This window comes from Odocoileus virginianus, chromosome 27 (assembly GCF_023699985.2).
Source record: "Odocoileus virginianus isolate 20LAN1187 ecotype Illinois chromosome 27, Ovbor_1.2, whole genome shotgun sequence".
Classification (NCBI taxonomy): Eukaryota; Metazoa; Chordata; class Mammalia; order Artiodactyla; family Cervidae; genus Odocoileus; species Odocoileus virginianus.
This window is the reverse complement of record NC_069700.1, coordinates 34,057,132-34,281,590: the sequence shown is the minus strand read 5'-3', so window position 1 is coordinate 34,281,590 and position 224,459 is coordinate 34,057,132. Positions and strand designations below refer to the sequence as shown.

Below are 224,459 nucleotides of genomic sequence, written 5' to 3'. Positions count from 1 at the left end.
ATTGAATGGTTTGCCTTGGAAATGAACAGAGATCATTCTGTCATTTTTGAGATTGCATCCAAGTACTGCATTTTGGACTCTTTTGTTGACCATGATGGCTATTCCATTTCTTCTAAGGGATTCCTGCCCACAGTAGTAGATATAATGGTCGTCTGAGTTAAATTCACCCATTCCAGTCCATTTTATTTCACCAATTCCTAGAATGTCGACATTCACTCTTGCCATCTCCTTTTTGACCGCTTCCAATTTGCCTTGATTCATGGACCTAACATTCCAGGTTCCTATGCAATATTGCTCTTTACAGCATCGGGCCTTGCTTCTATCACCAGTCACATCCACAACTGGGTATTGTCTTTGCTTTGGCTGCATCCCTTCATTCTTTCTGGAGTTATTTCTCCACTGATCTCCAGTAGCATATTGGGCACCTACTGACCTGGGGAGTTCCTCTTTCAGTATCCTATCATTTTGCATTTTCATACTGTTCATGGGATTCTCAAGGCAAGAATACTGAAGTGGTTTGCCATTCCCTTCCCCAGTGGACCACATTCTGTCAGACCTCTCCACCATAGCCTGACCCTCTTAGGTGGCCCCACACGGCATGGCTTAGTTTCATTGAGTTAGACAAGGCTGTGGTCCCGTGATCAGATTGGCTAGTTTTCTGTGATTATGGTTTTAGTGTGTCTGCCCTCTGATGCCCTCTCGCAACACCTACCATCTTACTTGGGTTTCTCTTACCTCGGATGTGGGGTATCTCTTCATGGCTGCTCCAGCAAAGCGCAGCTGCTGCTCCTTACCTTGGACGAGGGGTATCTTCTCACGGCCGCCCCTCCTGACCTTGACCGTGGAGTAGCTCCTCTCGGCCCTCCTGTGGGGAAAGGGGTAGGGCACAACTTTTGAAAGAATGACATAGCCCAAGGTCACGACACAAACTGATTAGAATCAAATGGGACCAAGATGGTGGACAAGACTAGACCTTGATCCTCAATCAGCAAGTGAAATACCACACCCAGAGGAGCCATGACAGTTCCAAGGCACTGTCAAGGACCAAGGAGTGGGCGGTGGCCCAAATCCTGGAAATTTCCACCCCTTCCCCAAATTAGTTGGAATAACCGTCCCACTCATTAGCATATGAAATCACCCAGCCTATAAACACTAACTGTGCCACATTTCACCACACTTGCCCTCTGCATGGCCCACACACGGTCTGTGGAGTGTGCTTCTCTATTAATCTGAACAAATCCTCTTCTTACCTATCAGTTTGTCTCTCACTGAGTTCTTTCTGTGATGAAACATCAAGAACCTGAGCTTCACTAGGTCCTGAAACCAGGTACTACAGGTTTTGGCCAGGTTCAAGTCCTAGCTACATGTGTTTGAGTCCCAGTCACGCGGGTTTGAGTGCCAAACTAGGTTTTGATTGGGTTTGAGTCCCAATCTGAGGTAAATGATTTCAATGGGAATGCTTCACATTCTCCATTTGTAGCCTGCTTGGTGACCGATCCGATGTTAAATAGAGTAGAATCTCTGTAGATCACAGAGTGCACATATTAGGCATTATTTGATGTGTTTTTGACTTAGAGGAAAAAGGCAAGTCACATCTGAAGATGAAAGACAGTGTGAGACAGTGGTTAAGTAGAGACTCCAGAGCCACATATTAAGAAAGTGTCCTCACACAAGTTACTTTGCCTCTCGGTGTCCCAGTTCCCTCACCTACACAATTGGATAACAACAGCAGAATCTAACTCCTAAGACTGGGCTGAGGCTCAGCTGAGTGAAAATTTTGTAAAAGAATGCCTGACTCATGGGAGGCACATTATAAACTTCTGTTAAATAAAGGAGACATCCAAGAGAAAGGAAAAACAGCAACAATTAGGAAATACATCACGAGATAGTGCTAATTCCAATTTTGCCAGTGTACTACACCTCACCTCATCCCACCCCACCATTTTGATGTTAATTGCTTATTTTCATGTACTATGTGCAGAGAAAATGGTTGGTATAATAGGGGGTGGTTTAGAATTTGGGGGGAGTTTATTGTACGTGAATTCTAAACATGCATTTGAAAAAAAAGTGTTCTCAGTTTATAGGGTACAACATATATTAGTTAAATCTTGTTAACTTTGTCACTCAAATCCTCTATTATTTTCATTATGACTTTTTTCTACTTCACTTGCAGATTTTGGAGACTTCATCCATGGCAATCAGTTCAGTTCAGTTCTGTCGCTCAGTTGTGTCCGACTCTTTGCGACCCCATGAACTGCAGCACGCCAGGTCTCCCTGTCCATCACCAATCCATGGCAATAGATTTGTTCATTTATCCTTGGTTTCCGCTAACATTTGCTTTATATATTTTTTAATTTGACTGTTAAAAATCATAGACGTTAAAAATTTTTGTTAAGACTTTAACTTTTTTCAGTGAATCTTGTTTCTTTTAGGGGTTTTTGCCTTGAATTCCAAATTATCTAATGCTAATATACTTGTTCTACTTTTGTTATCATTTGCTTGGTATATTTCCCCCATCTGTTCATATTCAAAATGTTCTGTCACTTGGTTTCAAACGCATCTGTGTAAACAGTATATATCTGGATTTTGCCCTTTAATAGAAGAACTGTCTCTTTTTTCATGTAATATTAATGATAGTTACAGACTTACCCTGTCATTCTATGCTTCCCCTTTACCATGCTTTCTTTTTCTTTTTAAAAAATCTTTTCTTCATGCTTTTTCTTAGATTAAGTTTTTTGCCCTTTTGATTCACTCTTGTGATTTGGAAGTTGATTTTCCAATATCCCATTTTCTGTTCTTGAATTTGAATCCTATATTCTTAAAAAAAAAAAAAAAAAACTTATTTATTTTTGGTGTTAGTTGTGGCATACAGCATCTTTGTTGTGGCCCGGGGGCTTTTTAGTTGAGGGGTGCAGGCTCAGTAACTGCCACATGAGGGCTCCCCAACCAGAGATTGAACCTGGGTCCCCTGCATTGGAAGGTAGATTCTTAACCACTGGACCACCAGGGAAGTCCCAAATCCTATGTTCTTTAACTCACAATTTTCTATCAATATCTAGAAATGATTAGGAGATTCTTTCTCCATTAATACACGTTAACATTCTTTTTTCTCCCGCATGTTTAGATCTTCTGGGTAGATTATGGATCCAAATTGTTGTTTTTGAAATGTTTACATTATGCCTCAATAATTTAGACTTCACTAAAAGTTTTACTAATTTCTTTGCTCACCACAGTTTCAGCATCCCACGTCTTCCTCTTTCTTGCATCTGCTTATCTTAACTGAAGCATCTCCCCTAGGAATTCTTTAAAGAAAATGAAGGTGGCAAACTTTCTCCTTATAAAACAAAAAATGTCTTAAACGTCCCTCCCACTTGAATACTTCCTCTCCCTTTGGAACTTGGAGATAGTGCCCCATTGTCTTTTAACATCCAGTCTCATGCCAATATAATATCATTGCGTTAATAACCTGCTTTTTCCTCTCTGGAAGCTTCCAGATAGTTTTCTTTATCTTTGGTGATCTGAAATTTCACCAAAATGTGTCTAAGTATGAGTCTTTCTCCGCCCCCATCCCAGCCCCTTGGGAACATTCAATCTAGCAATTAATTTCTTTCTTCAACAACTGGAAAATTTTCTTTTATTAGTTCTTCAATTACTTTCTCTCTTCTATTCTCTTAAGTTATATCCTTTTGTAATGCCTATCAGACAAATGGCTCTTAACTTTTCTCTCAGACTTTCCATCTCTTTACGGTTTTCACTGTGTTTAAGGAGACTTCTTCAGCTCAGTCTCTCTAATAATCAGATCATTAAATTTATCTCAGACCATCTACTAAGATTCAAATTCTGACTATCAGTTTTAAAATTTTTTAAAAATACCTGGTTGGTTTTTTTAAATGGACTTTATTATTATTTTTCATCTCTTGAAAATAACTATTCTTCAGTTCAAGTGATTGTAACAAAGACAGTTAAAAAAACAAAACCAACAGTTTTTTGTTCTGTTATCTCTATTTCTTTGGGTGTTAACTCTTCTACATGTTAAGTTCAGGGCTTTACTATCCAATACCGTATTTGCTTTCTATTTAAATTTAAATTAAGACAAAATTAAATTAAAAATTCAGTTCCTCAGTTGAAGCAGCCACACTTCAAGTGGTCACTAGCCACATGCGGTGTGCAGCTACATGTTGGACAGCTCACATACAGAACAGTTCCATCATCACGGAAGGTTCTATTGGACAGTACTGGCTGTGCAATACAATTTCTCTGTACCATGGTTTTATTTTCCCTTTCCCCTTAGAGATTCTTGGTGTTTTGCTCATTTTTGTGTTGGAGAATATCTGTTTGCCAGTTTTGTGTTCACTATAGCCGTGTCACTGGTTATTGAGGGTGGGAGAGAGAGGAGTGGCCTGCCAGCAGCTTTTCTTCTGAATGAGGACTCCCTACTTCCCTTTCAGAGTGTCAGTAGCTGCTTGGAACGTTGCTCTGCCTCTCTAACCCCTGCAACCTGGGGCAAATCCTCTACTGCGAACTACTGAACACAGTCAGGAAGCAGCAAGGAACACTTCTGGGACCTCCTCTGGTTATTTTGAGTCTGTTGTCTCAGGCTTAGAGCTCCCCTCTGACCCCTGTCTCCCAAACCACTTTTCCCTCCTTTGTGCCTTCTCCTTCATATGTATTAGCTTGGTTTCCTCCAGTCTTCTTCCTTTATAGCTTTGATGCTATTTGTTCTTTATCTTTCTGGCACCCAACATTTCTGATAGGCTGAGCATTCTCTTTTCGTTTTCTCACACTATAATATAGTTTGTTTTCTTGTAGCTTCCTGTCATTCTGTGGATTGGGGCAGGAGAAAGGGTCTTCTGCCAGGTTGACCCAAACTTTAACAATGCCTTTGTATCAGCATCATTTTGCTCTTTTGTAGACCCATTTCATAACTAATACTTCCCTAAACCTGGGGTTCCCAAATTTAGACAGGTCCTGGTTGCATTAGAATCGCCTGAGAATCAATGGGCCCCACTCTTTGGGGATTTGAATGCATAGCTCACTGTGGGAAGCTTCAGCCTACTTAGTGGGATGGGTGGAAACTGGGCTTCAATCCTGGAGACAAGCCACTTACTTTGCAGGCTAGTTTGTGTCCAATGCCCAAATGGCCAGGATCTCTCATAGTCAAATGACTGTTTCTGGGAGTGAATGGGGCACTGAGTGTGTGCAGAGATGGGGAACATAATGAACCTCTTCCTCCTTGAACTGAAGGAGGGTGAGAAGTTACAAAACCCTCTGAGGATAACTTAAGGACAAGAGAGATACAATATGTGCAACTGAATGAAATTGAAGTGAAGGATTGCTGCAGGTCCCCCTCCCTCCCACAATGATATCAACTCTGCAAACCCCCAAAATCAAAATGGGCCAGAAAATTCCCCCATCTAGAGATTTTTTTTAAAGCTTTAATTGCTATCCTACTGAGGGGCCCAACTCCAGCTTTGAGGAGATATATTTACTGGTTAGATTTACAGTAATGATTATTATTGTTACTGTTAAGAAGAATCCACTCATTGTCTCCAGTGAACTCACAACGCTGCACAAACATGACCTCATTTCTCCTCTGAACGGGGCAGGTATTGTTAACTCTGTTTTCCTAAAGGAGGACGCGGAGGTCCATTGCAGTCCAACGCCTTGAGCAAGGCCACACATCAAGAGAGGGAGGGGAAAAGGAAGCAGGCCCCAGGCTGCTTGCATTGGGGTCCCAGGGTTCTCTGCACTGGTCTAGACTCCCTTGTCTGGTCAGTCCCCTAGACTTCCTTTGTGGCCACAGATCCGGTTCCAGGGTCGAAGGGGATCAGAGCCGTTGGAGTCATGGACATCAGATACCACAAGAGGAATGATTATTACTTTTCATAGGCTCAGCCAAGTCCAGACTCCAGGCTCAGCAATCAAAGCCCTCCCTGGTTCATCTCCAGTTTCACTAGGCTCCAACTTAGCTGACTTCTCTCCTGGCTTCTCCATCAAGGGACACAAACACTTCACCCCTGGATCCGTTCAGACCAGAAGTTATATTCACACTGCATTTGTTCTTCTGCCCCTTGTGGACAGAAGACAGAAGGTCTGCGGCCTGCGTGTTCTTTGGGTCAGTTGCAGTACCTGTTGCCCACTGTGCTTTCTTTGAGCTTTTGCTTCCGCCATCCCCTAAGCCGTGTCCTAGAAGACATTTCCCCCTTCCTACCCTCTAGTCTTCCTAACCAAGAAGACTTCCTTTGATTTTCCAGAGGGGTCCCTCTCCCTCTCTGAGCTCCTGCCATCCTTATTTATTCACTCTACAGATAATTATTCAGAGCCGGCTATATGGTGGGCACCAGGGGAGGTAATGCAGATACAACGGTGAACAAGCCATGCACTGTCCCTGCTCTCATGGGGGAGAGAAGACAAACAAAAGTGAGGAACTCTGTATGTCAAATATTTATGAGTTGTCATAAGGGTGTATGAAAAGGCTTCCAAAACATATCCAATACTTGCCAGTGTCTCTCCATCTTCTGTTTTGTCCAAGAAAAAAGCTTGGCTTACCTAGGTACATCAAAAAATTCCATGTGTCAAAGACAACATAAAAGCAAAGTCTCAGTTTTACACAATGATAGCATTTTAGTGGAAACCAAAAAAGTACAAAATGAAAATATATGATAAATATGGTCTGATTCTTAAGATTGGTTCATGCAGTTTGTATTGGAGTTTCTTTTTACAACTTAACTTATAAATTAAGAATAATTGGTTTTTCTCTCACTCTACTATACACACACATATATGTATATATATTTAACTAAAAGTAAAGTGAAAGTTCTAAATAAAAGGAAATCTTTTTAAAAAGCTTCCCTTGACAAAAGGGTGATGGATGGTGGACAAGAGCAGAGAGGCACACCTGAGACAAGACAAGCTCACGGAGGCCGTGGGGGCCACGCCGAGTAGCAGGATCTCATCCTCAGAGCAGTGGGAAGTCATTGCAGGATTTCACAGGGAGTGACATGATCTGATTTATACTTAATGACAGAAATCCTCAGTGGGGTGGGGGTGGGGAGGGGCAACCTCGCCCCCCTTTCCGGAGGGACACTTGACAGGATCTGGAGACGTGTTTGGTCGTCACAGCTCGGGCGGGGGTGCTCCTGGCATTCAGCGGGTAGAGGCCAGGGTATTGCTGCACGTCCAACGAGGCACAGGACAGCCCCCCCAACACATGTCAAGAGAGCTGAGGTTGTGAAACTCTTGTTTGAAGATGACTCTGGCTGCCATGTGAAGAACAGGCTCTCAGACCCCAAGAGTGGAATTAGAGAGACTACTTGAAAGGCCACTTAACGTCATATAGCTATTACACTGATCTGCTGGAAACGTCTCTCCATGTATGCCAAACCTCATCTTCCAGGGTCTGGGGACTCTGCTTTCTGTTGGGTGACGGACAGCCAGCCAGCCCTACTCATCTTCACAAGAAGCCCCTTTGCATTTTAACAGGGGCTTTCTGATGACAATGCCATAACCTGTGAGAACAGTTAGCCTTAGCTGAGCAGGAGAGGAGCCACTCTGAGGCATCACTGTGCAGGGGCCATCTGCTCTGTCCGGGAGGACGTGGGGTCGCAGAGACTAGCTTCCATGCCCTCTCCCCCGGTAGTCACAGCTGTGACCTTGTCATGACAGCTGCAGCCAGCTCAGCGTTCCTCTCCTCCCTGACCTCCTGAATGCCAGGCAGGCCTATATGGGGTGTGCAGAGGATCTGGGTGCCCAAGACATGTGATGCCCGGCACTTACAGTGAAGTTTATGAGTATTTACACCAGGCATGAGAACCTATCATTTACAGCCTTGCCATGTAAATCAGTAGAGTTAAAGGGCTCTGCTCTTGCCCCTGCCCCCAGCTTGAGGTTGGTTTTAAGGTTTCAGAAAGGCATGACTGAGCGCTGGTGACCGTGGGAGGTCTGTGGAAGAAGTATCTCCAGAGGAGCGGGGCAGGGGGTGGGGGTGGTGGTGGCCCAGTTCCTCCCAGGGGTGGGACTGGCCAAGCAGGTAGGACAGTTTGTCTTCTGGGCCCCAGTTATGAACCACTCTTCTCCCACTTCCAGAGAGGTTTTCTGCCTGTGTGAGGGGGCGGGAGTGTCATGAAAACTTTGAAGAAAGCTATAGAAAACCTCTCTCTGGAAAAATGAACACCAGGGATAAAAACCCGTGTAGAGTACTGGAGATTCCCAGATCCCCTTGCAGCCAATCCGTGACCTTATGAACTGATTCACACCAAAATGCAAATTACTAACAAGGTTCAGTATATTTCCATTTTAATGGGGAGTAAAGCCCTCAAGCCACACTGGATTTCTTACGAGGGAGCTGCTCCATTAGTGGGTTGAGACACATTCTAAAGCAGATGGAAGGCATCTCCTAGCTTCTGAATTCTTCCCAAATCCCTGCTGTACCGACATAGAAAACTGGGTTTGGAGGAGGAGAAGGAACAGAAGGAAGAAGGGGAACAGGGGCCGTTCTTAGGCTAATTTGGAATCAAAAGGCCACCTGAGACTGGACCCAATGGGGCTTGTTGGGAACCCATACCAGATATTCCTGGTCAGCCCAGGGCATCTGATCTTGTTAATGGGCCAATAAAAATTAGGGGGACAAAGGCTAAGCCCTGGCAGCTCAAATGAATCTCCTCTGCAAGAGGGAGCAATCTCGTAAAGAGTCATAACCGAGCAAACGGAGGACTCATTGTGTTTCATTAACTTTAATAGTGCTCGTTAGGTTGGCTTCCAAGGGCTGTGGGACAGGAGAGAGAAGGCCAGACTCATCATCAGGGCTTGAGAGCAGGCGGGCTCGCGTGGACTCCCCCTTTGGCCCCCAGTGCTGAGCTGAAAGTGGCTGCTCTTTGTACCCTTACAGACTCCCCAGCCCAGCACGACATCCTGACCACACAGGCAAGGAGCCCAGGCCTCAAGGATTTTTAATTCTTTCCTGTCGGGGTAGAGAAAGACAAGGACAAAGAGCTGGATGCAAACCATCTCTGTGCTTGGGCCAGCCACCACCTGGCTCTGGGTGCCCACATAGAGGCCTCTCCCAGGAACATCCAAAGTCCAACTCCAATGCCCACAAGCCCCCACTTGAAGAGTCCCAGCAGCCAAGAGCCTGGCCTGGGGGCCACTGTCACTGCGAGCCACAGTGCTGATCTCCTCCTTCTTCTCTACCCCAGACGCATCCACTGCCAGGAAAAAAAAAAAAAAAAAAATAGAAAACAAACAAACAGGGCCAGCAGCAAACACATCACCAAACAAGCCCGCCTCACATTGTCCTCTGTGGTTGCCGGGGCTGGGAGCCAGAGGCCGCTGGCCTGGAAAAGTGCAGACAGCTCCCTGAGCACAGCACCAGGCCGAGCCTCCTCCCAGGGCAGGCTCTGCCTTCCCCCTCCCCTGCTGCCTCTCCTCCTTCTCCATCTTTTCTTCCCTTCTAGCCATCATTTCCCTCCCTTTCACCACTTTCTGTGCCTTCTTTCTGCCTTTCTGCTCTCTGTTCTCTTCCTGCATCCTTGATGAGATAAAGTCGCTAAACACTGAAGAAGTCCCGCAGAGCACATCAAGTATCCAGGGTATGGAAAGGTAGCTCATGACAGGAGCCAGCCCTGCTGCTGCCTTGCTTAAAGTCCTCCGGGTTCCGGGAGCCAGGACACCAGGATCGACCCGTTAGCCCCGGCTGGGAACAGGCTCTTCACCACCCCACCTTTCAGATCTTCCTCTCCAGCCCCTTAATTCCTGGTAGACATCCCCCCTCAAATCCTTGCTCACCTTGTTTCCACCACCTGGAAAGCCCTCACCGTCTTCGCCCAACTCTGTGTAGAGAAAGTCTACGTATTCTTTGGGGTTGTCTTTAAAACCTCTCCTCGTCTGAGTCGTCCCCCAAGCTTCCAGCTGGAATTAATCTGTCTCTTTTAATGCTTTCATTAGAATTTTATGTTGGCACCTCCGTATTTGGGTATTTACCATGTTCTGCCTTAAAAAAAAAAATTATTTCGTGTTGGCTGCCCTGGGTCTTTGTTGCTGTGCGAGGGCTTTCTCTAGTTGCGGGGAGTGGGGGCTACTTTGCGGCCGCAGTGCGCGGGCTTCTCACGGAGGCGGCTTCTCTTGTTGCAGAGCGCAGGCTCCAGGGTGCGGGCTTGGTGGTTGGGGCACATGAGCTCAGTAGTTGCTGGCTCAGCTGCCAGCATGTGGAATCTTCCCAGAGCAGGGATGGAACCCATGTCCCCTCCATTGACAGGAAGATTCTTAACCAATGGCCCACCAGGGAAGTCCCATGTTCTACCTTATATTCTAATTATTTAGAGGCACATTTCGCTCTCCTACGTAATTATGAACTTTAAAAGAGAAACCATGCCATCTCTGAATGCCCGTATACTTTTAAGTTCCTGGCACGTAGCAAGTGCACAATGAATGTCAAACTGATTAAAAATTGAAATCTGTGGTTATTCAGAAACACACAATTAATTCCACATTTTAACTTCATCAATGTGGGAGTATCTCATTTATAATAATTTCATTTGCAGATTGTCTGAAGAGCTGGGTGCCTTGGGTAGGCTCCCCAAGGTTTGGCTTCGGGACTTCTCCAGACTGGAGGATGGTATGATAGACGGCGGCACCTACTGGTGAAGGGTAACATTACAGCTTGGGTCTGGCGAAGAGAAGCAAGGGAGTTTCTCCGTGAGTCCGAGCAGGACCGGACAGGGGCCGGGACGGGAAGGTAAGGGCAGAAGAGGACTAGCAGGAGTTCCCATCTCTCCTCAAGAGCCCTCAGGCCCAAGTCAAGGTCAGGACTTCTTCTTCAGGCTCCTGCAGACTGGTTGTTGCAGGACCAGGGTGAGACACCAAGGAGTCCCAGCCTGGCGGTGATGCCTGTCAGCTTTGCTGAGCAAGCTCGCCAGATGCTCAGGACAGAGGGGAAGTGGTGGCATGAAGAAGGGAGAGCCTGTCACCAAACAAGGGAGGCGCCCTCTGTGAGGGCCTCAGCACTCAGCTTGAGCACAGGCGGCAGAGATGCCAACCCCTTCCGCGCTACGGGTTTTCGGCTTCTTCTAAATGGATTCTCAGTCCTGTAAGGGCCCTTCTTGGAAAATAGAACAATAGAAGCTAATGGGGGAACCGAGTTTCGCTTTACAGCAATTCACTTTATTTATTTATTTTTTTATGAGTTTTTCATTTATTTATTTTTTTTTCCCATTTATTTTTATTAGTTGGAGGCTAATTACTTTACATCATTACAGTAGTTTTTGTCATACATTGAAATGAATTAGCCATGGATTTACATGTATTCCCCATCCCGGTCCCCCCTCCCACCTCCCTCTCCACCCGATCCCTCTGGGTCTTCCCAGTGCACCAGGCCCGAGCACTTGTCTCATGCACCCAACCTGGGCTGGTGATCTGTTTCACCCTAGATAAGCAATTCACTTTAAAAGTTGGTTCACGAGTACCTTGAACTTTGCCCCAATACCTCCACCTCCACTCATCCTGGCTTTAATCCAGGATACCTGTAGCAAGTCCTCCTCCATCTCTCCATCTTCTCCTCTGGGGAGACCTGGGGCAACACAGCCATGAGGAAACAGGGCAGGCGGAGCAAAGCCGAACCCCGCTGCTCAGCCAAGTCCAGAAGTTCAGCCAGTGTCCCTGTAGCCCCTCCTTTGCCACGGCTCGGTTAGAGCTGCAGCAGATAACTAACATTTTAACTCACAAAGGAGTAATCTCTCACAGGGATATTTGTATTTGGGACCCAAGAAATACAATTTTAGCTCAAAGGAGTTATCTTCTAATGGTGACATTTGAAGCATCAGTATGAAAGATCCCTGATGAAGGGGTAGAGACGATGAGGGTTCGCCCTCCTGTGTCTGCTTCCCCAGGGTTCAGGGAGGGAAACTGCCAGTAGTCCCCACCCACCTCATCCATCTTGGCCCCAGGCCTCAGATCATTGCTTCTCTCCCCAGTTTCTTGCCTCTGGCTGCTTTACCCAGATTGTCATCATCCAGTTCTCCAAACCTTTGGGGAGATCTTCAGTCCTGGCTTGGAAGGTTCCAGCTCGGATTCTTTGCCTTCCAGAATCTCAGAGTCTCTGGCCAGAAGAGCCCCCTCCCAGGGTCTCCTGCACCTCTGTGCTGCCTCCTCACTCTGGCCTCTCCACGCCACCCCGACTTCCATGCTGAGCCTCCATTTAACACCTTCTGCTGCCCCCAGTCCTTTAGGTGACACAACTTGGGGCTGGTGGGAGGTAGGGAGACAGGTCAGGGGCGCACTGCCCCCCTCCTTGGGGTTCCCAAGAGCTCGCCATTCCTTCATTCATTTGGCAAACACTTGCTGAGCACGACTATGTGCCAGGCATGTGCTCGGGGCTGGGGATACAATGGTCCTGCCCTCAAACGTCTGACAGATACTGAAGAGAAATCGTTAGAGCGCAGCACACCCAGGACCATCAGGGTAGGTTTCAAGGGCCACTGAGCACCATGCCTGTGGGGGCCGTAGGAAGACCTCATAAACAAGGTACATCTAAACCGGATCTCAAAGGGCAGTAGCGGTTTCCCAGCTGTCAAGGCCATGGTATGTGGCAGGCTGATGTGGCTTGGCTGTGCTGACAGTGAGATCAGAAGGGGGACATGAAGTGTCTTTGGGGAAGAGGGCTCAGGACTGGCACGGAGGCCCGTGTGTGTCCACGGGAGACATGCTGAGCGCCTGGAGGCTGAGGCAGCAGCAACGGGGGTGGAGAGGAGGCAAAGAACTGAGGGAGGTTTCAGAGGTTTCGCCCTCAGGATGCAGTGACCTCTCAGATGGGAGAGGAAGAGAGAGTCTTTTCAGACTCTGAGAAAGCCAGCTGGGGCCGCTGAGTGGTCATGGGGCCATTATATGGAGGTCAAGAAGAGGACAGGTCAGGGGTGCGTGCGGAGAGGGACAACGTTCGGCTGGGGTCAGTTCAGCTTGAGATCTTGAAAAATACCAGTGGAAATCTCTCTCCGTGGGCAAAAATACAGGGCAAGTTAGAAAAGAGAGAAGAGCACTAGACACACGGGCCTGAAAACTGGACACATAGAGTTAGAGTTACAAGGAAAGTGGGGGCTAGAGATGTAGACTTGGGGGTCATCACACTGGTGACCATTGGAGCCGTAATGTCCCACAGTGTGGGGCAAACTGCCCCCTTCTTTGTGCTGGACCTTCCACGCGACCTATCTGTGCCCTCCAACACGAGCAAGGTCAGAATTTCATCCTCCCACTTTCTAGATGAGAAAGTTTATGCTCCGAGAGGTAAAGAAACTTGCTCAAACTCACCCATTGTTGGGACTGGGATTGAAACCTAGAACCATCTGACTACAGAGCCAGTATTCGTCCCTCTACCCTTGCTGTCCCTGGGTTAGGGTCCCTGAGGGTGAGAACTGAAAAGAGCCAAGCTAGAAGTGCTTCAGAGGCCAGTGAAGGGGGAATGACTGGCAAGATACTGGGGGAAAGAAAGGATGTAGGAAGGGAAAAGAAAACATTCAGAGGCTTTCGATGATGCAGAGAGGTCAAGATAGGTATGGACCAGCAGGCATCCTCATATATGGAGACAGGGAAGGCGGTGGAGACCTGGCAGAGGGGTTAGAGAGGGCCTGGGCTGGACTGCACAAAGGCAAGGGGTGAAGGAAGAGGGGAGATGGAGAACAGGAGCCCTCCTCCTAGAAGTTCAGGAAACTGGGAGGACGAGAGGCAGCAGGGTCTAGGGGAGCTTGCAGTTGCTCCTGTGTTACTCCTGTGGTTGCTCCTGCCGCAGGTTACACTGTGTTTCCAGGAGGAGAAGGAACCCAGGTGAGGGATTCGGGAAAGGGAGGGGGTAACTGACAGCACTGGTTCCCTGTCGAGGCAAGACGGTGTGGGATCCTTGTGCATGTATGTGGGGGTTGGCCTTGGTCAAAAGGAGAGACCCCTCTCCTAGCAGTGGCGGGACAGGGAGGTGGGAGATATGAAGTGCAATGCCAGATGGCTTCTGGCTTCTCAAGGAAACAGGAGGTGAGAGCACTGATTGGGACATAAGGGGGCTGAGCCTGGTGTAGCGGCATCCGAAGTGTAGAAGAGCAGCTGTGTCGGAGGTGACAGGGCGAAGGCTTGGGGCAGTTTGGAGGCTTGCCTTGTGATGTGGAGAAGTCTGGAACCACACATCAGTGCTCATGCCAATTGGCAGGTTAGAGATTTGTACTTCCTTCATGAAAGCAGCCAGGGAGCAGGTGGGGAGGAAGCAGGTGGCAAAGTGACTCAGGTGTGGGGGTGGGCAGGGAGGCAGGGCTGGGGGGGGGTGGCGACCCTGGGATAAGAGGCCAAGGAGGCTGCCCAGTGGGGAGGTGCGGGCAGCTTAGACCAGGTTCTCCCTGCCCCCAGCAGGTCCTGGCAGGACTGCCAGCAGACCTCTGCACAGAGACAAGACCAGGGGCCTTGGGGAACAAGCTACTCCTAGAATCCCAGGGCCAGAACACACTTTGAGAGAGTGTGACTTCCAGTCTTCTGCTTATCTGTCCAAGTGGCTGCTCAGCCATCCTGGGCAGGTGGGAAACAAGGCCTGCCCAGGGTCTACCTGTCCACTGACCTAGCGTGTGCCCCACTCCTTTCGTCTATTTCTTCTACTGTTGTTGTTCTGACTGTTCTTTATCTCTGTCCCTGATTTTTGTTTATATTCCTCTCTTGTCCCTCTCTAAGTATCATTAACATTTACCCCAAATCTCTCCTAATGTCCACGGAAGCTAGTTGGATGATCGACTCCTGTCTCCTCTGACTTTCTCTGGCGCTCTCTGTCTGGATTGCTTGATGTTGCATTCAGATATTATTTTGCATATACAAGCCTTGCCTTCCTGGTGAGACTCTGGGCATTTGGGGATTTGCCTTATGGTACAAGGGGGTCAGAAAGCATACACTGGTGCTGACACACCTCTTTAAAATGAATTAATTTTCGGCTGTGCTGGGTCCTTCATTGCTGCAGTGTGGGCTTTCTCTAGTTGCAGCAAGTGGGGTCTACTCTTCCCTGAGGTGCGCAGGCTCTCGGGCACGTGGGCTTCAGGAGCTGGGGCTCGGGCTCAGTTGCTCCATGGAACGTGGGATCTTCCCAGGCCAGGGATCGAACCTGCAGGTGGACTCTCATCCACTGGATCACCAGAGACATCCCTGATACACCTCTGTGATTGGGGATCATATTTTCGATTTCTTTTGTACATTCTAGAGGGCCTCGGACAGTGTGTACTGGGGAGAAGGATGTGGGATAAGTACCATATGCCACTTGACAGAAGGATTTGTGACCGATCAGATCATGAGGAAAAGGAAAACTGAGAACTGGAAGAGGGAGATTGGCAGTTCTCAGGGTACAGACTAAGGAGCACTGATCCAGGAGTCAGAAGTCAGAGGAGGGACTTCCTTGGTGGTTCAGTGACTAAGACTCCATGCTCCCAAGTCAGGGGGCCCTGGTCCAATTCCTGATCAGGGAACCAGATCCCACATGCCACTAAGAGCTCATGTGCCCCAACTAAAGATCCCCCACGCCACAGCAAAGATCACTGATCCCACATGCCACAGCTAAGACCTGGAACAGCCAAATAGACAATAAAAATAAATATATTTTCTTAAAAAAGACGTCAGGGGAGACATGAATTTTGCTTCTAGCTTTGCCTCTTTACTAGGTCGTGTGACCTAGGGCAGTCATGTGACCTCTCAGTCTTCTGAAATCCTACCCGTGTGATCCTCCGGGACAAGGGTACTGCCCTGCTGCCTCTCGTATGTACAGGCGTTGATCTACGCTGGATGATTACATTGTAACAGTGGCAAGAAGATGTTGAGTTGCTGTGTTTTCAGAGGAGGCAGAAAAGAGAATGAGGAGGCCATACACATTTCAGAGTCAGGCCTGTGTCCCAGATCCTGGCTTCATCCATTCCTAGTCAGTCATCTGGGCGGGCTGACGTTTCTTCGCTTTGGTTTTCCCACCAGCAGAATGAGGCTAGCAGTTCTTGCCTGATGCGTGCGTGGTGGAGCGCCTGGCAGACAGGAAAGCTCTGAGTTGACAGTAACCATGAGCGCTCACTAGAGTGGCTGTGCCTTCTGAAGGCCGGGTGGGAGGTACAAGGTGGTGGGGAAAGAGCTGCTCTACTTGGCAGGTAAGTTTCCTTCCAACCTTCCAGTTTGGAAGTGCTGCTGACAAGGGCAGTGTGCTGGAATGCATGGCATTTTTGGAACCTTCTCAGAAGGAATGTGTGACAGACAGGAATCTATGGAGGGTGGTGAGGCTTGAGCCCAGTTGGCTGCACTCATACTCAGCTGGGTCAGAGTCTGGCCTGCAACAAGACTGCTCCTTCCCAGGCACTACTATGCCTTTACCACCAGACATTTGTGGTCCTTGTTCCTTCTGAGAAGTAGTCGAAATGACATCAATAGCCACCACCTATTGAATGCCTACTGTGTGCCAGGGTTTTTCCAATCATTAGCTCATTCAGTTAACACCATAGCCCGATGAGGTTTATATTCCCTTTGTCATAAAACTGAAGCTTGCTGAAATTAACTTATCTGAGTCACACAGCTAAGATTTGAACTGCAGTTTTATTTCACTCTAGGGCTGGTGTGATAGATGCGCCTCACCTATGCAGTTGTAGGCGCATACCCATTTTATAGATGAGGAAGCTGAGACTCAGCGAAATGAAATAAATTACCCAAAATAGATAGATGGCTGGGAAATGGTAGGGCCTGACATTGACCCTGGGGTACTGTTGTTTCAGTACATGCATGTTCTCCATTAAGACTGTATCTTTTGTCAAGATAGAGGCACCAGATTCATTTAACAGATGGGGTAGCTCAGGAGCAGAGAGAGAAAAAGCAAAAGCTCATGGAAAGAGACTTGGCAGGGGAGGCTAAGTCCCTGAAGGTGGCAGAGGCCTGGCAGAGGCATCCTTGGAAGCAGGACGAGAACTAAGAGATACTAGCTGTGGGTCCCCCAGCCCCACCCTTCTCCCTCAACATTTGCAAGAGTAATTAGAACGAAGTGAATGTCAGAGATTTCCTTGAAGGAGAGAGGCACCCAAAAGCAAACTGCCACCTGAGGCGAGTGTAGGAGACCCCAGAGAATGCAGGGACATTTTACTCACCCCACTCCACCCACACCCCGCACCCCCCTACCTGCCACCCCCTTGAGGCTGTGGCATGTGCTGCTGCTTTGTAGAAGCACTTGCAAGAGCCATCTCCTTATTCCTTCCTTGTCACCATCCGGAGTAACTCTCCCGTTGTGAGCCCCTGCAGAAGTGGACAGGACAGAGGGCATTGTGACCCACACCTGGCTCCTATAGACTCCTCTGAAGGGCTGAGGGTAGGCAGGGACTAGAATGGAAGGTGGGGAGCAGGGCAGGGAAGTGCCTCTTCTGCCCAGAAGTAGAGAAAGCTCACCTTCCTAGAGGAACAGAGGAATAAACAGAGGAAAGTAATCGGGGCGGGGGGAAGAAAACAAGTAAGAGACACTGAGCCTCCCAGAGATGTAGCAGCTAAGGTGGGGCCACACACTCTTCCCTCCCCACGAAGCCAGGGCAATGTCCACACTCAGAGGATCAGGAAATCACACTGCCCTGGAGAGAAGGTCTGAGTTAACCTATTGATCTGCTCATGCAGAACCCTCCAAGCCCATTTCACTTGCTTTAGAGGCTGGGAGGGAGCTCTCCTCTGTAGGGACCCAGAGGAGCTCACACCAGAGTCCAAATCAAGGCAGAGACAAAGCAAGTGAATTGAAGTCGCTCAGTTGCGTCCAACTCTTTGCGACCCCATGAGCTGTAGCCTACCATGCTCCTCCATCCAAGGGATTTTCCAGGCAAGAGTACTGGAGTGGGTAAAAGCACAGTGCAATCTCCTTTCCCTGCCTGGGGGGCGCTAATCAACCCTCTGTGCCCCCATGTGGATAGGCACCCTCTGATGCTATTTTTTTTTTAAACCACTCTCCTGTTTGGGGCATAGAGGATGGCAGGTTTGCACTTGTCCTCTAGTCCTACACATAATTGGTGGCAGCAGTCAAAGCTGTTTCGAGGGGAGGGGTTTGCCAGTGGAATGAAGGAGGGAGAGAGCCCTAGAGTGACAGGGCTGAAAGGGATCTCAGGGATCATCTGACCCAAACGTTTGTGGCCTTCACTCCATCCCCATGTTCTGCATGCTCCCATCCCAACCGCAATCTCTCATGTCATGTAGGGAATTCTCAAGGCCTCCTCCCCTAGAGATCCTAAGGGCACTGTCTCCTTCCAACCACTGAGCTAACCCAGCCTCCTTTTCAGTGACAATACTGAGGTATACTGAGGAATGATTTGCCCAAAGGTAATCTCCAACCCAGGATAGAGTCAGGACAGGAAATCCAGATGCCTGAGTCCGCATCCTCCCACTTGTCCACTCAGTCCCTAGGGGACGAAGGAACCGCTTCGTTCTTCTCCCTGGGGGTTAAGGAAACCTCTGACAAAGCATACCTGTCACTCAAGCTAATACCAGCTGCCAGTGTGAAGGGTCTAAGGACTGAGTTATTTTCAGGAGGATCCTGATCATTAGCTCTTCCTCCAGGGTACCCTGAAGACAGACTCTGAGGTTAGTCTGGGTCCCAAAGGTCTCTATCCTGCAGAAGTTTGGCTCTGAAGCATAAGTGACTGCCTAGGGCCTGGCAGTCTTATTCCGACCGAACAAAGCTCCCTACTCCAGAAAAGCTCTCACCACTATCAAGAAGTCCTTCATCTTTCCCCTAGGATGGACGGAGAGAAGAGGCAGAGCTGGTATATGCAGCAGGTGGTGTTGTCCATGCTTCAGGGACACTGCTTCGTTGGCACACTTTGCCCCTATTTTTTAAGATATCGTTTATCTTCCCTTTTCTGCCCCTGCAACTTGGAAGGATGAAGGCTTAAGGATGTTCTGGTGAGGACCACATCTTGAAGGTGGGAGGGCAGGTTTGGAAGAGAGAGTTGCGCCTATTTTGGGGGTCTGTGTTTACACACATAGTCAGGTTTCTGCGGGTTAGCTTTTGCCCTCGTGCTGAGCACGAGAGTGTTTTTTCACATGAGTCCAGGTCTCTATGGGGAGAATGCTGAGCGAGACAATAACTGCAGGACAGTCTGCCCTAGAGCTAGCAGTTTCAGCTGGGAAAAGGCTACTTTCTTTTTGGTCCTCGATTAAAGCGGACTAGGCACTAGGCGAGGGAACTGGGTCCCGAGGGCGTGGGGGATGTGGTGGAGGTGAGCTGGGAGGGCATTAACTCGGCCGCTGTCGGAGCCGCTCTCAGCCTTCCGAGGTCCTATGTGGCTGTGCCCCGCGTGTCGTGCTGTGTCGGCGGGCGTCCCGGAGTGCCCGTGCGATTCGGTCTGCCCCGGCCTCCCCGACACCCTTCCCTCTCTTTGTCTGCTCTGTAGGTGTGCGTGCAAACCTGCGTCGCACAGCCCTAGTCGCGTGCGAACGCGGGGGCGCACCCTGGCTCCCCCGCGCTTTCCGCCGGTAGACAGGACTAGCCGGAGCCCCGTGCTGTTTGGTCTGGAGCCGAGCGGGGCTTGCATTGATCCATTGATTGTGCGCGGTCTGCGCCTGACCTCCCTGCTCCCGGGGAAGCCGTCTCCATGGAGACCGGGCCCGCTCCCCCAGCGCCGGATTGTAAATTCCTGCAGGCAGCGGCCCGGCAGCCTGGGGAGGGGGCCGCCGCGCCCGGGCGCGCAGGGGGAGCGGCCGCCGCGCCGAGGCCCCATTTGAAAGAAAAAAGGGCACGGAAAAGGAGGTGGAGGAGGAGGGCGGGGGGAGGAGGAAGAAAACGAAAAGGAGAGAGGAGAGGAGGAGAAAGAGGAGGAGGAGGAGAGAGGCGAAGAAAAAGAGACGGAGCCCGAGAGACGGAGAAAGAGCGAGAGAGGAAGAAAGAGAGGCAGAAAGGGCGTGTTTCTGGCGCTGCGTTTCTCCTCCCCTTTCCCAGGTCCCTCGCCCGGGCTCTGCGCGCTCTCCGCGGCAGCTCTCTCCCGGCGGAGCTGGGAATTGGGTGGGATTGTACGGAGCAGCCCCGCCGCCGCCGCTAGCGGAGCTGGCCTTGGAGAGGGCGGGGGCTTCCCTCCGTCAGCGGCGCCGGGCGCCCCCAGCCCCGTCGCACCCTCCTCCGCCTCGCTCTCCCGGGCATCGCGCCGGGAGAAGCCGGCAACATTGGTAGCCTCCCGCCGAGGGCGCCGCTGTCCGCGCCCCGCGCCCACAGACCCCGGCCCGGCTCCGGCCGGGCGCCCCCGCCCCTCTGCCCTTCGGCTCGCGGGGGCCCGGCCCGCTTCCGCCCTCCCTGGGCTGCGAGACCGACCCCGGCCACCCGGCCGCCCGTAGCTCCAGCCATGGGCTCGGGGCTCGTGCCCGGGCTCTGCCTGCTCGTCCTGCTGGTCCACGCCCGCGCCGCCCAGCACAGCAAAGCCGTGCAAGGTAAGGAAGGAGGGGCGCGCGGCCGCGGGGCCGCCGGGGCTTCAGGGTCCGAGGGCGGGGGCGCGATTTCCGCGGGGCAGGGCAGGTGCTGGGAAGCGTGCTGCTGTCAGGACCTGGCACCGTGCGCCCACCCTCCTCGGTGGGGGACCTGACCTCTGGGCACCACGCCCCGGGCGAAAGGCTGGAGGAGACAGGGGCAGCACGGATGAGTGAGAAGTTTGGGGAGCCCCACGCGCCTCCAAATGCTGCCCGACTTCACTGCCACCCCAGCATCTTCCAAAGACTTCCTGCCTTCCTGAAGTATGAGAGAGAATCTTCTCTTCTCCCAAACATTGCCAGAAACTTAAGTTTTGGCCTGGAGAGACTGAAAGAATGAAAACTTTTCCAGCCATGCCATACATTTCTTCTGCTTGCCCCCAATTCTCCTCAAAGTTAGACAGAAATTTCGTAGTTGTCTTATCAGGAAAAAAAAAAAAAATGTTAAGGAAAAATAGGATCTTTTATGGAAAACTAAAAAAAAAAAAAAAGGAAAGAAAAGAAAGAAATCAACTTGTCTCCCTCTGGTTGGAAGAGGGCTGAAGAAGTGAAGAAAATTTCTGTGATTCTGGCTCCCGGCAAGAATGTCGCATTTCTGCCTCTTTGGGGGAAATCTTTTTCGTCTTGCATGGCTTTCATTTCTTATCATAATATTTATTTATTAAGGCCTAGGGTTTCCAATTCCATTTAAATCCAGGTCAGAATTGCATTAAAATAACAAAGTAAAATTCCAGGCTGGGGAGCTCTGACAGATCCCTCTAGGAATTAGGGAGAGAGAGAGAGGGAGGCCCTCCCGCCCCCATCTCTGACCCCAGGCTCCTTGCCTGGTCAGTCCCAAGGCTGTGCTGGTAGAAACCAGGCTGGTGGGCTACAGTTCTCTTGGGGACAGCCTCCCCTCCCCCTTGACCTCCTGCTGCACCCTTCCCCCATTGAGTCCTCACCCAGGAAGAGATTTATATGGACAAAAAAAAAAAAAAAAATTCCTCCTAGCAAAGCTTCACTCAGGAGGATATGATTCTGCCTATTGTCCTAGGGGCTCCTTGACGCCAGGCTGGGGTGTGGAGGTGGCTGGGCCAGAAGGGGAAGTTGAACTTGGGAGTTGGGGAAGCCTGAGTCTCTGGCAGTCAGGTTGCGGCATCCTGGAGCCTGAGCACTTGGCTCTTAGGCTGCTCTGTGTCCTGGATGGACTCCTACTCTGTTCAAAGAAAGGCGCTGTATCCGTGCACCCTCTTCTCCCCAAGCACTGCCTCTTCAACTACCCCCTTCCTCCTCGAACCTGTTCTTTAACAGAAACACAAGAGACCCTCTGCTGTCAAACACCAGACCCCATCCCTACCCCTTCCAACCCCAAACTGCCTCTTCCCTGGTCCTGGTTCCACTTCGCCCACTACCACCGCCACCCCCGGCCTGGGAGCAGCCCTCCTTCCACTGTGGATTTGCTTGTGTTTTCATAAACAAAGCTGGCTTTTGTAGTGCATGCTGACTTACTCATAGCATGGAATTAGCTTGGGAGTTTAGTCTGAAGGAAGGAACAGATTTCGAGAGACAAGATAAGGGCCTCTTTCAAGTTGGAGCCAGTGTCTGTAGTGGCCTCGCGAGACTGGAGCCAAGACGTGGAGCAAGCAGTATCCTCCAGGGGGTCCTTGGGGCAGATGGAGAGTCTGAGAAGGGACAGGTGCCCTCAAGCCAAGGCTTTCAAGCCTGGGAGATCAACTGTCCTTCAGGGACAGAGGGACACAGAATCTCTCCGGGGCACTTTAGGGCTCCCTCTTTCATTTCATCCTGCTGCTGCTGCTGCTGTGGGAAACAGACAGTGGAGACCCCTGCCCTCAAGGAACTTCCAGACTCTAGTGTTGCCCCCTGCTGAGCTCACACTCACTTGATCTCTCTGGGCTGCAGTTAGCCTGGCATCTTCCCTCCTTCTGACCTCAGAGTCTAGCTGGGCATAGATTCCAAGCCAGTCACCTTTAACCCTACTATTCAGGACATTTGTCAACCTGGTCTACTAGAGTTGCCTAACGACAGGTTTGCTGGGTTAGTGGGACATCTTTGGTCCCAGATCTGCACGCTAGTGTTGCAGAGAGGATGGTTAATGAGCGGGCAGGGCAGCCTTACCCATAGGCATAGCCGTGGCCATCCTTGGCTCTCAAACATACCTCCAAGATCTCACCAGTGCCAGAAGGTGTGCCTTGAATGCCACATGCTTTCAAATGAAGCTCTAGAGGGTCTTTAAAATACAAATAACCTTGGCAAGTATCTTGTCAAGAGTTACTATAGCACTGGAGATATCTGACCTCTGTCTCTATTCTTGAGAGAGTCACCAGAGGGAAAACCAAAGTGGTGTGGACTGGAGAGGAGGGGAGGAACACAGAAGGGAGCCCTGAGTGTGCAGGTGAACGTGTGTGTGCGTGCGTGCATGCATGTGAGGTTTACCACGATTACCCACAGATGACATAGGTGGGTGTATGTGTCTGTTATCACTTCCTTGCTAAGCATGTATACAGATGTTTTAGTGTCTTTGAGAGCTGGTATGGATGAGTGGGTGGGTAAGCTTCTGTGACTAGGAATGAGTGAGCATGAGGGTACATGGTTTTGAGTGTTTTTCAAGTGCCTGTCTGTGTATTTTAAAGTAGACAGACTGGATAACCAGGATAATTGTTAACTTAAAAGCATTAATTTGCTTTGCCTTTTTTTTTTTTTTTAAGGGGGATGGTGTGCAGCAGTGGTTAAAAAAGACCTAATCCTTGCACGGGGCTCAGGTTACAGCTGAATGAAAAGGTCTCCTGGGGAAGACTTGTCCCCAGGGCGGCAGGGCGCGCCAGCCTGGACATTTAGTTTACCTGGTTGTTTTCTCTCCTCATTAGGGACAGAATTTTGATAAGGTCGTATCTTAGAGCCCCCAGGTAACAGCGTCGCTGGGACTGGGAGCGCGCATCCGGCGGCACACAGTGTCTCCCTGTCTCGTTGCGTCTCTCCGAGTCTCTGTCTGGCTGTAAGTGTGTCTCTCTCTTGCTTCCCCCCACCCCTCTCTTCCTCTTTAATGTGGCTGTTTCCTCTCCTCCCTGCTTCCCTGGGCTCCTGTGGCTGGCTCTTACAGTGAGGGGACTGTTCCTCCTAGCCCCTCCCTCCAAAATACAAAATGAAAACTATAACCGTGTCAGCGGGTGAGGGTGGCCCCGTGGGCCTCTGGCTGTTGCCGTGCCCCAGCCAGGCCACGCGGGGGAGAAAAAGGGAGAGTCAGCCTCAACCCTTGGAGCCTGATCGTCCCTTTAAGCCTGACCCCCACCCCTCATTTTTCCAGAGGGTGGAGAAGGGGGGTGGACTGCTTAGAAATTCCTCAGGAATCCCTTTGACCTCTCTTCTCTCAGTGACATGTCCCCTAGGGGGATGGGGAAAGCTCACAGCCAGGGGAGAACTTTTCCCCTTCCTACCTCTCATCCCCCGAGTCTCTGCTGGGTGGGGTGAGAGAGAGGGAACAGGAAAACACAGGAGCCAGAATCACTACAGGCGGAGAAAAAGTTATCAGCAGCCCCTCAGTGAGATTGTCTCCTGAAACCTTCAGCAATCTGAGAGCATGAGAACCGGTTTGAGATGTGAATAGCTGGGACCTGTTGTAAAAGGAGCCAGCTCTGGGTGTGAGTTTGAGAATGTGTGGTGTGCACTCACTAGGGTGTGTGAGCATGCGTGTGCATGACCCAGGGTGTGTGTGTGTGTGCATGTATGTGCGTGTGCGCGTAGTGCTCCGGTGAGAGGAAAAAGGAAGCAGGCAATGTGCATTTTGTTTTCATTGGAGAAGTGAAGAAGTGGAATGGCTTGGTCCCGTGCCTTGAACTGGGTGTGGGGGAAGGGAGCAGATGGCTTCAGACCCTCCTGTGAAGACAGAGGTGAAGAGTTGCTGCCTGAACACACCCCAGGCCCTGCCCTGGGCACAGTCCCCTCGTGTTGGGGTGTGGGCCCCCGTTGACAGCCCATACCCCTAGCACATGACCGCTAATAAGAAAGAGTCCCTGTCAGGGCTGGAAACTGCGGAGCTGCTCTGAGGCTGGCAGTACCCGCAAGAGGCCCAGACCTGGGGACAGCTTCTTTGGGCTCAGCTATTAGACAGGAGTCTGGAAACAGAGGGACTGCCGATCCTTGTGGGGGGAAGTGATACAGCTGCCAACCCAGAGGTGTTTGAGGGGTGGGGGAGCTGGTTGCCTGTGCTGAGAGGGAACGTGGACCCTCCGCTTGCCCCCTTTGGCCCCTCTGTCACCAGACTGTGCATTCTGTTTGTTTCATGCCCATGTACTGCCAGCCCTGCCAGGCAGGGGGTGGGGACTATGGCAGGTACCAGTGGATTTAGGTAAATGCAGAGCCCGGGAATTGGGCCCTTTGAGGAAATAACTGAAATTCTCCTCCTCACTTATAAAATGGACGAGAGTATTAATAGGGTCCTTTTCATCTCTGAGATTATGCATCTCTTCAAAATCCTTCCTGCTGGGGGGGAAAAAAAAAGAAATCCTTCCTGCTGAAGGTAAAAGATACTATAGCAAGCCCCTGTCCTGCAGGGGGGCCTCCCCAGGCTCCTTTCCTGAATCTCATGCCATTTTCTCCCCGAGTCCTGCTTCACGGTTCCCTGCCAAGTCTACGTCCTCCGGCCCAGTTTCCTGGGGCCCCATGTACCTGCTAGTTCCTACTGTGTCCTTAAGTGGGGATATTTCCCCTTGGAAACAGCCCCTGGAGCACAAACGTGCGCTTCTGTGTGTGTAAATGTGTGTGTATCCAACACATTGAGAAGTAGAGCTGAAATGCTTCTGTTCTGGGAACTGAAGACTAGCTGGGCCAGGCCCCACGGCCCCAGTCCTGGGTCCCACACCCTGGATTCTCAGTTCCGAGATGAGCCCTCTCGGCACTTCTCCAGCCTAGATATCTCCCCTTTTCGGGCCGCAGCACTGCTCTGTAGTTGCCATTGAGTTTGCGTTTTGGCTCTGCAGGTGGACGGACGCCCCTGAAACAGGCTACGATGGCCCTCACTGTTACCTGTGCTTTCCCTGTGGCTGAAACCAGGGCCCTAGAGAACTGTGGGGTTTGGGTTTCAGAGCCCCAGGCCAGGGGCTGTCTGCATCTGGTCAGCGATGGCAACAAGCTGAGGACAGACCTGGGCGGGAGCTGCTGGGCTGGCGAGGAGATCCAAAATAAGGAAACAGATCTGAGGGATCCCTGGAAGAAGGTGGAGTGTCAGGGTATGTGGGCTTGGGGTGGGGGGGGGGAGGAAGAAGCGGGGTGCTTAAAGCGTAGACCCTGGGGAGTAGGTTTACAGAGAGGACGTTTTTACAAGTTTCTAATTATATTTATTTGGAGTTTTCCTCTGGTGGTTTGAAGCTGTTAACAGCAGGAACCTGTATCCCTGGTGTTTGTTTTCGTTTCTAACCAGCTGCTTGGCCCAGTCTAGTGAGTCCGAGGGAAGGAGACACCTGCCCACGGCCGCGCCGCCCGCCCCTCCTCACAGCAACGCTGTCTGTGCCCACCACGGTGCAGCCAGTGCCCTCCCTGCCCACACCCAGCCCTGCCCTCCTCCCGCTGCCCCCGTGCCCAAAGCCGGGAAGGACCTGCATGCCTACTGCTGACTTCCCCCTAGGAGCATCCTAGTGATAGTTCCAGGCCATTCCATGGTTCTGGAGTGGATGCTTGCTTCATACTGAACCCAGTGCTGAGTTGGAGTGGGTGGTGGGGGAGGCCGCAGTGACAGCTAAGGCATGCGTCTCTCCCTCATGTGTTTATAAAAGGCAGTGTGCAGTGAGACAGCACCAGACTGGGGGCCAGAAAACCGGGGTTTTCTGACACTGGCTGTTTTCTCTTCCCCAAGATATCATCTCTGGGCTTGTTTCTCATCTAGTCAGTGACAGACAAGACTGTTTGAGGATGACATGAAATGACCTAAGTGAAAGGCCTTTACCGGAATTAAACATCATCTGACATCATCGTTTATCTTGTTATTTTCCACATCAATTTGGAGAGATAAGACTGATCATCATGAAACAGGGACTCTGCCCACTGCTTGACTCCCTCTCCAGTGTTCTGTTCTTTCCTCTCCACTCCCACTCCCCTCCACTCTACCCATCCTCTAAAGACCTCTGACTCAGGGTGGTGGGCTTAGTCCACACTGAAAGGGAGACAATTCTTGTCCACTTTGGGGCATATTCAAATAAGCAAGGAGCTGGGCTGAGGATCAGGTAGGACACCGTCAGGCTCAGCTCTGCACCTCTCCAGTTGCCAAACACCAACTGCTTTTCTAGGCTCTTCAGCTGAGCAGGCTAAGCTTGGATAAGAGGGAAGTGTACTTTTTAAAAAGAAGAAAGTGCTCTGTCCTCTCTGCCCGTGGGGTCACCTGTGTGGTTTCTGGGCTCTTTCCAGGCCTCCTCACCTGACTGGGCTTTGTCCAGGCTGAGGATGGGTCCAGGATCCAGCCGTGGTCACATCCCAGTTCCAAATTGGGAAGACGGCCTGATAAGCCAGAGCTGGGGAGCCAGGCTCTCCCAGATTCCCTAGCTGATCTAGAGGTGGAGCAGATGTGCACATGTCACAGGTTAGGGTACCATGGGCGTTACCTGGGCTCATTCTACTCTGAATGTTGCTTGGGCGTGGAGGCAACATGGAGGAGAGGGTAAGAGAACCGACAGGAGTGGCAATGGAACCGTGGCCCCTGGTACCCTTCATCGGGTGTTAGCACGGAGGCAAGGGAACATCCATCTAACTAGGATGCACTGAAGAGATGTTTGAGAAGCCCTGGGGAACATCTGAAAACCCTGAGGTCCTGTGAATTCTGTAGGATTCCCCAGAAATCCTATCTTAAATTTGTCTGTCCCGAGCTCTTCTTCCCTTAGCACAGCCAAATAGATGCCTTTAAGTGGGTATCTTCCCTTCTCTGAGCTTCCTGTATCCCTACCCTTAACTTAGGACTAAATTCCTTGGGATTGTCTTCTACCCAGAACAGCTGTAGGGTTACAGAAGAGTAAAGAAATGAATTTTTTCTCTACAGAAACATAGAAAAGATGCTAAAATATAGACCTCAGTCACTCACCCACAACCCATTCTTCTATCCATCCATCTACACATCTGTTTAGCAAATATTTACTAAGTGCTTTCAATATATTAGTCTCGCTTGTTCACTGCTGAATGCCCAGCACCTAGCACAGTGCTTGACATGTTGCAAATGCTGTTTGTTGAATTTTTGCATGAATATGCTCAGCTCTGTTCTAGCTGCAGTACAGGTTTCAGAGATTCAGAAGCCATGGCCTCAGGGAGCTCACTGCTTCCTTTGGATAATACACAGAAACCAAAAGTTAAACAATGGTATATGGTAGCATATAAGAGGTATCTGTACAAGACAGTGATTGGTCAGATGAGAGAAGCTGACAGTAGAATCTCCGGAGTGAAGAGAAAGGATAAACTAGAGAAGGCTACCACAGTCAAAGGCAGCTTCCCAGCAGGGGCACCTGCACTGGTCCTCAGTGATGGGTGAGGTTTGAAGGCATCTCAGGAGAGGAAAATAAGAGGGATGAGGCAGAGCCGGCACACATCTTGGGCTATCCTGGCTGGGCAGGAAGGATGCCACAGCCATGTGAGCACGTGAGGGCATCAAGCAAGCTGCTCTGGACCTTCTCACTGGGCCCAGCAAATGCGTCCACAACTGCCCCCAGCCCCTCCGAGTATAGTAAGGTAACCACAGTAGTAACCTAAAGGTGGAGTAGACTCTACCTACAGGCATCTGCTTATCTGCAGCCTGCATTCCTGCCCATTTCAGTGGTGGTTATTCCAGAGCTGGACCTTGGCAAAATTTTGAAGTAGACAAAGTGTTTCCTTGAGGGGTCTTCCTGCTTGCCTTTTAGGGTACACAGCCCCACCCTCAGAAGGGAATCTTAGGGCTACCCATGTCATAATACTTCACCTTTTCTCGTCTGCTCTAACCCTCGTATTCCCTGCCTCATCCCATCCCTCCTCCCTACATTTATCAGAATTTATGGAATGCTCTGCTAGGTGCTGAAGCAAATCCAGGAGAGACGTCGGATGGTGCAGGGAGAAGCTGCTGCCGTGACAGACCTGTGCGTTCGTGCTGGGAGAGGGTGGCAGGGAGGTCTTGGCTCTGTGGTGTCTCTGCAGCCGCCACTCTCCGCTAATTCAGCGTGTGAGCCAGCCCCGTGCCTGAAGCTGGAGTAAGGGCACCAAAGAAGTGCCCTCACGAAGGACTGTGGAGGGCAGCTTTGTGCTTCCCAACTGGCCTCTCACCCACTTCGCCCTGCTCCCGAACCAGCACAGGCGGAGCAGGCAGTGATGCAGATGCCCCCAAGGATATGTCTCCCCAGATTCCCTGTTCCATCACGTGTTCCCCTGGGGCTGCATCTCCCCACACCGGGCCTCTAATGGGGCTTTGATAAGGGGACTGGGGGAGAGGACAGGGATTCAGAAAGGATACTGTGGGGAAGGTTGGAGAGAAGGAATAAAAATAACAAGGCTTTACTGAGCACTTACTGTATGCCTGCACTGCAGTACTAAGTACTTGCCAGGTATTAACTCATTTGATGTTCCTGGTGGCCCCATGACCAGGTGATATATCATTATTCCCATCTACAGAGGAAGGAGCAGGTAAGCTCAGAGGCTGGCCCAGGACCACACAGACATGCATGCAGCTGGCATCTGAACAGACACAGTATCACTCCAGAACCCCTTTTCTCAAATACTCTGTCGTGTTGCTGTCCCTGGTCTCTTGCCAGCTTGGGCAAATAGTCTATCACATTATCTGAGTTGAGAAAGGAAGACAGACAGCAGTCCAGCCTCACCCTGGAGATCCTGATGCAGCTGGTCTAAGAGAGTGACCACATTTTTAAAAGGGGAACCCCAGGGTGCAGCCACTGGTCTAAACCAATCCCCACCCAGCAGCACCCCCTGGTTTGTCAGGCCAGCTCATAAACCCCTGCACCCTGAGAGAATGAACCAAGATGAGACTGTGCCCATGCGTGCTGAAGGGATCCCTGCAGGACAGGTTGTGAGTGGGCAAATGGGGAGGGGGGGTAGGGAGCATTGAAAGAATGGGCTGGCAAATGGAGACACTGGATATGATTTGGGGCTCTATTTCAGAACTCTGTTTTAGGATTGTTCTGCTGCAAAAGATTCCATCCAAATAGTTGAAGGGTCCCTTCCTCAGTCAGTAACCAGTCAAGTGAGGAGAGGTGAACATGCCGCACAAGATGACCTGAAAGCGTTAGCAGAGCTGAGGCAAACCCAGTCTCCTCAGACCTGGGACTCACTGAGAATAGGGCTTACTAGGAAGAGCTTTTGGGAAGACAATTTTTGAGCTGGGTTTGGAAAGTTAGGAACAGTGCGTCTACAAGATAAAAGAAAGGACTGCATCTCAAATGCAAAAAATGAGAAGTGCAAATGTGTGGAAAGGAATTGAAGGGTTTGGTGTTGCAGAGGGCAAGTGTCATGTGCCGAGAATGGGTGGGGGTGGATTAGACGGCAGGAAAAGCCCAACTGCCCGAAGGGTCTAAAGGCTCGTCCAGGAGGCCGAGGTTTGCTGCAGTCAGCATCAGGATCCACTCTAGTACCTGCAAGCATCGAATCAATAGCAGAGGAGAGAACCAGGAGCAGATGTTGACTGTTGTAAAGCCCCAGGTGATTCAGAGACAGGTGGATACCTCTAAGATGGCCCCAGAGGAGGAGCTTCCCGATGAGTTTCCAAGGTGCCCTGCTGGCTGCTGGGGAAGGGATGGAGAAGCACACGAGGGGCTCAAAGCAGGGTAACAGGATGGTTATTAGTCACTGGGATTGCCCTGTGCTCTGCTCCTGCCTCTGAGACTCACAAGGGTTACCAGAGTAGAGAGGAGACCTGACAAGAACATCTCCAACTTTGGATTCCAAGATTGGTATTAGTTGTTAAAAGATATTTTCTCCACCGTGGGGGCACATGCAAATAAATGTGGGGACAGAGAATAAGGACTTGGACCTCAGAGTGCCTTGTCTTTCTTCATTCATCTAACTACACTTGAAATTTCCTTTCCCATCTAACACTTACCCAGCTTCCAAAACTCAAACTTGAGTCCCACTCCAAAGAGTTTTTTTGGCCTACTTAGGCCCAGGGTATTTCTCATTCAGAACTCCTAGAGATGAATAAGGTTCCAATAGAACCTCCTGTGCTGTTGGAAACATTCCATACCTGTGCTGTCCACTGTGGTAGCCTTTAGCCACATATAGCTATTGAGCATTTAGCCTAGGGTTGAACTTTAAATTAATTTAGATTTAAAATACCCCATGTAGCCCAGGTTGGGTGCATGAGACAAGTGCTCAGGCCTGGTGCACTGGGAAGACCCAGGGGGATCGGGTAGAGAGGGAGGTGGGAGGGGGGATCGGGATGGGGAATACATGTAAATCCATGGCTGATTCATGTCAATGTATGACAAAAACCACTACAATATTGTAAAGTAATTAGCCTCCAACTAATAAAAATAAATGAAAAAAAAAATACCCCCATGTACCTAGTGGCTACTATCTGAGACAGCATAGTCTTAGAGTACCTATTGTCTGAACCAATGATTTTATACTTTTCATTTCAAGCTTCCATGTATTAGGAACCTAATATTTACTAAATACTTTATTAGGTACTTTACACAAATTATCTCATCAACTGTTCACAGCCTCTCATGAGAAGGCAGCCCTACATTAAAGATGAAGAAATAAGAGAATCGGAAAACCCTCCCTATTGAGTGGCAGGGCTGAATTTGAATTTGGGACTGAACTAATTCCAGAACTTAGGCTCTTTCTACAATAGGGTGTTTCTTAGTACCACTTTCTCTTCATCAGTTGGACAGACTGATTCTCCATGCAGCCTCTTACTGTCTACAGAGGTCCCTCTTGCCCTCTCCCATGAACTAGAATTCTGTGACCCCCTCCTCTCCATCCATTCACCATGGGGTAACTTCCTAGGGTGGACCAGCAGGCAGACACCATCACTGCAGAGCCTGAGGGAGGTGAAGAATAAATAAATGTGAATTACAGCAATTAAATCACTGGGCGTGGTGGGCTGTGCAGAGGGGTCAAAGAGAGTTGGAGGGTAGAGTGCAGAGCTGAACAGAAGCCCAGAAGACTTGAGGCAGGTGTTTGAGAGCACTCTTCCAAATTTCAGTTCTCTTCTTAGCCCTAGGAAGCCTCAGTCCTGCCTCTGAAGTACTTGAAATAAAGGAGAACAGATAACTGTTTCAAGCTAGGACTCATGGGTGTCTATACATTGGAGCAATTACTGGTCATTCATTCATTCAGTAAAAAATATATCAAGCACCTCAAGGATTTAGATTCAGTATGTCAGCAATCGAGCCTTAGAACCTGCATTTTAACAAAAGCTAAGCAATTCTGTGGCCCACAGATCACACTTGGAAGTTATGATCATTTTCTGCAAGTAAAAGAAAAAAAATTTTTTTCTTGCAGGTTGCTACACTATCCTGGGTTTTCCCAGTTCACAGCTGGAAGTGGTCTCTTCCTTTTCTGATCTTCTCTATAGTGGGGATTCTCAAGCCTGGCTGCATATTAGACTTACCTAGGTAGCTTTAGAAGCCTACTGATGACCACGTTTCAGCCCAGACCAGCTGACCAACATTTCTGGGGGTGGCACTTTGGCATCTCCTAGGGGATTTGACTCTTATGTGCAGCCCCTTTCCTTATTCTAATGCCCTCGTGGCACTCAAACATATCCTGCTTCGTGTTACTCATGTGTTTCTCCTCTTGGCTGGGCTGAGTCATCTCTGAACCGCCACAGCCTTTAGTTATAAAGCATTTTGGCTGAAACATTTCCCCCTATTTCAGTTCAGCTTTATGGGCATCATAACATTGCCCCAGAAGCTGCAGTCTTTTGCCCAAAAGTGATAAATTATTCTCTCTCCTGTGTCCTTTCTGAACATCGTCCAGGTCTGGGGTGGCCCCTTCTTCAGCGGAGCTCTGTGAGTAGCACCTTGTGTCAGAGCGAGGTGCACCTGGGGTTAGATGAAAGCACTCGGGGTGGGGGGATGGATGGGCCTGGATGAGTCAGCTGGAGAGCTGCAAAGACTGCACTTATCAGGCTTTGGGTTGCTGGTGCCAGCCCCTGCCAGCTCCTAGTCCCTTCACTGTTGACAGCACAGGGGCCTCGGCAAATCTTCCGGGATGGAGCTTCTTTCCTTTAAAGATTCTTGGCGCCATGGTGGGCAAGTGGGAGCAGGCCTGGTCTCAAACAACTGTGAGGCAGAGAAAGATTCCTCAGATGCCCCGTCTCCCTTTCCTCCTCCTTTAATTACCAGCAGTCACTGGACACTGCCACTTGCCCAGAGGCCACTGTCCTCATGCCTTTCTCTGCCCCTCCCTCTAAGCCTGCTTCTCAGAAAGGTAAACTAATTCACCCTAGGTTGAAAGTTTCTAATCAAGTTAAGTGTGCAATCTACCCAGTCCAAGGGTTTTTTGTTTGTTTTTAAACCAAAGAGGAGTGTTTCAAATGATGGAATTTCAGTTGTCATTATGGATTAAGTATTTTTGAGGGGAGTGGGGGTTCTTTCTGAATTCCTGAAATTACAGGGTCAGCCCACTCTGAAATCAGAGAGGTGTGGGAGGCCACCTGCTTCTGGAGGGGTTGCTGTCTATTGTAGAGGAGAGGAGATTTTGCCCCGAGGAACTACCTTCAAGACACCCCTTGGGAGGCACCGAGAGGGTCTTACACGTCCCTTCTGCCCCTGCCAGATGTGGACGAATGTGTGGAAGGGACCGACAACTGCCACATTGACGCCATCTGCCAGAACACCCCACGGTCGTACAAGTGCATCTGCAAGTCTGGCTACACGGGGGATGGTAAACACTGCAAAGGTGAGGCTGGGAGGGTACCTGGAAAAGGGGGAGCTGCCAGAGGGGGAAGCCGTGCCCCCGCTCTCAGTTGGCCACGCTGTGCATGAAGCCCTGCACTCCCTGCTGGCGTGGAGACAGGGCTAGAGGAAAGCAGCTCCTTCCCAGAGAGGGTATCACTTTCTAATTTGCACAAAGACACCATATATACACGCTCAGGCCCGGTGGGAACAGTTCACAGCCATACAACCTGACTGGGTGAGGGGATCAGGATCACGGGACTAAGGCCTCAGGTTCCCTGCTATTGGAACCTCTGTCTTTAGACCCTTACACCATGCCCAAAGAGAACGAGAACAGACAATTTACCCTAGGGCAAGTTCATACTATAAACAAACACATCTCCTCATAATTAAAGCAATGCAAATTAAAGCAGTCTTGAGATGTTATTTTAAATTTATGACCTTCTGTGTTGGTTAAGACTTCAATAGACAAGGTATACTCATTAATTCCTGGTGACAATATAAATTGAAAAGTGATTTTGTCATACCTAGCAGGAATCTTGAAGTCATTTATACCCTCCAACCCAGGAATTTCATATTTAGGAACTTATTCAAAGGAAATTCAAAGAAACAATATACAAGAGATTTTTTCCATGCATTTATGAGAGAAAAATAAATGGAAGGAATCTAACAATAGAAAAAAGGGATTAATAAGTTATGATGTAGCAACATAATGGAATATTTTGCAACCATGTCCAGTGGTAATTGGAAAGATCTGATGGAAATGTAAAAATGTTTATGACTGAAGTTTAGATGAAAATAGCTAAATGCAAAATAGTTTGTAGGCTATGAAAGTAACTATGGAAACAGAGATACATACAAGCGCACACACACACACAGAGGTTTTATATTTTTTAAAAAACCACCATAAAGCTGAGCCCAGGGCACGCAGGTGGGTCCAGCTGCCTCAACTATTTGCCCACAGATGTGGATGAGTGTGAACGGGAGGATAATGCAGGTTGTGTGCACGACTGTGTCAACATCCCTGGCAATTACCGATGCACCTGCTATGACGGATTCCACCTGGCACATGACGGACACAACTGTCTGGGTGAGCGAGGGTTGAAGGGATGTGGGCAGGGGATGTCTTGTGGAGAAGGAGATGTTTTCAGCATTTCCCATTCTCAGGCACTAGAGGAAAAGTAAACGAAAAGCTGCATTCCCACAAAATAGAAAACAAGATCAGCCTCCCCTTTGAGAAAAGATGCTGAGGATGAAAAAATCCTTCTGAATGAAAAACATTAAAGAGATGCTGCTCGAAAATGTTCTCAGGGGAAGGGCCAGGAGATGACAATAGCGGGCTTAGTCACACCGGGTGGAGCATGGTGGGAAGGTGGTTTGGCTCCAGACAGATCCTGGCTCTGCTGCTTGCTCGCTGTGCAGACTTGGGCAACAGGGGTGGTTAATAACCACCCAGAGGGCTGCAGTGTGATGACACAATGTGTGTAAAGAGCCCTGTACCATCCTTAGGACATGGTAAGTGCTCAGAAAACAGGAGGAATGATGATGATGAACCTTAAGGTTAGGGTTCAAAGTCTTATTAACCTTTAGCTTTTAGGGGAACCCTGTATAAGTCATCCATGCCCTGGGCCTCAGTTTCTCCACTGCAAATTGTAGGAAAGAACTTGGCTAGGGTCACAAAATCACAAGGTTGGACTGGAAGGGAGCAAACAGAAGGGCAGAATGTAGGACAGGGTCAGATAGGAAGGCAGGGATGCGGAGAAGTCAAGGGCGTAGGAGATGGGACGCGAACAAGGCAAACCAGGGACGCCTCCGTGGCTTTTCCTCCAGGCGCACTTCTCAGGCAGGAGCCTGCTAGGTCTGGGCCCCTCTGCCCTTGGCCAGAAGAGTGAAGGACAGGGTTTTGGGGCTCAGCAGAGAGGAGAGGAAGAGAAGGCCCTAAGGAGTCAGGTTACTTTGGAGCTAGACTGGTCCATTTGGGTCCCTCTCCCTGATGCCTCCTGCACCAAGGAAAACAGAGAAGGACTATGAACTTAGGAGGGTAGTAAGGAGCATGAGATAGAGTCAGGGCATTGAAACGGGAGCCCCGGGATGAGCCTGAGGATGGTGATTTGGGGTTGGTAATTAGGGTGTGGCCTGGCAGCTCTTTCCCCATCCCTCTCCGCCAAGCTACCAGACTTTGTTTTGTTAAACCAAAATAGGAGAAAGGCTAGGGAATGTGGCAGCAAGCCCAGGCAAGGGAGAAAGGGAGGAAGGACAGGGCCATGGTCCCTCCACAGAAGTGGTCCCTGCCCCACAGTGAGTTGAGGCTTACTACCTTTCCCCACCTGCCCCCTCCAACCTCAGCACCATTGCCAGAGCTCTCCCCGCACACAGAGCCCTGACTCCCTGGCTGCTCATCACAACCAGCTGCTCACAGGTCTTGCCCCTGACCAACCTCCATCCTTGTCTTCATCTCTGCTCCTCTCGCTCTGCCTCCTTTGCTGATCTCCTCTGCCTTCAGACCCAGTTTCAACAGGTGAGGGAAAAAGAGGCATGTCTTCCTGAGTGGGCCATTCTCTCATGTCCCCGCCCCACTCGCCGCCCCCTGAGGGTGGCAGTGGGATGTGAGAACTGCCTGGCCTCTGGCTGGGTGCTGGATTTCAGGGGAGGCCTGGCTGCACTGACAGCCTCACCAGCCACCTGTCCCGCGCAGATGTGGACGAGTGTGCTGAGGGCAACGGCGGCTGTCAGCAAAGCTGTGTCAACATGATGGGCAGCTACGAGTGCCACTGCCGGGAGGGCTTCTTCCTCAGCGACAACCAGCACACCTGCATCCAGCGGCCGGAAGGTCAGCCTGTGGCTGGAGGGGGTGGGGGGTGGGGGCGCGGCCCCGAACCACCATGCTTCTCTCTCCGTCTGCTCAGGAGCTCTCCCTCAGTACCCCCAGGTTTCCCTCCGCTGCCCCTTTTGTCCCTGAACCAGTCATACCCTAAGGGCTCTGTGGACAGATGCTCTTAGAGTGAAATCTGAGAGAATTCACTTGGGGCTGGGGGTCACGGAGGAATCGAGGCTACCCTGGGATATCCTCTGCGTCCAGATCTAAGGTGGGTTTGCTCCTTACTGTAGAGCATTGACCAGAAAGTTCACTTGGGCTTTTCCATAAGATGCTATAGAAAAATCCAAATGAACTTTTTTGCCAAGCCCGATAGATGGCCGAACCCTAAACTGAGGTCACCGGACCGCGCCCGTGCTTTATTCCTTGGGTTGGGCTGGAGCATCAGGCGGGAGTGGTGGGGCACGTGTTGTCTCTTTCTGTGACTCCGCCATCACCCTCCCACCCCTGCCCACCCCCAAGGGCAAAGACTAAGCCTAATTTATCTTTGTATCCCTAGAACCTAATATGCTGCCCTGGTTGTAAGAGGAGCTTAATAAATATTTGTTGAATAAAATGCATAATAATGACCTGTGCCAATTACTCCTCACTCATGTAATAAATGTTATTTATCTTCTTCCCAGTTTGACTGTAAACTCTTTGAGAAAAAGAGATCATGTCTTGTATTTTTCTGGGTCCTTTCTAGATCTACCCAGTACAAGCACAATGCTGGGCAACTATTAGACACTATTTTTTAGTTGCTTGAAGGAGAGGGTGATCATGTAGAGTTTAGGGGGCCTGGATGTATCATTCAGAGTAGCTATGAGCTCTGCTCATTAACACCAGTTTGGTAGCCAGGAAGGGGGCCTGTGAGGGGGAGAGTCAGTCTCCTCTGTGCTGCAGCCTTGGAGAAACTGTCCCAGTTCCTGAGGCCCACGGCTTCCCTTCTAGTTTCTCTTCCTTTAGGGGCTCAGGGGCACAGCACGTTCACCCCCACCCTCCTCTTCCCTTTTAGAAGGAATGAACTGCATGAACAAGAACCACGGCTGTGCTCACATTTGCCGGGAGACACCCAAAGGGGGTATTGCCTGTGAATGCCGCCCTGGCTTCGAGCTCACCAAGAATCAACGGGACTGTAAATGTGAGCTGACTGGGATGGCAGTGGGGGAGGAGGGGCGTGGGGCCTCGGCAGCAGGAGTGGGAAGAGATGGGTGCGGGAGAGGCAGCTAGCTTCGAGGGCCAGTTTCTGCGTTACGGAGAGCCGGGGTGCCCAGGGGCGGCAAGCTGACAGGCCCCCTGCCCTCTCTGCAGTGACGTGCAACTACGGCAACGGTGGCTGCCAGCACACGTGCGACGACACGGAGCAGGGCCCCCGGTGCGGCTGCCACGTCAAGTTCGTGCTCCACGCCGACGGGAAGACGTGCATCGGTGGGTGAGGCGGCGGAGAGCTCAGTGCACTTGCAATGGGGGCTGGGGGAGGGGGAGCACTGAGGCGGGGCTCAGGTGCTGCACTAGGAGCATTGAGGAGCGGGCTGAAGCCCCCAGACGGTGGCAGGTCTAGTGAGTGATGACTCAGAGTAAAGGGCTCCCCTGCCCTTCCTCCTTCCCCACCCCTTGGTTCTGCACCCCCTACCCCGGGAGCCTCGCCATCCTCTTGATGCAGGATGAGGTGTTGGCAGGTTGGGAACTATCAGCCGAAGTGCCTGCTGACCCAGGCTGTGGTGGAGAAGGGGGAGAAAAGATGGGGCAGTCGGTGAATTAAGCCTGACCAGAGGCCCTAGTTAAGTAGTGTGGTGAGATGAGAGCTGTCACAGCCCACTGACCACACTCAAGGGTGGGGCAGAGTGTCCTTTCCTGGGACAAGACAAGTGGGGTTGCCTGGCTCCAGTATCTTCCTCCTTCTTCTGTCTCTCCTTGCTCTCCTCCTACAAATCTCCTTTCCAGGCCTCCCCTCAGGCCCTCATGTTCTCCTCTCTTCCTCCATATTCCAGGGGAGCTTTGTCTAGGGTCCTCCCATTTCTTCTCCAACTTTAGAATTCCACCCTCTCACCCTGACTCGGGGTCTTCCTAATACCTGGACCCCTTTTCCTGAATTCCTGGGCCTTACCTCACATATCTTTAGGTCCATAGATGAGTTCAGTTCTTTGATTCCTAATTCCCTAAATCTTCAGGGGTGTGTGTGTGTGTGTGTGTGTGTGTGTGTGTGTGTGTGTGTGTGTGTGAAGGACAATTACTATGTGCTTACAGAGTGCTGAGAAAGATGATGGGACAAAATGTCCCCTTGGCAAAGTGGAAATGAAAGCAGAGAGTGTGGGCAGGGGGAAAGGCTGTGTCTTGAGCTGGGCAGAGGCAAGCTTGTCCTGTGTGGTGTTTATGAATGGCCATTCATCTCATGGGCTGTAACATGCTGGGGATGGGAAGGTGTGAACACAGTCATTTGGTGTATTTATCAGAGACAAGACATTCTGTTTCAGAACCAGCCTGTCTCCCATCTCACTCCAGAAACCCCTCTGTCTCTGTAGAGAGCACTGCCTTTCCACCAGACACAAGGACTGGGGAGCAGGTGGGGCTCTTCAAGGCCTCCCTCAGGTACCTGCTCCAGAGACTTGCACACACAGTTCTAAAGTTCCTTAATTAAACTCTCTCTTGCTACATGTTTCCCTCTGAACTAACTCTCTTAAATCTTGGAACATTTTCGGGTCCTCATGTTGCCTTCTCAAGGCTGGTTTGTTCCACCTCCATTCATTTTTTCCCTCATAAGTCTAATTCTTCTGCTTTCCAAACCTCCTGTGATGCCCTGGACACACTTACACACCCTTAGAGACTCCCAGAAGAAACTGCATGCAGTCCCCAAAGAAAAGCTGCATGTGTCACGACGGGGCCATGGATGGGAGGCCGGTGCCTCTCTGATGTTCTTTCTGTTTAGATAGTCCCGGGCATGGCTGCTTTGAACATACTCCCATTAAGCTTGAGCTCTGCTATAATGCAAGACCCATCCACCCTCTGGGCCATGGCCAAGTGAAGCAGAAGAGAGCAAATGGGGCTGTTCTAAGGTTCTATGTCTTTTTCAAGTTCCTCTCCCTCTTCTCCAGAAGAACTTATTTTACCTTGACCTGTATCTCATTTTTCTCCCCAGCCCTGGTAGGAGGAAACATCATCATTTGGGGCCATTGGGACGTTCAGATTTAGTGGGGAGACTGAGAGGGCAGTGCAGTTTAGCAGTAAGGGTAGGCGCCCTCTGGGATTTGGGATTCGGCAGCTTGTAAGATTTGAGGTTGCATCCCAGCTCTACCTCTGGCATGCTGTGTAGTACTGGGACCATGACTGCCCCTCCCCGAGACTCCGTTTCCCACCAGTTGCTTGGTGGGAGCCTGGCTTCTTTGAGGGTACCAGGCAGGGTGAGGCTGGGGAATAAAGTGTAGGAATCTCAGAGCTCATCATTCGGGGCCAGTGGTTTGGGCCTGCAGGGTGGAGGGAGGGGGGCGGTTGGGGCTCAGAGGGCCACAGTAGCTCTGCCTAGCGTCTAAACAGCTTTTTTGCAATGTCAAACAGGGGAAAGGCGGCTAGAGCAGCACGTCCCCCCTCAGGCCGTTTCTAATGGTAAATATGTCTGCTCTCTCCACTTGCTCTCACTGGCTTGCTAGGGGAAGGGCTAACCCTCTGGGGCTCCCACTAACCGCATGCCCACTGGGCCCAGCCGGACTGGGCTCCCCAGCAGCCTGAGCGCTGGGCCCATCAAGTGACAGGAAACCTGAGTCCCCAGGAGCTGGCCCAGAAGCCTTCATGTTGGTTTTCTTTCTGCAATCCTGTCACTCTCCTTCTCTCCTTCCTCTCATGTTCCTCTGTCCCACCTTCTTCCTCACCCAGCTTCTAACACCTCCCCACTTCCCAACTATCTGCTGCACCCCTCCTTCTACACAGCTGAAGACCGCGCCAGCTCCATGCAGCCAGCATGCCTGCTGTGCCACCTGAGATCAGGGTGGGGTAGGGTTAGGTGCCATCCCATCCTTAGGGTCTCTTTCTTGGGTTCTTATCCATGTTAGCTCACAGTCCCCGCACCCTTCGTCCTTCTCTCCCACCATAATGGTTCAGTGCACGACATGTGAGTTCAGACAGACCTGAGCTTGAGTCCCGGCTCTGCCGCCTTCTAAGTATGCCTCCTTAAGCAAGCTCCTCTCCTCTCTGGTCCTCAGCTTACTCGTCTATAAAAGAGGGAGAATGAGAGTCCTCTCAGTGTTCCTGTAGCGCGCTAGAGCATCTACTAAGTGCCTGACACAGAATAAGCACAGATTAAACCGTGATTTTAATACACGACCTGAGGAGCAAAGGTTTGGGGCAGCCAGAGAGGCCACTCAGGAGAGCTCTGCCCTGGGCTGGCGGGCAGGTTTGCCCAGCTTCCTGGTCCAGCCTGGGATGATCCCGTGCCGGCTCTACTGCTCCCCACCAGGGACACCCCAGAAGTGACTAGACTTGGTGCAGGATCTCTGTTCCCCTCTCCCTGCTCCAGGGCTTAGAGGGCTTCTCATGCTAAGAACACTCTTGTGGAGGTGGCTGGGCCTGGAGCCTGAAGTCAGGGCTCCCTCCCAGTTTCCTCCCTTGGTCTTGGAAACCTAAGGAGACTGAGGTGGGAGTGGCACAGGTGCTCCCACTGTGGCTGCCCCAAACCTAGGCATCGCGGGCCCAGGGCATGGCCGGGGACCCTCAGGTAGAGGTGGGCTTTCTCTGAGTCCTTGCTTTGCTCTTCTCCTCAGTGCCGTGGGTTGCGCCTGAGTTTCAGGAGTGGGAGATTCAGGATGACAGTGCTCTCCAGTGCTTTTCTCACTCAGCTCTCTTGACTCTGAGACCCTCTCTCCTCTCTTCCACGGCAGAAGCCTCAGGGATTTCTCTCTCTAATGGGAGAATTCTAAGCCCCACCAGAGGATGGCACACATCTCCCTCACAGTCCCTGTGTCAGGGCCTTGCACTTTTTGAGCTGATTTTTTTTTTCCTGGGCTCATATCACTCTCCTGAGCTGCAATTCAAACTATTTTTCTCCTGCTCTGAATTCAGAAAATAGGGAGTGTGGCCCATCTATATTCCCCCCAACTCCAACCTCTCAGCAAAGGGAAAGCTTCAGTCAAGAGGGGAGCAACAGAAGAGAGGCTCTGAAGTTCTCTCTCTCTCACTTACTTTCTTATGTCCTTCCTTCACCTCTGGATTCTTCTCCTTTTGCCCCTTCCCCTAGCCTAGACAGTATCTCCCCATTAGGAAAGTAAAATAACAACAGAACAGCCAGCTTATCTCTATCTGTAACTAAGAGGACTTGGGAGGAGTTGGAGGTAGCCAGGAAGGGGCTGGGGAATGATGGAGTAGGAGCTGTCTCCTCTGGGATCTTTCTTAAGATAGCTGAGCAGAGAGGAAGGGGAAGATGAATTGATGGTCATCTCTCAGCTGTCTTAGGAATCACCAGGCTCACTCTTCTCAAGACTGTCCCACTGTGACCCCACCCGCCAACGAGGCAGTCTGGGGAGAGAGGAGGAAACTCCTGTTGCCCCTTCTTGTTTGCTCCCTGGCAGTGAGAACCACCCCTACTTAGCTTTCCCTCCCTGCACCCTCCCCTCTCCACCTCCTCCACCCCCTCAGCACATTCCTGCCTGACAGCTCTGGCTTGTACCTGCCTCACTGCTGTCCACCTTGTTTCAATCAAGTAGGGGGCAGGGAAGTGGACTGCTTGGCTGCACTTGTGAGGGGCTGGGGGCTGGGAGTGATGGGAGGAAGGGGGCTGGGAGCCTCCACTTGATGCTCCTTCCGAAGCACAGGGAGGCAGCCAGGGCCTCCTCTTGGGCCTCTGCGTTCCTTCTCTGCCCTCTCCTCTGGGACTCCTGCATGCCGATAGCCAGGTGACCATCCCCCACCTCCCTCCTAAACAGAGACCTGTGCTGTCAACAATGGGGGCTGTGACAGCAAGTGCCACGATGCAGCGACGGGCGTCCACTGCAGCTGCCCCGTGGGCTTCATGCTGCAGGCAGACAGGAAGACCTGCAAAGGTAAGGGTTTTCAGAGAACAGGAGCATAAAGATAAGGAGCTGAGACTGCGACCAGAGACAGGGTACCTCATCATGGGACCTCCTCAACCCCCAGAAGTTATCCTGACTCTAAAGAACTGAGTCCGTGACGAAGGCTTGTCTCCTGTCCGCCTTCCGCATCTCAGTCCAAGGGACACAAAGTCCAGCCAGTTCCTTAGCACCCCTGCCCCGCTTTATCTTCCTTACTCTCATTCCTATTCTCTCTGCGTGTCCCTAACCCTCTTGGTTAATGAACATGCTGTTCACATTTGTTCATGGGTCTAGAAGGGTGTTTGTGCCCTGATTATGTATGCACAAGGTCACAGGTGTGTTCCTTCTTAGCCCACATTCCCCAGACCTTCCCCGTGGAAAGGCTCTCCTGGTCAGAGGGAGATTAGGGGAGCAGTTGGGAGCCCTGACGTTAGAGCCTGGCTCCCTGGGTCCAGATTCCAGCTCAGCCTCTTATTAGCTCTGTGATCCTGGGCTAGTTCCTTAGTATCTCTGTGCCTCAGTTTCACCACAGTAAAGGTGCAGTGCCTGACAGAAATGCTACAAGGATTAAACGAGTTACATATAAACTACATGCGAAGTCTTAGAACAGTGCCTGGCAAATGGTAGACACTGTGTTAGCTACTATTATGGTAGGATTTCCCACATCGTCCATTCTATTTCCCTCTCCTTTTAATTAGCCAGGTTTAGGGGAAAGGTGGAATGGGGAGGAAAACGGAGGGGGGGTGGCCATACTGAAAATAATGATTCATCAGATCTGTGTCCCTCGGTCGCAAGGTGGAGGGACTGGAGGAAGGCTGGGCGCCTTTGTGCCTTTCAGTCTAGCAGCTGGCAAACAGACCAGGGAGGAGGCTGGGCTGGGGTGGGGTGGGGGCGTATGTGGCTGGGGCAGCAGGTCAGACAGCCAGGGTTGAGAAGTTTGCTGCTAGGAAGGACTGCTGACAGGTATGCTGAGAGTAAAGTGGAAGACTGCCCTCTCTGCCCCCCTCCCCCAAGTCAGGGTGAGTAGCCTGGGTCCTGTCTGCCACCAGCTTGGGGAACTTGACCTCAGGAAGGAAGCCACTCGCACGCCCCCTCCTTCCCTTCTCAGTGCTGAAAGCTGCCTCAGGCCTGAGTCTCTCCAGACCTCCCTGGTCCACCCCCTGCCTGGCCCCTGCCCTCCCCCAGCAGCTCCCCAGTCTCGCTGGCTTTCCTGGAGGTGCTCCCGCCTGGCCTCTCTCCCAGCTCCTCCTTTCTGACACGCTGCCCCTTTGGGTCTCCACCTCTTTGCCGCCCCCGCCCGCGAAGGCTCTTACGGCAGGCAGGGGTGGGGGGGGAGAGTGAAGGGATAAACCCTGTCCACCAGCTTTTTTGGAGTGGGGCCATCAACGGCAGAATGAGGGGGCAGAAACTAGCCCTGTAGGTCAGATGCCCACCTACTTCTAGGCCACTCCCTGAGCGTCTGACACCAGTTCCCATCTCTCCCATTCTAAGACCCAAGAAACAAGGTATTAGTAACGGCCACAGACATCCTGAAGAGGGAAGGAACAGATGGGAGGGAAAAAGGAGCAGAGGCAGACCCGGGCTCTCTGTCTCTGCAAGGGAGGGAGGGAGGCGCTGGTCTCCTTATTTGTCCCCAGCCTTCAGTATTACCTTTGGTTCTATTTTGTCCTGCTTCCCCAGACATAGATGAGTGCCGCTTGAACAACGGGGGCTGTGACCACATTTGCCGCAACACGGTGGGCAGCTTCGAATGCAGCTGCAAGAAGGGCTATAAGCTTCTCATCAACGAGAGGAACTGCCAGGGTGAGCAGACCTGGGCCAAGGGAAAAGCCTCTGGAGAGTTTCTAGGGTAGGAGAGCTTCACAGAGGCCAGAGGGCCAGAGTCTGAGATGCTCAAAGGACACTGTGGGGAGTCTCCATAGGCAGTGTCGTGCTGTGACCTAGCAAATGTGCTCCTTCCCCTTGGCAAACTGGCCCTTCTGGGGTACATGGCTCAACAAGGAGGGAGGGGTGGATTTCACCCCAGTTCACATCCTTGGCAGAATCTGACCAGCCTAACCACACATGGCAGCCCTAATCCACAGGCACAGATCTCAAAGTTCCTGACTTCAAAGACTCCAAGTGGAGGGGCTTAGGGGGGTGGGTAGGCATTGCTGAGTCACTGATCTTAGGGCTGGGCCAGAGGTAGGAACTCTTCAGTTTGAGGGAGAGAGCCAAGGCCCTCCCTGGGGCCCTTCACCTGAGCAAGGAGTCACAGGGTCAAGTGGCCCCAAGACAGAAGCAGTGGCTTGAAACCTTGCTCTTCCAGATATAGACGAGTGTTCCTTTGATCGGACCTGTGACCATATCTGTGTGAACACGCCAGGGAGCTTCCAGTGCCTCTGCCGTCATGGCTACCTCCTGTATGGCGTCACCCACTGTGGGGGTAAGCCGGCACCTCTGACCCTCAGCCCTTCACCTCCTTGCCTTTCAGCTGAACACGCCCCTGAGGTGGCTTGTGTCTGTGGGCGGTCCCCAGGGGCATTTGCCATGTCTACATCCATCATGAGGAAATGGGAGAAATGAAGACAGTAGAGACATTGGGGTATCAGGGAACAGCATCCTGTTTCCAAAATTTCTATCTCCCATCCCCATCACTGCCCCTTGCCTCCCATCCTTAGCCCCCAGATTACAACTCCTCTGCTAGGTAGGCATGGAAAGCTTTAAAAATTTTGTTAGTTTGGCTCCTTCTCAGTCCTTCTTTGGACTGAGAACAGAGACAAGGGAAGAAGGTCCTAGGTTTGAACTCTTCTCAGACTGGGAATCATCTTAGGGTACCTGGAACTCTAACCAAAGGCCCCCCACTCACTGCCCACGACCTGGCTCCTACTCCCCCCTCCCCCCGCCCCCCCCCCCCCATTGTCTGTCTGTGTCTCCCGCCTCCTTCCCCCAGATGTGGATGAGTGCAGCATCAACCGGGGAGGCTGCCGCTTTGGCTGCGTCAACACTCCTGGCAGCTACCAGTGTACCTGCCCAGCAGGCCAGGGCCGGCTGCACTGGAACGGGAAAGACTGCACAGGTGGGTGGCGCCCTCTGCTGGCTGAAGCTTGCACTGCAGTTTCAGGGTAGGGGGTCGCTGGGGTCCTGGAAATCGTGGCGTTAGGGTATGACGGAGTCGGGGATGGAGAATGTGGCCATTTGAGACATGGAGTTCCCGGTAAATAACTCCTTTGTCCATTTCCATGTACAACTGCAATTCTGCATGTAGCTCATTCTCTTCCTCCAACTACACACCTGACTGACAGACTAGAGTGGGTAGCAGAGGAAGAGCCTCTCTTCCTCAGGCTTCTCTCCCCTTCCTAGAGCCAGTGAAGTGTCAGAGCAGTCCTGGTGCCTCAAAAGCCATGCTCAGCTGCAACCGGTCTGGGAAGAAGGACACCTGTGCCCTGACCTGCCCATCCCGGGCCCGGTTTTTGCCAGGTACATAGAGGAGGTTGCTGGAGGGCTGGCAGAGAGGAATGCTGGCTGTTTAGGCAGCTCCTCTGCTTCCCTTGGATTCCTTCAACCAGTGAGGGGAGTGGGCAGGTCAGAGCTGTGACAGCTCCCTTCTCTCAGAGTCAGAGAATGGCTTCACCGTGAGCTGTGGCATCCCCAGCCCCAGGGCTGCTCCAGCCCGAGCTAGCCATGCGGGAAACAGCACGAACTCCAACCACTGCCATGGTGAGCACCAGCCCAGATGCCTTGTCTCATGCTACTCTCTGGCTTATTAATCCCGATTTCCCTTCCTTACTAAGCCTCCTGGCCTTACTTTTTCCTGGATCCCCTTCTTTACTATTTATCCAGCCCTGCTGCCTTGCTCCCTCTGCCCTTGACATCTGATGCTCTTGGCTTTCGTAACCCCTCTCCTCTGGCCAAGACCCCAGCCCCAGCTTCCCAATACCCTCAATGGCCGCCCCCACCCTCACGGGGCCCCCAGGCTGTGCTGAGCTTCTGCCATCCCTCTAGAGGCTGCAGTGCTGACGGTTAAACAGCGGGCTTCCTTCAAGATCAAAGACGCCAAGTGCCATTTGCACCTGCGAAACAAAGGCAAAACAGAAGAGACTAGCAGAATCACAGGGCCAGGTCTGGACTGGGGACCCCACTCCAGTGGGCTATCTGGCCACCAAACCTTCCCACCCCTCAACTCCTCAGCTTAGTGAGAGCTCCAAAAACCCACTGACACCCTGAATTCTGGACAGAGCAGGGGAAGAAGAGGTTGCAGGTAGAGGATCCAAGGAAGTCCTAGGATATTCCCCACCACTAATTACTATCCTAGACCAAAAGGACAGTCAAAGATCTGATGAGATCTGTCCGGGTTGGGATGGAAAAATGAAAGCCAGGAGTGAGAACACGGTCTCCAGGGGGTGCCCCTGAGGTTGACAAGGCCTCTTCCCTAGGTGGCGCCCCCTGCTCTGACTGCCAGGTCACCTTCATCCACCTCAAATGTGACTCCTCTCGGAAGGGCAAGGGCCGGCGGGCCCGGACCCCTCCAGGCAAGGAAGTCACTCGGCTCACTCTGGAACTGGAGGCAGAAGTCAGAGCCGAAGAGACCACAGGTGGGACTGGGGACACCGTTGGGAGGAGGATGGAAAGGGGAAGGCAAAGGTGGGCAAACAGCAGGTCTCGGCAGTGAAAGGAAAGGGCAGAGCCTGCCTAAAGCTAAGCTGAGGACCCAGTCCTCTCCCCATGCCCCTCCCAGCTCCTTGCTTTGCTCCCTCGCCCTCCTGCTCACAACCACTCTCTCTTTCTTCTCCAACTCACAACACCATCCATCACCAGCTAGCTGTGGGCTGCCCTGCCTCCGACAGCGGATGGAACGGCGGCTAAAAGGATCCCTGAAGATGCTTAGAAAGTCCATCAACCAGGACCGCTTCCTACTGCGCCTGGCAGGCCTCGATTATGAGCTGGCCCACAAGCCAGGCCCAGCGGCTGGGGAGCGAGTTGAACCAGTGGAGGCCTGCAGGCCTGGGCAGCACCGCTCTGGGGCCAAGTGTGGTAAGGGAGCTGCTGGGGAGCGGGGAGTAGGGAAGGCTCAGCTTGGGTCTGGTTCAGAGCAGGACACTTTACATCTCTCAAGGTATGAGGCAGCCAAGACCCTCCTGCCCATCATCCTCCCCTCCTTGGTCCCAGACTGAGATCTAGAGGGCCATCATGTGGAGCTACCAACCCCTGCACATGCCTTTGGCCCCTGAGCCTCCCAAGCAGGATTCTGTCTGTCCCCAGACCAAGAGATTCTCCTTGAATCTGGGGGAGAGGGTAGGGGAGCCCCAGACCCGGGTGGTGGGAAATAGGTGGGGGTGGGTGGCTAGCGCGGCCGACTCTCCCTCAGTCAGCTGCCCGCAGGGAACGTATTACCACGGCCAGACGGAGCAGTGTGTGCCATGCCCAGCGGGCACCTTCCAGGAGAGAGAAGGGCAGCTCTCCTGCGACCTTTGCCCTGGGAGTGATGCCCACGGGCCTCTTGGAGCCACCAACGTCACCACATGTGCAGGTGCCAGGGGAACAAACAATTCAGAGTGGGGTAGGGTGGGCACTGGGACGCCCATGGGCATGGGACTTCCCAAGGGCAGGCCCAGGCTCCAGGCCACTCTCCTCGTCAACGTCCTATCTGTGTGTGCCTCTGTCCCCTGAGACTGGGTGACCCTGTGGGGATAACCAGGACCACACCCATCAGAGTTGGGCCCTTGGCTCATTGCAGGTCAGTGCTCACCTGGCCAACACTCTGCAGATGGGTTCAAGCCCTGCCAGCCGTGCCCACGTGGCACCTACCAACCTGAAGCAGGACGGACCCTGTGCTTCCCGTGCGGTGGAGGCCTCACCACTAAGCACGAGGGAGCCATCTCCTTCCAAGACTGTGACACCAAGGGTGAGTGGGCTACTCACCCTGGTAGGATCCCCAGCCCCAACTACCTCCCAAACTCTCTCCAGGTTCCCAGAGTAGACCCAAGTATGCTGCCTACCATTTTCCCCAAGCCACTAAAGGCCCAGGTGCATGACCAACCCCACCATCCTACTCACAGGACCCATCCTGACCCTCCACCTGTCCCAAGCCTGGGAACTGCGGAATACGTAACAGTTCCACTTAACCCTCTGCTTTGGAAAAGTGGTGCCACATTCCCCTCAAAGCTACAAACAAGTTCCTCTATAGGTGTGTGGCTGTGCTAGTGCCGGAAAGAACAGGACTGACACTGTAACCAACCACTCTGTCTAGTTTGTTTTCTCCTGGGCTTCAGTTCTGTCGTGATTAGGGAAGGCTGGGACTCCAGAAGGAACTCTGGTGTCTTTTGTTTATTCTGTATGATGAACGTGTCCCTGCCCAAGAATTCCTGCTTGCCTGCCATCGTAACCCCTGCTCCTCCCCCCTGCCTGCAGTCCAGTGCTCCCCTGGGCACTACTACAACACCAGCATCCACCGCTGTATCCGCTGCGCCATGGGCTCCTATCAGCCTGACTTCCGTCAGAACTTCTGCACCCGCTGTCCAGGAAACACAAGCACTGACTTTGATGGCTCCACCAGTGTGACCCAGTGCAAGAGTATGTGGCAGGCCAGGCAGTGGAAAATGGGGTGGAGAGGCCTGGGAGCAGTGGGCATGGGAAGAAGTGGGAGGTGGGCAGGGTAGTGAACCAGCACGGAGCAGGGCTAGGGGGTGGATAGGCAGGCCAGTCCCACCCTCCCTCTCTCCCCAGCCCACCCACACTCAAGTTCAACAACAGTGTTGGACTGGGCCCTGAAGTGCCCTCTCCCTGGAGGGGAAGGAGACAGGTAGTAGGGTGGTACGGACAGGTAAAGTGAGGCAAGAAGGTACTAAAAGGGCAGGAAGGAAGGGGAACCCAGAACTTGGAGGAGATGATGAACTCCATGTGTCTGATTTCCACTTCAGAACTCTTCAATTTCCCCAACCTGTTTACCCACTGATTTCCCTTCTCTTTCTTGCTTTGTCCACTGGGCTTGGCTACAGATCGCCAGTGTGGTGGGGAGCTGGGTGAGTTCACTGGCTATATCGAGTCCCCCAACTACCCAGGCAACTACCCAGCTGGTGTGGAGTGCGTCTGGAACATCAACCCCCCACCCAAGCGCAAGATTCTTATCGTGGTACCCGAGATCTTCCTGCCATCTGAGGACGAGTGTGGGGACGTCCTCGTCATGAGAAAGAACTGTGGGTGGCTGCAGAGCTGGGCCAGGGAAGGGCAGTCCATATCTGGTTGGGGGCAGGAGAGAGAAAATTGGTGGTGAAAGAATTGGGGCAATGATGAGTAAGGCCTTGGGAGCAAAGGAAAATAGCAATGAATGCTACATGTTCAATGGAGGGCAGAGTTAAGAAAGCCAGCTTTGGGAGAATTCCAATAGTGTTAAATGTGTTACTTTCCTATTCTAGTATTTTTGCAATTCCATCCATTTAAATGTTAAATTTTTCACACTGTGTGAGTGCCTGGGTGTCAAAGAACAAGCCCAGGGCCATGAGAAAGGATATGTGTATGGGTGTATGGAGGGGGCTAGGGGAGCTACACATATGAGGGAGGCCTCTGTCAGCCTGAGTCCTCGCTCTAGGAGGACTGGGGGAGCTTGCCCTGCTATCTCCTGACCTGCTGCTTACTTTCTCAGCCTCCCCATCCTCCATTACCACCTATGAGACCTGCCAGACCTATGAGCGCCCCATCGCCTTCACAGCCCGCTCTAGGAAGCTCTGGATCAACTTCAAGACAAGTGAAGCCAACAGCGCCCGTGGCTTCCAGATCCCCTATGTTACCTATGATGGTGAGCAAAGGCAGGAAAGCCAGGGAGGTGGGTGAGGAAGGGGCGGTTCCAGGGTCTCAAAGGGAGGAGGAAGAGTTCTCACTCATCAGTCCCTCCCCTTCACGGACTTTGCAGAGGACTACGAGCAGCTGGTAGAAGACATTGTTCGAGATGGCCGGCTCTATGCATCTGAAAACCACCAGGAAATTTTAAAGGCGAGTGAATATTATCAATAATGACAGCCAGTGTTTAATGAGCATGTAACAATGGGCAGGCAATATGCTAAGTGCTTACTTGAATATTCTCTTTGATATACACAACAGGTCTAAGGAGTAGATACTTGCATCATTCCTAGTAAAAAGCCTTTCACCTTAACCAATGAGAAAGCTGAGGCACAGAGAATTAGAGAACATGCCCCAGTGGTAAAGCTGGAATTTGAGCCTAAACCCATCTGACTGCAGTGTCAGCCGTACTGTCTTACACTCTGGGGGAAGAGAATGGGAAGATGAGGAGATGAAATGTCCTCTGCCTTTTCCACCAAGAAATATACGGAAACTGAGGTTTAGAAAGATGCTTTTGGCATTTCCCTGGCAGGGAGCTCCCTCCTCAGTTCGCCGAGAAAAACAGTGCTCCTGTTCAGCGTTTCTCAGGGTTAATTCAGTATAGACCTCTTTTAAAGGAAAAGAAATGTTTCCAACATTGAAGGGTGGTCTGGATACTCAGATCCATGGATCCCAGTTTGAGAATATCTTACTGAAGAAACTATAGTCCTAGTCACAGTATTATCCTTCATAAACTACCAATGCAAAAATAATGTTATTTTATGATAAATAATTTTTTATTATCAAAATTAGACACAATGACAAAAATCTCCTAGAACTGGCTGACAGAAAAGAATATTTCAGCTATGCTTCTCAAAAATTTTTAGAGCATCTGAATCCTTATTTCAAATGCGCTGTGAACTCCAATGCATAAAGCAGAGGTACCATTTTGATTAAAGTCGAGATAAGAGGCTGGAAGCTCCACCTCCTGTTTTAAAAAATCTCCTGATGCAATGTGAAGAACACTAGCTCAAAAGCCAGAAGAGCTGAGTCCTAATGCACAGTGCTTGGCACCCAGTAAGCTCTCCACACATGATATTGCTGTTTCAGACAGGGTGGTCAGGAAAGGCCTCTGAGAAGAGACCTGAATGAGGTAAAAGGCTACCTATTAGAAGATCAAGAGAGGATCATTCCAAGCTCAGGAGCATGGGAGCCATACAGCATGTTCAAGAACCTTGAGGCCAGTGTGGCTCAGCAGAGCAAGGAAGAATCAAGGGGGGGATACGGGAAAGACAACAGGGCACAGATCACATCCCATTGATGGGGCATGCAAGGGATTCAGCTTTACCGAGTCATAAAGAAACCAGAGAAGTGTTTAGAATAGAAAAAGGACATGATCTAAGTAAAAACAAAAAGTCATTCTGCTGCTGCTGGGGGTAGGGAGAAAGAACAGTCTGTAGAAGGACAAAAGTAGGTGGAAGTACGGAGACCAGTTAGGAAGCCATTGCCAAATGAGATGATGGTCTTGGACAGGGTGGTAGCTGTGGAGATAGTGAGAAGCGGTCGGACCCTGGATATATTTAAAGGTATATATTTAAAGGTAGAATCAACAGGTTTTGCTGTGGTTGTGAGTAAGAGAGAGGAGTCAAGGATGGCTCCAAAGACTGCGACTAAGCAATGGAAGGATGGAACTGCCACTGACTAGAGTTGTAGAATTCTAAGGAGCAACAGATGGTGGGATGGGATCCAGAGTTCACTTCTGGATATGCCTACTAAGCATCAAGAGGGGCTGCTGCTGGGTAGGGGCCAGTGTTCCTCTTTCCCACCCACTGACACTGATGCTGATATTGCCACTTGCCATCCTCTGCAGGACAAGAAGCTCATTAAGGCCTTCTTCGAGGTGCTGGCCCACCCCCAGAACTACTTCAAGTACACAGAGAAGCACAAGGAGATGCTGCCGAAGTCCTTCATCAAGCTGCTCCGCTCCAAAGTTTCCAGCTTCCTGAGGCCCTACAAATAGTGCCCCAGGCCCAAGACCCAGGTTTCGAAGCCCCCACCCTCAGATGAGGGACTCCTTCTGATCTCTCTTTTTGGAGAGGAAAAAAAATCTCCATATAGACTAAGTGCTCTCCCTTTCTGTTCCTCTAGCTTCCTTTCCATGTCTCCTTTGGCCTCGCTCTTTGTCTTTACTTTCTCACTTCCTACATGTTCCTGAAAAAGCCATTCAGTGCTGGCTGTGTTCTCCCGAGGGGTGGAGGGATGGTATGCCGCTCCCCTCCCTAGCCACACTGCCCATTTCACCAGCCCACGTCCTCAGCACTGTCAGCTTAGAAGGGTGCTCGAGGCCCATGAAGGAAGTGGGTCTACTGGGGGAGGGGGAGGAGGGGCTTCTGCTGTTACAGGTTGTGCCTTGCTAGTCAGGAGCCAAAATGTCCCCTGACTGTGCCCCCACCAGGGATATTCTAACAGCCCAGGGTTCTGCCAAAGAAGCCTTTGACTTACAGGCTTAATGCCAGCACTCGTCCTCTGGGACGCCTGGTTTGAGCCCTGGACCGCCCACATAGTCAACTTTCCTGTCTATGTGCAGCTCCTCTCCTTCTTGGCCCATGTCTGCCTGGGGTCCAATGCATGAGGGCTTACAAAAGGCCCACACCACTGGCTAATGGACACCAACTGAATGAAGAAGAGCAGCAGGAATTACCATGTTGAATATGCCGCTGTTGCTCCCCAAGACAGACTCTCTCTGCAGCACAGAAACCAAGTTTTCAAGCATCGCCCAAAAAAGAAAACAAAAAGATGTGTCCTTTAAAGGACTAGACTACAGAACAATTGGAAGCCAGCCTCATACACTAATCCCTTTTCTTACTTGTCTTCTCTGGCCCAGCCATTCCCTTACTCCCACCTGAGTGCTCCCTGGGGGAGCCCCACCCCCATGCTAAGTGTTGCCCTTAAAGAAACATGACTGCTGACCCAAAGCCAGTCTGGGCCTTGCCCCCAGAGCTGTCTTTCCCCTGCAGTCCTGGATGGCTTGTGGGCTCCACCAGAGAGGACCCCGCTCTGTAGCCAGCCCACAGCCACCTGCCTCTGGCCCCAGGCCATGGGCAGCAAGAGGAATGTGTGCACGTGGCGAGCCTTCTGCCCACCTTGTCCACATCTAATAAGTGCAATCATTTTGAGTCTTTCTATGTTGACTAGAGGGAGGGGTTTTTGTTTTCTGGTCTTGTTTTTTGTTTTTGTTTCTTTCTCCTCTATTAGAACCCTATTTATAGCTGCCCAAGAGAGAAGAGTGTATGTTTGGAGTGGAAGAAAAAAGGTTTTGCATCTCATGAGCCTTGAGTGCTAGAGCATCTGATCTGTCTCTTCTCCGCCAGCAGAGACATCTGATGTGTAGAACCTGGTGGAGCAGTCAGGAGAGGGACCTGTGTTTGCCAAACCAATCCCACCATCCCTGTGCCTCCATGGATTCAGCATGGACCTCAAGATTGTAGAGGCCAATGGAAGTGGTCAGTGATCCTCCACCCCACGTAGGGAAAGCCTCCATCTTTTCCCTGCTCTCATCTGGTTTTCCCCTGATGTGCCTGTGGAAGAGGACCAGGACCAAACCCTGGGGACAGGCTGACTCAGGGCCCTGAGGCCAGAGACAAGGCTGTGGGAGCCAAGAATAGGACAGTTAGCCAGGCATGGAGTTGTCTGCCTGATCTTGGCCATTCTGCCTACCCCTGTTTGCCATTTCCTCTTGGAGCTGACTTCAAGCCTAGCTTCCTCAACTACTGCTTTTCAAAAGGAAGAAGAATCAAGTCCATGCCCAAGTCCAGATCCTTCACACACTCCAACTTCAGTCACTGCTGCCTGTAAAATTATTTTCCATTTGCTCCTTCTAGTTCCCCCAAAGCTGTACCATACCCCTATTCAATCAAAAGCTAACAGTTGACTGCTAGGACTCACTTCTAATGACTATCTCAAGCTATTGTTCCTCAAAGAGGCTCAACGGTAAATAAAGGAACCAGCATGTGCTCCCCTTTGCCCCACCATGACTCCCGCCCCAACTCAGTAGCATTCACCAACCTTAGGCAATAGGTAACCAATGTCACAGCTAGATCCACTGACATCCGTTAGCCAACACCATGGCCTGGGGGTGGAGCATCTGGCTGCCTTTGTCTCTCTGGGCCAAAGAAGATTCTGCTGTAGAGATACAAAAGGGTTGCTTCCAAGCAGGTCATTTAGTAGAAGGATCCACACTTTGCAGGAAATGCCATGAAAATTGCTTTAACCAACTTTGACCATCCTCATTCTCCACTGGAAGCTAGGATAACTTTCTGATTCCTCTCTCCCTACCATTTTGCATCTCTCTCAAAGCCAGAGTGCTTCCCAATGCATGCCTTCAGGGCCTGGCTCCTTGCTCTCCTTTCCTTTCCTGTCACCCCATACACAGAAACACACTTCCTCTAACCGTTTATTCCATGGTTTCTGGGCATTACAAATTATTTCCACAGTATGGAAAGTACAGACAACCAAGCTTCTTAACTAATGTCAAGAGAGATCCTGGAGACCAGATGAAGACCTACTCATGTCCACCAAATTTGATTTATAATTTAGGTTGTCCAAGTTGGGAGTTAAGAATCCAGGCAATGTTGCTTCTGTAGGCCCAGGGGAATGAAACAAAGAGTTAGTAGACTGAGGAGTTCACTTCCAGAGACTCTCTAGGCCTTTACAGGTCAGAAAAAGAGGTTTTTATCAGTGTAGGGAAGTAGGAAGATAGTGTAAATGGGAACCCTTCATGAGCAAGCCAGGAGGTATTTGTAGGGTCACAGTATTGACCCTGCATAACTGAGGCCTCATTTATCTTATTACAAAAACCTGTCCTGATTTGAGTCTATTCTTGCAAGGGCTCCAAGCACCAAGTGATGCATATCAGAAAGGCACGACTTCAGCAACATGGCAATCTCTTTTTACTTCTCTTCCTCCATCTTTTTGTATTATTGGGCCAGGCCCATTCCCAAAACCTAGAGGAACAAAGTCAGGAGAAAACTGACCAGAGCCTGGACTTGAACTGCCCTGCCCCAGGCCTACAAATTCCCAGAGGCTGACATCAAGCTGTGACTGCTCTGACTCCCTCAGGACTGGATCAGTTTGAGGTGTTGGAGGCTCAGATTCATTGCTGAAAGTTCAGTAATATAGCCCTGGTCTTTAGCCCTAATGAAAGCTTTCGTATCTGAGAAGTTCTCTCCATACACATGTTTGAGGTGACTGGAGATTAGGGGGCCATATCTCAAAATGTCAGAAAACATAGAGTGCTGAAACTTCTGTATTTGCTGCTTAACCTCAACATAACAGGCTCAAACTAGAGAAAGGGAGACAAAGTATAACTGACCATAAGCAGAAAATAATGTTAACCTGCTTGGCTTCTTTCTTAAGCATTGTAAGAGAAAAGTGGAAGCAAACAACACAAGGATATCCTTAAATTTGATTTGTCTCAAAGGTAGCATACTCTGTCCTTGGGCCATTATTTGGACTAGGAACCCTCTACAAAAATATATGATAACAGGGACTAGAACCCCCAGTTCTGTTATCAGCTTATCTAGACAACACAGATTATAACCGTTTAGACAAACCGAAAACATTCTTCTGTGTGAGCTGAACTTAAGTTTCAGAAAATAATCATTACCATGTGGGAGGCTTTCGTTTTTAATGCAGAAGAAATCTCAAAGTATTTGTATTTATATCTACCTTCCACTGCTGCCGATATAGTAAGCATCTCCTACACAACAATAAATGATGCAGTTTATAGAGTATTTTGCACTTGGGGAAAAAAATGTATCTGAACTTGTAAAAAGAAATGTTTGGATTTTGTATTGTCCTTTTTATAATTATTATTAAAATACTAAATGAAACTCCTCGGCCTGGCATCTTTTCCTATCTCAATAGTTTACCCTAGAGCTGAAAAAAGCTTTGAGGAGAAAATGTGTCTTCTGGCTTTCAGACAGGACTTATCCCAATTTTTCACTTATCCTTCTTATTCATAATGATTTTAGAATCTGAAAAGGCTTGTCTATTTTAAAAAGCAGTATCGAGAACTATCCTGACTGCAAGAAATTTGGAGTATCATTGCTCATCATAGTATAGTCCCCAAAATCTAACCATAAGACTTCCCTAGCTGTCCAGTGGTTACGGCTTCACTTTTCAATGCAGGCAGTGCAGGTTCCATCCCTTAGCTCCCACATGCCTCAGGGCCAAAAGCCCAAAATGTAAAACAAAAGCAATATTGTAACAAATTTAATAAAGACTTTAAAGTGGTCCACATAAAAAACAACAAAAATCTAACCATGGTTCACCTTCCTAGTTTAGATGCCCCATCTCTAGCAAAGTACCAACACAGAGTCACCAAGGTTTTCTTTTTATGCAGTACACTCTTGGTCACAAACAATATTCTGAAATACAGATCATTAAGCCACTACCAACATTAGTACATAGGTCTTGGGAAAGTAATCTCTAATCTCTTAAAAATGAACAGTCTCAATTTCTAGGCTCAGAGATGATTGTTGCAATTATGTTCATGACATGAAATTTTATTGGATTTAACAGTTCCGTGATATAGCCATTAAAGAGGAACAAGGAAAAATCAACCCGATCAAAAACTATGCATCTAAAAAAACACACATCTATAAAGTACATGGGTGCATTCTATTCCACAGTTACTGAGCTCCTATTATGTGCCTATCATCGAGTATTAGGCTATCATAGCTGGATAATAATAGCCATGCTCAAGATCTGCATTCCTCATGTAAGACTGATTACAACTGACCTTTCCACATGGATCTGCCACAAGGAGATAGAATCCAGTCTATTTGGTGATTATGAGTATAAATTAACTCAATGGCATTCTATTTCATACGTTAACTTCCTGTAAGTTTGATTCACACCTTTGTGTCGACTGACAAAAATCACATTTTTAGAATTGCAAAGCTGAGGACCATATCCAGGATCATAGTGAATGACTACACCAACTTGGGGTCATCTTCTCTGACTTCTTTCCTAATCCTCTTCTATTCCAAACACACCAAGCCCACTCCTCCTCTCTAGGACACTTGCAATTATGTCCTAGAATAAAGTATAGTCACGACCAGTGGAGTATGGGTCTGTCTATATCAAGCAATCTTTAAAGTGAGGCACATGAAGACTTTCCAAGGAAATCTTCCTAAAATATGTGAAGACTTTCCAAGGGATATGTGGGCAAGGAAATCAATCTGAGGAGAGTTTTAAGCAAAAACACCCCAGTTCCTCAACTTCTGTAAGAGATCTTCCCTAAAACTAATCTGTTTGAGAGCCAGCCAGCATATATATATTCATGCTATCTTCATTCCAGCTCCTCTTTCACCACAGTCCCTGTCTTACTTTACAAAGGAAAGGTTGTTTCCCTCACCTACACTGAATCTTGATGCATGGCCCAGAGTGTAAAAACCTGAGGAGTAGAAGGAAGGAGTTGTTTTTTCGCTTCATAACAAAATATTCCATTACAATCAGTACTCTTATTTCATCTTAGAAAATGTTTCCTATTTTCTACCACCTGCTAACAAAAAAAATGAAACTGTTAGCTGCTCAAACCATTATTTCCTACCAAAACCCTTTTTTTATTAAATACATAAGTTTGATCATGAAATATAACAAAATTATTGGAGTTCTTTCTTTCTTCTGTTACATGACTCTCTAATTGTTCCCAAAAGCCAGACATGAGTTCAACACAAGTAGATACCTGTATTTGCCAAGGGACTAACTAACACACCTTCTATCCTACTTCTCATTTAATAAATTAACTAACAGATTTAGCTATACATTTTATGGCACTGTTACAAATTATACAATGAGAAAAAGTACCATCTTGGTTTTATGGTTTTTATATTAATATTAGATCTATATAATTTTAATCATGACTGACTTTTAATAACCTATTTTATAAGCTACAGTTAATTTATTTCCCAGTGATTTTATAATATTCTTTAAAATGAGTATTAATTATTTGTTTAAATTGAAGAATAAAGTCAGACCTTTTCCTAACAGAAAGTAAGTCTGATTTGAAATGAAGACTGACTTTGCTGGTTCTACAAATGGTAGGTATTTTCCATATGGATATGAATCTGCACTTGAATATTTTAATAAAATGATGCTGAAAACATGTAATGATAAAAGAATTTTACCAGTGAATTCTTCTCTCACCACAGCGTGTCAGCCTGCATTTTTATTCCTCTTTCTCAGCTCTATAGTTCTTCTTGAAAAGGTCAGTTTTCATTCCAATCCCTAAGAAAAGCAATGCCAAAGAATGTTCAAACTACTGCACAATTGCACTCATCTCACATGCTAGCAAAGTAATGCTCAAAATTCCCCAAGCCAGGCTTCAACAACACATGAACCATGAACTTTGAGATGTTCAAGCTGGTTTTAGAAAAGGCAGAGGAACCAGAGATCAAATTGCCAACATCCGCTGGATCATTAAAAAAAACAAGAGAGTTACAGAAAAACATTTATTTCTGCTTTATTGACTATACCAAAGCCTTTGACTGTGTGGATCACAATAAACTGTGGAAAATTCTGAAAGAGATGGGAATACCAGACTACCTGACCTGCCTCTTGAGATATCTGTATACAGGTCAGGAACAGTTAGAACTGGACATGGAACAACAGACTGGTTCCAAATAGGAAAAGGAGTACGTCAAGGCTGTATATTGTCACCCTGCTTATTTAACTGATATACAGAGTACATCATGAGAAACATTGGGCTGGATGAAGCACAAGGTGGAATGAAGATTGCCGGGAGAAATATCAATAACCTGAGATGTGCAGATGACACCACCCTTGTGTCAGAAAGTGAAGAAGAACTAAAGAGCCTCTTGATGAAAGTGAAAGAGGAGAGCGTAAAAGTTGGCTTAAAGCTCAACATTCAGAAAACAAAGATCATGGCATCTGGTCCCATTACTTCATGCCAAATAGATGGAGAAACAGTGGCAGACTTTATTTTTTGGGGCTTCAAAATCACTGCAGATTTTGAAAGACTGCAGCCATGAAATTAAAAGACACTTACTCCTTGGAAGAAAAGTTATGACCAACCTAGACAGCATATTAAAAAGCAGAGACATTACTTGGCCAACAAAGGACTGTAGTCAAGGCTATGATTTTTCCAGTGGTCATGTATGGATGTGAGAGTTGGGACTATAAAGAAAGCTGAGCAGCGAAGAATTGAAACTTTTGAACTGTGGTGTTGGAGAAGACTTGTGAGAGTTCTTTGGACTGCAAGGAGATCCAACCAGTCCATCCTAATGGAAATCAGTCCTGAATGTTCTTTGGAAGGACTGATGTTGAAGCTGAAACTCCAATACTTTGGCCACCTGATGCGAAGAGCTGACTCATTTGAAAAGACTCTGATGCTGGGAAAGATTGAAGGCAGGAGGAGAAGGGGACAACAGAGAATGAGATGGTTGGATGGCATCACCAACTCAATGGACATGAGTTTGAGTAAACTCTGGGAGCTGGTGATGGACAGGGAGGTCAGGTGTGCTGCGGTCCATGGGGTCACAAAGAGTTGGACATGACTGAGCGACTGAACTGATAGTTTTTCTAGGTTACTTGGTAGCAGTTTGAGCCTAAAGCATCGCCTTCTACTGGAACCCAAAGACCTAGGAGGAGATTCAAACTGTGACTAGACTCCCAATGGATTCATCTGAGGATAACTCAACCTGGACCCTGAAGTATCTTAAAATGTTGATGGATGAAGCTTCCCAAGCAATGCCAGTTGCCTCTTAATGCTCTGAAATGTTAACAAAGAACTTGACTCAGTAACTTGACTCTCAATCCTGGTATCAAACTGTCATATCTACCAGAAGATCCACCTCAACCTATTGGGAAGTTTCCTGGTGAGAAAAAAACCAATTAAGAGGAGAGGCATGGGGACACTGTTGAGTGAGCAGAGATACAGGATCCAAAGGTTGATTGAATCTCTTAGACTTTGCTATGGCAAAGGAGTTCCTTGGTCTGACTCCCAAAGAGAACTATAGCAGGAGGAGGACACTGAGACTGAATCAAGAGTGTGAAGATTTCAATGTACCTGTAGTTTCTGCTGGTTTAACAGAGATCCTTCCAAGGATAATTATGAGAATTATTACAACACAACATACAGTAATTATGCCACAGAGTTGAATGAGTCATAAACCTTATTCCTGTATTATTTTTTCTTGCTGGTAATTTTAGGATCATTATGAAGCAGCTTGGGAAAGACTGTACCAGTATTTTGATAACCTATATGAAATTAAAAGACGCTTACTCCTTGGAAGGAAAGTTATGACCAACCTAGATAGCATATTAAAAAGCAGAGACATTGCCAAGGTCCGTCTGGTCAAGGCTATGGTTTTTCCAGTGGTCATGTATGGATGTGAGAGTTGGACTGTGAAGAAAGCTGAGCCTTGAAAAATTGATGCTTTTGAACTGTGGTGTTGGAGAAGGCTCTTGAGAGTCCCTTGGACTGCAAGGAGAGCCAACCAGTCCATCCTAAAGATCAGTCCTGGGTGTTTGTTGGAAGGACTGATGCTGAAGCTGAAACTCCAGTACTTTGGCCACTTCATGCGAAGAGTTGACTCACTGGAAAAGACCCTGATGCTGGGAGGGATTGGGGGCAGGAGGAGAAGGGGACGACAGAGGATGAGATGACTGGATGGCATCACCAACTCGATGGTCATGAGTTTGAGTAAACTCCGGGAGCTGGTGATGGACAGGGAGGCCTGGCGTGCTTCGATTCATGGGGTCCCAAAGAGTCGGATAAAACTGAGCGTCTGAACTGAATTGAACTGATATTATAAGTTGGTCTTTTTTTCTTGCATTTCCTTCTACCTTAATATGGTTAACTTATGAGGAATCTATGTAGCTTGTATTTGAAATGATTTGAATATACTTTAGTTCCACTTTGATTTGACACAAAGAAATACTAATATGTCTCAGGTAATGCCTGTTTCATAAGCCTGAAGTTCCCTGTAAGATGAAACTCAGTATCAAGAATTTGTGTTGACTGGATATTCGTATAAACTTTTTAAAGAGATGAGTGATAGAGCTAACCCTTATCTGTAAGTTTTGAATTTATATTGTTTCTTCCCATGTACAAAACCGTTTTTTTCCTACGGAGTTGTTGTTTTTTTTTTTCTGCGTTGGGGGGTGTAAAGGGAAGCAGAATGTTTTATCATGATTTTTGCTTCAGCAATTTTGGGACAAATTAAAAGTCCTAGAACTCTGAAAAAAAAAAAAAAAAGAATTTGAAACAAATTAACTTGTGGAAGGAATGTAAAGGAAACATTGGTTGGTTTGGCCAAAGCATTGTAATAAAAATTTTTGATGTGCTGTTTCAATTTTCAGTAGTGAATAAATGTTTTTATAGAGAATCTTAATAAAACTTGAGACATATTTGAATATCTTAAAAAAAAAAAGAATTTTATCCAAAAAATTGTATTGACAAGGAAGTATGAAAATCAGTATCTGATTAACTAGCTGCCTCTGAGTGAAAAGATGACATGATTATTTTGATAAGACTGAAATCAATACTCAAATGACTAACAAATCCTTTTGCAAGATCAGTGGTTTCCAATTCATTTAATTAAATAAAATTTTTAATAAAATTAAAGGAGAAGTCTATTTGGTAATGGGACACTTATGAGGAATTGTGATTGTTGACATGTAATTTAGAAGTAGTTCAACGGCTTTAGGGATATCATTTTAACAGTCTCTTCCTTTCCCAATGTGAACATTCCTCAACATTTATGTCTATAAAAATAAAAACCAGGTTGAAAATTGTTGGGCTTCCCTGGTGGCAGAGCACTAAGGAATTCACTTGCCAATGCAGGGGACACAAGAAACATGAGTTCAATCCCTGGGTTAGGATGATCCCCTGGAGTAGAAAATGGCAATCTACTACAGTATTCTTGCCTGGAAAATTCCATGGACAGAGGAGCCTAGCAGGCTATATAGTCCATTGGTTCTCAAAGAGTTGGACATGACTGAGCACACATAGAGAATTGTTACTGAACCTTATCTCCTTCCACCATTAGGTAATACTAGTCCAGGAACACCTGAACTAAGTGAGGAGAAACACCATATTTCTCATTAACAGACACATTTAAAATAAAAATTGTACTTTTTTCAGTTTCACAAGTTATAAAAATGTGTAATATATTTATGTTGCTTAATAAATTGTGTAAAAACAATTTGATTCACAAGAAACTTTACAACAAAGCCTATGGTCATAAGCAACAAACTTAAATATATACTCAATTTTGTTGCAAAGAAGGTAAGTGATCAATAAAAGACTTTAATGTATACAAATATACTAATTAGGATAAATTTCTAGGGGAAGTGAATTAGGAGATCAATAAGAAAAGGAACCATACAAAATTTAAATAAATTGTAAATAAAGGGAACCATCTAAAATTTCTGTTAAAGAAGAACTTGTTCATATATTATTAAATGGATGCTGGTGGGCATCAAATACTAAGGTATTTGAAGTCCACTAGATGCATTTAAGAATGATATAATGGTTTCAGTTTAAAACATAAAATTTTGCAGTAAGTCAGAAATTATATCCTCTACAAGTATTTATATGATGGAAAATTTAGGTGTCAACTTAGGAATGAACAAGGAGGTACATAGTTCTTTAAAATTCTTTTATGGAGTCCATTTTAAAAAATGTCTGAAGACCACACCAGCCTATATGGTATATTGTGGAGATGGGGTTCAAAGGTAGGACAGAAGCTGCTAGAAATGATCTTCAATCCTGCATTCCAAATTATATTCCTCCCCAGTTCTCCTGAGTACCTGAAATTACCCACCATCAGAATCTTAATACTTCAAATTCAGACACTGGTTTCCCAGAGTTTTTGTTGTGTAAGAGGACAGGTGATTACCAATCAGATTAGGATCTGCAAGGAATATGAGAAACGATAGGTGTATTTTTTATAATGGAGAAAGGTGGTGGAGGTACAAATTAGGACACCTGAGTATTAGTCTCTGCTCTATGTCTATCCAGAAGTTTATGCTACAGGTCAAGCTACTATATTCTCTATCTAGGTATTAATAAAATAACTTGTCAAACTTCCACCAAAAAGGAACAGAGAGGGAGCACCTTAAAGGTCAGGCTGCTTATTTCTGTACCAGGAGGTATAGAAAGGATTGGGGCTTGCCAGGTGGTGCTAGTGGTAAAGAATCCGCCTGCCAGTGCAGGAGATAAGAGACGGGTGTTTGATCCCTGGGCCGGAAGATCCCCTGGAGGAGGGCACAGCCACCCAATCCAGTACTCTTGCCTGGAGAATCCCATGGACAGAGGAGCCTGGTTGTCTCAAAGAGTCGGATATGAGTGAAGCAATTGAGCACACAGCATATAGAAAGGATTAATTATTAACCACAAGAATAGGCCATCAATTGTCACTCACTGCCCCCCTAAGCTGAGAACTTGATGAGAACTATAAACTGTGGTGCCCAAACTAGTAAGATGCGGAACAGAGAATATCTAAAACTGAAAGGGAGGCTTTGTGGTTAAGCTTTGTACAGACAAGGGAGGAAAGGAATCACCCATGCCTCCTATGGCATCTTTAGCTGCCACAGACCCCAAACACAGTAGTTTGTAAACGTTTCTATTGGAACACTCTCTCCAAAAAAAATTTTTTTCAGTTAAATTTTTTTTTGGGGGGGAGGGGAGAGAGGAGACAAAAGAAAACGAGTTAAAAGTCTAAAAGGGTAGAGAGGGTAAAGCTTCTCACCTCCTTCCTCTAGTCACCCAATTCCTCTAAGAGGCAACCTTTACCAGTTCCTCATCTAACTTCTCTCTTTTATTTATTTTTACCAAAAGCTCACTCTCTTTCACTTTGTCTGAAAATTCTCCAATCACAGTCCCTCCTGGTAAGAGGGGGAAACCATAAAAGGGCCTGGCTTTGTTCACCCCGAAACGAACCGACGAGAGTCAACAGTAGCTGGTTTTGAGGCTGGGGGTGGGACTGACGGGGGAATGAGAGTAGAGAACCCGAGAGGGCCGTCAGGGCGCACTCCCTAAACAGGCAAGCCCCTCACGACTCCTCGACGTCGTCCCTTTCAATAAGGCGCTAGTAATACCTGCAGCTGCTTCCTTCAGGGGGTTGGTCGAAGATCGCAGGCAGTGCGTGCGGACTGCGCACAGCAAAGCGCCTCAGGACCCTAAAAGGCGCAGGAGGCCGCCTGGCGGCTTTGAGCCCTGAGGAGAGGCACGGGTTCCCTCACAATCTGTCCCTCCGGCCCTCCCCGGCACCAGGAGCGCACCTTCACGCCCGCAGGCGGCCGACGAGACGGCGCAGAGCCCGCGGGGCCTCGGACTCCTCCCCGCGCCCGCCTCAGGCCTCAGGTGGACCGAGTCCGCTCTTCAGGAACAGGTGGCGGCTCCTTATTGCTATAGAGACGACCCGGCTCGCGAGCCGCGCCCAGGCCCTGACCGGGGCGTCGTGACGTCATCACGCCCTCCCCGGGCGCTCAGCCTGGCGGGCGGCGCGTCACCCGGCTCGCGGGGCGGGGCGGGGCTCTGAGGGGCACCGTTCGAGACCCTGGCCGCCCGGGCTCCAGCGGCCCGGGAACCGGGATAAGTGAGACGGCGGCCGCTGCGACTCGGGGTGTGGGGTGGAGCCTGCCCTGTATTTTCTATACGGGTTCCGGGGCCCGGTGGAGGCCCACCGAGAGGAGAGAAAAAGTGCGGCGGCCCTGGAACCTGGATATCGCGCCAGGCAAGCGGCTCGCGGGCGGGCGGGCTATGGCGCAGGCGGGTTGCGGGGCCGGCGCTGGTGGCGGGGCCCGGTGCATGGCGGTCTGTCGGCGGAGTCGCCCTCGGGGGCTGTCAGGTTGGTGGCTGAGGGAAGAGTGGGTCCACCGTGCCCAGGTGGGAGGCCGGGCGGGCGCAGGGTCCCGGGAAGGTCCCGAGCCTGGCGTGCCCACTCGACGGCTGGTCGGCGGCCTGGCCCTCCCGCACCTCGGGTCCCGGCCCCCATCCCTGCCCCCCCCAGTTCCGCCCTGCGACTCCTGCCCCGTGACTCCCACACCCCACCGTGTGACTGCGCCCGCCCCCACCTCTGACCCCCCACCCACTGACCCTAAGACCTCACCAGGTAATCCTCACTTCTTACTCATGGACTCTGCCAATCCAGGAACTTCCCCAGCACTGCCCAGAGACCCACCAACACAGTGACTCCCCCAGCTCTCCACCAGTGACTGACGACCCGACATCCCCACATCCCCTCAAACCTCACTGACTCCGCTAGTCTGGTAACCCATCCAGTTCTACCCTGTATTCCCCACGCCACCCCCCCGCAAACTTGGTGACTCCCCTCAAACCTTTTCTGGTAACTCCTAAACTCAGCCATCTAAAATAGTTTCTCACCCAGTCATCTTCTACATAACCCTCAATATCTGATAAGCCATTCTTTTCCCTGTAACTTCATGATCCTTATTCCATGTTCCCCCTTCATCCTAAAGTCACCTCCACTGACGTGGCTCTCTGCACTCCAGACCCCCAGTGTCAACCAGCACATGACTAAACATGTGCCCTAGCATGGAGCTGGTGCCCAGGAAATTATAGAGATGAATATGAAGTAGATGTAGTTGGAGGCATCAGAGAATCTGAATTGAGTATGTGGTCCCAGATTCAAGTCCTAGCTCTGCCACTAGAAGTCCTTTCCTCTCTCTGGACCTCAGTTTCTCATCTCTGTTATGATAAGATTGGGTTAAATGACCTCAGTTTACTTCCATCTGTGAAGTTCTACAATTCTCAATCAAGATCATATTTGTTTGCAATCGTTTTTGTATTCCTAACTAGAAGTTTACTGTTGTAACCTCACCCCAGGGTCCACTCATTTCTTAACCTTATTCCTTCACTCCTGTGACCCCCTGCACAATAGGCTGTACCCATTTCCCTTGATCAAGCCTCATCAGTTAACATGTTTGCAAAGCAGGATAAGAGTGCTTCAGCTTGGGGTATTGATGTGATTAGAGACCTGCTCTGGTTTGATTCTGGCCCTTAAGCTATGGTGCCTTGGGCATATCTTTTAGCTTCAGTTGTCACCTCTCCTCCAGGAGGATAACAGTAGTGCTTGAGGTAATGTATTCAAAGCACTTGGCAGCAAACCTAGCCTAAGGGAGCCCTTAAGTATAGGCTGAGAAGCTCTTATGGGTCTTAACTCCATCCTGGGTGCTAGGGAGTCAGCAGATAATGAATGCAGGGCCCACACTTTGCATTATCTTTGTACCCCTGAGCTCTTGGAATCCCTGTCCACTTATGTCTCCTATGGCCTCCTCATTTCTTTGTCTCTTGACTCTGGTATCTCCTTAGTGAAGATTAGCACTTAGTGCTGAGCACCTACTGTGTACCACGCTTTGTATGTGTAAATTAAGTTTTCCCTTCACAACCTCAAGAGGTGATTCTTCCTACGTCTACCACTGTTTCCCATATTTTGTTTGTTTTGGTTTAGTTTTAAACAAATGATGAACCTGAAACTCACACAGATGAGTAGTAGCGCTGGCATCTGAACCCATGATCTTCAAAACTCTTTTGATCTGTAGCTTCTCTTGCTCCTAAACCTACCTGGTTTTCCAGGTTACCCTCAGCCCCTTGTTGCTTATTTTCTATTCATTCCTAAGCCCAACACCAACACTTGCCATAACCTCCAAGGTTTCTATTAATATTAACCTTTGCCCCATGGTTTGGTGAGTTCCTCAACCCATTATTCATAACTTCTGACCCCATGTGTCCTGAGATCCCTGCACCTTAGTACCTCTATCCTTTGTCCAAATATCCTCTCACCCTATGAGTTCTTGGAGCTCCCACTTATCCTAAGGTGTCTCCCATTCACTGGCACTTTACCCCAAATCCTCTCATCCTAGGTTTGCTTACCCCCAGGAATTCATATAAATGAGATTTCCAATCTCTTATGAGTGTTCCAGCTGCCTCCCTTCTGCCATCCATAGCTGCATCCTATTACCGAAAACCTTTATCTAGTGACCACTTCACCCAGCTTCAGTGAAGTGACCCCCTTCCATTCCAGTGGGAACCCATCCTTCATAATCTGTACACCCTCCCATTCTAAGGTCCCTCCTTTTCACACCCTGTTCAGTATCTTGTGAGATCCTGCCTCTCAAGATTCTTGGATCATGTGGCATCTTTCTCACTTCCATCAGTGATGTTCTTTTCAAACCAGAATCATCCCTTTCCTTATCCCTATTCCTGTGCCCTGTCCAGTCTCACAGTGCCTTTTTCCTACCTTACTCTTTTTCTCTCATGCATCCTCACCTCACCAATCTTGGTAACATTGATTATGATGTAAACCTTTCTTCCATCTTAATTCTGCCCTTCTTCCACTCTCTTGTCCATCTAATTCCAGGGGCATATGAATGACCATGCACTTTCTCCTTCCTACACAACCTGGCCAACCAAACCTCATTGGTTTGTCCAAAGAGCTGCACTCTTCTGATAATAGATCACTAAGGTCACAATCCTTTAGGTGGCCAGGAGAGAGTTCTTGGAAGTCCTTCTGAATCCATCTAGCCATGTCTCCTTGACACAGTCTCTTCTGTTTATGAAGCTGCTTGCTGTATGTGCTCTCAGAGTAGGAACACTTTGAGTGTCGGCACTGAGGTACCAAACCCCAGGAGGACCTTCCAGTCAGTCCTCTGCCACCAGAAGACTGGATGGTGAGTAGCAACATGTGACATGAAAGATCCACTTCCAGAAGTCTATTCTGTGGGTCACTGAATTCTCCGAGCCCATACGTATTGGCTGTATAGCTATAAATTCAGCAGAGGGCAGAATTAGAGTTAAGGAACAGGTAAATCTTGGGGTCTGCAAATTCTGTGGATTGATTTTTTTAAAAGGAACTTTCGCCTTGGGTTTGTTTAATCTCTCAGGCTACAGAATGTATTCTGCCTCGGATGTTAGTTATTCCTACTATACTCTTCTCACCCAACATCCATCCTCCACCCCTCACTGTGATTTCCTTAAGAACAGAGGCTGGGTTTTCTTATCTTCTGTCATCTTAATCCTGTCCCTCATATGTAGCAGGTAGTCAGTAAATACTTACTGGATTGAACAAGCTCATTCAGAAATTCTGCCTCAGATACAAACAAGTGAAGACAGCTCATGTCTACATCTATTTTGTAGCTACAAAACCCTTCTCCCCAAATCCCTCCAAACATGATAATTGGCAAGTTCCTTGATTTAAACAGTTTGGAATTTAGATACTTCCTCTTTCAGTCATTGCTTTGGTGAGAGACTGGGTGTAAGTGCTTTTTTTTTTTTTAACTGTATTTCTGGTAAGACTAGAGAAATTGGTTGACATAGTTGCTAGAATACAGTGTTAACAAGATCAGAGTCTGTCATATGTAGATCAGTTCTCAAGAAAACAGCTTCATGAAATATTTAGTGGGGATTGCAGAGACAGAGAATAGAAGAAACCAAATTGACATAATGTTGGTAATTGTTGAATTTGGGTAATGGGTTCATGGAGTTCATTATACTGTTCTTTCTACTATTCTGCATGTTTGAAATCCATAATAAAGATCCATGTTTGAGAAAAAAGAAGAGGACAGCTAGGTGAACACATGGAAGTTTAGCACTGTTCCTTGAAAGATATTTCAAAGCAGATGAGTTGCTGTTAAACTTAGTCAGTACTACTATCTAGTCCCAACCTATTTTTGACCTCTTCTGTTTTTGAGGTATCAGGATGCCAGAGCCAAAAATTAGCACTATGCAGAATTGTACCATTCTGGCAACAAGCACCTGTTGCCCTGGTCCTGCCTTGCTTCCCAGCCCAGACGTGATTTCTTGTAGTAAGGGACTGGGCTGGACCTAAGAAGGAGAAGCTGTGTGGGGAGTGAGGGAGAGGTCAGAGCTCAACCAGAGTCTTCCCCTTCTGGCTTGAACCCTTTAGATTACTGGGAGATTCTAAAGGTAAGGATGTTCATTCATTCATTCATTTACTTATTCATTCATTCCACTAATGTTTGCTGAATATCTGCTAGAAGCCAGGTACTTTTCTAGTACCTGGGGATAAAGTAGTGAATAAAACAAAGCTCCAGGATTTAAGGAGCTCACCTGTTGGAATGAACCAGAAGCATATGATAAACAAGTAAAATATATATATATTGAGAAAATTAAGCAGAGAAGGAAGATAAAGAGTACCAGAAGTCAGGGTATTAAATTCTATTAGGGTGGTCAAGGAAGGTCTCACTGAAAGGGTAACATCTAAGCAAAGACCCAGAGGAAGTTAAGGGGTGAGCCAGGCACTTATCTGAGGGAAGTATATTCCCTCTGCTGTCGGAGAGCAAGTGCAAAGGCCCTGAGGCAAGAGTATGCCTCGTATGTTCAAGAAACGTGAGAACACCAGTCATTATGGCTACAGTAGGGGGAGAGAGGAGAAACATAGCAAGAGATGTGGGTGGGAGTAGATTTGTGGTAAATCATATTAGGCCTTAAAGGCCCCTGGATTTTTTGTGAATTGTGAGTGAGATGGGAGCCATTGGAGGGTTCGAGGCACATAAGTGACACGATTTGACATAAAGGATCATTCTGGCTGCTATGTTGAGAATAAGTTGTAGTGGGCAAGAGTGGAAGGAAGGAAACTGATTAGGAAACTACTGCTATATTCCAGGCAAGAAGAGTGGATAGCTTGGACCCAAAGTAAAAAGCTGAAGAGTGAGAAGTGCTTGAATTCTGGATATGTTTTGAAAGAGGAGCCAGTAGGATTTGCTGAAGTATTGGAAGTGGCATGCGAAAGAAATAGATAAGTTGAGGATTGCTCCATCATTTTTGGCCTGAGCAGTTTAACAGTGGGGTTCCCATTTACTGAAATGTGGGAGCCTGGAAGAAGGGCACGTGGTGAGAAAGGGAGCCAAGGTATTCACTTTTGAATATGTCAAGTTTGAGATGTTTTTGGACATGGAAATATTGAGTAAGCAGCTAAATATACAAGTCTCTTTGACTTGTTAGTGAATGTCTGCCCTTCTGGGAACTGAAAGAACACTGTTACTGGGCCAGAGACAAAGGAGAAGAGTGGAAGAACACCGGCGGCTCTGGTGTGAGACTCAGCTCTGCCCCCAGGTAGCTGTGGGATCCTTTGGGACTCCTCTGGCAGGTCTGGCCTCTGTCTCTTCATCTGCAGTGACTGCTTTAGACGATAAATGAGCTGTCTTCTCAGCCGCTCCCGCTGTGAGAGCTGATGAAGCAATGCTTAGAGCAAGTAAGATAATGTATCTGTGTATCTGAGAGCATGTTGGAAACTGCTGAGCTCTACACAGGGTAATGTTATTGGTGCTGAGTCCTCCCTTCCTTCACTAAAGCAATACCCAATGAATGCCTGCCATGTTCTGGGCACTGGACACAGAGGATCCAATGACAGGGAGCTATATCCATGCCCTCATGGAACACTGCAGATGAGCCGCCTGGTATAGTAGCTTCATTGCTGAGTGTGGAAGAAGTGACTGGGTCTGACTGGTGTGGTGTTGGCCAGGGAAATCTTGTTCTTGAACTGGGTCTGGGAGAAAACTTTGTGGATGTCATAGATGAGGCAACATGGTAATTCAAGTGAGGAAAAAGTGGGCATCCTATCTGGGGCTGGAGAAAGAGCTGGGATGGTGGGATTCACTTCCTTCCCTCTTTCATTTCTTCACTCAGCATTTACTCTTCTTCCAGGAACAACTTCTAGGGAGCTTGTGTCTCTGCGGTAGATGAAGGATTTCAAAGCCAATCTCAGAAGTTTCAATCAGATCTGATCCACAATAAGTGGAGCTGATTTTAGGATTCAAATTTGAGCTAAAGAGCTGTTAGCTATGTGACCTAGTAGTGTTATTCATTTAGTGTCTGTGGGCACATTCTTTGTAAGGTGCTAATTAAGCCGAAATGCTTGCTCTCTAAGAACTTGAATTATAAGCAGTTTAACAGTAAGTAGGAGTGTGTTGTTTTCATCCCAAAAGAGTTAAGTTTGAGGGAAAAATAACATAACTGGCAGAGTAATCCCTTCACTGCATCTAGAAGCACAAACATCTTATCCTGTGTCATTTAGATGTTTGTGTTTCTATTTAAGGAGAGTCTTTGACCAACTAAACAAGAATATAAGATATAAGGACTTTGGCAGTGCAGTGGTTAGGACAGGTTAGGACTCTGTGCTTCCATTGCAGGGGGCACAGTTTCAATCCCTGGTCAGGGAACTAAGATCCTGCATTCTGTGTGCCTTGTGGCGCAGCGAATAATAGTATTTTTTTTTTAAATACAAGATATAGCCCATGTTAATGAACAGGTTCCCTGGAGAAGGGAATGGCAACCCACTCCAGTATTCTTGCCTGGAGAATCCCATGGACAGAGGAGCCTGGAGGGCTCTAGTCCATGGGGTCCCAAAGAATCGGACACAACCGAGTGGCTAACACTTTCAACTTCGAATGAACAGGTCACTCACAGAATGAGAGCGGGTATGTAGCCGAGGAGCTCTTGTTTTCTGTCCTGTCTTTTTCGGGATGAATGTTAGACCTCAGCGTCTGAACCTTTTCTGGTAGGGTTGAGCATCGACAGACTGTTCTCTGGAGAACCTGGAGCCCCGGTAGTGCCATCAGCAATGCACTTGCGCCTGCTTCTCCTGGCCTTGCCAACATCGATGGTTGGGTATTTCTTTTTGGAATTAATAGACTATTTCTCAGAGCAGTTTTAGGTTTACAGAAAAACTGAACAGAAAGTAGAGAGTTCCCGTGTACTCCCTTTTTACGCACCCCTACTCTAACCCTCCCAGTTTCCCCCAGTTAGCATCTTACATTGGTGGGGTGTATCTGCTACAATTGATGAACCGATGTTGAGGCATTATTATTAACTAAGTCTATAGTTTCCATTATGGTTCACTCTTTGTGTTGTACACTCTGATTTTGACAGGTATATAATGTCAAGTATCCATTATAGACTTATGCAGAATAGTTTCACTGCTCTAAAAATACCTTATGCTCTGCCTATTCATCCCTCCCCTCCTTCCCCTGTGCACCCTTGACAACCGCTGATCATTTCACTGTCTCTTAAGTTTTTTCTTTTCCAGAATATCATATCATTAGAATGATACTGTATGTAACCTTTTCAGATTGGCTTCTTTGACTTAGCAAAGTGCATTTTAAGGTTCCTCTCTTGTCTTTTCGTGACTTAATAACTTTTCTTTTTATTGCTGAATAATGTTCCATAGTATGAGTGTACCACAGTTTGCTTATTGAAGGATGTCTTGATTGCTTCCAGTTTGTGGCAATTATGAATAAAGCTGCTATAAACATCCACGTGCAGGTTTTTTCTGTAGACATAAGTTTTCAACTCATTTGGGGAAATACCTAGGAATAGGATTTCTGGATCTTATTGTAAGAATATGTTTAGCTTTGTAAGAAACTGCCAAACTGTCTTCCAGAGTACCATTTTGCTATGCCATTGTGCATTCCCACCAGCATTTGGAGTTTTCAGTGTTTTGGATTTTCAGCTCCTGTAGTAGGTGTGTAGTGATATGTTATTGTTTATTGGCTATGAATAAACTTTCACTTTGATTTTTAGTAATTCAATAAGTATAATATCATTATGATTATTATTCTTCTTTAATTACTAACGAGAATGAACCTTTTTTGTGTGTTGTTTACTTAATATTAGTGTGTTTTTTGCTTGTGTGGATTCATATTGTAGCCTTATTTGTCCAGGGGAAATTTGGTATTATTCTTGGAGGTTTGTAAATGTCTGCACATGGCTTTTTCTCTGCCCAGTTTTTTTTTTTTTATTGTGGTAAAATACACAGAACATAAAATTTGCCATCTTAGCCATTTTTAAGTGTACAGTTCAGTTTTTTTTTAATTTTATTGGAGTATAGTTGATTTACAATGTTGTGTTACTTTCTACCGAACAACGAAGTGAATCAGTTACACATATGCATATATCTGCACTTTTTTAGATTCTTTTCCCACATAGGTCATTACAGATTATTTAGTTCCCTATGCTATACAGTAGGTCCTTATTAGTTATTTATAAGTTACATGTGTTTTTAATATCATGCCTTATATTTTATTTCTTTAATATTTTCCCCTAATGCTGAGGGTTTTTTTAAAGCCAACTCTTCTGACTTAGATTTCTTATGCTTCAAAGGGCCAAAACTACCTTCTCTTCCATTTTGAGATCTGGATATTATTCCATTCTGATGAACTGATAATATAAATTTAACCTTTTTGTCCCAGAGTGATTTTTTTTTCATTTATTTTTATTAGTTGGAGGCTAATTACTTTACGATATTGTAGTGGGTTTTGTCATACATTGACATGAATCAGCCATGGAGTTACATGTATTCCCCATCCCGATCCCCCCTCCCACCTCCCTCTCCACCGGATTCCTCTGGGTCTTCCCAGTGCACCAGGCCCAAGCACTTGTCTCATGCATCCCACCTGGGCTGGTGACCTGTTTCACTATAGATAATCAGAGTGATGTTTTAAATATCATGATGTTTCTAAATAACTGTGATGATACAGTCCCTTCTGATACTGTCAAGTAACCCTTCTCAAGCACACAGTGACCCCAAGCTGAATTCCAGTAACAATTGAAATGTAACCTCCTCATATCTGTATTAATTTGTTTGGTGATATAAAGTGATAACCTTAGGCTAACCCTTCCAAATTGCCTTTTTTTCTGGGCTTATCTTTTCATGGACTAAAGGTGAGTTTGAAGCTCAGCCATGATTGCTCTGTTGAGTGTTTACAAATTAAGGTATTAAATTCACTTAAACATTTGAAAATTAGATTTTTAAGTTATCTGTTTTAGCTTAAATGAATGTCATTCTGCAGTAAAGGAGACTGTATTTTCATTGACTTTTTTGGTGTTAAAAATAATCCATTTTGACCAATTACTCCCTTTTCTGTGACTAATTCAAACCTGTAAAATTGCAGTAGCCAAATAGGAACCATACTAAAAAGTACTTTGGGCTTTTAACATCAATGTGCCTTTTGGAAAGAGATGTTTAGCTGGTGTTTTAAATGTGTTTCTGTTATTAATTTCCTGTTTTCTCTTTAGTTTTTGGAAACCCGCAGAACCAAGCCTGTTTCACTCTGGGTTTTGTGTGTGTACTGGTCTTTTTCTATAATAACAAATAGTGAATCATTTTACTGCAGCCCTTCCCAATCTGCTGCTCATTTGTTTGCCACTCAGTCTTTGTCCCTCTCAACCTAATGTCGCTTTGTCCTTTCTGAGAAGTCTTCTGTATTTCCACATTAGTAATTATCTGAGTGAAAATTGTCATTTTTTTCCCCAAAGTTGAACATTTCTCTGTTTCCAAGCAAATGTTTTCTTTTTTTCTTCTTTTTTTTTGGCTCCTCAGTACCCTCTGGGCTGACAGAGTCCAGAAACCCTTATTTCAGATGTTCCTGGAGTTCGGGCTAGCAGAAAATGATAGACTAGCAAACAAGGTGCCTGTAGTCCAGGCGGAGCCTTGCTTAGGTGTGGGTCAGATTAGATCTGAACCATGACATAGTGGAGAAGCACGTGGCTACTCTTTGATTTCCCGTCTGTCATACCTCTTATTTTTCTGCTTTGAGGAGACAATTTAAGCCCATCTTTTTTCATAGAGAAAGATTCAATGTATCTAAAAAGTTTTTCTAAATGTTATCTCACTGGTAACTATAATTTATGTTTACAAGAGGAAACACATTTATATATTATGAAGTCATAGAGCTGATTCCTGCACCAGAACCAACAATAGGTTAAGGTAATTTAAAAATTCAACAAACAGGAACTGGACTTGCTGCTAATTCTGGGTGTGTCAGTCTCCCTTTTCATCCCTATCTTTCGTCCTGGGTCTTATTCCTCACCACAACTCCGCCTAGACTAGCTCTCCATTCAGCTCAGGTCATTAGGGAACTGGTAAAAATTAACACCCTCCAAAAAGAAAACATAGCAGCTACTCCTGCCCCCCCACCCCCGCACTCCCCCCTGCCCTTTGTCAGAGGGCCACGGGAGTTAAGAATCTGAAATGTCCAGTACAGGCAGGAACTGCTCAGACCCAACCATCCTCAGGCAGTGACAAGCCTTCTTTGCTCTGCCAATGTCTCTGCAGTTGATTTAATACTGGCACAGGAAGCTTTGGAGTTGACTATTATTTAACAAAAGAAAGGGAGAAAAATGGCAATAAGACACTCGTACATGCTTGGCAGCCAAGAAGAAACCTCACCATCCGCAGTCAGGTGCTGTTGGAAGGCAGATTCAGCGATCCGGAAGGGCTAGAGAGCAAGAGGGGACTGTTTTATTAAAGGTTTATGTTATGAGGCTTAAGGAGGAAAACTGAATATTTAGCCTGGACATGAGAACATGTAAAAGAGCGGGGATTTGTTTTCTTTGAGTCAAAAAGCGTTATTTTGGGAAATGTGGCTGCTAGCTGTTCCCTCCTTCCATGTGGTCAGGTTGAGAAGAACTGGGATTAAGTTGCAGTGGGTGAGATGAAAGTTAAACAACCAGTATTCAAGTGTTCTAAGAGCTGATGTTGTGTTACAGTGGATTAGCAAAAGGAGGAAACAAACCAGATATTAAGAGGTATGGACTCTGGGGCTGGCCAGCCTGGCTTAGATCCTGGCTTCAGCACCAACTTGTTCTAGGACCTTGAGCAAATTACTCCACCTCTAAGCTTCAGTCACCTCAGCTATAAAATGGGGATAGTGTACTCACTTCCTCATAGGATTGTTTTTAAAATTAAAAGAGATAGTACAGATAGAGTACTTTAAACAGCAGCTGACATGTATTAAGGGCTGTATATTTAATAAATTTAATTACATGAATGGTGGCAAGGATTTTAGGGTCATTTGGGCCAACAATTCATTTTACAGATTAAGAGGCAATAACAGGAGGTGAAATTGAGGTTACAAGCCTTTCTGCAGATCCCAGGCTGTTCTCAGTACTCCTAGCTGTTACAGAAATACTCATTGCTTCAGAAGCATATCCCTTTAGGTTCCCCTTTCATCCCTTTCCCCAGAGCCAGCATTTCTTGAGTAATTCCTGTGCTAAATTCCCTGTGCTAAATGCTGATGTATGTGACCTCATTTCATCCTGACAGTAACATGTGACGAAGATGCCGCTGTTATCCTCATTTTTTTTTTAAGATGTATCATCTAAATTTCAGAGAGATCCAGTTACTTTCTAAGGACACACAGCTTGAAAGAGGCAAAGTCTGAGTTAGAACGAAGACTGACACCAGAGCCTGTGTTGTTAACCATGGCACAGATTTTCCTCAGAAAATCTCAGTAGAATACAGATGAGCTAAGTTAAACCAACCATTGCCTCAGCAGCCACAGGGCCCAGCCATAAAGATCTGACACCGTTTACTAATCCCTTTTCAACCTGTAGTCTGCTTTGTTTTCAGACATAGGTCTCTCAGGTGTATAATTTCTGATACAGTGCTGTTAATATGAAAACAGTTCACCAAAAGAACTTCTCTCCCTGCTTAAGAGAATGAAAGTCAAAGGTCCTGGAGCAGTCTCATGGAGGCCAGACCCAGGGCTTTCATGAGGTAGGGACCATGTCAGGGGTCATCAGGACTCTGGGCAACACTGGGGTCACTGCCAGGATCCAAGTAGACCAGAGAAAGTGAGTCACATATCGGAATTCCCAGCTAGACCAATGGTTCCTTACCTCCTTCAATCCCTGTAAGACTCCGATGACAGTCATGACTCTCCCCTCTTCAGAGGGGTGTGTGCAAGCTCACACACCAAAAACGTGTTATCAGGTGGCTTCAGGGTTCGTAAACTCCAGCTAAAAACCTCCGTGTTAGGCAGCAGAGTAGACTGCTTAGGAGCACTGCTCTGGTGCCAGGGTGGCCTGGATTCAAATCCTTTTCTTTCACTTACTAGCTGTGCAGCCTTGAGTAGAGCTTCACCTCCCTCAACCGTAAAATGAGGCTAATAATAGTATTTGATTAAAGGGTCATTGTGAGGATTAAACAGTTTACGTGGTTAGCTCTCTGGCCGTATTCACTATCAGCGGTAGTAGCATTGCTGTCCCCAGAGCTTAGCCCATTCAGTAAATGTGTATGGACAGAAGGAATGAATCATCCTGGTGGAGATGCCAAGTCTAGCATACGACATCCCAACCAGTGTCACAGATGGGCTGTAGTTGTGTCAGGAGACTTTCACACTCAGCTTTGAACCGCCAAAGCTCTCGCTGGTTGCTCATGGCTTCAAGCAGCAGCACCCGAAGTGTGACATACAGATATCCTCTCTGGGTGCTCTGATTGAGAAGCTCAGCCGGCAGCTAGGAAGAATCCAGTAGGCCATGCAGACTCCAAGTCCAGGAGAGTCCTCTGATGGGTGGCAAGGAGAACCTTGCCCTGGAGCAGGGCTCCGGTACACTTCGTCTGCCAGTCGGACGCGTCAGAGCTTCCCTGCTGGCATAAGGACCGGCGAGTCACAGCTCCAGGATTTGTGGAGAGCCCACAGTGAACCAGGAACTCGAAGTCTTATGTAGGCAACATGTGCTAAAGAGAGATAAGCATGTGACCCTGGGACTCACAGGAAAACGTAGTGGCCGGGCTGCAGGAACTTCTGAGGGGACCAGCCTTGCCTGCAGGGTGAATGAATTCTTAGCATGATAGGAAGCCACTGAAGAGTTTTAATCAAGGAAGTAGTAGGTTTAGATTTGTACTTAAAGGAAAAAAAAGGCATTCTGACACAAAATTTGAGTGAGAAACAGGCAAGAATTTATTGAGGACATATATTAGGAGGGTCTTACATTAGTCAACAGGTGAGAGGTGATACTCACCTGGAATTAGGTACCTTGACTTTCTTGTCTGTCTTCTAATTATTTAAATTGAGGTATAATTGACATGCAACATTATATTTGTTTCAGGTGTACAACATGAGGCAGTATCTGTATATTGTGAAATGATCACCACAGTCAGTTTAGTAACTAACAGCCAGCACCATATGCAGTTACAGAATTTTTTTCTTGTGCTAAAACTTTTAAAATTTATTCTCTTAGCAATTTTCCAATATGCAATACAGTATGATTAACTGTAGTCACCATGCTGTGCGTTACACCCCTCAGAACTTACTCTATAACTGGGAGTTTGTACCTGTCACTCGAGTTACTCGTTTCACCTACCCCACCCCTGCCTTTGGCAGTCACCAATGTGTTCTCTGTATCTATGAATCTATTTTTTTTTAAGGATTCCACATATAAGTGAGATCATAACAGTGCTTATTTTTTCTCCGCCTGACTTATCTCACTTAGCGTAACGTCCTCAAGGTGCATCCATGTTGTTGAAATGGCAAGATTCCATTCTTTTTGTAGCTGAATAATATTCCTCTGTGTGTGTGTGTGTGTAGCTCCTTCTTTATCCATTCACCCATCTGTGAACACTTAGATTGTTTCCGTGTCTTGGCTATTGTAAATAACGCCGCAATGAATATGGAAGTGCATATATCTTTTCAAGTTAAGGTTTTTGTTTTCTTTGGATAAATGCACAGAAGTGGGATTGCTCGATCAAATGGTAATTCTACTTTAAATTTTTTGAGGAATCTCCATACTGTTTTCTATAATAGCTACACCAATTTACATTCCCACCAATAGCACACAAGGGCTCGCTTTTCTCCACATCCTTGCCAAAACTTTTTTTCCTGTCTTTTTGGTAATAAACCATTCTGATAGATATGAGGTGATATCTCATTATGGTTTTGATTTGCATTCCACTGGTGATTAGGGATGTTGAGCATCTCTTCATGTACCTACTGGCCATAGAAAGCTGTCTATTCATATCATCTGCCTGTTTTTTTCAGTTGGAGTGTTTGGCTTTTTGCTACTGAGTCATTTGAGTTCTTTGTGTATTTTGCATATTAGCCCCTTATCAGATACAGGATTTGCAGATATTTTTCCCATTTAATAGGTTGCTTTTTCATTTTATTGATGGTTTCCTTTGCTTTGCAGAAACTTTTTAGTTTTTTACTCCCAATTGTTTATTTTTGTTTCCTCTGCTTTTGGTGATAAATTCCAAAAAGAAATCATTGCCAAGACTGATGTCAAAGAGCTTACCACCTGTGTTTTCTTCTAGAAGCTTTATGGTTTCAGGTTTTAAATTCAAGTCTTTAATCCATTTGAATTAATTTTGTATATGGTATAAGATGGTGGTATTCCTAGACTTCTGAGGATAAAGGAGGAATCAAGAATGACCCCACTGGGAATCCCCTGGTTGTCCAGTGGTTAGGACTCTGTGCTTTCACTACAAAGGGGCTAGGATCAATCCCTGGTCAAGCCACTAAGATCCTGCAAGCTGCATGGCCCCCCAAAAAGAATGACCCCACTGATTCTGGGTGAACGGATGGATCTGAGCACAGGAGAGATGTTAGAATGGTCACAGAGAAACAGCATCAGCGGAGTTGGCCACCTGCCTTCCGTGGGTCTCCCTTCTAGGGGAGTGAATTCAAAAGTGGGTTTTATAAACAATATTGACATGTTTATTTCTTATTTATTTGGCTGCACTGGGTCTTAGTTGCGGTATGCAGGATCTTTAGTTGTGGTGTGTGGTTTCTAGTTCCCTGATCAGGGTTCAAACCCTGGCCATCTGCTTTGGGAGCACAGAGTCTTAGCCACTAGGCCACCAGGGAAGTCCCTAAAAGTGGGTTTTGACTAATGAAATCTTACTTTACAACCAATTTGGCTGGCATGTTTCTCTTGAATGCTCAGTCTTTAGAATTCTTAAGTGTGTATATTTCGAACTCTTTTAATAAAAGCCAACATAGTTCTCTACTTTGAAGAATTCGTCTCTTTTTCTTTTTCTTCTTGGCTGGCCTCATTCACTCTCCCTGTGTGTCCTTGCAGCAGGAGGAAGCCATGCAGCTCATAATATGACACTGTTCATTTTCTCAGATTTGTGACGCAAAAGGAAATCTCTAGCCTCAGCTGTGGCTCCGGTGCTGGGAAGAAGCCAACTTCATGTCTGAGTGCACGGGCAGGAGTTTGCCATGGAGAGCTTGGGGCTGCAGACGGTGACCCTCAGTGATGGGACAACGGCCTATGTCCAGCAGCAAGCTGTTAAAGGTATTTCCACGGACCTCAGAATCCCACCCTGTCCCGGTCCAAGAGTCTCAACGACCACCCTGCCCTCTTGCCTGCTTGCCACAACTTGCTCTGCATGGGAATCTCAAAGTGATTGATAAAAAAGTAACTCTAAAATATAATGCCACCTAGGGAGGCTAGAAAATCAAATTAGCCTAGCTACAGGAGCCAAGATTCCCTTATGTGTGGTAAGAAATTGATAAGTATTTCTGGCATGGATGAACACAGTGCTGCTTGTGACTTCCTGCTTTTCAAATATTCCCTATCCAGTTTTCTCAGTTCTTTCTAGAAGCAGTTCATTTTAATTTAAGCAAGTTTAAGCAATCAAACTATCTTCTGAGCATACACCATGTATAACATACTCTTTAGGTTCCAGGTAAGGGGGTCACCCAAGCATAGATCTCATGCCTTAGGCCCCACTAGGGTGACCAGAAAAAATGTACAGGACACATAGTTAAATTTTAATTACATATGAACAATGAATAATTTTGTAGTGTAAGTATGTTCCAAATATTGCATGAGAAAGCTATGTATAAACATAAGATTAAATACTAAAAGTAGTAACATAGTAACACCAAGAACTAAAAAAAAACCTTCATTGTTTATCTGCCAATTCAGATTTACCTGAAATTCAAATTCTCAAGGAACTTAAATTCAAGGGGGCATGGAGTCAGAACAGAGCATTGTTGAAAAGCAGGGCCTTCTGGCCAGGACACTCACTGTCCTGACAAGTTCCTTCTTTTCGCCAGCATTTACAGGCACGCCAGATGGCATGTGTGTCTTTCTTGGACAGCACTGGCCAAACACTGCCTCATTCCTTCTCTATATTTTGCCTTTTCTGGACTCTGTGAGCACTGCAGTCCTCATTTCTCCAGTGTCATTGCAGCATTGCCCTCCTTAATTTCAACACATTCTCAAGATGTATTTCAGGTCCCAAGCTTATAAATTGTTGATTTCATGTTAAATCGGCTGCTTCCTGATGACAACAAAGAGGCTCCTTAATAGCATTGGTAGGCTCTTTCCATGTGATGACGTGTGGAGCTGGCTGGCTTTGTTTTCTTGAGGATGGACTTCTCTAGAACACTTTTGAAGCCTGCAGCCTTCTGTTTGCAGCCTTCCCATCAGAGGTCTTTGCCCTCTCACAGCAGTCTCAGTGGGATGGAAGAACTCAGGACCTTTCGATCAGGCTGCATTTAGTCTGTGGACCCGGGTATTTCCTTTGCCTCAGTCTTCTGTTACGAATTAATGGTTGAATGAATGAAAAAAAAAAAGTGGCTTCGCTTGGCCTTGGAAAGCCACTCTCTTCTTATGTCTTTCCTTCTTATGTCTGGATGATCTCTTTACCTGCCCATTTATATCTTCTCCTGTCACTCTTCCTGGCTCTGTTCTCTCCTTCCTCCATGGTGCTATAGTGTGTCCTTACATGCATGCACACACACACTCACACCCAGCAGATTTCACAGTGCTTAGAGTAGAGCTGGCCTTAAGGAACCAGAGCTTCACTGTCCTGAAAGGCAGCGCTCTTGCAGGTGAGCGCCTCTGATGCTCTCAACCAGCGCACTTTCATCTCTGTCAGCAGGCAGCTCTGTCTGGGCCCAGCTCAGCCAGTCGGAAGCCCTCAAATGTGATGAGACTTACCTATAAACAGGGTAAGCATGAAATGTGTTATTCAAAGCTGACACTTTGGAGAGTGGAAGAACATGCTATGAATAAAGGCACTGGGACCATTCCAGGCAGAATGGAACCTCCAGTCACCTCTGCAGTGGGGCACGAGGCCTTTGACAGTCAGCTCTTCTCCCTACCACCAGCACCCCACGCCTCTCCCCATTATCATCTCTGCGTGTTAGAAGAAGTTCTAGGTTGAGAATTTTCCCTTAATAACTCTTCTTGGCATTTTGTTTCCTGCCTTGCAGCAGTACCCACTCTCCTAGCAGAAGCTCTGCTGAACTTTCAGATCCCCAAGTACTGGTGCCCTTGGCAGGGCAGCTAAAGTGTTCAAAGGCAGGGTAGCCTGCTGCTTGCTGGGCAGGATGGAAGAGGGGGTTGCTCTCCCCTTGTCTCAGCTGCATTTCTCTCCTGCTTCCTACCTTTGTCCCCACCTTACCTACCTCTGGCTGGGTTGTAGAACTGTGAGTTACAGACCCAAGAAAACTCAAGTTTGGGGACAAGTTTGGGAATTCTTCTGAACGGTAGACATCAGCAGAGGTGAGGCAGAGGTAACTGTCTGGTCTTAAAACTTGTAACTAAATGAACAAAGAAACCACTTGTCATTGAGTCTTCAGTCTCCCTTCTTCCCTTTCTCACTTCCTTTACCCCTTCTCCCTCTCAGACTCCCTGGACATAAGGAGAGGCCTATATAATTCTAAATCTAAGAGCCTTTTGCTCTTAGAAGAGGAAACGGAGGCACAGAGAAGTTAAATAAGTTGTCTGAGATCACACAGCTAGTAAGAGGTAGAGCTGAAATTCAAACCCAGGAGGTCTGGACTGGTTGTAGAGCCTTTGCTTTTTTGTGTGGGTGGAGGTGCTGTCCTGGGTCTTTGTTGCCGCACAGGCTTTTCTCTGGTTGCAGCGGGTGGGGACTGCTCTAGCTGCAGTGGCTTCTCTTGTCGCAGGGCTCTAGGGCACTCAGGCTTCAGTAGTTGCTGCGTGCGGGCACATTTGTGGCTCCTGGCTCAATAGTTGTGACACACGGGCGTAGGTGCTCCATGGCATGTGGGATCTTCCTGGACCAGGGATCAAACCTGTTTCTCCTGCACTGGCAGAGGGATTCTTTACCATTGAGCCACCAGGGAAGCCCCAGAGCTCATTGCTTTTAACCTGTAAGTTATCCTGCCTTATCAAAGGGTCTCGTTCTTGGCATACTGCCCCAGTGGGAGACAAGGGAACGTAGTTTGATTTAGTTAATATGAGTCAGATCTGAATTTGGATCCATTTGGGGCCTTTCCAGATTTCAGGGAATCCTTTGTTTGCCGCTTAGCTCAATCTCAGCAACTTACTGCCAGGTTGGAAGTCCCTGCTTTGTGTGGCATGGGTAGAATAATAAATGAAGTTGCTCCTCCTATGAGTGACAGAAGGGGAATCTTCTGGGAGCTGTAGGGTTCTTCATGGCATGATGTCTCTACCTCGGTACCTCTGAGGCCCAGATCTGGGAGGCAGGGAGTGAGGTAACTTGGAGAATGTCTAAGCTGTGCTTAGACGCGCAGACTCTGCCTCCAACAGGCCTCTACTAAAGCAGGCAAGTGTTCCTCAGCCCTCTTCTGGGCCTGGCGCAGGCCCACTTCTCTCCATTTCTGCCTCCACAGGAGACAAGCTTCTTGAAGGGCAAGTGATCCAGCTCGAAGATGGGACCACTGCATACATTCACCAAGTGGCAGTGCAGAAAGGTGAGGGCATCCCGGACGCCCCTGCCACATGAGGGAGGCCAAGCAGCCTCTGCCAGAGGGGCCCCGCTCCCCGACCCCAAGCTCCGGAGAAAGGCAGGCGTTGCTCTCATTACAGAACCTCTTTCCTTTGAGGATGGACAACCCGTGCAGCTGGAAGATGGCAGCATGGCCTACATACACCGCACACCTAAAGGTGGGGTCACAGTCCTCATGACTGGGGAGAAGGAAGGGAGGCAGAACTGGCCGTGGTCGGGGGATAGCATTGTGCACCCTGGGAGCTGGGGCAGAGACATGGAGCCGTGGGCCCCACGCTCACCTGGATTGGCAGGCACCCCTGCCTTCCCTGGTGTGGACCGCAGGAGCAGCTGCTTCTGCCCCTCAGATGCTGAGCCTGGGAGTCCATGGCCTGGGCCTGGCAGCTTTGGCTCCAGCACAGCCACAAAGTCTTAAGACTTTAAATAGGATCCAATAATATTATCCAAGACAAGGACTACACACTTAAGTCACATTTTTTAAGAATGAAGCTTTTAAGGTACTGAAGAATAATGCTTTATTTCTTCTACAAGTAGTTTCTTGAGCAGTTACTGCATGCCAGGCACTCGGTGTGGAGTATACAAAAGAGAACAGGATCGGACATAGTCCCTGCTCTCCTAGAATCTAGTGGGGGAAAGGGCTTGAAACGAACCATCACGAACTGATCACTGCAAACTGAACCTCCCTGGGCTCAGACTCAGGGAGGGCTTTTCTGAGAAAGTGACGCTTGGGCTGGGAGCTGGAGGATGGAGTGGGCCTAGCTGAGGAAGAGCAATGGCAAGAAGGGTTCAGTACTCCAGATGGAAGGAACAGCATGTGTGACCCGGAAACGGGGGTGGAGGTGGGCAGGGAGAAAGAAGGGCACATGCAGGGAACTGCCAGGAGTTTGAGTCCTAGAGGGGAGGGCAGAGTGGGTGAGGTGAAGCCAGAGAGGACAGGGGCCAGAGCGCTGGGGCTGCAGAATAAGGGTTTGGGCTTTTTTCCTGAGTCTGATGGGCACGGTTGAACTGCTTAGGCTGTCAGGTAACAAGACCGCACATGTGTCCTGCAGAGCTCCCTCTGGGTGCTGTGCTGCCTGGAGGGAACAAGACGGGGTGAGGGGCCACCAGTCAGGAGGTTCTTACGGCCGTCTCAGCCAAGATGCTGGTCCTCTCAGGTGCTCACCAAGCTCGTGCGTTCCCAGTCGGTACTCCCTAGGAGACCTCATCCTTAGGAGAGGGGGCCCGAGAGGGAGGGCCAGTCAGAGCGGGCCACCAAGGTGGGGGAGCAGGAGAACCCCGAGGCTAAGACCCGCCTCGGTATATGTACGTCTCCTTACCTCAACGCCCAGGTCCCAGCCGCTTCTCTTGCCCTTGTGCAGCGTCTGGGCTAACCGCATGTTCCCTGCAGAGGGCTATGACCCCAGTGCCCTGGAAGCTGTCCAACTGGAAGATGGCTCCACCGCCTACATTCACCACCCCATGGCCGTGCCGTCGGATGGCACCATCCTGGCCGTGCAGACAGAGGTGGGCCTGGAGGACCTGGCCGCAGAGGATGATGAGGGCTTTAGCGCGGACACAGTGGTAGCCCTGGAGCAGTACACCAGCAAGGTGAGCTCTCTAGAGGGCAGGGCTAGTCCTGTGCCTGGACAGGACCAGGGCTACTCCCTGTGACCCCTCGCCTGGCTCCCCCGACTCACCTCTCACGTGTCATCTTCTTGGGCAAGCATCACAGCCTGGCTGGGGCTGCCAACAGCTGTGTACACTCATGCTTGTTTATGCGTCTCTGCAGAGGGAAGGCAGCTGTAAGAAACAGTGATACCCATACGGTGGGAATTTAGGCCCAGCTTCACTTTGGCTGCACTGTCTGAGAAAACCTTTGCCAGTGACTTTTATTAGTTTTCCAGTCCGCTGAGGTCAGATGTTCTTGTGTTTATTTCTTCTCTGCGACTCATTAAGTCATTTGGGAAAATAACCTCAGTAGGCAGTGACGAGAGCAGATGCATCAGAGCAGCTGGGATTCTTGGAACCCGGGGCTTGCACAGTAGCTCAGCTGTGAAGGAAAAGGATGTTGGCTTTCCAAACATTAGTCAGTCTAGGCTCTCTGCCGGGGCCGTGGTCCTGCCTGTAGGGGAAACTGGTTCAGAGATCTGAGAGCCTTCCAGACCAGGGTCCTCCCTCCCCGGCCGAATTGCAGCACCTCAGGGTGGATGTGGCAGAGCTTCCTGGAGCATGCATTTTACCTAGGGACTGGGGGAGTTGTTTTTATAATTAAACTAGTATGGCTATATCATGGAAGAGAAGAGGAAGTCCTTGTGTCTTTTCAAGTTGAAAAGACACTACAAAACTTTGCAGTAGGCCTCTCTGGGCTGTGCCCACTCCCACCCCTATGCTGTCAGTGTGTTTTAGAAGCTCACTGCTGTTGGAAAGACAGCCAGGCTTTAACTGTGAGCCCTGAAATCTGTGGCTCTGCGTCTGCCTCGTGTGGCCTCAGTCACTCTCCTCGGAGGCCTCCACTTGTTCCTATCTCATATGATGAGTTGGGGCCAGATGCTCTCAGAGGGTTGCTTCCAGCCCTGAAGTTTTTTGATTCCCTCAAGAACCAGTGGGACATGGGTGTAAAATATGAATGCCTGACTGGGTCAGCCTGCCGAGCAGGCCCAGCCACCTGTGACCCTCTCCTGCCACCCACCAGCTACTTGAGTGTCCAGGAAACTTTGTCAGATGCCTGACCCCTTGACCTGGAGCTGACTAGACAGACCCGCCATGGATTTGGCCTCTCTCCTTTGACTCCTGTTCACCACGCCTTCCAGAGTTCAGTTTCAAGAGCTCCTGGGAAGGCCACAGTGTCCCAGAAACAAAGACTAAGGGACAGTCCCAGCAGGACTCCGCCCAGGAAAGCAGAACAGTAAGGCTCCCTGGAGCCAGAGGCTGGTGTGGAATGGTTTTGGGTAGGAGAGGGGGAACGGAAGGGCTTGTCAGTAGCCAGGTGCTGCAGGTAGAACTGGGCTTCTGTGGGACTCACAGGCCCCTGCCCTGGACACCTGTGCACTTTGTTGGTGTGGCCACCTTGCTTCTGGTGAGCCCAGGTGAGCTGCTCCCCATAGCCAGGCCCTTGGCAGTGCCCCTTCCAAACACAGGTTTCCCCAGGGAGGAAGGAATCTCCTCCCGTCAGAGGATAAACGTGTCCAGAGCGGCCGCCTCCATGGTTGATGGTCAGAAGGGGGGCAGCTGGCCCTCAGCCCAGCTCAAGTGTGGCCGTTGCGACCACTCCTGCCCCCACCTTACCTGCCCGTCTAAGAAATGCCCTTTCTCCCCAAGGTGTCAGAGCCCCAATGACATTTAGTCGTCTCTGTTTCCATCAGAGCTGGGTGGTGACTCCATTGGCCAGCCCTGTTTCTTCTGCAGCAGGCTCAGCGTCTGTTCCATCTGTCTAGCTCGAACACCCAGGTTGCGCTTCTCCCCCTTGGTAGGTTTAACCCTGTTTATTGGGTCTTAAACTGCCAGCTGGGCCCTGTGTCCCACCTCTTCCCTTCCTTCTTCGAAGAGAATACATATAGGGACCCCAAGATTTTTTTCCCTCAGGTTCTGCATGAGAGCCAGGCTCCTCATAATGGCAAAGGACAACAGGTTGGGGACAGAGCATTCCGCTGCGGATACAAGGGCTGTGGGCGTCTTTACACCACCGCGCATCACTTAAAGGTAAGGTGGCTGCAGAGAGCTCTCAGCCTTGCCGTCTTCCAGCAGGCTGTAATCCTGCCCTCCCGCTTTGACTGGAACTGGTCCCTGACCTTAGGTTGCTCACTGCCTCCTGGAAGGAAGAGATGTGTGTACAGCACTGTCAGCGGGGGGGCCATGACACACATGAAGGGAGTCAGGGGAGGCTCCCTGGAGGCGGCATCTCCGCTGAGGAGGGAGCAAAATAAAGGAGGCGGCCAGTGCTGATACTCTGGGCCCTGAAGAAACCACAGAGCCCATTCATACCCTCTCCCCTCTGAATGATGTGGTTGCTTGTCCTCACAGGTGCACGAGAGAGCTCATACTGGTGACCGTCCATACAGGTGTGATTTCCCCAGCTGCGGAAAGGCCTTTGCCACAGGTAACCTACCTGGATGGAGACCAAGGTGGACTGCTTCCAGTTGAGGGTTGAGGGTTCTAGATTAGCTCTGAATGTTCCCTAAAGGGAGCCAAGCACCAGGCTGCCTTCCAGAAGAAACTGCGGTCTCAGTGCTCCAACTGCAGGAAACCCTGTCATGGAGGCAAGAAGCAGCCCTGATAGAGACCAGTGGGGGGTGCCAGTGGTTGGAGGGGTTGCCTCCCTCTGGACTTCATTTTCCCTCTCAGTTGAGGCCCTGAGGTCATAGGTTCTTCAAGTCTCCTTTTCCACGGGTTCTGGAATGGCGCCAGCTGGCCCTGGACAGGGCAGGGAGCAGGGACCGCTGCCCCAGCCCCACTTCTCTGCCCCGGCAGCGGTGGGACAGAGGCAGACACGGGCGCTCTGTGCCAAAGGAGGCTCAGAGCCTCTCGGGGCACACCTTAAGGGAGAGAGCCTCGGCCTTAGGAAGACGAGGTGGTGAAGACGAGGCCCGCCCTGTGCTCTTCTCACCCACGCCCCTCCCCCGGGGACAGGATATGGGCTGAAGAGCCACATGCGCACCCACACTGGTGAGAAGCCATACAAGTGCCCAGAGGAGCTGTGCAGCAAGGCCTTCAAGACCTCAGGAGACTTGCAGAAGCACGTCCGGACCCACACTGGTAGGCCGGGCCCAGCCCGCCCAGCCCAGTTATGACCTGGCCACTCCCCGGGGCTCACTGCTGAGCCGCCCTCACACAGCGGGTCTCCACAGGTGAACGCCCCTTCCGGTGCCCCTTCGAGGGCTGCGGCCGCTCCTTCACTACATCTAACATCCGCAAGGTACATGTGCGCACCCACACGGGCGAGCGACCCTACACCTGCCCTGAGCCCCACTGTGGCCGCGGCTTCACCAGCGCCACCAACTACAAGAATCACGTGCGCATCCACACAGGTGGGCCAGCTGGCATGCGCGAGCCTCCCCCTCTGAGGCCCCAGCCCCCCTACCGAAGGCTTCTGACCTGAGACACCTTCTCAACACCTAGCCCAGAGGGTCATTGCAGGCTGGTCCATGGGTGGGGCACAGGGTCCCCCGGTTCCAGCTGTGCCCCCAGAACTGCTCTTTCACTTGCAGTGAGCAAGCAGTTCCTCCATTTCCAGTTGGGGCTGATCTGATGGGCACTGCTGGCCTTGTTAGCCCCCTGCCCCATCTACACCCACCTGAAATCCCCCCCTCCAGCTGAGCTCCCAGATAAAGGCCAGGGTCAGGCACAATGGGGAGAAAGCAGAGTGAAATGTCGTCTTCAGCTCCTCATGTCGTCCACTGTCCATGTGACTCCCGTGTGTCCTCACCCTTCCCCAGTGTTGCGTCCCTGTCCAGCTTCTGTGTCATCTCTCAGACACACGCGTCCCCTCCCTCTGCCATCACACCTGGCATGTCCCCGTCAGCCACCCCCTCTGTCTCCTGCTGTTCACAGGCCCTGGTGCCCCTCACCAGCCCCTTCACTAGCCTCAGCCTTGCCCACCCCCCCACCCCCCCGGTCTTCTCTCCACCTTGTCTGCAGGCCCCGTGGTCCCACACTCACTCCCTCTGTCTCTGCCGCTGGCCACCTTCCCCAGCTCTGTCCCTTTGGAGTCCCAGATCCCAGTCCCTCTTCCTCCCTCTGGCTCTCTCTTCGCCAACCCTGTCCCTCACTCCTGCTCCCTTAGTTTCCCCCTTGCCAGCCCCAGGTCCCACCCCCCTCACAGCCCAGTGTCCCCAGGGGAGAAGCCATACGTTTGCACGGTGCCAGGCTGCGGGAAGCGCTTCACCGAGTACTCGAGCCTGTATAAGCACCACGTGGTGCACACACACTGCAAGCCCTACACCTGCAGCACCTGCGGGAAGACCTACCGGCAGACCTCCACCCTGGCCATGCACAAGCGCAGCGCCCACGGCGAGCTGGAGGCCACAGAGGAGAGCGAGCAGGCCCTTTACGAGCAGCAGCAGCTCGAGGGTGAGGGGTGTGGGCAGGAGGTGAGGGGACAAGCCAGGCCTCCCCATGACCACCTGGGGGCAGGTGTCAGCCCAGGCTCTCCTCTCCCAGCCGCCTCTGCAGCCGAGGAGAGCCCGCCCCCCAAGCGACCCCGCATTGCTTACGTGTCGGAGGTGAAGGAAGAGGGCGATGACCTCCCTACCCAAGTGGCTATGGTGACCGAGGAGGACGGGGCCCCCCAGGTGGCTCTGATCACACAGGATGGTGCCCAGCAGGTACAGGCCAGGGGGCGAGGGGTGGGTGGGCCCCTCTGGCAGGTACTCCCTCCCTCTTTCTCTGGGGAGCTCTCTCTGGGGAGCTCCAGGTTCTAATAGCCCCATCTTCACCCAGGTTCTCTTTTTTGCCCTTGTGGATCTCAAGAGCCGAGGCCGAGGCTACCAGCTCCCTGTGACACAGGCCTCCTGCTCCTTCTGCTCGTGCGTCCAGCTCAGTCTCGGGGGCTTCTGGAGCACAGCTAGTAGTTTCCCTTTTTACTTGAGGGCTGACAGGTCCTGTTTGTCTGGGTCAAACACTTGGATGTCCTCCTCCAGAGAGGCACGTTGGTGTATGGGCCAGAGCATGGGGTGGTATCTGGAAGCCCGGGCTTTCTCACCAGCAGTATAACCTGACCTTTGTCTGCACTCTCACCGGCAAGTGCACCTATGACTCTTAGAGTTGATATGAGAATGAAATTGGGTAGAGACCCTGAATTGCATGGAACAGAGCCCTGAGGCAAAGTGGTGGTGAATACACGTGGTCAGCAGAGTTCTTCCAGTGTAGCCTCTCTTTGCAACCAGGGCCATTTCACTTGCTTGTCCTGACCCCTCCTCCTGTGACAAGAAGCTGATCCTCTAGTCTACCAGTAGGCAAACCTGAACGAGCAGGTCCATCTGCCTAGGGGCTTTCAGACAACCCTCCCCTCCGCTCCTAGCTCATCTTCCTCCTTCCTATTGGCAGGTCAGCCTGTCCCCAGAAGACCTGCAGGCCCTGGGGAGCGCCATCAGTATGGTGACCCAGCATGGCAGCACCACCCTTGCCATTCCCAGTCACGACGATGACCTTGCCACCTCTGGCACACACACAGTCGCCATGGTCAGCGCCGATGGCACCCAGACACAGCCCGTACGACTAGGCGGTTTGCTTGGAATTCTTCCTCTCTTGTCCTTCCTTTCTGTGGGACGGGCCTTAAAGTGCGGGCTAAATTAGTCCAGCCTTCTTAGGAGGGCCAACATTCCCACAGATAAAGTGTCTTACCTACAACTCCTCTGGGTCATCAGCAACTCTCCTTTGTTGACAAGCATTGCTCTGAGAGTCGAGACAGTTTGCTTGCTGCCATAGGCATGTTGCATGTTACTTTTCCATGAGCTTTAGTCCATTTTCAAATGAGAATATTAAGTTACCTCTGGGGCCTTTTACAGCTCTGTCCTTCTGTGGCTCAAAATTCATAAGTTAAGTTGGCTATAAGTTAAAGAAACATATAGCCCCCACTTAGGGCTTCCTTGGTAGCTCAGTCAGTAAAAGAATCTGCCTGCAATGCAGGAGACCCAGGTTCGATTCCTGGGTTGGGAAGATCCCCTGGAGAAGGAAATAGCAACCCACTCCAGTGTTCTTGTCTGGAAAATTCCATGGAAGGAGGAATCTGGTGGGTTCTAGTGCATGGGGTCTCGAGTCGGACACAACTTAGCGACTAAACCACCGCCACCACTACAACCCCCGCTTAGCTCTGAGCCCCAAGCTAGTTCATTAATCTGACTCATCATGATTTTATTCATTTCCTTCTGGGTTGTTCCCAGCCACATTGCTTGAAAGGATTTTTTTGGATTGGGGGTTGGGAGAATAATGTAGGTAGGTTGGAAAACCTCGTTCTTAATATTATTTCAGGTCACAATCATTACCTCTGGGACTGTGGTGGCTGAGGACTCAAGTGTAGCATCCCTTCATCATCAGCAGGTGGCGCTGCTGGCCACAGCCAACGGAACTCACATTGCGGTGCAGGTGAGGAGGCTGGGGGCTGGAGAAGCAGCAGGAAGGGCAGGGGCACTCGGTGCAGGACTAGGAGAGGACGCATTCGGGTCTGAAGGTGCCCATTTCAGAGGACAAAGCCTTTCCTGCCCGCATCCACACACCTGTCTCAGGCTCAGGCTCTTCCTTCACTGAGGCAGGGTGGGGAGCCCCTTCTGACCTTCATGGTAACTTTCATGGCAGTCTGCCTTGCAGTCTCAACCCTTCATTTCTTCGTGTCCCTGTTCCTTCATCTGGAAAATAAGGGGGCTGAAGTATATGATTATTCCAACCCGCCATTCCCCTGCCATGAGCAAGCTGCTCTGTCTGACCCTGGACCGTTCCATGGCTCCTCACCATGCCTAGCCTGAAAGGGTTCTATCAGTGAACTTCCTGTTTCCTGGGGCCCTACTGAGTGCTCAGGTGTGTGTGACATTGGGTAGGTGGAGGACATTCAAAAGAGTAGACCACATACTCTACCACTGGGACCTGGGAGGGAGGGTCTCACTTTCTCCCTCCTTCTCCACAGCTGGAGGAGCAGCAGACCTTAGAGGAGGCCATCAGCGTGGCCACCGCTGCCATGCAGCAGGGGGCGGTGACCCTGGAGACTGCAGAGTCGGAGAGCAGCTGCTGAGCCCAAGGGCTGGGTCCCACACTGCGCTGAAGGAGGTGCCGGGCCGCACAGGCATCCTTGCCTCCAAGGGCCCAGGCTGTGGCTGACGTGCAGGTGGCCGCACAGGCCTCTGGGGCAAGAAGGCAGCAGGAAAACGGCCTGAAGGGCACGGGAGCCCTGCCCCCAAGGAGGGCCGGGCAGCTGGAATCGGGGGCGTGCATCTTCCTCAGGAGCTAAGGAGGACAAGCTTGATCAGCAGGCTGCACTGGGGTGTCCTCCCCCCCAGAATCAGCTGAGCACCCTCTCTCCTCTCTGGAAAACACCCATCCTGCCCTCGGTCCATCCCCCTTCTCAGGTGGCGATTGGGGCTGCTCTTGGGACTGGTCCTCTACTCCCAACTGGTCATTGCCCACTCTGGGAGCAGTCAGACAGCTCTTCCGCCCAGTAGGGGCAGAGCGGGCCCAGCCCTGCCCCTCCCAGCAATAAACACCTCCCCGGAGGCCAGCCAAGGTGTCTGGCCCCTTGGCAGCAGGGACTTTCTGCCACCACAGTCAGAATCGCTCAGGGGCCCGTGGCTGGAGAAAGGTGCCCAGCCCCACGCCCACCCCAGCTGCTCCCCAGCCTCTCCACAGCTGTGGCAGAGAGGCCAGGAATGACTGTACATACTGGGGATCGGGTGTAATTTGTTTTATTTTTTTTAACTGCATTTTGATAATTTTTTTTCCTGCTCTGGATGGTGGTGGCAAATGGGTGAATGAGTATTTAATAAAAGTTCCAAGTTTCCACCTGGGTCTTTCCTCCCTTCTTTCAGCTTTGGGCCCTGGTGCCAGGGCTGGTCAAATCAGGCTCTTGGCCCTATATCCCAAGCGCAGACCTCACTCAGGTGCAGACCTCACTCAGCCTCAGTGTTGGACTGGGGTGCCTGCCTCCCAGGAGTCCCGGGGAAGGAAGCCCTAATGTGAGAGAAACCCCAAGGAGTGGCCGGTGGCTTCCTGCCCACAGCTGAGCAGCTGGGCTCCGAGTAGCCAAACAAGGCCAGTGTGACCACTGCTTCCAGGCTCTGGTTGGATCTCAAGCCTCAAGATGAGTAGGCTGAAGGAACTCTGTTTTTTTCTACCTTGCTTTGTGATATGTCATCACAGCCCCTCCAGACCCAACCGCTTCTCCACACACAGCACACAGTCCACTGCTCAAGTCAGGAAAGCCCCACGGATTGGGGGTACCCTTGCCAAGGCACCCAAGATTTCTGATGGCTCTGCTGTCCTGGTGCTGAAGTGCCAGCTTTGATACCCAGCTCTGGGGGTACCCACCTAGGTGTCTGGGACCATGCTGTGGAAGTCCAAAGACACAGTCAGAGTCTACTGAAAAGTATGTGGTAGGACCGGACCAGTCCTGGCGGGAAGGACAGAACACAGGAAAGGGAGGTGATGGAAAGAACACGTGGGTTTGACCCCTCCTGCTTGGGAGCATCACAGGGATTGGAGGTGGAGGTGTCTGTTTTCCTCTCCCCACTGTCACGGGTATGCGCCGCCTCCCCTAACACAGGCATCCTCTCTTAGGATGCCTAGCAAACTCTCTTTTGTACCTGCTTCTTGGAAGGACAGGTGCTGGGGCATGCCCCCGGGTAGGGGCGCTTCAGTTACCTTCAACATCCAAGGCCACTGTTAGTGGCAGGAGTATGTGCCAGCCCTCACAGGTACTGAGTCTAAAGAAACAGAAGCACTGATGTCCCCACCCTGGGTCCCCAACCTCCTGCTCCCAGTGCCCTGGAAGCTGGGCCCCACCACGGGGCTCAACCCATGAGCCTCAGAGTCTCTGGGTCAGAGCCACTAGGCCCCAGAGGGGGCAGTCCTCTGCGTGCCTTGTCAGAGCCAAGGCCAGGTGATAAGGGAGCAGCTAATCACGTGCCAAGTCCTCTCGACCTAGAGAGGTGCTCTGGCCCAGTTCCTCCTCCAAGTTTGTATTGGTGGTAGGAGGAGCCCCACCACCACAGTAGTGTTAGATGGCCTTAAAAGAGATGCTTTATCCAGAGCCTACTCCAGCTTTATGTCCATCCTCAGACCTCTTTACAATCTATGAGGTGAGCATTCCTCCTCTTTACCAATGAGAAGCTGCTTGAAGAGGTTATGTTACTCATCCAAAGCCTCCCACCTGGTAAGTGTGGGGTTGGTACCAGACCTGCCCCTTGCTGTCTGACTCCAAAGTCAGGACAGGCTCGCTTTTCCTTCAGCAAACTGCCTCTGGGGGCCGAGGAGGCTTGGGGGCTGAGGAGGCTCCCAAAGGGCCTCACGCTCAGGGAACCAGGTTGAACAGAGCTGGGGCCATAGCTCCCCAGGGCTTGGTCCCCAGTCGCAAGCAGAGAGCGGGGCTGCTGAGCCACAAGCTGGGTCCTGCCAGCGCGGGAGCCCGCGAGAGCAGGCAGGTGGAGCTCTCGGTCCGCGCCGCGGCCCTGCTGCGGTCTCTGCTGCCGTTTGCATTTCCTGAAACCGGATCTTGGTGTCAGAGCCGCCCCTGGGCCGGGCGGGCGCCTCAGCCATGGCCCTGCGCAAGGAGCTGCTCAAGTCCATCTGGTACGCGTTCACCGCACTGGACGTGGAAAAGAGCGGCAAGGTCTCCAAGTCCCAGCTCAAGGTGAGAGGCACCCGGGGCGCCGGGAGGCCGGCGGACGCGTCTCAGCAGCCCCCGCTTCCTGGGCTCTAGGCGCGAACTCTGCGCTCCTCCAGGGGCACCCCAGCTAGCCAGGGGCCCAGGAAGGGTGGGGGGCCAGTGCTGGGTAACTGGGGTGACATGGCCTGGTGGATGCTGCTGCCCACCGTCCAGAGGCTCCAGTGAGGGGTATGCAGGGCCATGGTCCAGAGCCCCGACCCAAAACTCTCAGGAGAGAGGCGGCATCATGGGGTTCTGAGGGCCACGAGCCAAGCTACATCCCAGATTCCATGTGATGAGCACACGTCTCCCCAGAGTCAAGCTTGGGCATGCACCTTACTCCTTCCTGGTGCTTCCTCCTGGCTTTGAAGAGAGACAGTTAGCTAGCACTTGTCAGTCACTTCCTCCCAGAGTTGAGAGAGAGGGTTCAAGAGCCTCTCACGGCCCCAAACCAGGCAGCTCAGGCCCCCTCGGCAGGAGAGCATCTACTCTGCACCCTGCCTCCTAGGCAGGACAGACCTGGGAAGGAGCAAGGACTGAAGACCCCATCATACTGCTGCCCGTTCACCAACCCCCTCATGCCCACCAGGTTGGGAAACTTACCTTAGGCCTTGAGACTTCTAGCAGGGAAGGAGTGGAATCTGAGTCCAGGAAGAGCCCCATCAGTGATTGCCCTGAAGTTCATTGCTTGGTCCTAGATAATTCCTGGGAGACCAAAAAGTTTCTCTCCTGCCGTCCTGGGTTAGTGCTGCCTTCACCCTCGTTAGTGGGCAAGAAGCCAGGCTCTAGGCCACTGGAGCCAGGGGACACAAGGAGACAGGATGAGGGAGGCCTCAGCCCTCTGGGATCTGCCTTAGGGGTTCATTCATTCGCTCTACAAATATTATTGAGCACCAGGTATGCGCCTGGCATGAGGCTAGGCCATAGACTCCTGTATCTTTCCTGCCGCCTTCCCCCTCCCCACCCACCCCCACCCCCACCCCCCGCCCCGGAAAGGTCTCAAGGAAACCTCCATTCTAAATGACTGAGCAGGAGGTGCCTGGAAACCCAAGAGACAAATTGGATGGCATTGTTCCCCTCCCTCTACTTTGCTGAACTTGGACATAATGAACTTGGATATCCCAAACTGGTCCTATCTGATAATTGACCCCTTAGCCAGACTTGTGAGCCTCTAGTAAATGATTCTTGGCTCTCCTAGGAAGGAGAGTCCATGACCACCTTTGATCATCCGAGAGAATCTCCCAAGAGGCAGGTTCTTCCTCACATTCTACTTAAATCCTCTTATTGCAGGTTATGTAGTCTAGTGAGCTCTGCAGGGCAGACAGAGGAAAAGCAGATCATCCAAAACCCATCTTTACAGAAACTCCATGTCCTATATCCGCCTCCCATGTTGCCCCTTTAATATCTTTCAGGAACAATCCCAACCTCCATAGTCTGTTGTCTCCATTTTCCACCACTCCATTAGCTGTGGCCCCTGTGACAGCTCCAGGCTCTCTATTTCCCTCATAAATGGAAGGTACTGCACTCAGATTTCCTGAGCCCACTAGGCAGTAAGGCTTCTTAGTTGGAGCTTCTGTCTTGGCCTCTAACTGGGCAGATGCCTGTTCCCCACCCCCACCCATTGAGTATTTACAAGGAAGATTGCATGGGGAGGATGCAAAATCTAACCATCCATCCACTGTCTTTGTACCACATCACAGCTCACAACAAGCCCACCCAGCAGCTTCTGCGGTCACACAGAATTAGTGGTAGATTTCAACCCATCAACAGAAAACGTGTCCATTCTGGGAACCTGAGTAGCAGTGGTAGTCTCAGGCCCAGCGGCAGGTGGACCAGAAACTGCAGAGCCCATTTCATAGGAGAGAAAGATGAGGAAGGCAGTTCTCCCACCAGCCTATGATACTAGAGCCTAGGATGGGAGGAAGTAGTGATAGTGCTGGGGGTGGGGATGCCGGAAAGGCAAAAGAGCAATAGAGAAGTGGTCAGAAGGCAGAGGAAGAAGCAGATGACAGATAGAGACCAGCAGGGCATACTCCCTAACCAGAAAGACTGGGTGAGAAGGGAAAAGACCTCAGGGTCAGCCTGTCCTCACCAAAACTGTCCCTGGCCTTGGCACCCTCTCTTGGGAGGAGGCCAGAGGACCTGCACCAGCCCAGAGCAAGCTGGGACAGTCACCCACTTCTCTCCGACATATTGGCAGAAAGGCTGCCACCGGTCATCCTGGGCAGAGCTGTGATGGGGCCAGAAGGAAGAGGAAGAACAGCAAGTCCTCTGAGTAGTACCCCCAAAGGAGTCAGGATTGTCTTCTCTGAAGAAGAGAAGGCTTGGGGGAGAGATCAGATGAGTTTTTCCTTCTCTGAATTCTTATAGAAAGTACCATAGCTTTTGTCCAGATAGGTGGGAAAAAAAATAAAAAAAAATCAGTAGGAATGGCACTTCTGCTCAGAATGGATTTAGGCTGAACACAGGAGCTAAGGACTCTGAGCTTTTGAAGGGCCCCCAAAACTTCCCTCTCTGAAGAGCTTTAGGAGTGAGTACCCATCCTGACAGAGGGCTGCAGGGAGGGGAGCCTCGGGAATGGTGAGTTCCCCAATGTCCACACCGTTTCCCCTCCAGAAGCAGTTTTAGGCTTCATGGGTGATCAGCTGAGAATTTGGCTTCCTCACCCCCTGACTGCCAGGCCCAGGGTGAGGGGCCTGAGACTGGGTGTGTGGTTAGAGCAGTGTGTGTGATGAGGATCCTAGGAGGCCCTACCTCTTCCCCTTAACCAGCAGGAGCAGAGGCAAGGCAGGGAGGGTGAACTGGGGCCTTTCCTACCTGACTGTGGGGTCCCAGAATCCTGAGCCTCTAGTTGGCACTCAGGGTAGTCCTGGGGCCCAGGGAGGAAGTCTTGCCCACCGAGAGCCCCTGAGTTTCGGGCTCTGCCTCCTCTGGCGAGGGACAACAGCCTTCCCCTATGTGCTGCTGCTGCTTTAGACGTGTCCAACTTGGTGCGACCCTATGAACTGCAGCCTGCCAGGCTCCTACGTCCACGGGATTCTCCAGGCAATATTACTGGAGTGGGTTGCCACTGCCTTCTCCAGCAGATCTTCCTGACCCAGGGATCAAACCCCGGTCTCCTGCGTCGCAGGCAAGATTCTCTACCGCTGCCCACCAGGGAAGCCCTCCTCTAGGTGAAGGGAAGTTAATAACTGCAGTCCAGGAATCTGATGACAGATCCTCAGCTTTGCCCAAACCTCTGCCTGCTGTGGTCTTCTCAGTCTAGAGTGTGAAGGAGGGAAGGATGATTAAGTGATACAGAGCCCTTGACTCACAGCCATACAGGCCAACATCTATATTGCTCCCCAGCAGGGTGACCTTAGACAAGTCACTGCCCAGCTCTGAGCTATAAAGCCCAAGGGCTGAACTGGGGATCACCAAGCTCTCCAGCTAGACTAGGAAAGTAAATTTTAACAAAGTATATCAAGCAGGTGAAACTGATCCTGACACAGCCTCCCCTCTCCGCTTCCTTCTCTGAGCCTCCATCTTTCCTTTGATGCCTACACCCAATCCCTCCAGCCCCTTCTTGCTCTCAACAGGCACACAGCCAATCCAGAGATCCTCCCCTTTTAAAATGCCTGTGCTCCTCCCTCATGATAGTAGTTTTGCTTTAGTACCCACTGGTTGAGAAAAATATATTCAGTGACTCTTAAAAAGAATCTATAAATTTTACAAGAATCACTTAGCACCTGGATACATGTAAAGACTACAGGCCATGTAAAAGAGAGAAATTAGTCATTCTCTTTGCAGTTAGTGATTGGTACTTTTAAGGATGCCCAAACACTCTGTATCTTCATCTCCTGCTGAAGTCTAAGAACTACAGGATCATGGGCCTGGCACCCATTGCATCGCTGCACTTGAGTTTTTAGCGAACTTCCCAGGTAGCGCCAGTAGTAAAGAACCCACCTGCCAATGCAGAAGACTCAAGAGACACAAGTGCGATCCCTGGGTTGGGAAGATCCCCTGGAGAAGGAAATGGCAAGCCACTCTAGTATTCTTGCCTGGAAAACCCTATAGACAAGCCTGGTGGGCTACAGTCCATGGGGTCACAAAGAGTAGGACATGACTGAGTTGCACACCACACCACACACACACACACACACACACACACACACACACACCCCACATGCCCCCAGGGGAGAACCACTCCCCCACATGCCTACCGAGGAAATAGTGAATCAATGATGCCTCTCAAAGGTCAATGGCTGCCAACCCAGAGGTCAGGGGCTGCCTGGGTGGGTGGGGGAGACAGAGAACCTTCTCCGGGGGAGCCTGAATGGCAACTTGTGAAAACTGCAGACACCTGGACCCCACCCCTGGAAACTCTGAGTCAGTAGGTCTGGGCGGGCCCTGGCAGATTTCAGTTTCAACCAGCTCCCCAGGTGATTCTGATGCTTAATCTGAGCCCACGGAGCATAGAGATCTAGTGTAGGGCTTTAGGGTCAGCCCTTGACTCTAAAGAAGACACTTCAGCTCTCTGAGCATCGGTTTCCTCCTCTGTAAGAGCAGGATAAGGAGCGTCCCCGCCTCCAGGGCTAAGGAGTGATTGAAATCGGCAGGTGACTGCTGCGCACGCTCCCGCCGCCGTTTCCTTTCCAGCAGGACCCTCCTCTGGCCACGCCCTCTGCCCGCCCCCAGCCCCTTTCCTCCCCTTCCCCGCCCCATCCCCTGCGCCCAGGCACAGGAAGCCTGGCAATCTGAGGTCAGCTGATGTCTCCAGGGAGAGGCCTTGAATCCTCAGTGTCTGGAGCCTTTGATTCCTCTTTGTCCTGATATCTCACAGGGGTCAGAGCCTCTGCCCGGGGCTCCTCAAATTCAACTGGCACAAGGTACCAATGACAGAGGTCTTAGAGGACAGCGTGGGCCAGTGAAGTGAGGAGAGGAACAGTTCGGACAGCTATGTCCTGCTGGGTGGCAGCTCCTGTCCTGGGGTGGGAGAGGAGTTCTACAAAGTCTCCTTGAACTCCATTTTTAGAGGTGTGAAAACTAAAACTTAGCGAGATTAATGTAGAGAGATTCAGTCCACACACATCTGACTTTTGTGTTTTTCCCACTTCTTCTCTCGAAGCACTTAAGTTCGTTCAATAGATATTTGTTGAGTATCCATTATGCTAGATCCAGCGGTTGCAGCAGTGAATAAAATAAAACAGACAAGAAAAAACCCCGCACCCTTGTGTTGCTGGCATTCTAGACAGAGAACGCAGATGAATAAACACAATAAGTCAAGACTCGTGATCCGTGACATGGAGGAAAAATAAAGCAGAAGTGAGGATAGGGAGTGTGGGGAGTAGAGGGGATGGGACTACAGATTTAAATAAGGTGGTCGGAGAAGCTCCCCACCCCCCCCACTCCCCCCACCCCCCAGAAAGTGGAGAGGGTGTGAGCTGTGCCGTGGCCAGGACGAAGAATGTTTCAGGCTGAAGGAATAGCAAGTGCCAGGGCCCTGAGACAAGGGCATGCCTGGTGTGTCCGGGGGACATCTAAGGGGCCAGAGTGGCTGGATAGAAGGGAGCAAGAGGGATGAGGTCAGAGAAGGTATAGAGTGAAATCTCTGGAAGGACTCCAAGATTTCACCCTGAGAACCTTGGAAAACCGCTGCAGCACTTACATTAGACTTAAGGGGAGTTTAATCAAAAAACCATGAGCGTGTAGGGGACATGGTGCTGAGCTCTGGAGTCAGGGTTAAGATGAGAGTCTTTGCTGCCCTCAAGGAATGTAGAACAGCCAGAAATGCTCACACAAACAAGAAACAGCAAAAGAACGTTATGACAAAGCAACTTAATAGCAGGGTACATTAATAACAGTGGTTAATGGCACCCTTTGTTTTTTATCACTAGAGTTTAAATTTTTTGTCATAAAAACAATATATGTTCCCGGCACAGAAAATTGTGCTTTTTGAAGAAGTTGAAATTTGTTATAAAAGTAAAATATGTTTTACTGGTAAAAAAAAATTCAAAGACAAAAATAGTGTTAAAGAAGGTGAAAGTCCCTCCCCTCCCTGGGGAGGGTGGTAGGGTGATAGTTGTTAACAGTTGCTGAGTCTTCTAGATTTTTTTTTCTATGTACAAATAAACACATTAGATTGAACCATATGAAATTGCTGACATTTGATTGTTTTGGCCTACTCAAATGGCAATTTAAAATGGTTCAACCTAATATTTGCACACGTATTATTTTACAGATATTTCATTCTAGAGCGTGCTTTTTCCACCTGCCAGTATAGTATACACATCTTTCCATGTCTGCTCACACAAACATAATAATAAAAATAGCTCACAACTTTTATTGCACTGTGTACGAGGTGCTGTGCTGAGCACTTTGTTCTAAAACACCTCGTGGAGCAGGCCCCCTTATTTTCCTCAAAGAGGAGACTAAAGTCTTGGGGAAGTTAAAAATCACTTGCCCATAAGCACACATGTGGCAGAAGTAAAATTTTTCAACCGCACGCAGATCCATGATGTGGTATACCTGTCCCCTCTTGAAGAAGACTCAGGCTGTCTCCAGTGCCTTAGATGTTCTTTTTTGGGGGGAGAAGGGTGGCAGATTGTGCCAGGGCATGTAAGATCTTAGTTATCTGATGAGGAATCAAACCTGTGCCCCACTCACTGGAAGCTTGGAGCCCCAGTCACTAAACTGCCAGGCATTTCCCAATGTCTTATATTCTAAACAATGCTTCAGTGAGCATTCTTGTACAGGTAGCTCTGTTCCCTTGAGCATCTGTAGGTTGGATGATTAAAAATGCTGGGGTATTGCCCAATTTTACATCTGATAGAGTTTTGCCCTCCAGAAAGACTACCGATTCACACCTTGACAGTAGGGCATTTGAATCCCCATTTCTCCACAATCTCCTCAATACTTGATAGTATCAGTCTTTTGCATCTTTGTTAATTTATTAGGTTAAAAAAGAAAATCACATTTACTATACAAGAAGGGGGCTTATATTTGCTCTGGCACTCTATCTATATATCATCTTACTCGACTCTCATGGCCCCTCTGCGTGGTGGGTATTATCCCATTTTACTGACAATGAAACTGAGGCTCAGGGAGTAAAGAAGTTTATTCAAGGCCTCACAACTAGAGAGTGAAGGTCCCTGGCCTTCCATGTTTCCCCCTTCACTGGAGTGTAGCATTTGGTTGGGCTATGCAGGAAGCTTCCCCAAAGAGGTGCTCTAGGAAACTTGAAGAAACATAAAGACATGGGTAATTTGAAAAGAGGCCGGGAGACAGCAGGTAGAAGTGTGTGAAACTTAGAATAACACCTGTCTCTTCAGAAGTGGGTATTTCTCTTGTGCTGGTCACTCTGGGTTTTAAGTGTAAGCATTTAGCAGTGGCACCTCTTGGAGTGTGGATTAGTGTCCTATGACCATAGATGTGTTAATCATGTCTTCTTGATTATAGGTGGTAGAAACCAAACTCAAAATAGCTTAAGGGAGATATATCTTGGTTCACATAAATGAAACTCCAAGCATAGTATTGACTTCAGGCTTGGCTGGATCTAGGTCCTCACAGGACGACTCTCTTTATTCCTTGACTTGATAGCTTGATATTATTCTCTGTAGTTGTTGTTGCTGTCCAGTCGTTCAGTCATGTCTGACTCTTTGCAACCCCATGGACTGCAGCATGCCAGGCTTCCCTGTCCTTCACCATCTCCCAGAGTTTGCTCAAACTCATGTCCATTGAGTCAGTGATGCCATCCAACCACCTCATCCTCTGCCGCCCCCTTCTCTTCATGCCCTCAATCTTTACCAGCATCAGGGTCTTTTCCAATGAGTCAGCTCTATGTATTAGATGTCCAAAGTTTTGGAGCTTCAGCTTCAGCGTCAGTCCTCCCAGTGAATATTCAGGGTGGACAAAGATGTTAGCTGCATCCATCTTCTAGCACCTTAACTCTGTCCAGGTTTACCCACGGAAAGAATATACCTCTTCTCCACTAGAGGAAGCAAAAATCCCAGGACTGCTTCTCAGTGGCCTAGATTTGGTCATGTGCATTCTCAAACCAAATACCGTGACTCAAAAGTGCCCACCCCTGCAGCCAGATGGGGTAGGGGTGCAAACGGCTAATACCACAGATACTGAAAATAGAGGAGAGGTATTTCTCAAAGGAAAATCAAGGCTCCATTACCAAAATAAATAAAGAGGGCAGAGTTCCTCAGGAAGAAACTTCAGATGTCCTTTAGAATAAGAGAAAAGCAAAACTATAGATGGCACATGAGATAATTTGAAGATCATGGGAATGAGGGTTTGGGGTGGGGACCACAGATGACCGCCCAGGCAGGGGAAGTGAGGGAAAAGAGAAATACTGATCCCCTCACTGGGCCCCCCAACTTCCCACTTGCTGAGTTGAACCTGAGGCTCAGGGAAACACTGGGGAAAAGTCTCAAACCCTTGTCCCTCTCCTCTCACAAAAGACAATAAGGAAATCAAGACAGTAGGCACTCCAGCTCGGAGGTATTGCGCCAGCTGATTCCAAGGTGAACTGCTGGAGTTGAAGCAGCCCTTGAATACAGCATTTATTGACTACCTTGGGTGTGCAGACGAGACATGGTGCTGTGAGACAGGAAGATAACAGAGACCTTGTCTCCAGAGTTTACTTTATAGTTGGGGGATGAAGGCGACGTCAATATTTTAATAGGGAAGCTGCCTTCAGAATCAGGAACACCTGTTTCCAACCTCAGCTCTGCTCTTTACTTTTTAAAAATATTTGTTTATTTGGCTATGCCAAGTCCTAGTTGTGGCATGGGGTGGGGGAGATCTTGGATCTTAGTTGTGGCATGTGGGATCTAGTTCCCTGATCAGGGATCAAACCCAGGCCCCCTGTGCTGGAACTGTAGAGTCTTAGTCTTAGCCACTGGATCCCTAGGGAAGTCTCTCTCCCACTTATTCTGAACTTCTCCAAGCCTGAGCATCTTCATCTGGAAAACAGGGACACTAATGTCTGGATATCACGGTCGCTGAGATTAGATCTGGGGTATAGAAAGCACCTCATACAGTGGCTGGCACAGAGTAGGTGACCGTTTTTCCTCATTCACACTTTTTGTGATAAGTACTATCGCAGAATTACACCAAGACAGTTTTATGTTTTTCCTGATCTCCTTGTTCAAGCGTCAACCTCTTTGTGCTAATATGATGGGTTTGTTAACCTGCCCGTTTCCCCTGTCATCATCCCTTTTAGCCTTGTCATCCACACCCCGTGGACCATTTCTTGTGCCCCTTCTTTGCACCCTCTCCAGCTCCCTTCCACCTTTAGAAGGGCAGTTTCTGGAACTGAGCACGCCTTTCCTGGAGCAGGCTCACTGGACTCCAGGCCAATTCAGCCTGACCCCGAGTCTCTGACGGTAGATGTCAGATTTCCGCCCCTGAGCCTTGGGATCTGCTGAGCTGGATTGGAATCTTAGGCTCTTGTTCACTGAATCCTTGCACAAGTAACTGAGTCCCTTGAACCTCCATGTCCCTGTCTGCAGAAAGAGGACACACCTGCCTAATGAGTGCCAAAGAGCATGGCTGCCTGGGTTTGAATTCCAGCCCTGCCAGCTCTGTGCCTTTGGGTGAATTACTGAACATCTCAGAGTCTAGGGGTTTTTTTCATCTGTCAAATGAGGATGTTAACAGTTGTTCTGGGCGTTAAGGGAAATATATGCAAAGTACTGAGCACAGTTCTTGTTGCATAGCAAGTGCATATGTTTTTACTTTTTTGATTTTTATTGAGGTATAATTGACATTTTAATTTCAGGTGTACAATGTAATGATTCTTTATTTGTATATATCGTGAAATGATCATGAGAAGCCTAGTTAACATCCATTGCCATGCATGGTTTAAAAAAATTGTGTTTTTTGCAATAAGAATTTTTAAGACCTACTCTCTTAGCTACTTTCAGATGGCATACAGTATTACTCATTATGGTTACCATGATATCTATCATGTTCCCATGACGTATTTAAAAACTGGAAGTTTGTACCTTTTGAGCACCTTCACCCATTTCACTCACCACCCCATACCTCTTGCAACCACCAATCTACTCTCTGTATCTATGAATCCCTTCTTTTCCCTTTTTAAAAAATTCTACATATAAATGAGATCATACTGTATTTGTCTGTCTTTGTCAGATTATTTCACTTGGCATAATGCCCTCAAGGTCCATCCATGTTGTTGCAAATGGCAAGATTTCATTCAGTTTTTCATGACTGAATTACATTCTATTGTAAGTGTTCAGTTCAGTCACTCAGTCATGTCTGACTCTTTGCAACCCCATGGACTGCAGCACGCCAGGCCTCCCTGTCCATCACCAACTCCTGGAGCTTACTCAAACTCAATGTCCATTGAGTCAGTGATGCCATCCAACCATCTCATCCTCTGTTGTCCCCTTCTCTTCCCACCTTCAATCTTTCCCAGCATCAGGGTCTTTTCCAATAAGTCAGTTCTTTGCATCAGGAGGCCAAAGTATTGGCGTTTCAGGTTCAGCATTAGTCCTTCCAATGAATATTCAGGACTGATCTCCTTTAGGATGGACTGGTTGGATCTCCTTGCTGTCCAAGGGACTCTCAAGAGTCTTCTCCAACACCACAGTTCAAAAGCATCAATTCTTTGGTGCTCAGCTTTCTTTATAGTCCAACTCTCACATCTGTACGTGACTACTGGAAAAACCATAGCTTTGACTAGATGGACTTTTTATTTTATTTATTGTATGTGTATATGTGTATATATGTATATGTGTGTGTATATGTACATATATATATAAAGAGAGAGGGGGGAGAGAGCAGTTTTAGTTATGATTGAACTAAACAACATGTGTAGAAGACTTAGCCAGGATGGGGGTGAGGACAACAGGGCCGGTGGGAGCAGCCCCGTGGCCCAGCTCGGGCCGGGGCTCAGGAAGGTAAGCGCCCCTCTGTCTCAGGTGCTGTCCCACAACTTGTACACCGTCCTGCACATTCCTCATGACCCCGTGGCCCTGGAGGAGCACTTCCGAGACGATGACGATGGTCCTGTGTCCAGCCAGGGATACATGCCCTACCTCAACAAGTACATCCTGGACAAGGTGAAGCCCCTTTCACCTCTCTCCACTTCCCAACCTGGCCAGCACCCTAATTCCTTGCCACCCCAACGCCTCCCTCCATGAACTCCATCTCTGTCCCCTCTGCCACCCATGTCCCCCATCTCCACCATTCACATCCCCGTCACTTTCCCCCTCTCTGCCCCCCTTAAAACTCACTCCAGCTCCCTCCTCTCTATCCTAGCCTCCACCTTCCCCAAGATCTTCACCCCTCCTTGCCTAGCTTTCAGCTGTCATTTCACAAGCGCTTTCCAGCTCCCTGCTAAGTCTGTCCCCTCCACTCCTCCTTGCTGTCCCTGTCTTCTCAAGTTCTTCTTGACTGTTCATTTCCTCCTGGGCTTCCCCTTCTTTCTCCTCGGCCTGAGGGACTGAGCTGCCCTATCGATCGGGAACTTGGGTGGATGTGGATGCGCGGAAGTGATGGGTGTGGCAGGGCTGGGGGTTTGGGGGTCGGGCTGGTTGGCCAGACAGCTCCCTGATCATCAGCTCAGGGATTATTCAGGCGAGAGTCCCAGCATCGGCAGGGTGGGGAGCAGGGAAGCAGATGACCCTGAGAAGCCAGCTGGGGCCTAGTTGGGTGGTGGAGCTGGGACGAGGCAGCCTTCGCAGCTGACTTGTAGGCCTGGTGGCAGGTGGAAGAGGGGGCTTTTGTTAAGGAGCACTTTGATGAGCTGTGCTGGACCCTGACGGCGAAGAAGAACTATCAGGTGGATAGCAACGGGAACAACATGCTCTCCAATCAGGATGCCTTCCGTCTCTGGTGTCTCTTCAACTTCCTGTCTGAGGACAAGTACCCTCTGATCATGGTTCCTGATGAGGTGAGCCCCAGGGACTTTATCACTTAGGGACAGGCCTCAACAAAACCGTGAAGGAGGCCAAATTGTCTCTCGACTTCCCCACATCCTCTGTCTTCTTTATCTCTCCACTGGCTACCTGTTCACACCCACCCGTCTCCAGACACCTCGAACTGCCCCTGTCAGAGCAATGATGCCTTCTCCCAGGAGACCCAAAACTACACCTCCTTCAAGGCTCTGCTTGCTCTCACAGTAGGAAAATGATTCTGCAATCTCTTTACACAGAGGTGTGAATGCCTGATACACTGCTGAGCGTTTTGAGATGAAAACATTTCAAATCAAATGGCAGGGTTTCAGGCCCTGGGGCAAACTGAGAAGAATGCTATTTTAGGGGAATAGAGACCTTCCAGGGACACCTCTCCAGTCACTCCCAAGTGGGCAACCAAGTCTCACCCTGGTTCCAGATTTTCTCTTCCTGTCTCCTGCAATATAGGTGGGAGCCAGGACGGACTCAGCTCAGACCCCAGAGAGAGGGCATCCTGGGAACATCAGCCTAGAACCCAGCTTCTACCTTCTCAATTCATGGGTGAAGCCGGGGCAGGTGACCCCTTTGGCAACCAGCCTGCCCCCTCCCTCCACTCCCCCACTCCCTGTCCACTCAGCCTTCTCCTGACCCCTTCTGCCCTCTGGTGGTGGTAAAGATCCCAGGGCAAATTTAGGTCTTTTGAGTAGGGCACAATGGGCGGGGAGAGGGGGGGGGTCCTCTATTTATGAGAGATCTCGGCCTGTCTAACTGCATTCAGGTTTGTGCCCTCGCTTCTGTCTGTGGGAAGAGTGGGGGTGCCCCCACCCCACTCCCAACAAAGACCCAGTAGCCCCCAGAGTGAAAGCCCTGCAGAGAGTCTTCCAAGAAGCTGTTGGGGCAGCAGAAGGACATGTGTCTGTCTTCACAGACAGACACCTGGCTGGGTACCTTTGTCAGACCCCTGCCAGCAGGGCGAGGTGGCCTCTCCGAGGCCAGAAAGCTGTCGCTTTTGTGATCAACACGCAGTGTGAGCAAACTGCAGCAGGATGTACCCCAACCACCACTTCCTGTTCCTCTGAAACAGGTTTCCTGTCTCTGCCCTGCTCGCTCCCACCTCCCGTCCCCTTGCCCTCTGACAAGGGAACGATCCCCAGGGCTGGGGCTGGGGGCTTGGAATAAGGACTCATGGGGTGTCGATCTGAATCGAGTTCTGGCTGCTACCAACTTGCTGTGTGATTCAAAACAAGTCACTCCCCCCCCCACCCCCCCGCCACTTGAACCTCAGTTTTGTCATCTGCAGAGTGAGGAGATTGAACAAGAGGGCCCTTGTTCCCCGCTGACGTTTTCTATGATTCCCTGTCTCTGCCTGGCCCCCAGTCCTCAGCTCCCACCTCATCGTGCCCTTAATTCAAGGTAGCAAGGACTGGAGCTTGGGGAGGGGATGTCTGAATTGAAGTTGGGGCCCCAGGATCCCCTCCCAAATCTCTACTCAGGAGCCCACCAGCATTTAGTCATTTAGTCCTCTGCCACGCATCCACCCCCCAAACCTGCCAACCCCTGTCCGTGGTCACTTCTGTCCCAGCTCTGGGAGCCTGATGGTAGCGACCCCTGGTGTCGACACCAGCAACACCACCTGCTGTGGCCACCACGCCTTCCCTCCTGCCCTCCAGGTGGAATACCTGCTGAAGAAGGTGCTCAGCAGCATGAGCTTGGAGGTGGGCTTGGGGGAGCTGGAGGAGCTGCTGGCTCAGGAGGCCCAGGCAGCCCAGAGCAGCGGGGGGCTCAGCGTCTGGCAGTTCCTGGAGCTCTTCAACTCAGGCCGCTGTCTGCGAGGCGTGGGGCGGGACACGCTCAGCATGGCCATCCATGAGGTCTACCAGGAGCTCATCCAGGACGTCCTGAAGCAGGTCAGGCCCAGCTGGGGACCAGGGGCGGACCCCAAGAAGGGTGGGGGTGGGGGCCAAGGACGCCTCTGACTTGGCTCTGGCTCTGGCAGGGCTACCTGTGGAAACGAGGGCACCTGCGGAGGAACTGGGCAGAACGCTGGTTCCAGCTGCAGCCCAGCTGCCTCTGCTATTTCGGGAGTGAAGAGTGCAAGGAGAAGAGGGGTATGATCCCGCTGGATGCGCAGTGCTGCGTGGAGGTGAGGCGGCAGCTGAAGGGGTGGAGTGCCTACTGGAGCTCGGCCCGGAGGGGCCCTGGTGTAGCCTGAGGGCAAGGGGTCAGGAGGAGGGCAAGGCGGGAAGCCCCAGTGACTTCCCCACCTAAGATTCCTGCTTAGATGAGTGCAACCCAAATACAACTGACCCCTGAACAATATGGGTTGGAACTTGCTGGGTCTACTTATACATGGATTTTTTTTTTCAATAAATACATATAGTACTGCACCATCCACAGTTGGTTGAATCTGCAGATGCAGAACTGGAATACTGAAAGTGAAAGTCACTCAGTCGTGTCCAACTCTTTGCGACCCCATGGACTGTAGCCCACCAGGCTCCTCTGTCCTGGAATTCTCCAGGCGAGAATACTGGAATGGGTAGCCATTTCCTTCTTCAGGGAATCTTCCCAACCCTGGGATCGAACCCAGGTCTCTTGCATTGCAGGCAGATTCTTTACAGTCTGAGCCACCAGGCTGACTTTAAAGTTATAAGTGAATTTTCGACCAGGCAGAGGTTGGCACTTCTAACCCCTGAGCTGTTCAAGGGTCAACTGTATACCTGAGTGCCTCAAGGCCATTCTCAGCCATGTCAGCACTTTTTTTTTTCTTTTAGAAAAGTAACACGCTTTATTTTTTCCTTCCAGTTTCCTTGAGATATTATTGACATACAGCACTGTGTAAGTTTAAGGTGTACAGCATAGTGATTTGACTTATACATATCATAAAGTGATTAGCACAGTAAGTTTAGTAAACATCTGTCACCTCATATAGGTACAAAATTAAATAGAAAAATTTTTTTTTCTGTAATGAGTAATCTTAGGATTTACTCTCTCAACAACTTTTATATATATAACATTTGTTGTTGTTTAGGCTTCCCCTGTGACTTATCCGTAAAGAATTCACCCCCCAATGCAGGAGCCACGGGAAATGCAGGTTCAGTCCCTGGGTTGGGAAAATCCTCTGGAGGAGGGGATGGCAACCCACTCCAGTATTCTTGCCTTGAGAATCCCCATGGACAGAAGAGACTGGCGGGCATAGCGTCGCAGAGTGGGACACGACCGAAGGGACTTGGCATACACGCAGTTGCTAAGTTGCATCTGACTCTTTTGTGGCCCCATGGACTGTAGCCCACCAGGCTCCTCTGTCCATGGGATTTCCCAGGCAAGAATACTGGAGTGGGTTGCCACTTCCTTCTCCAGGGGATCTTCCCAACCCAGGGACAGAACCTGAGTCTCCTGCATTGGCAGGCAGATTCTTCACCACTAAGCCACCCAGGAAGCCTCATATATTAATATAATCTACAGCAGTGTTAATTATATTTTTCATGTTGCATGTTACATCCCTAGTAAACTTTCTTATTCTATATCTGGAAGTTTGTACCTTTTGACCACCTTCATCCAATTCCTCCTCTCCTATCCCCTCAACAACCACCCTTCCCACCTCTCGGTAACCACAAATCTGATCTCTCTTTCTACGGATATGTTTGTTTGTTTTTGAAGTATAATTGACCTGCAACACTATGTTAATTCCTGTTACACAACATAATGATTCAATATTTCTATGTTTTTCAAACTGATCTCCACGATAGTTCTACTTATGATAGGTCACCATACAAATATAACTATGTCATCAAAATTATTGACTATATTCCCCACACTATTCATTTTATACCCATGACTCACATTTTGCAACTGGAAGTTTGCACCACTTAATATCCCTCAACTTTTTCTTCCCTCTTCCTACACCCCTTACCCTCTGGCAAACAAATCTGTTTTTTTCTCTGAAACTGTAACTCTATTTAGGTTTCATTATGTTTGTTCATTTGTTGTTGTTGTTTTAGATTGCTTGTGTCAGCACTTTAAAAAAAAAACAAAACTGCAAATCAAATCCAATACTAAAGTCAATGGTGAATGATGTGGACTTTGCTAAAGATTTCAGAGGCGATAATTTATGACTCATTCTATCCAGCAAAATTTTCTAAAAGTTCTCTTTAAAGTTCTTTCTCCTTCACCCAAATTCCATTCCCTTTGGCAACAGACCAGATAAGGACTTCCCTGGTAGCTCACATGGTAAAGAAGCTGCCTGCAATGCAGGAGACCCAAGTTTGATCCCTGGTTGGGAAGATCCCCTGGAGAAGGAAATGGCAACCCACTTCAGTATTCTTTCCCAGAGAATCCCATGGACAGAAGACCCTGTTGGGCGACAGTCCGTGGGTTGCAAAGAGGCAGACATGACTGAGTGACTAACGCTTTCACTTTGGCCACTCTATATTTCCCTATTCTTTCTCTTTTCCTATCCCTTTTCCTCCTTTGACTCTGTCCATTATTTTAGAGGCTTAAAGCAACAATTTTAAAAACTGTAGTAAAAAAAAATATATATAACATGAAATTTGCTATTTTAACCATTTTGTGTTACGATTCAGTAGTATTAAGTACATTAACTACATTCACATGTAACCATCCCGATTCTCTATTTCCAAAGCTTTTTTTTTTAATTATCCTAAATAGCAGCTCTGTACCCATTAAGCAGTAATGGGTACATTCTCCCTTCCGTCCAATCCCCGTAAGCTCTACTCTGCTTTCCACCTCTAGGAATTTGCCTATTCTAGGAGCCTTGTATAAGTGGAATCATACACTATTTGTCCTTTTGTGCCTGGCTTCTTTCATTTAGTATAACATTTTCAAGCATGTTTTGGCATGGATGAGGACTTCATTCCTTTTAATGACTGAAAAATATTTCACTGTATGGAGGGACCATATTTTGTTTACGTATTCATTCATTGGTAGTTATTAGGTGGTTCCCATCATTTTGCTGTTATGCATAATGCTGTTATGAACATTCATGTACAAGTTTCTGGGTGGATATATATTTTCTTTTCTCAAGGCAGATACCTAGGAGTAGAATTGCTGATCATACAGTAAGTCTATGTTTAATTTTTGAGGAGCAGCCAAATTCTTTTCCTTGGTGGCTGTACCATCTTACATTCTCACCAGTAGTAAATGAAAGCTCCAATTTCTCAATAACACTTGTTATTTTACATGAAAAATATTATTATAGCCATTCTAGGCTATGTCCATCTTTGTCATGTAAGGAAACAGTTATCATTGTGGAAAGAGCACAGATCTAGGCAGAAATCCAGCTCCACCACTAACATGCATTGTGAACCGGGCAGGTTCCTGGACCTCTTAGAGCCTCAAGTTTCTTTCTCTGTAAGATGGAGCTAATAATCTTTGCCTGGTACAGACTCTAGAACACATGAAGCTCAGTACATGGTACCTATTATTTTCCACTAGAATGTAAGCTTAGGCAAGGCAGGGATTTGATCTGTTAGGCACATCTTAGTAGTATCCCATATGCCCGGAGCAATGAGTGGCCTGTAGACACTACAGAATATCCGTGGAATGAATGAATGGAGAACTTTCTCAGCAGGCAGGCGCCTGTGGAAATGAATGGTCTCATTAGTGAGGACCCTGTCATGAGAGATGTTGAGCCCTGATCCGGATAAACAATGAGTGGTCACTGTGTATAGGCCCCATGGGGAGATAGTAAGAGGAGAGCTGTCCCACCTTCAAAGAGCAAAGGCTCTAAGAGTTGTGGGGACACTAACCTCCAAACCAGGCCACGCAGGCTCCTGGCAGAGTGGGTGGAAGGGGTGCCAGGAGGAGATGATCAGCCAAGGGGGAAGGGGCTGGAGCTGGAGCCCCCCTGGGGCAGGTGTGGCCCCAGTGAAGCCAGCCTGTCTGGGCCTTCTCCCAGGTGCTGCCCGACCGAGAGGGGAAGCGCTGCATGTTCTGTGTGAAGACTGCCTCCCGCACCTATGAGATGAGCGCCTCTGACACGCGCCAGCGCCAGGAGTGGACAGCTGGTGAGTGCTCACGGGGTGTCCTGGACCGGGCTGGGCCCCAGTCGCCTCATCGGTGAAAAGGGAGTGAGAGCACTTTGCCCAGCAGGATAGGAGCCACTCCAAAGGCCCCCTTCTGGCAGTGGGCCCCCTCGAGGCCCCCCTGTCTCCGGCTAGCCCCTCCCGCTCCCTCCACAGCCATCCAGACGGCGATCCGGCTGCAGGCAGAGGGGAAGACGTCGCTGCACAAGGACCTTAAGCAGAAGCGGCGCGAGCAGAGGGAGCAGCGAGAGAGGCGCCGGGCCGCCAAGGAGGAGGAGATGCTGCGGCTGCAGCAGCTGCAGGAGGAGAAGGAGAGGAAGCTTCAGGAACTGGAGCTGCTGCAGGAGGCGCAGCGGCAGGCGGAGCGCCTGATGCAGGAGGAGGAGGAGCGGCGCCGCAGCCAGCACCGGGAGCTCCAGCAGGCGCTCGAGGTCCAGCTGCGCGAGGCGGAGCAGGTGCGGCTGCACCCGGGAGGAGGCGGTGGGCCGAGGGGTGAGGCCCCCGCCAGGTGCTGAGCGCCGGGGGGCGGGGACAGGGCGGGGCCTGGGCTGGGGGCGGGGCCACCCCCTGAGGGATGAGCGTGGAGGCGGGGCTTGTCTTGAGGGATTTTGGGGGAGGACAGATAGGTGTGGAATGGGGACAGGGCCTATGGGGTAAGGAACCTGGCCGAAGGGTGGCTTGAGAGGAGAGATGATGTGGGGCGGGGCCCGAGCCTACGAATTTGGAAGGATGGAGCGGAGTGATAGGTGTGGAATGAAGCCAAGTTGGGAGACCTTGGCTGGCTGGGGGGCGGGACCTTGACAGAGGAGTTGCTGAAGACCTTGTGTCTGGGGATGAATTTGGACCGAGGCTGGACTATATGGGACTAGACTTGCTCTGAATTTATAATAGGCCAGTCTGGAGAAGGTAGGATGGGAGGAAGACGGGATGAACCTGGAGACGGACTAGAGGTATAGAGGCAATTAGATTTAAGATTTAAAGAGATCTAGATCTGGAGTTGAGACACTGTGGGTTCCATACCAGCTCTGCCTCTTAGGAACCCTGTGATCTCAGGTAAGTTACTTGGCCTTTCTGTGCCTCAGTTACTTGTGACATGTTGATGCCAGTAGAACTTGGCTTATAGAGGTGTGGAAAGGGGAATCAACTAAGGAAATACTTTTGAGTTACAATTGCTCTAACAATTATAATTATAGTCGTTCCCTTGCTAGCACTAGCCTAATTATAATTATAAAACATTATATTACAAAGTATAATAATAACTATTAAGGCTGGTGCTAAAAGGGGATGACTTGAGCCCCTTTTCCCCATGTAGTTTACTGATCCTTATATCTGACCTAGTCAGGTTTTCAGAAGGGGATCAGATCAGGAAAACCTGACATGAGGGAACTCCCCAGACCCTCATCCAGAGATAACTAGCTGGGCTGGCCTCACAAAGCCCTGGGGAAAGGGCAGCATACCCGCAGCCTTCCTCCGCAGGGCCCCCGCTGACCTGGCTCCATGTCCCCATGCAGGCCCGGGCCTCCATGCAGGCTGAGATGGAGCTGAAGAAGGAAGAGGCTGCCCGGCAGCGGCAGCGCATCAAGGAGCTGGAGGAGATGCAGCAGAGGCTCCAGGAGGCCCTACAGCTGGAGGTGAAAGCTCGGCAGGACGAGGAGGCCGTGCGCCTCGCCCAGACCAGGTAGGACCAGGCGGCCCCTTCTGCCTTCCCTCCCTGACGCCCCCACCCTCCCACCTGTCAAGCACCGTGTGAGGTGCCTCGGCCTGGAAGTGACACATTGGACACCCCGCAGGCTGCTGGAGGAGGAGGAGGAGAAGCTGAAGCAGCTGCTGCAGCTGAAGGAGGAACAGGAGCGATACATCGAGCGGGCGCAGCAGGAGAAGCAGGAGCTGCAGCAGGAGATGGCCCTGCAGAGCCGCTCTCTGCAGCAGGCCCAGCAGCAGCTGGAGGAGGTGCGGCAGAACCGGCAGAGGGCCGACGAGGATGTGGAGGTGAGGCCTCGGGTGGAACAGGTTGCAGGCGGCAGGGTGAGTGCACAGGCTCTGGAACCTTCCCTGACGCGCTGTCCCTCAGGCTCTCCCGTGGCCTGACTGTGTGGCCTCTGACAAATGGCCTAACCTCTCTGAGCTCAAGTCCCTCATCTGGGAAAGGGGACTGGTAATTGCATTGCTATGAAGATTAAACAAGATAGCATGTGATACTTAATATTCAGTAAGCACTGAAGAAATATTAACTGCTGTCTTTATCATTGTTATTAATCTGGGCAAAATTTTTTTCCTCCTACTCTTCCAGCCCCTACTTTGCTATTCCTGCACTTTGGTTCCACTCTTTGGAGCCCAAATCTCCATAGACAATTTAAGAAAAAAGACAAACTTTTGATGTTTTATTTTTATTAGTATTCATTATTTTATTTTGCTTTGTTGGCATATATGGTCTTTTAAAAAAAATTCAGACACAGAAATAAGTATCATAAAAAGAGAAAATTCCTCTATGACTCCTTACCCCACAGCCGCTGCTAATGGCTAGATGAACACTGGAGCAGAGGTTTTCGCATCAGGTCCTGGATGGGTGGTGTGACACAGTTGTTCAGGGCTCCATGTTTGTCCCTGGGCAAGTCACTTAACCTCTTTTGAATGTTTCTTACCTTCTTCTCTGGAAGTTAAGTAAGATATTAGTACATTTTAGCTGCTTGATAAGTGGAAACTATACTTATAATTATTTTTGACTATTTGATGGTCTTTGAGTCCCCTGAAATTGGAGGCCAACTCTGTTCATACACATAGCTCTTTATGAACATACATGAGTTTTTCTGGGAAGATGATCAATAGCCTTTGTCAGATCCTAAGGGGCCTGTGAACCTGAAAAGGTTGAGACTTGCTGTCTTGGATGGTGGCTCTGACCACTCTCCACTGGTCCTGTCCCCGCAGGCTGCTCAGCAGAAGTTGCGCCAGGCTAGTACCAACGTGAAGCACTGGAATGTCCAGATGAACCGGCTCATGCATCCAATTAAACCTGGAGGTGAGAAGGGTTAGACCCTGGAGCTTTCCTTGGAATGGGGAGGGACAAGGGAGGGAGGAGGGGAGACCCCCACATCTGCAGAGCCAGCAGGGCATTGCAGATCAGGGGGTGCTCCTCTCCCCTGAGGGCTGAAGTGAAGCCCCTCCACTTTTCCCCTTCGCACACACCTTCTGCTTCCTCATACCTGCCTTTTCTCCGGCAGACAAACGTCCCACCACCAGCAGCTCCTTCACAGGCTTTCAGGCCCCTCTACTTGCCCGCCGGGACTCCTCCCTAAAGCGCCTGACTCGCTGGGGATCCCGTGAAAACAAGACCCCCTCACCCAGCAGCAGTGAGCAGCAGAAGTCCCTCAATGGTGGGGAAGACGCTCCCAGCTCAGCTTCTGCGCCTCAGGAAGATAAACTGGACCCGGCACCAGAAAACTAACCTCTGCCAGCCTCTTGCCCCCAATCTCATGTCTACCAGGACCTGGCCACAGCTGGTCTGTGGGTGACACCAGCCTCTGCAACAGAGGGAGCTGCAGCCCTGGCACCCGGGGCCCAGGCCCTCGGACCATGACACAGCCCGGGTTGGAACCTGGCTCATTTTCTTTTGCACCAGCCCCAGGCCTCAGACCCCTGAGGCTGTCAGGGATGTTGATCCTTGAGGACTTGACCCTGTGCCTTAACTCCAAGGGCCCTATGCCCTGGGCTGGGAAAGAGAGTCAACGAGCAAGCCAGGGACCACCTGTCCCCAGACTGCCACCAAGTTTGGAGGCATATTTCCGAATAAAAACTGCTATTGGAATAAATTATGCAGCAGGTTTGTTGTCTATCTCTCCTACCACTTTCTCGCTTCTTAAGTCCAGTTATAGATCCCAGGAAGAATATGAAAGTCCACTCTGCCACTTACCGACTGGGTGACTTTGGTCAAGTTTCTTCACTTCCCTGTGCTTCAGTTCCCATGTTGATAAAATAGGGCTTACCTTATAGGGTTGTTCTGAGGATTAAGTGTTTGGCACATGAGAAAGCACCACTATTGGTATCGCCCAAAAGTCTTTATTGAGCATATATTCGGTGTCTGGAAATTTCTCAGGTTATTTGTCATGGCAACCCTGAGAGATGGATATTATTATTCTCTTTTTACATATGGGGAAACTGAGGCTCAGAGAGGTCAGGTAACTTGCCTAAAACCTTCCAGACTTGCTTCTTTCCCATATTGCCTGATTACCTACCTCACTACCTAAGACAGAGATCTGGGAATCTAGGATAACTTGCTCCCTCCCTGGCACCCCCTTATGAAAAATCCATCACCAAATCCAGTCAATTCTCTCTCCTTCATGGTTTCATATTTATCCCTCCATCTCTAACCCCATGGTTATTGCCATGGCTAAGGCCTTCATATCCTCCACCTGGGATTGAACCTGGGCCCTTGTCTGTGAGCATGCAGAGTCCTAACCACTGCACCACTAGGGAACTCCCTAAGGTTAGATTTTTAATGGGGGACTGGAATGGAAATACAAGTATAAGGAGAAAAGGAGATAATGTAAAATTTTTGATTGCTGAAGAACTTGTTCATTTTTTTTTTTTTTTTACTGTCTTGACCTTGATACTTCTTTCTACCATTTAAAGAAATTGAAGGACAGTTAATTTACAACATTGTGTTGATTTCAGATGTACAGCGAAGTGACTCAGCTATATGATATATATATATTCTCTTCAAATTCTTTTCCAATAAGATATTGAATATAGTTCCCTGTGTTATACCATAGGTCCTTGTTGTTTATCTGTTTGTTCACTATGGGATTTGAGTCTTATTCAGCACATTTAAAAGGGTAAAAAAGTAGTTTTATGGCGCACCAGGTGGCACAGTGGTAAAAAACCCGCTTGCCAGTGCAGGAGACACAAGAGATACTTGTTTGATCCTTGTGTTGGGAAGATCCCCTGGCGTAGGAAATGGAAACCCACTCCAATATTCTTGAAAGTTCCATGGACAGAAGAACCTGGCAGACTGCAGTCCATGGAGAGGCAGTCAGACACAACTAAGTACATATGCCCGCCCATATATATATATATAAAATGTTAATGTTTATAAACTAGTAGAAATTATATCCATTCTCTGCAACTGTTTTAAACCAATATGAAAAACAGTAGATGTCACCTTAAGAATGTGCAAGGAACTGCATTAGTTCTTATATGTTCTTTTAGGGGTAGAGGGGCAAAAATTTTGAAGACTACTAACTATAAAGGACTGTGACTAGAAAGATAGAATGGGAACTAATGAGATATTCTCGGAAGCCAGGTAGTGTTTAGGCTTGAGGTGGCAGGACAATCTCTAAACCTCAGTCTCCTCACCTGTAAATGGAGTCCATTCCTGCCTTTTGACTATTCTATGATGGGAACAGGAGGTGTTGCTGGTTGCAGCAAGGCAGGGAAAAGACCACCCTGAATCGGGACTAGCATGAGAAGCTGTCAGTCCTGGGGGACATTTTTAGGAGCAGGAGAAGATATTTTGCTGTCTTTTAATTGCAGGGTTAGAAAAGAACACCTTTGACCTTACCAATATCCTGGACAAAGGAGAATGTATCCAATCTCTGATGACTTCAAAGATACCTATAAACTTGGGGCCAGGGGCAAAGTGCAGTCATTGCGGCCCCAGGTCACCACTCTGAGGGTTGGGGAGGTCGGGTAATGGACTGGAAGGGCTGGAATGTAACAGGCTTTTTGCAAACTGTTGTCAGGGTATGTAAAGCACCTATTTCTCAAGCCCAGTGTCACTCCAGGCTGAAGAGACGCCAGTTCAGTGATGCCTCTCTGGCCCCTGCTGTAGCTGAGGACAGAGAAGGGATGAGGAGGCCGATTTCAGGAGGCCAAGGAGGACTCCACCTGCCGGCTGGATCTTGAAATGGCTGTGGAGGCGACCAGATCCAACAATTCAAAGCAGGTCTAGCCTTATTCCACACTGTAAGTTACCATTCACTTACACTGTAATTGGGCATCACAGCAGGTTTTCGTAGCTCAGCTCTCTGGCTGGTCTGAAAAGCCTTGGCAGGAACCAAATTTTCCCACTGTGAGCTGTGCCTGTAGGCAAATCTAGTCAAAATGAAGATCTGGGGAAGCTATATTGGTCTGTTTTGGACTCAAGCAACAGAAGCTAACTGATTTAGGTGAATATATATATATATATACACACATACATATATATACAAATATATATATACATACACATCCTTTTAGTATAAAAGTGAAGGGAGGTTTAAAATGTACCATCCCTGGGACTTCCCTGGTGGTCCAGTGGTTGGGACTCCATGCTTTCAATATCGGGAATATTGGTTCAATCCCTGGTGGGGGAACCAGGATCCCACGTGACTTGCGGCAAGTTTAAAAAAAAAAAAAGGAATAAAAAATATACTATCTTAACAGTGTTCCCAGAATTTCTTTTAGAGAAGGAGTTGTCTTTAGGGGAAATGAGTCTTTTAAAGGAAGGAAGTGAGATCTTCAGGGCCTGAATGTTGGCAGGAACCCTAGCAATGAAGAGATGCGCCTAGAAAGCCACAGGGATTTGTTTTTTTCTCTGGACACAGTGGGGCAGAAGGGAGAATGGTGGGGCAGGGAGGAGAGGTAGTAATTTGGGAAAAGGCCAGGCCCTAAGGGGAAAAGAGCCAATCAGAAAACTTCAACTTTATGAAGAATGTCCACTGTGTGAGTTTAAACTATTTGCAATGCGTCATGTGATCCCGCCCCAGGGCCCAGAGCATCATACCATCTATACCCATGAATGTTTTGTGTGGGAAGAGGTTTGGGCAGTTCTCAGGAAGGGCTGAGTTTCATCTCTACATTTCTGAACTGTGACTGCAACAGCCTAGCAGAAGCTGAAGCCTGGAGGCAGAGAGATTTATGAGAATATAAATCCCCCAGAAATTTGCAGAAATCTTAGGGAAGGCTTTGACTTCACAACCCATTCTTCCTTCCATCTCAAAGGCAAGGAGGTTGATGTTTGAATTACAAAAGTATTGCACATTCATTTCACAAAGTGGGGGGTGGGGTGGGGAAAGAGAGAAGCAGAGAGAAAAAAATCACTCAGTTCTATTAACCAGATATCTGAGGGTGTAGCCTGGGGAGTATATGAGAGAGCGGAGTGTAACCTTTATGTTAAAGATGATGGAGAGGAGATAATATACCTACAAGGTTTGTTCATCTCCAGATGACAAATCCAATCTCTTTCATAAGATTGCCTTCCAGGGACTTCCCAGGTGGTCCAGTGGTCTAGAATCCGTCTGCCGATAAATATTTATTTATTTTTTTTAAAGACTGCATCCCAGCTGCTAGGTACTTAAAAAAAAAAAAATTCATTTACGGCTGCACTGGATCTTTAGTTGCTACACGCAGGATATAGCTCCCCGAGCAGGAATCAAATCTAGCCCATTTGCATTGGGAGAGCAGAGTCTTAGCCACTGGACCACCAGGGACCTCCCTGCTAAGTACCTTTTTATGGTATATCTGAAGGTTGGGATGACAGGTCCCTTCCAGGTCCTAAAGACCTGGGTTAAATAGGGACAACAGAATTTTCTACAACAGGAGGAAGGATGTTCCCCATTTACAGGGTAAGTATTTTAGATAAGTGAGAAGATAAGTAAGAAATCCAGAACCATAAATTTCTAGTTGTGGTGGTTTAGTCGCTCAGTCATGTCCGACTCTTTGCAACACCAGGGACTGTAGTTCGACAGGCTCCTCTGTCCATGGGATTTCCCAGGCAAGAATACTAGAGTGGGTTGCCATTTCCTACTCTAGGGGAATCTTCCCCACCCAGGAATCAAATCCGGGTCGCCGCATTACACCTGAATTCTTTACCGACTGAATCACCAGGGAAGTCCAAATTTCTAGTTACAGAAGCCTCTTGAAGGCCGAAGAATTGATGCTTTTGAACTGTGGTGTTGGAGAAGACTCTTGAGAGTCCCGTGGACTGCAAGGAGATCCAACCAGTCTATCCTAAAGGAAATCAGTCCTGAATATTCATTGGAAGGATTGATGCTGAAGCTGAAACTCCAATACTTTGGCCACCTGATGTGAAGAACTGACTCACTGGAAAAGACCCTGATGCTGGGAAAAATTGAAGGCGGGAGGAGAAGGGAACGACAGAGGATGAGATGGTTGGATGGCATCACCGACTCGATGGACATGAGTTTTGGTACGCTCCGGGAACTGGCGATGGACAGGAAAGCCTGGCGTGCTGCAGTCCATGGGGTCGCAAAGAGTCCACACGACTGAGCGACTGAACCGAACTGTACTGAACTTGAAGGACAAAGCCCTTTTGTGAAAATCAGAGGGAGCATAGTCTTCTTCAGCGGAATATCCAGGTTCCAGCCTCCGTAATGCCTCTCACTGCAAGTCACACACCTTCTCTGGGGCTGTTTCTTCCCGGGAAGGATAAGGAGACTGTACTAAAATAATCGCTACGTTTCCTTCCAACTTCCAATCCTCTTCTGTGATACTTGCCAGACGTGTCTTACTGGTCCTGGAGCTTCCGCCTCGGCTTCTCCCTGGGCACCAGAGGGCGCTGCAGGTGGGCCCGGCGCCGCGTGAGGTGGGCGGAGCGGCAGAGTCAGGGGGCGGATCCCAGGCGTGCGGTGATTGGCCGCGACCGAAGCGGAAGGGGGCGTGGAAAAGAGGGGGCGGGGACGAGCGGCCCGGTGACGTCGCGCTGGCGGGGGCGGGGCCGGGCCGCGCAGCGTGTGACGCCGCGGCCGCCGCGCGGAGCCGGGGATTAATGGGAAAAGTTTTGGCAGGAGCCGGAGGCGCCTGCGGAGCCTGTGGGACGGCGGCGGCGGCGGCGCGGGGGGCAGCCGGGACAGGTCAGTCCGGGTCCTGGGAAGTGGGTCGGCGGAGCGGCGGAGGCGGGAGAGCCGCGGGCCCCGGCTGAGGCGAGCCGCGAGCCTGGTGCGCGAGGCCCGGCGGGGAGTGGAGTGCGGGGCGAGAGGCGCAGGGGGTCCGTCGACCTGGCGGCCGTCGCTTCCCGTCGCTCGGGCCCGGGCGGGCTGCGGCCGTCCGTGGCTCTCCGGGCACCCCGCCCCGCTGCCACTGCGCCCCCAGCCTTTGGACGCCCGTCGCTTGTCGAGCCCGAACTGTGGGCCTCCTCCCCTCGACCCCCAGACTTCTGCGGCCCCTTCTGGGCCTCGTATCTTCGCCTCTTCCCACTTGTGTGTTCTGAGAGCCGGCGTCTCAGGCTCTGGGTCCCCTCCCACCCCTGCCTCTCATCTCTTTCTCCATCCCTTCTCTGATGTCCCCAAAGCCTTGACCGTCTTTGCCCAGGGTCTCCTTGGAGAGCTTCTCTGCCCTCCCCCGCCTCATCATCCTGTCCTTCGTCCTCCTATCCTTGCCTTCCCAGTCTTTGCTCTCTTTCCCCATCCCCGTCCTCTCTTTCCCCCAATTGCCTGCCCCCCCCCCGCCCCAGTATTACTCCCTCCCCCCCCACAGCTTTCCCACATTGTTACTTGGCTTTTTCAGCCCATGCCTTCAATCCCTGTCTGCCTAAGCCTCTCCTACCCTGGTTCCCCGCAGAAGCCCTGTTGTTTTTTTTTGCCCCACTCTCAGGATTTCTTTCTAGTCAGCCCTGTCCCCTGCATTCCTGTCATCCACCTCCCCTTCCCTCCCAGTTCCTTGCCTCTGCTTCTGGGAGAAGCATTGAGCTCCAGACACTACTTTGTTTCGCATGACCCACAGATGAGATCCCCGTGGGGTAGGGTGTGCAGCCCCTTGATTGAAGTAAGGCTCTGAATGTCTGAGGTGAATATAACGTGTGTCTGTGTGGGAGAATTTACTCGGGTGTTGCGTCAGGGATAATGTCCAATTTATAGATCATTCTCCCAGTCTCAGCTGAGTACTTCCCCTTTATGGGTTTGTTGACTTCCAGGAACCCTTGAGGAGAGACCAGCCGCTGAATTGGGTGTGTGCCAGGGGTAGTTGGAGGCCTCATCCAACTGTTTTCCCCTTCCAGGAAACAGGGCTTTGTGGCTTTACACTCTGGACATATTATACACATTTAAGCCATGATACCCCAGCCTGTCTCTGCCCTTCCTCCCACCCTCCACCCAATGCCCCATCCCAGGGAGCTAAGAGAAGTCTCCAGAGAATGCCTGTGGACCTCAACCTGTTTCCTCTGTACTGACTCCAGAACATTTTTTTTCCTGTTCAAGTTTTGAAATAGATTGCCAGCCTGATAGCCCTGGGGCTGGCAGGTATCTATCCCTCTTGTTATTGGTGGCTGAAACCACCTGCTAATCTTTTCCTCACGCATCTCTTAACCCACTGAGTGAGTGTGTTCTGGGCTTCTGATGTCAAATCACTGAGCAGGTTCTTCTGAAGGTTTTTCTCCTTCTGTTTTCCTTGGGAGCTTCATTTCCTGTGGCTCCAAGAGGGAGGCTGACACTGAGGTTCTGTTCCATTTGCCCAGGCGTAGCCGAGGCTATCAGGTCGTATCTGCCCAAGCAGTTTGTGGGTCTGCTTTAGGAAGACAGTGCCAGAAGCTTGCCTTACTTCCAATCACTGGGGCTGGAGAACCCACCATGTTCATGGTGCATCTGGATGTTTAACCTTCTTGCCAAGGTGAAAGTTCGTCACAAATGTGTTCAGTTTGAGCTCCTTTATTTGGTGTTAGTCCTCTCGGGGACTCGGGAGATGTTCAGGAAATAACATATCCTCTGTTTCTGTCCAGTCTGATCTTGAAGGATTCTGAAAGCGTGACCCACTCGCAGGTTCAAAAATGAAAGCCTGTTGTTTCACCTGGCTCTGGGTTTCTGGGTCTCTTCTTTTAAGGACCGTGCTCTCTGCCTTTGAGCCAGAATTGAATACAGAATTGGCAGCCTTCAGGAGCTGTGGTGGAGAGCCAACTAAATCGGCCAGACCAAACTTTAAAGTTTTGGAGCCCTCCTGTGCACAGACCCTTTTCTGTGAGAGGAATAGAGCTGTGGAAGGCTGAGCCAGTCCCCTTTCCCAAGCAGCACTAGGGGAAGGGTTTGGGCAGACAGGACCAAAAGGGGTCCCTTGTTGCTATAGAAAACACCCCTCTGGTGAGTCCTTTTGATGAAGTTGGGGTCGTGTGTTTGGTGGTCCTTTCGTCCAGCCTCTGGCTCCCTGGGACTTCATCCAACTCTTTTGAGCTGTTTGCTGCTCCTCTGCCTGCTTACCCACTGGTAGCACTCTCCACCGAGGCGGCCAGTGAGAAGGGCTCGAGAGGAGGTCAGGCCCGGTCCTTGGGGAGCAGCTTGGGCACCAGCAGCTCCGGCCAGAGAGCTTCTTGCAGTTTGTGCACCCGGTTGTCTTCTGTGTAGGTAGTCGTGATTTTCCAGGACCGAGTGCCCGTGATTTTTGCAGAGCTTGGCAGACAGGCCGCTGACCTTGTCCCACAGATAGGGTCGCCCAGCAGCCCTTAGCTCAGTGACCCGCTCTGTTCGGCTGCCTTTCTCCTCACTTTTCCACTCCTGCTTTCCTCCTCCGTGCATGCAGGAAGAGTTGCCGCCACACAGCCTTCCAGTCCTACCTGTGGTCCCTCAGAGTCCGCTCCCCAGGGCCCGGTGAGAGGACAGCCAGTGTTGGGCGCTGGCCTGGGAAGCTCACTGGCCTCTTTTTTGGACAGAATGCCACTGTCCTGGCTGTTGTGCAAGCTCTCCCCAGGGCCTGTGGCTCCCGGCGTGTCCTGGGATGGTGCAGCTTCTCTGAGAAGGGGCTGGCCCTTTCGCTGCTAAAGGCTTCAGCTGTCTTCTGTCACTGAGCCCCACCTCCTAGGGTGCTACCTGCAGGCTGGGAAGCTAAACTACAGGGCCTTCCTCTGTGCCTTTGGATCCGGAGGGAGGAGCCACTCGCAGCAGCCGAGTTTGGTGATGTCAGGAGAGCTGGGCACATGCTTGAGCCTGGCAGGGAGAAAACAGCCCCTTGCATCAAGTTTCAGACACCCGGGTCTTCTTCCATGGCACATGGTTCTTGGCCTTCATGGCTCAGAGGCTGGTGATGAGGGTGTGACTCCAGTGCTGTCTCCACTGGGCTGTGGTCAAGGAATCAAGTATGACTCAGGGCATCTCCGCTGCCGCCGGTGGGGAGTGTTGGACTCCGGCTTCTTCCCCACCTCGCCAGCTCCTCCCACCCACCTGGCCAGCTCCTCCCACCCACCTGGTAGAAGCAGCAAAGCCGGTGTCTGCTGACTTGGAAATGAGCAGATGACTTCCAGGATTGGGAAATATTTGCTGACTCAGGCTCAGAATCACAACATCTCAGGGTGTGTGTCAGTGACAGAGAAGGAGCCAGGTTGCCCTGGGAGCACCCTCTGAGCCCTCGTGTTTCATTATATTGTATCAGAGCTGTTTTTCTGACCCCCGGTGTCTCTCAGTTAAAGATGGGGGGTTTCTTTCTCTCCTGCAGCCTTGTGCGGTGTTTTGGGGTATGTACATGGTGCTCACGCAGTGGCTTCTGTTCACCAACAGATGAGGACAGATGCACCAAAGAGGTAATCCTGTCTTTCTTACCTCGGGTCTTCTGACAACTGATGGATGTGATTTCTCTAGTGCGGGGTCCCAGATCCCAGACCCCTGTCACTGCATCTGGTAGTGACAGTAATTAATTAATTATTGAATCTGTGGCTTACATGGTTATTTTGAGGAGCATTAAGGTTTTCACCTTTACACTCACTGAAACATAAACTCCACAAGGGAGAAGTCTTATTTTATTTCCTGTTGTGTCTAGGACAGTGTCTGGTACAGAGGAGATGCTAAGTAAATATTGAATGAATAAAGGTACAGACTTTCTTCTCTGTCCATATGGGTGCCAGGCCACAATGATGGTGTGTATCTTTCTCTTTCATTTATGCAACAAACATTTTTGAGTGCCTGCTGTGTGCCAAGTGTGTTACTAGGCACTTGGAAAATGGTGATGGTAAGAAACCAGATTCTGTCCCTGTTCATGGATCTGTAGTTTGCTGGCATGTATGCGAGAGCTGGGCGTGATACGTAGAATTGTTCCTAACATCTCTGCTGGGATATCAGGTCCTCAGGAGAGTCAGACAATGCTCCGCACTTCCCATTGCTGTTTCCCTATTTGGCTCTCAGGATGCCTGGCAGGTTTTGTAAACTCTCAGAAGGGGAGCACCATGGAATTCGATGTTAATTGTCCCAACTATCTGGGAAGCCTGGCCATGATGGGGTCTCTGCTGGGAGCCAGGGTAATGTGGGGCTCCTGTTTGATTTGTTTTAATCTCTGAAGCTCAGTAGTTTTAATAGCTGTTTATGGGTTTCACTTCCCTTTCTCTGCCTCTAACACCCCGTGGGTTTTCCTGTTGCCAAACAGGGTGCTGAGCTCATGTGTCTGTCAGTCTGTGGGGGTCAGGCTGTTTGTGGATCTTGCAGGAAGGTCTCAGGCAAGGCCCCTCCTATTAATCCAATACCAAGTCTTTTTCTCTGAAGGAAATGTGAACGTGGAAGGAGGAGGATTTGGGAGGACTTCTGAGGTTCTCTGAGAGAAGGCAGAGAGAGAAGTTCCCCATAATCAGGGAGAACTGCTGCGTTGACTTGATTTGTTTGGTCATTTGTTTGAGCAGCAGCTCGCCACAGTGGCAGCTATTGTCCATATCCAGGGTCAGTTGTCCTGTTCATCTCTTAACTTTGAGCTCCCATCCCCAGCCGGAAGTTTTCTTTCTCAGTTTCCACTGGCAAAGATGAGGCTGTAGGTTTATCGGATTTTTCAGTGTTAATCTCAAAAAACTGGTGTTGTCATCTTAGTCTTTCCCACCTCAGGCACTTTTTTGGGGCCAGATGCTGTGACAGATGATTTCAGACATGGTTCTTAGCTGTCCCCATGGCCTGGACATATGCATAAAAACGTGTTTTGAACACTGAGAGCCAGTGAGTACTGAAAACATGTGCCGTACAAGGACAGTCATTGATAGGAGCGAGTCATCCGTGAGGGTTGGCTTTGCCCCTAAAGAAACTGGGCATCAGATTGGAAGGAAGCTGGTTTGTTCTGAAGTCAACTTCATGCTCTTAAAAACTGTTAAGGACGTCATGAACTTTTGTTTACTGTATTGGAAGTTAAAACCAAGGCAGTTTAAAAAATTACTAATTTATGAATTCATTTAATATAATAATAAAACCATTACATTTATCATAAATAACACTTTTAATGAAAAATAACTATTTTCCAAAACAAAAATGTTGAGAGGAGGGACATTGTTTTACATTTTTGCTAATGTTTGGTTTAATAGAAGAGAAGAGAGCTGGATTCTCACAGCTATTTCTGTATTCAATCTCTTGAAGTACAGTCTCAGTTGAGGAATATGAAGAAAATCTGGCCTCATACAGATAGGTAATTGAGAAGGAGAAGCGTATTTTAATAGCTCTTGCAGATAATTATGGATATTCTTCTTTTATACTGTACCAAAACTGGACAAGTGGTAGTTTCTTAAAGGTTAGTTGAAATGTGGAGTCTGAAACCTTATCAACAAACTTCTCATACTTTGTGACATTTATAATCCATTGGCCCATCTTGCACTTCAAATGGATCTTTTATTTTGGTCTTTGGAAAATATTGGTTCACTGAGTTATATATATTTTCTAAGTGTTGACATATTTCATTTTATAACATCAGTAAATCATGTTCAGACCATTGATTTTATCCTTCAAGTATTGGGAAGCTGTGAAGCTCACAGTGGTGGATACAAGTTTTCTATAATGTAAATATTTTGTTGAAAGCTAGATTTTTTATTGTTGTTAACACACTGTCAGTTTCTTTTCTTGAAGTGACAGCTCACTTCATTTTCAAGAAAAAGTTTGTTAAATACCCAGTCTAAATAATCATAATTTATTTGGCTGTTATTCTTTTCTTTCAAGTAAAAATAGTACTTTATGAAGGAAAACAAAAGTGGCTAGTTTAGCTTGCAACTCAAACAATTGCCCAATTGCTTTTCTTTGGAACAGTCTTGGAACTCCTGATTTGTTATAAAGGACATTTAAAAGACATGTACTTGGGACGTCCCTGGTGGTCCAGTGGTTAAGACTCCTCTCTTCCACTGCAGGGGGCACAGGTTCAATTCCTGGTTGGGGAACTAAGGCCATGCATGCCTTGTGGCACAGCCTAAAAAAAAGAAGACATGCACTCAAGGGGCATGATTTAATAAAGTTAGTTTTTTATTGGTTCATCTAGGACATTCTTAAGTGAAATTGGCACATTATTATTTTTCATGATTCTGTGGGTTGACTGGGCTCAGCTGGGTAATTCTAACTTGGGGTCTCTCATGTTGCTGTAGTCAAGTGGAGACCAAGGCAGGAGTCATCTGAACGCCCAGCTGGGCTGGATGTCCACACTGGCTCACTCACATGGCACTTGATGCTCGGTTTTGACTAGGGTACCTACACGGGGCCTTTCCATGTGCCCTGTGCCTCTCACAGTATGGCAGCTGTTATGAGCAGAAATACAGAAAGACTGAGTGTATTAAGAGATCAGGCAAGGTTTCTTAGGGCCTCGCCTTCGAAGCCACACAATGTCACTTTGTGTTTTCTTGGTCATTGGACCGGTTCAGATTCAGGAGAGGGCTGCACAGGGCTATGAACAACAGGACATGTGGTTCATTGGGAAGGAGAGAGGGCTCTATGGAGGCCAGGTGTCTCTCTTTTTTAGCATTCCTTCTGAGAGGTAACCTGGCCTGTAGATGATTACTCACAGGAGAAAAGTGTGTTTTCTCACCATTTCCATTTCTGGAAACCACTGTTAGGAAACTTCTAGTAGCTTGATAGATGTCATTGAATGCCAGGTGAGGAAATCTGTACCCCATGTTCTTTGGGCAATGGGTGACTGCCTATGGTTTTAGAGCATGGAGTCATTATGTTAATATTGCACAAAGGTTGATTAAATGGAGAAAGAATGAAGGTAGAGAGGTTAGGTAGGAGATTACTACAGTAGTCTTAAGTATGAGGAAATTCTTCCTCATGTATAATCTGAGTTCCTTTGGTTGCTGTTGAAATTAATTGATTTTGAGCTGCCAGCCACACCGATTAAGTTCACAGAGCCTGGGTGGAATAACGCGCACACACACACATACACACACGTTGTTTAGGGGTGCTGATACACCAGAGAGGCTAAAGGGCTCACAAAAGTTAGAAGGCAACTGAATTTAGGTTTTATTGGCAAGACACATTGAAAAGTTGTTCATAGTTTATCAGATAAGAAGCAGGAAAGATAAAGTTTCATGTGACACGCTGACAGTTTCAGTATCCCTGACCAAGAGGGAGTGAGGAAGAGGGTGAGAAGAAGGGGACAGATGGAAGGATGGGAGGGAGAGGGATGAAGAGGGGGAAGGAAGAGGGCTGGCACTGGGGGGAACAGCAAACGGAGATGGAGGATGAGGCTGGAGGAACTGCTTGAGACCCAGCTAAGACTGCTCTCACTGATCTCCAGCCTTAGGGCAGGGGCTGGCTGCTTCCGCAGTTCCCGGGCCCTGGCTGCCAAGCTCAAGCACCTCATGCCCTTGACCTGTCTCTGTGGCTCTTTCTGTCTGAGAAGACGCCCGGGGAAGGGCTGGAGCGGCATTAGTGTTGGGCAGAGCTGGATGTGACTCTTAGTGCTCAGGGTGTGGGGTTGTGACTTGGAGACTGAGGAGCCTCCGTAAGTGCTGGGTTCTCCGGGGCACTGTGCTCAGGAGGAAGTGGTTTCCTGCACTAGGTCCCTCCCCCACTGACAGGCGTCTTCATCTGCTCCTCAGTAGCTCCTGGAGTTCCAGGCAGTATGTGGCCCTTCTCCTTTCACATCCCATCTGCAAAGCCTGACTTCTCCCAGGTCTTGGTGTCGTCTCACCAGCTTTCCCGAGACCCTTCCCAAATTATCTACAACTCATAGCAATACAGCTTTGAAAGAGATCCCCCACGAGACGGATCCTGAAGGGAGTCTCCCAGGTGTTATGGGAAAATGACCTCATGTTTAAGTTCATTTCTTTATTATTGTACTGTTCAGTTCAGTTCAGTTACTCAGTCGTGTCTGACTGCTTGCGACCCCATGAATCGCAGCACGCCAGGCTCCCTGTCCATCACCAGTTCCCGGAGTTTACTCATATTCATGTCCATTGAGTCGGTGATGCCATCCAGCAATCTCATCGTCTGTCGTCCCCTTCTCCTCCTGCCTCCAGTTGTGTTGTTAGGGACCTAAAAACAGATTTTTGTTGCTTTCCTTTGTAAACTGCTATGACTCTCGGGTCCTTATCTTATGACTGCTTTTGGCACTTCCTTCATCCAAGAATTGTGACCTCAGTGGCACAGAGTTTCTTGGCTACCGCTCCGCTGAAAGCACAAGCCAGCTCTGCTTGCCTGCCGGCAGTGAGGGCCAGGCAAGCTGCTTTGCGTACACAGCTGTCTGCAGGCCCGCTCGCCTACCAGACAGGCCGTCCTTGAACTTGCCAGAACCCAGAGCCCACTGATCATCCCTTTTTCCAAACAAGCAGGCCAGGTGTGCCTTTACCATTTCCCTTAATCCCATAAAGCGTTCGTTGCTTGCGGCTGTCACTCTGCTTCCTTCACCTCCCGTTCTGTTTTCTCTGGCGTCGGGTTTCTCAGCCCCAGCACTGTAGACATTTTGTGCTGGTACCTCTTTGCTGAATGGGCTGTCTGCATATTGTAGCGTGTCAAGCATCACCCCTGGCTTCTACCCACCAGATGCCAGTTTTACCCCCCCAACCTTGGTGAAAACCTGAAATGTCTCCAGACATTGCTACATTCTCCTTCGGACAAAGTCACCCCTGGTTAAGAACCACTCTGTCATTTCCCTACTAAATATTTTTAGCCAGCTGGGTCCACTGGTGACCCAGTGGATCAATAAAACCCATGAGATAAGCATATCGTTCTTATAGTGGAAATTTATCATCCTCAGTCACCTCCCTGAGCCCTTGAAGGCTTTGAGGGGAATGAGCAGCACGTTCCGACCAAGAAACCATGTGGTGCTGCACAGCAGTGGGACCGCGTCCCGGGTTTAGAGCTGTATCCCGGGGCAGCTGTGTTTCTCTTGCTTTGTCTCTCCGTGTCTATTGATGTCCGGGCAGAAGCCACCTTGCTGTAGCTCCCAGAGGTGCCGTGTGGAGCAGAGTGGGTAATGTGCAGTGTTCGGACTGACGGTCACCTGGCGCTTCCTGGCATCAGATATCACCAGTTGATCTGGAACCTCTCTCTAGACTCAGATGGGTTCTCACAGCCCTCCTCCCAAGTCAGGTCTCGTGGGAGAAAACTTACCTGCCATCCCAATCACTGCAGATGGTGATTGCAGCCATAAAATTAAAAGACGCTTACTCCTTGGAAGGAAAGTTATGACCAACCTAGGTAGCATATTAAAAAGCAGAGACATTACTTTGCCAACAAAGGTCCATCTAGTCAAGGCTGTGGTTTTTCTAGTGGTCATGTATGGATGTGAAAGTAGGCCTGTGAAGAAAGTTGAGCACCGAAAAATTGATGCTTTTGAACTGTGGTGTTGGAGAAGACTCTTGAGAGTCTCTTGGACTGCAAGGAGATCCAACCAGTCCATCCTAAGGGAGATCAGTCCTGGGTGTTCATTGGAAGGACTGGTGCTGAAGCTGAAACTCCAATACTGTGGCCACCTCATGTGAAGAGTTCACTCATTGGAAAAGACCCTGATGCTGGGAGGGATTGGGGGCAGGAGGAGAAGGGGATGACAGAGGATGAGATGGCTGGATGGCATCACTGACTTGATGGACATGGGTTTGGGTAGACTCCGGGAGTTGGTGATGGACAGGGAGGCCTGGCATGCTGTGGTTCATGGGGTTGCAAAGAGTCGGACACGACTGAGCGACTGAACTGAACTGAGTTGAATCCTAATCTTGAGCTTGTTCATCTGGCCAGATCATTTCCTTGCAGCTACCCCTCCTTTAGAGGCTTTTAGGACAGTCCACAGACCCTACTGTGTTCCCTTGACCCTCAGCATGTGCATCCTGAGATGGACTTCTGTGTGGTCCCCCGGGGACTTCAGGTTGGAGAAGAAAAAAATTACCCTTTCCTTCTAAGAAGGCCCTCCAAAGGCCAAAGTGTTCAGTTGCATTAAAATAACTCCCAGCCCTCCTAATTAATAGCATGCAGTTAGAGCAAAAGAAGGACCCTGATCTAGGATCTGGCCAAGACTCCAGATCTGACTCTTCTTTCCTGCAGACCATTGGTCTGAATTTCTTCCCAACTCTTGGCACCTGTCTTCTGTGGTGGTGGACTAGGTAATGGCCCCCAGAGGTACTTAGGCCCTAAGACCTGGCCCTGTGGGTGCTGCCTTACATGGCAAAATGGGTTTTTCAGGTAAGGATCTTGAGATGGGGCGATTATCCTGGCTTACCTCCCTTCCAGGTGGTAAAGAACCCGCCTGCCAATGCAGCAGATGTAAGAGATGCTGGTTCAATCCTTAGGTCAGGAAGACCCCCTGGAGAAGGAAATGGCAACCCACTCCAGTATTCCTGCCTGGAGAATCCCATGGACAGAGTCTGGTGGGCTGCTGTCTGTAGGGGCGCATAGAGTCGGACACGACTGAGCGACTGAGCACACAGCACACACATCCTGATGGGCCCTAAGTGCAGCCTCAAGTGTCCTTCGAAGAGGGAGGCAAAGGGGACTCTGGTACAAAAGGCGAGTGATCACGGCAGCAGGTTGCTCTGCTGCTGGCTCCAAGGATGGGGGAAGAGGCCAAGGAATGCTCGGAATGCAGCTGTGTAAGCTAGAAAAGGCCAGGAAACAAATGCTCCCCTAGAACCTCTGGAGGAAGTACGGCCTGCCAGTACCTTGATTTTGGTCCAGTGAAACTAATTTTGGTTTTTTGACCTTCAGAATCCTAAGAGAATAAATGTTTTGTTTTAAGCCACTGAGTTTGTGGTGATTTGTTACGGTGGCAACAGGAAACTACTGCAGGGCTTATCCATCTCCAAGCGCAGGTAGTGACTTGGCTGACCCTTGTTCTTATTCTGAGGCAGTTGTAGAGCATCCCTTTCATGGTACTTGGAGATTCTAGGTCCAGCCTTTTTGCAAACTAATATTTAAAGCAATATGCTGTCTGTAGCTCAGTCGGTAGAGTCTGCCTGCAGTGCAGAAGACCCGGATTCAACCCCTGGGCTGGGAAGGTCCCCTGGAGAAGGAAATGGCAACCCACTCCACTATCCTGGCCTGGAAAATCTCATGGACTGTGGGCTGCAGTCCATGGGGTCGCAAAGAGTAGGGCATGACTGAGTGACTAATACTTACTTACTTACTGTCTGGGGAAACCTATTCAGGAGTTCTTGGGAGCAAAAGAGAAGGCTTCAGATAGATAGTACGTGTTCCTTGCTTTTGGAACTCACCCCACACCTTCATTCAGACTGGTGAGGATCCAAGGTTAATTTAAATCTGACCCTGGTTCCCTCTTCCCCTCCACTCTTCTTCCTCCCATTCACCCAGTCGGTATTTACTGGGTCCCTACTAGGTGCCAGGCTCTGTTCCAGGCACTGGGAATGAAGGAGTGAACAAAACAGATAAACAGATCTCCTGCTCACCTGGTGGTTGTGGTGAGGAAGGGGGAGGAGCCAGAATTAAGTAAATAGCATGTCGGATAGTGAGAAATACTATATCAAAAAATAAAGTAGGAAAGAGGTCAGGGCAGTTTCAAATAGAGGGCTTGAGGAAGGCCTCGCCGAGAAGGTAACATTTGAGCCAAAAGAGGAGAGTGAGCCATATGGGGGAAGAGTCTTAGAGGCAGAGGGAAAGGAAGTGCAAAGGCCCTGAAGCAGGAACCTGGCTGGTGTGTTAGGGGAGGAGCCAGGAGGTCAGGTGGCTGGAGCAGTGAGGGGAGGAAGAGAGTAGGAGAGGAGATGAGAGGCACGCTGGGGCCACAGCCACCCACCTGAAATGCTGTAGAAGGTCCTCCAGGCGGGCCCTTCCTCCCTTCCGCCTTCCCTCCCTCCCCCCTCCCCACCTCCCTGCCTTTGGGTCTGTGTCCTCAGTCCCTTTCTGTAGAACACTTGTCACTTCATGCCAGTGGAATAGCAGCAGGCAGACGGAGCTTCAAATGCTAGAAGAGGGAGAAAGCACCTTCCTGTTTCTGAACAATAAAAGCAGCTGTGTGCTGAGGGTCCTCCCTCCCCTCATCCAGACCCCGAGGCTGCCACCTTCCTGGTGTGGAGCCCGCCACCTCAAATGCTTTCTAATGCTTTCTTTTTTTTTTTTTTGATGATAAGCATTTATTTGAGCATTTTTCATATTAAAATATTTTGAAATTCTAGTTGTTTACTTTGATGTTAAGGAAAAACAGTCTGTTTAAATACATGAGTCATTTGAAAATTCAGCATCCTTAAAATATGCTTTCTTAACAGCCTCTCAACTCCTGGCCCTTCCCCGCCCAGAGCAGCACCTCAGCCTGCCTCTGTCCCCGCGCTCCGCTGGGTAGGTGCCTGGGGGCTGCCAGGGGGAGGGGGGGCATGCGAGCTGGGCCCCTGCCTGTTTATGCTGTCTCTGGGCCCCCAGCCTCACAGCCCCCGGGTCACAGCCGAGTCTCCCTCTCCTGGGAGTGGCCGTTCCAGACGTCAGAACTCTGTCTCCGCTCAGTCCTCACCATGCAGCTGGGATTTCGAAGAATCAGATTCCAGAACGTCTAGTATGCCCAGCTTGAAGAGTCACTCTCCCTGGATAGTGACCCAGGACAGTTCTGGTGCTCCGGCAGCTTTCCAAAGTGACATTTTGTCAGCTTTGATGTCACTGGGAGGTCGGGTACAGACTGTCTTCACGGATTAAATCCTTCATGCCTATGTCCCTGATTTTAGAGTTAGTTCTAGGTGACTCTCTAGAACCTGTTCTAAATAATGGCACCATGGGACTTCGCTGGCAGTCCAGTGGTTGAGACTCCGTGCTTCCACTGCTGGGAGCATGGGTTTGATCCTTGGTCAGGGAACCAAGATCCTGCATGTCATGTGGTACAGCCAAAAAGGATAAATAAATAAGTAAATAAATAATGGCACCAAATCAATTGCAATTGAAAAATGAGAAGTCAGATTGACCGATGATAACTTTGATTTCCTAAGAGAAAATCACTAGGTAAATAAATTCCCAAACTGCAGGCTGCGTCTAGTCAAAATTGTATTAATCCAGTCCTGCTTACATGTTGTTACATTGTGTGATTCCTGTGACTTCTTTTCTGGCTCTTTAACACCCCGCTATATTTACAGCACCTACTTATAGTTTGCCTCTTAAAATGTATTTACAGCACCTACTCATAGTTTGCCTCTTATAATCCTTGCAGTGGGTCACCTTTTAGAAAAATATTTTGTCTGTTTTTTAGCCCATTCCCTGACCCAGTGGACATATGTGCCCCCAGGCCTGCCTCTGCCCCTGCCAGCCCAGGGTGGCTTTGTCCTCTGCACCGCCAGGACCGTGTGTTTTGGACTCATATTTGTACTCATGCCTGGGCACCTCGTGGAAAACCAGGGGTACCTCTGAGCAGCCTTCAGTACTCCTAGGGCTTTGCCCGTGTGCTGCTTCCTGTCTGCGAACTGCAGCCTGAACCTTGCCTTCCTTTCTGCTTTCTGCTTCCATTGTGAGAGAGAACCAGTCCATCCATCCTATGCATGGATGAGTCAGACACCTTGCTGAGTCACAGGGGAGCAGCTTGCCTTGCACGGTCATGTCAGTCCTGATGGGCGTTCACTAGCCACATCAAAGGTCTTCCCAGAAGCTGGCCGCTTGCGGGGCCAGTGCCTTGTGCAGAGAGGCTCACCAGGCCCTTGCTGGATGGAAGGGAGACTGGATGGCTGGCCTGAGTGGCCCTCTGCCCACAGAGCGGCGCTCAGCCAGCCCACCACAGAGCCGTCGGGTGAGGCACCTCATGGGGAGCAGCCAGAAAGCTGCTGTGTTCCCTCTAGGACCCGTTTCCCAGTTGTTGCCCCTCCCTCTGGTTGAGGCTTAGTGGAAACGGCCGAGATTTCTGGCTTTGGTGGTTTCTCTCAATTGCCTCCTTCTCCCTGCTCCCTCCATGGGGTGTCTAGTAAGGCTCCCTTCTCACCCCTGGCTTGGCACCTGCTGGGGTGTATTATGGTGAGGTGACTGCCTGCAGGCTAGGCTCTGACCCTGACTGGCCTCGTCAAGAGCTGGGCTCACCTTTGTCTAAGCCCCTTCCATCATCCCCAGCAGACAGCAGTAGATACCCAGCAGCTGAGTCGAATATGTGTTGAATGCACTGTGCGCATCACATCCCGTCATGATACCTGGTTTCATCCACACCTCCCTGAGAGGTAGAAATCATTGTACCCTTTTACAGATGAGAGTGCTAAGGCTCAGACTGGTTAGGAAAGCTGCCCGAAGCGGCACAGCTAATAAGTGGCAGAGCTGAGATTTGAACCCGGGGGACCGAAGCCTGCTTATTTGATCACCATGCAGCAGGGCCTCTGCTCAGAGGGGTGACTGGCCAAATCCAATTCTTCCACTTCGGAAAGTACCTGCCTGACCAGCCAGACTAATGTTGCCTTAGAGAACACTCCCTACTTTCGAGCACAGCAGAGCCTCTTGTTGGTCACCGAGCAGAAGCAGAGTGTTGGCAGGCTGTGGGGCCCCCTGCAGAGCCTCATTTCAGGTCAGCGGGCAGCGGAGGCCCTGAGAGTGATCGTACTCAGTGACTCCCTGGATCTGCCCCAAGGCAGTGAGCAAGCCCCCTAGAATTGTAAGAATAACCCGCCAACTGTTGGGCCAGGCATGGCCTTGTAGGAGCCGAAAGCAGTCCCTGCTCCAGTGACAAACCCGCCTGCTTTCAGCCGAGTGAAAGAGAGAAAAGAAGATGGCCTGCATATGCACACATGGAGAGAAGGGAGGGACATTGCCCCTGTTCAGATGCTCCCTTGGGCCAGGCGTTACCCTGGACATACCATGGACATGGTGTACTGGATGAGGAGGTGTAGGTATAGATACAGGATCAGAGAAGCTGAACAACTCGCTCAAGTCACACGGCTGACAGACGATAGAGCTGGGGTGGAGCCCTTTGGAGCCCGTGTTCTTCTCAGCTCAGTGACTCTGCCCTCCCTGCTCACGTCCCCTTCGCCTGGGCCTTCCGGGTGTGAATGGGTGAGTGACAGTTTGCATCAGCGGACTGGAAGCAGAGGCCGAAGGGGACTCGGGGCTCCTGGCACCTGTCTTGCTCAGCAGCACTGGCCCTGCCTGCACTGGGAGAACGTCCCGGGTTCCAAGCAGCCCTGGCATTCCATTTTCCTCCTTTCTTGTACCTTGCCATCCCTGGTTTATTTTGGGAGAACTATATTTCTGCTCCCACTTCCTTGCTGGAGGCAGGGGTTGGTGTGCAGGGAAGGTGTTGGGAATCAGAGAGGCGGCCTTGAGGGGCATCTCAGTGGGGGCCTTGGCTGGACCCTGGGGGCTGGGCCTTGATGGCCGCTCCTTCTCCCAGCTATAGGCGCGGGGGTTCTGGAGAGGGGACAGCCACACTCCTCATTTCTTTGACTTCTCAGGAGGGAATGGGCTTTCACCTAGAGCAGAGCAGGAAGGAAGTAGCCTGTGGCACTCGCTGGCAATGTCTGAGGATAAGAACTTTGAGGGCATATGAGGTGCTGGTTAAGATCCAGACTGCTCGGGGCTGTGTTCTGGCTCTGCTAGTGGCCTTGGGCAAGTTACGTTATCCCTGGATGGCTTCCCCATCTGTAGCTTGGGGGAGGTAACTATAGACTTACCTCCCCCTCAGGGAAGACTTGAGGATTAAAATTGCCTTTAAAATTATATGTTGAGGCACAAAAGAGACATTCATTGAGTGTTTTGTTTTACTGGCCATACCACGTGGCTTAGTTTCCAGATCTTAGTTTCCTGATCAGGGATTGAACCCAGGCCCTGGCAGTTAAAGCATGGAGCCCTAACCACTGGATCACCAGGGAAGTCCCACTTGCTGACTGTTGAGTGTTTTACTGTTAGCATATCTCTGGACTGTCAGTGTCCAGCACCCTAGGGGATGCCAGTAAACACTGGTTGGACTCAACAGAACTTCAAGACTCTTGGGCTTCCTCTCTGCATCTGAGTGTTGGCTGGAGTGGGTGTTGACTCCTGTGGGACCTTGCTGGGTGATTCCCATGGCTGCTGCCTGAGGGTCACCCCCACGCTCCCCGGCCTGGGCCCTGGAGGAGGCAGCCAAGTCAGATGAGGCATCATCCAGCCTGAGGATGTCAGCGGCCCCCGGCCCTGTTTTTCCTTTTGTAGCTTTCTGAGGCTCTGGCTTTGGGGTGTGAGCTCAGGGTTGGGCCCTGTGTCCCACGGGTGCAGTCACTGCTGGCTGGTTCTGGGTGGTTGGGCCTGAGGTTTTAGAGGAGGGGCTTGTCCACCAGCAAGCTGTTGAACTCGCTAGTAACAGTGAAAGACACCTTTGGAAACTTGTGTTTGGGGATTTAGGAATTAATCAGATGTAACCAATATATGTGAGCTTCCCTTGTGGCTCAGCTGGTAAAGAATCTGCCTGCAATGTGGCCGACCTGCATTTGATCCCTGGGTTGGGAAGATCTCCTGGAGAAGGGAAAGGCTACCCACTCCAGTCTTCTGGCCTGGAGAATTCCATGGACTGTATAGCCATGGGGTGGCAAAGAGTCGAACACAACTGAGCAGCTTTCACTTTTCATGCAGGTATGTATATGTATGTGCCTAGTTGCTCAGTCGTGTCTGACTCTTTGCCACCCCATGGACTGTAGCCCACCAGGAATCCATGGGGATTCTCCAGGCAAGAATACTGGAGTGGGTTACCATGCTCTCCTCCAGGGGATCTCCCCAACCCAGGGATTGAACCCAGGTCTCTCTCATTATAGGAGGATTCTTTACCATCTGAGCTACCAGGGAAGCCCATATACATATATGTATATATATGTATATATGTCAGTCACTCAGTCATGTCTGACTCTTGGCGACCCCATGGACTGTAGCTCAGCAGGCTCCTCTGTCCGTGGAATTCTCCTGGCTGTCCCCACAAACCAAAAGCCAGGATTGTGGGAATTTGGGAAACTTTTCTGGATGTGGAGCTGGCATTCAAACACAAGAATTCTCTATGTGTGGTTTTTTAATTTATTTTAAAATGTTTTAACTATATAAATAATGGTTGTTCATTGTAGATAATTGGAAGATACAGATTATTACTGAGAAAAAAAAGTCATACATGCACACACCTGTGGTCAATTAATATATGACAGAGGAAGCAAGAATGTACTGTACAATGGAGAAAAGACAATTTCTTCAGTAAGTGGTGCTGGGAGAACTGGACAGCCACGTGAAAAAGAGTGAGATTAGAACATTCACTCACACGATATACAAAAATAAACTCAAAATGGTTTAAAGACCTAAATATAAGACCTGAAACCATAAAACTAGAAGAGAACATAGGCAGGATACTGTGTAACATCAATCATACCAGTATTTTTCTGGATCAGTCTCCTAAGACAAAAAACAAATAATAATAAAAGCAAGAATAAACAAATGGGGCCTAATTAAATAGCAAGGGAAAGCATCAACAAAACAAAAAGATAACCTATAGAATGGAAGGAAATATTTGCAAATGTTGTGACGAACAAGGGTTAATACTAATACCCAAAATATATAAAAAGCACATACAACTCAGTATAAAAAAACAAACAACCCAATCAAAAAAATGGGCAGAAGACCTGAATAGACATTTTTCTAAAATAGACATCTAAATAGACATATAGATGGCAAATGGGCACAAGAAGATGCTCAACATCACTGATTATTCAGTCAGTTCGGTTCAGTTCAGTCGCTCAGTCGTGTCCAACTCTTTGTGACCCCGTGAATTACAGCATGCCAGGCCTCCCTGTCCATCACAAACCCCTGGAGTCTACCCAAACCCATGTCCATCGAGTCGGTGATGCCATCCAGCCATCTCATCCTCTGTCATCCCCTTCTCCTCCTGCCCCCAATCCCTCCCAGCATCAGGGTCTTTTCCAGTGAGTGAACTCTTCACATGAGGTGGCCACAGTATTGGAGTTTCAGCTTCAGCACCAGTCCTTCCAGTGAACACCCAGGACTGATCTCCTTTAGGATAGACTGGTTGGATCTCCTTGCAGTCCAAGGGACTCTCAAGAGTCTTCTCCAACACCACAGTTCAAAAGCATCAATTTTTCAGCACTCAGCTTTCTTCACAGTCCAACTCTCACATCCATACATGACCACTGGAAAAACCACAGCCTTGACCAGATGGACCTTTGTTGGCAAAGTAATGTCTCTGCTTTTTAATATGCTATCTAGGTTGGTCATAACTTTCCTTCCAAGGAGTAAGCGTCTTTTAATTTCATGGCCGCAGTCACCATCTGCAGTGATTTTGGAGCCCCCCCAAATAAAGTCTGACACTGTTTCCACTGTCTCCCCATCTATTTCCCATGAGGTGATGGGACCAGATGCCATGATCTTAGTTTTCCGAATGTTAAGCTTTGAGCCAACTTTTTCACTCTCCTCTTTCACTTTCATCAAGAGGCTTTTTAGTTCCTCTTCACTTTCTGCCATAAGGGTGGTATCTGAGGTTATTGATACCTCCCAGCAATCTTGATTCCAGCTTGTGCTTCTTCCAGCCCAGCATTTCTCATGATGTACTCTGCATATAAGTTAAATAAGCAGGGTACAATATACAGCCTTGACATACTTCTTTTCCTATTTGGAACCAGTCTGTTGTCCATGTCCAGTTCTAACTGTTGTTTCCTGACCTGCATACAGGTTTCTCAAGAGGCAGGTCAGGCGGTCTGGTATTCCGATCTCCTTCAGAACTTTCCACAGTTTATTGTGATCCACACACTGATTATTAGAGAAGTGCAAATCAAAATAACAATGAGATATCGTGTCAGGCCTGTCAGAATGGCTATCCTTAAAAAGTCTACAAATAACAGATGTTGGAGAAGATGTGGAGTAATGGGAACCTTCCTACAGTGTAGGTGGGAGTATCAATTGAAACAGCCACGACTGAAAACAGTATAGAGGTTCCTCAAAAAACTAAAAGTAGAACTATCATATGATCCAGCAGTTCCACTTCTGGGTATATATCCAGAAAAAGCAAAAACGCAAATTCAAAAAGATACCTACACCTCAGTATTCGTAGCAGTACTGTTTATAACAGCCAAGATATAGAAGCATCCTGAGTGCCTATCAGCAGACACATGGATTAAGAAGAAGGCTATACATTTACAGTGGAATATTACTCAACCATAAGAAAAATGAAACTCTGTCATTTGCTGCAGCATGGATGAGCATAGAGAATATTATGCTTCATGAAATAAGTCAGACAAAGACAAATACTGTGTGACATGATTTATATGTGGAATCTAAAAAGTAATACAAATAAATGTATATACAAAACAGAAACAGACTTGCAGATACAGAGAACAAATTTTGGTTACCAAAGAGGAGAGGGGAGGGAGGAAAGGACAAATTAGGAGCATGGGATTAAAAGATACAGACTACTATATATAAACTATTTGAGCAACGAGGATATATTGTATAGCATGGGGAATTATAGCCATTATCTTCTAATAAATTATAATGGGGTATAATCTGCAAAAATACTGAATCACTATGCTGTACATATGAAACTAATATAATATTGTATATCAACTATACTTCAAAGAAAAAATTTAAAAGTCATACCTAGGGACTGCCAGTCTTACCCTGGCAGTCCAGTGGTTAGGACTTAGCACTTTCACGCTCGGGGCCCCAGGTTCAATCCATGGTCCGGGAACTAAGAACCCATAAGCCAAGAGGTAGGACAAAAAAAAAGCAAACATTATTACTCCATCTGTAAGTGACTGCTGTAAATTTTTTATCTGTGTTCTTTCATTCATCTATCAATTAATATTATTTTTTGGTGAAGAATGTGGGTAACAATCTCTCACAAGCCAAGGACTGTTATTTGAGATTTTAGTATGATTGTGTATATCTAATCTTTTTTTCTTTCAAAAATGGTGTATTGAGTTGCCTTTCCCGTTTTTTGGGTGGTTTCATTATGTCTCTGCTCTCTGACCATCGTTGCCTTTTGAGTGCCCAAAGAAGGGCATTTTGCCCAAAGAGAGGCATTTGGGAAGAGCTATCTGTTGGGGTTGCTTGAAGGGTGGCTGGAGTGGAGGTGCGTGAGGTGTGTCTCTGCCTCTCCGCATGCATCCCCCATCTGCTCTCACTCCCCACCCCTCTGCCTTTCTTTTTCCTTCTATGCAAACCCAGGAAAGGATACTGCCTGCAGTCTGAAGGTTTCTTTTCATGGCTTTCAGAGAAAAACCTCTCAGGAGCTCAGAAAAAAAAAAATACACAGAGTGAAGATGGGAAGGGTCCGCCCAGGTTGGGGCGGGGTCTGGAGAAGAGTGACAGACTGGAGGGTCTGGGTCCCTGGCGTCGTCGTCGTGCGGCAGCGGCAGCGAGAAGACACTCAGTACTGGGCGGGGCCGAGGGGTCAGGGCAGCTGGCAGCTGGCCGTAGGGACTTCCTGCTGAGGCAGCCCCCAGGTGGCTGGGAAGAGGCCTGAAATTTAATATAAGGGGACGGGAAATAAGGGAGAAGGAATTATGTCTTGAGGGGACACACTCCTCCACCCAGGCCCTGCTCTTGCCTTGAACCTCTGCCTGTCTGCTTTCCCCACCTGGCAGTGCCTAGGCTGGGTGCTCTGACAGCACTGACACTCCCAGCCACAGTACTCCCCCAACCCTGCTCCGTGGCCCCTCCCTGGGCAGTGGGGGGGATCTGAGCACGTAGTCCGGCTTGGGAAAGATGTCCTCAGCGTTCTCAGAATCAGAGGAGATGTCCCGGCATCCTCAGAGTCGGGGAAGATGTCCCCGGCATCCTCAGAGTCGGGGAAGATGTCTCCAATGTCCTCAGAATGGGGGAAGATGTCCCCGGCGTCCTCAGCATCAGCAGCTCAGCTTCCTTTCTAACACAACAGCTCAGAGCCTGGGAGAAACTGAAGCTGGGGTGTTCTGGGAGGAACAACATCCCTCCCCTTCGCTTCCTCTTGGATAAGATGGGGTCTCTGGCATTAGGTGAGGAGGAGGCCTCTGAGCCCTGAGGGTAGGTGGCGCTTGGCATCTCAGCTTCTTTCTGGACCGCTCTGGTCGGCACACAGACTGGTGTTTCGGGGGGTGGCCGGGACTTCACGCTTGTGAGCAGGATGATTTCCGTCAGGCGTGCGTCCGTGTGGGCCTCTCTGGGTCGTGCGTGTTCTCCGGAGCAGCCCAGTCCTGGGGAGACCTGGCGGCCGGGCCCTGGGCTGCACAGCAGAGTGGCTTCCTGTGCGGCCCCGCGGGGCCTGCGGTGCTCCTCACCCCTCCTCCACCCCTGAGCTATAATTAAGACCCTGCTTGAAACCGAATCCCTCAGCTGACACACGCTCCTAACCGCAGTCCCGGCCCCGGGCAGCTCCTCCGGGGTGACCCCGGGGGCTGTGGTCTCAGCCTCCAGACCCGCCTGGGTGGGGCTGAGTGACGGTGGGCGCCTGCCAGGAGAGGCATGGGTTCCGTGGGGCAGGGGCAGGCCTTGCCCACGAGGCGGAAAGTGGGGAGTCAGGGGGAGGTGAAGGCCTGGCGATCAGCCGGAGCCCAGGGCACCCGGGGTTGGAGGGGAGGGGCAGGCGGACTGGCCGAGATTCTGAATCACCGGGCCACGAGGCAGGGTGGGAGCAGTTCCTCTTATTTTATCGTCTGTACGTTTCTGTGGCATTTGAAAATTGAGGTACACCTCACATAACATAAAATTCACCTCTTTAATGTACGCACTCTAGTGGTTTGGGTAGATTTACTGTGTTGTACAGTCATTGCCACTATCTAATTCTGTAACATTTCTGTCAGCCCTAGAGCAGACTCTGTACGCATTAGTGCTGATTCCTCATGCCACCCTCCCCTCATCAATTCCCTGCAGCCGCTAACCTGCTGTCCTTCTCTGGGGGTTTCCCTGTTTGGGACATTTCATATAAATGGAATGATGCAGTATGCGGCCTTTTGTGTCTAGCTTCTTCAGTTGGCACAATGTATTCAAGGTTCATTCATGCTCTAACCTGTAATGGTATTTCATTCCTTTTTATGGCTGAATAATATTCCATTGTGTGTATATCACTTTTGAAACAAAAAGTTTATCCATTCTTTGGGTGATGGACACTTGGGTTATTTCCATTTTCTTGACTTCTGTGGACACTCGTTTACCGGCTTTGTGTAAGGATATGTTGTAAGTTCTTTTGGGATTATTTATAGGAGTAGAATTGCTGGATCACATGGTACTTTTCTGTTTAATATTTTGAGGAACTACCCCAAAGTGCCTTCATCATGCCCTCACTCACTTCTTGTTTGTTTACTGTGTTTGTTGGCTTTGTATTTATTTACTTATGGCTCTGCTGCATTGTTGTTGCAGATGGGGGCTGCCCTTCCTCACGGTTCTTGTGCTTCTCATTGCGCTGGCTTGCCGCACAGCGTAGGCTCCAGGGCGCACAGGTTTCAGTAGTTGGGGTTCCTGGGCCCTAGAGCACAGGTTTAGCAGCTGTGGTGCACAGGTTTAGTTGCTCCACAGCTTGTGGGATCTTCCCGGACCCGGGATAGAACTCATGTCTCCTGCATTGGCAGGCAGATTATTTACCACTGAGCCACCAGGGGAACCCTATGTATGTATTTATTTATTTTTTATGTATTTATTTTTAATTGTGAAACATCCATAACAAAAATTTTGTCATTTTAGCCATTTTTTAAAATGTAAGTTCAGTGGCATTAAGTACCTTCACAGTGTTGACAACCATCACCACCATCCATCTCCAAAACTTTTTTCATCTTGCAAACATGGGAATGCCCTGGTGATCCAGTGGTTAGGACTCTGAGCTTTCACTGCTATGGTCCTGGGCTCAGTCCCTGATTGGGGAACTAAGATCCCACAGGCCACACAGCATGGCAAAAGAAAAAGCTAGAAACCATCTTGCAAGAATAAAACTCTGTACCCTAAATAATAACTCTCCACTCCCCCCTCCCCCAGGCCTCTGGCAACCACCATTCTGCCTTCTATCTCTGTGAACTTGACTACTCTAAATCCATTGTATGAGTGGAGTCATACAGTATTTGTCCTTTTGTGACTAACTAATGTCACTTATTGGAGAAGGGAATGGCAACCCACTCCAGTATTCTTGCCTGGAGAATTTCATGGACAGAGGAGCCTGGCGGGCTACAGTCCGTGGGGTCACAAAGACTCAGACACGACTGAGCGACTTAATGCTAATGCTAATGTCACTTATAATGTCTTCAGAGTTCACTGTGTTGTAGCATGTGTCAGAATTTCATTCATTTTTAAGGCTGCATAATATTCCATTGTAGGAATGTACCACATTTTGTTTATCCAGTCATCTGTTGATGATCCTTTCATCTGTTACTTTCTGCTTTTGGCTATTGTGAATGTACTCCTCTAAACTTGGATGTACAAATATCTGTTCACATCCCCTTGTTCAATTCTTTTGGGTACGTACCCAGAAGTAGAATTGTTGGATTTTATGATATATCTATTTTTAATTTTTGGAGGAACCACCATACTGTTTACCATAGTGGCTGCACCATCTTACATATCCAGCAGCACTGTCCAAAGCTACCCATGCCCTCCCTCTTGATTGATAGCACTGTTGAATACAGAATCGGAATTTTGGGGTTACTGCTGCATGTTTCAGTATGAATAGTGGTTAAGAAGAATCCAATATGAAGTTGGATTCTAAGTCCTCTGTAAGTAATCTGGTTTTTTTTCTTCTCTGAAAGATGCAAGCATTTTCTTTTTTCTTGGAGTTCAAGATACGTCACCAGGATGTGTGCTAAGTCGATTTAGTCGTGTCCAACTCTTTGTGACCCTATGGACTATGGCCCACCAGACTCCTCTATCTTTTGAATTCTCCAAACAAGAATACTGGAATGGGTTGAGAATACTCCAGGGGGTCTTCCCAACCCAGGGATGGAACCCGCCTCTTTTATGTCTCCTATGTTGGCAGGCAGGTTTTTTTCCACTAGTGCCGCTTGGCAAGCCCCCGTATCACCAGAATATGTCTAGGTATTTGTCTTCTTTCCTTGATTTCTGTAGAGCCCTTAGTTGCTAAAGACAAATGTTTTGGAGTTTCCAGGAAGTCTTCTATTTATTTTCCTTCATTGTCTCTATCCTCTGCTTCTAGTACACTTTTTAAAAAATATTTATTTTATTTATTATTTGTTTATTTGGCTGTGCCAGGTCTTCGTTGTAGCATGCAGGATGTTGAGTCACAGCATGTGAACTGTTAGTTGCGGCATGTGGGATCTAGTTCCCTGACCAGGGATCAAACCCTGACCTCTGTGTTGGGAGCACAGAGTCTTCATGACTGCACCACCAGGGAAGTCCCTGCTTCTAGTGTTTATTAGACACTTTGGACTTTTGGACTTACTGCTTCATTGCTAGTGTACAGAAAGACAGTTAATTTTTATATATTCATTTTGTATACTTCAACCTTACTGAACTTATTTATTAGTTCTATTTTTTTAAGTGGATTTCTTAGGATTTTCTATGTATCAGACCATTTCTTCTGCTCGCAGAGATAGTTTTACTTTTTAGTTTCCAATCCAGATAACTTTTCTTTTTCTCACTTAAGTACCCTGCCTAGAATCTCCAGTACAATTTGAATGAAGTGGTGAAAGTGGAGATACTTGTCTTGTTCGTGATCTTAGCAGGAAGGCTTTTTCTTAGAGGAGTTGCTTATTTTTGAATTGATCATTCTCTTTTTAAATATTTATATACTATATTTATTTGACTGCACTAGGTCTTGGTTGTGGCATGCAAACTCTTAGTTGCAGAGTGTGGAATCTAGTCCCCTGATCAGGGATCAAACCTGAGCCCCTGCCTTGGGAGCAAGGAATCTTAGCTGCTGGACCATTAGGAAGTCCCTTGAATTGAAAATTCTTGGCATGCTACAAAATTCAGAAGGTATCCTCTTTCCCTCCCCCGTCTCTGAGCTGCCTCGCACCCTTGGTGGAGGCAGCTGTCTTAGCCACTTTGGTGTATATGTGCGTACTCATCCCTTTTCTGTTATGAGATTATTACTTTCCAGGCAAATGACTGACTGCTGTGTGCACTGGTATGCTCCTCGCTTCACATATTGTGTCTTGTCCACCATTGGGTCTTGTCCACCCTTGTATGTCGGTACGCCTAGCGCTTCCTCATTCTTTTTCACTGCTCCCTCCTCTCTTGCATGAGTGTGCCATCCTCTCGTTTATTGATGGGCATGCAGGTGATTTCCAGTCTTTTGCTGCCGTGAATAACCTCGACAGATATTTTTGCACATGAATATAACAAACAGATTGATTTGGATACAATGTGACAGATGCCATGGTGAGGTGTGGGAGAGGAAGCTGGTTTGACAGTTGCTGGTTTGACAAAAGCCTTAAGACAGGGAAGCATGGAGTGCTGCAGTCCATGGGGTAGCAAAGAATCAGACACGATTGAGTGACTGAATTGAACTAAGAAAGGCTCAAGGTGAGAATTTAGCATCTGGGGTGGGCCTTGTAGGCTAGGCAAGATTGTGGTAGGCAGAGACGTTGTAGGAGAGGCAACTGTGAGTAAAAGAGCAACGGCTCTGATGTGATTGGGGACATCAGGAGAATTATCTGTTGCTTCATAACAGGTGACCCCACAGCTTTGTAGTTCTTGTTTAGTTGCTCAGTCATGTCTGACTCTTTGCAACCCCATGGACTGCAGCACGCCAGGCTACCTGGTTACCCTGTCCTTCACCATCTCCCAAAGTTTGCTCAGACTCATGTCCATTGAGTCCGTGATGCCATCGAGTACCATCTTATCCTCTTTTCCTCCTGCCTTCAATCTTTCCCAGCATCAGCTTTAAACAGCATTTAGGATCTGACAGCGTCTGAGTCAGAAGGCTATTACACAAGGGCCTGAATACTAGGAGGTGGGTGTTTTTGCGAGTCATTTTCGAAGGCTGCCTCCCATAGCAAGTTGCCATGAGGATGGGATTGGCTTGGAGGGTGCCGAGGGATGGGTTGGAGCCGTGAAGGTAGACATTCTTACAGGCCTGGCTGGGAAGCTGAGATTGATGCAAGAACATGGAAGCTGTGGAAGGCCTTTGGGCAGGAGAGTAAGGTGGTAGCTCTTATCTAGGACGATTAACCTGCTGGGATCATACCAGAGGGGTCGAAATGGAGAGTGACACCCATTCAGAGACTTAGATTAGGAGAGGTCTGTATTAATAACTGAGGGGGAAAGTTTCTGGCCTATAGTAACAGTTGCTTCGTATGGAGCGCCTTCTCTGTGCTATGTACTTTGGTTGTGTTTTCTTGACTCATATGTGGGGAACCACCTCAAAAAGGAGGTGTTACTGATGTATATTGTTTGCAGCCGAGGAGACCAAGCCCCAGAGAGGTTAAGAAACTCACGTACGGCGCGCAGCTAGCACGCTGAAGAAGAGCACTCTCAGGCCTGCCTGCCGCGAGGACCATGCCTTTTGGCGGCGGGGGGAGCGGAGAGGTGTGGAGGCCAAGTCTTGGCCTTTCCCTGGATGCTGAAGGGAGACAGCGGAGCCTGCGAGGCTGATGTTTTGCCCCAAGGTGGCCAGAACAAAGATGACACTGTAACTGCAAGAAGGGAGGCCAGGGGGGACGTGGCTGTGGCGAGGGATGGTGAGTCATCCTGGAACGCTGGGTGCCTGCTGGCAGGGTCCTTCCCCGTTAACGCGGATCGTAAATAGTCCCCAGACCTGGTATATGGAGACGTGCCCCTGGCCGAGAAGGGCGCTAAAAGTGGGAGCTCCTGGTCAGAGGGTTCTGTGAGGAGGTTATTTGTTAGAACACTGGGTTTTCCTTCCCTCAGCTGTCTGAGTGGGGGCCCCTGCCACATGTCAGAGCAGATCCTGGACCAGCCGGATTCAAGGAGGGAGTCACAGCAAGGGTGCCGTCTTTAACCACTGACGGTGATGGTGCAGAGCAGGGATTTGAACCCACGGCTGTGACTCAGACCCAGGGCTCTCTCTGCCACACCACACTGCATCCTTTTCTGCTTCCTACTCCTTGGCGCCTGCAAAGCTTGCTGGCCCGCGTGTGTCATTGAAAGGAACTAGTTTCTATTTTGACTTCCCAGAGCAGAAGTTGCACTGCTGTTGTTGTTGTTTAGTCACTAAGTCATGTCTGACTCTTGCAACCCCATGGACTGTAGCCATGAGGCTCCTCTGTCCATGGGATTTTCAAGGCGAGGATACTGGAGTGGGTTGCCATTTCCTTCTCCAGGGGATCTTCCCAACCCAGGGATCAAATCCACATCTCTCATTACAGGCAGATTCTTTACCACTGACCCACCAGGGAAGCCCAGAAGTTGCACTTGTTACCTCTTTTTCACAGGTTAGCATCTCAGATCACTGTGCCCAGGAGAACCTTCCAGCATTGGCTTTGTCTTGGGGATCTGCTGGCTGTCCCCCAGGCTCTTCGGCACTGACTGTGGAACACGCTCGGAATTTCCCCGCTGAGCCTCCCCTCCTGCACTTAACGCTGGCCCGTGGGATCCCGGCACGGCTGCCAGATGTGCAGACGGGCCCTGTTGCATGTCGTCCCAGGGGGTGTCTAGTCCACTGATTCCCAGACAAGACTCAGCTGGCAGATTCACTAGGGAGTTTTGGAAGAAATGTCGTTTCCTGGGCCTTGTCTCAGGCCTCTGATTTCTCCTGGAAATTAGAATTTCCAGGAATGAAGTCCAAGGATCTGCATTTTAAAGCTACTCATTGACCAGAGTGGGCAGCCTGGTTGGAGAACCACTGACTTTTCAGAAAGGCGCCTTTGAAATCACTGATCAGAGCAGTTCAAGTGGGACCTGAGAGATTATCCTGAGGGCCTCACACATTGCAACCAAGCGTGTGGTTGTGACTTCTGACAGCCTCCAGGTTTCAGACTGCATCTGCTCAGATCACCGTCTTCTGCATTCTTTGGTAGTATGTGAGCTCTCTGGCGACTGCTGGTTTCATTTTAAAGTGTTCACAGAAGGGTCCTAGCTCTGCCAGTGCCCAAGAGATCCTTAACCAGTGCCCACTTGGTCTCATTTATCTGGAATATAAAATTCCTTTGCTGAGCTCTCTGGTTATCTTTGGTGCAAAGAACAGGACTCCCCTCGATACATCCAAGCTAGCACAACAGTTGGAGTCTTCTGGCTCTGTGCCTTCTATCTTCTTTCCCCTTGAAGATTTGAAAACCCAGGCTGATTTCTTGTGTCAGTTAAACTAGTGCCTACATTTTAGAATATTTGGAAAATATAGAGGGAAACAGAAATTACCCAGAACCTTCCTTTCAGAAAATCGCTCAGTTAATGGTTTGAGCATTTCCATGCTTTCTCTCTCTCTCCCGTACAACTACCCCTTCATACACCCTCTTTTTGTTGTTTTTATTTTGTGCCCAGCCACACAACATGCAGGATCTTGGTTCTCCCACCAGGGATCAAACCCAGGCAGAAGTGTAGAGTCTTAACCTCTGGACAGCCAAGGAATTCCCACAAAACCCTCTTTTTGAAAAACCAAGTTGAAGTCATATTGTGATACTGTTATTCAGCAGCTTTATTGGAGTATAATCCATATACCATGAAGTTCATCCATTTAAAATGTACAATTTGATGGTTTGCAGTATATTTGCAAAGTTGTATAACCATTACCATAATTAATTTTAGAACCTTTTCTCATCTCAGAAGGAAATCTTGCATCCATTAATGTTCACTATCTCCATGCACCCTTCCCCTGACCCAGGCAGTCTCCAATCTACTTTCTGTTTCCACAAATTTGCCTGCTCTGGACATTTCATATAAATGGGGTCATATGATAATGTGGTCTTGTGTGGTTGGGTTCTTGCACTGAACATAATTGTGATGGCTGTTTTGAAACCTGCTTTAAATATTCATATCACTAGAAATTTGAATATAGTTCTCAAGAATGCATTTTTAAGCAGAGCAGTGTCCCTTCTTAGGAGTTTACCTGGGCTTATTTAACCAGTTCTGCTGATGGACATTTAGGTCGGTTCTCATCGTTTGCTATTATATGTACTACTTCCCACACTCAAAATTCATCTTAACTGATTGGTTAATAAGATACTTGGTATCTTTTCTGGTTGATACCTTATCTGGTTGTCTGAATCCCTGATTGGAACAGAAGTTCTTTGAGGGCAGTCACGTTGTCTGCCTTGGTAAGAACTGACCCACTACCTGGCATAATTCCTGGCATTTGGTAGATACTTGGTTTTAAAGGAGAGAGAGAGGCACTTCCCTGGCAGGCCAGTGGTTAAGACGCCACGCTTCCAGGGCAGGGGTCACGGATTCTATCCCTGCCATGGAATTAAGGTCTCAGACTGTGCTGTGCAGTGCAGCCGAAGAGTTAGAGAGAGAGTGTGTGTGTCATTTTGCATGAATCAGAAGTAAGGATATTGGGACCTCCCTGGTGGCCCAGTGGCTCAAAGTCCAGCTTGCAGTACAGGGGATGCAGCTTTGGTCCCTGGTCGGGAAGCTGAGGTCCCACCTGCTGCGGAGCGCCTGCTGAGCCACAGAACGCAGCCAAATGTATAAATATTTTTTAGAAGTAAGGAGATTGATAAATGTTGTCAAACTCTAGAGAGTTACACTAATTTACCCTTGTCTCAACAGTCTCCGAGGGTTTCTGACTCCCACTTCCCTTGAATCTGAGTTAACTTAAGAGAGGAAGTCCTGTGGTCTGAAATCTGACATTCTCTGACCCGGGAACTTGTTAGTTTAGTCACATGCCCCTTTCCTTGGGCCATAGAAGTCCTGCCTGTTGGGGAGCCGGTGGTGGCCGGGAGCTCGGACCTCCTGGGCCCTCACTGTGGCCCTGGGCGGTGCTGCATCATTTCCTGTCTCCCTCCTGCCCCAGGGCACCCTCCGACCACTTCCCCTGTCGAGTGTGGAGGTGTTGGGGAGTGAGTCAAGTTGGGTCGGTCAGGTGTGTGTAAGAAGACGTGGGTTCCAGTGGCTGCTTGACATGCCCTCTTTAGTCATCAGGAGAGATGTCACTCTGGAAGTTGCAGGTCTGCAAAAGGAGAAATGAAGAAACGCTTCCAGGAAGCCAGACACAAATGGCACGGGCTGCCCCCTCTGGAGGCAGCGGGCACCCACGCTGCGTGAGTCACCGCTGGCCGCAGTCCCTGCTGCCGTCCACACAGTTCCTGTCCAGGAGGGCCTGCCCAGGACGGGGGCCAGGGACGTGGAGGCAGGTCTCTCCGGGTCACAGCAGCAGCCTCTTGCCTGTGGTCTCACAGCAGTTCTCTTCTCCAAAGATGAGTTGTGGCGTCTGCTTGTTTCTTGGCGAAGTCTGCAGATTGTGCACTGGGATTCGAAGGAAGAGCTGGATGGCCAAAGCAGCGCTTGTCGGGGGCAGAGCTGGGCCCTGCATGGAGTCAGTTATGGCTCTCTAGCAATAGTTACCCTTTGTCCATCGCTCATGGGTGTCGCGTCCCATTCCCCAGGAGCTTGCTCCAGTCCTTCCCCCCCCACCCCCATCCCTGTGAGATGCTGCCCCTGTCACCGTGGAGACCACAGGCCTTACAGATGGCGTAGCATCTTTCCTTACAGCCCAGAGACCTCTCTTGTTTGGTCCTCACCTACGTGGATATTGTTTTCCTACTGCTCACGCAGTTACCAGGGCCTGCTCTGAGCCTCGTACCTTGTTAGGCTCCGGAAAGATGCAGCAGAAAGACATGGGCCCTGCCCTCTGGGGGATGAAGCTTCCGTCTTCCCTCTTTCTCTCTGTGCTGCCCTGATTCTTCTTCCTTGCCCCCGCCTGCATGTGCGCATCAGGGATCAAACCCATATCTTTTGCATTGGCAGGTGAAATCTTTACCACTGAGCCACCAGGGGAGCCCTGACTGGGTTTTTTTAATTCTCTTTACTAGTCTGAAAATTATACATCTTATTTCTGTTCTTACTCCTACATTTCCTCTTCTTTCCCCCTATCTTTTTACTTAAAAAAAAAACATGAAAATAGTATAGTGAATATTTGTATTCTTTTTACTTAAATTTAGTTAATGCATTTCTCTATCTCTGTACTTTTGTTTAGGACAATTTTTTAACAGTATTTCTTTATTTGGCTGTACCAGGTCTTAGTTGTAGTGTGTGGGATCTAGTTCCCTGACCAGGGATTGAACCTGGACCCCCTCCATTGGGGGCTCGGAGTCTTAGCCACTAGATCACCAGGGAAGTCCCTAGAACCATTTGAAAGTAAGTGTGGATTTGTTTTTCTTTTTAAAAAATAATCTGATTTCTTTATTTATGGCTGTGCTGGGTCTTCATTGCTGGCGAGTGGGGGCTACTCTCCATTGCAGTGCATGGGCTTCTCACTGTGGTGGCTGCTCTTATTGTAGGACACGGGCTCCAGGGCACACAGGCTTCAGTCATTGTGGCCCGTGGGCTCAATAGTTGTGGCTCCCAGGCTCCAGAGCACAGGCTCAGTAGTTGTAGCACATGGAGTTAGTTGCTCTGAGGCATGTGGGGTCTTCCTGGACCAGGGATCAAACCTGTGACTCCTGCATTGGCAGGTGAATTCTTTACTGCTGAGCCACCAGGGAAACCCTGTTTCTCTTTTTCTTGCTCAGAATTTGGTGTGCTCAGTTCAGTTCAGTCGCTCAGTCGTGTCCAACTCTTTGTGACTCCATGAACCGCAGCACGCCAGGCCTCCTTGTCCATCACCAACTACCAGAGCCTACCCAGACCCATGTCCATTGAGTTGGTGATGCCATCCATCCATCTCATCCTCTGTCATCCCCTCTCCTCCTGCCCTCAATCTTTCCCAGCATCAGGGTCTTTTCCAGTGAGTCAGCTCTTCACATCAGGTGGCTGAAGTATTGGAGTTTCAGCTTCAGCATCAGTCCTTCCAATGAACACCCAGGACTGATCTCCTTTAAGATGGACTGGTTGGATCTTCTTGCAGTCCAAGGGACTCTCAAGAGTCTTCTCCAACACCACAGTTCAAAAGCATCAGTTTTTCAGCACTCAGCTTTCTTTCAACTCTCACATCCATACATGACTACTGGAAAAACCATAGCCTTGACTAGACGGGCCTTTGTTTACAAAGTAATGTCTCAGCTTTTTAATATGCTGTCTAGATTGGTCATAACTACTTCTATCCAAAGACTCACTTAAAAAATTTTTTTTTCTATTTTGGAATGATTTTAGATAAATTTAGACTTGGAGAGTCCCATTTTTTGTATTCTAGTCTCTTGGAATTCCTTAGATATCTGTTGACCATTCTACCATCCAAGTCTCTTATCTGTTTTTTTCTGTGCTGCTTTATCTCTTTCATCATCTGAATCTTCTCGTTTTGTCATCTCTTTCAGATTATTTTATTATTCCTGATTCTTGAGATGCTTTCTCCCTTGTTGTGTCTGATGCTGCCCCTCTTAGTGGTTTATTTCCCTGTGTGGTTTGTAACTGGGTTGTGAACTCATCTTCAGGAAGGACTCTTATGGGCAACTTTGGTGTCCTGAGACATGAAAGTTTTCCTTAAAACGGTTGGTGGGGCCATAGGGGTAAAGCTCCTAGCTCACTTGTTGCGTTCATTTCTCAGCTTGACACCCCTTTCACCCTTCCACAGAGCCTTGGAGCAATGGCCAGCTCCTTGTCGCTGTTCTGTACTGGACAGCCCTTTGAGACTCTCATCTTGATATCCGGACTCAAAGTCACAGCCAGACATTGAAACCACTTCATATGTGGGTTCAAAAGTCCACAGGTCATTCTGGGGTCAGTCCCACTTACTATTCATGTTTCACTTTTTCTTGTCATTTCCGGCACATGGGGTATTTTTCTTTCAAATTTGGCTGTATGTTTAGGGATATCATTTATCTTGTCTAGTATTTCTATTAATATGACTGTGACCATAGCAGGAAGGTGAAGCTCTTTCACTATGTTGCTGCAAGTTCAGGTCCCAAGTCCTTAGTATAGTGTATGCAGCCCTTTGTGATCCAGCCCCCATTTACTTCTCCTGCGTAAACTTAGCTTTTATATTTTACACTTAAGCAGATTGAACTATTGCATACCACAGACTAATGTTTAAAAGCTCAAGTTTTAGAGTTCAGCTGTTTGGTTTGGAACCTGTCTTCATCCTTTCAACTTGTGTTCTTGGACAAGATACTTATTCTCTCTGGGCCTCAGTTTTCTCATTTGTAGAATGGCAGCTTCATGGCATATAGTAAATGGCTACTGGCTCCAGGAGGCCACACCCTAGGCTTCTGCACCTTTGCACATTTTTGTTCCTGCCAGGAAGTGCCCGTCTCCCCACTGCCTTCCTTGGTCCCTCTGGACAGAGTGGCTTATCCTCTTTCTGTGCTTGAGGTCTCTTTCTACAGTGATTATCACTCTATAGGTCACTGCTGGTTTCCCTATTTCCTGTCCTTTCCAGATGCCAAGACCCTTGAGAACAGGGCCCTGTTTTTCTTGGTGCTTAAAGCTCCTGGCATTCTCCCCATCACTTGGTGACTGCTCAGTGTGGCCTGTTGAGTTGAATTTCTCTGGTTGAGTAGAAGCAAGAGCTTGAGAGTATTTTGAGACCCAGATGCAGGGAAAGACAGCAGGAAAGATGATTTTTTGGCAAGTTTGGTGCCAAGTTGATGGAAGTGTGGCTGGGACCCAAGGTAGCAATTCTCAGTCTTGCAGAGGGTGCCAGAGATTTAAAGCAAGCCAGTGGCCAGAAAAAACCACTAAATCCTGCAAATTAGTTTCTAGCCTTAAGAATGCATGCCCCACTTTCCATCCCCTAACTTGGCTTCTCTGAGTACCAGGCAAAGGAATACAAACTAATTACCATCCCTAGTGAACCCTGAGAACCTGTAATTTTAGAATAAGGTCACACTTCTGAAAGGGACAGTTGCTCTAGGAGTGGGTGATTCTACACCCACTCGGGTACCTTGAAGGAGACAGGGTGTGAAGTTGCAGTAGCCAGCTGCTCAGAGCTGAGTGTCGCCCATGCCTGCCCATTGCATCCAGCCCAGTTAAGAGCTCTGCCTCTCTGAGATTAGAGCAGCTAAAAGGGGCAGATTGGATAGGCCTGGGCAGAGCTAAACAGGGCCTGTGCCATCCCTCCTCCGTTCTACCTGACTTCTCTGAACTCTTGGGATTCTGTCACAGGAGTAATCTCAGAAGAGAAGGGAGTTGATCTTTGACGATCACCAGAGGATGTCCATCAGACTGTAGTCTGGTGGGAGTGGTGAACAATGACAGCTCTGACTCTCAGTCCCCTTGGCTGAGATTTCAGGATTCACTTCAACTCGGAGGTAGGCACAGGGCTGGGGGTGGAAGATAGCCTGGGCCAGTACACACGGTTCCTGAGAGATAGCTCCTTCCTGGACAAGAAGAGCTTGCTCTCTAGTTGGAGAGAATTCCTAGTGCACAGGAAGCTACAGCCTATCGTGTAAGATAGTAATTCTATGTGATGCTGTTGTGTGCACATCTGCCCCTTGGACAGCCTGGTGCTTTTGCTCAAAAGGAGCTCTTCTCTTTCTGAAGCTTAACCATCAGTTTATTTTTTTCTTGGGTGGTTGTGAGCACCATTACAGACTGACCTGAGATTATACAACCACCATTTTGTTTCTGAAAGTGGCCCCAAATGTGTCTTTAAGAACTCCTCCCCTCTTCCCTGTCTTTAAATAATGACAAGTTTACAGTGTCACATGCTTATCTTCAGGGTCTCCTAGGGGCAGATCACCAGCAGTTGCTGGTTTTGAGGCATCAAGATTTTTTCTGTGGACTCTTAGATCATTTCTTTCCCTTTTCTAGTCTGATGCCATTTTTCTAGGAGAGTGCCTATTGAATCAGGCTCTCTAGGAGTGAGTCTTGGAATCTGTTATTGAAGATTGGAAGAAAATTGGACAAAGTGAGATCTGAAACATTTATGGTTAGATTTATGGATGGACTCCAGGTGGCATAGGTGGAGTCCCAGGCAGTTATAGAAGCTCCACTAGGTTGTAAAGAACGCAAGTTCCTTCCAGTTCCCTGCTTTGTCATTCTTAGGGTGTGGCTGTTGTTTGCATTGTACAAAATGGCTGCCGTGGACCAGCTATCACACCCACATTCCAGGCAGCAGAACAGAGAGAGAGGGAAGGATGATGCACTCCCCCTCCCCCGCTTTCTTTTAAGGCTACTTTAAGAGTGTCTTCTGCCTCTACTTTTTTCTGTGACTCAGGGGAAGTTATTTAGTATGTCAGAGCCACAATTATAATGGTCATGATAATACTTACCTCAGAAGGATGAGGATTAAAGAGAATGGTACAGAGTCTCTGGCACTGTGTCCAGCCCACGGTGAGTGCTCTTTAAGTGGTGACTGTTGCCACAGGACACATTGACTCTTCTTTTTTCTTTCTTTCCTCATCATCTCTCCATGGTCTCCACCTGCCCTTCATCTTCCCCTTTCCTTTGCTCTGTCACCCTTTACACTTTCTTCTTACCCTGCCACCTCCCTCTTCCCCTCTCTTGTCTGCCCCTCATTTTCCTGCTTCTCCTTCTGCCATCATCCCTTATCATCTCATCCTCTCAACCTGTACTGTCTCATCTTTGTATTGCTTTTGTCCTTCCATCTTCCTGATATCCATAATTAATGGAAAATTATCATTGTATTACACAGACCAGAGGTTAAAGATGGTGACTGGCCTTTGAACTGAAAGTTAGCAATGAGTAATTTAAGAAAACCAGGTTTAATTGGTTTATTCTTGAATTTGTTGAATTACATTTGGCAGCTAGTAAGCAGAGACCAGAAATAGCAATGGCTTAAACCACTAGAAATTTATTCTGTTAGGTATTTAAAAGAAATCTAGAGGCGACGTCTCAATCTAGGTATAACCTCTCTGCTTTGCCATTCTTAGTGTACAGCTTCCAACCCCAGGGCTGCATGTGGTCTATGACGGCTGCTGGAGTGCCAGCCATCATGTCGTTTCCAAGATGATATGGGGGGAGATAAAAAGGACATATGCTAACTGTGTTCCCCTTACAGAGCTTTGCTGACTCCCATGTCATTGGCCTCCCATAGTTGTAAGCTAGACTGAGGTCTTTTAGATGGACCCATTGCCAAGTGAAATCAAATTTGGCTTCTGTCACTAAGGGAGAAGAGAGTTGATATTTGCAAAGTCTGCCACCATTCATTCAGCATCAATTTAGAGCCTTCTGTCCGATAGCTGCTAGGACCAGTCAGGGAGTCCCCATTCCAGAGAGGAGAATAGATAAGTCAACAAGTGCATTTCAAAGTGAGGGTGAGAAGGCCAGAGCTGAGGAAGGTGTGAGGAGGTACACCTCACCCACCAGCTTAGTCGGCGCCCAGACGGGCTCCGGAGTTTATACCAGCGTTCTCTGCTGTTCAGTTCTCCTGTGCCCGTTCCTCTGCTCTTTCCCTTTTATCTTCATCATTGTTATTACTGTTGGGGTGGGTTTTGCCTCTTCATTCTAACCCCAGCAGTAGTCCCCCAGAACCTGAGGAAGTGGGAACCGCTGGCAGCTTTGTGGGAGTTCTGGGCTGGGAGCCATGTATTCGAAGAGCCAGGTTCCAGGCCCACAGACAGTTGGAGGCTGGCGGCAGGAGTGCGGCGTGTTCCTGGACACACCACGGCCCTGCCAGGAGACAGTGCTCCAGGAACGGGGTCGTCACTGGTAGCGGTGTTTCTGGCCAGGCTCCTGGCAGGGCTGCGCTGCGCTGTCCCTGGCAGCTTGTCACAGCATGAACCTTTTGAAGTAGTAAATCCTTCTCCTGGAAAATAGGTCCCGTATAATAGGTATAAATATTTTATGCACACTGCTTAATCAGGAATTGTATGTAAAGAAAATACAGCTTTTATTTACTATAAAATTTCTAAACCATTAAACATGGATATTCCTTCTTGGAACTAAAATGGAATTGTAGGAATAATTTATAGAACCTGTAGTGTCTTTGATTTCCATCTCAGAAACACCTGTCGTGTGCTTTCCTCTTCCACCTCTCTTTCAGTTCCCTTTGGGAAGTCAGGGAGGCAACGAGAAGCTTGCCACAAAGGTTTTTTTTAAAGGCACCTCCCAGCCCTTAAAGATTTAATCTTTCAGGGAAGACTGAAGGATTAAAAAGTTAGTTCTGACCTAGTACACTCCTCATGAGCCTAGACTGTGACCCTGGGCAAGTTACTTAGCCCTCCTGTCCTCGATTTCGTCTGTAAAATTGTGGTCCTGATTATTACAGGATTAAGAGACACGTGGGAAGCACTTGGTACATGTCAGTTGTTTTGCTGCTTTACCCACTGTGGTGGGGTTGACAGCTTGAGGCCAGCAGGTGGGAGGCCTTGGATGCTGCATTTGAGAGTCGAATTGTATTCTTTGGGCACAAGAGAGCTGCAGAGATTTGTTGACAGGCGTGTGACAGATCACTTCTGGGTTTAGGAGTGTCATGAGCGGGAGAAGGGAGGCTGGGCTGGATCAAGGGAGGGTCTAGAGGAAGGTCCAGGTGAAGGGTGGGCAGGGCCTGAGCTGGAACAGCAGGAGAGTCTGGGGAAGGGGACAGTGGACGGTTGAAAAGTCAGTGGTGAGGAGGGACCCATCGGTGCTGTGTTTCAGCCTGTGTGATTTGGGGTGGTGTCCCGTTGATGGCACAAGGAGCCTTGGAGGAGTCACAGGTAGAAGGTGGCAGGAGAGGAAGCAAGCATGTGGCAATCAGTTCTACAGGCACAAGCTGGGCACTTGCCACCTGCTGGGCACTCTGCTGGCCGCAAGGGTCAGGGCTGCCTGGGTCCCAGCACTAGGATCACTGGTTACATTCTGGATGTATGAGGAGGCCCTGCCAGGCCTCCGCAGGGTGCTGAGACCATCCGCAGGAGAGCAGCCTTGGAAGAGACGGAAGATGCAGTCACAGTGCAGAAAACCCCAGCAGGTGGTTTGCATGGTAAGCAGGGAGGCCAAGCAAAGACAGGCGCGGGGAGAGGTGTGTGTCAGGGAGCTTCAGGCCTGGGGAAAGTAAAGCAAGCAGCAGAAGGCGGAGCCCCCGGAAGAGAGGGCTTCAGGGTGGTGGTCGGCGTGCCTTGGCGCCATGTGATGGAGGCAGAGGGTGAGGAGAGGTCGTGGGGAGCCTGGGAGCCGTGGCGGTTCTGATACTCCGTCTTCTGTAGTATGGAGCAGTCGGCTCTGAGCGTTCACTGTTCACATGCCCTCTCCCCAGCCTGTCAGGGAGGGGTGTGGCCCCCCGCTGAGGCCAGGAGGCTGAAGCGAAGCCCAGCGGGCTCACCTGACCCTCAGTGGGCTGGGGTGGAGGGGCTTCCTCCCAGACAACCAGCATCTTGGCGAGGTGAGGTGAGGTGGGGGCCAGGCTAAGGCCTGGGGCCGTGTGTGGGGAGCACGGCACACTCAGACCCCCGTGCACTCAGACCCCTGGGCAGAGGGGAGAGAAGGCAGAGCCTGAATCAGGAAGGGCTTTGGGGGCCTTCCCTGGTGGTCCAGTGGTTAAGACTCAGTGCTTCCACTGCCGAGGGTGTGGGTTGGATTTCTGGTCTGGGAATGCCCCACATGCCTCGAGGTGGGACCAGTTTTTCAAAAGAAGTTAAGAGAAGAAAGGCCTTGGACAGCACGACCAAGAGTCTGGGGTGGGTCTTTTTTTTGGGGGGGGGGTGTGGTTCTTATGGTGGCAAGGAGTTTTGGAAGAGTCTTAAGCAGGGAGGTAGACGCGACCAGCTTTGTGATTTAGAAAGAGTCTGGCTGCAGACTCGGGAGAGGGCAAAAGAGTGGGAGCCGGGGCCCCTGAGAGACTTTGGAGGAATTCAGATGACAGAGGAAGGGGGTGGGTTGGGGAGATATTTAGCACTTGGATGACAGTTCATTTGGTGCTTGGGTTATTTGGACCTTGGGATTTGTTGGGGGATGAGGGGATAGCTTCAAGGAGTGTGACTTGAAGATTGAGACCCCAGCCCAGAATACACCTGAACATAAAGCAAAAAGGCAATGGCAGAATCCACCTCCTGGCCGACCTCTCTGCTGGAGTGTGTTGGTTGACCCTGAAGGTCCTGTGAGTCCTCAAGATCAAGGGTGACGCTTCGGAATGGGTGGCCCTGGAGATGAGACGGGCAGACAGGTTGCTGCAGTCTGTCTCCCCACGCCTAGCTCGTGGTTGTTTCTGGCCCCAGGAAGCCCTCCCTGTGCTGCGTGGAGTCTTAGAGCTGGGAAAACGAGCAGCCTCCTGCAGGCCCTTGTCCTGCCTTCTCTCTCCAGTTGCTTCTCCCAACCTTTGTCTGGAGGTGGGGAAGCCAGGCCCAGACTCATTTGGGCCACGTGACTGGGTGGGAGACATTGATCCCAGACCCCCTGCTCCCCATGGCCCTAGGCTGTCAGCTCCCAGCTTTTGGCCAAATAAAAGCTGGAATTGTATCAGCTGTTGCTCCTTACGAGGGCTCCAGGGGTTACTCTGGGTGTGCTCACTTGCTATTTCCATCTCTCCAGTTTTGATGGGGTCTGAAATTGTGCCTCCATGTCTGTTGCAGTGTCTGTCTGGCTTCTGGGGCCTGAGCCCAGGTATCAGTAGGCTGCTCTTCACTTACCCTCAGGATGAGCTTTAGTCAGGTTAGCTTATTTTTATGGTAAAATGTTAATTAATATAAAAGTAACACATAGACAAGAAAGTTATATGACAAAAAGAGACTGACGGACAAGACGTAGGACCCCCAGCCTCATGCCCAAGGAATAAAGGTAAGGATGACCAGTTTTCTGTGTATTCTTTCAATATTTTTCCATGCACATACTCCTGTGTACAGTATATTTCCTGTTCCTACCTCTGTCCCAATGGCAGTGGGAAACATGCTGAATTGTTTGTTTGTTTTTGATACCTAGCTTCTTTTTCACCTCACTGTATATTGGGAATGTTTCTTTTGAACCATTGTTTTTGTAGATATAATGTATATATAATTTGACCAATTTTCCAACAAGCATTCATGTAACTAGACCAGTAAAATGCTTTAGATTTGTTGAGTGAACTGTGGGTTATAAAACATCTTCACAGCTGCTTTCTGGTATGATCCTCAGAGCCCTGTGGGGAAGACAGAAAAGAAAAATGTTTAGCCCGTTAGGGCAGTGGGGAGGTGAGAGTGGTGGTGCACCATTTAATGAAGAGCAATCCAGGGTCTCTTCTTTGAAAGGAGGAAAACAAAGATCATGGCATCCAGTCCATCACTTCTTGGCAAATAGATGGGGAAACAATGGAAACAGTGACAGACTTTATTTTCTTGGACTCAAAATCACTGCAGATGGTGATTGCAGCCATGAAATTTACAGATGCTTGCCTCTTGGAAGAAAAGCTGTGACAAACCTAGACAGCATATTTTAAAAAGCAGAGACATTACTTGGCTGACAAAGGTCTGTCTAGTCAAAGCTGTGGTTTTTCCAGTAGTCATGTATGGATGTGAGAGTTGGACCATAAAGAAATCTGAGCACCGAAGAATTGATGTTTTTGAGCTGTGGTGTTGGAGATGACTCTTGAGAGTCCCTTGGACTGCAAGGAGATCCAACTACTCAATCCTAAAGAAAATCAGTCCTAAATATTCATTGAATGATTGATGCTGGAGCTGAAGCTCCAATACTTTGGCCACCTGATGTGAAGAGTTGACTCATTGGGAAAGACCCTGGTGCTGGGAAAGATTGAAGGCAGGAGGAGAAGGGGATGACAGAGGGATGAGATAGATGGTTGGATGGCATCACCAACTCAATGGGCATGAGTTTGGGCAAGCCCCAGGAGATGGTGAAGGACAGGGAGGCCTGGCATGTTGCAGTCCATGGCATCACAGAGAGTCAGACAGGACTGAGTGACTGAACAACAACCTTTGAAACACTTAGATTGTTTGAGGAATAGAATCTAAACCTACATACCTACCCAGAAAGCATGGGAAGCAGCATGTGTGGGGTGAATGTGGTGGGTGGCAGATACTTGGGGGCAAGCTTCCTGAAAGGGGATCAAACGTGAACCAGATCTTTGAGAGAGAGGGACTGTCAGAGTGAGACCAGTGACAACGGGAGGACATTTCTGGTAGGATAGCTTGGGCAGAGGAGCAGAGATGCAAACCCTAACCTGGCCTGCTCATTCAATAAGCAGATAGTTAAATCCCTGCTCTGTGCCCAGCACCTTCTGGGTCCAGAAAGCAGCAGGAACGACTCAGTGCCTGTCCTCTGTGGGTTCTCACACTCTAGCCAGGAGATGCTGGATGTGCAACAGGTGAACCTAACAGATGTTAATAGAGATCAGAATAGTAGTTACCTCTCCGTGGGGGCATTGACTGGGAAGAGGCATGAAGAATCTTCTGGAGTGCTGTCTTGAACTGAGTGATGATTTTGTGGAGGATAAAATTGTAAGACATTGTGGATCTTGCATACTTACTACTAACGCAGACAGCACACTCTAACGGTGATATTTTATACCCCTGTTATAAAGCAAGCAAGAAAATAAATAAATAACACATCCCTGGATTAAATAACTAAGTAAAATGCAATAGCAAGAAAGTGTGGAAAGGGACATGCTTGGAGATAGAGACCTCAGGAGCACCCTGCAGGAGGCTTATCTGAGGAAGTGATATAAGCTGAAATTGAAGGACAAAGAGAGTGAAGGGGATGAGATGCCACCGGTGGGAGGAACAGTCTGTGCCAAGGCCCAGAGGCAGGGAGTGCCTGGTGTGCTAGAACGTTCCGGGTGGACAGAGTGTAGAGTTTTGAAGGGATGAGAGACAGTTCAGACCCTCACTGTGTTGTTTCAGAAGCCCCCCAGCGAGTCTCTGCCTCTCTCTGCTCGGGTTCTGTCCACCCTTAGTAATGAGGACGTCAAGGCTGGCCTTGTCTGGACCCCTTATCTGTCCTTCGGAGAACTGCACGCCCCACTGAAAGGACAGTTCCCCTTTCCCAGACGTGCTCTGTGTTCTCAGCCGCCTGGCCTGGCTCACCTGGGCCTTCTCTGGGAGGGCCTTTCCCACCCTTGTCGTTTGGCTGAAAGGACCATAACACCTACTCCTCAGTCATCCCTGCCTCTCCCGAATTTGAAAGCTTATTTCCTCCCAGCTGTCTGCCTCTTGTGCGGCCTCCATCACACAGCTGTACCCTCACCCTCTTCAAGGGCAGTCTCTGTCTTCCTACTCTTGGCATCTCCCATGTAGGACTGTTGTATACAGTCAGTTCCCAAGCCAGTCACATAAACGATTTTTTAACTGAATGGGGCTCTGGCTGGAAGTAGGTAGAAGGGTGCCAGGGGGGAATCATAGTAAAGGCTGCCTGGGAAAGTGTCAAGACTCGTGCTTCCAAATTCCTGGCAGTTATTAACTTTCAGGATTCGGGAACAAGGAATAGAATTTCTTAGGAGTTCCCCAGATCATAAATTACTTGGTTTCCTTAACACTTAATTTATGAGTTTTAAGAAAGAATGAGACTCTAGTAGACTGAAATATTTTTCTGTGATGAAAATTTCAGAGGTTTTACTATAAAAGAAAATAACGATGTATAATGGTAAATGCATGGTTTGTTAGTACTAGGAACAATATATTGTAACAAGATTATATTCTAACATGTAAAAATGATCCCTACCCAGTATAGATATTTGATGATAGAAAATGTTAAAGGAAGAAAACATTAACAAAATACCAAATAAAAATCATTTAATAATTTAAGGATAGTATGACAATTACTGAATATTTAAAAGTTATTTTTAAAGTGAAATTAACATTTTTTTTTTTTATTTTTAAATTTCCAGACACTAAAATTTGCCCTTTCGGGTATGTAGTTTTGTGAGTTTTGGCAAATTTATACTAACCACTGCCATAATCCAGATAAAGAACTGTGCCATCACCCCCTAAAGATAATGACATTCCCTGGTGTCATTCCTTTGTAAGTCAGACCTGCCCGTATCATTAACTTCTGGTCTGTTCTCTCTTCCTATAGTTTTCCCTTTTCCAGAATGTCATACACATGGAATCATGAAGTATGTAGCCTTTTGTGTCTTTCACTTAGCACTTTGTATTGAAATTTATCCATGGTTGGTGCAGGTATCAGTGGTTTGTTCCTTTCACTGTTGAGTAGTATTCCCCTGTAAGGATGTGCCTGTTTCTCCACTCTTCAGTTCAGGGACAGAGAGGTTGTTTCTAGTATTGGATGATTTTGAATGAACATGCATATGCTAATTTGAATGTAGGTTTTCATCTCACTTAGGTAAATACCTAGGAGTGAGACTGCTGGATCTATGGTAAGAATATGTTTAACAGCCAAACTGCTCTCCAAAACAGTTGACCATTTCACATTCCTGCCAGCAACGTATGAGAATTCCAGTTTCGTCTACGGCCATACCACCCTGAACGTGCCCAATCTCGTCTGATCTCGGAAGCTAAGCAGGGTCGGGCCTGGTTAGTACTTGGATGGGAGAGAATTCCAGTTTCTCCACAGCCTTGCCAGCACTTAGCCTTGTCAGCCTTTGTTTCAGCCGTTCTAATAGGTATGTAGTGATGTTTCATTGTGGTTTAATTTGTTTTTCCCTAGTAACTAAGGATGCTGAGCATCTATTTCATGTGCTTATTTGTCATTTATGTAGCTTCTTTGTTGAAGTATCTGCTCAAATCTTTAGTTTATTTCCTAATTGGGATATATATTTTCTTATTGCTGAGTTTGGGGAATTCTGTATTTGTTTTGGATACATATTCTTTGTCAGATATGTGATTTGCAGAAATTTCCCTCACTGAATGGATTTTTTATTCTCTTAACGGTGTCTTTTAAGGCACAGAAGTCTTTAATTTTGATGAAGTCCAGTTTCTCAAAAAATGTTCTGATATGAGTTGTTTTTGATGTCATATCTCAGAACTTAACCGAAAGACTTTCCTGGTGGCACAGTGGATAAGAATCCGCCTGCCGGTGCAGGGGACATGGGTTTGATCCCTGGCGCGGGAAGATTCCACGTGCTGTGGTCCAGCTAAGGTCATGTGCCCCCACTACTGACCCCCACTTTCTGGGGCCTGTGTGCCGCAGCTGCTGAAGCCCACTTGTCCTGGAGCTGCAACCAGAGAGGCCAGCACCATGAGAAGCCCTCACACCGCCACAAAGAGGAGCCCCCGCTGGCCAAAACTGGAGATAGCCCACACACAGCAGTGAAGACCCACCACAACCAAAAATAAATAAATGAATAAATACAAAAATGAGGAAAGACATTAAAGGAAAAAAAACTTAACCCAAGGTCACAAAGTTTATAGTCTCTTCTAAAAGTTTGTGGTCTTTTAACTTTTATTTAGATTTATGATCCACTTTTAGTTAGTTTTTATAAAAGATAAAAAACACAAGTCAAGGTTTTTCTATATTCAGTTTTTGTATTTGAGTTGTTTTAGTTGTTTCATCACCATTTACTTAGTTCTCACTATTGAATTGCTGTTTCCTTTTGTCAAAATCAGTTGGTCATATTTGTGTGAGTCTAAAATGAAATTTTAAAATACACAAAGCATTTATTATTCTTTCTAATAATCTTGATCTTTGTTTCATGACAAATATTCAGTTCAGTTCAGTTCAGTCACTCAGTCATGTCCGACTCTTTGCGACCCCGTGAACCGCAGCACGCCAGGCCTCCCTGTCCATCACCAACTCCCGGAGTCTACCCAAACCCATGTCCATCGAGTCAGTGATGCCATCCAACCATCTCATCCTCTGTCGTCCCCTTCTCCTCCTGCCCTCAATCTTTCCCAGCATCAGGGTCTTTTCAACTGAGTCAGCACTTTGCATCAAGTGGCCAAAGTATTGGAGTTTCAGCTTCAATATCAGTCCTTCCAATGAACACCCAGGACTGATCTCCTTTAGGATGGACTGGTTGGATTTCCTTGCAGTCCAAGGGACTCTCAAGAGTCTTCTCCAACACCACAGTTCAAAAGCATCAATTCTTCGGTGCTCAGCTTTCTTTATAGTCCAACTCTCACATCCATACATGACCACTGGAAAAACCATAGCCTTGACTAGATGGACCTTTGTTGGCAGAGTAATGTCTCTGTTTTTTAATATGCTGTCTAGGTTGGTCATAACTTTCCTTCCAAGGAGTAAGTATCTTTTAATTTCATGGCTGCAGTCACCATCTGCAGTGAGTTTGGAGCCCCCCAGAATAAAGTCAGCCACTGTTTCCTCATCTATTTGCCATAAAGTGATGGGACCAGATGCCATGATCTTAGTTTTCTGAATGTTGAACTTTAAGCCAACTTTTTCACTCTCCTCTTTCACTTTCATCAAGAGGCTCTTTAGTTCTTCGCTTTCTGCCATGAGTGTGGTGTCACCTGCATATCTGAGGCTGTTGATAATTCTCCCGGCAATCTTCATTCTAGCTTGTGCTTAATTCAGCCCAGCATTTCTCATGATGTACTCTCCATGTAAATTAAATAAGCAGGGTGACAGTATATAGCCTTGACGTACTCCTTTCCAACTTTGGAACCAGTTTGTTGTTCCATGTCCAGTTCTAACTGTTGCTTCTTGATCTGCATACAGATTTCTCAGGAGGCAGGTCAGGTGGTCTGGTATTCTCACCTCTTTTAAGAATTTTCTACAGTTTATTGTGATCCACACAGTCAAAGACTTTGGCGAAGTCAATAAAGCAGAAGTAGATATTCTTCTAGAACTCTCTTGCTTTTTCTGTGATTTAACAGATGTTGGCAACTTGATCTCTGGCTCCTCTGCCTTTTCTAAATCCAGCTTGAACATCTGGAAGTTCATGTTTCATGTACTGTTGAAGCCTGGCTTGGAGAATTTTGAGCATCACTTTGCTAGCATGTGAGATGAGTGCAATTGTTTGGTAGTTTGAATTGCACTACTCACATATTTTCTTTGTATTTCTCATGTAGCCAATAGTCAAATACTAGAAAATGCCAGTGCACATTATTTTAATAATCTAACGTGGATCTCCTAACAACTTTAACAGCAGTACCAGAATCACATGTCAGAATCGCCAGCTTAAAACTAATTTTCCCTCCAAGCTTATTTCTTAGGCAGTCACTGGGTGGATTTGTATATACTATGTAGGCATGCTCAGTCACTTCAGTTGTGTCTGACTCTCTGCGACCCCATGGACTGTAGTCTGCCAGGTTCCTCTGCCCATGGGGTTTCCCAGGCAAGAATACTGGAGTGGGTTGCTATGCCCTCTTCCAGGAGATCTTCCCCACCGAGGGATCGAATCCGTCTCCTGTCTCTCCTGCATTGCAGGCAGCTTCTTTACTCACTGAGCCACCTGGGAAGCTGTATATCAATACCTGTTTGCAAGAATGACTGTTAGCAACAGAAGGGACCATGAATACACACTTACAACGTGGCGGTGGCTTCAGGGAAGACATGGTTAGATTGTTGCCATCTCTTTCCTGTGCTCTCCTGTCCCGGTTCCCAAAGACATTAGCCTTAACCTGGAACTCTGCATGTTACTTTCTCACTCTTGGTTTGACTTAAAACAGTGGATTCCTTGGAATCAGTAACCTCCCTAGGTTGGTTGTTAAGCATTAATTCTCATGAGGATTATAATACCTTTCCCCAGTTTCTCAATTAATTCTCTCTCAGACTTTGGGATTCAGTAGAAACAAATCTCCCAAGAAATGCTGGGAAGAAAGTCTTGTACAGAAATACTAACTGAAGGCTTCCCTAGTGGACCAGTGGTTGAGCATCTACCTGCCCGTGCAGGGGACACAAGTTCCATCCCCGGTCTGGGAAGATGCCGCATATTGCCAGGCAGCCAGGCCCTCAAGCCTTCACTGCTGAAGCCCACGCTCTGGAGCCTGTGATACAAAACATGAGAAGCCGCTGCAGTGAGAAGCCCACGAACCACGACCCGCGAAAAGCCCTCGAGGAGCAACGAAGACCCAGCACAGTAAAAAGATCACTTACAAAATAAATAATTCTTGGAAAATACTAATCAAGAGATGTCACAAGGCAGGACTCGATGAAAGCCAAGCTTCGTAGGTTCCTGGCTGGTAAGCCCCCCAGGGCAGCTGCTGTGTCTCGTATAGCGCAGAGCCTCTGGGACCCCGCCTGGCGCCGGATCCAAGGTGGGTGCCTGATCTGTAGAGGATGCTTCTTGAAAGTTGCTGGCTGAACATACGCGTTTCCAACCAGTGGCAGGAAGCAGCGTGTAAACAGTTTTAGCTGACGAAGATGATTCACACTGTAGAGATTCGTGGAAGATGAACTTAGAAAACTCTTGAGATCTCTACTGTGCTAATAATGCCTTTAATAACTTTCGAAGAAGCTTGGATTTTTATATTCTGAACTCTTGCTGGGGAGAGAATCGAACATGACACAACTGAGTCTTCACTGGCTTAGAGCCGTGTGATAAGCTGAAAGCAGAACCACCTTTTTTCTGTTTTTTATTAAAGAAAAAAAAAAGACCAAAGCTACAGAAAAGTTGAAAGGATAGGGCAGTAAACTTCTGATTTCTTTCACTGAGGTTCACCAGTTGTAACAGTGTTGCATTTGCTTAACATTGTGTCATGGGTGGTGGTCCACATTCCATGTTTGTTGGATTGTTTCCTTGTGATCAGGTCCGGGTAATCCCCATAGAGGTGAGGAGTGCTTCCTGGTACTTCACATGAGGAGGCAAGACACAGAGATGATGACAGATGCCCCTGTAAAGGTGATGCTGACTTTAGTCACTTTTTTATTTATTGATTTATTTTTTAAGGCAGATAACTTTGAAAGGAACGTTTCACCGACTTTTGGGAATAACTGACAACCATTTTGGAAATGAGGTACTTCTCTGTCAGTTACTCCTGCTATTGAAAAACATCCCAGGCACTCCCCAGGTGGTCCAGTGGCTGAGACTTCGCATTCCCAATGCAGGGGACTCGGGTTTGATCCCTGGTCAGGGAACTAGATCCCACATGTTGCAACTAAGAGTTCAGTGCCACAACAAAAGATGAAGACCCTGCATGCTGCAACTAAGGCATGGGGCAGCGGCCAAATAAATAAATATTAAAAAAAAAAAAAAAAAAATCCTGGGGTAGTCAGAAAAGCCCTGAGAGTCAGGAAACCGGGCTTTGGGACCCAGCTCCCTAACCATGTCTCCCCATGTCTGTAGACCTGTAGACAAGCCATGTCATCTCTCTGGGCTGAGTGACTGAATCATGCATATAAGGAAATTGTTGCTCAGAGAAATGAAGCAATTTGCCCAAGGCCACCCAAGCAGTAAGTGGCAGGTTCTGGTCGGGCCGAAGCCCTGCCCTCACCTTCACGCCAGTCTGCCTCCTCTGAGGTGGCTGGTCATCGTTGAGGTGGCGCCAGGTGCCAGGGCCCAGAAGCTAGAGCCCCAGCGCCTGGAGAATATGGGGAGAGCGGGCGGAGGGGGCACCTGTCCTGCCCAGGTGCCCTTCGCACCTGGCAGGTGGCCCTGGGCACCTCGGGCAGGCCGGTCAGGGGGCCGCCGGCTGCTTCTTGAGCACCCTTGGAACAAAGGCTCTTGCGAGTTTGGCAGGTGAGCTGCCGACGCCGCACCAGCCCCTCCTGCCCAGACGGGTGCGGGCCTCACATCGCTGGCCTGGGCCCAGGTTCAGTCTGTGCCCAGGGTCCCCAGATTGGCCTGTGAGCCCCCAGGGTGGTCCCCAGGGACGGGGGAAGGCCCTGCTTGGAGACCCAGGGCAGGGAGGAGGCCAACAGGAAGTGTTGATGAGGGAAAGGCGAGCAGAGCCTTGCCAGGCAAGTCGTCCTGGGTGGGGAGACACTGCCTACCTGCTCTGGTCGCCCCACAGTTGGGGCGGAGGTTCTGGAGCCGGCATCGGGGAGGAGGGCTGGGCGGGTTCCGGAGTCCCCCGGGTGGCCCCTGGCCACCCCGGCCTGTGCCCTTCCCGGTTAGCAGCTCTCCCCAGGCAGGCGACACCCGCGCTCAGGGAGTAGCGTCTCTTCTTAGGCTTCTGCTTCCCTGGAGCAGTTGTTCAGAGGAAAACAGTGGCTCCGGATGAATCCGGATATGGTTTATCAAGGCCATGTTTTCCTGTTGCTGCGGAGCTGCGAATCCAGGAGAACCAGCCTTCCCGAGCTGCAGCTGCCTCTCCTTCATTGTCCATCCCACGGGCCTCCGGGAGGGGGCCGAGTTCGGGACTGGGGCCCGGGCAGCCCCGCGGAGGGCACACTGGGCGGGTCCTGCGGGGAGTTCTGGGAAGGTCTTCTGCCCCTGGTTCGTGGCCTCCTAGGGCCCTGCCCCTGGAGGGACGCAGGGCTCGAGCAGCCAGGCAGGCAGAGGCCAGGGAGCCTTGGAGAGAGAAGCCTGGAGGGAAACTGTGAGCAGAACCCCCATCCCCTCTGCTGGTGATAACACTCGGGCACCAGGGCAGTGCTCTGCCTGACTCTTCTGAGGAGCACCTTCTGTCCTCCTGCCAAACAAGGCTGGGAGCCTGACATGACTGAACAGGAGGCCTTCCGCTCCCTGAACAAATCCCCAAGAGTCATCACTAAGTCACTCAGTCTTAGCATTTCTGGGTCTCCCTGGGGTTTCTGCACACCCTTCCTCCTGGCTCCGAAGTCCTGAGGCGTGAGATGGCAGGGTTTTGACCAGTTTTCTCCCTGAGAACTCTTTAAGGCTGTCAATGCAGGTGTAAAATCTAGAAGCTGCCATCAGAATGTTCTGAGAATTGGAAGGAGAGGGCATAGGCCAATCTTCTGACTCTCTGAGGTGCTTCGAGGTTTAAAAAAGTCTGTTCTGGGCTCCCTGAGATTTGAATGCTTTTGTTTGTTGTCCTTTCCCTCCCTCACCTCTGGTTCTCCCTTTGGGAGACTGCATGCTTTCCAAATATTTCTGAACTAGGTGTTTATCTGGGACCTTAGAAAGCAAGCAGAGAGGTGTGCACCTGAAAAGGAAAGAGAACAGAAAGCAAGAACTGAAAACGCCTTTGAGAGCTCCCACCGGGCCAGCTTCACTTCACTTCCTCCTGTCAGTGCTCGTCCTTAGTCCCCTGAGCTGATTTCTCCTGAGTGAGACCCACAGCTTGTATGAGGGAGAAAGCAAGACATTTCTCAAGGAGACTCCTGGCTCTTCTGCTCAGACTCGTTACAAAAGTTAAAGCTACAACCATGTGAAAGCAGTTCATCTCCCCAGCATCACACTTTGCTCCCTCTCCTTCCAGACTGTGTTCCCTTCAGTCGTTCATGGTATGGGGTGAGCGTGTGTCAGCTCCGCAATGCAGGCAGATAAAATGGGCGTGGGGCAGATGTGCAGCTCGACCACTTGCTGTTTCCTCCCAGCCATGTGTGTCCGCCGTCCTGCTGAGGCGCCACGTCTCCGCCACCTGCAGGGTTGGCAGAGAAGTCCGTGAGCTGCCTGTGCCAGAATGTTGCATCTTGAGGTGGACTTCCTCAGCTTTCCTGTGAAGTCTCACATTTATATCATGCTTTTAAAAGTTGTTTTTTTTTTTTTAATTTTGCTTACTAAACACAGCACATATTCATCACAGAAAATTTAGGATTTCCTTGGCGGTCCAGTGGTTAAGACTCTGAGCTTCTAATGCAGGGGGCTCAGAGTTCAATTCCTGGTTGGAGAACTAAGATTCCACCTGCCACGAGGCATGGACAAAAAATTTTAACAAAGAAAATTTAGGAAAATCAGATAAGCAGTAAGAGAGTAAATAAAAATTACCCCAGGACTTGTGTGGTGGTCCAGTGGCTGAGACTCCGTGCTGTCAATGCAGGGGGCCTGGGTTCGATCCCTGGTCAGGCAACTAGATCCTATATGCCGCAGCTAAGACCCAGTTGTTGTCGTTCAGTCGCTCAGTCTGACTCTCTGTGACCCTGTGGACCGCAGCATGCCAGGCTTCCCTGTCTTTCACCATCTCCCGGAGCTTGCTCAAACCCGTGTCCATTGAAATGGTGATGCCATCCAACCGTCTCATCCTCTGTCATCCCCTTCTCCTCCTGTCCTCAGTGTTTCCCAGGATCAGTGTCTTTTCCAATGAGTAGGCTCTTCGCATCAGGTGGCCAGAGTATGGGAGCTTCAGCTTCAGTATCAGTCCTTCAAATGAATATTCAGGGTTGATCTCCTTTAGGATGGACTGGTTTGATCTTCTTGCAGTCCAGGGACTCTCAAGAGTCTTCTACAACACCACAGTTCAAAAGCATCACTTCTTCAGTGCTCAGCCTTCTTTGTGGTCCAACTCTCACATCCATACATGACCACTGGAAAAGTCATAGCTTGGACTAGATGGACCCTTGTTGGCAAAGTGATGTCTCTACTTTTTAATACACTGTCTAGGTTTGTCATAGATTTTCTTCCGAAGAGCAAGTATCTTTTAATTTCATGACTGCAGTCACCGTCTGCAGTGATTTTGGAGCCCAAGAAAATAAAATCTGTCGGTTTCCATTGTTTCTCCATCGACTTGTCATAAAGTGCTGGGACCAGATGCCATGATCTTAGTTTTTTTAAATGTTTAGTTTTAAGCCAGGCTTTTCACTCTCCTCTTTTACCTTCATCAAGAGGCTCTTTAGTTCTTCTTCACTTTCTGCCATTAGGATGATGTCATCTGCATATCTAAGGTTATTGATATTTCTCTTGATTCCAGTTTAAGCTTTATCGAGCCCAGCATTTCACATGATATACTCTCAGGTACTCCTTTCCCAATTTTGAACCAGTCCATTGTTCTATGTCAGGTTCTAACTATTGCTTCCTGACCTGCCTACAGGTTTCTCAGGAGACAGGTAAGATGGTCTGGTATTCCCATCTCTTTAAGAATTTTCCACAGTTTGCTGTGATTCACACAGTCAAAGGCTTTGGCATAGTCAATGAAGCAGAAGTAGATGTTTTTCTCAATTCCCTTGCTTTTTCTGTGATCCAGCAGATGTTGGCAATTTAATCTCTGGTTCCTCCACCTTTTCTAAACCCAGCTTGAGCATCTGGAAGTTCTCGATTCACGTACTGTTGAAGCCTAGCTTGAAGGATTTTGCTAGCATGTGAAATAAGTGCAGTTGTGCGTAGTTTGAACATTCTTTGGCATTGCCCTTCTTTGGGATTGGAATGAAAACTGACCTTTTCCAGTCTTGTGGCCACTGCTGAGTTTTCCAAATATGCTGGCGTATTAAGTGCAGCAGTTTAACAGCATCATGTTTTTTTAGAATTTGAAATTCCATCACCTCCACTAGCTTTGTTCGTAGTAATGCTTCCTAAGTCATACTTGACTTCATACTCCAGGATGTTCTTCTGTGTATTCTTGCCACCTCTTCTTAATATCTTCTGCTTCTGTTAGGTTCATACGTTTCTGTCCTTTATTGTGCCCATCTATGCATGAAATGTTCCCTGCTAAGACCCAGAGCTACCAAATAAATAAATAAAAGTAGATATTTAAAAATAAAAAATTATCCCGAAGGAATAACAATCATTAAAATTTTGGCATATAAATTGTGTAATGCTTTTCATATTTAATATCTCATTTAACTTGAAAGCATTTATCTCAGAATGAACCCATGTGCTGGGACTCAAATCCAGCCAAAACCCCGTATGGGACTCTAACCCATGTGACTGGGACTCATAATGCAGCCAAAATGCTGCTTTGGACTTGAAGCCATGTGGCCAGGATTCGAACCTGGCCAGAAGCCCCAGTCTTCCAACTGAGATCACACACCTGGTCTCAAGACCTAATGAAGCTCAGGTTCTTGATGTCTCATCGCAGAAAGAATTCAGTGAAGACAGAGTGAAATGTAAGAAGTGGATTTATTTAGAGAGAAACACACTCCACAGAATGTGGGCCATCTCAGAAGGCGAGAATGGGCCTAAGAGAAACACATTCCACAGACAAGAGTGTGGGCTGTCACGGAGGGTGAGTGTGACCTCGAAATGTGGCTTGGTTAGCTTTTATGGGCTGAGTGATTTCGTAAGCTAATGAGTGGGAGGTTTATTGCACTCTTTAGGGGAAGGGGTGGAGATTTCCAGGATTTGGGCCGACGCCCACTTTCTGGTCTTTGATGGAACTGCCATGGTGCCTCTCAGTGTGTGATTTATACCAAGGATCAGGTCTAGTTGACGTTGACTTGTCTGCCATCTTGGACCCACTTAGTTGTAATCAGGTTATGTTGATACGTCGTTCTTTCAAAGGTTGTGCCCTGCTCCCTTCCCTCTTATTTCAGTTCCGTCTTACAGATGGGATAACTGAGCCAGGGGGCTTCCCTGGTAGCTCAGTGGTAAAGAATCCATCTGCCAGTGCAGGAGACACAGGTTTGATCCTTGGGTCAAGAAGATCCCCTGGAGTAGGGAATGACAACCCACTCCATTCCAATGTTCTTGCCTAGAAAATTCCATGGACAGAGGAGCCTGGAAGGCTACAGTCTATAGGGTATCAAAAGAGTTGGACACAACTGAGTGACTAAGCCACACACACACAGCTGAGCCACAGAGAGGTTAGAAGGTTGCCCAGCGGCACACAGCATAGCACAGAGCTGGGAGTGTACTTGCCACGTGTCCAGCACCTCTCTCTCCACCGTATTCCTCTACCATCTAACCTCCAGGTAGAAGTTGTGCTGGGGTCTGGGTCTCAGTAGCACCTGGGCAGTTGCTGTCATTTGTTGAATTGCCTCATCTAAAGGTTAATAGACGCTAGAGGAAAGAGCGTCTCCCTTCGCTCCTCATTGACTTAGGAGCAGAGAGAGAAGGAGAATGTACTCCTGAGATCTAAGGTGTTGCCCTTCCACATTTGGCTTCATCCCTTTGATTATTGGGGGTTTCAGGAGCCAGAGCATGACAACCCAGAGAGGAGGAGGGGCCAGGAAGCCATCTAAGGACAAAGTGATGAGAGGCTTTGTCTGGAAAAGATGGCTCTGGGGATGAGGACAGGCAGAGACTTGGTGACCAGATGTCAGACAGAACAGCACCAGGAATGGAAGGCAGTTGAACGTGGGCTCTACTCACCAGGGTGGCGGAGACTGTAGCGTTAGGGCCTTCCAGGAATGGAAGTGAGAAGCAGGACCCTGGAGTGGCTGAGCACGCCCAGCCTGCAGGCAGACCAGCTGCTGGTCTCCCCCGCCTTTTCTGTCCCCTCCGCTGCTGTGTCTCTCTCCTCCCCACCCCAGGACCTGATTCCCCAACCCCCCGAACACCCTGTCCCTCAGTCCCTATAAACAGGTCGTCTGCCCACTCCTGGACTTTATTTTCCTCTCTGAACCCTTCCTCTAATGAGCATAGTTTATGTTTAAGATCATTTCTGGATGACCCAGCTCTCCTTGGCCTTGACCCTTCCCCGAGGCCTCCGACAAGAGGCCATTTCCTCCCGCTGAGGACTCAGCCCCCTCCTCCCCTTCCCTGTTTGTGTGCAGCCTTCCCCAGGGTGGGTGCAGGTACCACTGGTCTTATGGTCTTACCTTCCTCCTGGGCCGGAGTGGAAACACTCAAAAGGCTCCTGAAGGTTTGTCGCTGCCTCCCTACCCCCACCCTGCGAAGACCTGAGGTCTGTGAATGAGGCCCAGGCCATTCCATTGGGTTCTGCTCTCAGGGCCTGCTCTGTGCAAGGATTTTAGAATTAAAGAGGTTGACAGGCCCATCACTCCTTCTCTGTGGGCACAATGGAGCCGAGGAGAAGGAGCCACCTCCCCCAAGGTCCCCTGGCAGCTTAGTAAAAAGAGCTGGGGAGCCTACAGCGAGGCCCTCACCAGCTGCTTCTAGACTCCGTGTTTTCCCCTCCATCCATTTCTACCAATTGATCGTGACCCTGATAAGCTATTCTTTTGGAATGATCTGGAGAGCAGGTTCCAGTGCCCTTGGGAAACTGAAACCAAAAGAATGATATCCATCGGGCTGCTTCAGGCCAAGTTGGCTTTTTTTCTGTTGTAAAAGTGTTGCAGGAAGGGGGACCCCAGGGCCCAAGAGTGGGCCCTTGTCTAACACTCGGAAATGAATTGTCCGAGGAGACACATGAGCTGACAGAGCAAGAGACTTCACTGGGAAGGGGCGCCTGGGCGGGGAGCAGTGGGGTGAGGGGACCCAGGAGGACTGCTGTGCCACTGGCTCACAGTCGCGGGTTTTATGGTGATGGGATTAGCTTCCAGTTGTCTCTGGCCCATCATTAAGACTCAGGGCCCTTCCTGGTGGTGCCCACATCGCTCAGCCAAGATGAACACTAGCGAGGATTCTGGGAGGTGGTCAGACATGTGGTGTCTCCTTTTGACCTTTCCCAAACTCTTCTGGTTGGTGGTATCTTGTTAGTTCTGTGTTCCTTACCAGGACCTCCTGTCGTAAAGTAATTCACGCAGAAGCTTACTATGGTGCCTGGCCAGGGTGGGCAATTTCAGTCAGTGTGCTTCCCCCAATAGAAAGTTAGCTGTTACTGTGTGCCAGTCACTCCTCTCTAAGACTTGAGGATCAGCAGGATTTTAACAGACAAAAATCTCTGCTTTGTGGAGCTTATATTCTTCTGGGGAGAGACAGGCAATAAACAGATGAGTAAGAAGTACACACACTTGTGAATAGGTACATTGTGTGTGCTTAGCTGACAAGTCCTGTCCCACTCTTTGTGACCCCATGGACTGCAGCCCACCAGGCTCCTCTGTCCATGAAATTCTCCAGGCAAGAATCCTGGAGTGTGTTGCCATTCCTTCTCCAGGGGATCTTCCTGACCCAGGGACAAAACCTGTATCTCCTGCATCTCCTGCTTTGGCAGACAGATTCTTTACCACTGAACCACCTGGGAAGCCCTGTAGGTACATTTACATATATATGTATGTGTGGGCATATGCATAAACATTTGTGTATATGCATGTGTGCATACACACACAACCCAGATGGTAGTAAGAACTACCGAGAAAATTGAGGCAGGGAAGAGAAATGGAAGTACCCAAGGCTGGACTGGAGTGGTTTTAAATAGGGTGATCAGGTTGACTGTCACATTTGAGCAAAGCCCTGAGGAGGTGAGGCATCAAGCCTTGGGGCAAGGGCATATTCAGCTGGAGAGGACAGCTGCAAGCTCTGTGAGGCGAGCTATGCCTGTTGCGTTCAGCACCAGCAAGGAGCCCGTGGTGCCTAGTATCCTGCGGAGGAGGTCGCAGGCAGGGGGCCCCAGTTCCAGAAGGCCTCCTCCGGGCCAGTGTGAAGGTGGGAGGATATGATCACAGGAGGGGCAGAATCCGACTTAAGGGGATCACTGTGACTGCCATGATTCACTGTGGGGAATCATGGGTTGAAGCTAGAAGCAGAGAAGCCAGTTAGGAGGCCGTCACAATAATCCAGGCAAGGGATGGTATTGCCTTGGACTGGGATCCTAGCAGTGGAGGTGGTGAGACGTGATTAGATTCGAGGTGTTGATCAGAGGCAGAGACAACATTTGCTGACTCCGACATTTTGGCCTGACCATCTAGAAAGCTGGAGTTGCCGCTTACTGAGCTGAGAAAGACTTTGGGGGAAGTGCCAAGAGCTTAGCTTTGGGTGTGTTAGGGTCGTGATACCCTTGGGCATCCAGTATGGACATCTCAGAGGAGCTGGGAGTGGAGGAATAACAGGGGAGGCCAGAGTGCATGGAAGGCCATGAGCTCACAGGAGACCATGCAGGCGGGGACTGAGGGGAGAGGAAAGGAGCCCGTTTAAGACTGGGCCTGACTGGGAGCAGCAGAGAGGTCAACATGGGGCGGCCACTGAGGTCAGAGGACCTGGGAGCCAGGTTGGGAACAGACATAGAGGGGGAAGGGTCCAGCAGTGTCCCCCGAGCTCTGCTGAGTCAAGTAAGCGGAAGGTAATACGTGTTCAGTACGGGAAGTTCTAAAAGTAGAGCACCGTAAAAATAATAAATCACCTGCCACCCTGTTTATGTAAGGAAACTTTCTTCCATTCTTTCGCTCGTCATTTTTATGGGAATGATGCTGTCTCTGTAGTTTTGTATTCTGCTACTTTCCACTTAGCAAACTTGTAAAGGGTTTTTGAAAGCGTGAATATAATGGTTGGATAATACTCCATTTTCTGGGAGTGCGCTAATTTAATTATCCATTCCTTTATTATTGGGCACTGAGTCATTTCTGTTATTTTTCATTATTATAAAAATTGATTTTGTTATTATGAATAACATTGCCTTGAACAGTTGGTACAGTTGGTACTTGGTACACTTTCCTTTGAGAGGAATTACCAGGTCAAAGGACATGATTACTCTTAGGTGAAGCTGACAGGTGGAGTTATGGTTTCTCCTGGACAGAACTTAGCTGTAGGGCTCTTGTGCGTCTCCTCTCCCCTCGGGGAGGTTCAGAAGCCACTCCGCCCTGCCGACCCCCATTTCTGCCTTGCTCCGCTCCAGCCGGAGTCACACGCCGCGCACTGCCCCTCTCCTTGCCCCCGTCCCCTGTCCCCGACCCGGTTGGTTCTCGGCAGCAGGAGTTAGCGCTCCCCTGAGGCTCACCGAGCCCAGTGTAGGCGCTCAGCGCACGCTAGCGCTGTGCCCTCCGCTGCCTGCGTCGAGCGATGAGATCCTGTACGTGGAGGTGCCTTGTGAGCTTTAAAGGGCTGGCCGATGTCCAGATCTTAGTTATTGTTTAAAAAGAAAAGGTTGTGAGCAGCAGTGTCCCGTCCACGCCCTGTAACCACGTACACCCGCAGCAGGGCCGCGGATGCACAGGCTGGTTGGTCTTGCTGGTGGAGATGAGGTGTCAGGAGTCCAGGGGGGCTACGGTGGAGCTGTCAGGACGCAGTGGCTGTTTGTGGTCATTGGCCCCCCGCCCAGCAGTGCCAAGTGCCACGTACGTGTGCTCCCAGGCGGGTGGGTGTGGCAGCCAGGGAGCAGTGAGACCAGAACAGCACTGGGAGGCTGGAGCCCAGGCCCGGCAGAGCAGCAGTGGGTCTTGGAGTGTCCCGTCTAGCCCTGACCTTCAGCCCCAGGTGGGGCATGGGTGAGGACGCAGGTGAGGCGCTAAAGATGTTCTCAGCTTTCTGTAAGGGCTCCATCCCTCGGCTCCTCAGCCCGGACCCTCCAAGGAGTGGGTCAGGGGGCGGCTCCCCACAGCCAGCCAGCCTGGGCTCTGGGAGGTGGCCCCTGTCTCACGCTGACGCCCCTCCTGGGCGCGCCAGCACCCTGCAGCCCGCCCTCCACGGCAGCAGAGGAGACTGTCTGAACGCTGCTCTGGTCCTGCCCGTCACCCTCGGGGCCCTCCCAGGCGCTGCTGCTCCTCAGATGAACAGCCGAGCCCTCTGCCTGCCCCTCGAGGCCCCAGCTGGTCTCCAGCCTCAGCAAGATCAGCTGCCCCGAGCTCCCAGCATGCCCAGCTCGGAGGGTCTCTGCCACCCTCCTCCCTGAGGGGTCTCTGTCACCTCACCTGCCTGCCTCTCAATCAGAGGCCACGTCCTCCTCGAGACCCCCTCCCCAAGTACCCACGCCAGGCCCGTGTGGCAGTGTTGGTCCTTCAGAGCCCTAGTTGTCCTTCAGAGTCAGGCGTTTGCATTGGGCACATGGTGGTGGGTGCTTAACCAAGTGAATGAAAGCGGCGGGCATCAGAGGAGAGAGGTGCTGGCAGCATCATAGCTCCTGCGGTCCTTGAATGAGAACGTTCTGGAAGCCCCTCGCTGTGGCCCTCTGCCTGCTGGCACCCCTGCCCTCGCCTCTGCAGCTCCTCTGAGCAAGGAGGGTCCTCTGCTCTCAGGCTCCCGAGGGGCGGTCTCGGTCACTTCTCAGCACACCCGTCTTTTACCTTCTAAGAACCTTAAAGCATATTATTCAGTTTTCTTTGTTCAAAGCATATCTTCCCTTTGTACCCCCCATGTTGAAAGTGTCCCATGCTCACTGTAAAAACTTTGAGGAACACAAAAAATATATAGTTAGGAAAATAAAGAACACCCATAACTTTCCTCAGAGGAAAGCACCGTTAACGATTTGGCCGTGTCTTTGCAGTTTTGTTTCTGTGCATTATGCACATGTTTGTTTGTTTCTCCCCCCTCCCTCGCCGCGCCCTGGTGTGAGATTATTTTTCATATTTTTTAAAATTTATTAATTGTAATTGAAGGATGATTGCTTTACCGAGTTGTATTGGTTTCTCCAAACATCAACCTGGATCAGCTGTCAGTACGTGTGTCCCCTCCCTCCTGAACCTCCTTCCCACTGTGCGTGTGTCTTGACATCCTGGTGGTTCTGTTGTCTGTGAAGCCAGGACTCGAAGCATCGCCTCAGTCCTCCGTGGTGATGGACGGGGCTGCCCAGCACCCTGACCCGCGGGCCGGGCTCGGGGGCCCGGAGCCGGCTGCCCCCAGGCCTCTCCTTGGTCCTGCTTGGGGAGCTGTCCTGCCCACTCTGACCTCTTATTTGAGCACCTCCTCTGGCTTCCTGAGGTCTCGTTTTATTATAGCTTGGCTCGGTTCCACAGGGCTGATGGGCTAACTCTTGATGGAATTGGAAAAATTCTAGAATGGTGTGGAGGGGTGGCTGGCTGGCCTCCTCTGGTTCCCACAGGCTCTCTGAACGGGATCAACCCCTCATTCCTTGGGCTTGGGCTCCGGAGATTCCAAGGCCACAGTGCCCCGAGGGGAGTGGGGTGACCTGGGCTGACGAATGGGAGCAGAGAGCACTGTGGAGCTGCTGGCCTAGAAAACCAGGGCACTGGGTCGGCACCAGTTAATGATTGAGAGGGAAGCTCAGGAGCAAAGCATCCAGGCCCCGTTCCCGTAGGCTGTCTCACTGCTGATCCAGAGGTCCGCTCCTCATCCCTGCAGTGAGGGAAGGATGAAATGCAGTGACTGAGTCTTCCCAAGGGCCAGGCGGGGGACAAAGGCTCCGAAAGAAGCCCAGACCCAGAGCAGGGCGGGCCCTGTCAGTGCTCCCTCCTCACGGTTGATTGCAAGGCAGGGAATTGGGAAATTCAGGGTGTAGGTCCCTGGAACTTCAGAGGCCAACACTTGTCCACACTGGAATACCGCTCACTCCGTGCCAGCCCCCGAGGTGGCAGCAGCCACAGCCTGTTTGTTGGCTGTTAAGCATTTGCTCTGTGGTTATCTTCTCCGCATGATGGCCACTCAGGTTAAGTGGTCATACCCCAGCTTTAGGGCTGAGAAAGTGAGGGGCTGGTGTCTCCCCCAAGTCACAGAGTTGGGGGAGCAGACCCAGGGTGTGACCCCAGGCCTGATGCACAAGGCTGCGGGGCACTGCATCTCAACGGCAGCAGTGGGTGAGAACAGATAGTGGCAGCTCTCCCAGCTGGACAGAGTGTGGCTGAGGTTAATGCTTTTGGCCTGTTTATTCATTCATTGAGTGTATGCTGAGCACCCATTAAGTGCCAGGCACTGTGCCAAGTGCCGGGGACCCAACTCTGCAAGATAGATGGAAGGCATTATCTGGGAAACTGATTGATTACGTGGTGAGCACAAACCAGCTGACAGATGTTGCAGGTCAGTGCAGTAACCGCAGATCTGGAGGGCCTGGCTCAGGGTTGCAGTAGAAAGGACCAGCGTGGGGCTAGTGAAGGTGAGCTCCCTAAAGAAGGAGGGGGCTCTGGAAGGAAAGTAGCCCTTAGCTGGGGCAGGTATGGCATTCCAGGCTGAGGCCAGTGCCAGCCCCTGTGTTCAGGGTGTGATGCCGCACCTGTGGTGAGTGGCGTCAGGCTAGAGAGGGCGGGACCAGATCTGTGGTGGTCATTTTCTGGCACAAGTATCCAGAAGAGCTCTCACCAGGTGTTCTTTTCTTTGCAACTGGACAGAAGATTCAGGGTTGATGCCTCCAGACTGAGGCTCACAGATCTAGCAGGGCAGGAATATACCAGCTTCTGGTCCAGTGTTAACCCAGTACCACATGCACGGCATACAGTATAGTGATTAAGACTTGAACCAACCTGCCTGGTCTCAAATCCTGCTTTTCCAATTACTGTGTGACTTTGACTCGATTACTTTCCCTCTCTGTGCCACAGTTTCCTCATCAGTTAAATGGAGATAATAACAGCACCTGTTGGTATGATCTAAATCAAATCCCTTATGATTTTACAGTGGAAGTGACAAAAGATTCAAGGCATTAGATCTGATAGACAGAGTGCCTGAAGTACTATGGACGGAGGTTCATGACACTGTACAGGAGGCAGGGATCAAAACCATCCCCAAGAAAAAGAAATGCAAAAAGGCAAAACGGTTGTCTGAGGAGGCCTTACAAATAGCTGAGAAAAGAAGAGAAGCAAAAGACAAAGGAGAAAAGGGAAGATATTCCCATTTGAATGCAGAGTTCCAAAGAATAGTAAGGAGAGATAAGAAAGCCTTCCTCAGTGATCAGTGCAAAGAAATAGAGGAAAACAATAGCATAGGAAAGACTAGATATCTCTTCAAGAAAATTAGAGATATCAAGGGAACATTTCATGCAAAGATGGACACAATAAAGAACAGAGATGGTATGGACCTAACAGAAGCAGAAGATAATTAAGAAGAGGTGGCAAGAATACACAGAAGAATTATATATACAAAAAAAATCTTCATGACTCAGATAACCACCATGGTGTGATCACTCACCTCGAGGCAGACATCCTGGAATGTGAAGTCAAGTGAGCTTTACGTAGCATCACTATGAACAAAGCTAGTAGAAGTGATGGAATTCCAGTTGAGCTATTTCAAATCCTGATGCTGTGATAGTGCTGTACTCAATATGCCAGCAAATTTGGAAAACTCAGCAGTGGCCACAGGACTGGAAAAGGTCAGTTTTCATTCCAATCCCAAAGAAGGGCAATGCCAAAGAATGTTCAAACTACCACACAATTGGCACTCATCTCACACGCTAGCAGAGTAATGCTTAAAAGTCTGCAAGCCAGTCTTCAACAGTACGTGAACCGTGAACTTCCAGATCTTCAAGCTGGATTTAGAAAAGGCAGAGGAAGCAGAGATCAAGTTGCCAACATCTGTTAGATCATAGAAAAAGCAAGAGAGTTTCAGAAACACATCTACTTCTGCTTTATTGACTACACCAAAGCCTTTGACTGTGTGGATCACAAAAAACTGGAAAATTCCTCAAGAGATGGGAATACCAGACCACTTTACCTGCCTTCTGAGAAATCTGTATGCAGGTCAAGAAGCAATAGTTAGAACTGGACATGGAACAACAGACTGGTTCCAAATTGGGAAAGGAGTACGTCAAGGCTGTATATTGTCACCCTGCTTATTTAACTTTTATGCAGAGTACATCATGAGAAATGCTGGGCTGGATGAAGCACAAGCTGGAATTGCCAGGAGAAATATCAATAACCTCAGATACACAGATGACACCACCGTTATGGCAGAAAGCAAAGAAGAACTAAAGAGCTTCTTGAGGAAAGTGAAAGAGGAGAGTGAAAAAGTTGGCTTAAAGCTTAACATTCAGAAAACTAAGATCATGGCATCCAGTCCCATCACTTCATGGCAAATAGATGGGGAAACAATAGGAACAGTGAGAGACTATTTTTGGAGCTCCAAAATCACTGCAGATGGTGACTGCAGCCATGAAATTAAAAGACACTTGCTCCTTGGAAGAAAAGCTATGACCAACCTGGACAGCATATTAAAAAGCAGAGACATTACTCTGCCAACAAAGGTCTGTAATGTCAAAGCTATGGTTTTTCCAGTAGTCATGTATGGATGAGAGAGTTGGACTAGAAAGAAAGCTGAGCACCGAAGAATTGATGCTTTTGAACTGTGGTGTTGGAAAGACTCTTGAGAGTCCCTTGGACTGCAGGGAGATCCAGCCACTCAATCCTAAAGGAAATCAGTCCTGAATATTCATTGGAAGGACCGATGCTGAAGCTCCAATACTTTGGCCACCTGATGCAAAGAACTGACTCATTGGAAAAGACCCTGACGCTGGGAAAGATTGAAGGCAGGAGGAGAAGGGAATGACAGAGGATGAAATGGTTGAATGGCATCACCAACTCAATGGACATGAGTTTGAGTAAACTCCTAGAGTTGGTGATGGACAGGGAGGCCTGGCGTGCTGCAGTCCATGGAGTCGCAAAGAGTCGGACACAACTGAGCGACTGAACTGAACTGAAGCGGACAGCGCCTTAGTCATGAGAGTGAGATGTGTCTGCATACGCACAGCATGGTGTGTCGTGAGCCCTTGGAGAATTGGCAGCTGGTACCGTTATGATGGAAGTGGTGAGCCCGAGGCCTGGAGCTGTGACCCAGCTTGGGCTCCGGCACAGAGAGAGGCCGCCCAGGATGCACCACAGTTGGGTGGGTCGAGCACAAGGATTACCCTCCTCAGAGCATTCAGTCTGCTGCTGATGTCAGGGAGTGCCGCTTCCCGGGGTGACTTGGTAGGAGGGTTAGGGCCCTGGGTGGCTTGGTTGCTCAGACTCCAGACCAGGCCTCTCTGGAGCTCTGGGCCATTTGGGGTAAATTGCTCACTCCCTCTGCCTAGGAAGTCTGCCTGCCCAGTGCAAAATGGATGGAGTGGCGCCACCTGCCCAACCTTAGCTCCCAGAGGGGCAAGATGGTGGGATGCTTGCTTAGCAGGCTTGCCTGAGTGTGTGTGCAGGCCAGGATGAGTAGCCCAGGCATTTGTTTCGTGAGTTTCTTTTGATGGAGACTTCATTTCCTGTCCAAGGGCCACAGAGCAGCACCCCTCTTGTTCTGGCTGCAGGACCCGTGTCCTGTTGGAGGGCAGCACCAGCTTCTCAAGTGGGGCCAAGCTGTTCCCCAGGGAGAGGGTGTCTGGCCCTGGCACCGTGCTGGGGGTGGCAACAGCAAAGACCAAGGTTTCTCAGCCACGTAAATGTTAAATCTAGTGCCTGGTGCTACTTTTAGTGCCAGGGCCAAAGAAGGGAAGAAGGAACAGGGTGTATTGCAGGGAGAGTGATGAGTGGGGTGGTGGCTCCCTGTGAAAACCCAGCTTGTGGGCCTGGGCCCCAGGGGAAGGGCGGCCTTGGCTGCTGGGTAGAGGGCAGACCTCAGCTGCAGACGGAACAACCGGGGCTGTGTGACGGGGGACGGCCTCTGGCAGATTGCAGGGATGGGCCGCAGCTTAGGGTTACATCTGAGTGAGCAGCAGCCCCAAGGGCTGTGTTTGTGGGTTTTAGAACAGCCGTACTACAGCTCCCCCTCAGCTGGTGTCCCTCGGCGGTCACAGGCCGAGGGGCAGCTCCAGGCTGGGAAGGAACATCCTCCTGGAATCCAGAGACCCTGGCCCCAAGTCCCAAACTCTAGCCAGAGCCCAGAATCACATCTGGTTTCAGGAGGCCACCACTTGCCCCCCCAGAACCTGAGAAGAGCTCCTCTGGTCATGATGAAAGAACGTTCTCCCAGCAGGTCTGCAGACAGGACGCCGGGGCTCGGGCTCGCAGCTCCTGGGAGGCCGGCTGGACTCGGGCCCCGTGGGGTCTGCAGCCTGCGGTCCTCCGCTGCATCCTCCGGCGTGTTCTCTGAGAGACACTAGTCAGGCTGGGCGGGCCTGCGCTTTTAGTCTCTTGGCTTATCTGCCCGGGGGAGCCCCTGGCGCTGGCCTCGGCCAGGGTGGGGGCCAGGGGATGTGCTTGTGAGGACTGGGCCAAGCCTGCCCCGTGGAGGGACCTCGGTCAGCTCCTGCCCCCCTCCAGGGTCGGTCCTGACAGTGAACTCTGTCCTGTGTCCCAGCTCACTCAGAGGGCACGAGGGCATGTGTGAGAAAATACTGTGTCAAGTATCTATATGGGGAGCTGTGGTTTTTCCTCCTCCAAGGGGGCCCCAGTCCTCGTGGCCCTCTCCCTGGCTGTCATCACCACAGCCCTGTGGGATTTCCCAGTCTCCACCGACACCCCGTCTACACAGATCCCGAAGCAGTTTGTTCCGATTGGCCTCCTGCGCTCGTTTCTGTGGTCAGGGTCACCACGCCTGGGGCTCACGGAGGTCCCGTGGCCCGCCTCCTGTCACCACGTGGCACATCCCCTGACACTGCTCGTCAGAAGCCTCCTGGGTGCTTCAGCCACGAGCCCGGCCGAAGGTCTCGCGCCCCTGCCCGCTGCACCTCCGGGCCTTTTCGTTCTGTGACGGTGAGGAGTCCGTGTCTCCGGCCCTCGTGGTTTGGGTACTCGCTAGTTGCCGTCGGAGGGTTTTTCTACGCGCCTCTTTCGGTGGTCACGAGGTCCTAGCCAGTGCTGCCGCCACCCTCCCCAGGCCCCACGCTGCTCCTCCATCCTGCTGCTGTGCCATCTCGGGCGGCGCTCAACTGCACGAAACTGCAATCTGGCATGCATTTAATTTTTCCACCTAATAAGCGGTCTGGGGACCGATGTTCCTGGGCTCGTTTCGCAGCTCCTTCCTGCTTTGAGCCTCACTCTCTGGAGCTTTCTTCTCAGGCTCGTGTTTCCAGGAGACCCTTCTAACAGACTTCTGTCTTCATACTGTTGGTCAGAATCGTCACCTGGGCACTGTCACTGCTGGACGCGTGGGAGACTGAGTGTGTAGCCAGGCACGTAGCTGACCCACGGAAGGTGAGAGGGCTCAGTGAGAGGGCATTGGGGTTGGTAGCACCTGGGGGTGACTGCCCCAGGTGACCGTTCGCTCATCAGTCAGGGTCACTGGCGGCAGCTGCGCCTCTGAGCACTTCCCCCGCTTCAGGTCTGCTGATTCCCAAGTTGAGTGCCCAGGGAGGATCAGAGTGATTCTTGAGGAACCAGTTTACAATAACCAGACGCCCATCCCTGCAAGTGGGGGCAGCAGTTCATGTGTCGTGAGTGAGGGAAGCAGCCCAGGAGTGCATGCATTGGCCAGGTCTGCTTAATTTTTCAGAGAAACAAGAAAGCCAGATTTTTTAAAGTTTTTTTTTTTTAATCTGTATTTTGAAAACGTCTAGGCTTATAGAAATACTGGAAAGATTGTACAGAGTTCCCATATACCAGACACACCAAAATTGAGAAATGAAGGCTGGTACAGTACTATTCATACTGAACAAGCAGACTGCAGAGTTTATTTGAAACTTCCCAGTTTTCCCACCACCACGCCCTTTCAGTCACAGGACCAGTCCACCATCCTCCATTGCATGCGGTTGTTAAGGCTTTTGTCCATGAGACTTTCCTCAGTCAGAAAGCCAGAGTTTTACATGACTTCTCCCAAGTTCTTCCATTCTGCTGTAATAATTTGGAAATCATACATTCTGTTTACAGTGTCTTAGTGGTTACCGTTAAAACTTTTCTGTGTACCGTAATATTCATCAGCATCTCCAGCTGTCTCCTGAGAAAGGACTTGAGCAGTTTAATGCTTATCACGTCCTCTCATCTTCCACATTACTGTTTGTAAGTTTTGCCTTTTCATTTTATTCTAATTTGAATTATTTTTAGGATAGGTAACATGCTTAAAGTTAAGAATTTGAAAGTATCGGAGTAACACAGCATTGTAAATCAACTATACCCCAACAAAATTTTTTAAAAAAAATAAATGGTACAATGAAAAATCTCTGACCCAGACACTCAGTCCCCTCCCCAGAGGCAGCTGCTGTTCCTAGTTCTTATGTAGCTTTCCAGCACTATCTTACCAGATCAAATCCAGCTTCGGTATATTTTTTTTTGCATAAAGTGTAGCTCTTCACTTCATTTTGCAAATTGCTTTCTTCTCTTATTAATATATCTTAGAGATACTCCCATATCAGTCCATAAATATCATCATCCTTGTTTATGGCTGTCCCCTGTTAATGGATATCTAGCTTGTTCCCCACCCATGCTAGTCAAATAATTCTGTAATGAGTAACCTTGTGCTAACACTGTGTGTCACTATCCTTCATTGGAAGGATAGCTATAAGATACAACCTAGAAATGGTATCTCTGGGTCAAAGGGAATGTGTCCAGTAATTTAAGAGATGTAGCCAAATTACCCTCTTTAGATGTCGTGCTAATTTACCTTCCCACACGGGACATGTGAGATATTTCCCCAGGTGCATAGCCACAGAGTGTTAGCGTTTGTTTTAATCTGATTGTAAAAAGTATATTTCAGGGAGTTCCCTGACAGTCCAGTGGTTAGGACTCTGCACTTTACATGCCCAGGGCCCAGGTTCAGTCCTTAGTCAGGGAACTAAAATCTCACAAGCTGCCACAGTGAGGCCAGGAAAAAAAAAAGTGTATTTCAGTGATGTTTTAATTTGTATTTCTCTTTTCATAAATGATGTTGAGCATGTTTTCATATGTTTAAAAAGTAAATGTATACCTTTTTTCTATAATTTTGTTATCTTGGGCCCATTTTTTTTGTTGGATTGCTGGTCTTTTACTTACTTTTTAGAAACTATTTTAGAGCAGTTAGCCCTTTGATGAAGTGCGAATATACTTCCCAGTCTGTTACCTGTCTTGTTTTGCTTTTGCTCTTCTGGGTTTTGTGTGTGTCTTTGTCTGTTTGGCTGTGCTGGGTTTTAGTTGCAGCACGTGAACTGTTTGTTGTTCACAGCATGTGGGAACTAGTTCCCTGACCAGGGATCAAACCCGGGCCCTCTGCGTTGGGAGTGCAGACCTTAGCCCCTGGACCACTAGGGAAGCCCGTGAGGGTTTTTTTTTGTTTTTCGGTTGTTTTTTGTTTTTTTACTCTGTAGTAAGTTTGTATTTTTATGAAATAGCATTTGTTAATTTTTTTACCCATAAGTTTTTACCCATTAAGTTTTACGGATTTTAGTATCAATCTTCACTTTTCCTCCATTTAGCTTTTCAGCACTTTTTATAGTTCATGTATTTTTGTTTTAACTTTGAAACCTTTGATTTATTTGGACCTTGACTTGATGTAAGATATAAGGTAGGGATGCAGATGGCTACTCACTTGTCCCCATATTATTTCCTGAAGAATATGTCTTTTCTTTTTGGTTTGGAGTGCCATCTTTTTAAAAAAATGAATGTATTTATTTATAATTGGAGGATAATTGCTTCACAGTATTGTGTTGTTGCTGCTGCTGCTGCCAAGTCGCTTCAGTCGTGTCCGACTCTGTGCGACCCCATAGACGGCAGCCCACCAGGCTGCCCCATCCCTGGGATTCTCCAGGCAAGAACACTGGACTGGGTACAATGTTGTGTTAGTTTCTGCCAAGCAGCAGCATGAATCGCTCACACATGGACGTGTACACGTGTCCCCTACCTCTTGCACCTCCCTCCCACCTCCGGCCCCCGCCCACCCCCAGGCTGTCACAGAACACCGGTCTGAGCTCCCTGCGCCCCACGGCAGGCTCCCACTGGCCATCTGTCCGACACAGGGCAATGTGTTTGATTCAGCGCTGCTCTCTCAAGTTTGCCTCTCCCTGGAGCGCCGTCTTTGTCACATTGAAGTCCTGTCCCGCATGCACTTGTGTCCGCTTATGGACTTTGCATGTTCTCTTCCAGTGATTATCTGTTCCTGTGCCGGTGCCTCACTGGCTTGTTTACCATAGCCTTTCTATATAATTCTTTTTATTTCTCTCCAGTTAATTCCCCACCTCCATCCAGCCTCTTTGCTCTTTCACGTCCTATCCTTCACAGTAGACAGCTATCCCTTGTACTCAGGCTAACTAAAAAGTGAGGGCGTTCCCTGGGAGTTTTAGCACCGCTCCACAGACAGTGCTGCGGCTTTTCGTGTGTTCCTCATCCTGTGCCCTTGAGTTATTCCCCGCCCATCAGTCGTTCTGCCCCGGCTTCCCCCTTGAATCTTCAGACTGTCTTTCTTGGAAGACCTCTCCTTTAGCCACAGCTTACTTGAGTCTCCTCTATTCCAAAAAACCTCCTCCTGGCTTTGCTAGTTTTTCAAGCTACATCCTCTTATGAATATTTTTCCCTTGATATAATCATTTAACAATAAGTCCCCTTCACTGTCCCAGCTTACTTGCCACCACTTATTCTTCAGAGCCCTGCTTTCTATCCCACCTACTTGGCTGAAATTTGTATAACAAGGTCAAAGGTAACCTCACAGTCACCAAATTCAGTGGCAATGTATCTGTTTATCACTCTTAAAATCGGCAGCATTTGACATGGTTGACTACCTGCCCCCCCCCCCCAAAAAAAAACCCAGCCCCTCCCTAGTCCCTGACACACTTGGCCATTCCGAGTCTCTCCCATCTCTGGCTGCTGCCGCGTCATCCGCTGTGGTACCCGGTCCTCCTGTGACATGTCAGTGTCCTTCAGTGAACTGAATTCCTTCCTGTGGCTGTCATATCAGTGAATGTGCACCCCCCCACACACATCTCCAGATTCCTAACTCCCCAGCTCTTAGAGTCTGGAGCTGAATTTCCAAACTGCCTTTAGGAGACCAGTTTTAAGAGGTCATTGAGTCAGTCCACACAGGGAAGATGAAGGCCTGGTGGGAAGGAGTGATTCAGAGGGAGCGACTTAGCACCCACTGGAAGGTGCTTTACTGTCCACAGGGGTTCTCAGGCTGGGCTGGGCGTTACAGACCCCAGGGGAGTTAAAAATAAAAGTCCCGATGCCCAGGCTGCCCCCAAACCAGTCAGATGAGAATCTGTGAGGATAGCTCCCCAGTGATTCCAGTATAGCCGTTTGCAGGTCTAGAGCAGGGTGACAGAGGTGAGTCTCAAGTGACTCCCAATTTTTGGCTTTGATAGGCGGGCGTTGGGCGTCTGGGTCACAGAGGTAGGGATCACCAGAGGAGGGAAGGGCCAGCTCGGGGCCAGAACGTGGCTTCTGTTTGGATCAGTTGAGTTTGAGCTGCCTGTGGGACATCCAGGGTGAGGTCCCAAAGGTGCGTGAATTTCCCTGAGACAGGTTGGTCTCTCCTGCTGTTAGTTTCCTGGGTCTGCACTGCCACAGGATGGTCTGGTCACACGCCCTGTGACCTGAAGTGCGCCTGCCTGGATCCAGCCCGCCCTCCCAGCCATCCCTTCAAGTCCTCGCTCCTGTGGCACCCCTCGCCCTGCCAGCAGGGTCCCCCACCACTCCTCACGTTGCTGCCTCCGCGTCTCCTCTCAGGCTGTATCCCCGAGAGGTGTTCCATGCCGGACTCTCCCCACATCTTGTGGCCTCACCCCCTCTCACTCACGTGTGATTTGTGGACAAGACTTGTAGAGGGTTGGAACTGCCTCCTCCAGGGTGACGTGTGCATCGCCCCTTGCCCGGTGGCTCTGCGCTGACGGTCTGGTTGCAGACCTGTCAGCTGCTGGCCTAGTGGTCAGGGCGCATGTCTTTTTCCTTCTCCCAGAGGCAGGAAGGGTGGGATCCACTGCCTTCAAGCCGGGTGCTTAGGAGAGCGATGATTCTTGGGCCTGGTGGGGACAGGATGGGGATTGGAGGGCCTGATGCATATGAGGATCTCCAGCAGGGGCTGGAGAATTTGACAAAGGGGCCCTCAGGCTGTTCCCATGTGACTCCTGCAGGCTCAGGAGGCAGGGAAGGATTCACGGGGGCATATTGCCCACCACATCTGGCTCACAGAGACTGCTGTGAAGCCCAGAAACCTGCTACAAGAGCCAGCTGGACAAAGGATGGAGGGGTAGTTACCTGTGATGCCAGGAGTGGAGACTGGCTCACTGCAGGCCTGAGGCGCTCCTGCCCCAGCAGGACGCACCCCTCCCGTCCTCCTGGGTGCGGGCTCCCCTCCCCATCTGTCCCCACTCTGTCACCCTCTCATCCTCCCCAACCTCTTCCTGTCTTCCCCTTCGCCCAGGCTGACGGGAACTGCCCTGTAGAGATCCGTCTGCGTTCAGACCCAGATGATGCCAGAGCTATGACCGGGCCTGCAGGCGTGGCGCCCAGGGGAAGTCAGCCATGGAGCAGCCCCCGGAGGAAGCCCCTGAGGCCCGGCCAGAGGAGGAGAAAGAGGAAGCGGCAAAGGCAGAAGGAGCCCCAGAGCTCAACGGGGGACCAGAGCACTCACTTCCTTCCAGCAGCTATACAGGTGAGGGGGTGGCCGGGGACGCAGACGGAGTCAGGACAGGGAGGCTGGCCTGCTTCGAACAGCATCATCAGGGGGTGCAGGGGATCAGGGTGGGTAAGGGCCGGAGCCGGGCAGCCCAGGGTCTCACCCCTGCTCTGCTGTTCATCAGCTGCAGCATCTTGGGCAAGTTGTATCCCTTCTTCCTGTAGAACATGGGTTATAGCGGGTGTACACGCAGGCTTTTGTGGGGATTGAACAGGTTAGCGTTTGTAATGCGTGTTGCTGTTGCCATTCCACCTCTCATACTACAAGGGACCCAAGACAAACGTGCATCAGTAACATCCAGAAAGATCACATATATGTGTGATGATTAGGATTAGACAGAATACACAACTCAGTTCATCTAGTGCTAGTTACACGTCATCTGGGTGCTTTGTAATTAGGCAGATACTGAGCAGGTAGTGAGAATAACCGGAATTAATAGTACTTTTGTGCAGCCAGGCAGATTTTAGCTTCTCTTGCCTCACGTGTTGGTTCCCCGGTGTCTGCTGCCAGCATCAGTGCAGATGCCTTCCTCTGGTACCTTGTGGCACTCCGTCATCCTCCTCTTCTCCTCGTCGTGATGTTGGGTCCACCGCCAAGGGCACCCGGATGCCCCCTCTCAGCCCCTGGCTCTCCCTGCTGCTGACCCCCCCCCCTTCTCTCACTGCTTCACCCCAGCTCTCTCCCGCCCCCTCCACCCTTCCCGCAGAGGGAGCTCTGGGTCAGTAGAGAATGTGCTGCCCGGAGGGGCATCCCGACTTCGCTGGGGGTTTCAGCTGAAGGGGATCCTGACTGCAAGTGGTGACGCAGGCAGAGGAGTGGGCTGGCCCCACAGAGATGGCTCTGGCCTCTGAGTCTGCATGGGGAGAAGGAGGTGGATGGGGTCCAGAGTTGAGGCAGGGCGGATGGGGGCTGTTGAGGTCGGACTGGCCCCCGACTGAGCCTGCAGCTCCAAGAGGCCTGGATCCCTGGGTCACACTGCTCTGAACCTGCACCGCAGGAGCCCCGCTTTTGCGGCGGTTCCTCTTCCTTAGGGCACATGGTAGTCAGGCGTCTGGAGAGCCATCGTCCAGTCCCTCCAGTCCCACCAGACACCCAGGCATGAGGGGAGTACGCTGCTGTGACTTCAGGCCCCGAGAGAGGGTGTCCCCGCACCCCCAGGGTCACCTGCTCCCTGTTGGGTGGCTGGTAGCTGGGAAGGCTTTGCAGACCAACCTTCCTCAGCAGAGGACTGGCTAACCTGCAGCCGTCCATCAGGCAGTGCTGACAGTACACACTGTCTGAACTGGAGACGGGCACGGGGGGTTAGGAGGCAGAGGGGAGACCCTGGGGTCTAAGAAGGTCGGTGGCCTCACTGCCTACCCTGGCCCACACCATCCCCGGGCATGGAGAAGTTAACAGCATGATTTCCTGCACACCTTGGGGGACCATGTCCCCTAGTGGTAGCCTGCTCACATGCAGACGTGTGGTAGCTGGTGCAGAAGCAGGCAAGGCAAGTAAGGTGATGGAGTCTTGGGGAGCTGCTGGGTTTTTGGGCACACAGGGAGGTGTCTGGGGCAGAATTTGCCCAGCCAGTCTCACAGTGCTGTGTACGATGTGGCATTTAGTAGATTCCATGTATCAATAAATGGATGACTTGGTAGTAGAAAGACCTACTGGTTCGGTAATTGAAACAGGAGGGGGTTGTTTAACCTAATCACTTAAGTGAAAGCTGTAGTGTATAAAATTCTACAAGGCAAGCCCCCCACCAGAAAAGCAGGAGCAGGCAGTTCACGGTAGGACAGACAGACAAATGGTCAGAAAACAGGAAACATTTCTCAGTCTACTAGACAGCCAAAGATGAACTCTTCAGACGAGATGTCATTTAGCGTGTGAGTTTGGTGGCGAGGACCGGGCTGGCCTTGCAGCCCCAGAGGCGGGGAGGGCGGCTTGGCGGTGCAGGCCAGCACTTCTTAGCGTGTGCTGCTTCGGCCCTACAGCTCCTCTTTGAGGAATGGGTCCAATGTAAACACTCGCTCAGAGATTTCCACACTCATCCACAGCCATGCCGTTCATGATAGCAGAAAATTGGAAAGCGCCCATGTGTGGGGAGCTGGTTATGTAAACTGTGGGAGAGCCATGCATTGGGGTGCCGTGCGGTCGGTAGGAAGAATGAGGTGGTTCTGTATACACTGACAGGGAAGTAAGCGCCCGACTGCTTGAGGATCCCACTATTTAAAAACCCTCACGTACCTCGGAAGGTCCTGGAAGAGAAGAGCCAGAGGACTGGGGGCTGCTCGGAGGAGTAGGATCATGGGAGGGGGGTCTGTCACGTGTTGCACTCAAGCCTGCAACATTCTCATAACTTAAAAAGCAAATGAATCGCTTTCTTTAAAAGGGTGAAATAAACTAGTTGTTGTTTTCTTAAAAAAACAAAACAAAGCAGCCAGCAGGTGAGGGGCCCCGGGAACAGAGCTTCTTGTGTTGGGGATCCCACCATCCAGGGCAGGAGCCCCAGGTCTACCACTCTGGACCGTGGGCCTCTGGCGAGGGCCTCACCTCTCCACTCCCAGGCTCTTCACCCTTTAGGGGTGCGTCCTGGAACTTCCCTGGTGGCCTCGTGGTCAGGATTTCCGGCTTTCAGCCTGGTGGCCTGAGTTCAATCCCCAGTCAGGGACGCTGCGTGGTGCGGCCAGAAGTCCCGCCTGTCTCAAGGGCCGGCGGGTGAGGAGTCACGGTGGCATGTGACCGGCCACAGGGGTGCCAGCACCTGCCAGTTCCCTGTTCCTCCCCGTGAGTCTGTGACTGGCCTTTGGAGTCCCCTTAGGGAGCCCAGAGAATGAGGCGCCGTCTCAAGCCCTGAGACAGCAGGGAAGCCGCATAGTTTGGCTCCCTCTGACCCCCCAGAGGTTCTGCGCTGATGCTGTGCACCTCTGACCAAGCTCAGCACCCGCCAAGCACCCCCGCTTCCAGGAGGCAGGCAGGATGGGCCTCAGGTGAGCACTCAGCAGCAAGGCCGCTCGCGTGCCCGAGTCCTCAGCCGGTGGGGGCGCTGAGCCAGCCCTCACCCGCCTCTCCTGCCCCTTCCCCTCTGGCGGCAGTGATGCATCTCCCAGTCACTCCCAAGGGGGAGGTCAGGGGTCTCCGCACGGGACTGAGGGAGACGGTGTCCTTCCTCCCGGCCTCGGCACATCCTCTCACTCAGCAGTGCTTGACGGGGGTCTGCAGGGGCTGGCCGTCCAGGGGAGGGCACGACTGAGGACCTGCCCTGAGGAGCACGCAGGCCAGGCGAACAGGAGACTGCCGAGTCACCCAGCCCCAGAGTTCCACAGAACTGGCCCTGTCTTCAGAAGCTGTTTGGTCTGGGGGCTCTGCCAGCAAAGTAAATAGACAGGGCTGTTCCCTCTGGGCCACCCCCCCAGCTCTGACAACAGCACACCTCCAGCGATGGAGGCTAGATAGACAGGCAGGTGGCGTGATGACGTGAGTAAGGTCAGTAGTGTCTGTTTGCTGAACTTGTAATCAGAGATGGTGCAACTGATACTTCACTCTCTGCGTGATGGGGCTACTGCTTATGCTGAGTCCAAACACTCCAGTAATATACTTGGCGGTGACTCGTCTTCTCACTGATCCTAGCCACAAACTATTGATTAGTAGTTATAAACACAAGTACACACACGCACACGTAGGTATGGGTGGTCGTCCAGTGCAGGGGGTCAGAGCTGAACCCTGGGGGTTCTGAGTTATAATTCTCAGTCTGCCACAGTGTTAGGGTTCTGTGGAGAAAGAACCAAGAACGAGTGTGTGTGTGTGTGTGTGTGTGTGTGTAGAGAGATTTATTTTAAGGAATTGGATCATCTAATTAGAACGTTTGGCAACTTGAAATTCTGCAGACAGGCCAGCAGGCTGGAGACCTGGGGGCGATGATGATGGCGCGGGAGTTGGAAGCAGCCTGCAGGCAGCATTCCTTCTGCCTTGCGGAGGCCTTGATCTCATTTTCCTAAGGCCCTCAGCTGACCAGCAGGGGCCTTTCACATTGTGGGGAGTCCTGATTTAAATGTCAGTCGTATCAAAAAATACCTTCACAGTAACATGTTAGACTGGATTTGACCAAAAACTGGATCTCTTGGGTATTTGGCCTGGCTAAGCTGACACAGAATTAGCCACTGTCAGCTCGTCACATAGCCTCCTGAGCCTGTTTCCTCATCTCTGAAAGAGTCTTAAGAAGACCTGCTTGAAGGGTTGTTGCGTGGGTTGCGTGAGGCTGATGTGTGAAGTGTCCAGTGGAAGTCCTGACACGCTGGGCGTGTACTAACACAGAAGGCATTATTGCTTCAAACACATAGCCCTTGCAGGGTTTCTCGGATTGAGGGTCCAATCCCACTCCTACCATGTACTGCCCAGGTGACCGTGGACAAAACCTATGACTCCCTGGGCCTCAGCCCCCTCATCTTTACGTGGCGGCAGTTACTGGCTCCCAGGGTGGTTTGAAATGATGTACATGCTCCGTTGCTCAGTCCTGTCCGACTCTTTTGTGACCCCATGGACTGTGGTTTGCGAGGCTCCTCTCTCCCTGGGATTCTCCCGCTGGGAGATCATGGGTGGGCCAGGAGCCTTCAGAAGCGGGTCCCTTGAGTGGGGAGCATTCTGCCATTATCACTTTTGGGTAGGATATGGGGACGATTGGAGAATAAACTTTTAAGCCAGGTCGTGAACAGGGAAGACTCAGAACCTTTATCTCTGGAAAGCTCCCCGTGAAGTGACAGGAATGCCCCAACACACAGGTTCCCTACAAGACCCGCCCTGCGGGATGCGTACACTCAGTGCATCCCCGCCCCTCAGCCCCACCGCCCCTTTCTGCCTGTGTGGCAGTTATTCATGTGCTCTTAGCCCCTCAGACAGGCGTGGGGCTGGCGCTCACCCACCACCTGCTGCCCCAGGCCTCCCTCCCTCCCCCTGGCCATCTGCCTGGCGGGGGAGCAGACACACCCGGAGCACCAGCGCTGCCCTGGGCCTGTCTCCCCCCAGTCCAGTTGGCAGCTCTTCCTGACTGTGCCCCGCCACCCCCGGGACGTTCCCTGCCATCCAGAGATCTGCCTGCGTCGCTGGTGCGTGGGGTTGGCACCTTGGCTTCTTCCAGGCTGAGCAGGGCGGGCAGAGCAGGGGCGCCCAGTCTCGTTCGGCGCTCTCCCGGCCTCACAGGCAGAGGCCCCTCCGCCCCCGTCTTGGTTTCTGTGAAGCCGTGGAGAAGAGGAGCCAGCAGCCAGAAGAAGAAGGCAGGGCCCCTGCTGTGTGGGCACAGGCTTGCGAACTGCAGAACCTTTAGTCCCATCCTCACTGAAGCGGATTTACACAGCACTGCCAAGATCCAGGAGCTTCTCTGTTAACGCCTATGCTCCTCACCGTGACTCTAGACAGACGCTGCTGTCAACTCCATTTGCAGAGGAGACAGGCCCAGGACACAGAGCTTAGGTCTGAGCCTTGGACCGCGACTTGAACTGCCCACAGGGCTCTTGAGCCCATTCTCCCCTCCCACACCAGGCCTGCCGCTTCTGAGAACCTGGAACCAACTTGGGGGTCGTCCGAAGCCCTGACCTTTGAGCCCAGAGAGGGGAGCGGTCACGTCCCCTGACCCCCTCACCCAGCAGCAGCTCCTGCGCAGGCCTGCATCTCGCTGCCTGCCCCGCCTCCAGCCAGCCTTGCCACTTGCTACCTGGGGTCCTGGTTTCCTTATCTCCGCTGGTTGAGGGCAGGGTCCGACTCCCGCTCTGCACTCGGCAGGTGCTCAGCAAATGTCTGTTGAGTGAAAAGAGAGGGTGGCATTGCCACAGCAGTGCCAGCAGCAACCAGGTGACCAGACGCCTGCCAGCCCTCCAGGGCCACAGCGGGGACAATGGGAACAGCCTGGGGTGATAGGTCACTGTGAACCCAGGTTCAGTGGAGGAGGTGGCCTTCGAGATCCAAAGAGAACGTGAGTAGAGACATGCCGAGGCTAGCAGGGGAGGCAGATGTGCAAACCACAAAAGCAACACCACTTCGAGAAGTGCCAGAAAGCGAACATGCACACAGACCACACAGATCGGGGAGGAAGTGCCGGAAACCCTCCCTGCCCGTGTCTGCACAGGTCTCCACAGCGCGTGTCATGTGTTATCTCATTTTCTCCAAGCAGCTGGTGATGTGAACCCCATGCCCTCCAGGAGCGGTGGGTCCTGCCCAGCCCCTCCAGCCAAAGGGCACCGAGCCCCGGGTGCCCAGGCGGCTGGAGGACCCTCAGTCCAGAGCCGCCGGGCACCTGCCCTACGTCCCGCGGCAGTGCCCCGGCTGCCCCGGGGCAGTAATGCCCCGGCCCTGCCCTGTGGCCCGTACGTCCTGGCGGGGGCGCCCAACTCCGAGTGCACTCAAGGGTCCCTGAGACCGGAAGGGCTCCCTTCGCCAGGCCACCCACTCCCCGCAGTGAGCGCCCCTGTCCTCAGGCCGAGTGGCACAGCTGCAGCCCGTGGAGTGCCTGGCCTCTGTGACTGGCGCGGCTTTTCAGGAAGCAGGGGCCTAGTCCCCCCTACCCTCGCAGCTGGGAGGTGAGCAGCTGCTGCAGGCTGCTGTTTCCTTCTCCCGGGGATCTTCCCGACCCAGGGATTGAAACTGTGTCTCCTGTGTCTGCCGCACTGGCAGGCGGGTTCCTTTACCACTGACCCAGCTGGGAAGCCCTCTGTTTGTTTATTTGGTGCATCAGGTCTGGTGGCGGCGCGCAGGGTCTTTGTTGCTGCCCTCAGGCTTTCTCTCTAATTGTGGCTCTTGGGCTCAGTAGTTGCAGCACCCAGGTTTAGTTGCCCCACAGCATGTGGGATCTTAGTTCCCTGGCCGGGGATTGAACTCATATCCTCTGCACTGGAAGGCAGATTCTTAACCACTGGACCCCCAGGGAAGTCCCAGCAGTCAAGATCTTGTGCAGAGTGACCATACTGTAGAGAGGGCAGAAGGCAGCCCGGAACACATTACATCTGAGCTGACCACCACGGCTGGGGTTTCCCTGCAGCACCGTCTGCTCCAGGCTCCTCTGCTCTGGGGATTTGGCCCCTGCCCCTGCCCCTTAGGAGGGTGCTCATTCATCAGGGAGGAAGACAGAGGACGGCAGGTTGTCGGGCTAGCCTGGCAGAGGAGATGGGCCATCTGTGGCGTCACGAAGCAGCATTGTGCTGGGGCTCAGTCAGGCCCCCTTCCCAGGGAAGGGCTCATTTCTGAGCGTCCGAGGAGGCATTCAGGAGAGACCCCCAGCCCTTCTTGGTGAGTCAGCCAACAGCACCAACACCATGAAGTCCCCCGTGGCCGACTGCTTTCCTCACTGACACTCTCAGTCCGGGGCTCGGATGGCTGTGCCTTTATTAGTAATAGGAAAGCGCTCAAGGAAGTTCAGCCTGCTGCCCTGTCAGCGTGACTGAGACTTCTGCTTTTTCTGCTCAGTCAAGCAAGAAATTTCATGGGAATGAACTTGAGCTTCTTGAGAGACTCTTCACAGCATCCCTGGAGTCCATGCAGGAATCAGACTTCTGGGGTGGTGGCGCTTCTGAAGCCCCTGCAAACCATGGGCCCACCCAGTGGAGCCTTGTAAACCAGGGAGCCACTTCCTAAGGACCGTCTAAGAGAATCTGTCTGCTTTCTCCCTCTTGCTGCTCTCCTCCCAAAACACAGCCACCCCCCATGCCCTCTCTCCACCAGTGGTGAGTCCACCCAGGCAGGCTCTGACTCAGCCAGATAACGAGCAGAATTCCTGGAACACCTGCAGGGTGTCAGGTCTGGGGGAAAGGCTTTGGACACATTCACCCTCCTCCCAGAGAAGGTCAAGAGGCTGAACCTCAGAAAGGTTGACTCCCAGAGGCCACGTAGCCCTTAAGTGGCTGAGCCAAGACTGAATCATAGGTGTCTCCCCACTGTGCTCCCCTGGGGCTCTGGTCACCTCCCCAGACCCCTAGGCCACCCTGTGTGTGTCCGCAGCCCTCGCCCCGTGTGGTGTGTCCGCAGACCTTGCCCCGTGTTGTGTGTCCGCAGACCTCTCACCCCGTGTGGTGTGTCCGCAGCCCTCGCCCCGTGTTGTGTGTCCACAGACCTCTCCTTGTGTTGTGTCTGCAGACCTCGCCCCGTGTTGTGTGTCCACAGACCTCTCCTTGTGTTGTGTCCGCAGCCCTCGCCCCGTGTTGTGTGTCCACAGACCTCTCCTTGTGTTGTGTCTGCAGACCTCGCCCCGTGTTGTGTGTCCACAGACCGCGCCCCGGTGTTGTGTGTCTGCAGACCTCGCCCCGTGTTGTGTATCTGCAGACCTCGCCCCGTATTGTGTGTCCACAGACCTCTCACCCCGTGTTGTGTGTCCGCAGACCTCTTGCCCCATGTTGTGTGTCTGCAGAGTTTGCCCCGTGTGGTGTGTCTGCAGCCCTCGCCCCGTGTGGTGTGTCTGCAGCCCTCGCCCCGTGTGGTGTGTCTGCAGACCTCGCCCCATGTTGTGTGTCTGCAGACCTCACCCTGTGTTGTGTGTCTGCAGACCTCGCCCGGTGTTGTATATCTGCAGACCTCACCCCGTGTTGTGTATCTGCAGACCTCGCCCCGTGTTGTGTATCTACAGACCTCGCCCCGTGTGGTATGTCCACAGACCTCTCACCCCATGTGGTATGTCCACAGACCTCTCACCCCGTGTGGTGTGTCTGCAGACCTCACCCCATGTGGTGTGTCTGCAGACCTCGCCCCGTGTTGTGTGTCCACAGACCTCTCGCCCCGTGTTGTGTGTCCACAGACCTCTCGCCCCGTGTGGTGTGTCTGCAGACCTCGCCCCGTGTTGTGTGTCTGCAGACCTCGCCCCGTGTTGTGTGTCTGCAGCCCTCGCCCCGTGTTGTGTGTCCGCAGACCTCTCACCCCGTGTTGTGTGTCCGCAGACCTCTCCCAGAGCTGCTCTCCACTCTCACTGCTGGACCAACTGCAGATGGGCTGTGACGGGGACTCGTGTGGCAGCCTCAACATGGAGTGTCGGGTGTGCGGGGACAAGGCGTCGGGCTTCCACTACGGTGTTCACGCGTGTGAAGGATGCAAGGTACGGGCTGAGGGAGGGCTGTGCTCATATGGTGAGTTGACCTGATGGAGCTTTCCCGCTGCCAGGGGAGGCCCTGACCAGACCCACTGTGAAATTCCTGCCTGGGAGGCAGCCAGGCCTTTGGGCTGGTTCCAGGCTGAGTTCTGGGTCCCGCAGCGGAGGAGGGGTTCCCTCACCCGGCCTGGCCCGCTGGGCACCAGCGGTGCTGACCCAGCCTCTCACCTGGGCCGCTGGCGCCCCCTGGGGACCGGACAGGAGAGGACATGCAGGACAGAGTGCGGGTCTTGGCTTGCGTCACCTCCCTGAGGTCAGGGCTTCCTGCGCCTCAAGGCCCCAGGAGGGGCTCCTTTATAAAAAAGGAAACATTTTAATTCTTTTTCCAGGAGTGCTTTTGGGTTCTTTCTCCTAACTGCACATCCATCAAAATTTCACAGATGATTTTACTAAACAACTGCCTAGAAAAATGCAGAACCAGATGCATTTACAAGTAAATTAAGTTAGTCGTAGTACATTTGGTGTCATCAAACTAACAAAGAAGCACTTAAATATGGTATTTTATTTGAATTATTTCAGAAGTTTTAGAATTGTTTTACTTTGCTTCTGCCTCTCCTCTCCAATGATATTCCCCCTGTTACTTCCAAGATTCAGGAATTGTTTCATCTTAATGTATAATCAAGCCCCCAAGTACAACCCAGCGGGCAGGGCACGAGCCTCGCCCTTTCTCCCTTCCTCGTGGTTTTTCTCTTCCTCACGTGTCCACACTCCCTCAGGGCTTCTTCCGTCGGACGATCCGCATGAAGCTGGAATACGAGAAATGTGAGCGAATCTGCAAAATCCAGAAGAAGAACCGCAACAAGTGCCAGTACTGCCGCTTCCAGAAGTGCCTGGCCCTGGGCATGTCACACAATGGTGAGCTGACCCGAAACCAGGTTTCCGGGAGCCCAGGGACAGAGTGGGTGCTCACAGAGCAGGGCCCAGCAGGCAGGTCAGCTGCTGACCTTGCCTGTCTGCACCCTGAGTCTCAAAGTCAGCACAGGCTGGCCTGAGGGATGCCTTCCCAGACTGCCTGGGACCTGCCACGCTCCCAGTCCAGGGCGTTGCCTGTCTGCACCCAGACAGTCGCCGCCTTTCTGCACCCAGGCCTCACCCTGTCTGGCCCAGAAGGGACCTGGGAATTGACCCTAATTCCAGTCGTGTTAGAACCACCACTCTCCTGGAACCTGTCGTGGATGACCCAACAGGAAGTGAAAAGCCACTGCTAAGGCCCAGGACCCCCTCCAGCCTTGGCTGTTGAGGGCAGGCAGAGCCAGTAGGTGACCGCATGTATCGCTGCCGGGAGCCAGGCTGCAGCCTCCTGGAGGCTGGTGCTCTGGGAGACAGCCTGCCCTGCTCCATGCACTAGGTGCCCAGCAGTCTTGTCTTCAGACTCGCTAGGATGTTGCGTAGCCCCCCTGCCCCCTCTTTGCCCCTCTGGGTCAGACCTCCAGAGGACAGGGAAGCCCTCTGTATACGTGTCTCCACCCACAGATACCTGCCTGTCTTGCGTCTTAGAAGGTGGCAGGTCTGGAGTTTGATCCCTCCCCTTCAGCCGGGACCCCATCCCTTGGGTGGGGAGAGGGGAATTTTCTAGGAGGTCTCAGGGGTAACTGAACGCTTCTCAGTTTTTCTCTGAGGGAAACCAGATTCACATCATGGTCTATTATTAGTGACTACAGTTTTTGAGTGCTTACTATGTGAATACTCTTACTTAATTCTGATCATCTAGTGAGATTTATTAGCTGCACTTTTCTCATGAGAGAAGGTGAGGGGGCCTGCCTGAAGCCAGCCACACTGTGGGCCACCTGCCGAGCTGGCCCTCAAGCGCAGGCCTCTGATGACAGCGACTGTCCTCCCGCCAGCCACGCGGCATGGCCTCCCAGCCTCAGAGGCTCAGTTGCCCTGTGAGTTAGGGCCCTTGTGTGCTAGATGCTGAAGAAGATAGCCAGCAGACCTGCCTCCCTCCCCGAGCTTGTATTCTGGAGGGGTACCCCAGCATTCCAGCTTGCTGGCTCTCGAGCTTCTGAGGGCCCTGTGCTCAGAAAGCGTCTCCATCTCTGGCCCGCGTGCCTTAGAGGTGCCGGGCCCTGCCTGGGCCCCTCCATGACGGTCCCCCTCCCTGAACAGCCATCCGTTTCGGCCGGATGCCAGAGGCTGAGAAGAGGAAGCTGGTGGCGGGGCTGAGAGCCAACGAGGGGAGTCAGCACAACCCCCAGGTGGCCGACCTGAGGGCCTTCTCTAAGCACATCTACAGCGCCTACCTGAAGAACTTCAACATGACCAAAAAGAAGGCCCGTGGCATCCTCACTGGCAAGGCCAGCCACACGGCGGTGAGTGTCATAGCTTAGCCGGCGGCACCCCAGGCTCTGGGCCCTGCTGCCGCCTGCCTGACCACGGGGAGCAGCGGGCCTCCTCCCCGCTCACTCCATGGTGGAGGCAGAGGGTGTGGGAGCACACATGGGCGGGGCCCTGGGGCCGGGCCTCTAACGGGGCCTGGTTTGCAGCCCTTTGTGATCCACGACATCGAGACGCTGTGGCAGGCGGAGAAGGGCCTGGTCTGGAAGCAGCTGGTGAACAGTCTGCCCCCCTACAAGGAGATCAGCGTGCACGTCTTCTACCGCTGCCAGTGCACCACGGTGGAGACTGTGCGTGAGCTCACCGAGTTCGCCAAGAGCATCCCCAGCTTCGGCGACCTCTTCCTCAACGACCAGGTGACCCTGCTGAAGTACGGCGTGCATGAGGCCATCTTTGCCATGCTGGCCTCCATCATCAACAAGGACGGGCTGCTGGTGGCCAACGGTACCGGCTTCGTCACCCGGGAGTTCCTGCGCAGCCTCCGAAAGCCTTTCGGTGACATCATTGAGCCCAAGTTCGAGTTTGCCGTCAAGTTCAACGCCTTGGAACTTGACGACAGTGACCTGGCCCTCTTCATCGCGGCCATCATTCTGTGTGGAGGTAAGTGGGGCGGGGAGGGGGCGGAGGGCTGGCCCCCTGGCCCCCACAGAGCCAGCCTCCTGACAGCTGGGCCCTCAGCGCAGGGGCCGAGCCTAAGCTCTGTCAGCGTGAGGAAGGGGCCTGTGACGATGGCAGTGGGACACGCCCAGCACTGATGTGTGTGTGCAGGACCAGCTCTCTCTAATATATGCGGGTGACGCAGAAGAGAAAGAAAACTTATCAACATGTTGATGGGGGTTATTTCTGGTGGCAGAGAAAGTTTCGGTTTTACCTGCTTTTTTCAAATTCCAGCACACCAAATATAATCAGACTCATGCTGACAGTGGCATAGAGCTTGCTTCATGCCAGGCGCTATTTCAGTTTCTTTTTGTTTGTTTATTTTTGGCCACACTGGGCCTTTGTTGCTTTGCACGGGCTTTCTCTAGTTGCATCAGCCAGGGCTATTTCTCGCTCTCATCACGGTGGCTGCCCTTGTTCTAGAGCACAGGCTCTAGGCGTGTTCAACAGTTGCAGCTCTAAAGAGCGAGGGCTCAGTAGTGTGGCACACAGGCTGAGCTGCTGCACGGCATGTGGTATCTTCCTGGACCAGGGATCAGACCCGTGTCCCCTGCATTGACGGGCAGATCCTATCCCCTGTGCCATCAGGGAAGTCACCAGATTTCCCTAGATTATAACTCTTTAATCCTCATAACAACTCTATGCCAGAGGCACTCCTGTGATTCCCATTTTACAGATGAGGAAACTGAGGTCCAGAGAGGCTGAGTGATCTGCCTGTAGCCATGTTAGTAGTCTTTGGTAGAGAAGGGGTTTGGATCCAGGCGGGAGGCCCACTGTCCCCAAGGCCAAGTTGCCCACACCACTGTGGGGATAGGGGGCTGCCCTGCCCTCCGAGCCTCCAGCTGTGCCTCCTCCCTCCCATGCCCCTGCCCTGTGTCCCCACAGACCGGCCAGGCCTCATGAACGTGTCTCAGGTGGAGGCCATCCAGGACACCATCCTGCGAGCCCTCGAGTTCCACCTGCAGGCCAACCACCCCGACTCCCAGTACCTCTTCCCCAAACTGCTGCAGAAGATGGCTGACCTGCGGCAGCTGGTCACCGAGCACGCCCAGCTGATGCAGCGCATCAAGAAGACCGAGACCGAGACCTCGCTGCACCCCCTGCTCCAGGAGATCTACAAGGACATGTACTGAAGGCGGCAGTCAGGGCTGGCACCCCCCGGGGCTTCTCCCATGACCAGCCCCTGAGCACGGGCACCCAAGCAGCGGGATCACTCACGTGGCAGGACTCACGGCTTCTGGCTCCTCACCCCAGCCTCCCTTCCCTCCCCCTCAGCACCTCCATCTTCCCTCCTTTCTCAGCTCCTTTTCTTCCTTCCTCACTGTAGATCTCATGCTTCCTCCCTCTCTCCCCCTCCCCATGTCTGTCCCTCTTTGTCTTCCTCTGAGACAGTTTATCACTTCACCAGCAGCTAGAGCAGGGCCCAAGCAGGAGGGGTACGGCCTGCCCTCTGTTCTATGGTCACCTTCTCCCGTCTTCACAGCCAAGGACCCCAAAGAAACACTAAATGCTCTGGGCCTGGCTTCCTGGGGAAGCCAAGCAGCCCTGAGTTGACTACAGAGCAACCCCTTGTCCCTGGGTCCCTGGTGGGGGCCACCTCCCCCAGATGGTCACTGCCCTGCTGAGGCCGCGGCTGCCCACCCACCCTCCATCCTCCTGGTCTTCTTTTCACTGATCTTCCAGGCCAGCATCACTGATGGCCCCCTGTGCTGGCCGCTAGGGTACACCCCTCCAGCCTGGATAGAGGTGGGGTTCCCTCCAGGTAGGGGTCCCCACACCTCCACTGAAGAGAAGCGAGCTTCCCAGGAGGCAGAGGTTGCTGGGGTGGGTCCCCCAGCAGCACCCCAGCTCCCCGCCTGCAGCTGCAGAGTCCTGCCACTGTCAGCTCCCCAGCTCCCACCCCCGCCGGGGCCTGGCCACACACCCGCCTGTGCCCGCAGGAGGCTGCCCTGCTCCAGCCCAGCTGCAGCTCCTGCCTGCACACTCCCCGCAGCACACACCCCAAGAGCACTGAATTCACTTTACCTGGGGGCTCCTTGCCCCTCTCCCTCCCCTCCTGGAGGCAAGTGAGGGCCCAGAGGGGCCGGGGAGGCCCCACAACTTCGGCCCGTTCCCTAGGCTGGGCTGGATCTCTGGGTGGGCGAGTGGGGTGGGTCCTGCGAACCCAGCCCAGCACCTGCTCACAGATCCTGCACATCTGTGACCCCCATTTGTCGCAATAGCTCTGCTGCGCCCCCCTTTCCTTGTATTTGGCCCAGCTGGCCGCCTGGAACTCCCCCTGCACCGCCTTGGGTGACCAGGACCTCGCCTGGCCCAGCCCCACTCCTTGCCCAGTTCCTGCCCCCAGTGACGAGCACTTACCACCTCCACCTCGGGAGGGAACGCAGCTTGGAGGCTGGCCGAATGGAGAGCAGAGCCCGCCCAGGCTGTCTTTCCAGAGGGAGTGGACCTGGAGGGGTGAGGGGCTGGCTGGGGTCTCTGAGAAAGGTGGCAGGAGACATGGGGTGAGAGCCCAGGCTTCCTGGGTCCTGTCTCGTCTTCCCCAGGGGCCCTTCCACACCCCCCAATCACTCTCTATGGCAAAATTCTCCCTTCTGGTCCCTGTTCTCCCCTCCCCGCCCTCTCTCCCCGCCACACACGCCATCCTCATCCCTCACCCAGTCTTATACTGCGGATTGCAGCTCTTCTCAGTGTCTGAACAGTCTCCAAAATGGAAATGTATATTTTTGCTAGGAGCTCCAGCTTCCTGTGTTTTTAATATAAATAGTGTATACAGACTGATGGAACTTTAAATAAATGGAAATTAAATATTTAAGAATTGATTTAGACTAACTCAGTTCTTGATAGTCTTTCTCCTGGGGGCCTTGGGGGACTCCCCCACTTCCACAGCCCGTGCACGGAGGGGGAGACACTGGGCAAATAGCCTGGGGTTCTTGTGGGGGTGCCCATCATTCCCCGCACCTCAGCCAGCTCATCGGCACCGCTCATCGGCCAGCAGGGTTTGTGGACGACTGAGGAGGTGCCATCCCACTCAGAGGAAGCACTTGGGGTGGGAGCAGAAGAGGGGGGTGTGGAAGCGCAGCACAAACCAGGCTTGGGGCGGCGGGGGTCTGGGAGGGACTCAGGAGGGCCCGGGAGGAGCCTGTCCCTCTGGGCCTCGAGTGGGATGGGATTCACGAAGCCAAAGCCTGGCGTTCACTGCCCGACACTGCTCTCCTTCGCTGACACCCCGGTTTTCTCCTTTACTTCCAGTGGGGCCATCTTCACAGAGGTTCAGGACAAATGAGTCCAAAGTTTAGACTAAAAAAGAAAAAAGGAACCATGAGAGAATTGGAAGATACCATCTTTGCAATAACTCTATAAAACTTCTGAAACTTGTAAAGGTTTATTTTTAAATAAAGGAAGAAGTCCCCAGGCTGGTAATATCCCTGGGGAGCCTGAAGAAGCAGACATAAAACCTTTCTGAAGGACAAACACAGGCAGTACAGAACTTCCACAAAATGATAAAGGGGAAGAAGCAACCTGCATGGAAATGAGCAGAACAACCAGTGAAATTAGAGCCCCAGGACATCAAGAAATACAGCTGTTGGTTACAATATAGGAAACAGGGGGTTTTTTTGTTTTTTTTGTTTGTTTTATTTTGCCTGCGGTGGGTCTTAGTTGTGGCTTGTGGGATCTTGTTCCCTGACCAGGGATTGAACTTGTGTTCCCTGCATTGGGAGGGCCGAGTCTTACCCACTGGACCACCAGGGAAGCCCCCAAATAAGTTTTATATTATTTAAAAATATATAAAGATATGAAAATTGTACAGAAGATAGTTTGCTTTTCGGGGAAAAAAAAAATGATAAAGAAATGCTTGGAATTTCCGGAGAAAGAAACTTAGTGAGTTTTAAAACATCAGAGACAGCCAAAGAGATCATTTTTTGCACCTCAAAAAAAGATCTATAGAAATCATTTAAAAAAAAAAAAAACACAGGAAAACCAAAAATGTGGAAAGGAAGAATAACAATACAAATTCTCATATACTGAAGAAGGGAGTAGAAGTTGATACAATCGACTTGAAAAACAATTTGGCAAAACGTCATAACGTCATAGCGTTAACATACACCCGTGGAAGCTTGAGGCATCACCCAGGCTCCACCCCTGAGCATCCCTGAGGCCCGTGACTGCCTGGCTCTTAACTGAGTTCCTCTCAGGAAATGGCCTGTAGTGAAGGGAGCCTCCTTGCTCAGAATAAGAACATCTCCTCAGGAGCAGCCTGTAGCCCATGTGTGGGGACAGTGCAAGCCCCACTACCCGAGTTTGAGACAACGCGAAGAATCATCCCAGCTCCCGAGTGGAAGCTTCTGTTGTAACTGCATCACGGTTTAACTTCTGTCTCTACCCAGTCCTGCCTCCTTCAGTTTCTTACGGGGGCTGTTCTCAAACGCACTCCCCAGTGAGTGTCCTGTAGGTAAAACTCCAAATCTATCATAGGGAAGCCAGCCCAACAACACCACCACCAAATTATACCAAGACTCGCATACGTGTTCATTATACCAAGAGCAAAAACTTAAAAACAACAAAAATGTTCATCAACAGGAAAATGGATAAATTTGATAAATTTGGTGAATAGACGTTTCAGATATTTTTTGAAACACGTGAAATTTATTGTACACCCAAAAATGTCTTAAGTTCTGGGGGGTATATGCAAAACTTAGAATCTATATAATAAAAAGATATTATCTTACTATCTACACATTTAAAAATTTTCTTCTGTTGAAGGGGAACATAAGGGAAAACCTTTAAATCAACCATATTTTAAAATGTGTGACACAGTAAGACAAAAGCTACCTACAAATTGATATGTTGAAGTGCAGCAACCCAATCGAAAAATGGGCAAAGGATTTGAGCAGGAAGAGCAATGCCTCTAAAATATAGGGAGAGGTCCTTATTCTCATAGGAGAAGAAATACAAGTTAAAACTACAATGAGGGCTTCCCTGGCGGCTCAGTGGTAAAGAATCCGCCTGCCAATTCAGGAGACAGCTTCGATCCCTGATCCGGGAAGATCCCATCCCATGTGCCGCGGGGCAACTAAACCCTGCGTCACACTGAGCCTGTGTTTCAGAGCCTGGGGGCCACAACCTCCGAGCCACGTCCCTCCGCTGCTGAAGCCTGCTCACCCCGGAGCCTATGCTCCGCAACAGGGGACGCTGCCACGATGAGACACCCACGCACTGCGACTGGAGCAGCGCCCGCTCTCCCAAACTGGAGAAAAGCCCACCCAGCACAGCCAAAAAGAAATAATAAAAGTGAATTTTTAAAAGCCACAATGAGATACTGTTGTTTTACATGACAAATTAACAAATACCAACAAGTTTGATTATATGCAGAATCTCATACTGTTGGTGGAAGTAAAATCTGGCACAGCCTCTATAGAGGGCAGATCGACAGCACCTGTAAGAATTATTTTAAGTAATTTTGATCCAGCAAAAGTTAAAGAAAGAACAGTGATGTCCTTCCTGTTGATCTCCCAAACTAGTTAGACAACAGAAGATGTTGTTTAAATTTAGCGTAAAAATCTTCCCTTTGGGACTTGCCTGTTGGTCCAGTGGTTGCCTTCCAGTGCAGAGGTCATGGGTTCAGTCCCTGGACAGGGAGCGAAGATCCCACATGCCACGTAGCAACTAAGCCTGCACTTGGCAACTAGTGAGCCCACAAGAAAAGTCCACGTGCCACACACAACGAAAGATCCTGCATGCCACAACTAGGACCCGAACCAGACAAGTATATAAATACCTAAAAGCAAAAATCTCTCCTAATTCCTCTTGTCTGGTCCTTTTAACTTTCCCAACTTATCTCCTACATCGGGCATTGCAGTCTCGTGACGAGAACGTGGGCTTTGGAGGACTAAGACAGGAACTGAGGGGTTCTTAGAGTTCGTGGTCCCCTTTCCCCTCACTCCCTGCTGTCTGTGGGTCCAGCCCCTAGCTCTCCAGAATGCAAGCTAGGAATCCACCAGCCAGTTAAACTACCTCAAAGAGGTCTGATGGGCTGATTTGATATCATCCAATCTGGAGCTTCCTCGTTAGAGTTTTAGGCAAGCCCCTCCTGGCCACCTCTCATTGTGGCCCTTGCTGAAACCTTCAAAGTCCTTAACCCATCCCCCCGTTTCCTCCAGAAATCATCTAGGGATCCCCCAAGGCCTTCCTGCCCCGCTCCACCTATGTCCTGCAGCCTAAACAGGGCAGCTAGAGCCCCCAGGCCCCTGGCCTTCCAGTCATCCTGCTCTACACTCCTTCCCACCTCACGCAGGCCTGGGGCCATGGGGGGGTGGGGGGTGGGCCGCGTTTCCCAGCCCCTCCTCCCATTGGTCCTGCCCAGAGAAGGAGGGATAAAGGAGCACCAGCCCTACCTGATTCTCATGAGGGGCCACAGCTGGGATGGACTCTGCCGGGCCTGATGGTGATGGCCGAGGTGGGGGAAGCAGCCCCTACTCCCAGCGGCCACGCAGGTAAGGGTCTGGGTTTTGGGAGAACACAGGGGAAGTGGGGGAGATTTCTTTTGAGTTCCTTCTGGCCATTGAAAGCTCAGTCTTAAAGAATTGGGGTTCATCAAGTGGGAGATGGGGCTTCCTAGCCCCCTCCCCCATGCAGGAAGGGTCTAGAGATGACCTCTCACTCCCTCGTAGTCCAGAGGAGGAGATTGAGACCAGAGGGGATAAGACACACCAAGGCTACACAGCTCAATCAGAGCCAGCTCCGGGTCTGACCATTCAGAGCAGATTCCACACTTGTCTTTTTTCTCTTTATACAGCAAAGGTTTTTCTGCCCAGCAGCACCATGCAGCTCTCTGTGGTGGGACCTGTGCTCCCGGTCACCTTTGTAGCCCCTGCATGCAGCCTAATGCAGGTGTTCCCAAGCATTTGAATGGAAATACTTCAGGTTGAACATTACACCATTAGAGAGTCATTCCTTGGGGTATGCTAGCTCACTAGTCCTCCCATCAAACATTCAGACCTTAAAACACATTCATTTTCCCAACAGCTGGAAGAGCTCAGTTCCCCAAAGAGAACTGAAGTTTGGGTAAAGGAGGGACCATTCTCCCTAAAGAGGGATTGCTGTAGACCTTAGGGTCTCCGTGTGAAGTGGTTTCCCCAGGCTGGGAAGAAAGGTGATCTGATAGCAAGGGGAAGGCAAAAAAAGGAAGACAGACTTTTACTAAAGGAGATTTTCAGTTGTTTCTGGCCCTGCCCAAAACTCAGGAAGGAAGGTGGCATGCTAGACTAAGTCTGAGTTCTGAAGTTTTTATTTATTTATTGGCTGCACTGGGTCTGTTGCGGGGCGCGGGCTTCTCGTTGCGGTGGCTTCTCTTGATATGGAGCACAGGCTCTAGGGCAAGGGTTCAGAAGTTGTGACGCATGGGCTTCATTGCCCTGCGGTTTGTGGAATCCTCCCAGAGCAGAGACAGAACCTGTGTCCCCTGCATTGGCAGGCGGATTCTTAACCACTGGACCACCAGGGGAGTCCCAAGGGCTCTCCAGTTTTAAGAATCCCGGTCAGGATGTGGCCGGCTGCGCCTCCTGCCACACCCAGCCCTGACCTCCTGGTCCCTGCTCTCCGCCGCACCCTCTGCTCCCGCTCAGCAGGCTAGTCCTGATTCCCCAGGCCCACTGCTCGGGGGTCCACTGCTCTGGCCTCCCGGCCACCCAGATGCTCCTGCTGCCTCCCCAGGCCTGGATTACCTGTGACCTCTGGCTGCTCTGTCCCCAGAAGTCGGCTTCAGAAACTTCCCCAAATCCAGCGGCCCTCACCCCTGGCAATTCAATCTTGGTTAACTAAATACTGTGCAGAGTGGCCACACCTGGGTTATAGCCTTAACTCTTGTTCTGAATCCCAGGCCAGTTACTTGACCTCTCTCAGCCTCAGATTTTGTAAACAAAAGAGGACTCCTGCCTTTTAAGGTTTGTTTTGAGGATTAAATGAACTAATCCGCCATTTCCTCCAAACCAAATGTATTTTATTGATATATCAAGGCTGTGTGGGTAGAAGACCTAAACAAATAGCAACAGAAACAAGTTTAAGCAATGCTGGGTGAAATCAAAGATTTCCTTTGCAGGGCTTATCAGAGCCTTTAAGATGTTCATAGACAATAAGCAATATACAATGACTCTAAGAAAATATAGAAGGAGGAGTTTCTCCAATCTATTTGATCACTAAGCCCCTAGCCTCTTTTGTTGTGGCTCATTTGATGGTCTAAGAGCCCCCCTGGACCTGCTGGGAGAGCTCTGTCACTGAACCTCTCAGCTTGTGACAGAGCTAGTGTTGTAGCCTCTCCAGGCAGTCCTGGAGGTCAGCCTCATTGGTGGTCTTTAGGGAAAGCAAAGCTTTGGGGACCTAGGACAGGAGGCTTGCGAGCCCTTCCTTTGAGGGCCACCGGCTCTTCCCCTGGGAGATGAGAGGCTCCTCCTCTTGGGTCCCTCAGCCTTTCCCCAGTGATTGTCATTTCCACCTCACCACTTAACCCAACCTCCATCCACCCTCCAGCCTCGCTAATCTGGTGGTCACCACTGACCTAGTCCATCCCCTACTCCAGCCTTTTCCTATTTACTATCCAACTTGTAATTGGGAGTGGCAACATAGCAGGCCTGGCATCTTCTATAAACCTAAAAGAAATTTGAAAAAGCATGTTTCCCCTTCAATCTCCAAGTTATCTAATGGTTTTCATCACAATGTAAATTGTTGCAAAAGTTAAATTTCTAATGTATTCTAAATAGTCCCATTTTTAAAAAATATTTATTTATTTGGCTGCACTGGGTCTTAGTTGCGGCATACAGGATCTTGGTTGTAGCACTCAGGCCCAGTTGCTCTGCGGCATGTGGGATATTAGTTCCCCGACCAGGGATCGATCCCATGTCCCCTGCAATGCAGGGCAGATTCCTAACCACTGGACCAGCAGAGAAGTCCACTAAATAGTCCCATTTTAAAATAAAACAATTATTCTTTTTTCATTCCAAAAGAGTTTTAAGAGTTGTTTTTAGAGACGCTACATCACTAAATCAAATGCTTTTTCACCATTTCTGAATCTTCTTTCTCCAAGGCTGGCGCCTCAGGTAAGATTTTGAGGGATGTGTTCAAAGCTCTCAGCCCACAAGAATCTGCCTTTAATCTTCCTAGAGGAACTTGTCCATTTTTCCAAGCCAGGCAGTGATAACGATTAAAAGACACCATGGGGTACTGGGCTGGGGCTGGCTGGGGCTCTGTGTAGAATTTCAACCTAAGCTATTTCAGGCTGCTTGCTTTAGGTCCTACTAATGAGCTTGCTGTGTGGGCAGCTGACGGGCAAGGGCAGGTGAGCAGTGTGGATCTGAATAAATATATTATTCTTTTCCTGTATCCAGTGGTGTCTAAATTCCAGAGAGTTAACATATAATGTCATCCATTTAAAAAATACATAAGCAGGCTCTTTACAGTTTTACATAATTCCTTTTTCTCCTTAAATGCCTATTGCACTTCCCCCCCAGAATTTTATAGTACTGTTTTTATGTATTTGGCCTTGTGGGGGTTTGGATGTGGTGCACAGGCTCTTCGCTGTGACATGCAGGCTTCTCTAGCTGCAGATCACTGAGGTGTGTGGGATCTGAGTTCCCCAACCCGGGGTCAGGGTCGAAGCCTTGTCCCCTGCATAGCAAGGTGGATCCCTAACCACTGGACGACCAGGGAAGTCCCTAAGAAAATATTTTTTATTCTCAGAAACCTTTTACTGATCACAATAGTATTTGCTACTGCAACAAAGATATTTATGAGACAGAAATATGATTTTTTTCTAGATTTAGTTACTGGAAGTACTCAATAACCCCCCTTTTTTTGGGGGGGAGGGGGTTGTGTCTCACGGCTTGCAGGATCTTAGTTCTCCCACCAGGGATTGAACCCCAGATCCCAGCCGTGAAAGCGCCTAGTCCTAAACACTGGACTGCCAGGGAATTCCCTACACACTTAAACAGTTAATTACTGAATTAGAAAATTTTCTGTAGAAAATTTAGTTGAAGTTGTTGCTTCCCCCTGTCAAAAAAGCTCAGGAATCCATGGATAAACATTACTTATTGTTAGAATAAGACAGGATTCAACATCAATTTTTTTTTGTCATTCAATTTTTTAAAAATTTTATTAGGGCATAGTTGATTTACAATGTTGTGCTATCAACATCGATTTCTATTTCTAATATTGATGAATGGAAACACTGATAAATCTTGTTCACATAAATAAACAAATGGAAATGAAAGCAATTTGTTACAGTAGGGACACTCGATTCTTTGAATTTCTTCTGAATTAAATGCCAAAAATGATGTAGTGGTCTGAATTAAAATCAAAAGTTACTGTTTAATGATCTTACATGACCCTCCTTACCCTCAAAACAGCTTTTGTAAAAATAACAACAATAATAACTACAGCTATTATATTTGTATGACAATAATCATTGTAGTAATGTTTATTACTACTAGCACCTCCTCAAAGACCCTCCCTGACCATCTTGTCTAAAGTGTGTCCCCACCCTGCCAGCCTTTTATTTCTGCCTGCAACCTTTCTACCGTCTGTACTTGTCTTGGTTATGTCTGCCCTTGTTGCAAGGCCAGGACTGGGGGAGGCGGGGATGGTAAATTATGCAGGGTTGAGTCCTATCTTTATTTAAAGCTTTGCTATTTTGTTCATTGTGGATGTTTTATTTATTTTATTTCTGGCTGTTCTGGGTCTTCGTTGCTGCGCTGGCTTTTCTCTGGTTGTGGTGTCTGGGCTTCTCACTTCAGTGCCTTCTCTTGTTGCAGAGCATGAGTTCTAGGATGTACGGGCTTCAGTATTTGTGGCTTTCCTGGGCTCTAGAGCACAGGCTCAGTAGTTGTGGCACACGGGCTTAGCCGTCCCACTGCATGTAGAATCTTCCTGGACCAGGGATCAGACCCATGCCTCCTGCTTTGCAGGTGGATTCCTTACCACTGAGCCACCAGGGAAGCCCCATTGTGGATTTGTTTTTCTGCATTAATTTATATCTTTTAAAAATCATACTAAAATATCATTTCCTTTCATGACTATTTGGGGCATCTGTTGAAATTTTGTGTCCAAGGTGAGCGCCTCACTTGCCTCCCCCTGTTCGTGGCGCTGGTTTGTCGAACCTCGGCTCCATCAATTCCAGGAGCTCCGCAGGCGAGTTCCCCGTCCAGGGGCTCCACACGTTGTCGTAAACGAAGGACCACGTGCCGGACAACCTGGTACCTTCACCAGCAAGACTGAGTTGCCCGTCGTTTCCTTCCTCCCCCTGTTCCTCTGCCAGAGCCCCTCTTGGACGTTCTCCGGGGAGTGGCGGGGGCCACTCTATGGCAGAGCTCTGGCACTGGCTGGCAGTCTGTTTTCTCGCAGGACAAGAGTCCGGCCTCTGTCCCCACCCCTGCTGCCCTGCCCACTTCACAGGTGGGCTCCTTCCCGCTCCCAGCAAGAGAGCACCCAACAAGGCCGAGGTCCTCGGAGCCCTGGCTCAGGCCTGAACACAGTAGATTCTCAATAGGTGCTGGCCCAACTCCGCCTTCTCCTGCCCTTCCCACCTCACACCCTGACCCTCAAGTGTCCCTGTAGTAACTGTGACTATGATGTTGATGATGGAAGAGTGATAAGAACAGCTAATATTTATTGAGGGCTTGCTGTGTGCTAGGTATAATTGGCCGTGTGGGTTCTGACCCCAAGGATTAAAACAACCACAGATTGAAAATATTTGGGAAAAAAAAAATCCTGGGAAGTTCCAAAAAACAAAACTTGAATTTGCAGCCAATATTTACATAGTATTTACATTGTATTAGGTTTAGAAGTGATCTAGAGATGACTTAAAAGTATATATGCAAATACTCTTCCATTTCATATAAGGAACTTGAGCATCCGTGGATTTTGATGAGTGTGGGGGTTCTGGAACCCACCTCCCATGGATACCAAGGGATAGCTATACTATACATAAAATATCTCATTTGCATTTTGCATCATCCCGTGAAGTAGGTACTAGTAATTTATAAATGAAGAGACTGAGGCATGGGCAAGCTCACATAACCAAGAAGCAGTGGTTGTTCTTGGCAGAACCAGGCAGAACTGGCTATATCACCTGTGGGACCCAGCACAAAAAGAAAATCAAGGCCTCTTGTCCAAAAATTTAATAATTTCAAGGCAGCAAGAGCAGAGCTTTGAAGCAAGGGTGGGGGTCCCTGCGTGACCACATGGGTTCATGCTCGTAAAGCCGGCCCTGGTTCCGGAAACTGAACCCAGAATTCTGACTCCAGAGCCCAGGAGACTCTCTGTCTGGAGAAAGTAACAATGATCACTATGATTTACTAAGCACCTGCTGTGTACATTGTATGAAATCTCAAAAAACCCTCACAATGACCCTGGGGTAACAGGAGGCATTGTTACTCTCATTAAAATATATTTGTTTATTTGCTCATTTTTGGTTGTGCTGAGTCTTAGTTGCAGCATATGGGATCTAGTTCCCTGGCCAGGGATCAAACCCAGGCCCCCTGCACTGGGAATATAGAGTCTTATCCACTGGACCACCAGGGAAGTGCCTGCTACTCTTGTTTTTAAGGGTGAGGAAATCAAGCTTTAGGGAAGTTGAGTTACCACCCAGGGATCATTATCCAGCAGAGGCAGGATTTGAACACGGGACCAAGCCTGGAGCCTGAGCCCTCATGTTACACAGCCTCTTTCGAGAAGGTTCGCAAAGGCAGGGACTAAAATGGGGCTGGGCATGATCTCTTAGGAATGTTGACCAAGGGCCCTGTCACTGGAGGTCCAGCCATTACTTCCCTCGGGACCAGAAGGCATCCCGGGTCTGCAGGTATTTCCAGCGAGGCTTCTGCTTCCATGGAGATGGATGCAGGTAAGCACCTCTTCTTTTCTTTTTAATATTTATTTTTATTTAGTTAGTTAGTTGGCTGTGCTAGGTCTTAATTGTGGCACACAGGATATCTGATCTTCATTGGGTCACGCAGGCTGTTTAGTTGCAACACATAGGATCTAGTTCCCCAACCAGGGATTGAACCTGGGGCCCCCTGCCCTGGGAGTGTGAAGTCTTAGCCACTGGACCACCAGGGAAGTTGCCTGCACCTCTTCTCCTCCAGTGGGGAGTGGGCTGGGGGACTCAGGAGGAACAGTCCCTTATGGACGGTGCATCTTCCCAGAGCCTGCTGTGTACCGTCTAAGCTCCAGGTTCTGGGCGGAGCTGGCTCTGAGCCCTGGCAGGGCTAGCCCTGTCTTCTCACGAGTCTCTTCCCCCACCCCCCCCAACAGCTACCAGCACCTGCCGTCCCCCCGTCACCTCGAGTGGGGCCGCCGCCATTCGGAGCCCCACGTCACCCTGCCAGGGACCCAGCTGGGGCTGACCCGCAGGTGCTCCGAGCCCTCCTACCTGCCCTCTGCGGCTGTCAGCTGGGGCTGCATAGGGGCCAACCTGGACATGGAGCTTGGCCCGGAGGGGCTGTGCAGCAAGGTTGAGGACGTTGGTGGCAGCTCCCGGAAGCCCCTGTCTCTATCATGTGAGTCATCGGGGGCCCTGCAGGTGGGCACAAGTGGGATCTGAGGCCAGGGCCCCTGCTCTGTCTCCAAGCAAGGCTGCTCTTTCCTTCCACCACTCTCAAGCCTCCCAGCCAGAGGGAAAATTTCCTCCGGCTCTGTTGCTCTCTGTGTGCTAGAAACAGAAACCATGGTGCCTGTGGAGTGAAACCACCTAATTTCAAACGCTGGCTCCACCGCTTTGGAACTGTGTGACCTTGAACAAGCCCACTTAGCCTTAACCTCCCTGGGCCTCAACTGCCTCATCCGCCAAAAGGCACTGATAATACTCCCGAACTCACAGGGCTGTGACAAATTCGTGCATGTGATGTACTTAGCCCAGTACCTGGCACAGAGTAAACGCTAAATGTTAAGGGTTACTTTTTAAATTATTGCTCTAATTCGGTGCTGTTCAACAGAAACATATAATTTTTTGAATCAGCTTTATTGAGATATAATTCACAAACCAAAAATTTCACCAATTTAAAGTGTGCAACTTAGTGTAGTACAGTATGCTCAGAGTTGTATAAATAGTACTGTTTTTCAAATTAACTTTTGAGTCTATTGATTTATACTGTTGTGTTAGTTTCCTGTGTACAACGAAGTGAATCAGTTACATATGTACATATCTCCATGATTTTTTAGATTCTTTTCCCATATAGGTCATTTCAGAGTACTGAGTAGAGCTCCGTATGCTAGACAGTAGGTTCTTGTTAGTAGCACTATTTAATTTTAGAAGATTTTCATTATCCCCAAGGAAATCCATTAGCAGTCACTCTCCATCCACAACCCTTCCCAGCCACTGGCAACCACTACTCTATTTTTGGTCTCTAAGGATTTACCTATTCTGGACATTTCGTATAAATAGAATCATGCACATTCTATGGCTGTTTTGTGTCTGGTTTCTTTTATTTAGTATGTAATATTTTCTGGGTTCATCCAGGTTGTAGCATATATAAGTATTTCATCATCCCCCCCCCTTTTTTTTTCATGCAACAGTACATTTAATCCTTACTATACCCTGTGTAATAAGAACTATTGTTTGGTCGTGTCTGGCTCTTCTGCAACCCTATGGACTGCAGCCTGGCAGGCTCCTCCATCCATGGGATTTCCCAGACAAGGATACTGGAGTAGGTTGCCACTTCATTCCCTTTTATGGCCAGATAATACCCCATTGTATGGATATACACCACATTGTGTTTTATTCATTCACCAATTGATGGATACTTGGGTGGTTTTTGCTTTTTTGCTATTATAAATAATGTTTCTATGAACACTTATGTACAAATTTTTATGCAGATGTATCTTTTCATTTCTCTTGGGTGTATACTGGATCATATGTTAACCCTATGTTTAATATTTTGAGGAACCACCAAACTGTTTTCCAAAGTGGTTGTACCATTACAATTCACATAGGTAATTAAAATTTTTCTAGTAGTCTCATTTTAAAAAAAGTAAAAAGCAATGGGTGAAATTAATTTAATATTTTGACCTGATATATCAAAAATTACATATCCAATGTCATTTCTATATGTAATCAATATAGAATTATTAGTAAAACATTTTAGACTCTTTGAGATATTAAGCTGCAACAAATCATGTGTATTTCACCCTTGCAACACATCTGAGTTCAGACTAACTCCATTCCAAGTATTTGATAGCCACACGTGGCAGGTGGCTGTCATACTCCATTGTGCTGAACTCCTTGAGATCCCATGGACTATAGCTGGCCAGGCTTCTCTGCCCGCTGAATTCTCCAGGCAAGAATACTGGAGTGGGTTGTCATTTCCTCCTTTAGAGTACCTTCCCCACCCAGGGATGGAACCAGGGTCTCTTGTGTTGCAGGCAGATTCTTTACCCTCTGAGCCACCAGGAAAGCCCAATGAATGGCACGGGTCCAAACAGTTTTGTTAGAGACAGACTCGGAACTACTGGGCGAAAGAACTTCATGCGCCCACAGGGCCTTGCGTGCAGCGGACGCTCAGTAGATGCCACATGAATGAGGAAATGAATGAATGGATCCAGTTTTTCCCCAACAGCTGCTGATGGTGATCACCGCTACTTCCTGAAGCCTCCACCTCAGTCAGATCCTGTCCAGGAGTTTCTGGCCCTGTTTCAGAGCTTTGGCCTTGAGGTGCAGCAGGTATGGAGGGGGATGGAGGGGAGGATGCCATGCTGGGCCTCTGGGATGCTCAGACCGGCTGGAGGAGGACCCTGTGGTCCTGGCGCTGTATTTGGGGTAGCAATGTGTGTGTGTGTGCGCGCGTCTGTGTGTGTGTGTCTGTGTGTTAAAGGGTCGGGGGATGTGCTCTGACCCTGCCTGTGGCTGCAGAGAGTGCAGGACAGTCAGGACATCGTGTGTGGCATCTGCATGGACAAGGTGTGGGACAAGCCGGAGGTCCAGCGGATCTTCGGCATCCTGCCCAACTGCAGCCACGCCCACTGCCTGGGCTGCCTGTGCGCTTGGCGGAGGAGCCGAGGGGACTTCCCGCCCAGTGTCATTAAGTAAGGGTCTTGGAGAGGCCAGTGTGGAATGGAGGGAAGGCCCCCATGGAGGGGTGGGCTTGTGACAACTCCTCTTTCACCTTCCACTCTCCCGCCCCCTCTCCGCCCCCCTCACAGGGCCTGTCCCCAGTGCCGGGTCCATTCCAGCTACATCATCCCCTGCAGATTCTGGGTGAGCAAGGGGCCTGAGAAGGAGAAACTCATCAGGAACTTCAAAGCTCGGACCAGGTGAAACGCGGGGAGAATGTGATGCAGGTTAGGAAGGAAGGAAAGCAACCCCTGAGCCATTCCCACTCCCCCGGGGTTCCCAGCATGGAGTGTCCCCCGGTCCTAGGAACGCAGAGATGGCAGGCAAGAGTGTGAGCTATTTCCACTGTTTCAGAAAGCCCGGTGAGTAACAAGAGTGACCGAGAGAGTCAGGGTCAAGTTCCTCCTCTAGCCTGGCTCTGGATCCATGCAGGATCTCTCAGCGCGATGAGAAACCCGGCTTGGCTTTTATTTCTAATTTTCTTTTCTTTTTTTTAAGCAGTAAAGTATGGAAATTCCCTGGCAGCCCAGTGGTTAGGACTCAGTTTTCACTGCTCGGGCCCGGGATTCTTTCCCTAGCAGGGGAACCAAGATCCCACAAGGCGTGCAGCATGGCCAAACCAAAAGAAGACATTTAAATCAGGAAAGTAAATTGATATGAATACATATTGTTTGCTTAGATAATTTTTGAAAATATGGGGTCTCTGAAGACACTAAAACGCAGCCCTTGGAGACGGGGTAAAGTTGAATAGGTTTTCATCTCTTGGGGATGGTAGGCTTTTATCTAAAAGCTAGAATTAGTTACAATTCCAAGTTCTTAATTTGACCTTTCCAAAGGGTTTATTATACTTGACGTATGCAAAGTATATTTGGATAGAGAGTGGGATAAAAAGACCTAGTTTCTACCTGAATTTTGTCTGTGAACTCTAATAACTGCCTCAACAAAGTTGCTGAGAACAAACCTAGGTGGAGTCTCACAGAGGGGTAGGTATTTGAGCTGGGGGTTGGAAGAGGAGGAGGGAGGAAGAGAAAATAGAAGCACTCAGGCAGAGGGGGGTCAAAGTGGGGAAATCCTGGAGGCTGGATGCCAGTTGGGAGTGTTCAGAAGTCGTTGGGGCCAGGAAGGGAGCACCCAGGCCCAGGTGTGACAGGAGACAGCATCATGGAGGGTTCATTACGTACGACAGACTTTGCAGGTCACAGACACTGTGAACTCTTACTCTTTCTGTCTTGACTCTTACTGTCCTCACACTGCAGAAGAAACCAAGGAAAGGTCTATAGGGCTTAAGTGAGGAAGTGGGGCTTGAACCCCAGCATTCTGACTCCTAGCATGGACTAGAAGGAATGGTGGGGAGGATGCTCATGTGAGAGAAGGGAAACTGTAAGATGATGAACGCTTCTAGCACAGGCAGCCACAGGGCGGTGTCACGTGAGACCAAGTGAGACAGGCTAATGGAGAATGTGGTCAGATTGAGTGGGGGGCTTTTTATCTTTTGGTCATGCAGCAAGGCATATGGGATCTTATTTCCCCAACCAGGAGTTGAACCCATCCCCCCTCCATTGGAAGCGCAGAGTCTTACCCACTGGACTGCCAGGGAAGTCCCATGGCTGAGTGGGGGGCTTTTGATCACTGTCTGGATGGATGGGCTCCTAATGCTAGCTTTGGTCAAATGGTAAGAAGAGGAATAGAGGCAGTGATTTAGAGGGACTCCCCAGTTCCCAGCTTGGTGGCCAAAGGGATCCTGCATTCATGCTGGGACAACAGGAAGTAGGAAAGACTCAAAAGCGCTGGTGTCAAGCAGAGAGTTGATGATGCAGAAAAAAGGCTACAAATAAAGCACTTTATCTTTTTCTCCCTCTCATCCATCTTTCTGTGCAAGAAAACGCTCTTCCTACTTAAGCAGATCACAAGTTGCCCGCAAACCCTTCCTGTATCTGACCTTTCACAGAGTGAAATTTGAAATCTCAGAAGTGAGAAACTTCTTAATCAAATTTAATTAGCTAGCAATTACCAAATCATAAGGAAATGGCAACTCACTCCAGTTTTCTTGCCTGGAAAACCCCATGGACAGAGGAGCCTGGCAGGTTACAGTCCATGGGGTCCCTAAGAGTCAGATATGACTGAGCAACTTCACTTTAAGACCACCCTCAGAAGCGAGCATTGTTCTAGTTACAAAGACACACTGTAGGATTATCTGTTCTCCCCCCTTAGGTGGTTTTATTGAAACTTAGGTCAAAGAAGGAAAGGAGATTCCCAGAATCACTGCTGTCCCAAATAGACTCTGGGAATTAAGAGAAAGGTACCACTTAAGACACTTTACTGCCATCTGCTGGGAAATAATTGTCATTCACATCTACACTTGACTAGGATGCTAGTTGTTTGCTGTTCAGAGGTCACTCCAGTCGCTAAGTCGTGTCTGATTCTTTGCGACCCCATGGACTGCCGCACACCAGCCTTCCCTGTCCTTCACTATCTCCTGTGCTTTGCTCAAGCTCATGTCCATTGAGTCGAGGATGCCATCCAACCATCTCATCCTCTGTTGCCTGCTTCTCCTCCTGCCCTCAATCTTTCCCAGCATCAGGGTCTTTTCCAATGAGTTGGCTCTTCACATCAGGTGGTCAGAGTATTGGAGCTTCAGCTCCAGCATGAATCCTTCTAATGAATATTCAGGGTTGATTTCCTTTAGGATGATGCCAGAGGTGCCAGCATGGATGTGGCATCTTTGTGCTGTGTACAACCTACCCAACCTTATATGTTGGCTCTTGTTCCTGGGGCAACTGGGCTTGAAGGTGATGATCTTCTCTCCTTCTGCCCTCTCATAGCCAGATTCACTGCCGGTTCTTCATGCGGGGGAATGGCCGCTGCCCTTTCAAATCTGACTGCATTTACCTGCACCAGCTCCCAGATGAGGCCCCGAGTTCTGATCCTCTCTGGCCTGAGAGTGTGCAGCTGGCCTCTGTGAGTGAGGTGGTAATAGCAGGGATTTGGAGGTTGGGAAGGCTGCTAGTTATGCTTTATAATAAATGTCTGATAAATGTAAAACCTACATGTGATATCTACGACATTGATGATGCCGGTGTGGATGTGGTACTTTTGTGCTATGTACAACCTGCCCAACCTATGTGTCAGCCCTGATTCTCTGGTACCAGGCATGACTAGAACTGAAGCTGATGGGGGGTTTTCACGTACTTCTTTTTCTACTCCCAGGTGGTGGGCACACCCGTGTTCCTAGGGGGCACCAAGCCAGAAGAGGAGGTGTTCTTCATGGACTGTGCCCTGAGAATGGCCTTCTGGGGTTCAGAACTCCTCCTGGACCCCAATAGTTCTGACCACTGCCTGCAATAACCAGGATCAATGTTGGGGGATGGGGCTGAGGGGCAGGAGTGCCCAGGTGCTAGGTATTTCCCCTTTGGGGGCTTGGTAAGGGACGAAAGTAGCAAGCCCTCCACCCTCAGGAACTGCAGCAGTCACACAGCTGGGGAACGTAGGGAGGCGGTAGGGTTCTCAATGTCTTGGGAGGGACTTGGTTTTTAACTTTGCTCTTTTGTAAAAGGATTCTGAAGGAAACCAATAAAATGCACCTAAACCATCACTCCTGGTGTCTGAAGAGTCTGCTTATACCCCAGGCGTGCCCCCATCCCAACCAAGGGGTTGCTTCTGTACTTAATCTGTTGCAGTATCACTTGTGACTTGACTTTTGGAAAACTTCACTTTATACCCATAAAAGAATGAGATAAGAAAAGGCAAATAACATCATAAGTACTAAAAAGAAGAGTGATGTCAGGGATCCCATGAAAGGATCTCAAGGATTCC

At 49.7% G+C, this 224,459-nt stretch overlaps 4 protein-coding genes and 1 pseudogene across 17 annotated transcripts; all 5 read left to right on the top strand.

Moving 5' to 3' along the window:
• Positions 1-19,799: 19,799 nt before the first annotated feature.
• On the top strand, positions 19,800-55,882 carry SCUBE3 (signal peptide, CUB domain and EGF like domain containing 3). Of its 4 annotated transcripts, XM_070456555.1 has the most exons (24): positions 19,800-20,418; positions 33,190-33,312; positions 34,273-34,398; positions 36,004-36,138; positions 37,178-37,303; positions 37,474-37,590; positions 39,715-39,762; positions 42,072-42,188; positions 43,878-44,000; positions 44,506-44,622; positions 45,130-45,255; positions 45,540-45,656; positions 45,792-45,896; positions 46,182-46,298; positions 46,613-46,771; positions 46,995-47,210; positions 47,545-47,706; positions 47,914-48,081; positions 48,588-48,749; positions 49,175-49,372; positions 49,819-49,971; positions 50,086-50,165; positions 51,862-52,032; positions 52,579-55,882. In XM_070456555.1, exons 1-23 carry the CDS (start codon positions 20,334-20,336, stop codon positions 52,009-52,011), a joined length of 3,030 nt encoding a protein of 1,009 aa, XP_070312656.1. In that variant the 5' UTR covers positions 19,800-20,333; the 3' UTR covers positions 52,012-52,032; positions 52,579-55,882. The 4 variants fall into 4 exon arrangements, with proteins under 4 accessions (XP_070312656.1, XP_070312655.1, XP_070312657.1 ...); XM_070456554.1 differs by having other exon boundaries at positions 51,862-55,882; XM_070456556.1 differs by lacking the exon at positions 39,715-39,762 and having other exon boundaries at positions 51,862-55,882.
• Positions 55,883-59,690: 3,808 nt separating this feature from the next.
• LOC110134298 (developmental pluripotency-associated protein 3-like) lies at positions 59,691-60,390 on the top strand (annotated as a pseudogene).
• A 4,182-nt stretch (positions 60,391-64,572) lies between these two features.
• On the top strand, positions 64,573-92,978 carry ZNF76 (zinc finger protein 76). Of its 8 annotated transcripts, none has more exons than XM_070456559.1 (14): positions 64,576-64,759; positions 79,912-80,082; positions 83,373-83,483; positions 83,599-83,676; positions 84,906-85,105; positions 87,080-87,196; positions 87,518-87,593; positions 88,124-88,249; positions 88,342-88,521; positions 89,330-89,563; positions 89,654-89,817; positions 90,539-90,703; positions 91,463-91,576; positions 92,112-92,978. In XM_070456559.1, the coding sequence occupies exons 2-14, from the start codon at positions 80,007-80,009 to the stop codon at positions 92,214-92,216; spliced, it is 1,746 nt and encodes a 581-aa protein (XP_070312660.1). In that variant the 5' UTR covers positions 64,576-64,759; positions 79,912-80,006; the 3' UTR covers positions 92,217-92,978. The 8 variants fall into 8 exon arrangements, with proteins under 8 accessions (XP_070312663.1, XP_070312664.1, XP_070312660.1 ...); XM_070456561.1 differs by having other exon boundaries at positions 64,578-64,759; positions 83,403-83,483; XM_070456560.1 differs by lacking the exon at positions 64,576-64,759 and adding an exon at positions 64,767-64,873.
• Positions 92,979-94,679: 1,701 nt separating this feature from the next.
• DEF6 (DEF6 guanine nucleotide exchange factor) lies at positions 94,680-116,597 on the top strand. The gene is made up of 11 exons (XM_020886858.2): positions 94,680-94,826; positions 105,776-105,916; positions 106,564-106,749; positions 108,421-108,657; positions 108,747-108,893; positions 112,665-112,773; positions 112,948-113,246; positions 114,303-114,469; positions 114,582-114,780; positions 115,717-115,807; positions 116,010-116,597. Exons 1-11 carry the CDS (start codon positions 94,731-94,733, stop codon positions 116,231-116,233), a joined length of 1,896 nt encoding a protein of 631 aa, XP_020742517.1. The 5' UTR covers positions 94,680-94,730; the 3' UTR covers positions 116,234-116,597.
• A 4,901-nt stretch (positions 116,598-121,498) lies between these two features.
• PPARD (peroxisome proliferator activated receptor delta) lies at positions 121,499-207,371 on the top strand. Of its 4 annotated transcripts, XM_070456551.1 has the most exons (9): positions 121,499-121,637; positions 125,197-125,281; positions 134,138-134,207; positions 192,202-192,432; positions 201,351-201,505; positions 202,276-202,414; positions 203,669-203,871; positions 204,046-204,496; positions 205,439-207,371. In XM_070456551.1, exons 4-9 carry the CDS (start codon positions 192,303-192,305, stop codon positions 205,684-205,686), a joined length of 1,326 nt encoding a protein of 441 aa, XP_070312652.1. In that variant the 5' UTR covers positions 121,499-121,637; positions 125,197-125,281; positions 134,138-134,207; positions 192,202-192,302; the 3' UTR covers positions 205,687-207,371. The 4 variants fall into 4 exon arrangements, with proteins under 4 accessions (XP_070312652.1, XP_020742501.1, XP_070312651.1 ...); XM_020886842.2 differs by lacking the exon at positions 134,138-134,207; XM_070456550.1 differs by lacking the exons at positions 125,197-125,281; positions 134,138-134,207.
• Positions 207,372-224,459: the final 17,088 nt, after the last annotated feature.

What these genes read in the sequence shown, in the direction of transcription:
- SCUBE3 (XM_070456555.1), top strand. Translation starts at nt 20,334, where the DNA reads ATGGGCTCGGGGCTCGTGCCCGGGCTCTGCCTGCTCGTCCTGCTGGTC. An exon ending in TGGCGTCACCCACTGTGGGG is followed by an intron (nt 44,623 to 45,129) that starts GTAAGCCGGCAC and finishes TCCTTCCCCCAG; the next exon opens with ATGTGGATGAGTGCAGCATC. An exon ending in TAGCAGAATCACAGGGCCAG is followed by an intron (nt 46,299 to 46,612) that starts GTCTGGACTGGG and finishes CCTCTTCCCTAG; the next exon opens with GTGGCGCCCCCTGCTCTGAC.
- ZNF76 (XM_070456559.1), top strand. Translation starts at nt 80,007, where the DNA reads ATGGAGAGCTTGGGGCTGCAGACGGTGACCCTCAGTGATGGGACAACG. An exon ending in CCAGCAGCAAGCTGTTAAAG is followed by an intron (nt 80,083 to 83,372) that starts GTATTTCCACGG and finishes GGCCTGGCGCAG; the next exon opens with GCCCACTTCTCTCCATTTCT. An exon ending in TGGAGCAGTACACCAGCAAG is followed by an intron (nt 85,106 to 87,079) that starts GTGAGCTCTCTA and finishes TTTTTCCCTCAG; the next exon opens with GTTCTGCATGAGAGCCAGGC.
- DEF6 (XM_020886858.2), top strand. Translation starts at nt 94,731, where the DNA reads ATGGCCCTGCGCAAGGAGCTGCTCAAGTCCATCTGGTACGCGTTCACC. An exon ending in GTGCGCCTCGCCCAGACCAG is followed by an intron (nt 114,470 to 114,581) that starts GTAGGACCAGGC and finishes GACACCCCGCAG; the next exon opens with GCTGCTGGAGGAGGAGGAGG. An exon ending in GGGCCGACGAGGATGTGGAG is followed by an intron (nt 114,781 to 115,716) that starts GTGAGGCCTCGG and finishes CTGTCCCCGCAG; the next exon opens with GCTGCTCAGCAGAAGTTGCG.
- PPARD (XM_070456550.1), top strand. Translation starts at nt 192,303, where the DNA reads ATGGAGCAGCCCCCGGAGGAAGCCCCTGAGGCCCGGCCAGAGGAGGAG. An exon ending in GCAAGGCCAGCCACACGGCG is followed by an intron (nt 203,872 to 204,045) that starts GTGAGTGTCATA and finishes CCTGGTTTGCAG; the next exon opens with CCCTTTGTGATCCACGACAT. An exon ending in GGCCATCATTCTGTGTGGAG is followed by an intron (nt 204,497 to 205,438) that starts GTAAGTGGGGCG and finishes GTGTCCCCACAG; the next exon opens with ACCGGCCAGGCCTCATGAAC.